The sequence below is a fragment of the Balaenoptera physalus genome (assembly GCF_965194825.1).
Source record: "Balaenoptera physalus genome assembly, chromosome: 1".
NCBI lineage: Eukaryota > Metazoa > Chordata > Mammalia > Artiodactyla > Balaenopteridae > Balaenoptera > Balaenoptera physalus.
Window position 1 is genome coordinate 151490160 of NC_138882.1, and position 274441 is coordinate 151764600.

The 274441-nt window shown below is 47.2% G+C and overlaps 4 protein-coding genes, 1 long non-coding RNA gene and 1 pseudogene across 37 annotated transcripts; 4 read left to right on the forward strand and 2 right to left on the reverse strand.

The window, feature by feature from the left end:
• The first annotated feature begins 10001 nt into the window (after positions 1-10001).
• Positions 10002-29895, forward strand: LOC309663475 (solute carrier family 25 member 3 pseudogene; annotated as a pseudogene). The gene has a single exon. The product of its transcript is annotated as a solute carrier family 25 member 3 pseudogene (transcript).
• Positions 29896-102582: 72687 nt separating this feature from the next.
• On the forward strand, positions 102583-181083 carry LRP8 (LDL receptor related protein 8). 25 transcript variants are annotated; one of them, XM_082428960.1, is made up of 22 exons: positions 102583-102974; positions 103756-103875; positions 139710-139832; positions 147524-147652; positions 150837-151220; positions 152444-152566; positions 153390-153512; positions 155496-155573; positions 156695-156814; positions 156886-157011; positions 160037-160211; positions 162228-162455; positions 165440-165558; positions 165813-165952; positions 167374-167515; positions 168818-168970; positions 169843-170067; positions 170347-170511; positions 172411-172479; positions 176077-176249; positions 177189-177365; positions 179573-181083. In XM_082428960.1, exons 1-22 carry the CDS (start codon positions 102869-102871, stop codon positions 179609-179611), a joined length of 3237 nt encoding a protein of 1078 aa, XP_082285086.1. In that variant the 5' UTR covers positions 102583-102868; the 3' UTR covers positions 179612-181083. The 25 variants fall into 25 exon arrangements, with proteins under 25 accessions (XP_082285086.1, XP_082285097.1, XP_082285105.1 ...); XM_082428971.1 differs by having other exon boundaries at positions 102584-102974; positions 155496-155534; XM_082428979.1 differs by lacking the exon at positions 153390-153512 and having other exon boundaries at positions 102584-102974.
• Positions 181084-182464: 1381 nt separating this feature from the next.
• LOC309645753 lies at positions 182465-187005 on the reverse strand. The gene is made up of 2 exons (XR_014255037.1): positions 186870-187005; positions 182465-184176 (listed from the first exon to the last, which is right to left on the reverse strand). It is a non-coding gene; the product is annotated as an uncharacterized lncRNA (long non-coding RNA).
• A 167-nt stretch (positions 187006-187172) lies between these two features.
• Positions 187173-197503, forward strand: MAGOH (mago homolog, exon junction complex subunit). 2 transcript variants are annotated; one of them, XM_082431179.1, is made up of 5 exons: positions 187202-187386; positions 190466-190524; positions 191741-191851; positions 196029-196111; positions 197263-197503. In XM_082431179.1, exons 1-5 carry the CDS (start codon positions 187299-187301, stop codon positions 197360-197362), a joined length of 441 nt encoding a protein of 146 aa, XP_082287305.1. In that variant the 5' UTR covers positions 187202-187298; the 3' UTR covers positions 197363-197503. The 2 variants fall into 2 exon arrangements, with proteins under 2 accessions (XP_082287304.1, XP_082287305.1); XM_082431178.1 differs by lacking the exons at positions 196029-196111; positions 197263-197503 and adding an exon at positions 193443-195439 and having other exon boundaries at positions 187173-187386.
• A 1653-nt stretch (positions 197504-199156) lies between these two features.
• Positions 199157-205378, forward strand: CZIB (CXXC motif containing zinc binding protein). The gene is made up of 8 exons (XM_082431156.1): positions 199157-199315; positions 199557-199640; positions 201286-201342; positions 201729-201810; positions 202020-202051; positions 203341-203418; positions 204150-204215; positions 205120-205378. Exons 1-8 carry the CDS (start codon positions 199310-199312, stop codon positions 205195-205197), a joined length of 483 nt encoding a protein of 160 aa, XP_082287282.1. The 5' UTR covers positions 199157-199309; the 3' UTR covers positions 205198-205378.
• On the reverse strand, positions 200181-239225 carry CPT2 (carnitine palmitoyltransferase 2). Of its 7 annotated transcripts, none has more exons than XR_014254713.1 (6): positions 238935-239225; positions 226511-226591; positions 224635-224741; positions 215976-217334; positions 211751-211877; positions 205268-206480 (listed from the first exon to the last, which is right to left on the reverse strand). XR_014254713.1 is itself a non-coding variant. In XM_082429587.1 (5 exons), exons 1-5 carry the CDS (start codon positions 239084-239086, stop codon positions 200885-200887), a joined length of 1713 nt encoding a protein of 570 aa, XP_082285713.1. In that variant the 5' UTR covers positions 239087-239225; the 3' UTR covers positions 200181-200884. The 7 variants fall into 7 exon arrangements, 5 of the variants coding, with proteins under 5 accessions (XP_082285713.1, XP_082285714.1, XP_082285712.1 ...); XR_014254714.1 differs by lacking the exon at positions 205268-206480 and adding an exon at positions 206576-206894; XM_082429587.1 differs by lacking the exons at positions 205268-206480; positions 211751-211877 and adding an exon at positions 200181-200898.
• Positions 239226-274441: the final 35216 nt, after the last annotated feature.

Here is a 274441-nt window from a genome sequence, read left to right on the forward strand (position 1 = left end):
GCTATCGTACAGTGAGGTCAGGAGACTGGAGGGAGAGGAGATGGAGAGGTTGAGCAGTAACCATGTGGAGGGAGTCCTTAGAGGAAACTATAGCAGTCACTTTTGAAACTGAGCAGTCACTTTTGAAACTGAGCAGGACCCTGCAGGGCCCTCCGGCATACAATAGCCCCTCCATGTCTCCCGTTTCTTATAAAGAAAAAGGCTTTATAGTCTCCTAGGCCTTCCCAGAGTTCCAAAGAACAGATGCAATCAGTTACTAATTAGGAAAGTGAGGGAATGCAGAAACAAAGGAAAAGCAGTCAAGAAACAATAGTTCAGCAGTAAAACAGAGTCCTAGTTCCTCCTCAAGGGATATACGCAACAATCTGACACGTATTTTGAGTTATTCTGTAGGAACTGGAACTAAGACCCCCACCCGAGTGGAGGATGGTGATCACAAGCTGAGCAGGAGCACTAGACCCCAGACTGGTTGGAATCAGAAAGTTAATGGTTAAGATTCCTGAAACACCACCTTGTTACCTCACCACCAACCAATCAGAAGAAAGTCATCCCCCTGCAACCCTCACCCCAAATGTTGCCTCTAAAAGCCCTTCCCTGAAAGACATCAGGGAGTTCAGGTCTTTTGAGCATGAGCTGCCTGTACTCCTTGCATGGCACCCTATAAATAAACACCATACTTTCCTTCACCAGTAAAATGGCTTTGCTGCACAGCAGGTGAGCAGACCCAAGTTCGGTTCAGAATCACTATCTAAGACTAAGGAGTGGAAATGACATGGCAGAGCCAGGCCAAACTAGAACCCACATGTCCAGACATCTAGTCTCTGTCCTTGGTTTTTCTTTCAGAAGGTGGAACAATAAGTAACTAGGACTCACATAGGTATTGCAAGATTAAAATGGAGCTGAGTGGGGTTTTCTTTGGGGCAGTTGTTCCAGGTGGGGCACACACTTGAGGCCAGTCATGGCCCTGAGCTAGCACTACGCTAGGCAGGGTTGCTCCTCCTAACCCTGGGTCCCTGACCGATTCATATGACATCTCCTAGGAATCTTAAACAGACGAAACACAAAGCAGCAGGGATGGAAGACAAAGGAGTGAGAGAAAAGAAAAATGAGATGAAATCAAACAGAAAGCAGTTGAAGAGATTGTGTAGATAAAGACTGGAACAAACAATTCTGTGGAGCAGATAAGAAGTACAACACCTGGGCAGAGAGGGCATGCTCACAGTGGCATTGCTAGCTGAGTTAGACTCAATAGCACTGACATTTGTTTTGTTTTTACTTGCTAATTTGATGGAAACAAGTATTTTTACACACACAGAAACTTTCACAGTATATATAACTGATCACTTGTACATTTGATAGTACTATCCAATTTCTATAAATTTCAAGAAATTTTTTGTCTTAAAGGGTGACATGTCCCTATAAGTACAGTGTTAAAAGGGGCTAGTAGCTTTAATATCTCTGTCCTTTGTTAAAATGCAGATTTGGTTTAATACAACATGCATGAATTTAATGCCAATATATGCAGGATACTGTTCCCTAGTAAAATCAGAGTAAAAAGGAACAAAGTATACACCAGAAACTAGCACAACATTGTAAATCAACTATATGAGAGAAAAAAAGAACAAAGAAAAATTTAATCTTCCTTTCTCTATGTATGTTCCTTGTCTAGTTTCTTAGAACAGTAAATTCCTATTTATCAAAAAAAAAAAAAACACACAAAACACCCAGTGTTTTTCCCTGAATTCTGCTTCTATGAGAACAGCAAGCAGACATCAGGAATTTATCTTTCAAAAGACCTTTTCGTTTTATGTATAACGTCAGTACAAATTCAGTCCATGTTATAACTGTAAACAGATGACAAGAAATACTGCTCTAGAGACAGGCAAACTGGGTTGAGAACCTGATCATTACTTATTAGCTGCGTTACTTTGGTTGTCATTTAACTTCTTTGCACCTCAGTAGTAGTAGCGGTAGTAATGTTTGTATAATTGCTGCAAATTCCGAAGTGTCCCACATTTATCCCATTTAATGATATTAAGATTTAATGTATGCTTACAGCTTTATAGGCAATGCAAAATGTAAAGTGCAAAATGTGGCCTCATTTAAACCATAGAACAACATCTATAAGGGAGGTACATTTATTTTGTCCATTTGACAAATGATAAAACTGAAGCTTAGAGAAATTAAGAAATTTCTTACCCAAGGTATACAGGAAGTGTCACAAATGTGTATGAATAGCCTCCAAGTCTGTATCTTAGCCACTACACTATAGTACCATCATTTAGTTATTTCATTTACTTTAACTATAAAGTAAGATCTCTGATTCTTACAGGATTAATGAGATAAGGCATTTAGAATATCCAGCACAGCAACTGGTATCTGACACATGGTTAGCATGCGTTATGCGATGTCAAGGAAGAGGAAGGGGCAAGGGAATGGAGAATGAGGAGAAAGAAGTAGTACCTCTGGCTTACCCAAGTCTACCTCTAACCAGAAGATTCGATTCAGCTGCACAACCTTTTTGTGGTGTCAGGCTCTCCAAGCACAGATTAAACCCAAGCTGTCCAGTACCATAGCTATGAACCCATGTGGTTATTGAGCACTTGAAGTGTGGCTAGTCCAAATTAAGATATGCTGAAAATAAAATACACACCAGATTTCAAAGACATAGTATGAAAAAAAGAATGTAAGTATCATTAATAATTGTTTATAGATTATATATTGAAATAATGATTTTTTTGGATGTATTGAGGTAACATGGTTTTTTTTGAAATGTGGTTTTTTACTTTTTTAATGTGGCTACCAGAAAATTTTAAATTACATATAGGTCTCACATATTTCTATTGGACAGCTCTGAAAGAGAGATTTGCCTGCTCAATCCTCCTTCCATTTCTGAAGACCAGGTTTTCAACAGCAGCTCAAATTCAAGCTGTCTTGCCATTGTCATGAGGAGTACACCGCTTTCATACATCCCTTCCTCATGTTGGCTACATTACCTTCACTAACTTGAATGTACTCCTTGTCATTTCGGGCCTTTCCAATGGGATCAAAACACTAATGCTTTACAATTGGAAATATTTATCTGACTACTAGAATATGTTAGCTAGAAGAGTCTAATAAAGCTCTAGTTTGCATTTTGAATCTGCAGATGCATCGATGTTATTTTCATAGGAATATTTTCATATTTATCTTGTTAGCTATAAATTACCAATAAACTGCTGGGTAAACTCGGAAAGAAAGAAGGGTGTCATTATATACTAAGGTTACACCATTACTGTGATACATAGTCCATCAGATTCTCCTAAGATTCCAATCAAAGGACACAGGTAGATTATGTACATGCTGCTTGATCAGTGGAGTTCTTTGGAAATTTAACATTGTTAAGAACTCTAGAAACTTAAAAAGTACTTGATGTATGTACTTCCCTCCCCAGAACCCACCACAGGTAAACAGTTATTACCACTAGGAGCACTAATGTTGCTTCACACAAGTAATTCCTTAAACAAACAAACAAAAAGGCATGAAGATCTGTTATGAACGATTTTCATCCAAACATACAGGGATTATTACCTCCCACAACATTCTCTTTAAACATGGTTAGACTGAGTTTAATGAGTCTGGAGATTGTTGCTTTTCCCCCTTTAACTTGCCAGATAAATCAGAAATATTTATTTTAAGAGACAATTTAAAGAACTCCGTAATTCCCAATCTGACGGAGTTTTACAAATAAATCTCAGTTAAATGCCTGTCATTGTTTCCAATCTGGTCAAGCAAAAAAGGGGAAAAAGTATACAATTCATCAGAATAATTAGTTGATTGGGGTTAAATAATTCTAAGAATAAACATTTGACCCCCTGGCACATCACAAACCTCCTGGAGAGAGGAGGATTATAAATTAAATGTACAAGATTTAAAATGGTCCAGATACACCCTGAACATTATTGCAGGCATGTGGGACACATTTAGATAAGTTAAAACCAAGTGTGGGTTTAGAGTTTAGCCATCTTTGATCAGTGGTTTACTAAAGATTCATTGCTTTGGTGTGAGGTTGGGGGGAATGCAGAGCAGCGGGTAGAAAGAGAGGAATAGTGGCAACAGTGCCCCCTGCTGTCCAATGGGCCACCTCTCTTCCTTGAATCAGGGATTTTTAGAGACATGGTACCCCAGGGGATAATGAAACCCTCTTAAGTATGTGGAAGTCAGGAAGGAAAGAACTAACATTCATTGAGGGCCTATAACATTGCAAGCACTGTGCTATCATTTAATTTAGTAATAATATGAAGTTCATTACAAATTCAGGAAAGAATAGGATGAAGTTTACAGATATAGAAACTGCGATTCAAGAAAGATAACTTTTACAAGATTCATAGCTAGAGTTGCAACGAGCCAGGATTTGGGCCCAGGGCTGCCTGGCTCCAAAGCCAGTGATTCTTATGCCACAGCACACTAGTAGTGGCTGGAAGCCACGAGCACAGCTCAGACTCCTATAAGTACACTGTCCTGATTTGCCTGAGACGGAGAGGGTTCCAGGGACACTGGACTTTCAGTGCTACAACCAGGAAAGTCTGGGACAAACTGGGATGAGGTGGCAGCCCTAGGAAGAATTCAATTGAATAAGGCACTAGGCTGGAAGAGTCACTTTGGAAGAGGAAAAAGGCCGCCCGGTTGTCTGTCCTGTTCCTCTCTGTGGCCCCCCCTGCTGTGCCACAGGAGAGCAACCTCTGTTCTACTTGTTTTATGCCATGACATGTCCTGGGGCAGTGTCAAAGAAGTTCACACTTCTGTCACTTAGGATTTCTTCAGTTCCTGTCCTAAACCGTCTAAGTCAGTTGGAATTTAGTTAACAGAATAAATCATCCACTCAAGTGGAGGGGAAAGAGCAGAGACTATGGCATCACAGAAACATGGGTGCTGAGAGGATTAAGAAGGACCAGAAAAGGGGGACAAGTAACAGAACTGACACTCATGGGATGCTCATTAATGCACAGGGCACTGGGCTAGGTGTTTTGTGTGCATAATCTCTTCGTATAACAACTCTAAAAGGTTATAATTAGTCCTAATTACAGGTGTCAAAAATACATAAATAAATGGAGCTCAGAAAGGGGCTAAATAACTTGTCTAAGGCCACACAGCTAGAAAAAAAAGTGAACTCAGAATTTATTTCTGCCCAAAGCATGCGACTTTTTCCACTATACATAGTGTCTTACACATAGTAGTGCTTAATAAACATTGAATTCCCCTTCCCATTCAGTTCCTAAGAACTTAAAGTTATTAATTTCAATGTCCTTCATGTGCTTTTTAAAAAAATGACATACCAAAATTTGTATTCTCTAAATGTTTATGATGGATATAGAGATTCACGATGGGGGATGAAGTTACCTGCTTAAGTTCATTGTATATGTTAAAGCTAAGAAAATAACTCAAGCAACTACTCCAGTTCACTCTCACTGATAAGGGAGTTGGCCAACGCCCACGGAGACTGGATAGAACACCGAATCATGACCTGATACATAAACAAAGTAAGCTGTGTTCTTACAGTCTCATCTGAAGTATTTCCTTTACAGTTTTTTAAAATGGCAATTTACCAGTCTAGATTAAATACAAATGAATGTCTGGCAAACTAAACTGTAATTACCAGAAAAACACAAAGGAGGTAGGTTAATAAAGGAAAGTTTTCTGACATACATACTTTGCCTCTGATTCTGAAAAACGACATGAACCGGCAGAGGAAAGTGGAAAGACATACACAAACACGTGGATATAGGGGTAAGGACATCGTGCACAGATATATACTTGTGTAATTGGAGCAGAGAAACCATCAATGGGCCTAAGTATTTACGGCCGAAAATCAAATACCCTACCTGCAAGTTAAAATGTCATGAGAAGAAAGTGAGCAAATATGATGTAGAGATCACAGGATATCTGCCAGATACCTGAACAAACAGAGGTTCTGTAGCAAAGAGGAATAGGCAATTGGCTTTTGGGTAGACAACAGTGTCCGCCATTTATATCTATAAAATGGGAAGAATATCTATCTTGTACAGTTGTTGTAAGGATTAGAGATATTTACATCACCTGGAAAAGAGCAGGCATTTGAGAAGTGTTTGCTGTTTTATCTGGGAACTCTGTGATTCTGTTTTAGAGCTCATAAAATTCTGTTTGAGGACAATGTAAATTATTAGTTCTGCTTTGGTATATTAATTCAAAATATGCCTGGCACATAATAGAAGTTTAGTAAAAATCTGTTGAATGAATGAATACATTTTAACTTTCTTCTCTTTAAGTATAACAAAAAAGAAAACATAAAAGTCTACATCTGGCCCTGTGGAAAGGTCTACTGTTCAACTCAAGTTAGCAGGGAGAATACAGCAAAAGTGTAATAATGATTTCAAGACAGAAATGTTGCCCTACGTTACATAAGTACCAAGGAGATAAACTTAATAGTGGTGGTTTTTGTGCTCTGTAATGCCAAAATACTTTTATAGGCTACTTCCAGTTGTTTCTGACTTTATGGCTTAGTTATTGAACTAAGAATTGTCTAAGAAAATTCTGGTCCTGAAGATTTCTAGATTGGTTTCTTCAACTTGTACATTTTCTTTAGCAATATCTTAACGGTAAAGAACAAGTATCTCATGTGAATGAGATAAGTTGATTTCACCTCAGTTTTCACAGAATAGCTGGTGACCTGTGTTACATGTTAGCAAAACATACAAGTTGTACCTTTAGGAAACAGAGGCCTAAGTAAATGGTAATTGCTATTATTACTCTGGTCCTCTTTACTCCTTGTTTTCTCTAAACTTCATTTTTGGATAGAGTCCAGCATTTCCCCAAATATGCTCCACGGAAGACTACGTCTGTGAAATGTGAATAGGTATAATATAAAAAAGGGCTTCTGAGATCCAGTAAGATTAGGGAACCCTAAGTTAACAAAGTAAAGTTCTTTACTATGGAACGTCTCTTTAAGAAGGGAATCTGCAAGAGGAAGCTCTAGCGTTCCTTAACCTTTTATTCATTATTGGCCTTCCCTTCCCACATCCTTTTTAGACTTTCTTTCCCTAAAGGCCTTTTTCTATCCCCCTGACCCTCCCTGCTCTCCTCCCCCAACCTGGAAATTAAATAACAAGGAATAAGATTTTGCTGGGTAGAGTTGAGTTTTGGAAGGTCTCAAACCACTGTACTAAGATTTTTTTGCCCCTTAAGAACCAATTTTCACCGCCTTGGGGATAATATCACCTCAGTTGAGAATGAATGCTCTAGTACGAAATGCCCCTCGAACTTGTTGGACCACTGACCTTTTTCAAGTGGACCAATATACTCAGGAACATACTTAGGGAAGCCCTGATTTTGTCAGCATGGGATATTTTAACGCTTCATTGTTCTCTTATGACTCAAGGAGAGAGTCTTCTCTTTAATACTGAAATTCCTGGTGTTAAAAGATAAATTGAGGCATATTAAATATTCTAGGAGTTTATTTGAACAAAAGTGGATTTTTTTTTTAACATCTTTATTAGAGTATAATTGCTTTACAACAAAAGTGGATCTTAAATCAGCATCGTTTAGCAGCACCAAACAGGAAGTATTTAGAAGTGCTCCGGTGACAGGAACTAGGGGAAAGACTTTATAGAGATGCTGAAGCAAAGCAAAAAAATTATTTGATTGGTTATAGCTTAAGCGTTTGCCTTATTTGGAAAATCAAAACCAATCACAAACAGCCTAGTTGGTTTCCTTACATAAATTGTCAAAGCATTAAAGTCCTCTCAGTCTAAGGGCCTTGTTTAATTAATTAACATTGATATAGGACTACAATAGGGGCTTCCCTGGTGGCACAGTGGTTAAGAATCCACCTGCCAATGCAGGGGACACGGGTTCGAGCCCTGGTCCGGGAAGATCCCACATGCCACGGAGCAACTAAGCCTGTGAGCCACAACTACTGAAGCCCGTGCGCCTAGAGCCCGTGCTCCGCAACAAGAGAAGCCACTGCAATGAGAAGCCCGTGCACCACAACGAAGAGTGGCCTCCACTCACCACAACTAGAGAAAGCCCACAGGCAGCAATGAAGACCCAATGCAGCCAAAAATAAATAAATTAATAAATTAATTTTTAAAAAAAGACTACAATAAGGAAAGGAGTTCAATAAGACTTGTTGATTGAGGAGTCTTGTATCTGCCTCTGCTTTCCCTCTGGCCATCATCCCTAGTTTGTGGTTAGAATTTTACACCAGCCAATTTTTTAAAAAATAATTATGATATAAGATGTGTAAAGTGTGTAATGAGCACTAATTTTCAATGTACAGCTTGATGAATTTTCAGAGTTGTATACACATCCAGGATATGTGTTGAATTACTAATCAGAGAACTTTAAAAAATATTCTTGACCTCCCATCATCCACATTCTGTGGCTTTCAAACTTTAGTGAAGTTTAATGAAGAATCCACCCAAGGAAGCTTATTAAAATTGCATAGTCCTACTCTCAGATTCTCATTCAGAGGGTCTAGGGTGTGATCAGGGATTTTAAATAAAATTCTCCAGATGATTCTGATGCAGGTGGTCTATGGATCACACTTCTGAGAAACACTGGCCTCCCTACATGATAAAAGTCAAAGTCCTGAACAGGTATTAAGGCTTTGCCTAATTTGACCCAATTCTATTTTTTTCAGACTCAACCCTTGCTGGTTTCCACCATGCCAAATTACTCACCTCTCCTCAGTGGGTCATGCACTCATGTTTCCCCTAACCTGGAATTATCTTTCCATTCTTCTTTATATAACTGACTCCTACTCATCCTTCAAGACCTCTGAGAAGTCTTCTTAAATTCATCAGGCAGAATTAGTTGCCCCTTATTGTTCATCCAGAACTTTATTCAAACTCCTGTCATAATACTTATCACACAATACCAATTTTTAATCTCCTTGTTTAGACGTAAGCAAGAATATGTGTGGCTCTTTGCTAAACCCCTAATCCTGCATAGGGGCCAGCACACAGTGAGTGAATGAATGAATATATGCTACTTATTTACACGTGGAGTCATTTAGTTCTCATTTTCCAGGCCAATGAGACTGCAAGCTCCCTAAGAGGAGAGAGGATTTCTGACTTTCGTAAACTCCAGAATCATGGCAGGGATTCAGTAGTCAATGAAAAAAATACCTAATGAATGAAAATAATCAGCACCCTTCTCTCAATTTAGTGAGAACCTCCATGCTTCCTAAACCTTCACAACTCTTGGAGGGAAACAAGAGTGGAGCGTGGGTGTTGAGGGGAGATATCCTTCCCATCTGCAAAAGAAGAATGTTCGGTAAGGCCGGAAGCTGAGGGACTGGGCCTCCAACGCCAGGTTCCTGGTTCTCTCTGCCCATTCCCTCCATAGAACACTCTGTGGCCATGGAGATGACCATTACCATAAGCGGGCAGTTGAGTGAGGACTCCAGAAAAGCCTTTCAGGAAGGCAACGGTGCATGGCGACTCTTGGCCCTCTCACTCACCTCCTTATCTATTTACTTGCCTATTCATGTGTGTACTCGTGTTTGTACTTGTTGATTTATTTTTTTAGCCTCTTTGTAGAAGACTAAGCCGCTGAGCCGGACAGAAGCCACTTTAGGCACCGAAAGCCTGACCCATCAGCAAAAGTGAGACCTAGGGACCACTGACCGTTGGCTAAGAAGGGCTGAGGGGCGGGATTCCTGCCGTTACCCGAAACCCATTCACCCGACGGCATGAGGGCGGGGCGAAGGGCGGTCCTGGGGGTGAGGGGCGGGGCGATGCCCCTACTTAAAATTTCAGGAGCGGGATTGCAACCCCAAACAGTCCAGCCGATGGTAGGGGGTGTGCAGGTGCAGGGAGAACGCGACTGAAGCCCTGTGGGTGCCAGCCGGCCTGTCCCTCACCCTGACCTTTGGGTTGGCGGGCTCTCGGGGGTAAGTTCAGACGCATGCGCAATGCACCGGGGTCCCTGAGGGAGGAAGGAGCTCCGGCTGAGGGGAGTGTGTGACTAGACCGAGCTCGGCCATGTGTGACGCTGGCAGTTACCGAGCCCTGAAGGCGAGAAGGGCGGACCGACTCAAGGGCAGGCCCTGGGCGGCGGCTGCGGAGGAACCCAGCTATGAGTACGGCTCCACGAAGTACCTGCAGCTGTGCGGCCTGGGCGGGATGCTGAGCTGCGGGCTGACGCACACGGCCGTTGTGCCCCTGGACCTGGTCAAGTGCCGCATGCAGGTGGACCCCGGCAAGTACAAGGGCATCCTGAGCGGCTTTGGCGTGACGGTGCGGAACGACGGGCTGCGCGGCCTGGCCCGAGGCTGGGCCCCGACCTTCCTGGGCTACTCCCTGCAGGGCCTCTTCAAGTTCGGCCTATACGATGTCTTCGTATAGATCCGCTACGCGCAGCTCCTGGGCCAGGAGAAGGGCTACGAGTGGAGAAGTAGCCTGTACCTGGCCGCCTCGGGCCGCGGCCCCCAGGATGTACGGTGAGGAGGGCCGGTGGGCCTTCTACAAAGGCGTGGCGCCGCTCTGGATGCGGCAGATCCCCTACACCATGATGAAGTTCGCCTGCTTCGAGCGCACCGTCGAGGCGCTCTACGAGTACGTGATGCCCAAGCCGCAGAGCCAGTGCACCAAAGCTGAGCAGCTGGCCGTGACCTTTGCGGCCGGCTACATAGCTGGCGTATTCTGCGCCGTCGTGTCCCACCCGGCCGATTCCGTCGTGTCCGTTATGAATAAGGAGAAAGGCAACATGGCCTTTGAGGTTCTCCGCAACCTGGGGTTCGGGGCCGTGTGGAAGGGCCTGTTCGCCCGGATCATCATGATTGGCACCCTGACCGCGCTGCAGTGGTTCATCTGTGACTCGGTCAAGGTCTGTTTCAAGCTGCCTCGCCCTCCGGTCCCTCAAACACCCGAATCCCTAAAGAAGCGAAGTAGGCGTGGATTGGACGACTCCTGTGGCCACCGTTGGCCAGTATTTCAATTCAGTGCAGGACTGCATTCAAACAATACTAGTGTGTAGGATGTTAACGTTTGTGGAGAGGTGACTTAACGTGCAGACCGACTTTAAGTGATTGATTCCTTCTTTCTGGCAATCCAAGAGAATTGCAACCGTTTCTTTTGGGGGTTTGAACCATTATCTTTGGGGAGTCGGCATGGTTGCTTTAACTCAATAGCTTTTCAACAATCATAACGAAAAAATTCTTAACAGGAAGTAATGTTAGGTGATTTCGTGTCTCTAGATTACACCTTCTTCGATTCATCATTCGGTGGAGATTATCCAAGCATCACTACTGAATAGCCTACTACTGAGGTTTTAAGGTCAGCACAACTATGTGGGACAGAGAGCAAAGTAAAATTCTGCTACATGGTGCTCAACTCAGTAGAAATCGTGCACCTATTGAATAAAGGACCCATTCCGTATTTCCTGTTCATGTCCATTACAGGTAAAAATTATTAAACGTTAAATTGTGACTTACATTGCCTGATAGCTTAGAAAGCATTCACTGTTTTCAAAGAGCATGACATGAAATCTGCATTTTCTCATTTGGCTTTGTCCTATTCTCTTCCTGATGTTGCTGATTAGAACCTAGCTCACTCCAGGAAGTGCTACAATTGGATCAATGTGGAAAACCAAAATGAGATGAAGGGCAGGCTCTGGGAATACGTATGTAAAGAAAAGTCTCTGTTCTCTAAAGATTTCTTTTGTACAACTCAGCTTTCAACAGCCATACATCCAAAGAAAATCATACCACCCTGACATTTAAACACACACACAACCCTACAAATTCCAACAAATTTTGGTTAAATATTAAAGAATGGTTTTTGTGATTTTGAAAGGAAAAAATCTCACTTTTAATGTAACAAATGGCATTCATTTAATTTGGTAGATATTTCACTGATCTTTACAGTGGTTGAGGTTCATAAGATTTATTGAAGTTATAAGGCACGTTTTCAGTTTTCTGTAGCCTTCACGTCTCTGACTGGGGAAACTATAAAATTAGTGAAATTCTGTGAATTAGAGATGTTTGTAGAATGTGAGTAAGAAATAAACTTCAATATGATATTTGATATGATTTACCAAAATGTTACACAATTGCCCTAACAACTTGTATTAAAAACCACAAACTTAGGATATGTTAATGTTTTAACTATGTAATAGTAAACTGTTTGGTGGTTAACAGAAAAAAAGTGTCTAAGTATGTTTGAACTGTCTTGACTGGATAATAAAGAGCTTGGAGGAAAAAAGTCAGAACTTGTGAATGAGATGCAATGAAATTTATATTTAGCACTCCTATTTTCTTAGGGAGGATGCAGGAGACAGGTCATTATGTATTTTTAAGATACTTTCACTTTCCCTAGGAAGTTAGTGTCCATGTTTGTGGAAAAGAAAAGTTCTCAAGGAAGGAGAATGATAAATTTTGAGGAAATAAATTGTGCAGTTTCATTTTTGCAAAATTTTAAAACATATATTTTTGACTAGTGTTGTAAAATGTTTGTAGGAAGTTTCTTTGGTCAATAATTTATTAAGTAAATTGCTTTCTAATGTAATGTAATTTAAGGAATTGCTACAAAATCTATGGAGTTTCAAGAAAGTGGGAGACCGATTATTCTGGTCTGTGGTATTTCATGATTGTTCTGTTGACAACACCAGATAATTTCTGTAATATACAACGTGTATGTTTAGACAAGTATAATCTAAGGAGAACTGTTTGGCATGATTCTTACTGTCATGGACATGGTTGAGAGGATGGGTTTACTTCGTTTGGGTCAGCAGTTTTCATATTCAGTCCCTAGATTTCTTTTTTTTTTTTTTAATTAATTTATTTATTTATGTTTGGCTGTGTTGGGTCTTCGTTGCTACGCGCGGGCTTTCTCTAGTTGCGGCGAGTGGGGGCTACTCTTTGTTGCGGTGCGCTGGCTTCTCATTGCAGTGGGTTCTCTTGCTGCGCTTGTTGTGGAGCACCGGCTCTAGGCGCGCGGGCTTCAGTAGGTGGCATGCAGGCTCAGTAGTTGTGGCGCATGGGCTTAGCTGCTCCGCGGCATGTGGGATCTTCCCGGACCAGGGCTCAAACCTGTGTCCCCTGCATTGGCAGGCAGATTCTCAACCACTGCGCCACCAGGGAAGTCCCAGTCCCTAGATTTCTATTTGCCTTTTTTTGTTCATGGTAGTTTACAAATGTCTGAATAAATAGGGACCATGGTAGCTAACAATAAAGAATAAAACATAATTTAAGAAAGATAATGTGAGTTCAGAGTCATGAGGTGTTTTTTTCTAGTTACTATTCCTTTGAAACAATTTAAACTTCTATTCAGTGTTTTACCTTGTCTGTAATTACCACTCTGTGAAATCGTGCATATCTGTTAGAATTAGAAAAGCCATAGATTATGTCTGGTATTGTTAGACATTTTATATTCGTTTCCATGTAATCTCAATCTTTGAAGTAGTCCATTTTATATATAAAGAAACAGACTCAGAAGCTAGGTAGCTTGCTCATAAAGCTAATAATTGATACAGTCTGAATCAGAGTCCATATTTTCTTCATCACTCTAGCTCAGCACCTTGACATAACCAATGACTATACTTTTCATAAATTGCTTTTTCTAATACCTCAAAAAATATATTTTTTAAATCTTCTATTTGTATATACTATAAAAGTTTACTAATTTTGCACTAATGGAAAGTTTGTAATGTGTCTCAATTGTGAAAAACCTATTGTGTAATAACTTAGAAGTAATCAAACTGCAAAATACTTAAATACATTTAATTTAATATTTAAATTATTTCCTGCACCAGGTCAGTGCCTCATCCCTAACTTGAAGGGACTGATGATCATAAAAACAGTGATTTTAATTTTTAAAAAATTTGTGGTACTGCAGTTTCAACAAGAGGCTTTACCCTATCACATTCTCTAATTTTTTCCTCTACGCTTTAGTTCCTACAGCTAAAAAAGCTAGCTTGGGCTATTTATCTTTTCCCCAGGTGCGGATTAAAAGTAGCTTTTTCAAGTATTTGAGATTAATTTCATGATAGGGAGCTGTAATCTCATCCATTGATCTGTCTTTTGAGAAGTGAATAAAGAGAGTAGGTAAAATCTTGAAAAACAAAGGCCATATTTACATGTTAAACCACACTGATAAAGATTGGAAAGAATCAGAGTATTAATATCTTGAGTATTTTTCCTTGCTGTACAAGTGTGTCTTTAGAAAGTTTTCCTTTAGATCCTTTCAAAGGCAAGAAGAATTTTCTGAAGTCAGAAGATCACATTTTGACAGGCAACCATTCAATTAAAGTATGCTTGTTTTATGTGGTCTTAAAGATCAGTTATTTTTTAAATCATGAGCAAAGAACTATTTGAAAGGAAATTTAAATTTTAGTATTATTTATAAAGCTTTGTCTTGTTTTCCTGAATGCTATTATTTGGATGGGTCGGTGAGTAGAGAGGATGCTAACGATGTAATTATAACTAAGATTTGTTTGTATGTGTGTCCATTTTAGTTAGCATATTTTGAGACCATCAGTTATAGAGTATCCAAAATTTTAGAGGCAATTTGCTAATTCTGCCCATACCCCAGTCTATAACACTGTTGATCAACATCTACCATGTGCCAAGCATTGTTCTAGGCAGAAGAGTTCTCATGAGGAGCACAACGCATGGTCTTTGCCCTTGTGGAGCTTCAAGTCTAGTGGAAAAAAATTTACAGTTGTGCAAATGCTGCAAAGAAGTGTAGGGTGTTGTAAGATTGTACATCTAAGTGGCATTTGAGATGATACCTAGAGGATAAGTAGGAGGTAGACCAGCAAAGAGAAGATACACAGCACAGTATGTGCATTTCCCCTGAAGAAAGAGAAGGACTGATGGTTTTGAGAAACTAAGACTTCACTTTGGCTGGAGCCCTTCAGTGGCAGACAGCGTGATGTGAAGTGAAATAGGAAAAGTAGACAGGAAGACATTCACTGCAGGCTCTGTAGCTCTTGTTGAAGATTTGAACTTAGAGTGTTCTTAGAGCCATTGGAAAATCCCCGAAGGACTATGAGCATGAAATGACCTTCAGTTTGCTGTCTGGAGAGAAATGGAGCAGAGGGAGAGAGGTTAGTTAAAATGTTCTTGCTGGGGACTTCCCTGGTGGCCCAGTGGTTAGGAGTCCGCCTGCCAGTGCAGGGGACGTGGGTTCGAGCCCTGGTCCAGGAAGATCCCACGTGCCGCGGAGCAACTAAGCCTGTGCACCTCAACTACTGAGCCTGCGCTCTAGAGCCCACGAGCCACAACTACTGAGCCTGCGTGCCACAACTACTGAAGCCCACGTGCCTAGAGCCCGCTCTCTGCAACAAGAGAAGCCAAAGCAATAAGAAGCCCACGCACCGCAACGAAGAGTAGCACCCGCTCGCCACAACTAGAGAAAGCCCATGCGCAGCAACAAAGACCCAACACAGCCAAAAGTAAATAAATTAAATAAATTTAAAAAAAAAATGTTCTTGCTGTAATCCAGGTGAGAGAATGGTACCCTGGACTAGGATGATGACAAGTGAAATGTTAAAATACCATGAGAAGCCAAAAGGTGGAAACAACCCAGATGTCCATCAGTGGATGAAGAGATAAACAGATTATGATATATGCATGCAATGGAACATTATTCAACCATAAAAAGGAACGAAGTACTGATACATGCTACTACTTGGGTAAGAAAGAAGCCAGACACCAAAGGTCACATATTGTATGACTCCTTTTATATAATATATCAAAATAGACACAGAAAGCAGATTAGTGATTACCTGGGGTCGGGGTGAAGGGAATGGGAAGTGCTTATTTAATGGATATGAAGTATTTTCCCCTGGGTGATAAAAGAGTTTTGAAAGTGGAGAGAAGTGGTGGTTGGACATTGTGAAAAATTAAATGCCACTTAATTGTATACTTTTAAATGGTTGTGTGTTAAATGAATTTCATCTTCATAAAAAAAGCTATCATGTGATGCTTTATGCATAATAGCCCCAAAGTGGAAACAACCCAAATGTCCATCAACTGATGAATGGATAAAAATGTTGTATCCATACAATGAAATATTTTCACCATAAAAAGAGAATAAAGTACCATTTGCCGTAAAAAGAAACAAAGGAATAAAATATATGCTACAACATGGATGAACCTTGAAATCATTATGCTAAGAAGCTAGACACAGCCACACGTTTTATGATTCCATTTATATGAAATGTCCAGATTAGGCAAACCCATAGAAAGTAGATTAGTTGTTGCCAGGGGCTGGAGTGGGAGTTGAGGAATGGAAGGGAGGAATGAGAGTGACTGATAATGGGTATGGGATTTCTTCTTGGAGTGATGCAAGTGTTGTGGAATTAGTGGTGATGGCTGCACTATTTTGTGAGTATAGTAAAAGCTGTTGAGTTACACACTTTAAAAGGGTGGATTTCATGGTATGTGAATTATATCTCAATAAAGCTGTTATAAAAATATCATGAGACTATAAAATGCACCTTAAATATCTATTTCTTCCTTAAAGTACAGCCCTTACCTCTATCTTCCTCAATCAAGTTAAGACTACAGCTCCAAATGTAAACTGCTGTCTGTGACATGTTAAATTCTATATAAATGAGTAGGAAAAAATCCACCATGTTGTGAAGGCTGGAAATTGCCTCTAAGGAATGAAAAATCTCTTGGTTTCTAGTGACGCAGAGATGATTAATTTTGGAGAATCATCTCACAATGTAAGGTGTTGAGCCACCAACAATTTTGCCCTCTATTGTAAGGAAGAAAGGGGAACAGATGGATTTTGAGAAAAGCAGGTGTGTGTATAGTGTCCAGGAAAATCTCAGTTAACCAGAAACATTCAGGAATTGGTGGTTTAAAATCCCCTTTTGTTTGCAATCCTTGATTAATTTCTCTTTTATAATATACTGAATATGATTAATAATTTAGGGATTATTTTGTAAATAATTTTTTGTAAAGCCTCTGCACAAAGCTTTGTAAAGCCTCATGGGCCATCAGCTATGAAAATCAATGCTTGTTGAATAGCTATAGAAGGCGTAGGGCTTTTGTGGATGGATGTACACAGACTCTAGATATAAATGGATATGGATATGAGTATGCGTGTGGGTGTGTTTAATCCTCAGTGTTAGTTTGAAATCTTGTCATTTGCCTCTACTAAAACATAGAGTGAAGGAAAATATCTGGTTTACTCTAAGATTATTTATTGAGTATCTACTATATGATATTACCTCTGTTAGCTAGGTACTTTCACATGTTATTTTACTGTATTTTTACTTTGTGTTCTAGTATGTTGTTTCAAAAATTGGTGATTTCATGTCTAAACTATAGGTAGTCCTGTGAGTTACCACAGTGCTCCAAAATGGTAGGCTATTTCTAAGGAAATGATATTTCTAAATTATTATATTTTTAATATATGTATATCAGTATTTCTATCTTTCCTGCCATAAAGACATAAAACATGTTTTCAGAAAATACTAGTAAAAATTGGTATTCTGGAAAGAGATTCTGTGAGTTGAAAGAACTCTGCCCCTTTGCAAGGCTGGTAATTCATGTAATTGTCACAAATACACGTAATTGTCAGGCTTCAGACAGGAATCGGAGCTGCTGACAGGGTGATTGTTCGTTTTTAAGAGGATGGATGGAAACCTGGCAAAGAACCACGGTCCCTTCATCTCCAGTAGTGCTCGAATTCTGGCTGTAGTTACATCCTACTGCTAGATATGAGGATTTGTCACTGTAATCATTTTCTCATACCTTAATGTCTCCCCCGACCCTTACCAAGAATATAAAGCTTTTTGGTTGCGCTAAATCAGTTATCATTCATCTTATTTATCTGTGTTGTATTTTGAAACTTTTGCTTTTTTAGATCATTTCCTATATCTGATAAATGCTGTTACTAATATTTATAGCAACCATTTACTGTACCAAGCATTGTGCTAAGAACTTTACATACAATGTATCATTTATTTACAACCATTTTGTGAGTTTCTTACTTGTATAAGTTAGGATTTTTTTTTTTTTTTGGCTGCAAACAACTCAAAATCTATTACACAACAGGTTAAACCATAAAGAGATTGATTTTTTTTTTAAAGATTTTTTATTGATTGATTGATTGATTGATTGCTATGTTGGGTCTTCGTTTCTGTGCTAGGGCTTTCTCTAGTTGCGGCAAGTGGGGGCCACTCTTCATCGCGGTGCGCGGGCCTCTCACTATCGTGGCCTCTCTTGTTGTGGAGCACAGGCTCCAGACGTGCAGGCTCAGTAGTTGTGGCTCACGGGCCCAGTTGCTCTGCGGCATGTGGGATCTTCCCAGACCAGGGCTCGAACCCATGTCCCCTGCATTAGCAGGCAGATTCTCAACCACTGCGCCACCAAGGAAGCCCAAGAGATTGATTTGTAACAAGAAATCTGGAGACAGGCACACCAAGGTTGGTTCAGTAGATCAGTGTTGTCCCCAGGGACCTAGGCGCTCTTGGTCCTTCTTCTCTGCCATCTGTAGTGTGTCCGTGATGTTTCCCCTTGTGTTCAAGAGATGGCTGCCACCGTACCAAACATCACGTCTCAGCAACAGCATCCAGATCAGGAAGCAAGGAAGGCAAAGGCAGATGGGCTTTCTCTTCATGTGTCTCTCTTATCAGAGAGAAAAATCTTTCTCACAAGCTTCTGGCTGATTTCCCCTTTGGCTTCATAGGCCAGAATTAGGTCACATGCTTTCCTGTAGCCCCTATAAACCAATCACTGACAACAAGAACGGAGGACTTAGATCAGTGTGACACATCTGCGGGGATTAGGCACATGGGGTCCTGAACAAAACCAAGATTTTCTGTTGTCATTGTTGTTAGCAAGGAAGACGAGGTAAATGGCTGTTGGGTAGGCAACCAGGGTTTACCCTTATATTCTTTTCCTTTTTTCGCAAACGAGGCGACTGAGGCTCAAAGTAAGGTAAAACCATAGTGACAAAACCAGGATTCAAACCAGATTTGTCTGCCCCCAAAACAGTTTTGTTGTCACATTACTTGCTTTAGCTTGGAAATTGCTCTGAGACAGAGCTACTATAGATCATATCACAAGGGATTTATTACTGAAAGTGTCAGAAAAACTGCTTTCTAACAGCGACTAATCCATAATGAAGTCTCAAAACCAGGAATCTGGGCAATGGTGGTCCATGGATAATGAGATATGATTAAATCTAAAGTTTGCTATCATCATGCTCTGAAAAAGAGAAACCAGGTGAGAAGAAACACACAAAGAAACATCTTAAAAGAAAGCAAATGTTTGTAAACCTTTTTTATAGTCACCTTCAGTCTTTTCTTTCTGCACTTTTCTCCCCATTGACTTTCCAGAAATGGCCGATTTCTTTCAAATGCTGCGTACTAGAAAAATGCAAAGGATTCATCAGATGAACAAATTTCAAAGAGCCACTACCAATTTTTTTTCCTTAAGAAATACACCAAAAAAAAAAAAAATTGGTTCTGAAGAACCTAGGGACAGGACAGGAATAAAGACGCAGATGTAGAGAATGGACTTGAGGACACGGGGTGGGGGGAAGGGTAAGCTGGGACAAAGGGAGAGAGTGGTATTGACATATATACACTACCAAATGTAAAATAGATAGCCAGTGGGAAGCAGCCGCATAGCACAGGGAGATCAGTTGGGTGCTTTGTGACCACCTAGAGGGGTGGGATAGGGAGGGTGAGAGGGAGACGCAAGAGGGAGGCAATATGGGGATATATGTATATGTATAGCTGATTCACTTTGTTATAAAGCAGAAACTAACACACCATTGTGAAGCAATTATACTCCAGTAAAGATGTTAAAAAAAAAAAAAAAGAAATACACCAAGCATCCAATTTGCTGCTGATAAATTCTCCGTAAGTAGCATTATAATTAAGCACACACAAAACCATTCTGTGTTTCCAAGAATACAGCTGGGCTGGCCCTGAATCGGTGATAGCGCATGGGCACCGAGTGGCAGCGTTCCATTGCATCTCAACTACCATGTACCTTCTTTGTGCAGCGACCAATCTGTCTCTCCCCCCACACATCCTCTGAATCACAGGCCATTGCCCATTCACCCCGTGTCTGTCACTGAGCAAGCTTATTGGGCACCTTCACTGAGCCTTGAGACTGGCTGTCCTGCTTCCAGGTTCTAGTCAGAAACAATGGCAGGAAACTGAAGTGGTACACCTTTCTCTGCATGAGTCCCCACCACCTCAGACGCCCGGACTTGGCCCTCGGAAATGGAACAATGGTCTGCGGCAAAACTGGGGAAAGAGAGACAGTGGAGGGCGGGGTGGCAGGAAAGGGTGGAGCAATCAGACCAGGCTTCCAAGCCTGGCTTCACCACTGGCTTTTCATGGCTTTGACAGGTTACCTTACCTCCCCAAGTCATAGTTTCCTCATATGGAAAATGGGGAACCACAGCACCTACCTTGAAGACTGATTGTGAGAATTAGCAATAAATCATGTAAAACACATGGTATAAAATAAAAGCTCAGTATATTATAGCACTTATTATTTTACCAGTCCCTTAGTAAAGGAAGGCGGTTAGCATGGAAAGATTTAGCCTGTGTTGTGTTGTATTGTTGTTATGGCTGTTCTTGGTTATATACAGGATTTATTTGCTTTAATTTTTAATGCATCATAAAGTACATAACCCTTTGTGGGAAATGCAGTGCGTAGGGAAATGAAAAGCAAGTAGCCTAGTCTGTTGTGAGTATAGAAGCCGACGGGGGCAATCCCATGTCTCCCTGGCCCCTAGGCAAACAATTTCTTTCACAAGTGTGTTTTTGGTATGCAAATCACTCTATGCAGATTTCTGTGTGCAAAATACAACATAGAAAATGGCCCTCTTGCCAAGGGAGATAGGAGATGTTGGCTGCCATCAAATGAATTAGCTGCAAAGTTTAGATTCCTTTTCCTACTGCTCTTTCTAACAATGTATGGGGTGAGCATATTTTTGGCACATTAAACTGAATTATTTTGGCTTTAGATTGTGTGTTCTTGTGATAAAAGTGTGTTTGTTGAAGCCTGCAACTACGTTTTGAAGGCATAATAATGTTTAGTGGTATTTAATTTAGCATTTCACAACAGTGTGCCACCTCCAGTCAGTAAAAATGCTTGTTCTGAAGTCACAGATGGCTTCTGTCTGAGGTTAGGCTGCTAGTCTCCATGTACTTCCTACTTTTCTGTGTAGATTTGTGCTTATTAACAGATTTAAGTTTATATTTTGGAAAATGTTTTCTCCCTAATTAATGGATGTCTTAGTAAGTGAAAGGAATACATTTAACATTAAAATCATCTTTTTCTTTGGGTGAGCATGGGAATCCAGCACTTCATTCACAAGGCCGTATTTTATCATCCAGGCAGAATAATAATATGTCTCTTTTATGGTGTTTCTCACCATTTTCAGAGTCTTTTCCTTTTGGCTCCTCTTGTGAGCTAATGGAAGGAGGTGAAGCAAAGCCTTTGTCTGAGGTCACGTGTTAACAGACAAGCCCAGGGCTGGGCATTTTGTTTTTCCTGATCATGCTCAGGGAAAACTGCAACTGCAGGCCAGTGGCCCCAACTTTCCCCTCTTTCCTCTTCTTTCCTTTCCCTTCCCCCAACCATTTTTTGCTTGTTCTGAAAATTTCAAACTTGCCAAATGAGACACTCATTAATTTTACAAAAACAAAGTCTAAATTAAAGGCATTTTTCAAAGCAAAGTACCTCATCAGAGAGAGAATGACAAGTGTAGCTTACTTCTATTGGACATCCGAATGGCTGGAAAAGAGAGAGGAGATAATGTCTTCACTCACTCATTTACTCATTCATACATTCAGGCATGCGTGCGTGCATTCATTCATTCAACATCGTGCTTAGCACCTGTCAGGCATTGCCCTAGGCACAGGAACACAAAGATGAAAACAGTCCCAACCATTGAGTTCACTGTCTGTCAGGGAAGATAGATATGTGTTAACAAACCGACACTGGCGTTGATTCCCCAACAGAATTATGTACAAATATAAAGGTGGTACAAAATGGGATCATTAACTCCATCAGTCTTGTAGTAAGGAAACACTTTTTGGAAGAGTTACATCTGAACAAGATTTTGAAGGATGACTAGGTGTTCTCCAGGTCGGTGGGAGTGTGGAGAAGAAAGAGCACTTGAGGTAGAGGGAATAGTAAGGATGAAGCACGGAGGCCTGAACCAGCAAAAGATGGGGAAGATTTTCATCAGAGAAATTTCTTTGGCTTAAGAACAGGGAAGGAGGGAGGTATGGCAAATATTCTCAACATCTCGTAGATCTGCTTCCCCCTTTTATTTCTACTTCACTACACGTGCAAGTTACTTTATGGCTTGTCCAAATTATTGCCATAGGCTGGTCTTGTTGCCTCTAGCTTCTTCCTTCCTTAACACAGAAGAATACTTCAAAGGCCCTGCAGTATTCATCCTACCCACGTCTGTTCCACTGGGCAGAAAATAAAGCCCAAGCACCTTACCCCAGACCATCTGAGACCTGTTATGACATGGTTCCTCCTGGCCCCTGGCATTGATCGTTCCCGCGCCACTGCCCATGCCTCACACTGTCTCTCAGGTCCCAGGCTCCAAGCCTGACCTGCCTGCTTCTACCTCCCTTCCTTGCCCATATCAGTCCCACTGACCAGGCTGTCCATCCCTCACTGATCTTCACTTTAGTCCTTCAAGAGTTAGCTCAGGGACACTTTGGCTGGCTGGAACTGGCTCCATCCTCTGTCTGCCAATATTGTGTCAGAGACTAAACAGGTTTTGGAGTCCCAAGATGTGGGTTCCAATCCTGGCTCTGGCTTTAGACAAGTTTCTGAGACTCAGTTTCTCCAACTGTAAAAGATGATGGTTTACCTTGCACAGTGGTTTTAGGATTAACAGAGCACATTGTTTGAGTGACTGACACACAGTCAGTCCTCAGACATTAGAGCTATTATTATTGTTATAATTTAACCTCTTTGTGAAATTCAAACAATTGTAACTACCTTTTTTTCTTTTTAAAATTATTTATTTATTTATTTGGCTGCGCTGGGTCTTAGTTGCAACACTTGGGATCTAGTTCCCTGAACAGGGATGGACCCCTGGCCCCCTGCATTGGGAACGCGGAATCTTAACCGCTGGACCACCAGGGAAGTCCCGTAACTACCTTTCTAATTTGCCACGAGGATCGTATAAACTGATGAGTATGAAATTTCTGTAAACTGAAAAGCCCTTAGATAAAGCTAATTATGATTTTTATCTCCTATTAGTGGATTTTTATCTACTATTTGTGTCTCCATTTATGTACTCATTCATCTTTTAATTCATTCTTCCATTTACTCATTTAACAGTAAGTAAATTCCCAATATTTGGTACATTGTAAGCTCACCATGGAGGATATAAAGATGAATTTGAAATGCCCCCAAAGAGTACAGGCCTTATGAGAGAATCAGACAGGAAGGCAGTCACATCTAAAACCAGGTGGGGAACCCAGGGACCAATATGACTATGGAATATGGGAAGGCTGAGAGCTCAGGGATGAGTTCCAGAAGAGCAACCCTGTGCTTGGGTCTGGATGGATGTTACGAGTTGGGGAAGGGTGTGGCAGGCTGAGGGAACTGGGTCAACCTGGGCCGGGAGTGTGAGACCACTTAGGGTGTCGGGGAACTGCGGTGAAGGCAGGCATGGCTTTCAGTCATCCTTATCCCCCCGCAGTCCCTGCAGCACACAGGGCCCAGAGCTGCGCAGTAAGTCATGATGGGATGTTCCCCAGTGCAGCGAGAAAAGCCGCCCCGGCCACCATGCCAGCTGTGCCCCCAGGTCCCCCAGAACTCTCCCTCACGGCCCTGAGGGTGGAGGTGGCGTGTTTTTGCCAAGGAGCTGCAACATCCATCGTGTAATAATATGAGTCAATGGGAAAATAGGGTTTGTGTTACAGAATTTTGCTTTGAGTCAATTATGCTGAAATGTATATAGTTACAAACTGAGGGACAGTCTGCCCTTTAAAGTCTGTGGGACAAGGGCGACACCATGGAGGTGTTAAAATAAACATTAAGTTCACGATCAAAAAATGGGCTATAGGGCACTGACTATAAATTGTCAGAGGTTGAGGATTAATGACCTTTTCTGCCCCATATGTGGAGAAATAAATGCTTAGAGCAGAAACATGCAGAATTCAGACAGGCCTGGTACTATGTTACTACCACCCTCTGAAATAAGGTTTTGAAAATAAACACTTGAAAGTCTGCCCAGATTGTTGTAATCTTATTAATCTAACAAAGAGACTCAGTAAGTGCCTCAACCAGGGGGATGGTGTTTACCATGTAATTTGCAACAAGCTGATAAACACACCCTTGCCCCACTTGCAGAAAACTCTGATGCTCCCTGCAAAGAAGCAGTTGGCAGGAACACAGTAATAAAGGATTAGAGACCCAAAAGCCACGGTTTAGGTCCTGAGTAAATGTTTGTTCATCTCCCCTACACCCCAGCCTCCCAGCCCCCTGCCATTTCCAAGTTCAGAGGTACAGTGTGTGGTTCATCCCAGTCTTGCCCTCCTAAGGGTTCTGCCACGATGCTTCGGCCCTTCAGAGCAGTCTGCCAAGATCTCCCTATGCGGGATTTCTGCCCTGGGGTCTTGCTGGGCAACTCTGAGGTCATCCTGGGTTCTTTGGTGGATTTGGGGGCTGGCTTCTCTCCACAGTCTGGGGGGATTGCAGAGGGCAGTGCTCCCTCCCCCAGTCTGTAAGGGCAGTGTTATTTGACAACACCGGTGAGCATGGCTCCTCATAGGGTTCTTGGTTGCGAATCACAGGACGACCTCTGGCTAACTCAGCAGAAAAGGTATTTATTGGAAGAATAGTAGGCAGGAGCTAGGCAGGCTAGGCAGCCGGGGTCATGCCAACTTACCACAGGCAAAGTCTGGCTGCCCCATCACACAGCCCAGCCACCCCTTCCTCAAGTCCACCAGCTCTGCAAATCATCTCTAAGCATGGTCAGAACATTTGTCTGGCTCCCTCAGGACTAAGATTCCAGGAGGGGGCATGCATTTGGCTGCCCCCAGACCCAGCTTCCGCCTTCTTTGTGCAGGGTAAGCCCTGCCTGCCACCAGGACCCACACAAAAGGAAGAGATTTGGAGGTTGGATGGTCAAACAATGAAAAATATCCACTCACTCTTCTGAATAATAATGGCTAACACGTTCTGAACACTGTGTCAGGCCCTTTAGATCAGCGGTCCCCAGCCTTTTTGGCACCAGGGACTGGTTTCATGGAAGACCATTTTTCCACGGACTGCGCTGGGGGTGGGGTTTGTTCAAGCTGTAACGCGAGCGATGGTGGTTCAGGCCGTAACGCGAGCGAAGGGGAGCGGCAGATGACGCTTTGCTAGCTCGCTCGCCCGCTGCTCACCTCCTGCTGTGCGGCCCTGGGGTGTTGGGGACCCCTGGTCTAGATGGATGAACTCATTGAATCCTCACAACAGGCCCATAAGAAAGGGCTCCATTTTACAGAGGAGAAACTGAGACATGAAAAATTGAGTTAACATGCCGAAGCCCTCGCAGCTAGGAAGCCACGGAACTGTGAGTTAAGCCTCACCGTGGGGTTTGGACAGAAGTCAGTCACTGTCCGCAGAGGCTCTGGAAAGCTACGTGTAAACCTCACCTGAGATGAGCCTCTCGCAAATAAGCCGGCTCACCCAGTTTGCTCCTCTAACCTGCTCTCCTTCCTGTGTTTTGCTCTGCTTCCAGGCCCACCTGCTCCCTCATCCACCTTGTCTATCCAGGCTCTCGCCCCCATCTGTTTATGCAGGACCCCTCTCTTACTTAACGCTCGTTCAAAAGAGTGTGTGGCCCACTCTGGAAATGCACTAGGACATCAAATGCCAGGATTAATTCTATGTGATGAATTCTTCCACTATATTTTAAAAACGGTTTCTCCTTACGAGGGTCTGTTCCAGGATCTGAATCACTGAGTAAAAAAGCATATTAACCTTTACAAATCTAATAGTCCTAATTTAAAAAAAAATGTGTCTTATCAATGAGTAATTGTAACATGTATAGCAATAGAATTTGACATTTAGGGATTTCTATTATTTTTCAAGATTGGCATGCTTGGAATCTTGTACATGGTGGCACGTGATCAATATTTGCTGTATTAAGGAATGAGAACCAGAGGACTGTCACTCCGGTAATTGCAGCCTTTATTGAAAGATTGACATTCTCTTTGTGAGTATGTTACAAACAAAGCCTCATTTTCAGTCTTAAAATACCCTAAAATATTAGTCTTTTATTTCCCCATTTCTTACCTCCTTTTAGATTACTGATTACCTCCACTTGCACTGTTGGGAAAGGGTTTTTTCTTTAGAGGTACTTTTAGTGACACCCCCCCCACCCCCAAACACACACACACCCACACACACAGCATGAGAGAATTCGTCACGTTTCACGCCATGACTGAAATCTAAATACGACTATTTAGATTCTGAAGCTACCAGGCAAGAACGTGTGTGTCAGTTTGTCTTCTTCTGCAGAGCCCGTATCCCACTGTGATTTCTCAGCAAGACATCATAATTATCCATAATTGTAGTGGGCACAGCAGTCAGATAGTGTCTGAACATTAAAGCCATCCTTCTAAAAGCAAAATATCAGTACAGTGGGACACAGCACGCCATGTCTTTGCAGGCCCGAGTTGTGGTTAGAAGGTACCCGACCAGCTCCTTCAACTCCACTCTGAATAAAGTTTCTCAAGCGACAATGGGCCAATGCTTTAGAAATAAATTTGTTTTGAATAAAAAGCGATTTAAGATGTAAGACTCCAGGAGTGACCCAAAAAGGAAGGGAAAGGCCTCAAGCCGCCTTTCCCTAAATCGGGATGACTGAATTCGTTTCCACCAGCTTGAGCCTTTCCTGAAGGCGGTGAACCAGAGCACGTGCAGTCCCCCTCGAACAGCTTATCAATCTCCTGCCGCAAAAATGAATCAGGGCTGCGACCGGCTCCTCATCCCGCTTCCCCTCGGCACAGCACCTGCCGGCCTGCGTTAGGAGTGAGCGAGGCCCGCACAGATGGAGGTCCACGCCTGGCGCTGGGGGCCTCAGGAGGAGAGGAGGAGCCTTCACAGCTCACGCTGCTCTCCTCCCAGACCCTACGGCTCACGCGCCCTCGGGCTGGTCTGTCACATCCTGTTGTCAGCAGCAGAGCAGCCGGCAGATGTGTGGTGCTCAGACCACAGAGACGGTGTCACAGCGGAGCTGCTCCCGGGCCGTGTTCCTGTGAGAGGGTAACAGTGTCTCAGCAGCTGCAAGCCTGGCCCTGCCGCTGGTTGTTTAGGGGGCTTGCCTCTCCCAGGGGTCTAAACCCCATAAAATCAGTCTCCCTAAAACTTCTCTAAGGTTGCTGTGCACATTGCAAATTCCTTGGGGGTAACTACCTGGCCCGTCGGGGTGAATTAAACATCTCGTGTGTCCATGGAAACCTCTGTGGCCCAATAGCAGTGATCCTTTTTTCTGCCTGGACAGACTGACGGTCCCTGGGCCTCCCTGTGGGCAGATAGACCTGGGGTCAGCAGCTGTGCGTTCCGATTCCAGCACAGCCACCCGGGTGGGTTCCCTAACCCATCCAAGCCTCGATTTCCTCACAGGAAAAGTGGGGATAATAGTACTCACCTCCAGAGGTGGTTTTGAAGCTGAGAAGTGCACACGCACAGCACCTAGCATGGCACCTGGCACACTCCAGGTGTCCTATTTACTGGACTTGTCTATTGTCAAGATCTTTAAAAAGGTGGCCAGTGTGACACATTTGAGACACTGCCCTGAGAACAGAAACAGAGATGGCCATCAGGGAGAGAGGCCTCCCCTACTCCCGAGTGCACGGGGAATTCTCCTTTCCCTGAGCTCTCCAACAGTATTTAAACTCCCAACCAGGCCCTGGCACGTGGACCTAAACTCCATCGTGGGTGAGCTTCACTTGCCCTGTGAGAGAGCTTGCAATCTGCCCTATGACCACTTCTCTTAAAATTTCTCTCCTTTTGTGTGTTCTCCTTTCATAGTTGGCATTAATGGCTTCAAAGAGCCGGAAGGGACCTTGGTGATCACCTGGGTCGTGGGCAGAGTAACAAGGGCAGTGGCAGAGCTGTGGGTGATATCCCTGCACTCCTGGTCCAGCACTCCTTCTGTTCTCCACTCGGTCCTGGGCATGCGTGTCCTGAAGTGTGGTTGCCCAGGGAAACACTTGCTCAGCTGAGCTGCCCTTGCTGATCCAGCAGCACAGCCAGCCTCTCGCAGGAAAGAAGAGGGGCAGCAAACGCTGTGCTTAAAGCAGCTGTTTTGGGGTCTGGCCCCTGTTCACTGTGGAGCCCCCTAAGGTTGAACACGGGTCATCCTGGCATCAACAGTTACTGTCTGGAGAAGTTAATGACATGAGCCTCATCTGTAGCTTCCTTCAGATCCTGGAAATTTTATTGTCTGTGAATGTGTCCTGGCCCCATGCTCCCTCCTCACCAGGCCCAGACTCCAGCCTCACACCTGTGCCCCAGTCCTTCCCCGCACCCTCCTGGCAAACCAGACCCTGGGACAGTCCAAGGGTCTCCCTCTTCCATGCCTACCCGGGTCACTGAGCACTGCTGGCTTCTCAGCACTTCTGGACGTTCAGAACTGTCATTCTCCCCATTCCACCCAACCTCCAGTTCAACCCCTCACTCCTCTCCTGAACCTTCTGTCCACAGCCCTGTCCCCTGGCTCCAGCTCTCCCTGGGAAATTTCAACCTCTGTGTTCCAGGGCTAAACTGCTGGCACCACCAGCCACTCTCCGGGAGTCCCTTCCCACAGGCTATCCATTCTCTCTTCTGAACAGGTCTTGATGGGCTACCTTCTCTATCACGCTGGTTCAGGTCACGGTCACCTTTGGTCTTGGTTCCTACACTAGCCTCCCAGGCACCCTGCCCCCAGCCTCACCCCCTCCTCTAGTTCTCCCTCTACTCTGAATGGGTTATCTCTGCAAGTCAGACCTCCTTCCCCCATCCATGAACTTCAGGGCTCCCCTATCCCCCTGGGGGGAATCTACCCCTGGCTTTGGCAATATATCATGACCCTCTGTGATCTGGTCTCTGCCAACCACTCTAGCCTAGGTCTTCCCTTTCTACCCCTCTGACTTCCTGGGTCCCTCCTCCTGCAGGTTCCCTGTCTTGCAGGCCTACCTCCCCTCCCAGCCTCCTTCTTCAACTGGCTGACTCCTCACCATCCTTCCAGACCCAGCTCCTGCATTGCCATCTCTGGGGCCAACCTCAACCTCTGGGGTTAAGGTCACAGCCCCTAACTGTCCTTCTTTCTAGCCTGGATCTTAAGGCGCTATTGCTGTCTGTCTACACATGTCTCCCAGACAGCTAGAGTGTTGTTCCAAGACAGGGCCATGCCCCTTCACCTCTGGCTCCCCTGAGCCTAACAGATGGGCAGTCAGTGGCTAACTTGCAATGGAGCTCAGGCTAGGATGTGAATACCCAACACCCATGCTTCTGGCCTGGGCAGACAGAATGATGTGCCCTGCTCATGTGAAAGGACCCTATCTCCAACTTCATCTCCTACTCCTCTTCAACTCTGGTGACAAGAGCAGGGCTGCAGGGTCATCTAGCTTCAAATACTGACTCAATGACTTACTAGTTTGGGGACTTTGGGCAAGACACTTAAACTCTCTGAGCCTCAGTTATCTCATGTGTAAAGTGGAGTTGATGATGCCTGCCTCGTAAGGTTCTGATAACAATTAAATAAGGTGATGCAAATAAAGACTTAGTAAGGTCCTGCACATAGTAGATACTTTAAAGTGGGGGATATTATCCCAGTGGCTTTTTTGGTAAATACTTTAAAATTAAATGCAATAAGACTGTTGTATTATTGCATTAGCTATAGAAACATACCAGGGGGTGATGGAGTGAGCACTGGGATAGGAAAAAAAAGATCCTAGTTCTACCTCTGTCACCAAACCAACGTTCTCCATGGCTTAACAAAAGGGGGGAAGATTTGATTAAATTGGTAACTAGGTTCACTCCCAGCTCACAGATCAGCTGATTTTAAGATTCTTTGATTCGACAATTTTATGAATTACCATGTGTAGCCTGAGGCTCTATTGAGGTTTTTTAAGGGGAAATGCATTCAAAACTTAATTCTATTGAAGGGCAAAAGACCAGCATTGGAAGGCCAAGTCAGGTGGCAAGTCCTTACCTACAAATATTTCCCACCCACATGAGAAGGTGACTTTCCTCCTGAGGGGTTCAGAGGCAGTGATGCTCAAAATGGCCATTTGTGAATCCCAACAAAGCTCAGCATTCCAGCAGTCCCTGTGAAGGGCTGGCAGAAGCTGATGTCTGCAAAATACAGCCTTCTAGATGAAATTTGCAGGGAAATAAAGCCTTCAGACATTACAGTGTTTTCAAATATCATTATTACTGCTCTATAAATGTCACACGCCCACAGTGTATCAGGTGCCACATGGGAGATATTGGAGTCGGTTGGAGGTTTTCTTAAAAGACACATAACAGTACTGTATGCCAGTCATCTTAGTTAGTACTTATGTACATGCTGCAGAAGCAAAGATTAGCTGTGTCAATATGTATAGAAAACCCTCACAAAAGAGAGTCTGTGGGATGTGTATTATCTGCACTTATGATCAAAAGCATTTGCCTAATTTTTTTACTTCTTTAAGAGCTATTTCACCCATAAATTACAGAAAGGTTGGAGGAGTGAGGAATTATTACAGCAATAATCAGGGGAAAATTATCAGAGATCCCTGGGGTCTCCTACTGGGAGTAGTTCAGAGCCTCTGCAGCTAAAAAGAGCAGTTCCAGACCTGTGAACAGCAATTAACCCTTCCATTTGCTTTTAACTAATGGGATTCAAACATAGTTCATTCCTTTTCAATTATCCTCACCAGCATACCAAAAGGGAAATTGCTTGGAGGAAAAAACATTTTTGATAAGAGACATGCAAGAGAAAAAACTACTCTCACTAATATGATTCCAAGTGCAAATTTACACATGAGCACTATGCATATAACCAGTCAGCTGTTTTAGTATCTGGGTATATGGACTGAATTGTTTCCCCTCCTAAATTCATATGTTGAAGCCCTATCCCACAGTGTGATGGTATTTGGAGATGGGGCCTTTGGGAGGTATTTAGGTTTAGATGAGGTCATGAGGATGGATCCCTCATGAAGGGATTAGTGCCCTTGTAAGAAGAGACACCAGAGAACTTGCTTCCTCTCTCTCTGCCATGTGAGGGCACAATGAGATAGTGGCTGTCTACAAGTCAGAAAGAGAGGCCTCTCCAGAAACTGACATCCTAGCACAATGATCTCAAACTTATAGCCTCCAAAACTGTGAGAAAATAAGAAGCATCTGTTGTTTAAGCCACCCAGTCTATGGTATTTTGTTATGGCAGCCTTAGCAGACTAATACAATGTAGTTCTTACACTCTCAGCTTTCATCTTAGACAGTGATGAGATAAAAATTCAGGATTACATTAAGCAAAGAGCCACATTCAGTGACTATGTAGGCAGTGAGGTTATTGCCTTTGACAGGCTGGTAGGGGTGGGTACCGCCATCTCCCTATTTTCTTGATAGAGCTGGTTGTTATGGACTGAAAGGATGTGTGACTATCTGTTGGGGACTCAATCCAGAGCTAAAAATATGAAATTGTCCAATAATTTGGAGAACAGAGAAGTACTAAACAGCCTAATGCCAGCAAATGGTTTGAAATTGGGAAGCAATATTGTGGAGTCCCAGCAGGTGGAGGGCAGGGAGAGGGAACAACTTAGTTTATTGTGAATTGCATTTCTCTTTACTGCACAGTTTTATTTTTAATTGCAAAATGTCTGGTTGAGCAGTTATTACTGAAATTTATTTTTGTAATAAAAGCTCTCTGTTAAATCACAGTTTTATTAACAGTGACGTGAACTGGATTTTGCTGTAATATATAAGATGCTGAAGTGCTTTTAAATTTTTGAAAAAAAAAAAAAAAACTACAGCCCACCCCAAATCTTAATATGACTGTTAGGCAGAAAAAACAGTGACCTAATTGGATTGTCTGAGAACTCATGAGGTACCTGTGTTGAGCATGCTGAAGGCTTGGTTGGCTTCAGGAGCCTGGTGTTCTGGTCAATTCGACCCCAAATAGCTATGTGCCCTGGGACAAGTCCCTTCCCCTCTCTGGGTCTTAGTTTCCTCATGTGTTCAAAACAAAACACAAGGAAGCTGAACCTTTCTGCTCGTACATTCTCCTCAGGAATGCCGTCCACTCAATAGCAGGCAGCCCTGAAAGATAAATCCCCAGACCTGGCAGAAAATGAAGGGTTAGGGACAGAATTGAAACGTCAAAACCATTTACCCAGGTATGGAGCCCCCTGTTTGTCTCCAGGTCACGGGAGGAAGGGCCCAGGCTGAGCTACTGCAGGAAGCCTGGCACAGAGGTGCCCCCTGGACTGGTCACTTGGGCACTAGATGAGGACTCTGTGCTCCTGGAAGGGCTGGGCAGGTGCCAGGGGAGCCCACGGCACAGCGCGGCTCCCCCCACCCCAGCCTGAGCCACTCACGGCAGCCACTGAGGCCGGCCTGAGAAGCAGCCGGGAAAAGCTCCAGCTGCCCTCCCTCCAGCGGGGCTGGTGAAAGTCGGGGTTTGGGGGTGTATCCTTTCGCTAGGGCTGCCATGACAAGGTGCCACAGATGGGGTGCCGTCAACAACAGAAGTGTATTTCTCACGGTTCTGGAGGCTGGAAGTCTGAGATCAAGGTCGGCAGGGTTGGTTTCTTCTGTCGCCTTCTCCTTCTGTCTTCACATGGTTTGCCCTCCGTCTGTCTGTATCCAAATATCCTCCTCTTATAAGGTAGATTAGGGCTCACCCTAACTACCTCATTTAATGTAACCACGTCTTTAAAGACTTTATCGCCAAATACAGTCATACCCTGAGGTGTTGAGGGTTAGGACTTCAACATATAAATTTGTGGAGGGAAACATGATTCCGCACATGACCGGGGGCTGCTGATACTTTAGTTTGATAGGGACCCTGTATTAGCTTCCCAGGGCTGCCGGAACAAATTACCACAGACTGAGTGGCTTAAGACAACCAAAATTGATTTTCTCTGGAGGCTTGAAGTCTGAAATTAAGGTGTTGGCAGGGCCATACTGTCTCTCCAAAGGCTCTCATAGAGGCTCCTTCTTTGTCTCTTCCAGCTTCTGGTGTTTTCTGCCCATGCTTGGCAGTCCTTGGCTTGTAGACACATCACTCTGATCTCTGTCTCCATCTTCACGTGACGTTCTCTCTCTGTGTGTCTGTGTCTAAACTTCCCTCTTCTTCTAAGGCTTACCCTAATCTAGTCTGACCACACTTAACTTGATTATACCTGCAAAGATCCTATTTCTAGGGAATTCTCTGGCGGTCCAGTGGTTGAGATTTGGCGCTTCCATTGCCGGGGCTCAGTTTCAATCCCTGACTGGGGAACTAAGATCCCGCAAGCTGCGCGGTGCAGAAAAAAAAAAAAAAAAAAAAAGGCCCCATTTCCAAATAAGGTCACATTCACAGGTCCTGGGAGGTAGGACTTGATCATATCTTTTTTAGAGGACACAGTTCAACCCACAACGGGCCCCGTCTCCATATGCCCCTGCCCTCCTGCCCTCAGAGCTGCTCAGGGACCATTACTTTGCTTGAAGGTTCAGGAAGGGTGCTAACTGGCTCCCCTTGTCCGATGCTTTTTTAAATGCCCAATGTCTTTCTCTTTTCCCAGTACCTTTTCTCTCTCTCTCTTTGTCTCTTTTCTCTTTTCTCCCTCTCCCCCCTCTCTTGTCCTCCCAGGTTTTTGTCTCTCTGCTCTGCCTCTCTCTCCCCTCACTTCCCACTCTCCTCATCCCGGCCCCTCTCCCACCCCACCCTCCTTGCTCAAGTATCTGCCCAGAGGACACCATTTTTTTCTCAGATGTGATGAGCAGGAAGAATATTCTCAGTTGTTATAAAAATCCTAAGTCTCTGTTTTGCTTTAGTGGCCACACAATGGCTTTCTTTCCCAAACTTGTCATGGATTGGGTCTGCTTTTTCCAAGCATTTTATAATAATCATTTGGCTTTTTCACCCTTCTGAATTCTCTATGGAATTAAGAAAATAAAAATTTAAAAACCCACTGGTTGTTTCCTCCTTCTAAAAAGAAGCCCCAAATGGAGATGGGTCAGTTAATTCAGCAGGAGTCCACCCTGTGCCCAGTGAGGGGACAACCGTTGGTTTCTCGTTAATATATAGGAGCCCATCATGGGCCCCATGGGGGTTTGCACACGAATACAGGCTCATGCAATCACATTGTTTCCTAAAGTCTTGTTGCTGGAGCCCTGAAGCTTCTACCAGGTTTTTTCTAGGTTGCTCTTGGCTATCTGGTCAGTCTATCCTGGGTCCAAATCTTGGTTCACCACCCTCACTAAGGAATACAGATGCTTAAGTCCTAAGTAAACTATTAGCAAACCAAGAGTATTCAAAGAATAATAGGCCATAACCACATAAGGCTTATCGCAGGAATTCAAGGAAGATTCCAAGAAATGAACCATCAATACATGGTTCATGTACTGATCTCAAAAATCATTATTCTGGGGCTTCCCTGGTGGTGCAGTGGTTGAGAATCTGCCTGCCAATGCAGGGGACATAGGTTCGAGCCCTGGTCTGGGAAGATCCCACATGCCGCGGAGCAACAAGGCCCGTGAGCCACAATTACTGAGTCTGCGCGTCTGGAACCTGTGCTCCACAACAAGAGAGGCCGCGATAGTGAGAGGCCCGTGCACCGCGATGAAGAGTGGCCCCCGCTTGCCGCAACTAGAGAAAGCCCTCGCACAGAAACGAAGACCCAACACAGCCATAAATAAATAAATAAATAAATAAATAAATAAATAAACTCCAGTCCAAAAAAATCATTATTCTGAGTGAAAGAAGCCGGACAAAACATGAGTGCATAGGAAACTCTAGAAGGTGCAAACTAATCAACAGTGACAGAAAACAGACTGGTGGCTGCTTGGAGGAGAGGGTTACCGGGAAGGGGCCAGGAGGAAGCAATTTCAAAGGGGCATGAGGAAACTTTTGGTGGTGATAGATAAATTCACTCTCGTGATGGGAGATGGTTTCACAGAGGGTATGCATATGCCAAAATATCAAATTGCATACAAAAAGAGATCAAAGATGATTCTACGTTTAAGAAATCTTTTAATGTGGCCAAGTGTACAAGACTTGGTACAAGGGGTCGAGACATAAAATGGAAAGGCACATGGCAGATGGGCTGATACAGTGATCACCCTGTCAGTCATTCCCACGCAGGTTTGTTCCAGGACAGTGGATCCTGGAGTCCAAAGTTCCCCTGAGTTCTCACCCTACCTCTGCCTGTGGTCGTAACTTAGCCACTTGTGCTTGGACCTTGAGCCTGTTTTCTGCAAAATGAGGATAATAACTGTGGCATGAGGATAGTCACAGCCAGACTTGGAGTTGTCAGGGTGAGAGGTAATACGAGTGAGGTGCTTGTGACAAAGTAGAGCCTCCATAGCTGGTAACGATGAGAAAAGGATTATTCCTCACACTTTCTCCAGGAACCTTCTGTGTGCTCAGTATTACCTGGCAACCCGGATCCTGTGAGGAGAGACATGGCTCCTGCAAGAGTGTATGTGCAGGAAAAAACAAGACTTCCGCTGGACGCAGAGACCAGCCCACCTCAGTCCTCAGCACACTGATTTTTCAGGGTCTCTTTTATTCATTCATGAGTCCAGCCCAAGATCCATCTTCACCAGCTTCCCAGAAATTGTTTTGGGATCCCCCAGGGGAGGGAGGCCTTTTCTCACAAGCAAACATATTTTAACAACTGTTAGAAAAGTGTTTCAAATATGCATTTTGAAAGCAGGGTGTAACAATAAACACAGGATAATAAAACATACATTTGAAAGGAAATTCACCTATGCATTTGATAAGAAAGTAAGTTAGTATTAATCCAGAGCAAAGGAGAGCATGACATTGAGGGAGCGAAACATTAAAAACAAGTTTTGTTCGTTGAGTTTTTAACTTTTAGCATACATACTAATGTCCTTGTGATTTTGGAGGGCTTGAGGCCCTCATCAACACCACCATCCCTTGTGGAGGCAGAGACCAGCCATATGGTGCGAGCAGGCGCCCTCAGAGGCTGCACTGGGTCAGCGACAGGCAGAGGTATAGTTGCATGTTGGCTGGTGGCCACTCCTTCCAGCCTCACGCAATAGCCCATGTGTAGGTAGTTGCATGAAGGAGCAGACCCCATCTTGGGTCTGGTCAAGTTGCAGAAGGGCAAACCCCTGCCCCCCATCATCATCATCATAATCATCACCACAGCAGCAAGCTTATATTGAGTGCTCACCTTGTCCTAGGCAATGTTTGAAACACTTCCCATCTTTCATGATTGTCTTGTTGAATCCTCACAACAGTCCTATGAAGGTTACTACTATTATTATCCCTATTTTACAGATGAGAAAACTGAGGCATATAGAAGTTAAGTCACTTGCTCAAAGTCTTGCATGCAGGGTCGGGGAGAGAGGGGGAGTCGAGATGCCAGCAAGAAGAATTAATAGGGGGGTATTCTTGTTAATGGACCAGTCATCTAAAATTTTGATTTTAAGGGTATAGACTCCCTAATCCCTAAAAGGATACAGGCCTGGGGACACTAAACTGGTGTGTGTGTGGGATGCCTATTATCCCCATTTAAATGATGTTCAGAAGAGGAGTAAGGGCAGGGCCAAGCAGGAGGCATGGGGTGATTCCTCTGTTTGTCTGCTCACACACTTCTGAGTGACCTCACACTTGACGGATGAGGAAACTGAGTCCAGAGGAGCTAAACAACTTGGCCAGGTCCCCACAATGAGTACAAGCTTGGACTTGAACTTGGGTCTTCCAGGTGCTAGCTTCGCCTACAGCTAAGAACTGTGAGAGTCCCCTCCTACTCAGGCCCCCAGGACTGAGGCCCTGGGAGGCGAAGGCTCTTGTTGAGGGCCCAGCTGGCCAGAGACAGGGCTCGGTGTCTCTCTGTCTCTCTCATCCTGTCCTTTTGTCTCCTCCACATGGGCCTGGCTCCCCCAAGGCCAGGCGCTGTCACTATGGGTGGAGGGGCTTTCCCACCACGGTCACCCACACCAGGAAGAGAAGTGCAGACCCTTGCAGCTGCCACCCATTTGGGCAAGCAGGGGTCCTCACGTGTCGGCTGGCCCAGTTGAGGCCCCGCTTTCTCTGCTCTGCTCAGGAAGGGCAGGCATAATCCAGGAGAGTGCATGCAGCTTTTTCATAACCTTTAATACCTGCACATTGAAAAAAAGAACATCCACACAGAGAAAATTAAATGAATGCTCTGTTCAAAAGACTTCGGTTGGGGAAAGCTCTTGATCAGATCTGGGAATGCAGCCAAGAAAAAATCATTTCCACAGCCTTGCTGGGAAAGGCAACAATGACCCAATTAGAGAAGCCCTTGGGAAGGGCCTGTCCTGACTGTCCCCTCTGGAAGGGGCCTTGCCACCCCTTCTCTCCCAGAACCACATCCACACAGTTCTTTAGGACCTTTAATCCTTCTCCCTTAAAAAGGAAGGGGGTTGGGTGGTCCCTCCACCGGGGCCTGGGTTGGACTAACTGTGGCACATCTTCATCACGGAATACTACGCAGCATAAATAGTAGTGACCCATGAACACGTGCAACAACAGTGATGAATCTCAAAAACAATATCCTAAGTGAAAGAAGCCAATCTCAGAAGGATACATGCTGTATCATTCCATTTCTATGATATTCTGGAAAAGGCAAAGCTACAGGGATAGAGAGTTAGAAGGGGACCAGTGTGGCCAGGGCTCGGGGTGGGTAGAGCATGAACTGCAAAGGGTCCCCAGGGAACTTAAGGGGATAACGGAAATGCCCTATGTTTTGTGGGGTGTGGCTACACTTTGTCAAAACATCTCAGACTGTGTTAAATAGGTAAACTGTATTGTATGTAAATTTTATCCCTACACAGCTGATAAATCACTGAAAAATGAGGGAATGAATGAATGAAGGGTAGCAGCCACTGGCTGTTTCTGGGTCCCAGTCTCTGCCTTCATGCAGGTGGGAGGGGTGCCTTCAGCATCCCTCTGGGGAGGCGCAGCCATGTGGGGAGCCCTCGCCAGGCCCCGTGCCCACTGGCACTCGCACACGTGTGAATGAATGAGTCCAGAGACAGCTCCCCCAGGAGGGGCACCTCCGACCACAGCTCTCACAGATAAGGCGGGAGGCTGGTCCCTGGCCTCCGCCCAGCAGGCTGCCTGGTAGACGCTGTCCTGGCTGGGTTCCCGAGGACAGCCTGCTTCTCTCACCCACCCCGCACTGAGCCTGTCTTCGGTGCCAGGCCCTTCCCTGGAGGGGCTCACACTCTGGTGGGGGGTGGCAGGGACAGCTGCAGACGATTATGACAGGCAGGTCAGAGGAAATCCCTGGATTGTGGAACCCGAGGAGGGACCGGCCCTGATGGAAGGCCAGAGGGGCTTCCTGGCAGAGGTGACATTCAGGCTAAGCTGGGCCAAGGGTGAGGAGGGGGTAGCGGGTGAGAGACCTGGGGAATGCCCTGAGCCAGGGCAGGCATGAGGCAGGCATGAGGCACCTTGGCCTTGGGGAGGAAGGCTGGGGGGTGGCAGCAATCAGTTCTTCCTGGAGAATAAAGAATGAGGCAGCTGGTAAGGGCCCTCCCACGTCTTGACGGCTCGGCTCGGGAACCTCTTGGACTTTGGACTCTCCTGAGGCAACGGTGAGGCCCCAGGAGAGCAACATCATCAGACTTTCATGGCAGAAAAGTCCCTGTGGCAGGGGATTTACATGAGCCACACCAACAGGTTTAGGGTGTGTGTGGCTCTTACAGGATGCTTATGTGAGCACTGTCTCAAGCAACATCTACAGAGGCACTTTGTGAATTTATGTACAACTGTCATGGCCCCCTTCGGCCAACCCTGTGAACCCACGAGTGTGTGAACCCCGCCTCATGGGTGGGCAGATAATGTAGAGAGTTCCAGCCATCCTGTGGCGGGTCCAGGCTGGAGTCTGGCACGTTCCTCGCCACCCTGCCCGCTGAAGAGGGAGAGGAGAAAATGTCATTCACGCATTTCTGTGTTCAGCAGTTGGGTGCCATCTCCCCTGGGGTGCTACCTGCCCACACCCAGGAGGACTGCCTGGCAGGACCGGAAGGCCTCAGGCCTGAAGAGCAGAGCAGTTCTACTATACATCTGCCCCCTGAGCCTCTGTCCACATGGTGGAGGCCTGAGCTGGGCTGGACGCCATTCACGACTATGGCCAGCAGGGGGCGCACCAGGACAGATGACTTTGGACTCGACCGCAAGGATCATCCAGGAACGGAGTCCTTCGTACACTCAAAACCAGTGTGCCTGCTCTTCCTCTTTTTCCTAAAGCCCAGATGGTCAGATGTCTTCAGTAAATCATGTTCAGACAAGTCCTTCTGCACCTGACACCCTAGACCAAGCCCAGTCTTTTTGAGTGAGGGATCCTTGAAAAGCCCCCGCCAGGAAAAGCTTTTTCCAAGATAACTAGTCAGTCCTATTTATGGAGGAAGGGGGATAAATAATCTCGGGGTGAGGACTGGGGGTTGCTGATTGGAAGAGGTTCCCAGGGCATTCACCAGAGCCATTTCTCAGAGCCCACTCAACCCGTTCCCTCATTAGGCCCCTCCCTCCCAGGGGCTCTGCGTGCCGGGAGGGGTGTCAGGATCGGGGAGCCCCACTCCCAGGACACCTGCGCTGGCAGGGGTGGCTCTGACCGAGCTCAAGGGCTCAGGTCGGTTCACCCTGAAGTCAGTTCCAAGGTTACCTCAGAACCGCCCTGGCGGGGCACAGGGTGCTGTGGGGCTGCGGGGAGACCTTCTCTGGTTATTTTAGGGTGAAAGCAGGCAGCCTTGCTCAGGAGCGCGCAATGCGCTGTGCAGATAAGCGTCATATGAGCAGAGTTCAGTGCTGTAATTAAATACTACATACAACAAAGTTAATCCCACACCTACTTAAAGACATGTGTGAAGGCGATTGTGTAGCGGGATTAATGGGGCAGAAATAGAACATGTGTCACGAAAATGACTATAATTATCATTGCTTTTGCTCAGCAAACCTTTCTACAGCTTCCTGTCCTCCGCCAGTGCTTTCCTGTCTAAGGCAGGGTTGACATCAGTTTCATGTCCATCTTACCCACACTGACAGAGACAGTGATTTTCCTGGAGGAACTTTCCTTCCCCTACTTGCAGTCCATGTGATTTTGATAGTGCTTGACCCTACACCTAACTTCAGGGGTGAGCTTGTGACCCAAACATGCCCAGGTAGAACACTGCCCACACCTGTGCCCCCGTGGCTAGTTTAGGAATGGGCGTGTGACCCAGTCACAGTCAATGGACTCTTAGATCTGCAGGGAAGAAAAAAATCTCTTTCTGCAGGCCCTGATGTAGGGAAAGTGAGGCCATCCCAAATTTATACTAGTTGATGAAAATAAACAAAGCAGAGAGACCAGGTCCTATTGACATCATGTGATCTCTTAGATTCAGCCAGGCCTGAAGCCACTGCTGAACCTTTTAGTTATGTGAGCCAATAAATTCATTTTTTTGCTCAAGCCAATTTCGGTTAGCTTTAGGTCACATGCAATTAAAAATCCCCTCTCTGCTACACGTTAGGGAAGGTTAAGGCCAAAGGAAGATAGGTGGGGAATGGGAAGGAACCTGAAGTTGGACAGGTGCTAGGGAGAGAAAATTGGACAGATCCAAGAAGAACTTAGCCGGCATCAACTATAGGACTCCCTGAGTGACTGGATTTGCTGGGAGAGGGAGGGAGAGGAGTGAGGATGAGCCAGGGGGCCAGGGTCATGCTGTTCACCGAGCCAGAGAGTACGAGGAGGAAGAGAGGGTACACGGACAGACACCAGCTTCCACTTTGCAAATGATCCATTAGGGTGCCTGTCGCATCTGGGCACTTATCCAGAGGGCTGCTGGCTGTGTGGGTCTGAGCAGGCACCTCGATGGTCAGCAGAGGGAGAGTCTGGGAGCCTTGAGAGTGGAGCTGTTGCCCAGGGAGGGGGAGAGGAGGACAAAGGAGCTGGGCCGGGTGCCAAGGGGCACCCACATTAAGGGAGGATGAAACGCTGGAAACAGAGAAGGAAAGGGTTAGGAGATGACAACTCTGGAGAGCCCCGCCAGAGTCATTGCCAGTCCCCTCATTAACCTGGCTGCCACCAGCCTGTCTAAGGGCAGGGACCGTGTCTGATTCAGTCACCAGTGTGTCCTCAGCACCAGCCTATGCCTGGCATGTGATGGTAGCTCAGTATCCCCATCACATTTGCTGGATGAATGAGTGAATGAAAAAGAAAACAGCAGAAGGGCTGATGGACTACAGAGAGGAATTTGGTCCAACTTCTTACCAAAAAAAAAAAAAAAAAAAAAAAATCAGATCGGAACATTAGGACACCAGGTTGTCTTGTTCCTTGGGTTGGGCACTTTGTCTGGCACCTCTGAGAAGGCCTCTAATTTCGGGGCCAGAGTCCTCCCCCACTCCCCTTGTCTCCCTTATGCCATCTCAAGTCCCAGCCAGGAAGGAGCTGGCAGGGAAACAGGCCACTGGCTTTCCTTTTCTTTTTCAAGAACCTGGCCTTCCCTTACCATAGGTGCCCCTCGGCACCTGGCACTGGCTCCCCGTCCTCCTCTCCCCCTCCCTGGACAACAGCTCCACTCTCAAGGCTCCCAGACTCTCCCTCTGCTGAACATCGAGGTGCCTGCTCAGACCCACACAGCCAGCAGCCCGCTGGATAAATGCCCAGATGCCCCAGGCACCCAAATGGATCATTTGCACAGTGGAAGGTGGTGTCTGTCCGTGTACGCTCTCTTCCTCCTCGTACTCTCTGGCTCGGTGAACAGCATGACCCTGGCCCCCTGGCTCATCCTCACTCTTCTCTCTTTGTCCCCGCCCCAATCCAATTTCTCATCCAGTGCCTTTGATGCCACCTGCTAAGTTCTCAGATCTGCTCACTTCACTTTTCCTCAGTCCCTTCCAACTTCAGGCCCTTGAATCTGGCTCATTCTTTACCCAACTTCCTCTGGCTGCCAAGCTCCTCTGTTGGAACTGCAGGTGGGAGCGGGAACCAGCCTTGCCCCTGTGCCTGGACCCCCTGGACTGCAGGGAGCTGACAAAATGGAACTCCCAGTGGGCGTGGTGTCTTCTAATTTGCATGTCCCTAATGACCTTAATGATCTTAAGCATCCTTGCATGTACAGTACTCATTTGCCCTTCTTATATCTTCAGTGAAGTCTCTGTTCAAATCTTTCCTCAGTTTTTAAAATTAAGTTTTTATCATCTTATTGAGTTGCAAGAGCTCTTTATATATTCTAGATACAAGCCTTTTGTCGGATATATGTTGTTTTTGTTTACAGTTTTTTGGACATACAATTCACATAACATAAAGTTCACCCTTTTAAAATGTATAATTCAGCAGCTTTTAGTATATTCACAAAGTTATGCACTGATCACTATGTCAGATATATGTTTGCAAATATTTTCTCCCAGTCTGTGGTTTGCTTTTTCATTTTCTTAACATATCCTTCTGAAGAACAAACCTTTATCATTTTGATGAAGTCCAACTTACAGGTTTATTTCCTCTGTAATTTGTAGTTTTTGTGTTGTATTTAAGACATCTTTGTGAAACCCAAGGTCATGAAGATTTTCTGTTTTCTTCTAGAAATTTTATAGTTTTGGCTCTCATATTTAGGTCTATGATCTTCTTCAGGTTAATTTTTGTATATGGTGTGAGATAAGAGCCAAAATTTATTTTTTGGTCATTTTGATCATATAATTGTTCCAGAACTGTTTGTAGAAAAGAGCATCCTTTCACCTTTGTTGAAAATCAAGTGACCATATATGTATGGATCTTTTTCTGAACTTTCTAGTCTGTCTCATTGATTTGTCTATTTTTATACCAGTACCACACTATCTTGATTACTGTAGCCTTATAAGTCTTGAAACCACGTAGTGTATGTCCTCCAAGTTTATCCTTCTTTTTCTAAGTTGTTTTGGTTATTCTAGGTCTTTTGTATTTACATATAACTTTTGGACTCAGTTTGTTAATTTCCACACACTTGCAAAAAAAAAAAAAGCCTGCTGGGTTTGACTGGGATTGCATTGACTCTATAGATCAGTTTGGGAAGAACTGACATCTTAACAACATAGAGGCTTATGATTCATTAACATGGTCTATTTCTCATATTATTTAGTCTTAATTTCTCTGAGCAATGTTTTGTAATTTTCAATGTTTAGGTCTTGAATATCTTTTTAACACTTTTATCCTTAAGTATTTTATATTTTTGATGCTATAGTATGATATTACTTTTAAAATATCAATTTCTAATATTTTATTTCTAGTATATAGAAATACAGTTGATTCTTGTATATTGGCCTTGTATCCTGCAAACTTGTTAAACTCTCTTATTATTTCTGGTAGCTTTTTTTAAGGAGGTTTAAGATTTTCTACATAAATAATCATGTAATCTGTGAATAAAGAAGTTTTACTTCTTCCTTTTCAATCTGAAAGCATTTTATTGCTTTTTCTTGCCTTATTGCACTGGCTAGAGCCTCCAGCATTATAGAAGTGAATAGAAGTGATAGGACATCCTTGCCTTGTTCCTGATCTTAGAAGGCATTCAGCTTTCTCCTAGAAAGCATTTGGTCTTTTGTACATGCCTTTTATCAGGTTGAGAAAATTCCCTTCTATCCTTAGTTTGCTGAGAGCAATTTTTATCATGAATGGAGACTAGATTTTGTCAAAACTTTTTTTCTTTTATTAAAATGATCATATGTTTTTCTTTTTTAGTCTGTTAATATGGTGAATTACATTGATTACAGTTTTTGAATATTAAACTAATCTTACATTCTCAGGATAAACTCCGCTTAGTCATGATATGTTGTCCTTTTTATATATTGTTGGATTCCATTTGGTAAAATTTTGCTAAGAATTTTGCACCTACGGCTGGTAGGAACACAAATGATTCCCTATGTTGTGTGAGCTCTGGATGTTGTGTCCCCTGCTCCTTTGGGGCAGCTCTTCCCCAGACTCATATAGTCTCCTCACACACATGCCCTGATCAGTTCTCAGCTGAAGGCATGAGCGAGGCAGATCTGCAGAGCTTTCTCTCTGGGCGGCCCCCTCTCCTCTGGTACTCTGCCCTGAGAACTCTGGTTGTCTCAGCTCCATAGACTTTTGTTCTGTCTCTTTAGCTCAGGGGGACCAGGTGCCACCTGGGTTCCTCTTCCTGCACCGAAGCCAGACAACTCTCCAGACAGGAAGCTGGGACAATCAAAGACTCACTCCTAGGGCTGTCTCCTCTCTCAGGGTGACTGTCCTGCACTGCCTCTTGTTCAATGTCTGCAATCCATTGTTTCATATATTTTGTATAGTGTTTTATCTCTCTTGGGTGGGAGGGTAAGTCTAGTTCCTAATACTCCAGCTTGGATGAAAGTGAAGTTCCAGTCTTTTTTTATGTGAGAAATTTTGTCAGTTTTTAGGAAGTCAGCATCATCTTTTTTCTCACTCAATATTTTAACATCAGCATTTTCATGGGACTTTAAACATTCCATAGATGTCACTGTGAGAGATGCAAAATATTCTGTCAAGAGTGTGGCCAAGTTTCGTTGACCCTGCCCATGAGTCTGGACAATGCCCATCCCAGCCAAGTAAAAGGAGGTGCAGCTCTTCCCACACCAGGGGCTCCACCTTCCCTCCCAGACTTTTCCCATCGCTCTGATGCACTTCCTCAATGGAAGACATTCTGTACCACAAACTTCAATGAGGTGGTGATTAAGGAGTGCAGAAGAAGCATTTTTCAAATTAAACCTATTCTTTTCTTGAATGGAGCAGGTGTCTGTAAGTCACAGTTACAGGAATGAAAAGGATCACATTATTCACAGATTTCCTGTAATTAAACTCATCGACTTTCTGAATGAAACCCTGTGCCCAAAATAATAACTATAGCTCTCATTTGGGGAGTTCTGTCCGTGCACCAGGCACATTCCTGGGCACCAGAGCCAGGCAGTGGTTTGCTCCAAATACTGGTGAACACCAAGGAGGCCTCGCCTGGGAGCCTAGAGCAGGCCAAGGTCTGTTGTTAGCTGAACTTCTGCTCTGACCAATCTTTCTTCCCTCTGGTGCTGGTAGAGACCTGGGGTAGCAGATAAAGGGAAACTGTTAGGAGGTGATTGATAAGATAAACTCAGCAACAATGTAATACTAATTACCACGATTTATTAAGACTCAGTGCTAAATACTTACTCTTCCCCCAAACCCTGTGAGCACTAGATTGGGAAATTACAGCTCAGAGCAGTGAATTAACTTGCTCAAGGTCACACAGCAAGTTGGTAGTATTACTGGGATTCTAACCTGGACACTCTAACGACAAAAACCTTTCTGTTAACTGCTATGATTTGTTTAGCTAACAGAAGCCCCCCCGCCAATACCTATCCACCCTTCTCTCCACAAAAATCCAGGGGAGCTTGGGTGGCTGGGGTAGCCTGAGAATTGCTGAGCCCCTAAGAAAATGCAGTCCTGGGAACTGACTGCAAGGAACCTGAGGAGTCCTAAAGCCAAGAGCCACACAGAGGCCATGCTTCCATCCTGGAGGGAGCCGACTGGGCCTCTGCCCAGCGCAGGTCTCTCCCGCCCCCATGCCCACACCCTGCCCCGAGGCCTGAAAGAACCAGAAAATTCTTTTTTTTTTTTTTTAAGTCTTCTTCCAATTTAATCTAATACTTTGCATTTGTTACATAATCTAATCCATTTTTACCATAGGCATAAGAGTGTGTAAGTCCCTGATTAAAAAAAAAAGGGGGGGGGTATTTTTGGTCTCTGGGGTTGCCTTCCCAGAATGCTGTTTAGGGTTTTGTTCTATTTTTTAACAAGCAAAAAGATGCGATGCACTGTTAGAGTTTTTTTTACTATTATCACATATATTTGTTCTCAAATTTTTTATTGAGGTATAGTTGTTTTATAATATTATATTAGTTTCAGGTGTACAACATAGTGATTCAAAATGTTTATAGGTTATACTCCATTTATAGTTATTATAAAACAATGGCTATATTCCCTGTGCTGTACAATATATCCTTGTAGCTTATTTATTTTATACATAGTAGTTTGTACCTCTTAATCCCCTACCCCTATCTTGCCCTTCCCCCTAGAAAATTCTTTAGTAAAGTCTGCCATTGTCTTGCCAACCAACATTCCCATTGTGGTGCATTACAGTATTCTCTTTTGGACTTTGCTGGGTGTTATTCTTCCAATTTTACTGATGAAGAAACCAAGGCAAGGGTGTGGAGGATGATATGTCCAAAGAAAGCAAAAGAAACAAGACTTGAACTGGGGTGTGCTGCAGATCCTACCATACTCTGCTGAAATATGAACCACTGGTGGTGAAATTCTTCCTCATTTATCACGAGCCTTCATATCCCTTATCTCGTTTGTGAATCTACAAGTACTTATGTAGCAAGTGGAAAACAGAAGGCGCTCTGTCCCTCCCAGGGGGCTGGTGGAGGATTAGACAGATAACAGATATTACACTCTTAATCCGAGGCAACCCTGACCACACAAATGGATTCTGAAGCTTCCTCTAAACCATTCTGTGGATTAATTATGGCCCTTCAGGGTCTTGGTTAAGGACAACAAAAATAGACTTAAGCAACTTGAGCAGAAAAGAGGCTTTTTGAAAGGATATTGCTTTGAGCCAAGGGGGCCAGGCTACCAAGGACCCAGCCACAACCGTGCCTGGCATCAGTGTGCTTAGGGTATCCCTGTAGCATGACTGGGGATCCCATGGAAGACGTGCCTCCATTGGCAGGAATTTGCCATCACCACCATCACAAATAGCAGCATCAGCTAACCTTCACTGAGCCCTCACCAGGTGCGGGCATGTGCCAAATTCTTTACCTGTACTTACTCATTTTACAGATGAGGAAACCGAGGCATAGAAAGGAGAAGCAAGTTGCCCAAGATTAACAGCCAGTAAATGGAAGAGCCAGGATTCCACCATGCTGGTAATTTCCAGACCCCACACTCTTAACCACCATGGTTTGCTTTCTTGCTACCATCCTTGTTGGTTCCTTCTGCTTTGTGTCACTCCTTCAGGATCCAAGGTCCCAGCATAGTTCTGAGCTAAGGCCATGGCCCAGCTTTCAGGGAGAGGAGAGGAGACCATCTCTCTGCCTCAATTTCCAAAGTGAAAGGTATGGCCCTGCATCTCAACTGTCTTGAGATTCCCCCACATGTGGGAGGGGTTCAGATGCGGGGTGACCCTCAAATGCCAATGACCCCTACAGGCCTGAGATAGCTCCTAATAAGGACTGTCTGCCATGTCTGGTCCTCAAAACCTTCGGCCCCCTAGCTGGGGGTTGAGTTACACAGACTTTGGGCTCCTTAGCAAGTAGGGTCTTCCCGGGTTCCAGGGAAGAATGGGCAACTTGCAGCATGGGCTAGTGGTCCTTCATGGGGACCGCTGGGCTGGGGTTCCCCAGATGCTCGCGGGCCTTTTTCCACACAGGATGGGAAGCCACGCTTCCCAGGACGGTGTCGTCATCCCTCACTCAATTTTCCTGAGAGATGCGGCAGCTGCCTGCCCATCCCTGGAGGCACATCTCAAGGAGAGCAGGGCTGCTATCTTTGTTTGGCATTTTTCAATGTCAGCAGCAGAGAAGAAAAATCAGCCCAAAGGGCTGTTTAATTGCAATATAAAAAATCATGCTTTTCCAAGGGAAAAAAGGAGAGTTCTCCACCCCCTCAGTTTCCAGTGCAATACTGTATCTGCTGATTCGGTCTCATTCAAATCCAAACAAGCAACTCATCACTGCGAAAAGTGCCATTCAAGTGAACGCTCTCCGCAGGCCTGTATTTCGCCTCGAATGTTCCCAAGCCCAACTAAGCCCGGTGCAAACTACTGAACCCCAGCAGAGGGGGTGTGGAGGGGAGATGCTACAATGCCTCCTGAAACACAGAGGCAGAAGGAAGTCACCAGGAGCCTTGGACTGAGTCTAATGGTCTGGTTCAAATGCCAGCTAAGACCCAGGGCATGTCCTTTCCCCTCTCTGGGGCTTAGTCCCCTTTCTGTAAAATCAGAAGATCGGGCTGGATCAGGGGCGGCAAGTACGTGAACCTTGCACCCCCATTCTTCCTTCCCTTGCCCATGCTGACAGCTCTAATTACTCAAGGCTTTATTTACTGAGCCCAGGTTTGGTCTCAGAAGCCTTCTCAAAACAACACTTCAGGCAGCTGGCGCTGAGATGAAGTGTGCTGCCACCTCTGGGCTAGAAGAGTCTCCTGGGTCCCTTCCAGGTCACACACTTCAACTTTGAGAGTAGTAGCAGCAACCGACAGACCTTGCTGTGCGCTTCCCGTGGTCCAGACAGTGTTCTGAGCGCTTGGCCCATGTGAGTACTTATTTGGCCCACTCAACAAACTGGTGCGTGTTCCAATGGCCCCATCTTATGGAGGAGCCAGGCTGGATAGATAACTTGCCCAAGGTTACACAGCTGTAAGTGGAGAAGTCGGGATTCAGACTCAGGCCGCCAGGTTCTAGACTCAGAGCTCTTAACCCCTCACTGCAGTGTAGGTTCGTCAACAAAGGGCCAGCCTCTGGAGAGAAAGGGGGGCCACACCTGGGTCATCTTCATGTCCCCAGCACTCTGCACTCAATATGTGTTTGTAGACGAAGCAACTGAGTGGATGAATAAAGTGAAAACAAGAAAAATGCTGGGAACTACACAATAATAATGATAATAATGCCAGTTATTAAGCACTTACTGTGTGCTGGACTTGATCCCCCTCCCGCCACTTGGGAGGAGCTCAGTAAATACTGGTTGAAAATGGGCACAGTAATACATGTTTCATGCAGCACTTTACCCTTTTCAGGTAAGACCCCCACGGCCTCATTGCACGAAGGCGAGAACGTTCCCTAGTTTCCTCTGTTAGTAATGGGCAGAGCTGGGCTCTGTGTCCAAGTCTGACTCTAAATCCTGTCCTTTCTGGACTCTGCCTACGTGCTCTGGAAGGACCAGGGAGAGGGCAGCTGAGAACTTGGAGGGGGTGTGTCCCCGTCAATCCTGCCCCGGGAACCCCCTCAAGCTGCTGAGACAGTGGAGGTTAGGAGGCCAGCCCGGGAAAGCCTCCACGTTTCTGCCGTCCACGTCCTGGGCTTGCTCTGCCTGGCAGCTCCATGACAGGAGGCGGGGGCCTGGGGGAAGCACACAGAGTGTAGCGGTGCCCTTGGCATCCCCCCACCTCTGCTCTTGCCCCATCAACACTGGCCGGCCTCCAGGGAAGAAACAGCCTGACCTCGCTCAGGCAGAGGCTCTCCAGTCCTTTTGACTGTGACCCACGGAAAGAAATTGGTTTTACACACACACTTTAAAACAAGTCCTACAAGACAATATTTACCCTTTCTAATTGTGAGTATTGTGATAACTTTCTGTTCTATCAAAAGAAAACGCTAGTGGTGACGCACTAAGTTGATTCCACGGCCTGTGAGTGGGTTGTATGACTTGAAAAGCCTCACTCTAAGGTCACACATTAATAACAACTAATGTTAATGGAATGCTCACTACCAACTCTGTAGCTAGGAACCGATTTCACTCACACAACAGCCCTACTAGGTAGATCATCACTATCCCTGTTTTTCAGATGAGGGAACTGGAGTAACTCAGCACTGTATCCCTGATGTGTTGGTCAACCACAGTTGCAGAACAAGCAACCTCAAAACCGCAGTGGTGCCAGACAATAAGCATTTATTTCTCACTCACTCACAAGTTTGTGGGTTGGCTAGAGTGGCTCTGCCCCATAGGTCTCACTCTCATCCTCATCCTCATCCCAGGCCAGCAGGCCAGCTGGGACACATTCTTTTCCTAGCAGTGGCAGGGACACGCAAACCCCACCCACGCACCCCCCGCTCCCCGCCAAGCACATTTCAAGCCCCTGTTTGTACCACACCTGCCAACTCCCAAGCCACGGCGATGCACTGTTGCCCTTTAAATTAAGGCTTTGGGCTTTTCAGAAGAAGAGAAAAGACACAGACCTACATAATCAGCACAGCAGCTCTGCACGTTCCATGCAGACTGCTTTTTGGGTTTAGAGTCAAATGAAAACGTCATTTAAATATCATCCATTCACATACTCCATGGTAAGACTTATAATTCTTTGCTTCTGTGCTTCCAGTGAATTAGTTCCTTTAAGAAGGAAGGAAAAAAGGAAGGGAGGAAGGAGAGAAGGAAACAAGGTAGGCAGAGAGAGAACCCCAAGCGTGGACATGTGGGCAAACAGGCTCACATCTCTGAAATTTCTTCACCTTTAAAATGATGACACAGATGAATACATTCCAACATGCTGTTGAGTGACAAAATTAGGTTATGGCGCAGCATGTAGTGTTTCATTTTGCAGCTTTGTATTCATATTTAATATATATGCATGTGCGTATGTATTTAGGTGCACAGATGTCTGAAAAAGGTTCACCTAAATCTTGCAGTGGTAGGATTTGGAGTTATTTTTAATTTTTTCTGTTTACTTTCTGTTCTGAGTGAATGTTTTTACCAGGAGAATGCATTGCGTAGAGCATCAGAGAAAGCAACGAGGGCAATCCCATTTGCTCAACAAAACCAGAAGCACCAGTGCCTGTGTCCTGGCCCAGTGTCCTCAGATAGAGGCAGCGGCCACCGCCTAGCTGGCCCTCTTCTGGAGCCCGGTCCTGCTTATCGCCCAGACGGGTTCCAGCCCACGCACACTCCCTCCTCATTCGGCTGTGTCCTTGTTCTTCGTGCTCACCACCCTGGACACTCTGGACATCTTATCTTTCACGTTCCATCTCCCTTCCCTGTGCCCATGACCCTAACAACACGGAGTTAATCTTCACTAACACTCTATGAGGCTGGAACGCATTTGTGCATTCATTCATTCATTTTCCACACAGGCACTCATCTTTCCATCCCTTCATCAAACATTCACTGGTGCCTGCACTGTACCAAGCTCTGTGCTGGATGCCAGGGACCCAGAGATAAATCAGATGCCAGCCCTCAAAATATCCCAGTCTAGCATGTGACACGTACTGGCTAACAGTAGTCTTTACAAAATGCTACAGGAGCACAGGGGAAGACTTTGAGTCTCCTGGCCAAACCCTCCAGTTTACAAATAGAGAAATATTATCCCTCCAATATACAGAGAAGCACAATAAAGGCCCCAATGTCAGAGCTAGAAGGCCCTTAGAAGCAGCTATTAGGAACTGTAAATATGTGGCATATGTAGCATCACCAATCAAATTGACCATGGCAAACGTTACTGATCAGACAGGCATCTTTCCCCGTGAACCTGGGGCACCTTTGAGTCAGCGTCTGCACTCTGTGCTGGGCAGCCCTACCGGGGAACTAGAGCTGGCATGTGTGTTATCAAGTCCAACCCGGGTGGGGAATGGAGACTCAGAGAAGCTCAGAGGCGCTGAAGGTCACTCAGCAAGTTAATCTCTGGACCCCTTGCTCTTAGACACAGAGGGAACTGCCCACAGAGAGCTTGTGTCAGAGTTTACTGTGCGATTCTCCCCCTGCCGCCCTGCACCGCCGGCGTCGACTCTCGTCTTCCTCTGTTTTCTGCCCCGTGCCAGGCAGGGAGGAGGGATGATCCTCAGCTGAAAAAAAACTAGGAGGTGTTGTGGCAAGCGGCCTTTTAGCGGGCCTGTAAACTGCCAAGTGGATTAGGAGGGATAGATAAGCCGGAAGACTCCAGGCCCACACACGGTAACGGGCACAGCTTGCCCGGATTTCATTTCTGATCACACCGGAACGGAGCAAGAATTGCGGACAAAGTGCATGAACCTAAGCAGCCGTGCCTGATAATTTACACTCCTCACTGTCATTTTTAATGCGCCATGTCTGCCTCCCTCCAACCTGGGAAACACTAAATCCGGCTGCTTGAAGAACCACTTCACACTACAATACGCCAAGAGTCTTTCTCAAGACTTGGCTTGGTTCCCATGGGAGCTTCCACACCGCACCCCACACACACCGCGGCCCTGCTCTGGGGACTGAACAAGAGAACGAGTCTGGCAGAGGGGGCGCTTGACACGCGGTCTGTGTTAGGCACAGGCCCACAAGCCCATACCCACACCCTCCTCTCCAAAGCCCCATCACACGTTAGGCATTAGAACAGGTTGGGAGCACAGGCTCTGGGGTCACGTGGACTTGGATTTCAGTCCTAACCCCAACACCTGTGAATGATGGGACTTCGGATAAGGCACTTAATCTCTTGCAGCCTCAGTGCCCACATTTGCAAATGGGCTAATGACATCTACTTCGTGGGGTGGTGTGGGCAGGCCATGCTGAGAATATGTGTCTGACACTTTGTACAGTTCATGGTACCCAGTTAATACTTTGAGTATGAGAGTTAACATCTTGGTTACTCTCCAGACAGGATGCTGGACCTTTCCCCCCACCCTGGGGCCCATCTGAGATGCCCTACAAGCCAAGGTTCACAGAGCCCCCCCGCCAGACACAGAGGATGGACTCTGCATGTACTGGATGGATGGATAGATAGATGGATGGAGGGGTGGATGGAGAGGTGTGTGGATAGGTGGGTGGATAGGTGGATGGATGGATAGGTGGTTAGATGGACAGGTGAATAGCTAGATGGAAGGATGTCCGAATAGGTTCTGTTTCTGGCACAGAGACCATCAAAGCAGGGATTTGAGAAGGCCCAAGTTTGGCCTCCTTGATGGCTATCTCAAAGTTAACATGTCCTGCTCCCCTCAGTAACCCATCACTCACCCACCATTAGACAATTTCCCTAAACTCTTCCCAAACCTACCCAGATCCTCAGCAGAACTACAGAGACTCCACCCTGCCCCTGCCTTGTTCTGCCTCATTCGGTCCAAAATCCTTAACTTAGCACTTGAGACCACTGTGGCCAGACCAGTCCACCCACCCCCTGAGCTAGGCACAGCAAGGTGCTTCATGGAGGGAGGGCTGGCTCTCGGAGGTGTTGGGAGCTCTGCTCTGGGCTCAGCAGTTAGAGCTGAAGCATCTGGGGAGGAGGCCCAGCAGGCAAGTGTGACTGGGATGAGGCTCTGGGCCTCTTCGAATCAGCTCAGCTGGGCCCATGGGCATCATTCCTTCCCAGCTTTAATCAAAGGCTTGCTGGGCAGCCTACTGTCTCACTCAGATGCCCAAGGCAGCACAGAGCGGGGCCTTCCTGTGTATCTCCTGCGGTCACTTGACACACAGTAAATTGCTTTTCATGAACTCAGGCAGGATGCAATCCAAGGGGAGCCTCTGCCTCGTGATGAGTGACATTCGTAAGGTGCAATCTTCATTCCACGCAGGCAGGGTTAGGGCTGCCTGGCATGGAGAACCCGCAGCAGTGGTGGGCTGCTGTACCCTGGCACTGGCCTGGGGCTAAGTGCATCAGCCAGTGGGGCTCCACTGAGGAGATGTCAGTAGAGACACAGGTGGAGCTGGGTGGGGTGACCTGAAAAGACCGGTGCCAACTGCCCGCTGCTCGCTCCAAGCCTTGGTTTCCTCCTCTTTAAAATGAGTGCAATGGCTTGTCCCACTTTACTGGGTTATTCTGAGGATCAGACAGAAGTCACAGCAGTCATAACAATGCTTGCATTTGTACAGCACGCTACAGTCAACAAAGGCCCTTCCCTTGCCAGGAATACAATTCGGTGAATATTCTCCCCTCACCTGTGAACTGCTGCCTAAAATTCTACCATGAGACTGGAGTTCCTTGATCCTAATCTGTTATTGCTCCCCTCCTGCCCCTTCCCAGAGGGCAGCGCTTTGACTGCTCCAGGATGGAATGTTCGAGAAGGAGAAGCAGCAGCTGCTGGCTTCCGGCTAGAGTGCTCGCCTCTGCGCCCTGCCGTCTCCTTCCATCCTTGCTGTGGCAGGTTTAGTGAGGAGCAGGAAGGTGCTGGAGGCCTCCCCGTGGGGGGAAGGGCCAGGGCAGGGGGTCTGGGATGCCACAGAGGAGGCTGGCTCTTCTACCCGGGGGAGGATGGGAGGGAAGGGAAACGACCCCCACAAGGGCCAGCTGTTCCCAGATGTACACTGGGTGTTTCACAACGTGTCGTGTGATGCTCCCACAACCACTGCTAGGTAGGTAGGGATTAATATCCCTGTTTTATAGGGATGGAAACCGAGGCCCAGAGAGGGCAGGGAGCACGTCCCAGCCACAAGGCTAGGAGGTGGCCAAGCCAGTACTCAGATCCGCTCTGTCTGAGGTGGGGGTGGTGGATGGGGGAACGAGGAGAATTACATGGTCTTGGACATGTCGACAGACAGAAGAGTAAGTAGCGGGTGGAAGGGTGGTGGATGGTGAGGGATGGGATTAGGAGGATGCAGGTTAAGCCATAAGTTACCAGCAAAAGATGGAGTCAGGCTTCATCCCTGCAGCTAGCTCATTGTTCTAGATTCTCCAGTCTGGGCCTCACTGGGCCCCTAGTCACAGGCAGGAGAGGCCTTTACCTGGGCAGGGTCTCCAGGAAGCCTGGGTGGGCCTCCAGGGAGGGGGGGCGGGGCAAGAACAGTAGAGAAGGCTGACTTCCTTCCACTCCGACCATGGAAGGGCTCTCCCTCTGCCTGCGACCCCCCCAACCCCGGCCCCCGCTGCCCAGGGACCGAGGGACCGTCTGGCAGGAAGTCCTGCCCTTGTGGAAGTCGTGTTGAGAGGCCCCAGGCTTCTAGAATAGTCACAGCATCACTTCTGCCGGAACAGAAGAACTCCACCTGGGGGAAGGGGTCCCCTGGGAGTCCCAGAGTGGCCAACGCAGAACTGTTTCCCACCCTGGCTTCCAGCAGCCTCTCCTCATCAAAGGCTCAGCCTCCTCCATTATTCACCAGGCCCGGGCTGCTCCCCCAGATCCACGGGCATTGGGGCCACTCCTCCTTGCACATCAAAAGCTTCTCTCTCTCTGCGCTCGGTTTTATTTTTAAATATACTTATTTCCTTCCTCATCTCCTAATTCATCTGCAGGGACAGCTTTCCCTTCCAGTTGCCCAGGCCAGAAACCTTGGGATCATCCTGGAAGACTCTCTGTCTCTCCCACCCACATCCAGTGGGTGTGTTTACCACTTGAACACAGCTTGTCATTAATGTTTTGGGATAGTGTCTTCTAGTCCCTTTTGTTAAAGTTTTTATAGCAAGAACCATGAATTGCTTGTCTACTCCAGACCCTGTCCTAGAACATTTCCAAATATCGTCTTATTCTTTTTCGCAACAAGCCATGTGGTAGGTACTGTACGTAACTTTCAGATGAGGAAACAGAGGCCCAGAGGGATGAAGAAATTTTCTCAAGTTTAAACAATTATCATAACAATTGTGTTAGTACTGGACATGGCAATTTTTATCCTGCCTTTTTCACTGAACTATATTATTATCATGTCCCCATGTCATTAAAACTATTTGTAAACATAATTTTTAATTGGCTACAGAATATTCTTGCCAGAGAGCATGCTCTTATTTCCCTAACTAATCCCTTATCATTTAGAATTTTGGATATTTCTAAATTTTTATTATCATAAATAATAAATGAATATTCTTAAACATAAAGCTTTCCCATATTTTTGATTATTTCCTTCATCTAGATGTCAAGAAAGGAAAACCCAGGGGTAAAGTTGTACAAACTTTTAAAGAAAAGTCTCTGGATGCCTGTTACCAAATGCCATGTTGACGTCTGCAACTGGACTGGTTCCGAGTGTGTGTGTGTGTGTGTGTGTGTGTGTGTGTGTGTGTGTGTGTGTGTGTGTGTGTGTGTGTGTGTGTGTGTGTGGCAGGGGGACTCATCTCAGATATTTTCCTGTGGTGTCTTTGTCCTATTCACGGCCAGAATGGCTCACGTTTCTCCGGGCAAGGCCCTCGTTCATTATTGAAGCCCCAGCCTCGGCATGGCTGCAGCCATGGCCTCTGGTTCACCACATTAATATTGCAGGCAGGGCTCCTGAGGACCTAAATATTTGATCAGATCGTGTGCTGGGCTGTCAGTGAGCCACATTCAGGGCAAATGAGACCGTCCTTCCCTTCCGCACCTCCCAAAGTGGCGTGAGGCCTGGCCACCCTCAGACAACTCGGTCAGTTGTCTGTGGAAAGCTAATCACTATGGGGAAGACAGGGTAAAACAATAATGACATGTATTAATTACCGCAGCCTCAGAATTCACTCCTTTTTTTTTTTTTTTAATAAATTTATTTATTTATTTTTGGCTGCGTTGGGTCTTTGTTGATGCTCATGGACTTTCTCTAGCTGCAGCGAGCCGGGGCTACTCTCTGTTGTGGTGTGTGGGCTTCTCACTGCAGTGGCTTCTCTTGTTGCAGAGCACGGGCTCTAGGCATGTGGGCTTCAGTAGTTGTGGCATAGGGGCTCAGTAGTTGTGGCTCGCGGCTCTAGAGCACAGGCTCAAGTAGTTGTGGCGCACGGGCTTAGTTGCTCCGTGGCATGTGGGATCTTCCCGGACCAGGGCTCGAACCCGTGTCCCCTGCAATGGCAGGTGGATTCTTAACCACTGCGCCACCTAGGAAGCCCAGAATTCACTCTTTATGTCTCATTATGACAGCCTGCAATAGCATTCTGCAATCTGGATGGGAGGGAAAGGCAGGGTCCATGACCCCCAGCCAAGGCCTGGTGCACACTAGGTCGCTGTGCATGTTTGTCTGTGAGTGGGTGACTTGTCCTTGGAAACTAGGAAGGTTCATTCAGTTCATTCACTCGCCACTTATTAAGCACCTACTGAGTACCAGGCTCCATGCTATGTACTTTGTAGTGATTATTTTAATTGCACTTAGTACCGTGCCTAGCCATAGTGTTTTTATTTTATTATTTATTTATTTATTTCTTAATATTTATTTATTTATTTGGCTGCGTCGGGTCTTAGTTGCAGCACGTGGGATCTTCGTTGCTGCATGTGGGATCTTTAGTTGCAGCATAAGAACTCTTAGTTGCGGCATGTGGGATCTAGTCCTCTGACCAGGGATCGAACCCTGGCCCCCTGCATTGAGAGCGTGGAATCTTAACCGCTGGACCACCAGGGAAGTCCCTACCCATAGTGTTTTTAAAGGGTTAGCTATTATAATAATAACAAAAATGCTATTACTTATTTGTTATTATTATTTATTATCTCAATTGTGTGACGGAGGCGTGATCACTATTCTCATTTTACAGATGAGAAAACAGAGGCCCAGAGACTCAGCTAAGGAGCCAGGAGGTTGACCACAGACCTTGACCATTCATTCTAGATCTAGAACTGGACCTGGATGCCATGGCTCTAGCTCAGGCTCCGGGGCTGCCTGGGACTCCACGCTTGTCTATCCAGGTTCCTCCCGCCCTGGCTTCAGCCCCAGGTCTCCGGCACCTGCTCCTTGCCCAGCTTGGCTACAGGGGGAGAGGAACAGACAAACTCCTCGGGCTAGTGGACAGGCATGGCTCTGAGGGGAGAAGACAGTGGTATTCATGGAGGAGGCCCTCCTCTCAAGCTGACATCTAGCTTCTCACTCATAATGGAACTCCAAGGCCTGGGTGACAAGGGCCTGGAAAGAGAACAGAAGTGAGCTGCAGGGGTGACTGGGGGATGATATAGCACAGAGGATGGTGAAGGAGGAGGAGGCCCAAGGCAGACTGCTGGCCCTCAGGAACACTCTTGGCCATGTGACACTAATACAGAGCTGGCACCTTGAGATAAGGCCACCTGGAGCAGCCTTGTCCCGCACGCCAGTGAAGAGTGAAGGTCTACCCTGTGCAGGGGCCAAGGGTAGGGGCCAGACTCACCTGTCAGGTCTAAGGGTCACCCACCACCTCATTGCTCTGGGTAGCCTTCTGACAGATGTGTCCTGCTTCCCACGTTCTCCCAGTTCTCTCTGTAACACCGAGTCGCATGTCCCAAGAATACTATTACTCTGTGAAAATAATCAAGGGGGTGCGTAAACTTAGTCACACTGGTGTTCATCGTGGTGGTGATAACAGTAATGCTATATCCGTATGACTAGACCCATTCACGCACACAATCACTGATTCTCTCATTCATTCATTCACCAGACATGCTAAGAGGGGCAGAGTATCACTCCTCTACCTTAAATCCTCCACTGACTTCCCATCACACTTAGAATAGAAATCAAACTCCTCACCTGGCCTACAAGGCCCTGAGTAATACACACTCTGGTCTACCTCTCCCACGTCCTTCTCTTTCTCCACTAGCATCTGCTGTTCCCTTTGTCTGAAACATCTTCCCATCATCTTTCAGTCTCAGCTCAACACCCCCTCCCTGGCAGGCCTGGCACCTGAGGTGGCCTACCTACATGGGGTCCCTCTACCCCGTCACCCTGTTTTCGTTTCTCAATAAATTATTTCATTTAGTAATTTACTTGTTTGTTGTTCACTCCGATTTTCAAAGCCCATGAAAACAGGGCCTTGTCTTGTTTACTGGCTGTACCCTGAGTGTTCACACTCATGCCTGGCATTGATGAAGAAAGAAAGGAGGGAGGGAGGGAGACCAAGCAGGTCCTCTGTGCCGGCTCTGAGCCTAGAAAGCAGAGACTGGGGCGGGGGGTGGGGGCGTGGGGGAGGGGGGAGGGAAGGACGCTGCATGTACCAGGACCCACTGGGCTCTGCGGGGTCTCTTTATCTCAAGAGATGAATAGGGCAGGTGTGTCTTTGCCCTTGTTACACGTGAGCCTCTTTAAAGACAGGCCAGCTCCTCCCCTCCCCCAGCATTCTGGGCCGGCCCCTCCTCTCAGTCAGGTGCCCGGTTCCCACTTCGGGAGCCCGCCTGCCCTGCTTGTCATTCCGGCCGCGGCTTCCTTTGCTCACGCGCTTCCCACTGCGCCAGGAGTGGGTTTCTGATAACGTCCGAATAGATTATTTAAGAGACTTTCCGCAAGGCGGGGATGAAGCTCCAGGCTGATAAGCGGGTGGGGGCGGGAGGGGAGGTTCAGGGCTCCTGCGCGGGCCGTGGCGGTTCATCCCGCGCCCCCTGCAGGTGGTTCCGCGCCCGCGTTAGCGTGTTAATTACACCCGCGGGCGCGGCGGGGGATGGGGACGGTCTCACTCCTGAGCTCAAAGAACCATCGAAGAACCACGGGGCAGGGAGAACAGGCCGGGGTCACAGGCTGAGAGGACTGCAGAGAGCCCCTCAGAAGCCCCCCAAACGGGAAAAACAGGGTTCCCGACACAGGCAGGAATCAGGATGGGGCGCCCCTGCGGAAATGGCGGGAATGGCGGGCAAGGAGGCGTGGGGTAGGGATGCCCTGTGAAGAGTGGAAGACCTCAGACAGGGATGTGGTTGTTGCCTGAGGAAGCACCTCTGATTCACGGGCAGAAATAGAGGCTGGACCGTTCAGGGGCCTGTGTTGTCACTATGGGGACCCAGGTGTGCCTGTGGGATGCCAGCCCCCTTCCACATGACTAGACAGGGGTCCTAACCAGGGCAGGGCGCTGCAGGCAGGTCGCTTGTTTTCCCTCCATGGAGGATAAGAGCACAGTCCCCTCAGGTCACCCAGTGTGGGGAGGTGAGGTAAAGCATGGTCTGGTGACCATTGAGTGGAAGCAGGGGTCAAGCCCACATGCCCAGGTGTGTAATACCTTCCCATTTTTTCCAGGAAAACGTAATCTGCCCCAGGTCGTGAGAAGAAGGGGCTTGTGGCTTAGGCTAAAGCACAGATTGGTCCCCACCAGTCACTACTGTCCCCAGCCCCTGGTGCTGGCAGGCCTCTGGCTCTGAGGCCTCACTCGGGTGTCTGGAGGGCTGGAATCATGTGTCCAGTCCTGCCTGAGGTCCTGTTATTTCAGGGCCTGTGTGTCCCCCCCCCAGTGAGGGCTGCTGTCTTTTCCCTCTGGGGAAATTCCTTCCTTCCCTCTCCCCAAGCTTCCCCCAGAGGGCCCCTCACAAGCATGATTTCCTGAATGACCTTTTGAAATCCAAACCATGAACAGAAGAGGCCTGCTGTAAGCCTCCCCTGAGCCAGGAGCACAGAGCCCTTGCTTGAAAGAGGAAAGAGAGGGGAGAAATACCAGGAGAAAAACATAAACTGGCATCTCACATGATATTCGTGCCCTCTGTAATCCTAAGTCGCAGCAGCGTTCTTGGGGGCTGCCAGGATTCTTCTTCTGCTCTAAGGTGGGTGACAGAGCGGGCTGGTGGCTGCAAGGGGCGGGGCAGGGGAGGGCCCAGGAGTAATGGTGGGAGGAGGGGGTTCTTGGCTGGGGAATGGGTACTTGAGCCTTGGGTTTCTTTCTAAGTCTGAGGAAAAGTGGGTGCCTAGTTGGTGGGCTCTGTTCAGGGTATCCCTGAAAAGCTTTGTTTGGGGGATGGTTTGGGGCAAAGTACTCAAGCCAAGTGGGTTCAAGACTTGGCTGCCATGTGCCAGCTGTGACCCTGGACCAGTGTTCTGAGCCCTCTGAGCCTCCACCTTCTCATCTGTAACTTTAATGTAAAGCACCCTCAGGCTCCACCTCCCGTGGCCCTACACTGGCTGGGGAGAGTCCCTCCAGCGCTCAGCACACAGGATGTGTTTTGAGTCCCAGAGGACTGGGAGGTAGAGAGCTGGTGTGGTGGTTGAGGTGCTAGTCTGGGGAATGAGGTGGTCAGGACTGAGGCCTGGCTACAGTGCATGGTGCTGTGTGATATCAGGAAGCCGTGGCCCCTTCCTGGGCCTCAGTTTCCCACCTGTGGGTGGAAATCATAGTCCTTGCCCTACCCACTCACAGGACACAGATAAATAATAACAACTCATCCTTACCGAGTGCTTCCTGGGGGCTCTGCTGCCCTAAGAGCCATTCATGTATATCTCATTTAGCCCACACAATAGTCCTGAAAGGTAGGTACTATTATCCCACTTTACAGATGAGGTCACAGAGGCACAGAGGGTTAAATAACTTTCCCAAAGACACAGCCAATAGTGGCTAAAGCTGTCTTCGGAGTCAACACTGTTAACCATCACACCGTGCATTGGTACGGATGGGGAGGATTTGCTTTCCAAGTTCTTGGGTTGTCAAAGCTGACCCTTGCCGCCCCCCAGACCCAGACACTGGCAGGACCTGCCAAGGCCCCAGAGCCTGGTGGTGAGCTGTGCTCTTTCCCTTCAAAGTGGACCTGGAGGAGGCTGCACCCAAGGACTCAGGCTGCTGGAGTTGTGGGTGGGACTGTGGGAGAAGGAAGGAGGGGAGGTCTGGCGGTGGGGGGACAGACTGTCGGCAGCTGCGGCAGCAGCCTCGCCCCCATCCCCACTCAAGGAGCAGATCTGCGTCACCGACACTGGGGCCGCCTCCCGCCCCCTGCCAAAACCCAGCAATGTCTCCCAGGTGAAGAGCAGCTGCTGCCCTGGGAGGGATGCCTGCTGCTGATGCCACATGGGAGGCTGAGCCATCAGGGCCCACCTGGCTCCAAGTTGGAAGGGTGAGAAGAAGGAAAGCAGCACTCCCCCCCAAAACTTCTGCTGGGCTGGCCCCAGAAAGCACTGCCTTGTTTTCACTTCATCCGCACAACAACCTGCAGCATGCAACTGTATGACAGCCCAGTTAACACCAGAGAAACTGAGGGCTAGAGAGTGTGGGAAGAAAATATGTAACTGAAAGCAAAGGGGACAGCTGAGCATGGAGAGTTCTCAGGCGCTGCAGGTGATGCACAGTTGCACACAGGCTAAGGGCTCAGAGCCAGCATTTGCTGAGCACCTATTTTGTGCCTGGGGCCATTAGCTCCGTTTTATAGACAGGCAAACTGAGGTTCAGAAAAAAGGAAGTGGGGGGCTTCCCTGGTGGCGCAGTGGTTGAGAATCTGCCTGCCAATGCAGGGGACACGGGTTCGAGCCCTGGTCTGGGAAGATCCCACATGCCGCGGAGCAACTAGGCCCGTGAGCCACAATTACTGAGCCTGCGCGTCTGGAGCCTGTGCTCCGCAACAAGAGAGGCCGCGATAGTGAGAGGCCCGCGCACCGCGATGAAGAGTGGCCCCCGCTTGCCGCAACTAGAGAAAGCCCTCACACAGAAACGAAGACCCAACACAGCCATAAAATAAATAAATAAAATTAAAATTAAAATTAAAAATTCCTTAGCATGATTTTAAAAAAAAAGAAAAAAGAAAAAAGGAAGTGGCCAGCCCTGGGTCACGCAGCAGGCTGTGTCAGAGCTAACAACAGTTCTCTGCCCTCCTGGAAGTTTTAGTCTGTTGAGGGAAACAGATTCATACCAGACCAAAAGCAACTGAGCTGTGATTGAGATATAAACTCCCCTGGGAGACAGAGACAGGAGGGAGAGTGCCAGTCAAAAGTACTTAGTGAAGAAGGAGAGGGAAGTGTCTGAGTGGGACATCTGGGCTGCTGAGCACCAGTTTAAATGGCAAGATGGGGGAGGGCACTCCAGGCATGGGAGGAGCAGGGTAAAGTCCTGGAGGCAGAGCAGGTCAGGGCCACTTGGAGAACTGTGGGGTGGCCTGGGAGGCTGGAGCACTGGCCAAGAGAGTAGGGAGGGGAGGGAGGCAAGGTGGCCCTCTGGTGGGGTCCCATGAAGAATGGAAGTCTCGCTGAGGTTTGGAGAAGGAAAGGCCTATGGGAAATGGCTGGGAGGAAGAGAAACAGGGCACAGGCCACAGAGAAGCAAGAGGGGAAGACCTGGAAGTGGAGGGAGACACTGTGGGTAGGGCTCCTGGGTTCAGCTGGGCCAGTGGTCTTGGGCTTAGGCTCTGGCATCAGGCACACTTGGGTTTGAGTCCTGGCTCTGCCCTTACTTGCTGTGTGGCCTTGGAAGTTGCTTGCCCTCTCTGAACCTTGACTTCCCCCAATATAAAGAACTGCCTCCTGGGGTTGTTGTAGATGGCAGCCGTGAACCCAGGGCTTTTAATTTCTCCCTTCCAACCTAGGAGGTAGGAGCTGTCATTTCCCCCATTTCACAGGAGGGCAAACTGGTGACTGATCATGGCTAGGATGTAAGGGTCCAGACAATTCTGTCCACCATGGAAAATTAGATGGGTCGTATCGGCTCCAGGGGTGGCTGAAGCTCTTTTGGACCAGCATCACCCTTTAGCTTCTCTACCTAATCCTGCTTCCGCCTCCTCCCTTCCCCAGGTGTTGATCCCTAGTAAATATCCTCCACATCAGACTCCATCTCGGGCTCTGCTCCTGGACAACCCCACCTGCAACAGGTGCATTTATATTCCAGCTGGGGTGGCTGAGTCCTGGCTGTGCCCACAGACTCCTCTGTGAGCAGCGCAGCTCCGGTGGCCAGTTCTCGAGCCCCACCCCCCAAAAAACTCTAGGAGGAGCAAGGATGAACCCATGAAAATGAGGAACCTGTGTGCAAGGTGAGGCAGGAAGATGCCTGTGGAGCCAGCCACACTGGGCCCTGTAGTGGGCTGAATGGTAGCCCCCAAAGATACTGCCATGTCCTAATCTCCAGGACCTGTAGGTCTTGCCTTATTTGGAGAGAGGGTCTTTGTAGACATTTAAGTGAAGGATTTGGGGATAAGGAGATCATCCTGGATTATTCAAGTAGGCCCTAAATCCAGTGATGTGTCCTTGAATGAGTGAGACAAAGGAGAGAGACATGCATAGACAAGAAGGTGATTTGAAGATGGAAGTGATGTGGCCACAAGCCAAAGAAGCTGGCGGCCACCAGAAGAGGCAAAGAAGGAACCCCATCAGAGCCCCTGGAGGGAGTGTAGTCCTACCTTGATTGTGGACTTCTGGCGTCTACACTGGGAAAGAATATGTTTCTGTGGTTTTATGCCACTCAATTTGTGGTAATTTGGTACCACAGTTGCAGAAAAGGAGTACAGGCCTCATATCCAGTTGGAAGCTTGGGGAAACTTTCCAGGAGATCCCTGGAGGTCCCCGAGGTTGGGCACTCCCGGCCTGGGCTGGGGGTCAGAAGAGAGGAGGCCGGCTCTTCAGAGAAAGTCTTGTCTATCCTGGATTTTGACCTTGAGTAGGAAGTACTCCTCAGGCAGGGAGGGGAGAAGACAAGCCAGGGAGAGAAACACGGTTTGCAACAGCCCAGAGAACTGAAAATCATAGTGCGTTCCAGAAAATTCAACTTGTAGATATCGTGGGAGTAGAAAATTCCCAGAGGAGAGAGGAGAGAGACACAACTCAACGGGAGGCAAGGGCCCCATCTCAGAGGTCACTGGGTGCCCACGTGAAGCTTGTTTTTCTAAATGTTATATCTTAAAACAGTTTCAAATTTCTGGAAAAATTACAAAGGTAGCACAGAGAGTTCCCATACACCCAAATTCCCCTATTATTAACATCTTACATTAGTATGGTACGTTTGTTACAATTAATTATTCCGTACATTAAGTCAAGTCCATACTTTATTCAGGTTTCCTTAGTTTTTACCTAATATCCTTTTTCTGTTCCAGGAGCGCATCCAGGATCCCACATTACATTTAGTTGCATGTCTTCTTAGGCTCCTCTTGGCTGTGACAGTTTCTTCTTCTTCCCATGTTTTTGATGACCTTGGCAGTTTTGAGGAGAACTGGTCAGGTATTTTGTAGACTGCCCCTCTGTTGGAATTTGTCTAGTGCTTTTCTCATGATTAGACTGGGGTTGTGGGTTTTGGGGAGGAAGAGCCCAGAGATAAAGGGCCACTTTCATGATATAACAACTGTACTTGCTGCCAGCAGGACTTACCACTGTTGTTGTTGACCTTGATCCCCTGGCTGAGATAGTGTTTGTCAGGCTTCTCCGCTATAACTTTGAAGTTACTCTTTTTTCCCCCTTTCCATAATATCTTCCTTAGCAGCAGGTCATTCTGCGCAGCCCACCCACCTTACGGGGTGGGAGGGTAATGTTCCATCTCCTTGAAGGTGAGGGGTTTTAAGCAGGAAATTCACATAGTCAGGTTTTCTTCTTAAAGCCCAGTTTTGACAAAAATGTGGGGAAATAGACACCCTGATATTCTGTCGGCGGACGTGGAGATCAGAACAGTGTTTTGGAGGCACAGTTTGACACATCCGTCCACATGTTAGATGCACATACCTTTAGGCCTAGCAAGTCAACACTGCACATGTGCCTGACCACGGGTGCAGTGATGCCTGGACAGGAGTGTCTATGGCAGCGCTATTGGTAGCCATCAGAAACGGGAAACAACCGAGCGCCCACTGACAGGGCAATGGATGAGAGAATGGGCTAGATCCATCTCACAAAATACCAAACAGCCATCAAAAAGAAAGAGGTAAATCCCTGCATGTGGACCCGTGAAATTCTCCAAGATATATTACAAGTGAAAAAAGTATTCGCAGGCTCATGTGCATGAATGAAGCCATTTGCATGAATAAAAATGATGTGCATTTATATATGCACATAGGAATGGAAAATGTGTGGCAGGGCCCATGAGGAGCCATCACCCGTGGTGACTCTGAGGAAGGGGTAGAGGAGGAGGGGCTGTTACTTTTCACTTTAGACCTCTCTGACATTTTGCACAATAAGCAAATACGGCTTTCATGATAAAATATTTTTAATATTAAAAATATTTCTTTGGAGATTTGCATTTTAAGGAGTCCACTGTGGCTTCTTGTGAAGGATGAGTTTGGGGAACCAGGGTGGAGTGGAGAGACCAGTTCAGAGCTCTCAGGGCATTTAGATGACAGCTCGAGGAAGGGCAGGAGAAGAGGGTGGATTTGGGGGTTACTTACGAGGTACAGATGAGAGGATTTGGTGACTTTTTGGTGGAGGGGTGGGAGAGGGGAGAGGGTGTTTCATGCAGGATGCCGGCAGGAAGCTGATGGTGCCCTCACAGTGGGTTATGGAGGAGGGTGTAACAAAGGGACTGCTTACAAGTCCAGGCAGGATAAGGGAAGCAAGCGAGGGGTGGTGCCACACCCGGGCTAGGCACTTCTGGGAGCCATCACCACCCCCAGGCCTACGGCACAGGAAGGGCAGGGTCCCTGGAACTGGGCAGGGCAGCTGCGGGGCAGGGTGCCTGATGGGAGCTGAGGCGCAGAGGGACCAGCCTGCCTGTAACCTGGCAGAGAGAGCCTGGGGAGCAAATACCCCAACCTCGCTCCTGCCTCTCCCAACTGCCATTGCAGACGGTACCTCCCACTGGCTAAACCCACCTGGAAGCCGGAGGGCAAGTTCAGAGCAGGGTAGAGGAGGGCGGGAAGGGGCCCAGCGAGCAGAGTGTGGGGTCTAGGTTGATGTCCAGGCTCCTGGCTTGGGTGCCTGATCGATGGATGTGCCCCTTGGAGACGGGGAACACAGAAGGGGGAGCAGGATTTTAGGAGGATGCAGGGTTCCATTTATGGTCTATTTCAGCCAGCATGGGCTGCTTGCATGACAAACAGCCCCAAATATGTTGGGGGGTGGGGTGGAATATTGGGTTAGAGCTTAGATCCCAAATGGTCTAGCTTCCTGTGATGGTTCCCCTGGCACCCTTCGAGGTCACCCACCTTCCCCGCCTACCTGCCTGGAGCTCTGCCCAGGCACATAGGCTCCTGCCTGAATGTGGAGGGTGGACTCAGGAGGACTTCTGTTGGGGGGCACACACCAGGGGTGTTGGGCTTCCCGCAGTTCTGCAGCGTTACCAAGACGGCTGCTGGGTGACCCGTGGGATCTGTGGGCGTGGCCAGACCCTAGGAAGGCAGCCTGGGGATCCAGGGCCTCGGGGCTGGGTTAAGCTTGGTGGAGGGGGCAGGGGGGTACCCACAGCTTGCTCAGACCAGCCTCGGGCTGGGAGGTCTTGGGCCACACTATTGTCCCCAGGTAGGGGGAGATCTTTAAAGAGGGTTTGGTTTTTTGTGGAGGGGTCAGCTGTGGGAGACGTGTGGTGGTGGGGGGCATTATCCCACCAGCCTGTAGGGGACTGGAGATCCTCGAGGATGGCAGCCAAATCCTCATAGGAATGAAGACCCCAGAACAGCGCAAACAGGGTGTTTGCAGGGAAAATGAGGCACCCATTGGCACTATCAGCACATTCCATCCACAGGATTCTATAATCAGATTAGCTCCCAGGAGGGATGAGAAGATGGGGTGGGGAGAGAAAGTGGGCGAGGAAAAGGCCTCCACTCTGAGCTCTCCTATTCCCACCCGGCGCTGTTTCTAAATCTTTCATGTCTCACCATCTAATTGCCCTCCTCGCTGTTCATATCGGGAAGCTGAGACCCAGAGAGGGAAAGGGACCTGTCAGGGTCCACAGTGTCAGGGATAAGTCACGACCCAATCCTGCCCTTCCTCTGCAGTCTGCTGTTTCCCTGTCCCCTTTGGTGACAGTCTCATCCGCCCCCACAGGAATGGTACATAATTTGCAGGACCCAGTGCAAAATAAAAATGTAGGGCCCCTCATTCGAACATTATTAAGAATTTCAAGATGATGGTGACTGCAGAGCTTGTAAGCCCTCTGATTGCAGTTTCCTGCTGATGGAAGTTCACAGTACTACTTATGAATTTTTTTTTCTAGAAAATGAGCATGAATACGATAAAGTCTCTAGATCTAACCACCAATTTACAGGAAATACAGGGGACAGAGGAACATATTAAATAATGTCACTGGTAAGCAAATAAGAAAAACCCAGATGGTGAAAAAAAAAAAGAGGCGAGGACCTTTAGATCAAGAGACTTACATAGATCTCAGGACCTAATGCACTGTGTTGACCTTATTTGGATCTTCATTCAAACCAATTGTTAAACAAAATCATGAGACGATTAGAATTGGATATTTGACAATATTAAGTATTTCTGTTTAACGTTTTAGGTGTTATAATAATATTACACCTAAGTAAATAAATATAACTCTGTCTTCCCTAGTTTGCTCAGGCTGCCACAACAAAGTCCTACAGACTGGTTGGTTTAAACAAACAGAATTTTATTTTCTCACAGTCCCGGAGGCTGGAAGTTCAAGACCAAGGTGTTGACAGGATTGGTTTCTTATGAGGACTCTCCTTGGTTTGTAGCTGGCCCTTTTTTCCCTGTGTCTTCGTATCTTCCCTTTCTATGTGTCTGTGTCCTAATCTCCTCTTCTTATAAGGACACCAGTCATTTTGGATTAGAGTCACTCTAATGACCTCATGTTAATGTAATTACCTCTTTAAAGACCCTATTGCCAATTCAGTCCACATTCTGAGGTACTGGGAGTTAGGACTTCAATATATGAATTTTGAGGGGACATAGTTCAACCCATAACAGTGGCGATTAAGTTTTTTTAAGAATCCGTATCTTTTAATATTTTATTCTGAAATGTTAATGCATTAAATGATATGCTATCTGGGGTTTGCTTTTAAATAGTCCAGTTTGTGGGGGAGGGTGGCAGTGGAAGTAAAAATGAAACAAACTTGGCCATGAGCAGATAATTGTTGAAGTTGAAAGACAGGTATGTGGGGGTGAATTATTCTATTCTCTTTACTTGTATACAGATTTGAAATTGTCTACAATAAAGCGTTTTTTTAAAAAAATGCTAACCTTCAGTGGCTTTCCATCATTTATGGAGTAACCTCCAAGTTCCTAGCCTGGGACTCCTTCATTCCACCTGTCTGCTTCCTAACCGCTTTTCAGCCTACAGCTTCCACCAAACTCCCTGCAGTTCCCCAGACATAGCAGGCTGGCCCTCATCTCTCCATCTTAGCTCCTGTTCTTCCCTTCGCTTATCATGCCCTTCCCCTGCTTTTCTTCTCCTCTTCCAGGGTTCCCACCTCCAAGAAGTCTTCCCTGATCTCCAGGCTGGGAAGGTTACCTCCTGTGTGATTCCTCACCCCCATGTTCCCTGGTGCCGATCCACCTATGCAGTCACCATTGGTTTCTTTCCTCCCTCTTCTCCTTCTCTACTCCCTGACCCCCATACACTCCCCACCCCCATCCACATGCATGCACGTGCTCCTCCCCCGCAACACATACACGCACACGCACGCACGCACACGTGTGCGTGCACACACGCGCACGCACACACATGGAAGCCTGTGAACTCCTTGAGGACTGCGACTCATCTGATCAGGTTTCTGGGTCCCAGTGAGGTGAGCATGTGGCCAAGGGGAGCGGGGATGACTGGAGACGCAGGCCTTCATGTGGCGGTTGTCACTCTTGTGACAACACAAGAAGGTTTCACTGCAGCCCATGGGCAGCCACTGAGGGCAAGGGTGACTTTTAAGGAGCGCTGGTGTATACAGGGGGGAAGAGGTTGCTCCCTGCCTCTTCCCCAGGGAGATTCTGGCCTGGTGTTGGGACCTGGTATCACTGGAACCCTGACTTTCAGGAGCTGCTTCTCATGGACAAGTGTTGAGAGGTTCCTAAGCCCCTCCTTTGCTCCTTGGGACCCTCTCCCAGCTTGATACCCCCTTGCACAGATGAGGAGACTGAGGCTTGGCAAAGAAGTCACCTGCCCACTTTCTAGCTGTGTGCCCTTGGGGCCTCTCTGAGCTTGGATGTCACCCTAAATAGTCAAGATGTGTGACATGTGCCTGCTCACGATGACTGTTCCTCTCCCCGGAGAGAATTGAAAGACCCATCGTAGATCAATGTTCCCAACCTGCCAATCCCTTTATTAGTTACATAGCATGGGGTAAGTCCCTTCCCACTGCCAGTCTCAGTGTTCCCATCTGCCAAATGGGCATGACTTGGGGCTTGCTGGTCACTGTCTCCCTCATTGTCCTGGGGCTGGGGCAGTGTGAGGCACCCAAGCAAGAGATGACAGATCCAAGGGCTTCTGGGTCCACCCCCACCTGAAACAGTGGGGCTGCCTCCTGGAAGTGAGATTTCTGCAGACCCAAGTGTCCTAGCCAGAAGAAATGTGCTCAGTCACTTACAAATACCCACAGGCCTGGGGTATGGGGTAGACCCCTCAGGAAGCTCACAGACTAGAGATGATGCACCCCATCCCATACCAATGAGGGATACCCAGTGGCTGCGGTCTCAGAGGAGCCCCTGACCCACCTGGAACTGAAGAAGGCTGGGACTTACCAATGATGAATGATGGGAGGGGGCGATTCACCAGGTAGAGGGAGAGGAGTAACAGCACCAGGGAGCACTGAGCAGGGCTGGGTCGGGGCGGGCTTCCTGCAATCCGTGCACTCATTTTGTGCTATTAGTGGTCATCGATCAACATTGACTAGAGCCATAGTTCATTAGGGTTTGCAAAATGAAGATATTCTGATTCTATTATCCCATTATCATCTTTCAGCTAGACTATTTCTCCAAAGAGAAACTTCCCTTTATTAAATATTAGGTTACCTTTAGGAACAGTCACTGCAGGTGACTAAGCAGGTGTGTGATAGGATCAAATTTGCCTTTTCTGAAAGAAAATTTTAAAAGGCCAAATAGCAGAGAATAAACAAAGGACATTGTTAAACCACCATTCTCTAAATGTTTTACAGAGGCTTCTTCTAAGCCTTTAAGGGACAGATAAGTTCTATCGAAGTACACTGTTCCAGAGCAGAGAGGAAGGAAAGCTTCCCATTATTACCATGAAGACTGTTTAACACAGATAACAAAACACAACAAAGCGCAACATAGAAGCAATAAATCAATCTCGCATAAATATTGGGGGAGTGACTATCCTAAGTAAAATAATAATTATAGGAATTGTGATGGTTAATTTTATGTGTCAACTTGATTGGGCCACGGGGTGTCCAGATATTTGGTCAAATATTATTCTGGGTGTTTCTGGATGAGACTAACATTTGAATTGGTGGACTGAGTAAAGCAGATTGTCCTCCTTAATGTGGGTAGGTCTCATCCAATCTGTTGAGAGCCTGAGTAGAACAAAAGGCTGAGGAAAGGGGAATTCTTTTTCTTTGCCTGAAGGTCTGAAGACCTTCTCCTGCCTTCAGATTTGGACTAGAACTGGAACTTAAACTATCAGCTCTCCTATTCTCAGACCTTCAGACTCAGACTAGAACTACACCATCTGCTCTCCTGGTTCTGGACTTTTCTGCTTCCATAACTGCATGGGCCAATTCCTTATAATAAATCTCTCCCTCTCTCTCTCTCTCTCTCTCTCTCTCTCTCTCTCTCTCTCTCTCTCTCTCTATATATATATATATATATATATATATATATATATATATCTCCACACATACACACACATATATATATATATATATATACATACATATACACACACACACACACACACACACATAGACATGCACACATATCCCATTTGTTCTGTTTCTCTGGAGAACCCTGACTAATCAGAAATATCATTCAGTATCCAGAAACACATTAAGAAAATAGCACACATCTGTAACTAATCTTTGCATGGTTCAATTTTAGAAAACCTAGTAATGTATATTAATATCAATAATGTAATATTATAAAATGTCATCATTAATAGATCAAAAGAGGAAGAAAATTGTTATCTTCTGTATAGATGCTGAAAGGGCATTTGATAAAATTCAACATTAATTCCTGAGTTTTAAAAACTTCTTGATAAAATTGAAATAGATGGATACTTCCTTAATGGGATCATGTATATCAAGGCAAAATCCATCAGCATGTGTAATGGTGAACAACTTGAAGCATTTCCAATAAATTCATGAGCGAGACAAAGATGTCCCCTCTCACCAGTCTTGTTTAACATTACTCTGGAGATATTAGCCACTATAATTTCACAAGAAATGAGGAGCATAAATATTGGAAAGAAAGAGACAAGAGTATTGTTATTGGTATATGATATGATTATACACTTGAAAAGCCCAATAAAATAGAATAATTATTACAAATAAGATAACTTGGTAATACAAAATTAAAACATAACTAAAACATAAAAATTACTAATTTCCTATACATGTACAGTGAGTTATAGAAGATAGTTAAAGGAAAAATCCCATCTATGAAAATAGAAAAGAAGACAAAGTACAGAAGATAAAATGTCTAGCAACACATTTAATAAGAAAAATGCAAGATATACATGAAAAAAATTTAAATGCTACTGGATACCTAAAACAAAACAGGAATAAATGGAAGGGATAATTTGTTCTGTGTAGGAAGATAGTAAAAATAAATCAGTTTTCCCTCTATTATTATATACATTTAGAATGTTTCCAATAAAAATAAAAATAGGGTTCTTAGGAGTGTATATTTATTAGAGTAAGCTAATTGCTTTAACAAATAAACTCTGAGTATATGATGGCCAGAACATGATGGATGTTTATTTCTAACTTACATAAATCCCAAAATGGATGTTCCTGATTTTGGGCATCTATGTGAGTGTCTTTCTCAATCAGAATTCTTTAATCTTTGGCTCTGCTATTTTCAACACATGGTTTCCAAGGTGACTATGCTCATCTGCCTGAAGCTGGCAGAGGAACATGAATGATTAAGCATGGCAAGTTTTCATGAGCCAGTCTGAGAAGTAATACACATCACTTCTACTCGCATTCCGTTGGCTAGAACTCTATCACATAATTACATTTAATTACAAGAGGCTATGCTATGTTGTCCGAGTGCTCAGGAAATAGAGGAACTGAGTTTAAAGCACTCCTTGTCATGGGAAAATTGACAGATTCTTAAGTTCACATGAAAAATGTGCATGGGGAACATTATAAACAACTTTATGCAAAATTTGACAACTTAGATGCAGTGGACAACATCCCTAAAAAGGCAACTGTAGCAAAACTGACAAAAGAAGTTATAGAGAACCTAAATAGCCCCATATCTATTTTAAAAATGGTATTTGTAATAAAAATCCCTCCCACAAAGAAAACTCCAGGCCCAGATGGGCTTCACTGGTAAGTTTTCTCAAACATTTAAGGAAGAAATAATAGTGATTCTACACAGGTTCTTTCAGGAAATAGTGCTTTTAAAAATCAGCAATGAGGGACTTCTCTGGTGGCACAATGGTTAAGACTCCATGCTCCCAATGCAGGGGGCCCAGGTTGGATCCCTGGTCAGGGAGCTAGATCCCACATGCATGCTGCAGCTGGGAGTTCGCATGCCACAACTAAGGAGTATGCCTGCCACAACTAAGACCTGGCCCAACCAAATAAATAAATAAATAAATAAATATTTTAAAAAATCAGCAGTGAATGTTGAATTTTATTATCTATGGAGAAAAATAATATGAGCACTTCCCAACTTGATTTAATTTCAGTTTTCTTAAATTTACCAAGGCTTGGGTGGTCCAGTGGTCAAGACTGGTGGTCCAGTGGTTAAGACTCCACGCTCCCAATGCAGGGTGCTGGGTTCAATCCCTGGTCAAGGAACTAGATCCTGCATGCATGCCACAGCTAAGAGTTTGCATGTTGCAACTAAAAATCCTGCATGTAACAATGAAGATCCCACATGCCGCAACTAAGACCCGGTGCAGCCAAATAAATAATAAAAATTACAAATAAAATACTAGATAACATCAATTAAATTAAAAAAAAATTTACCAAGGTTTGCTTTGTGGCCCAGCATGTGATCTATCCTGGAGAATGTTCCACGTGCACTTGAAAAAAACGTGTATTCTGCTGCCTCTGGGATGGTAGGGGGGAAGCTGACTGGGAAGGTGCATGAAGGAATCTCTGGGATGATGGAAATGTTCTGTCTTCTCTTGAGTGGTAGTTATACATTGTATGCAACTGCCAAAATTTAGTGAACTGAACACATAAGATCTGTGTATTTTATTATATGTAAGTGATATCACAAAAAATAACAAAATGAATAGCTGGGAAGATGATAAAAAAAAGAATCCAAAATTAGACACAAACACATATTAGATTTTAATTTGATACAGGTGTCGTTTCAAGTGAGTGGGTAAAAATGGATTATTTAACAAATGATATTGAGATAACTGGAAAAAAGTAGTTTGGAACCACATATTACTGTTCACACCAACATTAATTTTGGATGGATCAAAGATTTAAAGGTAAATAAATGAAACCATGAAAGTACTGAAGCAAACATTGATGATTCTTTTGTGGTTCTGAGTTTGAGAAAGGGAAAGACTTTCTCAAAATGATTCAAACCAGAAGCCACAGAAGAAAATAAGAACACTAAAATTGAACATGTCGGATTTGAAAAAAACCCACAAATAAAATTTAAAGAAAATGAATAAACTATCATATAAACATGAGAGACCACATGTCAATTTTTTTTAAAGATCAAAAATCTAAAAGAAAAATGGTCACAGGACATGGACAGATGGTTCACAGAAAGTGTATACAAATGGCTTCTAAACATAAGAAAAGATGCCCATGCTCAGTTACAGTAAGAGAAATGCCAACAAAAACTACATCAAGTTACCACTTCCCCCTAATAGATGGCATAGACCAAAATTTTTGATAATGTGCTGTGTTGGTGACAGTGTAGGGCAGCAAGCTCTCTCATGCATTGTTGATGGGAGTAAAAATTGTTACAATTCTTGAGAAGACAATCTAGAGATATCTATCAAATATAAAACTGCATATACCCTGTGACCCAGACATTCAACTTCTAGGAATGAATTCAACAGATACACTTCCACATGTCCAGAAAGATGAATGATCTAGATATCCAGTGCAGCCTCGTTCACAGTGGCAAATAATGGCCATCAAGAGGAGGCTGGTTAAATAAATGACCGTGTCTGGATGTAATGGGATTCCATGACACTGCTTGAAGTAGATTAATGTGGTCCCTCAGAACATGGACTCTATAGCCAGAATGCCTGAGTCCTAACCCCAGCTTTCCCACTTACTGGCTGTGGGACTGACCTTGGGCCAGTTACCTAACCTAACCTCTCCGTGCCTCAGTTTTCTAATCTCTAAAATGGGATAAGTAGCAGTAATAATAATGTCACCTACCTCAAAATGTGCTGAAGAGTAAATGAGTAAGGCACATGGTAAGTACCATGTACGGATAGACTAGAATTATTACTGATCTGAAACCATCTCCAGAATATATTAAGTACAAAAAAACAAAATGCAGTTCCAGTTGTATAAAACCAGGGTGTGCAGGATAGTTCTACATATTTATGCTTGCATATGCATAAAATATCTCTAGAAGGAGGCACTAGAAACTAGAGATTGCATCTGGGGAGTGATTGGGGTGGGAGAGAGTTCTCAACGAATAACTTGTATACTTTTTTTTTTTTAACTTGTATACTTTTAAATGTATTTTTTACAAAGTATGTGTATTATCTATTCCAAAATTTTAAAATAAAAAATGTATATTTTGAAAAGAAATTCCCTTGAAGTGATGTAACTGTCTGTGTCCTGATTACGGTGGTGGTTACACAAATCTATACATGTGTTAAAATTCATAGAACTGTACATAAAAAGATAAAAGTAAATTTTTCTGTGTGGTAATTAAAAAATAAAAATTGAAAAAAAAATGTCCCTTTGGCTCTAATGCATAATACAGAGCAAGCCTGGTCCTCCAGGAGGCCAGTGAGGAGCTGATTGCATTTTAGGGGAAAAGAAATTCTTAGAACCTGCGGAAGGAGCATCAGCGGTGGGGACAGAGAGGAAAGAATTCAGAAGTGTAGAGGAAAAAGGCTTGTGCTCCATTCTTTTATGGAATACACCCCGATTTAGCACACACTGTTTGCTGGGCACGGTGCGCTTTCTCCTCATAACGATCCCAGAGGATGATGGTTATTTTTTTGTCATCCCAATTTTCCAGATGAGGTAAAAGTGATTTGCCCAAGGTATAAGTGGCAGAGCCTTTGAACCAGGTCTGACTCCAAAACCGGTTCTTTTTGAAACCGCACTCCTTCTCAGGTGGGACTCGAACCCAGCTGCACCTCAGATTGGGACTTGAACCCACAATCCCTGACTTAGGAGGGGACTTGAACCCACTGTCTTTTAATTGAAACCATTCACCTGGTGTCAGGACTTACTGAAGCTCAGGTTCTTTTGTCTCATGGCAGAAAGAATTCAGTGTGAGGCAAAGCGATGGGCAAAGAGTGGGTTTATTAGCAAAGGATGCTAGTGAGAGATACAAGCAAGCTGGCAAAGGAGTGCAGCCCTGAGAACAAGGAGGGGTACATTTTTATAATCAAAGAAAAAATGGAGAGGGGAGAAGACCACCTTCTTCCTCGTTCTTGGGCAGATGTCAAGACTCACATCATTAGCTCCTCCTTTGACCCTGCATGGTCTAAACGGGACTGTCATGGCACTATTTAAATAATATGTATTTTAGCAAAAGTGTTGCAACATGTACTAAAATATGGTCATTTATCTCAGGTTTCAGTATAATGTTCCCTTTCCCCTACTTTGTTTTTTTTACCTTTCACCTATATTCCTGTTTTGGCTACATGCAGAAATGCTACTTTTCAAGGACTATTACCTCTCTGATTTCATGTAACAAGATTCAGACCCCATATCTATTGTCTTTTGTTTTAACTATCAGGGTTTGTGGCTTGAGTGTGCCTGGTGCTTGGATGCACCTGGTCTTCCTACAAGGTAGTGTAGATTGTTGCTAGGTTACTGGATTCTTTTCTTGAGTGGTCATTAGCTTACAGCAGTCTCTCAAACTACCTTAAAATTCCCTTTCTGTCTTTAATCCCCTAGTGGGATTTCTAAACTAATTATTTAATTATCCTACTCTATCCCTATCACTTTCAGCTCAAAAGACTTCTTTTCCCTAGTAAACTAGATCTGGGGAAGTCTGGGAAGGCTTCACAGAGGAGGTGACATTTGAACTGGGGCCTTGAAGTTTATCCAGGGTTCTATCCCACACAATTTCAAGTGCTGCCATTCACAAGGTAGTCTCTGGCTCCCCCTGTAGTTGTGTAGGGCAACTCTGAGTTCTTCACACAGAAATGGAGAAGGTGCACCAGTTAGATTTGGCTGTCTAACAAATCACTTCCCAAATTCAGCAGTTGGTTTAAAACAATAAGCATTTACAGGTCAGCTGGCAAGTTCTGATCTCAAGCAGGCTTATTCCTGCACCTGAGTCAGCTACTGAGTCAGCTGTAGGGTGATCGACCATCCCGGTTTGCCTGGGACTGTCCCAGTTATAGCACTAAAGGACCCGCCTCCCCGGTGACCCCTCAATCCTGGACAAACTGAAACAGTTGGTCACCCTAGTTGACTGGGGCTGTCGGGTCTAGGTGGGCCTGGGTGAGGATGGCTGGCGCCTCTCTCTGTGGTGTCTTTCATCCTCCAGTGGGCTAGCCCAGGTTCTCATGGCAGCAATGACAGGGGTCCAAGAGAGCAAGTGGACACATGCAAGTCCTGTTAAGGCCAAGGCTCAAAACTGGCGCATCGTCACTTCTGCCACATTCTATTGATCAAAGCAAGTCTTAAGACCAGGGGTAGGAAAATAGCCTCCCCCTCTTTATGAGAGCGGCACATTGCTAGGGGCATGGATATGGGAACAATTGTGGGAAACAGGCCAATTTCATAATCAATCTGTCACATAAGGGAAGTCCTGACTCAGGTGTAGCAATAAGCCCGGCTGACCTGTAAATGGTTATTGTTTGAAACCAGCTACTGAATTTAGGAGGTGGTTTGTTACGCGGCAAAATCTAACTGATATACCCCCAACTCATGGGGTATATTTGGGGAAGGGCAGGAGGTTCAGTGTGGCTAGAGCATAGTGGGCTGTCAGAAGATGGAAGAGAGAGAAGAATGGCTGGGTCTGTGTGTTTTCTCATCTCCTGGACTGGCAAATGAGGACAACAGGAGAGGGACCAGGATTCCTTTATACAGATGAGAAAGACTGGGGCCCAGATAGGGCAGGCACATACCCAAGGCCACACAGCATGGGTAGGGACTGGAACCAGGGCTTTCCCTGCTGGGCCAAGGGAGGCCATGGGAGGAAGGGGGGCTTGATGGTGCTTTTGCAATCTCCTACTTAAGACCAAGAGGCCATCAAGTATTCGTAAAAGAGTGGGGAGGGGTGGCTTGATGGAGATGGTTGGGTGTTGAAATCACCAAAACCCCCTGGCACCTACACTTCTGCAAGACTGTGCTTATTTATTCCTTCAATTTGAATGACTGGATTTTTCCCCTCCAGATATTCTCTGGGGCTCCCTCTATATCAGTAGTAGCAAATGGATTTACAGGTGTTTAATTAGGCTGGAAAATTAAAGACAGCCGGAGGCCTTGACCATGATTCTCCCACCTCCTGGGGAGGCCCCCCCTAGGCCAGGAAATCAGCCCAGTTCCGGTGAAAGGGTCTTCCTGCTGATGAACTGGCCAACCAGGCCCCTGCAAATCCACTGACCTGCCACTAACTTACTGTGTGTCTTTGGACGAGCTGCTCTGCTCTCTGGGCCTCGGGCTCCTGGTCTGTACCGCGAAGGAGGGGACGAGGGGAGACACAGTGTGGTGGGATTTGAGAAAGCAAGGAGACCTGGAGATGGCAGGGACAACCATGAGCTGTGCAGAGGACATTACGGGCCCCAGAGTGGCTGTGAGGAGCGGGGTGGCCCGTGGAGTGGGGAGGAGATGGGAGAGGCTCTGTCCTCTCTTGGAAAGGGTAGGTGATATTCTTCTTTGACCAGCAAGCCTACTGTGTGCCCAATTGCACGTAGTCTGCACGGACTCACTTCAGCTTCTCCGCACTCCTGGAGTTGGTGTTTGCTACCGTGATGGACAGACGGGGGAAGCAACTGCCCTGTATCACACAGTAGGTGTGAAGCACGGGCAGTCTGACTCGGATTCCTGGCTTTCTCCGCAAATCTGCTGAATGTCTGCAGCCACCCTCCCACCTCCACCTGCCCGGGATTAAACCGGATGTGCTCCACTGGCCCTGCAGACACACCCTCTGCCTTGCCCTCTGTTCCACCAACTGCATCACATGAGCCCCCTCGCCTCCGACTTCCGGTTCCTTCAGCCCCCGGGAAGCAGCAGCAGGAGCTCGGAGGGTGGAGGGTGGAGGTGAGAGAGACTGGGGATTTGTTCCCCGGGCCCCTCCCTGCTGGGCCAGGCTGCATCCTCTGTCAGGTGGCACTCCCCAGAGCCTCAACCCTCAGGGACCTGGGCAGGGCTGCCTTCACAGCCCTACAGGCGCTGACTGCTTCCCACTATTGCTAGGCTCAGGGTGTTTCACCACCCCTAAACCTGTCATTGGACTCATTTCCATCCTGACTCTGAGAAGGACCCTGGCAGACACCCCTGCAAGGCTGCTCCTGCCCCCAAAGTGCCCTGTGCTCTGACACCCATAATTCCTCCTTTCCCCTCTCCCTGCCCCTCAAGGCCTTCCCCTGTGGACACAGGGTTGGGAGGAAAACAGACTGATCAAGCTGGTTCCCAGCAAAGAAGTGTTTCCCACCCATTGGTCCCTGCAAATCTCCAAAGCCAGTCTTTAATATTTCACTTTAATCAACTCTCTTTTCTGTAAAACCTTTAAAAAAATTGAATCTGAGTTTTTAAAATAAATTTTTAATTTTAGAACAGTTTTAGATTTACAGGAATATTGTGAAGTTAGTTCAGAGATCGACCAACTCTCTTAAACTTTATTTGAAAAGGAAACTTTTCATTATTCCTGCAAATGAAACCAGCATGATGTGCCTCAAATAGACTTTAATCTTAAAAATGAACAATGAAAACAAAACAATGTTATTAAATTTTCAAAATTAAAATAAAAAATTAACAGCCCAATAGAAGTATTAATAAATCTGATTGATTTGTATAATGCATTTTGCATGCAGAATTGGCTGGGATCTGTGTGTGTGTGTCATGAAGCGCTCCCCAGTGCAGGGCCATCACCGGGCACCAGGCTGTTATCCACCATGACCCATGTCAGTGCCCTGCCAAGAGTCTTCTGAGGAATGGACCAGCTATAGCACAGCCAGCGTTTATGGAGTCCCGCCTCTGGTGGGGCACTGTTCCGATGCCTTACATCTATTAACTTGTCAGAGCCTCAGAATAACCTGATGAGGTACTAGGTACTATTATTACCGCACTTTTTAGATGGAGACACTGAGGCAGGTTAAGGAACTTGTTCAAGGCCACAGGCCAGAGCCACGCAGGGGTAGTCAGGCTCCCAAGTCTGCATATGGCTGTGCTCTGTTACTGAAAGCAGAGAAAACAGGCCTTTTCCCCATCCCACTGCGGCCTCCCCGGACCACGGCAGCAGCACCGAACTCACCTCTGTTCTCTCCCGCCTGTCCATTCTCTGCTCTGCAGCCAAGCGCTCTCAAACATGTGGAGCTCTGTCCTGCCCTTGCTCAACATTGCACAGTGACGTCCACCACTCCTCAGTTTTATTCTCCCCCAACCAACTTTGTACTCTGAAATTCCTCTATTACATAGAAGAGGTGAAAGACTAGAAAATGAACACCCTATATCCTCATCCAAAATTCAACAATCGCTAGCATTCTCTCTCTACCTGTGTGTATTCTTCTACTTTGAATTGAAACAAAGCCTTTCTTCATGTGTCCTTGGCAATAATAACAGGTTTGATGTGCTTGTTATTTTTTTCTAAATACACTTGAAAATAAATACATTACTGTGAAAAGAAGATATTTGGCCATGTACCTCCTAAAATCACCCTGTGCTTCCCTCCTGATATGACCGCCGCACACTGGGGAAATCAGTACCTAATGTGGGAGGGATCTGCATGGACCTCCATGGTTGTTTTCAGCAAGGATGCCACCTAAACTCACCAGTTCCCTCTGGCGGCAGGGCTGGGAGCTGTGTAGGGAGATTCTGTGGGGTCTAGGTGGGGAAGGCAGAGGCATCCTGGGGGTCTACCACCCAGGCTGGGAAGGGAAGTAGGACAGTGCAGTCACGGCTTTGCACTGGCTGTTCCCTGCACTCTTCCTGTGTATTTGGAGGCACCCTCCCTCCCTTTAAGTGGGTGTCTGCTCAGATGTCCCTCTCAGAGAGGCCTTGCTAACCACCTAGCTACAGTTCCCCCACCCCGCTCAATCTGCTTAATTTTTCTTCAGACAAACACTTCAGACCACGACACTGTTTTCTACACTAGTCTGTCAACTCCATAAGGGCTCTCTTTACTCAGCACTACTCTCCCATGCCTGGCACAGAGACTGACACTAGCACGTGCTAAATAAATGAGGGTTGAATGAGCAGATGAATGAATGAATCGGTGGCCTGGGGTTCAGATTCAGACTCTAGGCCTGGTGCTGTCACTAGGGGAAATCCAGCCTCTGCTTGCATGCCCTCAGTGATGGGGATCTCAGTCCCTACATTCCTGAAAGATGACCACATTCGAAGAGTTACTTTCTAGGTTTTTCCCACAGATATGATTTTTTATGTTGCCCCCAAAACTGAGACTTATGTTTATTTCAAACAGTAATGTAACGCCCCGAGGAAATGAGAGGGAGTTCGTGCCTACCAGGGACTCAGGGAGGGCAAGGCCCCTCTGCTTTCTCCTGACCCCCATTTACACATATTTCTGAGTAAGAGCCCAGTTTCCCGTCAGGCTCTGGGTCCATGGGGTCCACGCTGCCCCTACACTTCCCTACTGGTGGAAAGATGGGAACATCATCCTCTCACCTGAGAAAACTTGTTGACAAAATCCTGAACTGGACAAGGCAATGGAAAGTGCTCCAGCTGGGACGCAGCAGGCCTGGGTCCTCTGCCACAGACTCACTGTGTAACCGTGAGCCTTACCTTCCATACCTGTAAAATGGGGACAGCGAGTTTGCTCTGAGCGCAGGGATAGGAAACTATACTAGGTCAGATTTCCAAGCCCCAGGGGCCTTCTGCAAACAGCAACCGAACCACCCCATCCCCAGAGGCTCCAGGCACAAATCAGCAGCAGAGAATCACCACGGGGCCCACTTTACCTAAGCACAGGCAGAATTGTAGCAGAAGAACCAGGCAAGTGGCTCCCGCGGCAGCCTGATTCTGAGCTGTTGGCGTGATGTATGGGACAAATTAAGTTCATAAATAAAGTCAGAGTGGGCTGTGGCAACTTGGCCACAAACTGTGCTCCTTGGCCACCTTGGCTGGGGACCTGGCATGGTTGCCCCTTGGAAGACCCAGCCCATTGTCTCTACCATGTCCGCCTGCCCTCCACAGGCCACGCTGAGTCTGGGCACCAGGCCTTTGCTCAGGCCGTGTTCCTGCCTGATGTGCTCTCCCTGACTAGCTCAGCCCCACAGTTCCTGATCCAGAGAACAGGGTCTGGTGGGAGTTGAGGTGCTCCTGGGGGTGAAATACCTGAGCCAGTAGTCGAGGTTCAAGGCCCAGTTTTAGGGTGAGGGCTGCCCCCTGCCTGGCATCCAATGGGTTAGGAGTGAATCAACTCCCAGGTTCCATCAGGAATCCCTCCTATTGGGATTCTCACACCCTGTGTACTAACCTCCCATGCTTCAAGGTCAGCATCAGGACGCCTCCTCCAGGAAGCCTTGCTGGAATGGCTCAGATTCAGCCCCCTAACTCCCAGGCACATAAGCTTCTCCCAAGGTGGGAAGGTCCTGGGCTGGGCCCAGCAACATCATCCCTGGCCACCCTGTGTAAAATGCCAGCATCCTCCTTGCCTCAGCATTTCCAGTCCCCTTTCTCTGCTTTAACCTTTGAGCATGGTCCTTATCTGATGCACTTTAAATTTGCTGATTTGTTAATTCTCTGGCTCTCCCACTAGCATGTAAGCTCTCTGAGGGGAGGGTCTTTGTTGTTTTTGTTTGCTTTTATATTTCTGTGCCTAAGCAGTGCCCGTGTGCAGTAGCCTCAAGTATTAGTTAAACAAAGAATGAATAAAAGGAAGGATGCACAGCACATGCAGAGACTCAGGGGTGTGAAAGGGCGTGGGAAGTAAGAAGGCGCCACCAAATGCAGGATTCCTAGAGGGTGGTCTCGAGGTGAGGTGGGAAAAGGTAGTAAGACCCAAACTGAGAAGGGTCTTGAATGCCAGGCCAAAGGTTAGAGGCGGGTGGGAGGTACGGCAGGACGTTAGATGGGGGAGCAACAGCGTCACATCGGGGTTTAGAAAGACCCTTCTGGCTGGGTGGGAGGAAGGACTGTGGGGCAGAGAAGAGTGGGAGTGGAGAGAACAGTGAGGAGGCCATGGAAGTAGCCAGGCGAGAGAGGGTGGGCAACCTGGCCCAGGGCGGGCACCAGGGGGAGGGTCATGGTGGGACCTGGAGGGCGAGCAGGTGGCCTGGGCTGGGCAGAGACTGACTGGCAGTGGGGAGCATCCTCTGGGACCGGCTCTGCCTGGCTAGCCTCACCCCGCAGGGCTGCCCCACGAGGGGCAGCGAGCCAGGGGACCCAGTGTGGCCCTGACTCTTGGGACTCCAGGGATGCATGGTGCCTTCTGTTAATGGCAGGAAACTGCAGCCAGCATTGCCCACCTGGTGTCTGCCATGTGGAGTGTGGAACAGGGAAATTAAACCAGTGTGGGGAGCTCAGCTGACTCCACGTACCTGGCTCCTGAGGTTTCGGGTGTGCACCTGTGGGAGAAGGGAACCGTCACTGACTGAGCACCTACTCTGTGCCAGGCATGGGATGGATGCTCTATATGCATTGGATCCTTACAAACAGCAAGGCGGGTACTATTACCCCCATTTTACAGATAGGGAAAATGAGACCCAGAGAAGCTAAGTAATTTTTGGGATCACACAGTGGCAGAACTCTTTCTACTCCACCATGCTGCCTTCTGAAAGGAAGCCAGGCAGAAGGCACACAGAAAACGAATTTATGATCAACACAGCAGCCCAGCAATGGAGGGGTTGCTTAGGGAGGGGTAGGTGACCCGTCCTAAGATGTACAGTTAGAGATTGAGTGAATGCTTGGCAGTGTCTGCACGGAGCGGAGGGGAGAGCGAGCTGTCTTCTGGGTTCCCCTCTAGCTGGGCACCTCATGGGGTAGGAAGGCCTGAGCTGAAGGACAGCTTTGCCCCTGCCCCAGACCCCCGCAGACCCCCGTCCCAGGAGAAAATGCCCCCTTCCTCAGGCTAGACCTGATACTCTGCAGAGCCACGGACCTGCCACTTTTGCTTGCTCTCTATCGCATAGCCCTGGAACCATCAACCCTGCAACACAGGCCCAGAGAGGAAATGGGGCTGGCCCAAGTCACATTTATGCCCCTGGAGGATTGGACCAAACATGTTGTTCAGTGGTGTCCAAGGGCTCTGGCCACTGTCTAGTCGACTGGGCCCAGCCCTGCCCTGGCCACCATGATTGTCCCAGCTGCTGGACACATGCCTGCTGGTCGGAGCTTCTCAGAAGAACCAGGAAGCTGGAATTGCTGTGATTCCCAGCCCTGTCCCCAGTACGGCCTTTGGGGACTCTGCATGCGCCTGCACAGGTGTGCAAGCTGAAAGTGTGGGTGGGGCCAGAGCATTTTATTTCTTAACATGGCTTGAGGGTTGGGCTGCCTGGGGTTCCACCCATTAAAGCAGCTTCTCTTTTAGTCCCAGGGGCACCTCTCAGGTGGCCAGTCCCCACTGGAGGGCTAATGACCTGAGTCCACTCCACCAATTCTACATGTTCCAGACCTGATGAAGGGGATGCAGTCTCAAGAGTCCTGGGTCTGAATCCCAGCTCTCCCCCCAGCTGCGTGACCTTGGGCAGGTTCCCTCACATCTCTGGGCCTCAATTTCCCAGAGGGTTCAAACATTCCAAGGGCAGGACACAGCCTGTACTGTAGTTTGTTTGTTTGTTTTAATCAAATCGGTTGCCAACATTTAAAACATAAAAGATCAGGAAATTTCACACACAAAAAATACAGATTTTCAGGTTTCCTTGAAAAATCAGAAGGTCTGGGCTCACTGGGTTCCCATCCCTGCCAGATAATAACCCACTAGAGTAAGTCACTTTCTCCAGTCCTCACAGGCCAGGCAGCCCCTGGAAGCTGGTGGGTTTCCTACCCCTGAGTCAAGCTGGGAGCCCCCAGCCTCTTGCCTCAGCGACCCCAGAGCTCCTGGCCCAGGCCTGGTCATTGGATATGTGCTGGGTTGATGAATGAATGAATGAATAAATAAATGAACACAGCAAAAATGATAATAATAATGCCTGCTCCCTGCCCCCCACTTTCCCAGAGGAGCACAAGGAGGTCCTGGCATTTCATAAACCTTGAAGTCCCAGGAATAACAATAACAAATATGTAGGTAGCACATACCAGGTGCCTAGCTCTGTCCAAAGCAATTTTCTTCCATTATCTCATTTGTCCCTCACCATGCCCCTGTGAAGTGGGACCTTCTCCATCCTGGGGAGGAGAGGGTAACAGGGAATAGTATGCCACTTATAGGGTTGGTGGGAGGATTAACTGAATTAATGAAGGTAAAGTGCCTGGAAAAGAGCCTGGCACACAGCAGGCGCTCAGTAAGCACTGGCCATTGACACACAAGCCAGGCACTTTCACAGCAGTGATCTCGTGTGGTGGACAGATGAGCCCCCCCCAGCTGGGAGGGGTTGAGACTTGCCCAAGGTCACAGGGCAAGTGGCTTGGAGAGGATTCTCAGATGGGGAGACACGTGACTTCAGCAACATAATTCCGGCCCTGGCTTGGCTTTGGCACTCTGGGCTTCCTCCCTCCCCTCCCAGGTTTGCAGCTGGTGTCTGGAGGTTGCCGCCCTGCAGCCTGAACCCAGTGCCCTCCCTCCGGCTGACTCACCCACCCACCCTCTCAGCCCAGCTCCTCGCCCTCCAAATGGGGGAACCAAGGCCTGGAGACAGGCAGCCTGGCAGGGTGGAGGTGCCTGGGTTTCACTCATCCCAGCCCTGCCACTTACCGGCTCTGTTACCCTGGCCAACTCTCTTAACCTCTCTGATTCTCCTTTCCTCATCTTTTATGACTCGTCAAAAGTGTTTGCCTTGAGCCAGGCACTGGGCTCAGAGCCTTGCATGCATCCTTCCACGTATTCCCGATGACAGCCCCGTTTCATGGCTGGGAGGATGGAAGCTCAGTCTTTCCCTTAGTTGCAAAGCTGGGAGTAGATTCAGAGTCAGGTCTGGGTGAGTCTGAAGCCTGAGTTCTTTAAATGAAGAAAGTGATGTGTACCTCATCTGGTCATCATGAGAACATAGAATAAAAAATAAAATAGTAGTTAAAGCTTCCATAGCCTTTAATTACCGTGCCAGTGGCTGTTCTAAATATTTTACATTCTTTTTTTTATATTCTTTTCCATTATGGTTTATCACAGGATATTAAATATAGTTCCCTATGCTATACATTAGGACCTTGTTGTTTACCCATTCTAAATTTAACAGTTTGCATCAGCCAACCCCAAACTCCCAGTTTGTCCCTCTCCCTGTCCCATTCCCCCTTGGCAACCACAAGTCTCTTCTCTGTGTCTATGAGTCTGTTTCTGTTTTGTAGATAGGTTTATTTGTGCCATATTTTAGATTCCACGTATAAGTGATAGCATATGGTATTTGTCTTTCTCTTTCTGACTTACTTCAGTTAGTATGATAATCTCTAGTTGCATCCATGTTGCTGCAAATGGCATTATTTTGTTCTTTTTTATGGCTGAGTAGTATTCCACTGTATATATGTACACATCTTCTTTATCCATTCATCTGTTGATGGACATTTAGGTTGTTTCCATGTTTTGGCTATTGTGAATGGTGCTGCTATGAACATAAGGGTGCATGTATCTTTCTGAATTATAGTTTTGTCTGGATATATTCCCAGGAGTGGGACTGTTGGATGATATGGTAATTCTATTTTTAATGTTCTGAGGACCCTCCATACTGTTCTCCATAGTGGCTGCACCAAAGTTACATTCCCACCAACAGTGCAAGAGGGTTCCCTTTTCTCCACACCCTCTCCAGCATTTGTTATTTGTAGACTTTTTAATGATGGCCATTCTGACCGGTGTGAGGTGGTACCTCATTGTAGTTTTGATTTGGATTTCTCTAATAATTAGTGATGTTGAGCATCTTTTCATGTGCCTGCTAGCCATCTGTATGTCTTCTTTGGAGAAATGCCTATTAAGATCTGCCCATTCTTCGACTGGGTTGTTTGTTTTCTTGTTGTTGAGTTGTATGAGCTGTTTGTATATTTTGGAGATTAAGCAATTGTCTGTTGCATAATTTGCAAATATTTTCTCCCATTCCATAGGTTGTCTTTTTGTTTTTTGGGTTTTTTTTTTATGGTTTCCTTTACTGTGCAAAAGTTTGTAAGTTTGATTAGGTCCCATTTGTTTAATTTTGTTTTTATTTCTATCGCCTTGGGAGACTGACCTAAGAAAACATTGGTACGATTGTTCTAAGTATTTTACACATGTTAAGTGGTTTCACCCACACATCAACAGTATCAGCAGGCATCAGTGCTCCTATTATCATCTCCCTGTTATAGATCCAGAAACTGAGGCACAGAGAGGTTAACATGCCCAAGGTCACAAACTAGTGAGTGCTAGAATCAGAATTTGAATTCAAGCCTTCCAGGTCCAGAGTCCTTGCTTTCACCCACTATGCTGTGAACATAGAGCACCATGCATGAGGCATGTGCTGAACCCCAAACCCACAGGGGCTCTCCCCATCAGCTCTGTCTTCAGTATGTCAGCTGCAGAACCAGCAATGAGGATGCAGGCCCCAGGGATTCCTGCCCCAGACTGCTCCCCACCCCCATCATTCCAGCCCCACCTCAGGGTCTAGTCGGGTACACAGGCCATAACCACCAGGACAAAGAATCAACAGCCTGGGAACAACGCAGGAGCCGCACCATCTATCTCCCTAGAAACCCAAGACAGTGCTGGCCCAGCTGATGCCGGGAGGGATGAGGTATTTGCCTCCTGTTCTCTATCCTCACCCGGGGCCTCCCCGTCTCAGTTCGCTGAGCCTAGACAGGGAACTCTACAGCAGGCACCACAATCTGGGAGCCATGAGCATACTCTCCACTTTCTCCTGTCCTGTATCCCACCCCTCCAGGTCCTCCTAAGTGAGGACACTTATGACGCTGTTTCATGATGCCCTTTCCAATTTCTGGGCCTTTGCTCGGACTACTCCTTCTGCCTGAAGGCTCTCTCACACCCCTTTGGAAAGACCTCCTTTTCCCTGTAAGCAGAGTTTGTCCCACATTCCTCTGATACCCTATGGCCCCCATGGTCCCTTTCATGTCCCATCACACACCATTGTGATTGTGTATGTGTCGTTTCAAGCACACAATGCCCTCTACACACATAGCAACAAACTCAGAAACATGCAAGCACATAGAAATATATCAGTCTCTTCTCATAGGGTACACTCCCACACCCAAAGGCTCATGCATGCACTATGACCTTCTAACCAAGACACCCATGTACGTGCTTATACTCAAGCAAGTATCAAGGTAACATCTGTGACTTTACATATGTACACACACACACATGCACATACACACTCACAGCACACAATCCAAGCACACAGGGCCAAGCTACCCACAGAGAATCACATATGCAGAAATAGTCAGCCTTCTACACTCTTGAACACACATAGATGTTCAATCATGCAGAAACATGCAACAACACCCACCAGTGGGATCACACATGGGGATGCCGAACTGCGTACATTCCGGAGTCATTCCCTGGGTAGGCTGGCCTGAGGCTGTGAGGATATCTCCTCAGAGACAGTCTGGAGCCTGGGTAGCAGGGCCTGGAAACCAGGCTACCACCTCCCGCTGGAGCTCGCGACTGGAGGGGAAGATAAACGATGTGTCTATTGGGCTCCTGGGTGGAGGGTCCTGTGCGGGAGGGGGGCTCTTAGGCTGATTCCTGGCTCCTGTTTCCTACTTGCCACTCGTGCTTTCAGACCAGCAAGCCCCTGCCCTCAGGTCAGGCCTAAGCTGTTCCTCTAGGCGCCCTTGGCAGCCTTGTCCTTAAATAATAGGAACCAGCTTTTACCAGCATTCTCTGAGCACAGGGCTGGACTGGGAGAACACCACCCCAGTGGCCTCACAGGGCTCATGCTGGTGTCTACCCTGACAGCACTGACACCATCCAGAGGGATCCTCTTGACACCTGACATGTAGGATTATTCTGCCCATTTTAAAGGAGTGGAAATGGAGGCTCAGAGAGGTAAAGGGACTTCCCCAAAGTAACACAGCCAGGGGGTGGTGGGGCAGAAATGGACCAGCCTTCCCAAGGGGGCTCCTGGTCCCTGGGCTCCCAGAACAGCACTGGGTCACCCTCACCTACTCCTGAGGGAAGCAGCAGGAGCGGGGAGACCCCAGGGTGAGGTGGAGTCTTTTCTGGGGTCTGGGGAGGCAATGAGTTAGACTTTGCTGTGGTACAGCCTGGACTTTCTGCCTCTGAGAGGTCAACTCCTTGAAAAATCAGGAGAGGGACTCCAGGCCTGAAAGCAATAGACATTGCTGGAACAGCAGTGGCTGCTGTTACCTGTGCTCCCAGCCCCATTTCTGGGTCCTAACAGGCTGTGACCCAGTTACCAGGTAGAGGCAGCATCCCTGGAAGATTCCTGTGGGACCCCAGGCTCCTGAAGCCCCTCACCCGAAGGGGTTGAGTGTCTCAGGTTATTGTGGGCACTGCAAGGGAACGGCTGGACCTGGCACCAAGGGTTTCAGAAATTACCACAGGAAAAGCTTATAGCTAAGAAACCTTCATGCCAGGCTGATTGCCTTTAAAAATTAGGTAAGACAGCCAGGAGCAGACAGAGCTCAGATCTAGAGGAAGCATGAAACTGCTCTAGACCTGGGCCTCCCAGAGCGCTGGACTCCAGCAGAGATTTTCAAACTATGTACCCCACTTGGGGAGGGGGCCTGGGTGGAGTACTGCCAGCTTTGGGGCTCTAGGATTCCTCTCCACCCTTCAGCAGAAGCACTCAGTGTGACCACAGTCTCGCCAGTCTTATTTCTTCTTCCTGGGCCCACAGGAAGACTGCATTTCTTGCCTAACTTGCCAAGGTGACAAAGGCCAGTCACTGGGTTCTTTGGAAAGAGTGTGAGCAGAAGTAATGTATGTTGTTTCGAGGCCCAGCTTTAAATCTCCTAATGTGACACTCTTTGCTCTTTTCTTTGCTTCCCATAGTGACAATGTATTGAACTTACGTCATAGATAGGGACACTAAGATGGAAGCAACTTGGATCCCTGAGTCATCATGTGGAGGAGAGATGCTCAGGAGAGCCACTAACCCACATTGTATTTGTGTGAGTGAGAAATAAACTTCTATTGTTACCCCACTGAGATTTCAGGGTTTATTTTGTCATCTCAGCAGAGCCCAGACTAGCATGGCTAATATATTCCTCTTGGATGGATTTTATATCTTGAGGTTGCACAAAGATTTTTATTGAAGAAAGAACTCTGTGACTAAAATCCCACATCCAAATTGTCCTCTCTCAGGGTCTCCCAGATCTGATGTCCTGACATTCTGTATTTAGACAGCTGTGGACAGTGGAAGTCAGGTGGCTTGAACTTGGTCATGTACCCTTACTATGGGCCTTGGGCAAGCTTCACACTTTTCTGAGCCTCGGTGTCCTCACCTATAAAGTAGAGGCGAAGATGCTTCACGTACAGGGCTGCTGTTAAGATCAGTGAGGAACTGTAAACTGTAAAGGGGGGAGATTTGCTTCAGGGAATGCACTGACGGTTTGTCATTATGCTTATCCCACCCACCACAGGGAAGGTCAGGGGAAAGAGACTTCAAGAAGGCATGAAATTTCATTCATTCAGCTGGGGGACACTTCCAGCCCTGTGTGGGGCCCTGGGCCACAAGGCGAGGCTCTGCAGAGAGACCGTCTCTCTTCTCAGCTGTATCTTCCCTGTCTTGGAGGAGGGGGTGGTATCTGACCTAATCACAGTGATGCCTCATTAAGAGGTTACTATGTTCCTGGCCCTTAATGATTCAATTAAGCCTTACTGAGGCAGGTACATTCCTCATCCTCCTTTTACAGAGTAGGAAACTGGAGGCACAGAGAGACTGAGCCTCTTGTCCAAGGTTACACAGGTAGGATGTGGGCAATGCTGGGATTTGAACCCAGGAAGTCCTACAGCAGTGCCTGGACACAAGACCTCTGGGCTATTCAGATCTCTTAGCATGTGTAGCATCGGTGTCTGGGTGGCAGATGCAGGATGGAGGAGGGGAGGTTGTCCGGGGAGTGGGCTTCCAAGATTAAGCCGAATAGTAAAATTTCTCTGTTGCTTTGTCCCCTTCTGTCTCTCTGACTCTCTCCCCAGTTTCCTTCTTAACCTCATTTGATACCACTCTTCCCGACTTCATAGTTTTCCTTGCCTCACTTTAATTCTTTCAGAGCCTCCTCGCTGCCCTCAGGATACAGCCCAAGATCTGAGGCTTGGCATTCAAGGCCCCAGGAGGTGCTCTTTCCAGTCTTGCTTCCTGCTGCTGCACTGTCCTGTTGTCCTGTGCCCTGTGCTCTACTTAGATTGAACTGTGTGAACTGCCTTCCCCGAGCCCAGCCTTCTCTTTCCCACCTCACGTCTCGCTCCATGTTGTCTCTGCCTGGAGCTCTCTCCCCACCTTTCCCACCAGCTCACTCAGCTCCAGGCAGCCGTCCCAGGGTCTCCAGGTTTGGCCATGTCTTCTGCAGTGCTGTAGCCCGGGGCTGTCTCTCCTCTGATCCTCTGGGTTGCCACAGTCTCCATCTCCGTCTGAACCTTAACAGCTCCTCTAGGGCAGGACCTGGGCTGGGACCCCAACATTGCCCAGCACAGGGCCTGGCACAGAGGGGACTTCAGTGACCTTGGATTGCAGGCAAGGTCTCAGAACTCTGGAGGATGGCCCCACACAGAGTGACAGGTGGAGAGGAGTCCGGGGTAAGACCCAGGGTGGGGGGGTGGTGTGAGGCCTAGGGCATAGGGAGATCAGAGTGGCTGGAGGAGGTCATTTGAGGCCTTAAGGACAGATACCCAGACTGATTCAGAAGGATGCCAGGGCCAAACCACAAACATCCCTTTAGACCGTGGCCAGGCTGTGGCCCTGGCATTAAAAATTACACATATTATCTAATAATAGATATATATAAAATAGATGTGTGTTGCATTTTTATAAGAAATAAACAGACTAGTCATATGCTTTATTATCCAAACCAGAACTTTCTGAGAAAGAAAGGGATTGCAGTGAATAATTATGTGGGACAACAGGTATAAATCAGGACTGTCCTGGAAACCCCGGATGTATGGCCACCCTGGGTATAAAGCATAATAATGAACACCTTTGAACCCAACTTAAACGTGAGAGCATGACTAATGCTATGGGCTTCTTCCTTATCCCATTTCCTTGCCTTCCCTACAGAAGTAACCATTATCTCGAATTTTGTTGAATCATTTCCTCAGTTAAACTTGTATCATATATGTATGAAAACCTAAACAATATAGTTTATTTTTGCTTGTTTTTGAGCCCTCTAAATGTTGGATTTTGTCCTATGAAGTCTTCTGCAACAAGCTGTTCTCCCTCAGCATTGTTTCTAAGATTTCCTCGCATAGTTGTCTGCAGCTATATTTGATTCATTTCCACTGCTGTATAGGATTTCATTATATGGAGATGGCATAATTTATTAATTCATTTTCCTTCTAAGGACATTAGCTTAGTTTCCAGGTTTTTGCCATTATAAATGGCACTACTATGAACATTTTTGTATGGGTCTCCTGATGCTTGTATGCATGAGTTTCTCTAGGGTTTACACTTAGTAATGAAATCACAAGTTCAAAGTGGTTGCAGCAATTTTCACTGCATTAGGAGCATAGGAAAATTCTGTTGCTTCACATCCTCACCAATACTTGTCACTGTCAGATTCCTTTGGTGTGGAAAATCTCATTGTGATATAAATTTGCTTTTTCCTGATTACTATAAGGTTGAGCATCTTTTCTTCAGGTTTATTTTCCATTCACATTGCCTCTGCTGTGAATGCTTGTTTATATCTTTTGCTATTTTTTTGAGTTGTTTGTCTTCTTAGCATTTGTTTGTAAGAGTTCTTTATGTATTCTGGGTAGAATGCTTTGTTCATTATTTGTGCTGTAATGTATTCTCCCAATCTGTGGCTAGTCAATGAGAAAAAAATTAACTTGGAGGAAGCAGAGACTATACATGGTGATAAATACTCACAAGAAACAACAACAAAACATTATTAACATCCTGAAAGAAATAAGAGAAAATATTGCATCATGAAAAAAGAACAAGGTACTATAAAAAAGGAATAGACATTGAAAAAACAAAGAGCTCTTGAAAATATGATCAGAGGAAAAATAAAAATAAAAACCTCTGTAGAAGGCTGAAAAATTTTTCTAGATAGAAAACAAAAAGAGGTGAAAAAATATATATAAGAAATGTAGAAGACCAGTTCAGGAGGGCCAATATTGGAATAACTAAGGAGATCCAGAAAGTAAAAAATAGAGAAAATGGAGGCGAGGAAATCGTTCTGTTATAGAGGTAGCTCTAGAAAATTTTCTCCAAACTGAAGATGAGTTTCCAGAATGAGAGGACCCACTGGACGCCCAGCACAGTGAATGGAAACAGATTTACTCAAAGACACACTGAGGACACAGGTGTCTAAACACTTCCAGAGAGAAAAAACAGGGTTCTGTAAACAGGAAACAAAATGGCATTGGACTTTTCAACAGGAACTAGAAGACAATGGAGCAAGCCTTCAAGATTCAGAAGGAAAATTATTTCCAGCTTAGAACTCTATATCTCATCAAACCACCAATTAAATGAGAAGCACTTTTAGAAATGCAAGGTCTCAAAAAGTTTACCTCAGATACCTCCTCTCAGAAAGCTATGAACATAAGTTTGTTTTCTATGTCTGTGAGTCTGTTTGCTTTGTAAATAAGTTCATTTGTGTCATATTTTAGATTCCACATATAAGTGATATCATATGATATTTGTCTTCCTCTGTCTGACTTACTTCACTTAATATGATAATCTCTAGGTCCATCCATGTTGCTGCAAATGGCATTATTTCATTCTTTTTTATGGCTGAGTAATATTCCATTATATATAGTCTTCTTAAACCAATTGTCTATTGATGGGTACTTGGGTTGTTTCCATGTCCTGAGATTACCAAAGGGAAAAGGGAAAGGGGGAGGGATAAATTAGGTATATGAGATTGACAAACTATTATACATAAAACAGATAAGCAACAAGGATTGACTGTATAGCATAGGGAACTATGTTCAATATTTTATTGTAACCTGTAATGGAAAATAATCTGAAAAATATACATATATATATAACTGAGTCACTTTGCTGTACACCTGAAACTAACACAATATTGTAAATCAACTATACTTCATTTTATCCTTTTTTTTTTTTTTTTGACTATATGGTGCGGCTTGTGGGATCTTAGTTCCCTGACCAGGGATCGAACCCAAGCCCCCTGCAGTGGGAGCATGGAGTCTTAACCAGTGGACTGCATTACAAAAAAAAAAAAAAAAAAGCTATGAGCAGATGTTGTCCCAAATAAGGTAGTGAGGAAGACACGGGATGTCGGAAGCAGGAGATTCAACACAGGAGAACAGTGCAGAGAAGCCTCCAGATGATGGGGAAGGGAAAGCCCACAAGGAGAGCTGAGCAGCTGGTCTTGCTATCAACCAGTCCAGGATGGAGAGTCAGAAATCTGCAGCGACTTCCCAGTCAAGTAAATTGGTAGAGCACTAATATGGGTGATTGTATTAATAGGAGTTTACACAAATGAGGGAGAGTTTGGGGATAAGGGATGAATACTTAGAAATGAAGCAAAAAATAAAATGATAAATAAATATCCATTACTAACTCCAGGAAAAACACAGTTATGCAGGAAAAGATACTAACCATGGCACACTGTGAATAGCATTTATTTTGTTATGATCACATAAAAATCCTTTCAATATATGGCACTAAAGCTCAGGCAACAAAAGAAACAGTAGATAAATTGGACAACATAAATAAAAAATAAAAACTGTGTATCAAAAGACACAATCGACAGAGTGAATAGGCTACCCACAGAATGGAAGAAAATATTTGCAAGTCATGTATCCAGTAAGGGATTAACATCCAGAATATATAAAGAACTCCTACAACCCAACAACAGCAAAAAACAGACAACTTAATTTAAAAATGGGCAAAGGACTAGAATAGACATTTCTCCTAAGAAGATATACAAATGGCCAAGAAGCACATGAAATGATGTGCAATATCACTAAGAAGGAAATGCAAATCAAAACCACAACAAGGGGACTTCCCTGGCGGTCCAGCGGTTAATACTCGGTGCTTCTACTGCAGGGGGCATGGGTTCAATCCCTGGTTGGGGAAGATCCCGCATGCTGGCAGTGCGGCCAAAAAAAAACCACACCACAATGAGATACCACCTCATACCTGTCAGGATAACTACTATAAAAAACAAAACAAAACAGAAAATAACAAGTGTTGACAAAGATGTGATCCCTTGTGCACCGTTGGTAAAATGTAAAATGGTGCAACTACTATGGAAAATAGTATGGCAATTCCTCAAAAAATAAAAATGGAATTACTATATGATCCAGCAATTCCACTTCTGGGTATATTACCCCAAAGAACTGAAAGCAGAGACTTGAAGAGACATTTGCACACCCATGTTCATAGCAGCATTATTCACAATAGCCAAGAGGTGGAAGCAACATATGTGTCCATTGACGGATGAATAGATAAACACAATGTGGAACATACATATAATGGAATATTATTCATCCTTAAAAGGAAGGAAATTCTGCAATACGCTACAACATGGATGAGCATTGAGGACATTGTGCCAGTGAAATAAACCAATCATAAAAGGGCAAATACTGTACAATTCCACTTACATGAGGTACCTAGAGTAGTCAAATTCATAGAGACAGAAGTTAGAATGTGGTTGCCAGTGGCTGGGGACAAAGGAGAATGGGGAGTTATTTAATGAGTACAGAGTTGCTGTTTGCAAGATGAAAAGAGTTCTGGAGATGGGTGGTGGTGATGGTTATGCAACGGTGTGAATGTACTTAATGCCACTGAATTGTACACTTAAAAATGGTTAGGTAAATTTTATGTTATGCATATCTTACCACAACTAAAAATAATTTTAAAAATTTGAAAACTTTTTAAAATCAAAGAATCACAACCATATTGGAAGGATGGGTGAGGGTTGACTCAGAGAGTGAATGTGTGAGAGTCCGTGTGTGTATGTGTCTGGGGGTGCAGGGGGGTGGTGGTGAGAGAGCTAAATCCTTGTCTTCATGGTGGGAAGTCAAAAGATAGTGCCTGAAACCGAAAGATCAAGAAATAGAAATGTGGGCCTTCCCTGGTGGCTCAGCGGTTAAGAATCTGCCTGTCGATGCAGGGGACACGGGTTCGAGCCCTGGTCCGGAAGATCCCACATGCCGCGGAGCAACTAAGCCCATGTGCCACAACTACTGAGCCACAACTACTGAGCCCACGTGCCACAACTACTGAAGCCCGCATGCCTAGAGCCAGTACTCTGCAACGAGAGAAGCTACTGCAATGAGAAGCCCGAGCACTGCAGCGAAAGTGTAGCCCACGCTCACCACAACTAGAGAAAGCCCGTGTGCAGCAACGAAGACCCAACGCAGCCAAAAATAAAATAAGTAAAATAAATAAATTTATTTAAAAAAAAAGAAATAGAAATGTGTGTTATTTAACTATAGGGAGGTAAATACCAAAAGAATCAGCTAAAAGATTTGAAAGTGTTTGCCTCTGGGGAGAAGGAGATGGAGGCGGGGCGTGAACGACTTAAGTTTCTCATAACAAAGTGTGCAGAACTATTTGATTCTTTAAACTATGTGAAGTAAAACTCTGATAAGAAAAAATAAAATAAAAACTAAACCAAAACAAAAGCAAACAGAAAATTGCTGAGCCTCCCCTAGAAGGCCCTGTGACTCAGGCGATGGGGACCCAGGGCCTGACGACCTCTAAGTCATCTTGAGGAGCCTGCTGTCATGGGCAGAGTGGCCAGGGCTTCTGCCCTCCATCCTTTTTCCCAGATTAAATGGGGGATGCAGAGCTGGCGGCCCTGAGAGAAGCGAGACACATCTGGATGGACGGAGGATCATTGTTTATTTGAATAAGCACACATTTATTTTAATGTGTACTGGAAAATATGATTAGCATATCAAACCTGTGATTTCATGGAGATTATTGCTTAGGATGAAGCGAAGTTTATTAAGTGAAAGGATTTAAAGGGAAATACTAGGATGGCAGTAGAGCAGGTAAGGGGAAATGGAAAAAGTCATTCCCCGGCGATAAGAATGACTGACTGGTCATGGGAAATACTGACCTAGTCCAACCCTCATGTTAGGGATGGGGAGCCCAGCCCAGAGAGGAAAAAGGACTTGCCCAGTGTCCTCTAGCAAGGCAGCGAAGGAGACTGATGTGACTCTCCTGAGAGCACACAGCCAGGAGGCAGGAAACCAACACTGGGTCTGTCTTGCTCTGCTCTGGTCAGCTCTGAAACCCTGAAACGCCTTCATCCTCTCAGTTCCTGGGTGTATTCCTCTGTATGAGGTTCTGCAGCTAATAGCAGTAATGTTCACGATAATTGTAGATAGTCTTTATGAAGTGTTTACTGTGTACCAGAAAAAGACAGCAACAATTATAATAGCAAACACATATATAAGGTATACCATGTACAGAAAACTCTTCTAAATACTTTACTTATATTCACATATTTCATCCTCACTAACCCTGTGAGATAGTGTGGCAGCCAGTCTCCAAGATGGCCCACAGTGATTTTTGTCTCCTGGCTGTCGCTCTCCTATATAGTCCTTCCCAAGTGGAATAGGGCTGACCTGTGAAACCAATAGGATATTGCCAAAATGATGGAGTGTGACCTCCCTAGTTAGGTCATAAAAGACATTGTGGGGCTTCCCTGGTGGCGCAGTGGTTGAGAATCTGCCTGCCAATGCAGGGGACACGGGTTCGAGCCCTGGTCTGGGAAGATCCCACATGCCACGGAGCAGCTGGGCCCGTGAGCCACAATTACTGAGCCTGCGCGTCTGGAGCCTGTGCTCCGCAACAAGAGAGGCCGCAATGGTGAGAGGCCCGCGCACCGCGATGAAGAGTGGTCCCCACTTGCCGCAACTAGAGAAAGCCCTCGCACAGAAACGAAGACTCAACACAGTCATAAATAAATAAATAAAAGAACGTGAATTTCTAAAAAAAAAAAGAAAGACATTGTGACTTCCTCCTTGCTTTTTCTCTCTCCCTCTTGGATGGGGGAAGCTGGCTGCCATGTCATAAGGACACTCAAGCAGTCCTGTGGAGAAATCTGTGTGGTGAAAAACTGAGTCATCCTGCCAACAGCCAATATGAACGTGCCAGCCATGTGAGTGAGCCAACTCAAACCCTCCAGCTGCAGTTAAACCTTCAGAAGACTACAGCTTGGCCAGCATCGTGACCCAACTAAGTTGCTCCCAAATTCCTAACCCACAATGTGGGGGATGATAAATATTTGTTATTGTTTTGAGTTTTGGGGTATTTTGTTATGCAGCAATAGGTAATTAATACTCTTAGGTAACATTGTCATCCCCATTTTATAGATGAGGAAATTGAGGCACAGAGAGTTCATGTAACTTGTCCCAGATCACACAGTTAACAAGTGATTTAAACCATGGTGGTTTGGATCTGTATAAAGTTCATGTAATAAATTAGAATCCCTTTTACAGGAATGAAGACACTGCTGGGAAAGTGAGAGAGAGCGAGAGAGGGAAACACAGGGACAGTGGCAAAGAGAAATTGGCAATTGGTTCCCAGTACAGCATAACAGACTTAGGCTAGACTTCTGTAAAGTGATGATAGTGGACAGTGGGAGAGCTCTGCTGCCCTTGCAGCTCAGCTGTGATTAGCTTGGGGCCACTGGTCTCTGTCCCCGGCTGCGTGGTTGACGTGGGGTGGGGATGTGATGCCTGTGGGCACCCCCTCTCTGGGGCTCTTATCACCCTGCACTGACACTGTCTGCCCCCAGACCAGAGATCCTCAAGGGCAGAGATGGAGTCTTGCTCATCTGTGCCCCTTGCCTGGTACAAGGCCAGCCAGAGCAGGCTGGGGGAGGTGTATATGCAGAAGGCCCTCTGCCCCTGGCCCTGGAGAGAATTCATATGGTCACAGTACCCTTTAACAAATTATCACTGGGGACACAGAAGGGACCAGGATGACCCAGTTTCTGACTTGAGCAGCTCCTTATTGGATGGAGGATACAACAATGATAGCCCAGTGCGATCAGAGAGATTGGGACACGGCGTGTTGTGGGAGGCCAGAGGGGTAGGGAGGACCTCTCTAGAGGAGGCCGGAGGACTTCCCAGAGGAGGAGGAAGGTGAGCTGAGGCCCAAAGGATGCATAGAAGTCAGCCAGAGCAAGAGTGTTCTCAGCAGAGGGTACAGCCTGGCAGAGGCCTGAGGCCTGAGGCTCTCTTGGGGACAGGGTGAGGGAGTAGAATGTGCAAGGGGTGGGCCACTGGCCTCTGGTGGCTCTGAAAGCAGGACACAGAGACTTGGGATGGGCAGGGTGACATGCTGACAGCAGGTGGAATGTCACCTGTTTCTGTCTCGTGGGGAATTCATTGCACTTGGGGTTGGGCTTGAGGGTTTTCTTTGGAAACCCAGGACTGGGCGAGGCCTGTATGCTTGAGTCAGCCCAGGATGGAGAGAGAGGACAGGTGAGGACAAGAAGTCACTTGGGAACAAGTTGTACAAGGACCTCAGTGTCCATTTGGTGTATGGTGTGTGTCAAAGCTTTCTTCATTTGCCCCTCACTAGAATTAACCAACTTAGGTGCCCTGAAAAATTCCCATTTCTGCCCTCTGGGTTCAAATGCTAGGCCTGCCATTTACTAGCTGTATGACCTCCCCACCCCTTAGTTTGCTCATCTGTAAAATGGGATCAACATAAAACCTGCCTCATGAAGATGCTGTAAGGACTAAATGAGTTAAAGCGTTTAAAACACCTAGATGGTGCTTGACCCCCTCCCCGCCTCCAGCAAGTGTACAATAAGTATTAGCTATTATTATTACTTGGTATGGTTTTCCTTTTAACCTTTTCAAGGATTTAAACATCATTTATCTAATGCCTGTTATATGCCAAGCCTTGTATCTATCCTCTGAAAATAGGGATGAATAAGACATAGTCCTCCTAGGCATACAGAAACCATGGTAAAGGCAACAACAAACAAACGTTGATCAAACATGCCCTGTGCCAGGAACCCAGAAATGCAGGAGAGCTGGTTCCTGTCCTCAGGAAGGTCACAGGCTGACTAGGGAGAGAGAGAAGTGGCCCAAATTGGGTGGGGGCTGAGAGGAGCCTGGAGAACCTCCAATGAGGGGGTTTTCGAGAGACAAGGAGTTGCCCACTTTGGCAGCTGGATGTGTGTCCGACAGTATGAGCAAAGACCCCCTTGGAGGGGAGGTCAAGGAAGGCTCAGTCTTTATTCTTTGAGTGTTAGGAAGTTATCAGGGGTTTTTGACAGGGAATTATGTTTGAATAACAGCAACATAACTAATAGCTATTATGCACCTACAGTACAGTGCATGCTATGCATCTCCTCTAATGCAATCCTCACAACCTTGTGAGGTACTGTCACCATTCCCATTTTACAGATAAAGAAACTGAGAGACAGAGGTTAAGTGAGTTATCCAAGATCATGTAGCTAGGAAGGGAAGGAACAGACTTAAACTCAGGCAGTCTAACCCAGAGCCCATGCTCTTAATCTCTCTACCCTGCTGCCTCTGAACTTTAATCCACACAATCTTAAAACTAGAATAGACCTTTGAAATTCCCCATCTCTATTTTGCAGATAAGAAACTGAAGCTCAGAGGTGGGAACTGACTTTCCTTGAGACCACAGAGTGAAGGAGAGGCTGAGATGAAGCAGTCAGTCTTGGCTGCAGGAGGGGCTCCAGAGTCCCAGGCATCCTGCTGTCACAGTGGTCATCGTTGTGCTTGGAACAAAATCCAAACCTCCTGCTGGGGCCTACAAAGCCCTCATGTGATCAGAACCTTGCTGACTCTGACCTCACCTGGTCACCCAACTTCTCATCACCAGGTTCCAGCCCACCTCAAGGCCTCTGTCCTGCTGGTCCCTTTGCCAGGAATGCCCTTCCAGCCAATCTTCCTATGGCTGGGCTCTGTCTTAGTCCACATGGGCTGCCATAACAAAATATCATAGATTAGGTGGCTTAAAAACAACAGAAATTTGTTTGGAGCCTGAGAAGTCCAAGATCAAGGCACTGAAAGATCAAGATGCCAGCAGATTTGGTGTCTGGTGAGAGCCCACTTCCTGTTTCAAAGATGACTCTCTTCTCGATGTGTCCTCACATCGTAGAAGGGGCCAGAGATCTTTCTGGGGCCTCCTTTATAAGGGCACTAATCCCATTTATGTCCTAATTGACTCCCAAAGACTCCACTTTCAAATACCCTCACATTTGGGATTAGGTTTTAACATATGAATTCTGGGAGGACACAAACATTCAGTCTACAGCAGGCTCCTTCTTGCCATTCAGTGAAATGTCACCTCCTCAGAGAGGCCTTCCCTGGTCACCTCTTTAAAGTTACCTCCCATCACTCTCACATCACCCTACTTTATTTTTTCCATAGCAGTTATGATGATCTGAAATTATTATCATTTCTTGTTTGTTTTCTTGCTTTTGTGTCTGTCTCTCCCAACTAAGATGTAAGGTGCAGGAGAGCAAAGAGGGACGTCATCTATTTCTACACTGTATCCCTGGGTAATGCCTGGCACATAGGAGGTGCTCCATAAGTTTTTGTTGAAAGCATGCTTGCATTTCATTGTCTGTCTGTGGATGGTCTGTCTCCCCACCAATCCAGCTGGTACCATGTCTGATTCACCTTGGCACTCCTAGGCCCAGGGTTGGCACAGAGCAGAGCTGGGATGTGCTTGTTGGATGACCGAATTGCTAAGGGGCTGCCCTCTGTGGGAAGAAACAAGGCTCAGTAACAGGACTGCTGATGAGACAGAGTGGCTTCCAGGCCTGAGACTAACAGCTCCTGAAGCCCCTTCTTCTGCCCCTCTGCCATGGAGGTGAGGCAGCAAGAGAGGAGGGGAGGGTGGACCTACACTGGGCCTAGCCACCTTCCAGTCTGTCTCTTTTAGTGGCCAGTGCCCTCAGAACTCATTGTCCAAAAAGGCTGGGCTGGTTGGGCCTTGCTTACCAGCAGGTAGCTAAAATCTAGTCACCTGTACCCTGGCATGGATAAGATGGGGCTGAGACCTTCCAGGGGAGAGGTCTTATTCATGCCAGAAGCAGACAGCAGCCCTGGGTGTGCGTCCCCTATTAGCAGGGATGAGGCGTCCCTTCTGTGGGGTCCCACAGTCTCTGCCTTTCTCCATCACAGCAAGGACTACCCTGTCGTCCCTGCAGTTCCCCCTGATGGTCTGCCCCTCTGCCTGGCCCAGCAGAACGCTGAATGAGAATGAATGAATCAAGTTTGTGCGCCAGACCCAAGCCACCTGCCTCACATCCTTGGCCGTGGGAATTCTCACATGAGAATGCAACATAGGCACGTTAACCAGCTACACAGATGTGTAATATCCGGGTTGGAGTCTTGGAGCAGTGCAGAGGTCCATTCCTGCTCCCCCAGCTTCTCCCTGATCACACGAATCCTGGCACCCCAATCCCTGTCCACTACCATCCCTGCTCCGTGTGCACATGCCCAGGCCTGTGCACCCAGGAACATCACCTCCCCTCCCGCCCAGGTTCACTCCTAGGCCTCTCTCAGCCGCCCATCAGCATGTCACCTCCTCCAGGCAGCCTGTGCTACTTCCCTTGGGCCGTCTGCCACCTCTGGGGGTAGGGGCCTCGCCTGGCTCATCCCAGCGTCTGCAGCGCCCAGCACGCGGCGGGCCTTGAGCAGGGTCACCGAGCGCGGGCCTAGGGAGAAGTGGACCAAGGGCATGAGGGAGGAGGGAAAGGAGGCGTCAGCGGGAGGAGCGCGGGGCGGAGGCGGCAGCGGGAGGGGGCGCGCGCGCAGGCTGAGGCAGCCCAGGCCTGGGGCCGCGCGCCCAGCCTGAGCCCGCCCCGCCGCCGAGCGTCACGGAACCTGCTTGAAATGCAGCCGAGGAGCCGGGGCGGGCTGCAGCGGCGGCGGCGGCGGCGGCGGGGGCAGCGGCAGCCCCGGCGCCGCGGCAAGGACTCGGAGGGCTGAGGCGCGGCGGCGGCACGGGGTGCGCGGGGCGCGGCGGCCGGAGCCCGGGGCCCGCCATGGGCCGCCCCGAACGGGGCGCGCTCCGGCCGCTGGCGCTGCTGCTGCTGCTGCTGCAGCTTCAGCATCTCGAGGCGGCGGCGGATCCACTGCGCGGCGGCCAAGGTGCGTGCGGCCGGTCCCCGGCCCGGCTTTGCGCCGCGGGAGCGGCCAACAAAGCACGGCACGGAGGCCGGGGGGCGGGTTGCGCCGGGGCCCCCGAGCCTGGGCCTGGCAGGGAGGCGCCCGGGTGGGATATGCTCCTCGGGACCCAGCTCTCCCTTAATTTGCCCAAGACCCCCGCCCCCGCGGCTCCCAGTGTGGTGGGCTCTGCCCTCCGGCACCTGCTCTTGGGGGATGGGCGCCGTGGGGGCCGGGCAGGCCGGGAACTTTGCTGGGGGTGATCACTGATGCTTTCGGGAGGGCTGTGTGATTCTCGCCGTTGGCGTTAATTTGACACACGCGCTCCGCGGCGGCGATGAGCGGAGCCCGGAGACTACCCCGCCTGACAATGCGTTTCCGGCGACCCCTGCGTGTGGCAGAGAAAGAGGGGCTGCGTGCGAGGCGGATGTGCCCGCAGCGCCCAGTGCGCGTGTCGCGGCGTGTTCAGGGGCTCCCTGTGGGCTGTGTCTGCGTGGATCTCTCACTGAGGGCCGTGTGTGCGGTTGAGTGTTCTGAATGGGGGGCATACCCAAGTGGTGGGACACCGACTGTGTGTGCCTGCCACAGAGCAGCCCGTCATCCCAGGAACCCTTACCATCCTGCCCTCCTTCCTGATCGAGGGTGCCAGAGGCCTCCAGGTCGTTGGCTTCAGCATCGGGCCCTCTCCTTCACTCAGTAGACCCCTCCCCGCGGCCGGGATCGCTTGTTCCGGGGATCCGGCTCACGTCCCCTCTCCCCCGCACAGGGTCGGTCAAGGAGTGCGAAGAGGACCAGTTCCGGTGCCGGAACGAGCGCTGCATTCCCTCTGTGTGGAGATGCGACGAGGACGACGACTGCTCGGACAACAGCGACGAGGATGACTGCCGTGAGTGGCCGGCCGGGAAGGGAGGGAAAGGTGGGGGACGCCTTGCTCAGCGTCCACGTGGCTGCAGCCGCCACCGGCCCACCTGCCTGGACCTTTACTGCCGGAGCCTGCAGCCGGGAACCTTCCCGGGAGCCCCTTCCCTCCAGGCACTTAGGGACCCAGAGGGTTCTGGGCAGCCGGCAGGTCCTGATGGAGCCGGGGGCGAAGCCCGGCGCAGCAAGGCCCGGGAGGAGGGCACGCCACGCCCGGGTTGCTGGGCTGGAACTGTGGGGCGGCGACGCGACGGTCCCTGCAAGCGTCTAGCTTTCTGCGATCAGGCCCTCCGGGACTCTTGCCTAGGCCCCACGGAACGCGCGCGTGTCTCAAAGTTCCAGGCAACTCTGGGCCTAGACTCACTCCTTTTCCTGCTGGGTTTTTGAATGAATGGGCTCCCCGGGGCTCCTGATTGGCTGTGCGAGGACCACCCCATAGGTCCCTGTGGCCGGAGCAGGCCAATCGTGGAACGGCCCGGTGTGCAGTTTTCCGGCGCCCTTGGCGTTGGGGCCCTGCCCTGGCCCCGCCTTGGCCACACCCCCGCGCCTCCCCTGGGTAGTAGGTGCAGGCGGGGCACTGGCGCCCGCTGCTTTTCTGCATAGTCATGGTGAAGACCTTTCTTGTGCCACCCTGGTTGGCTGACTGCTCTCTCCTGCCAGCCAGAGTGAGGCATGAGTCATGGGGCAGAGCAGGAAGGAGGGGGCCAGAAGGATGAGTTTGTTTCCTGGAAGGGGCGTGAGGATCCCAAGGCCGCGCGTGAACCCATGGTCACATGCAGGTGGCCGGCCGCCTTTGCTGAGTGTGGTGTTTGTACACCCGGGCGCGACTGCTTTGGAAGCTGTTTCGTGAGGTGCATACGGTTTCTGATGTCTGTGGGACCTGAAGCGAGTTAGCAAGCAGTTGCCACAGTGGAAGGAGTATAGTTCCAGGATCAGATAAACAAGACTCTGCAAAAACACAGACGCGGGCAGTCATTCATTCATCGTTACTGAGCACCTGCTGTATGCCAGGCACTGGAACACTTTGGAGAACAGGCCCACCCCGCAGGCCAGGGAGTGCAGGTTCTGTGGGAGGAGGGCAACAGGTGGACAGGCCCGCAGCACCACGCAGTGGCAAGAAGGGTAGAGGGACCACCTGGACAGGCATTGTCTGTTGAGTTATAGTGTTTTTTTTCGGGGTTTGCCAGTCAGCCTCCAGGTTCATTCTCAGACCAACCCAGATTTGGCTGTGTGACATGGGCACATCTTTCCCTCCTGTCTCAGTTTCCTCTCCTGACCACTTGGGCTAATGATTCCTGCCCTGGTTTTGAAGACCAGTTCTAGAATGTAATTGAAAGTGATGCGACTAACATGTGCCGACTGTTAGCTGTGTGCCAACCACTGTGGTAAGTGCTTATCTTATATAAACTCCTGTAACCTTCAGAGCAGTCCTATTTTATACACCAAAACAAACCAAAAAACACAAAACAAGAAAACCCCAAGGCACTGAGAGATTAAGTTAGTTATTCCACAGCTGTTGAGCTGCTAAGTAGGAGCTTAAATTTAAGCACCTGACTCCAGAGTTCTTAGCCTAATTATGACCCTAACCATTTCCCAATGCTATTGAAATTCTGAAAATGCCTGAGCCAGGGTAAAATGTGATAGTGAGTCTCCTCGCCCGGAGTTGTTCTTCTGTGGTTCCCTTACAGTGGGAGTGCTGAGGATGAGGCGGGGAAGTGGAAACTGTGCATTTCTGGGCTGGTTTTACCTTATCCCTGGCTCTGTATAACAACAGTTTTGTGGGGGGGTGGCTGTGAAGAGCAGAAGTGTTTCTTGTCATCCCCCTTTGTAGATAAGGACTCTGGCTCAGAGAAGTTGAGTGATTTGCCTAAAGTCACACAGCTGAGAGTGACAGAACTTGGTCAGGGTGTCCACCTGCCTCCTAGCTCAGGGGCACTGTCTGCTCCAGTGGGAGTGTGGGGCAGAAGGACCCAGGAGGGTGATCCGGGTGCTTTTCATCTCCATCGAGGCTCTGGGCAAGATGGAGGAGTGAAGTAGCAGGTGGCTGGGTGACCCCAGATGGGACCAGGGCCAATCTGATGGCCACTCTGGGCTCCTGCTTTCATTCTGAGATGGATGGGGTGGAGTCACAGGCAGAGAGTTAGTGAACAAAAGCAACCGACGTTGAGGGCTTTGCTGTTGGTGTCAAGTATCCGTCCCCAACACTGGATTTTTCTGGGCTTGTTTCCTCATCTGCCAAATGGGGGGTAGCTGTTGCTCCACCATCAGTTATACCCATAGAAAGTCTTCACATGGGGCTGCTGAAGAGAAGGGAATGGATGAGTGTTCACACCACCAAGGTCTTTAGAAAGGGACCCCTAGGGGCCAGAAAGAGAGATCTTGAAGAAAGGGGTGGGAGCTTTGGGTGGCTGTATGAGGCGGCGTGGTGTTGGAAAATGGTCTTTTGTCACCCCTTCCTTCCCCATCTGGGGAGTTCTCTCCATTCTGGGCCACCTGCCTGAGCTGCATTTCTTGGAACCATCCTCCCTGCCTTATGGACCACTCCAACCATTCCACCCTGTGAGAGGGCCTGAATCACCCCGTCTCTATACCTCTCGGCCTGCAAAATGGGGATTGCCATTTGTAAGTGAAGTCTCTGTGGGGCAAAATGAGTTCAAGCTCCCAAAGGGGCCAGAATGCAGACCATAAATTCTGAGAGCTGATGGAGGTTGGAGGGAGGGAGCTTGTATGTGGAAGAAGCCAAGGAAGGCTTTCTGGAGGAAGAGACAGCTAGGCAGGCCTTGAAAGATGGTAACTAATGCCATTCCCTCAGAGCTTACCATTTAAAAATAGGTGATGCAGTCTCCACATTATAGAGGAAGAACTGGGGTTCAGACAGGTGAAATGACTCCCCCAAATTCACACAGCTCCTCAGGGTTGGAGCTGGAACTCAAACTAAGACCTTCTAAGTGCTGAAACTTACCCGCAGCGGACGGGACTTGGCCTTTTGGAGACACAGATAGAGCTGACGAGGATGGGGAAGGGAAAGGCTCATGGGGTTTCAGTTCCCAGCTCAAAGGGCCTTCAAAGTGGAGGAAGGGGCTGGAAGCCCAGGGGCGGCCCGGCCAGGGGAAGGGGTGGAGTTCCTGGCTGCACCTGGGTCACGTAGGCCAGCTGGCGCCTTGGCCTCAGTTTCCTGTTGCTGCTAGTGTCTGGGAGCAGAGACGGGTTCTGGTCTCCAGCCAGCCCTTTGCCCCCGGAGTAGTAACAGCAACAACAGTGAACACTTACTGAGCACTTGCTGCAGACCAGGAGTTGTGCTGAGATTCTACACGTATCACCTCGTGCACCTCAAGTCTATAAAATGGGGTGACTCTTGGAAGTACCCGCATCTTCCTCATTTTACAAAGGCACAGAGGGGTTAAGGTGTATGATTTTTAATTGAAACTGAAACTGCTGGGGTGTGAATGCAGGCACCCAACTAATGGAACTTGTGCTGCATCAAGCACTAGCTGACGACCTCAGGCAAGTCCTCCCAGGTCTCTGTTTCCCCATCTTGAGGGGACATCAACCCCCCCACTCCACTTCCAGCTCTGGGAAGAACTCTGCGCTTCTCCGTGTGGATGGACTGCTTAGACAGGTGGACCGGTCGTATGCTCAGTTTCCTCTACCTGTTCAGGCTTCTTTAGGCTGCCCTGTTCTCCCAGCCCCCATCACCCCTCCGTTCCAGTTTTAATAAAGAGTGGCCGCAGCAAGGTCTCCCATGGCCGAGAGTTCATTAGCTGGCAAGGCCAGGCTGCAGGAGTGCTGAGGCCTGCTGGGAAGCAGCCTTGTAAATAATTAAAGCTCGGCCACAGCTCCCAGCTGGGGCTGCAAGCCCGCATCTGGTCTTCAGTGTGCCGCCTGGCCTAGGCCATTCTCACACCCCTGACACGAGGCCCAGCTTCGTGTCCTTTTTTGGATGGAGTCATCTGACGGATCATGCTGCGCTCTCTGAACCTCGGTTTCCTCATCTGACCCACCAGCTCCACCATTCGGAGTCCTCCTGAAGCTCCCAAGTACCCATAGGATAGGGTCAGCTTAGACTCCTCTGCATCTGGCCCTCTGTGACCAGCTTCCACTGCCTACTGCCCTCCAGCCCCTTCCTGCTCTTCCTGTGAACCTGTGACACCAAACTTCTGTCACATTCTGGCCCTCCTACTGCTTCTTACTGCTAGGCCTTTGCACGTGCCATTCCATCTGTATGGAACACTTTCTGCGCCCTCACCTGGCTACCTTCTTTTTGTCATCTTAGAGTCATCAGTGCAGGTATCACCTCCTCCAGAAAGCCCTCCCTGCTACCCTCTTTCCCCAGGGCTGAGATACAGGAGTCGAAAGAGGGGACTTAGAGATGTGTGTTGGAATAACTCAATGTGGCCTTGAATCAGATACTCCTGGTTTTCTATCCCAACTGTGACTTCTGGCTGAATGGCCTTGGAGGTGATAATAGTCTCTCCCTCCCAGTGATGAGGATTAAGTGAGATAATGTGCCTGGTAAGCAGTAGGTGTTCAATGAATGGCAGTGGGTCTGTCCGTTCCTGGAGGAGGAGTTTCACTGAGGTCTCTAGATACCTGTCTGCCAGGACCCCCTGGTTCTCCTGCCCACATTTGCTTAGCCCGAGATCCAAAGTCTCCCGCAGCTGAGGCGTGCCTCAGCCAGAGGGTTCCCCAGCCACAGTGGAGGTGGTCTCAAGGCCATTCGGCCCTGAGATGGACCTGGGAGTGGAGAAAGGTACCTAGGGAGGGCCTGGGGGAAGAAATGAATCAAACAGGCCTGGTTGGTCTCAGTGAATGAGTGGCCGGGGCCCTGGGTGGGGCAGAGGAAGGCTTCCCTCAGGCCGTACGCTTGTCCCAAGGCTGGTTTCCAGACCTGTCTGTGCCTGGGACGGGGAGGAAGCCCTACAGCCCCCATGGCTCTGCCCCGCAGGGCCTAAGCTTCTCCCTTCACTAGGGCCAGGTCAGTGTCTCCGCGGCTGGCCCCAGCAGGCCTTGGGAGTGTTTTCTGAAGACTCTCCCATGTGGCTTCCCAGGGGCTCTCCTGGGACGGAGTTCCCCTCTGGGAACCCGCTGGGCTTTCTCAGGCCTGCTGGGGGTTCTGAGTGCAATAGGCCTCAGGGCTGGTTGGCTTAGTCCTCTCGGTTGTCTGCAGGCAGCTGACTTGACAGTTTTCCCTCCTTGGGGAAATAGCAACAGCAGGTGAAACCAGAGAGATGCCCCCAGGGAGAGGGTGAGGAGCGAGAGGACCCAGAGGGCTGATGGAGCAGGAGGGTATAGGCTTATTTGTGCCACCCTTCAGGGCTGTTACCAAGTGGAAGTCTCCTGGCCCAGGGTCAGTGGTCAGACCCCCAGGCCACTGCCATCCCCATGAAGCCAGTCCTGGGCCTAGGGGAGGGTATGAGGCCCTGCTCTAGGGGCTGGGCAGCCAGGCCTCGGGGCCCTGGATCTCAGCAGCACTGGTAACACCCGCTCTGCAAATGCCCGCATGCCCAGATCACCCAGTCTTTGAAGGCCTGGTGGAGATGCCACCTCCCCCAGGTGGCCTTCCCTGACCTCTTGTCCTCTTGCTCCCTAGCCCCTGAGCTCCCACAACATGTCCCTGTTCTCCCCTCGGTCTCAGATCTGTCTTCTCCACATTGTCTGCTCTGCTAGCCTTGTGCTGAGCACGAGGGATTCCAAAATAAATAGCTCCCTTGAGGGAATTACTAATAACAGATACTGGCTACTTACCCCCATGCCTGGCACCATGTTGGACAATCTAAATTCATTAACGTTACTACTCACAACCCTGTGAGGGCTGTTTTCTTATTATTCCCATTTTAAAGATGATTGAAACTGAGGCTCAAAGAGAAGTGACTTGGCCAATGTCATGATGTTTGAGTGCTAGAGCCAGGATTTGGCCCAGGCCTGTCCACTCTGGAGCCTGGACTCTTCCTTAGCATCTTCCTCTCTGAGCTTTGTCTACCTGGTTGGGGTCAGAGGGCCTGGGGCTCAGAGGTCATGGAAGAAGAGGGTGAGGGGCTGCAGTGTCCAGTGATGCCTCCCTGTGCTACAGGTTTCTGTCTAGGAGGGACCGTCTTTTTCGGAGACCACATGGAGCCCCAACATAAGGCCCCCCTTGTCCAGCACCCCCCATGAGTGTGACCCTCCACAGTTTCCAAGGGCCTTCCTTGGCCATTGCCTGTGGGGTGGTGAGTACTGTTTCCATTGTACAGATAGGAAAACTGAGGACCCAGTGATATGTCTCTGATGCAGATGACTTCAGGGAGTGTCGTTTCCAATATTACCATCCTTCCTCAGAAAAGGCCAAGAGCCCAAGTCATCCAAAATGTGGACTTTGGTTCTCTGACCCCCATGTAATTCGCTGACTCTAGGTCTCATACATACATAATTTTCTTCTGCTTGGATTGTCCTTCCCTGGCTTCTACCCATCCTTCAAAACCCAGCTCATAACCACGTCCATGAAGCCTTCCCTGTCTTCCTGGTGTGATCTAACCTCTCCTGTGTCTGGATGCCCATGGCTTTGTGCACCCTTGTAATAGCTCATCGTAGGAGCTCGTGGTTGCTGGGAGTGTCTGTGGTGGGGGACCACAGGGCCTGGCCCAGAGCCGAGGCATTTGAGGGATGGTGTGTGCATGAATGAATGGACTGAGGAAATGTCACCCACTTTTGCGGGTGAGAAGCTGATATCGGTCAGATGTAGGGGACCCAGGGGCCTCTGAGAAGGCCCTGAGGGGTCCTTGAAGCTGGAGAAGGGAGCTGGGCTTCCTTTAGGGACCATAGTCAGGCCCCCTCTTGTGAGCTGGGTCACCTGAAGCCCCGAGGGCACCAGTGACATCCACAGTCACACAGGGCCTGGGCACGCAGGCCTCTCAGTGCTCACCCTGCAAACTTGGGAGCTTCCCAGCCCCAGGCTTCAGAAGGTGAAACCGAGGCCCTGGTGGCTGGACGTCAGCTCCAGGTGTCAGCGGGGACCCATTCTCAGAACAAGGGTGTCCTCCGTTCCTGGGTGGGACTGAGTCAGAACAGTACGCTCCCAACTCCCACCTGCTGCCACCCCTCCCGCCCTTTCCTTTCCCTGCTGGACCAGGGAGCAAGGTGTTCTCAGGCTGCAGGCGGGCACTGGCTCCTGCACACAGAAAGGGACCGCAGGTGCACACTGCCCCTGGCTGCGGCCTGCTGCCCACCCCCAGATCGCTGGGAACTCGTCTAAAATAAAATTGTTAACTATAGTAAGAGTTCATGAGCATGCTCACTGCTGGGGGCTTTCTCATGCAAGACCTCCCTCAGCCGGTGCCTGGAAGCATCATCACTGCACTTCACAGGGAAAGAGCCGAGGCTCTGAGAGGTGAAGTCACTTGCCCCAGGCAGGCCAGCGGGTCAGCGGCAGGACTGGGCCATGCCTGTCCGGCTGCATTGTGGCACAGGTGAAAGGAAGAGATACACGTTCACACATCCCAGTCACAGCTGCAGTGGGAGTGGCCTGGGGTGTGCTGCGACCGCCCTTCCTGTCTAGGTACCCCAGGCATCCGTCCTTGCCAGCCCCTGCCAGTGGGTGTACCGGCTCCCTCCTGAGCAGCTCTGGCCCCTGGGTGCCCCCAAGCATGAGCGCGGCCCCAGGTGGCAGTTTTGATCATCAGTCGTGCTCGCCATGGCTCCTGTTACAAGCCAGTGTATGTCACAGGCCCTAGGAATAGCCCCTTGGCTGGAGTGGCTCAGGAGCGGGCCCTGCCTGTGAGCTCCCCCATCCCCCTGCACCTGGTTTGACCTCCCTGACCCTGGCAGGGCCCAGACCAGGTGCCCACAAGCCGGCTGCTTTGGGGGTGAGGAACCCAGCTTATTATCAGGCCCCTTGGAACACCCTCTAGTGACTAGGAGAGTCACCCAGAGAGGCAGGGCCATGGGGCTCCTAGATCCACACAGTTCCCATGACCCCTCACGGCCTCCACGCACCTGCCCCTTGGATATGGCAGCCCAAAGCCTCTCTGAGGTCTGCCAGTCTGGGAGTACACGGGAATGGTCAACGTGACCACCGCCCTCCCTTGGTCACTGGCTTTGAGATGCCACAGGGGACTTTACCCCAGCCACTCTGGAGACTATTTCAGTTTCCGGCCCTCTCAGCCTATTCGAACCACAGTATGGCCTTTTCCAGTTTGTGCCTCACAGCTGCTCTGGGAGGAAGGTGGTGCAGGAGTTCATTATCGCCCCCATTTTCCTGATGAGGAAAGTGAGGCTCAGCAAGGGCGTGGGGCTCGCCTGGGGCCACACAGCCTGTTACTGGTAGTGCTGAAGCTGAAACTCACTTCAATTGATTTCCTTTATTTTTCCAACGGAAGTAAGTTTTTCCGATTATATAAAGGTAATTTCATACTTGTAATTTAAAGAAAAGAAAACACACAGACAATTCAGAAAAGGGAAAAGAGGAAGGTAGGAGTCCCCCTTGGTTATACCACCGTGGGAGCTGCCTGTCCTCCCAGAGGTGTTCTTGCATTCTCTGCATGCGAGCTGATGTGCATGAACATGTGTGTTTCTGGGGGTTTTTTTTGTTTGTTTTTTGAGTGTTTTTGCAAAACGAGCGTGTGTTATGCCAGTTGTTTTCTCCCCACATCATGCACATCTTTCAGTGTCAGTAACAGTAGATACGTATTATCGTTTTAAAGGGCTAGATAGTAGTCCACTGCATGAATCTTCCCTAATTTAATGACACAGTCTCCTATTGAGAGACATGTGTTTAGTTGGTTTTATATATATATATATATATATTTTTTTTTTTTTTTTTTCCTGTTCTACACAGTGCTGGGGTGAATATCAGTACTACACCTTTGTGCGTTTGTCTGGTTCTTCCCTTAAGAGAAAGTCCTAGGAAAGGCATGGCTGAGCATGTGCGTTTTCATCCTCACCTTGTCGCTCTCCCTCAAGGAGATGTTTTCCTATCTCACAACACCCCCTGACTCCCCATGGCCCTTCCCAGCCAGGCTGGCGGCCCGCAGGACCTCCCTCTTCCTTGAGCACAGGGCCACCTCACCCTGGCCCCGTGGGGCAGACAAAGTAGCCAGATCCAGGCCTCACAAAACAAAGCAAAGAGAAGGGACAACTGTGTTCTGGCCCCAAGGACTCCCCACCCCCACCAAAGAAAACAGAAGGGAGTATAACTGGTCTTCATTTTTCTCAAGATATTTGTAGAATCTGTCTCCTCCACAGCTTTATAAAAGTTGTTCTGCCCCTGCCCCTAACTTGCTGTGTGACCCTGCGTGAGGGGCTCTCCCTCTCTGAACTTCATCTCCCCTTTACCCATTGGTCCTTGCTCCACCTGCACTGGAACCAGCACTCTGAGCAGATTTCTTCTCCCTGGAGCTGGGCTCAGGACCAGTCCTGGCCTGGGGGAGGGGGACCTGTGGCCCTCGAGCTCCTTAATGCCTGGTGAGGGTTGGTAGGAGTGTACCTGGCTTTGTGGGTGGATTCCAGGCAGGCAGATGGAGGGTAGCTGGGCTTTTTAGGGTCCACTTCCAGAACTCAGCCTTAAGACCCAGGTTCCTTGGGCCACTTTCCCTTTTGTCTTCTTCCTGTGCCCGTGACTGCATTGGATGCAGTGGAGTGATGGAGAAAAATGGAGTCAGGCCACCAGCCCTGTGACCCACTAGCCAGGGTCCCTGGTATGGGTCTTATGTTCTGAGCTTTAGATCCCTGGTCTCTGAAATGGGGGTGATGAGCCCACCTCTCAGAGGTGTGCAGGCTGATGTAAAGTGTTCTGCCCAGACCTGGCCCTGAAGTGAGCGTCCCCTTTCCCCTTCCCCAGCCCGTGATCCCCGCCAAGTAGAAGCGACCGTCAACAGCTTTCCTTCTCCTCCTCCAAGGACATAACAAGAGGGCAGTTGCTGAAATAGCAGCAGGAGAGATGTAGGTCAGCTGGCCAGTTGGGAGGACTCGGCTGCCTGGGAGAACAGCAGCTTCTCGGGCCGGGAGGGACCTTAGGAATCATCTCATCCGCTGCCATCTGCACCGGGGGCCCCAGGGTGGCTGCTTCCTGGGTGGCCTAGGGGAGCTGGTTAAGCAGAGAGAACCAAGGAGAGCTGGTTAACCATCCGGGCCTGGCATAGTTAGTTATCTAGGAGGGGGCCTTGGTTCACCAGTGGGTCCAGTTTAACATCAGAGAGTTGGCAGCTGATGAGAGGCAGGAAGGGCCCGTTGGCCCAGGTTAAGCTGCTGGTATGAATAGCTGGAGGCCAGGGGTGGGCTTTCCTGGTGGCGTGAATCCAGGGATATTCACGCCAGTGCTCCTCCCGCCCTCCCTCCCTCTCCACTTCCTGGACCCCGAGCTGCCATCTGCTGCCCCCATCACCCTCAGAGCCGCACTCGGCCATGTGCACCGGCACACGTGCGTGTGCATGGGGTGTGCGTGTGCAGAGAGCGGGTGTGCACCAGGAGGGACGTGACTGTTCTGGATGCACAGAGGCTGCAGGGACAAGGTGACGCTCTTCCTCCCATGCTGGCCAAGGCCGCCCAGCCAAGGCAAAGCCAAAGCCCCCCACTGGGCTGTTTGTGGCGGGGAATTATTTGTAGCTGGAGAGGTGCCAGCAGTCTCTGTTCCCAGCCTGCCCCCTGCCATGGCAGCCTCTCCCCTCCAAGCCTCAGCCTATAGCCCGCTGTCTGCACCCACCCACGCCCCACCCAGAGGGCTGAGGTTGATATAAACGCCATGGCCCAGAGACCAGGCCCACCTCAGCTCCACCCTTGCTCCTACCTTACCTAATGGCCATCAGCAGGTCTCTGCCCCTCTTGGGTCTCTGCTCATTGGGAGCGGGGCATCTCCAGGCCCCTCTCAACCCCAATTCTCTGGGATTCTTTTGTTTCCCCCTGAGAACCACGGAGTTCGCAGGAGCTCCGCCATGGCCAGGACCCAGACGTGGCGGTCCAAGGAGCTGCCCCCGTTCCCTGAGGCCCAGAAGGCCCAGAGCAGAGAGCAAGGGCTGTGAAATCCAACCCATCACACAGGGGATGTGGCTAAACCGTATTTGCAAAGCCGGAACCAACTGTTTATTAGCAGCACCTATATCCACTCGGGGGTTTCCTCCTGTTTACTTTTTTGCTGAGTCTGACCAGGCCAATTCTTTAATACCTGTAGCCCCAGGCTTTAAATATGCTGCATATGTAATGCTCTCATGTCTCCCCCTCTTTTCGTCCCCCATCTGCACAACTGCCTGCTTCTTGGAGGTGCATGGACAAGGCAGACACATGGCCTCCCAGTGTCGGCTAGACTGGGGTTTCCACTGCAGTCCTTCCACGTCCTAGCTGGAGGCCTGGGACAAGTCGCTCGAATCTGAACCCCAGACTCCTGCTCTGTGCACGCGGGTAATGAGCAATTCCTGGTCTGGGTACAGTATCTGAAGCCTCATTGGGTCTCACAGAGCCAGTCGGTTCTTCCTACACCGGGAACTGGGCCATACCAGGACACAGAGGTCTGCCAGCCGTGTGGTTGGAGCCCCTGTTCTCTCTGCCACCCCTTCTCCCAGACCCCTCGCCCTCCCTCTCCCTGGCCTTTGGCCTCTCCCACACTTGCAAATGCTGCACTGAGTTCTCCCCCTGGAAGCAGAGGCCTGAGCCCTTGTCGCTGTTGATCCGTTACGAGTGAGTCCCCCCAGGCTCTCACCCTCACCACACCAGGAGCCAGGTAGCCTCACCTTGTCGCTGACTTGCTGAGGGACTTGGGCAAGTCTCTGCTCCTCCCTGGGCCTCAGTTTTCCCACCTGTGAGGATTGGATCAGAAGTTTGAGTCACTTTGGACAGCTTTTGAAATTCAGATTCCCTGACCCCTGTCTAGGTCTGACTCCAAACCTCTGCTTGTTGTGCGGCCAGGTGGGAGCCATAGACATGGGGGTGGGAAGCCCCCCAGGTCCCCTACGTCTGACTGCTTCTGCATTGCCTCATCCATGAGCGACTCCACTGTGACTCAGATAACAGCAGGGCCTCTAACCAGGCTGCCTGGGATCGAGTCCATCCTTCACCGCTTCCTAGCTGTGGGACCCTAGGCAAGTTACTTCACCTCTCTGAGCACTTGTCTCCTCTCTAAAATGGAGCCATCAACACCTAACCCTCTAGGTGGTTGGACGATTATATGAGTTTGTTTAGGAAAAGCACCAAGAATAGTGTCTGGACGTGATCAGTGCTCCATTCAAGATTTGCTCCACTTATTTTGACCTCTTTTTCTGAACCTCCATCTCCCATTTGTCCTCTAGGAATCCCCTCCCATGCCAGGCTGCTGCACTGCTGGGTGGGCTGGGAGGGGCCAGGGAGTGCCCCCAGAAGTCACCTTTGTCCCTGCTTCTTACCCCGCGGCCACAGGCCATAACTTACTGTCCTAATTTAATTAGGAAGAGTCCTTCCAGGGACCTCATTAGGAAATGAGCCCAGAGCCTTGGGGACCTCCAGGAGGGGTGGGGTGCAGGAGGAGGTTGCATTGTGTCTGATCCTGCCCAGCCCTTGGCCCCGTGCCCCAAATGTGCCCAGGAAGATAAGGGAGCCCAGCCCCTCAGACCTGTGACACGGAGTGTGGGCAGCCAGGGCCTCCGTCCTCTGCCCCCTGCCCAGCTTTGGCCTCACGCCCCTGGATGGGGGTGGGGAAGATTGAGAGATGAGGTTTCTCTTGTTCTGCTCCACCTGCCCCTGGTGCCCGCTGCCTCTGGCCTGGCACAGAGCAAGCCTTGGTGAATGTGTGTTGAGTGAATGAATGAGTGAGCTGTGGCTCTTGGGGCTGGAGCAGCATCTTTTTTTTTTTTAATTTTTATTTATTTATTTATTTTTATTTTTGTCTGTGTTGGGTCTTCGTTTCTGTGTGAGGGCTTTCTCTAGTTGCGGCAAGCGGGGGCCACTTACCATCATGGTGCGCGGGCCTCTCACTGTCGCGGCCTCTCTTGTTGCGGAGCACAGGCTCCAGACGCACAGGCTCAGTAGTTGTGGCTCACGGGCCTAGTTGCTCCACGGCATGTGGGATCTTCCCAGACCAGGGCTCGAACCCGTGTCCCCTGCATTGGCAGGCAGACTCTCAACCACTGCGCCACCAGGGAAGCCCTGGAGCAGCATCTTCATTTGGCCAAAGCAGGCTCCCCATCCCCATCCCGATGCAAGAATCCCCTCAGCAGACCCAGGGGCTGGAGTTGGGGAGGGGGGGATTGTCTGCTTGAATACCTTCAGGGACAGGGAGCTCACTAAGCAACCTGATAGCTATTTCTGTCCCTGGATAGCCCTTCCTGTTACAAAATCTGTCTTCCTTTCAATCTCAAATCTGTCTCCTGTGACGCTCCTGCCCTACCCAGCTCCCAGCTCTGTTTCTGGGACCTCTGCTGACAAACACTGCCCCCTACCTTCACTCCAAGCCTGCTCAGTGTCCCTTCCTGGCCTGTGATAGCTGACATGCTGTGTGGCCTCGGGTAAGGCCTATCCCCTCTCTGGCCACTGCTTCTTGGGGCCTGGTGGGCTGCACACTCTGGGCTCTATAAATACTGGCTGCTTTCTGTAACCGTGACCTACCTCCCAAGGAAGTGGGGGGCTGAAGACAGATGTGCCATGGCCAGCAGTAAAGGTGACACCTCTGTAGACAGCTTGTCTCCGGGTCAGCAAGGTGGCAGTGCCCAGACCCTGCGATGACCTGTGGCCGGGCACACGGGCACTGGGGGCTGTGCCTGGACCTCTTCTGCCCTGAGGCCAGTCCACAGCATGGATACTGCCCTGGCCTTGGTTAGGAACCTGGGAGTCATCACAGCCCCCGTCTCCCTTACCTTTAACGGCCACCAAGGCCTGATCCTCCCCTCCTACTTGCCGGTCCAGGCCCTTTCCCCATCCCACTTCAGCCTCCCCAGACCACGGCAGCAGCACCAACCTCGTCTCTGTTCCCTCCCTCCCGTCCATTCTCCGCTCTGCCCCGAGGGCTCAGACACGCGGAGCTTTGTCCTGCCCTTGCTCAGCGTCCTACAGGGACGTCCCCCACTCACAGGATAGTCTGCTTGCTAACATTCAGGGCCCTTCAACGCCCAAACACATACCTGGCATCTCTCCTGCTGCAGACCTCACCATCCACTTGTCCCCCCAAACCCCATGGCTCTGTGCTCCAGCCACACCCCACATGTGTTTGATGTCACAGGGGCATCATCACACTCTCACATGTGGGTCCCTCTGCCTGGAAGGCCCTTCCTCTGCTTGTCCAGCCCCACTTTGCTTCAAGAGTCTCCATTTCCAGGGAACCTTCACACCCCAGCTGAGTCAGGGCCTCCTCTGGGCTCCCCCGTCCCTGTGTTTCCTTCCATCTCCATCCTTGCCACTCTGCATCACGATGGTCCGATTAAGAGTGTGTGGTTCACACCAGACCACGGGCCTCAGGAGGATGGGGCAGGGGGACCTGGCTAGGGCCTGTGGAGAAGCAGGGAAGGGAGGAGAGCGGGTGGGGGTCTTTGGCTTTTCACACGCCCAGCGCCCCTCCCACCCCAGGCTGTGTTTCTGCCCCTCGTGCTGCACCCTCCTGTGCCACGTGCCCGCTCGCACGTGGTGTTTCTGTGAGCCTCCGAGAAGTGCCTGGTGTGGACTGGAGCCTTCGAGTCTGAGCGCCAGCATCCACTGCAGGCCTACTCTGTGCCAGTGCCCTGCTGGGATCTGGGGAGGATCTGCAGATGGAAAAGCAGGCCTTGGCCGCCCAACTCAATATGTGACCTTGGGCAGTTGGCTTCTCTGAACCTCAAGCTTCCTTGGCAGTGAAAGGGGTGGAGGACCCATGTCTCCTTCCCCTTTTCCTTGGGCACATCTGTGCTGCAGTTGGGGGCAGACGTGGCTTCACAGGACCCTGAGACGGCAGCTAGACCAGAACTTCCTCCCCGCTGGGGCCTGTGGGGCCTTGGGCCAAGCTTCGCCGGGATGAAGGGGGAAAGGGGTTATGCTCTCTGTTCGGTGCAAAGACCCACCCCCATGTTTGCCCGCACTTTGGCATTACCAAGCACCTGCTCCCACGCAGGGTGCCTGGCTTGGAACCGCCCCCGTTTTAAAATGAAAAGTCTCATGTCCAATGGGACACTTGGCCCGCCGGCCTGCACCCTGCCCACCCCCGTCGCTGCTCCCCTGGCTCTGCAACAGGTCTTCCCCCGTTACCTGTGGGTTCTGCTGCCAGTCGGGCAGGGCTCACTCTAAAAAAAGGAAAAAGCTGATTTCTTCCCCATGTTTTGGGAGAATTCAAGGAGACATAGACCCCCTTGGAAGGTCTGGAGGAGCCAGGGCTGAGCATCCCGGTTGGGGTGCTGGTGTGGACGTGGCCAGGAGGCCTGGCCTTTGTTCTGACCCTGCCTCTGACACAGCTAGCTGTGTGACAGCTCCCTCTGGGCCTCAGTTTCCCCAGCTCTGCCCTGCTCACCTCACATCAATACAGTGAGGATCATTACCTCGACAGCCCTGCCTTTGCGTTCCTGCTGCCCTTTATATTCTTCAAGGCATTTTTCTGTCTGTTCATGTCCCATTCTGGCCTTGCTACTCCCAGGAGGAGGGCAGCACTAGGATCTTTATTCCCACATCAGACAGGAAGAAGCTGGGGACACAGGCCGTTTGCCTTGTACAAGGTTCTGTGGTTTACAGAGCCCTTTCCGTGTATTGCCTCTGGGCTCCTGGTATCCCTTGGGAGGTGGGCTCAGCAGGATTTGCTGTACCAGTTGTACAGATGGGGACACTGAGCCCACAGTCGCACAGGATTTCGACTCCTTAATGGTTTGGGAGAACGTAAAGGAGGAAGACTTTTGGGTGGGTGGCCGTGCTGTGGCCGTGGTGTGTGGTGATTACCAGTAAGTGGGGGTCACTGGCTGGCTGGTCCTCTTCCCCTCCCCACTCCCAACTTTGTCAATGGCTTCATCAGTAGGAGACAGATGCAAGGGAAAGGAAGACACAGAGAGGAGTGGGGAGAGAGAGGACGTGGGGTGTGGGGGAGAGCGCTGGGGAGGTAGGGGGGAGGGGTGGGGTCCAAGCAGCATCGCTACTTCCTCTTGTGGTTCTCACAGTCTGTCTGCACCGATTCCTGACAGATGGAGGGAAGGGGAGAGCTGGTGCCAAGAGGCTGTCACCGCAGGCGGGCAGAGCTGGGGGAGGGTGCTTTGTGGCTAGTGTTTGTACGGGGAGGGGGCAGCAGCTGGTGGTCTGGCTGCTGGGCCTCCTTGGAGCCTGCTCCCCGGGAACTGTGGTTGGCAGGGTTGTAGATGCTGGGGGGGCAGGAAAGTGGGCAAGGGGTGAGCCTGCCACCTGCCTGGGACTGGCCGTGCCCTCGCCCCTGTCCAGGCAGACAGCCACCTGTCTCTCCTCTGCTCCCTGCTGCCAGCAGGGCCCTCCCTCCAAGGACACCTCCTACCCCCCCGACTGGGTTTCGGGGTGGGTGGGGGCTCTGGAGGCTGATGCTGAGCTGTGGTCAAGGTGGACCAGGGCAAGGAGAGCATAGGCACCAGGAGGCCATCAGGATCACAGGGCCACGAGGTGGCTCAGAGCAGGTGGGGCCTGACCTCATGTCTGCAGGGCCAGAGCGCATTCACTGAGCTGCCCCGGGTGTTCCCCAAGCCCCCTTCATGCCAAAGGGCCTCTTGCTTTTTCTCCAGCCTCTGACACGTGTACAGGGGTGGGCAGCCCTGGCCCGGGGTCAGTTTGGCAACTTCAGTAGCTCTTGCTTTTTTAGATCGTGGGTTTCTCCAGGCAGGGTTGTGTCTCATGCTCTCTTTCCCAACTCCCGTTGGCCAACACAGTACCCAGCACAGCGGAGGGGCCCAGTGAATGCTTGTTGAATGAATGGATGGATCTCTTGCTTGCACACCTCCTGGGACGGAGACCTCACTTCTTTATAAGGCAGTTCTTTTTATTTCCAAAAACAGAGTTCTTTCTGATTCTGTCCTGAGAGGCCCTGTGGGTCACAGGCCTGTCACAGGGGCTGTACAGAGCCCCCTGACTAATCCTGCTGCCTTGGAGCCGCCCTGTAGAGACCAGAGAACCCCCGAGCCCACCCGGCTCCTCAGGGGCACCTGACAGGGCTGGTCTCCACTAACCTCCGGTGGGGGGGGGTCAGTAATCATAACCATCGTTTACTGAGCTGCCACTCAGTGCCAGGTGGTACCTCACTCAACCCTCAGGTCAGCCCAATAAGATAGGTACTGTTTTTATCCTTCATCGTGCAGAGGAGAGAAATGAGGCAGAGGTAATGAGAAGCTTCCCCAAGGTCATGGGGCTAGTGTCTGAGTCAGGAAATTGGGGGGTGAGCTGGAGGGAGGGGAAGGCCTCCTGGGGCAGGACTTGGGGGGTGTGTGGGGCTTGGCAGGGCTGAGGAGGTTTATACTCTGGAGGTAGATCTGACCCTGCACCACACACTGTCCACTCCCTCCTCCCTACGCTGTTCCCAGACACGTCCTTGACACCAAGACTCCAACTGGGTGTCCCTCAGGTGAGCCCTGGGGACCTGGGGCCCAGAGCCCCTCCTGTTCCCCTGGTTGTGCTCCAGGGGGAGCCCCAGGACCTTAACATGGCCTGTCCTGTTCGGTGATCTAAGGTGTGCAGGGTGATGGCTGGGGGCCCGAGGTGTTGGGATGGGTAGGTGGGAGCTGGGCCTCCTTCCCGCTGCTCCTTAAAGTTGGTTCTGGTCAGAGGTGTCCTCCACATTAATATTAATAATGACAATCATTAATGATAAATTATGGTGTTCCCGCCCCATGCCAGGGCTGCCCTGGGTGCCCTGGGGGAAAACCGAGGGGAGTAGAAGGGGGGACCAATCCTGAGAGCAGCGAGTGCACCTTCCACTGCATTTTTCTCTTCCCCAGAGCCTGACACAGGCTGGGCCCTCGGGGGGCAACTTAATAAAGTCTTAGTGGTTGAAAAACAGATACCTCTCTGATGGGACACCTACTGCCCAAGGGCCTGCTTCTCCCCTTCCTCTATCATTCACAGATTGATTCCACTAACATTACTGCCAGGCCCCATGCCCACCCCAGCATGGCCCCCACTGCCTGACCTCACCCCTTGCCTTGGCTCTTGAGATCCTTCCAGGGGCTCTCAGTGAGCGTCATGGGTGACTGTGGTCCCCTCACCCCCCTGACTGTGTGACCTTGGGCAAATTAGCTCCCCTCTGAGTGTCTTGGTTTCCTCATCTGTACAATGGGGCCATGGTAGTTTCTTCCTCGAAGGACTATGAGGAGGATTAAATGAGATGGATGATGAGCACAGCGCACGGTAATCACTCAGTAATGTTTGTTCTTATGCTCATGATGGGGTGGGGGGACGAAATGAAGATCTCGGAGCACCTTTGCTCTCCACGCATGACCTCAGGAATCCTCTGACAACTCTGTGAGGGGGGATTTGTCTTGTTCCTTTGCTGACGGGGATGGTGAGTCACAGAGAGGTAGGGTGACTCACCCAAGGCCTCTCAGCATGTGAGTGGCAGATCCGAACCCTGGTCTCTCAGGCTCCGAGGCCCATGCATTTGTCACTGAGCCAGGTAGGGACGAAGGGCTTAGCCTGAAAACTCCTTTGGAATTGGTGTTGCAAAGGCTCCCGGCTTCCTGTGCTGATCTGCAAACCTCCATCCCCCAGATCCCAAATCCCTCCTAATCCTGGGAAAGAGGCAGCCCCGGGTCACATCCATCAGCGGCTCTGAGTGCTCTCCCTGGGCCTGTCATCTCCCGCGTGAGCTGGGAAGTGGCAGGCGAGGGCCTGGACTTCGAGGATGGGGGATTTCCCCACTGGGTTGAAATCTGTCACAACATTCATGTTAATTAAGCCTCGTTAATTCAGCCTTCTGCTTATGCAGAACTCCTGACAGCAAATTACTCATAAGTGAGGCGGTAAATTTATTGCTGCGTTTTCCCAAACACTCAGCAGCAAAGAACATGCCCCCGGGAAAGGCAGAGGAAAGGCCTGGAGGGCAAGTGCTGCATGGTTCCTGCCAGCCTGGACCGCCAGGGACCGTGACCCACATAACGGCCGGGGTTCACCAGGGGACCTGGGTGACGATGGGCTCTGGTCCATTCAGAGCAGGCTGCCTGGAGACAGAGTGAGCTTCCCCTCACTGGAGGCATGTAAGTGGGCAGGCAGGGAGCATTGCGAGTCCCTCTGGGCTGGCCCGTCATCTTCCCGCCTCCTCCATCTCGCCCGGCAGACTGCGCTGGCTCTGTGCATTGTTTCCTCTGACAGTGCCTTGGAGTCACACAGTAGGGCTCGTAAAGGGTGAGTTGGGATCTGGACGTGAGCCCCAGAGCCCGCCCTGGTGTCTGTAAACACCTTCCTCTGCGGTGAAGTCTGAGGAACCGAAGTGTGCAGGCAGGACCAGACAACCCGGCCAGGGGTGCTGCGAGGGGTCTCTCCCTGTCCTGGGTCATAGGGTGCTCTTGGAAGCAGGATCAGGACCACATCTGGGCAGATGACCCTTGAGTCCGGACCCTGCTTACTAGGCTAGGTATCAGACCTCCAGGTGAGGATGCAGGCTCTCCCGGGCAGTGGGAGCCCCTCCCCCTCCCCCGCCCCACCGTCCTTCCCCCTAAGGTCTGCTTCCTTCCTTGGTTTCTAACTGGGCCATGCCTGGGACATTTGGAACAAACCCAGGCTCTGGGTACATAGAACTTTTTAAAAATTAATTAGAGCATTAAATGGTAGCCCTCTGGGAGAATCCCACCATCTGGCTGTCACAGGAGAGGCAGGAAAATCTATGCATATCTGTCTGTAGCGTGTGAGCGTCATATGAAGCCACCTGTGTATGTGTGGGTGTGTGGCCCGTGTGCTGCGGTGTGTGCACAGCATGGCGTGTGTGTCTGTGTTTGGTATGTGGTGCACATCTGAGTGTGCAAGTGGGCAGTGTGTTTGTGTGCATGTGTGCCCATCTGCATGTGCTGTGTGCATGCGCCCGAGGGTCTGCATGTCTGCCTGAGCACACTTCTGTGCCCAGGCCTGGCTTTTGGGGGCAGTGAGTCACACTGAGCTGTGTGCAGAGAGGGGGCAGCCTCGCCACCCCTCCTGGCTGAGGTGATGCTCACAGAAGGGGTGGTGGGCCGTGCACAGGTGGGACAGGGGTAGGTTTGGCAAGTGCACAGCAGGCCTGCAGGGGGCGGGCAGGGTGGGATTCTCATCCCCTGTTTGATAGATGGGGAAACCCAGGCCTGCCCAAGCACTGAGCCAGTGTGTGGAGAGGCCAAGACTGGAGCCCTGGCTCTGGGACCCCCTGGCTCTGGGGCCCCCTGTGCAGTGCTCTTTTCACACCTTTGGCTTCTTTTATGCTGTTGGATTTTCATGGAGGCTCAGAGAGGTTCTTGAGAGGGTACCACTCACATTTCTCAGGGTTGCTCAGGGGGCAAGGTCAGGACTTGCATTGCAGATCCTGCATCCTTCTTACTGTGTGGAGGAGGGTGGAGTCAGGGCAGAACACTGGGCCGATGGATGGTCACTGACTTGCTGTGTGGCCTGGGCCCATCCTGTCCCTTTCTTTTTTTTTTTAATCAATTAGTTTATTAATTTTTGGCTGCGTTGGGTCTTCGTTGCTGTGCGTGGGCTTTCTCTAGTTGCGGTGAGCAGGGGCTACTCTTCGTTGTGGTGCGCAGGCTTCTCATTGCAGTGGCTTCTCTTGTTGCGGAGCACGGGCTCTAGGCACGTGGGCTTCAGTAGTTGTGGCACGTGGGCTCAGTAGTTGTGGCGCACAGGCTTAGTCGCTCCGCGGCATGTGGGATCTTCCTGGATCAGGGCTCAGACCCATGTCCCCTGCATTGGCAGGCGGATTCTTAACCGCTGAGCCACAAGGGAAGCCCCATCCTGTCCCTTTCTGAGCCTCATGGGTGTTGTAAGAACTAAATAAGGAGATGCATGCAAAGGGCTTTGTAAACCTCAAGGTGTGGTAGATAGACGAGAGCCTGGCCCAGGGGCGGTTGTCACACTATGATCAGGGCCACGTGTCTCCAGGGTTCCCTGAGGAGCAGGTAGGAGGTGGGGCCCTGGACGGAGGCTGGTGCCCTCCCCAGCCTTGCAGACTGTGAACCTTTCCCCAGAACTATCTGCCTGGGTGCTGAGTGCTGGCACTTACTGTCTTCCAGCTCCAATCTCCCACATGTGGCTTGTGATGATGAACTAGAGCAGGAACAGGGCTCAGAGAGCAGTGGGACCCACCTCTCCTCCAACAGGTGGTGACACTAAGGTCCAAAGAGGGTGAGTGGCTTGCTTGAGGCCACATAGCAGCTCAGGAGTACAGCTGGGACCAGAATGCAGGCCTCCTGGACCCTGGCTCTGTTCTCCTTGGTACTGTGTCTTTGGAAAGGGAGAAGGAGAACAGAGAGGTGGTTCCTGTACCTGCGGGGAGGGAGGTGGGGGTACCAGGCAGCTGGAGAGAACTTGGGATCCCCTGAAGCTCCAGTTCATTATGCATGAATGAAGGATTTTTAAAGCATTGTTTCAATGTTTATTGTTTTTACTGTGTATGCAGAATGCTGGATGGTAAAGATGGTTTGTATCTTGGGCTGTAAGTTCTGTATAGATAGAAAAGACCCAGGCCTCAAGATTGCACATGTTCTTTCATTTATTCATTCATCCAGCATCCATTTCCTAAGCATCCCCTTGGTGCTCACCATGTAGATCTTATCCTGCCTCCAATGAGCTGCTTGTCTGGTGGGAAGGGTAGTTGAGTGACAGGAACACGGGGTGATGAGGCTGTGGCCAGAACAGGCCTCAGATTCCATGTGGGGTCATGGAAGACTTTTCAGTAGAATGGGGGAACCCCAAAGAATGAGGAAGATGTGCCCACCAGACACCCTGGCCTCACATGGGCTTGACCTTGGACAGGCTGACCATTCACCCAGAAATGGGCCGCTGGGCACCTTCCAGCTCCACTCCCCTCCCCTCCCCCATGCAGCTCTCCCTGGGCTCGGGCCCACACCCAGTAATGGAAGAGAGGCTCCCTTAGAGGACCCTGGCTGTCTGTGGGTCCACGGGTGGAGATGGCAGGGCGTGCTGGTGGCTGGAGCTCGCCACCTGTATGCCTAGGTGGGCCAGTCTTGACTCTGCCCCACTCAGGGTTATGATCACGGTGGGAGTAGTGGCGACACCACTTCTGAAATAGCTTGTCCTTTGAGCCCAGCTGGCTGCCTGGCCATGATTCCACCTGGACCTTTTTCTCCAAGGAATAGCCCTTCTTTCTACTTTATACACAGAGAAACCATGTTAGGAAGAACCAGGAGGTGCAGGATGACAATGGCCAGGCCTCCTGATGCCCTTTAATAATTGTAACAAAAACTTCCTGAGGGCCTACTAGGTACAGAGCCTGGGGGTGGGAGAGCGAAAAAGAAAAGTTGAGAGGAACTTGCATCACTACGTCGGGCACTGCTGTGTTATCTTACAAGCAACTACCCTGCAAGTCAGGATGCAGCATCACAATTTTAGATGAGGGAAACAGAGGCTCCGAGAGGTCAAGTAACCTGCCTGAGGTCACACAGCTAGTAAGGGGCCAAGCCAGGATGTGAGCTCTGCTTCCTTAACCTGCCCCTCGTGGGAGGAGGACCACAGAGGGCTGCAGACGAGCATCTTCCAAATCTCTGTACTGGGAGAAAACGTCCACTTGAAGAAAAGGCTGAGGAGGATGGACTTGTCATGGGTGGTGGACGTGCTCACGGAGCAGGCTGTTTCAGAGGCAGCTTCCCTTTCAGCCAGGCTGTGGTGGGACCTATCTTGTTGGAGGAACCATGCTGGCTCAGAGCCCAAGTGACGGCCCCCTGTCAGAGGGGCTCTGAGAAGTGGCAAGGGTCTAGGCCAGGATGCCAATGGGGCGTGAGGCTCTGCTGGGCACCTGCCCCACTCCCTCTCTCAGCTCACTTCCCACGGCCGCAACTGTCTCCTCTGCCCAGCTCTGGCCGGGAGCCCTCCCAGAAGTCCTGCTGGGGCCCTGGCCGTAGACACCGAGATGCAGCCCTTGGCCATTAACTCTGCCCACGCTGCCTGTCCCTTGGCTGGCTGCAGAGAGGTGAGCGGTGCAGGCCAGAGCCCTGGGCGCTAGCCCAGCAGGACCAGCACCTGAGACAAGGCCACCTCTGAAGATCTTGCCTAATGGCAGGGCTTACCAGCACCTAGCAGGGTACTTGGCACACAGCAGGCCCCCTACTTGATTCATTCAGCTTCCAGAAGCAGAGACTTGAGACTTTTCAGTGGGAACAAGGGTCATCAGAAGCTTGGCCCTCCCAGGGTCTGTCCCAGAGTGCAGGACTAAGGGTGTGTGCTGACCCCGACTGTACCAAACTCTTCCTTAAGTGGGCCGGGACCCCCTCCGCTGTGAGCACTCGCCAAGCGGTCCAGTGGCAACACGTGGGCATGCCTTTTCTCCCCCACTCTGGCAGAGCCATCTCCCAGGAAACGTGGAATTTTCCCTCATTCCCATTATTAGGGTGCCAGGGCAAACAAACAGCCTAATCCAGATGAGCGCTGGGCCACAATCACATTCTCTTTAGGGGTTTTCTCTCTATTTCCAGCAATTTTGAGAAGCCTGAGTAATTGGTATTCCACACAGGTTTATAGAACTGCTGTCTCCTCTGCATTATGCCTTAATTTCCTTTATCACATAGCAAGTTGGAATTAATCGCCCCTCTCCTTCCTTTTTCCCACCGAAACACATTACCAGCCTGTCTGCTGGTTAAAGTCATTTTGTGGCAGCTCTTGGCTCCTTTCCACTTCCCTGGGAATCTTTCTGACCAGAGCCAAAGAACAAGGAGGGGTGAAAAATCCATTTGTACGAAGTGGGGATCTCCTGTTGAGAACTTATTTCCCTCCCTGTTCAAGAGGAAGGAACGTGTCCAGCCTCCAGCCGGCACAGCTGACTGAGTCCCCTGTCGCTGAGAGCATTCAAGAGGGCGGAATGGCCATATGTCAGCGGTGGGAACAGAGGATTCCTGCACTGCTGTGGGGGAAGGGACAGGCCTTTGCCACTCCTGGCGCTTGGATTAGATTCTGCGATTTGAAGCTTCTAGGATTCTGTTGTTTGTAAGTTTAAAATTTTCTCTGTGATTTCCAAGTTGAAAAGAAGCTGTGAATCCATGATCCTACCATTGAGCCATTTGGGTCTAAGTACTTTTAAATCGTGTGCTTTAAGATTCTAAGATACTCTCCTGGAATTGGAGATTCTGTTCTGTGATTCTAGGCTATTTTACGATTCCATGAGCCTCTTAAGCTGCAGTTCTGCTCCATGACTGGGTCTCAGGAGGGAGTGTAATTGCTTTGCCGAGGCTGCTTTGGGAGTGTGAAAAGCCCAGGCCTTCTCTGGCCTCAGTTGCCCCATTTATGAAATTCGAGGGTTGGACCAGAGGGCCTCCAGGTCCTGCCTCGCAGGTGTGTTCTGCCTGCAGCTCCTTTGGCTCCTTCTGAGCTTCGTCCACACAGTGCCCCGTCAGCGCTGGCCACCCCACGGCACCTCTGGGAACCCAGAAGCTTTTCCCATCTGAGCCACACCCCTTGCCCACTTGCCCCCAGCCCTCTCGCATTCCAGCAGGAAGGCGGCCCAGCTCTCCTCCAAAGTCCCAGCAGGAAAGCCGGTGGGGGTGCTAAGAAGAAATAAACCAGATCATTGACAAGAGCTCCATCTTCTTTGTGGGCTGAACAATTCAGTCTACAATTTCAACATCTACAATCGCCTTTAAATCTTGCCCCCCAAGGGGTGTAGTTACTGATTGTTAGCCCCATTTTATAGGTGGGGAAACTGAGGCTCTGAGAGGTTAACTCACCTGTATTGGTGAGTTCCAGGACCGTGAGTCGCTTGCTGCTTGCACAGCTGCTGGCCACATGCAGGCTGGATTGAACGAGGCATGAGCAGCCCGAGGTGGTCAGTGTGATGAGGGAGCCCGGGGGCATCTCTCCCCAGAATCTGGGACAGGGTGGGGTTGCCACCCACACACTCGTGCTTCTCCCCTGGAACCACCCCTGGGATGTTCAAGGGCTTCAGAGAATGGACCTTGTTTCCTTCCCAATGCACCAAGAAGCCAGAAAAGAAACTGCCTTCTTCATCTGCTTTTAGAATCTACCTTTTCCTTCTGGATCAAACGGCATTTCTCAGGGCGGGCTTCCTCAGCCCCCACTGCTTCCCCATTGGTGCAAAATCACCCCTTCTTTGAGGTCCAACTCAAAAGGCTTCTAGCTCACCGCCCCTGTCCCCCAAGCACCCCTCACCCCTTAGAGGAGAGGCACTGGTGAGAGCTCCCCAGGGCTGAGTTCAGCATCCTTGTTTACAGCTGGGGCACTGAGGCCCAGAGAGGGAGATGACTGTCTGAGGCCACACAGCAACCTCGCCACCCTCGATTCTGATCAGGACTACCTTATCTTGTTCTGGGTTGCAGCCGTTATATCTGAGTTCTTGTCTCCTCAGCTTGGCTGTAACATCTGTGAGGGAAGGTCCACCTCTCATCCTTTGCTTTCCTTGTCAAGCATTAGGGATAAGATGCCCTGGGTTCCGGTCCTGCCTTGAGCTCTGTGACCTTGGGACAGTCCGTTGCCTTTCAAGGGCTTTTGCTTCCTCATCTCTCAAAGGGGGTGATGCCCCCTGCCTCACAGAGTTGCTGTAAGGAGCCAGACTGAGGGGTGGGGGGCTGGGGTCGTGAATCTGCCGCTCAGCACCGCATTCATTCAGGATCCCAGTTCTGCCAGATTTCCTTTGGCCTCCGCTGAGTTTCCAGCCAGAGACTCTCCTTGTCCCCAGAACAGCCCCACGGTTCCCCACGTCTGAGCTGCTGCTGCTTTGTGGCCCCTGCTGTAGGGCCCTTGCCCCCTCTCCATGGAGCACACACGTCGAGCCACGCACGTGCTCTGCTGTCCTCACCACCCAGCTGCACACCTGCCTCCCCTTCGAGACGCGGGTGCTGACTGCGCCGGCTCAGGGCAGGTAGCCCTGCCCGCACGCCGGGAGTGCCCTCCGTCTGTCCCTTCCACTCTCCACCTGGAGGGGTACCAAGGCAGGCCTGTGAATGGTGCACATGGAAAACCTGACTCCTTTCTCCTCCGATGTCTAGATGAGGAGACCAAAGCACGGGGAGGGCAAGGGACTCGTCCAAGGTCACCCCAGCGGTCGGGGCAACCTGGAGTAGTGCCCAGGGCTCTGAAGCCCAGACCACTCAGAGGCTCCTCCCCAGCTCCCCCACGCCACAACCCAGGCCTGGGTTTGCAGAATGCCCCCAGAATAGCCCTGTGAAGGGCTTTCCCACAGCCAAGGGCCCAGCTACAGTGGGAGGGGAAGGTTTGCATCTCCCTGAGGCCAGCTCCACAGGCTGGCTGAGCCTTGGGATGACTCACTGAGCCCACTCTGGTCTGGTGGAGCCCCCCAGGGCCTCCCAGGCTGTCAACAGGGAGATGAGTGATGTCCAGCCAAGCTGCAGAGCTTCACCTCGGCCCTGACGGCCAGGGTGGGCACAGCCTGGAAGGCTTGCTGCGGGCACTGTCCAGGTAGGTCTGACCTGCCAAAAATATGGCAGCAAAATAAGCACCCTGTGGTGACTCGAGCTTGCTAGTGTCTGGGCCCTGGCAGGCCCCAGGCAGGAACTCCACTCCTTTGGGCCTTGTTGGAGGTAGAGGGCGTTGTCTGACGCCATCAACAGCTGATGCTTGAACTGGCCTTGAGGAGTGGGGAGAGTTTTGCCAGGTAGAGATGAAGAAGCACCTCCTGCAGGTGGAGCTGCACGAGTAGGGACACCAGGTAGGCAAGCCCACGGTTTGTCCATGACCGTGGGTGGGTGTGGAGGCGTTGGTAGCTAGGGGTGGGCGAGAGCAGTTAGTGGGGCAGCCTGAAGTGTCCCTGAGCACCTTACTAAGACACTTGGTCAGATTCTAGGGGAGATGGGAACCCAGCAGGACCAGGAAAGGTGGCTTTCTGATGATGGAGAGGCCTTCAGCGGGACAGTGGCTACTGGCTGTGGATTTCCAGCCCCCTACCTGGAGCCACAGGGGTGGATTGGGAGGGCCTGGGGACTGAGCCACAGATCCCTTCCTTTGCCAGCCTCACTCTGGACCTCTTTTTAGCACCATAACTAAAAAGAAAAGGAACTTAGAGGTCATCTCGTCCAATCCAGTCCTGTCATGGAGGAAGAGAGCCAGGCAGAGGACTTATACAAGGTCACACAGTAGAGCCAGGTCCCCAGGCCAGTGGTGGGGAGAGCCCAGTGCCAACCCTGTTTGCAGTGAAATGGTCTTAACCTCTTTCCAAATAAAAGCCAGCATCCTCCCAGACACAGGCCTCAACTACTTTGCAGAGCAGTGCCCTAACCCTCAGGCCTCCTGTTGGGCACCCAGTGGGCCAAGGCTCCCTGGATGGCTGGCGAGGGGCTGAGGGTGGCAGAGAGCCCATACCAGCCTCCTGGGCAAGAAGCCCAGGGCCAGCACAGAGGGGGTGCCCCAGAGAGGGTGCCCCAGAGAGGCCACAGCCCAGCCAGCCCCAGGGGATGGATTTCCCAATAACAGGGTGTCGCTGCCCATTTATCACCAGGATAGCCCAGTGGGGCTCCTCTCAAAACGCTTCTCCTACCAGCCTAACTGGTGAAAGCGTTTGCATTTTCCATTCAGGTGGGGCTCCTTCCCAGCCGCTGCCTTGTGGGCAGAGGGTGCGGCATCCGTTACTGCCTGTGGGGGGTGGTGAGGAGGGACTGCCCCTCCCCCAGACAGGTGGGGGTCATCATCCCGTCATTCACTGCTTCGTGCCACCTGGCTGCTTGGGTAGGAACGACTGGCCACCCGGCTCCTACTCCCTTAGCGAACCCGACGCAGGCTGCTGACTGAGGCAGCTTCTCAGGCCCGTCTGGCCCGACCTCCTCGCCCACCGCGGCAGAGTTTTGTCCAGGGATCCCTGGGTTTCCCACTCGAAGTCAGCGGGGTGGAAGCAACAGAGCCCAGAGAGGCCTGGCGGTGTTACGCAGCTTGTTGGTGGCAGAGCCCGGCTGGAATGAGACCTGGAGCCTGGTTCCCAGCCTGCAGAAGAGCTGTCCCTCTTCCCGCTGGGGCTGGTGATGGGAGAACAAGGCCTGGAAGGTGGGGTCCTTGGCAGGCTCTGAGGTCTGCTCTTGGGAGGCGGAGCCGTGACTGACTGGGGTTAGACAGGAAGGTCCCCAAGTTCAGAGGAGGCTGAGTCCCCACTGGGGCCAGCCAAGTGCTCTCACCTGAGCAGAGGGACAGCGTGTAGCTGGGAACCAGGCAGGGCTCTGGCTGGAGGTCGTGGAGGGTTTCCTAGCCACGCCTTCTGCCTTCTGGAGGCTCCTACCCTGAGGATACTGTGAGTTTCCCTCTAGCTGTTTCCTTGAAACCTCAAATCCCAGCGCCAAGTGGGTGTCCCATATCCGGAGTGGGCAGTCCTGAGCCTGGAAGTTGGTCGGGGAGTGGCCGTCCTCTCCATGCTGCCTGCTCCTCTGACAGCACCCCTTGCGTGGTGCTTGGTCCTTGTGCAGGCGCCCGCCGGGGACCCCTGCTGACCCCATCCACCTCTCCCCCACACCCATTCCCCCCGACCCCCTCACAGCTGTCACTGGCTTAATACCCCTCTGTCCACAAATCACTGCGACAGGAAGACCCCTTTGTCGTCTGTCCCTCGGAGACGTGCATCTTCCCTGTGGCGACAGGGAGTCCCACATATCCCAGTGATGGCTTGGACCTCCCTTGGTGACAGCGGGGCCGGGGTCGGGCAGCGTCCGAGAGCAGCTGGGATGTGCCAGGGCCTGGAAGAGGGACTTGGCTGTGGGAAGCCCCAGGTGATCCCCTGGAGCAGCACCGTGAAGCACGACCCACCTGTGTCGTAGAGTCACAGACCCAGAATGTCAGCTGGAGGGGGTCCTTAACGATATGTTCACCTGAGGAAACTGAGGCCAAGGGGGAAGAGGTCACACGGTCTGTCAGAGGTGTGGGACCATAGGTATTCTCTGAGCACCTGCTTGGCATCAGACCCTGTGTGAGGGGGACGCTGAGATGAAGGAAATGTTGGCAGGTGCTGGTGTGCGGAGTCAGGTGGACACCCGGCTGAGGACATTGTCCAGTTTAAAAGCAAAGGCGCCCTCCCCAAAGAGTGATCCTCCCCCCCACCCCCCTTCATTGTTTCATCTTCTGCCTCAAGCCCTTCGCATGCCCACCCCTCCCCGCCAGCATCTGCTGCTTCGTTTCCTCTTACTCCCCAAGTGGGATGCGAGGGTGGAGGAGAAAGCGGACTCAGATGTCACCTGCTGATGGATGGTGGTGGCCTGAGCCCCGGAGCCCGCTGGGCAGCACAAAGCCGCAAGCTGAGCCCCTCCCATCGCGCTCTGTGGGTGTCGGGACACTGTGGGAATGGGTTGCCTTTCTGGCACCACCCAGAGCCTCGAGTCTGACTGTCAGCGTGGACTCGGGGACACAGTCCCTTGCAGGATGGGATCAGGGGTGTCCACAGCTTGTCGACACGTGTGTGTCATGCAGTAGCTGTCCTGGCGTCCCGTCATGAGGCTGAGGGTGTGTGGGTCAGGGTGGTGCAGTCTTGAAAACTTGGGTCCTTAGAGAGTGAGAACCTTAAACCCACAAAAGCTATTCTAAATGTTGTATTAGACTCACGGGATCTTTAAACTGAGGGTTTTTAGGAACATCATGTGTCGGGGGCGGGATCGGGGGCAGGTTTGAACCCAGTGCTGCTGGACCCCAGAGCTGCTGCTGCTGGGCTGTGAGCCCAGGGTTTCATGGCCCCAGCAGGGCTGCTAAGGGAGTGATGGGGTCCCCTCTCGCCCTGCTTCCAGTAGTGCAGCTCCATTTTACTCTGTTTTGTATGCTGGGGTTTCACTTAGGAAAAGCATCCCTCTGCTTAAAAATAAAGTTTTCCAGGCCCTGTGCTGTGCTGCAGCTCTGGGCCAGGACCCGCCTCAGCCTGAGAGGGTGGCTCTGGCCGGTGGGTGAACAGGCAGGCAGACCGGGCTTCCCGGGAGGGGGTGCAGGTTGCTCTGGGCCACTGGCTCCTCCCCCTCTCGCTCCTGCTGTGTTGTTGCTGCAGCCAGAGAACACTCCGGGTCTGTCGTGCCGTTGACTGGGGTGACAGTTTAATAGTAGCTTCCTGGGCTGTCATTTAAATCTGCCTGCCAGGTTAGTAGGCCGGGGCCGCCTGGCACGCCCCCTGCCCCCACCCCGGATCTTCGTTCTGCTGGCAGTGGTCGTCTTGGCAACGCCAGGGCCTGGCGAGCTCTGCAGAAGGGTAACTGTGGGGGGAGCAGCTCTTTCATCTCCCCGACCCGGGTACAAGTGGCCCAGCTGCCTTAGGGCTGGGCGGCGGGGCCAGAGCCAGGCCGCTCGGTGCTGGTCCGGGCCTGAGAGAGGAAGTGGGAACAGACGAGTCCCCTCTGTGCACAGGGCTCCAAGGTGAGGGTTTACATCTTTGCTCTCCCAGACTCTCAACTGCCCTGGGAGGGAAGGGACCTGCCCCAGGTGGCTCCGCAACAATGTTGAGCTGGAATCACCTGTCTGTGGGTCTCTGCTCTGCCCTCAAAGAATGTTCCCTGGGGCCCACGACCTGTCTGCAGAAACCTGAAGGCAGGCAGAGCCTGCATCTCTCGCATCTCCCTGTCCCGTGTGGCCTGGTATCAATTCCCCCCTGACCCCATCCTGGGCTTGCCTCTAGACATGTCCCTGCTCTTAGGACTGCGGTCTCCCCAGTGGAGTCCCCTCAGCTTCACTTTGCCCCAAGTACTCCGGGAATGCCTTCTCCTGTTTTTCATGGCTTGGTGGAGCTGGCCCAGAGACAGAAGATTGGGTACCAGCCTCTGCTGTGTGACCATAGGCCAGTCCTTCCCCTCTCTGGGCCTCATCTTCTGATCTGAGGGGCTGGCACCACAGCAGTGTTTGGTCAAGTGTGGTTCATTGGACACTTGTTTCTTGGGAAATTAATACACGTGGCATCCAACAAAGACATTCCTTGGCTAAACAAGTTTGGGAAGTGCTGGAGGAAACAAAATCAATCTGATATCTTTACTGTAGGCCTCTCAGGGCCCTTAGTAAGCCGTGGACAACATGAATCTCCAAGGGGAAGGTAATAAATCTTAACCCAAACATCTGGGTGGATGGTCGGTCCTGCAGCTCTCTGCCCTGCCCTCTGCCTCTCTCTTCCTCTGCCAGGGCCTGATGGTCCGTGTACATGGACACGCCAAATCCTGAAGGAGGCCCAGGCAGCTTGGAGCCGTGGGTTTTGTCAGCTGCCCTGTGCTTAGCAGGGGCGGGGTGAGTCCCTAGGTGAGCTCAGGGAAAGCCAGGTCCCTGCACTGGGCCTCTGAGGGGCAGCCTGGTGCCATGCGGGGTGAGTTGGCCCCTGGCCTAGTGGAGCTCCCAGGTCCCTTGCCACTTGCCTCCTCCCCAGCCCCAAACGGCCATTCCACTGGCTCCTCCACACCCCATGGCCTGTTATCCCTCTCCCTGGAACACCCTTCTCTGCTCTCCTCACTCCCACGGCTTGGATGACCTCTCTTCCTTGAACACAGTCCCCTCTTCCAGGAAGCCTTCCCTGACCCCTGGGATGGTTGGGTAGCCCTCGCCTGGCTTCCTGGCCACACAGTGGGACTGGGGGTCAGAATACCTGGGCTCAAGTACAGCCCTCCCAGAGACACGTGCTGTGCCTCGGAGCAGCCCCTTCTCCCTGGGCCTGGCTTCAGCTTCTAGAACAGGAGAGCCACAGAGTGGACTTCAAAGCCCTGGGCTCTGACAGGATGGAGCATTGTGATTGCCAAGACGAAGCCACACCAAGCAGCTCCACCTGGCAGTCCTGGCTAATCTTTGTTTTGAAGCCTCCTGTCTGCACTGGGGCTGCAGGATGAGCATGGGTGGGGAATAACAGCATGAAGCATGCAGGTTGTCTCAGGGCAGGACGCTTCTGGGGACGGGGAAGCTGGGAGGTGATGAGTGATCATAACAATTTTGCAAGATCGTAGACTCTGGGCACAGAGGGCTGAAGATTCAGTCAGCTCCACACTTCCATATCCAGATGAGGAGGCAGGCCCATGTGGCTGATGAGCCCAGTGTCACACACATAGTAGCTGGAGCTGCTGACTTCACACGCCGCAAACTTGCACCTTTCTGCTTTTCAGTTCATAAGGTCCTGGCACCATCCTTAGCCCGTTTGCTTCTTACAACAACCCTGTGTGTTGAAGCAGAGATTTTATCCCTGAATGTAGGTGAAGAAAGTGAGGCTCAGAGAAATTGTGTAACTTGCAAAAGGTCACACAGCCCACAAGTGGCAGAACAGAGTTCCATCAACTGTGAGCAGTCTGATGCTTTCCTTGGCCTGCGTTCTTGTTATAATTAGCAGCTCCCCCTTCTTTTGTCCTGGATTTCCCATTCTCTCCCCCTCTGCACTGGGGTTGGCCCCTCCCCACTGCCCTTAGGAATCCCAAGTCCTTTGTGGCAGCCCATCTGTTGCCATGGCACCAGATTATGATGTCGCAGATCCTGGATGACTGTGTACTGCTCCTGGGCTGTGGAGTACAGGGATTCACAGAGGTGGGAATTGTCCAAGGGGTGACTGGCGTGGAGGGACATAAATCCCTGGAAATAGAGAGCCACGGCCTCGAGCCCAGCTTGGGAATCACCCTGGAAGCTGGAGCCAAGGCTGCCAAGGCCAGGAGAGTGGGGGCTGGCATGGTTTGCTCTGACGGCTTCAAAAGACTGCCCTGCCCTCATCTCTTGGCGGGGCTGATGTAGCCTCTTGACAAGGGGCTGTTGGGCTCTTTACACTGCACAACCTGACACTGGGATGCTTGCTTAGATCCCTTTTTGCCTTTTGACCTTGTGTGGCAGTGCTGCCTGGGAAAGCCACCATCCTCACTTGCCCAGAGAGAGAAGGAACTTGCCCAGGGTCACCCAGAGAGGAGGTGGCCGTGCCAGGGTTCAGGCTCAGCTCTGCTTCCAAAGCCTTCCACGTGGTTACACTTCACACAGGGTCCGCCATGGTGGTTTAGTCTAGTCCCCAGCCTGAAACTGACCATGCTGCCTCAGTTTCCCCAGGGTGGTCCATTAGCAAAGCATAAGTTGTCACAGGCCCAGGTTTATTCTACCACACATTTCTGGGCACATTCCAGGGGAGCCCTTCATGCAGGTGCCTCTGGTCTGTGGTGGATCTGCCACATTGCCTTGTCCTGCAGCCTCTGGGATCTAGTCCAACTGCATTTGCCTCTCTGGGGTCCTCATTCTTTGCTCGATAATGCTGAGGTGGCTAAGGGACTTAGTATAAAGAGTCCAAGCTTTGGAAGCTGCCACATGGACTTGAAATCCCACTTCTGCCACCTACCACCCTCACCTCTTTGAGCCTCAATTTCCTCTTCTGTAAAATGGGATTAACAACAGCTGCCAGGATTGCTACGAGGAATCACTGGGATATTGAATGAAAGGTGCCAGGGCAGAGCAAGGGTGGAAAATGTCCAAACTGGTCATGACAGTGAAACAGGTCTGTTCCCCAAAACACCACCATGGGACATGCAGCCGAGCCTGCCATTTCCTGGCCTCAGTGCTGCCCTTCAGGACTGTGATGTTGCTTGTGGCTGCTCTGGCCTCTTTACCTAGTGCCTGTCAGGACTTGGCACACTGTGGGAGGCCAAGCTGACTCCCAGGCTCCCAGGATGCCAGGGAGGAAAGGGTCCGTGGTGAGCATCTGGCTGGCTGAGGCCCAGTGATGGAGGCCCTCCATCCCCTTCTTCTTCAAGCCTGCCTTGCTCTCCTGGGGTTTGCTGGTCATGCACTCGTGCTGACAGGCTGGGTGGACTTCTCATCAGTGTGCTCAGGGCACAGACACAAGCTCACTGAGCGCTGAGCTGAAGCTTCCATGGACTTCCCACATATTCTTGGGCTTTTCTTCCGTATCTGATGCCCCTGGGCATTTTGTTTGGAGAGCCATGGTGGGGAAGAGGGACGTCTGACTGTGAGGTCCAACTGTGGCTCTGCTGCCACCAGGGTGTGACCTTGGGCAGGTAACTTAACACCCTGGGGCTGAATTTCCCCACATGTCAAGTGAGGACAGAACAGGCCCTTTGTCCTGGGGTTTCCTGGTAAAGTGCCTAGCACAGAGATTGGCACACAGGATGCACTTGGAGAATGTTAGAACAGGAAAAGGAAAGCACTGGAATATATGTTTCTTTTTTGGATGCTGAGCTTCCTGTGGAAGGAGCACTGTGGTGTTCATATTAGGAAATGCCCCAGGTGCCGTGGTTCATAACTATACTTCCTTTCTGATGCATTATAAGCCGTGATTTACCAAAGGCGGTACCACATTGGTATCTATCACCCATGTTGACCCCTCAGTGCAGGGCTCAGCGAGGGCTTTTTGGGGGTCCTGGACTGGGAGGCAAGTGAGCTCGTTCTCGTCCCTTCCTTCCTGTGTTTCCCTGACCAGCCCTTTTCTCTCTCTGGGTCTCAGGCCCCCATCTGTAGGTAGACACTGATTCCTCTGGTTTCTTCCAGCCCTGCACAGGCAGAGATGTTCTTCTAAGGAAAGTGTGAAGAAAGCTCAGCTTAGAATGCAGATGTACTGCAAGGATTTCATTGAAAAGAAAGGCAGAAATGGAACGGATTCAGGAGGCCTAGCGTCTGTCCCCAAATCCCTGTTAGGCTGCTCAGGGGGAGCAGTCATGTGGCTCCAGAGGGGGTCAGAGGGCCTGTGGGAGGATTTACATGACCCAAGGCTGGTCACTGGGAAGGAGCTTCCCGGGGAGAGGGAGAGCCTGGCCCTGGAGGTGTGGGAGCAGAGGCTGGGCAGCTACGTTTCCGTTGGGTTCAATGCCCTGCACTGAAATCTACCCTGAGTTGGGTCCTGTGCTGAATGTGATGCAATCCCTGCACTGGGGGAGTATCAGGCCAGTGGAGGGACAGGGAGAAAAGCAAACCCTGTTGGTCCCTGTGTTCTTGTCCCAGTTCTGCTCCCAGCTGTGAGAGTCCGACTTGCTGCATACATCCCCTATGAGGGCACAGAACACCCCATTTCCTTTGCTTCTAATTAAGACTCAAACCATAAAAACAGCAATAGCTGCTACTTACTGAGCATCTGCTGTGTGCCAGGGTCTCTGCTGCCTGATCTTCATACATTATAACTTATTGTTACTTCTCCTTGGAGCCCTTTGTTTCTTTCTCTCCATTATATAGATAAGAAAACAGAGGCTCAGAGCTTAAGTAACATCCCCAAGGTCACACAGATAGAAAGAGGCAGAGCTGGGATTCCAACCCCCTGTGTGGCCATAAGCGCCTTGGGAGCAGAGACTGATTTGGATGTCTTGCCCACAGATTCTCTTTCCCTCGCTCTAAACAAAACACACCTCATCAATCTTGCCACAAGGTGATCATTTACTTTTATGATTTATTATCACCAGCTCCCTGGTGCTTGCAGAAGGAGCCTCGACTTCAGTCTGGTTGTGGGGAGCAGGAAAGGCAGGTAAAGGGACTGAGAACCGGCTGAAGGGGCTAAGGCAGCTACCGTATATGATCAGGGAAGGCTTCCTGGAGGCTGTGACAGTGGACCTGGACTTGGGGGGAAGAGAGAGGTGTGATGGGAATGGGCATTCCCTTGATGGATGGATCCTGTCACCCTTGTTGAACTTGGAGAGCAAGGCCAGGGATTGCCCGTCTCCTCCTGGTGTGGAATGAATAAGCCTTTCTCTCCTGTCCTCTCCTCTTGGTCAGGGAGGCACTCGTGGCCTCCTGGGGCCATGGGAGGTCACGTGGTCCAGCTTGCAGACCAGCACATTCTGGTCACCCCGTAGCCACCTGAGTGTATGTCCTAGAAAAGCCTCCTGTGCCCACCAGGCCCCTCACGCTCTTCTCCTTGCCCCGCAGCTAAGAAGACCTGTGCGGACAGCGACTTCACCTGTGACGACGGCCACTGCATCCGAGAGCGGTGGAAGTGCGATGGCGAGGAGGAGTGTCCCGACGGCTCCGACGAGTCCGAGGCCACTTGCAGTGAGTGTTGCCCCTAGGCTGGGGGAGGGGACCTGGCTCTGGGCTTCAGTTTCCTCATCAATCCCGGTTGGGAGGTTGGGAGGCTCGGGTGAGGTGATCTGTCATGCACAGCCTCAGACTCACTTTGTGCTGAGCCCTTGCAAGCTCCGGGCTGACAGTCCGGTGCCTCTAGTTGCTGGTTCTGGTGACCTGTTTCTGGACTTTCTTCCCAGCCCTCTGGCGGTTTGGGCCCCGCTCCTGTAGTTCCAGGAGCTAGAAACAGCCCCTTTGTGCCCTGCTGCCCAGAAGCAGCCAGAGCACATCCTCCAGGCCTCCCCTCAGCCTCCCCCACTATTTTTTTTTGAGGACTCTGATCATAATTCTAACAGTGCTAATGGCAGCTGGCGCTTATCAAGCATTCACTGTGTAGTGGGCAGTGTGCTAAGCACGGTGTATGCTTTCATTCGTCTTATTCCCACAGCGGCCTCGTGAGGCAGGTACTGTCACTTTCTGACTTCTGCAGAGGTGGACACTGAGGCTCAGAGAGGTTGAGTGACTTGCCCAAGGCCACGCAGCCGGGACTTTGAGGCCCCAGCTCTGTCCTCTGCTGTGGGCCGGCTGATGGCAGCGAAGACAGCCAGGGGCGAGGTGAGGGCCAGAGCGGAGCCCCAGGCCCACCTCCCATACTCAGGCTTTGACTCTCCACGATTTCTTTTCCAGGCCCTAATCCTCAGAGCAAACTTACACCCGCCAGGTCATTCCGTGACATTTGTTAAATTGAAGAGGAGATGAGATGGGGGCAGGGAAGGACCCGGTGGTCCCGGAGGCAGAGCTTCAGCAGAATGAGCCTGAGACAAAAGGCTGGGGTGGGGGCCGCACGTGGAGGACAGGGGGCGGGGCGGGGGGGACCTGGTTGGGGGTGGGGGGGGCTGGCAGGGACCTGCGAGTCACAGTCCCAGATCTTCCTTAAGGGTCACAGTCACCCCAGAGGCAGAGGTGGGGACAATGGAGGCCAGCGTCCCATCTAGGGCTGCGGCTGGTGATAACTGGGTTTCCTTGTCTCCTAGCAACAGAGCTACCAGTCTCCGTGGGAGAGAAAGAGAAAGGGACAGAGAAAGGGAGAGCAGGAGCCATCCCCGCCCGAGACAGGGCACCCCCTCGTTTCCTTGCACAGCTGCCCTGCCTTCCCCGGACTTGCTGCAGGCCCTATTCTTCCCGCACCCCACCAAGTAGCCAAAGCTGGTGCAGTCCCAGGTGTCTGGGCCCAAGGACAGCCCAGTGCTTTGTCCTGAGCTTCGCTTCGGGAGGAACAAAGCCCAGCCACGCCCACTTGTGACTCATCCTCCTGGCAACCTTGGGGAGGGGGGCGTGGATCTGTTTAGAGAGAAAGAAACTGAGGTTGGGACAGGTTCAGCCACTTGCCCAAGGCTGCCCGGCTAATATAGGGCAGAGCTGTGTGCAGCCCAGAGTGTGTGTTTGGGCAGGGGGCTGTGGCCACCATGGCAATCAGCTCGTCATCCAGACCCCGTGCCTGCGGTTTCCCTGGACACTGGAGGTGGGAGGGGAGGGGCAGCACCATCAGGGTCGTTACCGGGGTCTGTCCTGCTGCCTGAGAGCTGGGCTCCCCCTCCTCCCCGGGTCTCTGTCTCTTTGCACTGATGCTCCTTTTCATCTCCCTCCTGCCCAGCCCTGCACTGTCGGGCTGCCTCCCTTCCCTGCTTGCCCCTCCTCCCCCTCCCTCTTGCTGGCTCTCTCTCTGCTGCCCTGCCCACGTTTCCCTCTGTCTTCCTCCCTCTCGCCGTCCCAGCACTTGCTGCCTTCCCATCCTCTGGGCTGTGCGGGTGCCCTCAGGCCTCACGCCTCCTGCCTCCCAGGCCTGCTTTGTGTTCAGCTGTAGAGCACGGTTATCTGACCGTTGAGTAATTGGAGGCTTAGGGAAGCTGAGGGCCCTGCTTCCTAGACACACAGGTGGTTCATGGCTGGTCTGCCTTCCAGGACAAAAGGCAGGCTCCGCAGTGTCTCTGAGGCTTGACAGGGGGCTCCGTGGGAGCTGCCACCAAGGCCACACCCTGGGAGTCAGCGGCCCAGCTCTCCTCTGGGCTCTCCCAGTGATTCACTGTGAGGTCCTGCATACTTTCCCGCCCCTCCCTGGGCCCTAGTTTCTAGCAGTCCAGAATTCCAAAGACTGTGATTCTAAGACTCCTGGACTCTTAGGATTCTGAGGCCTTCTTTCTCCCTTGCCTGTACCCAGCTGGGGCACAAGGCCCAGGAACCCACTTTCCATGCACAGTTACATTGGTCACAGGTGGGCAAGGTCTGTGGGTGGGGAGGGCTGCCTGGGGGAGGGCAGCCAGAGTGGGTCCTTGAGGGTCAGGCAGAATTTGCGGGAGCAGGACCTGGTAACAGGCTTGCTCACAGCCTCAGGACCTGGTAACAGGCTTGCTCACAGACTCCTGACCAAGTGAGAACCCAGCAGCCAATTCACAGCCCATTTAATTGGCGTTGTCATAGCAACCTCCACAGCCTACCAGGTTCCTGGGGACTGTGCCAGCTTCCAGGATAGAGCCCCCTGCCCACCTGCAAAGAAAGATTATAGGCAGTAGTAAAGGGTAGTGGGTTTGATGTCTGATATATTTGGGTTTAGGTCCTTTAACCTGTGAGACCTCAGGCAAGTTGTCCAGTCTCCCTGAGCCTCAGTTCATTCGTCTGCAAAATGGGGTAATGGTACCTACCTTACGGGGGGTTATGAGGATCAAATGAAAAAAATGCACACAAAGTGTCAGTGCTGGAGCAAATGGCAGTGTTATTTTATGGTTACGTTTTGACTGTAGGCCCGCTCCCCAATTTAAAGACTTAGAATAGTCTAAGTGAGAGGAGTTTGCATGGAAGGGAAAGGGATTTGGGAGCAGGTCCCCCGTCTTGTGTTCCCCCATTATGTCATCTGCCCCTAGCTGCCTGGGGTTTCTCCCAGCTCTGTTTCCTTCTGGTTCTGGATTCTGTGTCTATCAAATTGAGCCTGGAGTCACAGTGGGAAAGCCCAGACATGTGCCTAATGAAAGTAGCATTTCAGCTCTAATTATAGCTCACTTGACTGGGGCCGTTTGTGATCCACCTTCAGACATCTGTTGGGAGGGGCGCGGGATGGGGGTGGGGAAGTTAGTTCAAGGTGAATGAGTTACAATTCTGGGTGCTGCTTATTGAAAATGAGGTTTTATTCATGCATCTTAGAGCCTTCCCATCTGAAAGGGGGACCTCACATATTAACCAAGCACACCTTCCTATCAGAGACCAGAGATTTTCTGAGATCCCAGCAAGTTAGAGGCCAACCCAGCTGACCCTGTGAGAAGAAGCTTGGTGTAACTGCCCCCTTCTGCACAGTGGGACGTCCCATGTCATGCTTCCTGGGGCAGCAGCTAGACCCTGTACTTCCCACTGCCTGAGCCTCTGGTCCCCTCGGCGCTGGCAGTCCCCATGTGGAGGTTGTCTGCCCCTATGCCTCTCGTGACCTGACAATGCAGATGTGCTTGCTCAATAAGTAGCTGTGAAGCACTTTCATTCTTTTATTCAACAGACATTTCCCTTTTTGTTAATTTGTGAACTTATAAATTAGAGAAAGTACCATTGGATTTGGATTTCTGGTGCAGGCTTCTCTGGGAATTTATAAATGCCTCCGGCCACTCCAGGGTGCAGTTGCAGGCCCTTGGTGACTTGGAGGATTCCTGATGTCTGAGAGACAGTGGGGTTTGTCACTCCTGCCTCGGAGAACCTGGGGTTACTTGGACAGCAGGCCAGAGGCATCCCTTACGGCATCTGTTTCTGAGAGAGAGAGAGAGAGAGAGAGAGATAAGGAGGGAGGGAGAGGGAGAGGGCAAGAGAGGACAAGAGGTGGAGAGAGGGAGAGGTGTTCAGTTCAGGGGTGGACGCTGCGTCGTGGCAGGCCGTGTGGACTCTAATAATGTGTAATGTGCATCCCCAGGGGTGAGACCAGGGCCCTCCCAGCCCTTTGTATCTGCACTTCATGAAATAAAACTAGGGCAACTGTTTGCTGAGTTCCAAGTTTGCTCCAGGCCCTGAGTGTAGGGATTTCCATGTTTCCTCATTTAAACCACCCACCAACTCTGGGAGATTATGTAGCCCCTTTTTCAGGTGAGGGGAGCCAGGGTGCAGAGAGGTTAAGTGATTTGTTGAAGGACCTTCATGTTAGTAAATGAGATTTAGACCCAGGCCTGTCCGACTCCAAACCCATGCTCTGTCTCCTGCGTCGTGCTGCCTGGGGCCTTTAGCTTTAGTTATCCTGAAAGTGGACATCAGACGGCCATCTGCCATCTCGCAGACTCTGCCTGAGCCAAGGTCCAGTGAGCCTCCTCCCTCCAGTGACCCCTCTGCAGCCCAGGGTTGCCAGGAGACCGGTGGGGCCTACTTTTCTCACGTGCAGTGTCCAGTGCCACAAGTTAAGCAGTGCATTTGGAGTTGAGGGACCTGGGGAGGAAGCCCAGCTCTGCCCTTCACCACAAGACTTCAAGCAAATGACTTTCGCTCTCTGGGCTTTGCTCTCCCCATCCGTAAAATAGAGGTAATAATAGCACCCACCTCGTGAGGAGATACTGCACATCAACACTCCCCAGACTCACTTCCCAGGGCTGGGCGGTGAGAAGCCTCACCCAGGAGCCCGCGGGGCAAGGTCTGTGTCCTGCTTTGGGGAACAGCTGCATCCCAACAGAGATGGCAAGGTTCTAGGAGAGACAGCAGTTGGAACACCCAGCCTCTAGTAGCCGGGCAGGTCACTTCCCCTCTCAGGGCCTCTGCCTCCTGTCACTCCAGTGGCTGCTCCTCAGCATGACCTCCAAGGCCTCTTGTGTCCCGGTGTTCCAAGAAGGTGCCTTGGCTCTTTGAGGGTAGGAGGGCTGGTGTCAGGCACTGCTGAATCCTCGAGAGCCTGTAATTAGAGCTGTCTATTTAGGGACACAGCAAATGTCTTATTAATTATAAAGAAAGGAAGCAGACGCATTGTTTAATCATTGTCCTTGCTGAAAGGTTATGCAATTAACTGTATAAATATTCATTCAGAATTCAAGCAGCTGCCTGCTGCACTGGGGTATGCAGAACCAGGCCCCCGGAGATGGTGTGGACAGGTCAAGGGCCATTTCAGTCACCTGGGCTTTTGGGCGGAGAGTTTGGGGCTGGTTCTGGGCCACTTCTCTACCCACAGGAGCAGGAGGGGTTTGATGGAAAAGGGCAGGGTTTTTAGTCAAAGGAACTGGGACTCTGCCCCTCACTGCTGTGCATTTGGGGCCAGTTACTTGGTCTGTCTGAGCCTCAGTTTCCTTATCTGTAAAATGGAGTGCTTACCTGCAGGACCACTGCCCTGCTCCATTCCAGGGGTGCCACTGACATGATGATCTTTGTGAATGGTGCCCCTGGAGTTTGCACTCACAGCCGGCAGGGCCTGCTTACCTGGCAGGATGAGGGTCAGGATGACATGGGAAAATATCAACTCCTCAGAATGAAGCAGCCTGACCCACTGTAGGTGCTCAGTAAATGTGGCTCCCTGCCAACTCCTCTGTTTCCTAAGGCCTGGCGCAGGGATATATGGCTGCGTTGTCCCTCCAGCCCATGGTTCCCTCAGGGGCTTGCAAACATACAGAACCTCCTCTATCACTTTTCTGGGAGTGAATTTAAGAGATGAAATATCCTATATCTTTTAGACTTGTAGAATGATAACTCAGGGGTTCTCAAATAGGGTGCATGAGAATCACCAGGGGAGGTGGAGTGGGGGGAGTTGGCTAAAATGCCTGGGCTCTGCCCTCGAAGTTTGGATTCAGTCTAGAGTGAGCTGGAGCCAAAGAACCTGCACTTCTAACAGCCCTCACACACCCACCCTTAGTCAGGACTCTAGGACATGCTGGTCGCTGCAGCCCCCTCGTGTTCTGTTGGGCCCAGAGCGGGAAGTGCTTTCTCGGGTCCTGCAGTGAGTGGGTGATGGAGGTGCTCTGGGCCCCTCTCCTGACTCCCAGGCCCCTCATCACCCTACTCTACCGCCCCGAGGAAGCCTTTGTAAAGGGTCTTTGAGTGTCAGTGCTTTCCAGGGCTCTACACGACAGTATTTGTAAAGGGAAATTTCTGTAAAATGAATCCTGTGAATCCCGTATTCCCAACAGGTTGCCTTATATTTGTGAAATGTATTCCTAGGGATAACTTTGGGGTCCACAGTTAGGGGTCCGAGGTACTCCTCTCCCACAGCGTAGTAGTGTCTGGGGGCCTTGACTCAGATACCTGCTCCCAACCCCACCTTGTCTGTGCCCTTTTCTCCATCTCTTGTGGCCTCTCACCCCAGCTATGGAAGGAGGAGGAAGAAAAACTGGTCTGAGATCAGAGAGAAAAACTGAGGGTAAGGCACCAGTAACCTGCCACCTGCAGGGTGCAGTGGACTGTGTCCAGCCTCTGGCATCAGACACAGCTGACTGCATCCTCACTCGGCTCTTTACAACTGTGTGACTAGGACCTGGTGATGGGTGCCACGTCTGGTACACAGCAGTGCTCAATAGCTACTCACTGAGGGTTACAATAAACAAGTCCTCAGCTGCTCCGCGTGGAGAGTAATAGTAGATATCATTGGTGAGCACTGGCTGGGCGTTCTAAGTGCTTTACAGACATTAACGTAGGTGTCGTAACAATCCTGTGGGATAGAGAGTAGTATTGTCCCCACTTTATGGGCACAGAGATAAGGATTGCTGGCCAAGGTGGATAGCCAGTGAGTGACCAAGCTGAACCCAGGCAGCAAAGCTCCAGATCCCATGGCCTCGACCTTCGTGCTGGAGGCCCCGACATAATCTTCACCCTGCTGGGTTGTTGTAAAGATTAAATGGAAGCATCTAGCACTGTGCCTGGCACATCCTGGAGACCACTGAGTTCGGCCTCGTGTACACCCTGAAAGGCAGAGGGAGCCAGCCACGGAGGTCTGAGATGTATCTGCCTCAGCTGGGTCTGTCACGTGGGCCATTCTGGGACGCTCAAGATGAGAGCCATCCCCAGGCCTGATCAGGGTTCTCATTCTTTCTTCCAAATTGAGAATCAACCCTGGAGCTTCGAGCCCCTGATTGAGTCAGCCTCTGATTGCAGCTGCAGTAATTATCGCTATGTGGTCCCGCTGGGCCCTGCCACTCGGCGGCCGCTCTCAGCAGTGGCCTCAGCACCGTCGCCAGGGGAGGGGGCTTGGAGGGAGCTGTTGGGGCCTTGGTGAGCCCTTCACATCTGCAGGTTCAGATCATGGAGTCACTGATCTGGAAGGCAAACTGAGGCCCACATGGGGCATATCTCACCCAAGGGCACACAGCTGGAAATGGCAGAGACTCATGAAGGGCAAGGCGACTCCACATTGCAGGAGCCTAAAGGGAAGGCTTGGAAGGGTGGAAGGTCGGGCTGGTGAGGCAGGCGGGGGTTGGCTGGATCAAGGAGGGCCTTGAGGGCCAGGGGCCAGGGGGCCATGAAAGGGTGTTAGGCAGGGCAGTGGTGGGGTCAGTTACAGGATTCAGGAAGTCTTAGGGGAAGACAGAGGCTTCTTCTCAGACGAAGAAACTGAGACATGGGGCAGGAAGGCCCTGGTGGATTCCCAGGGCCTCGGGCCCGGTGGCTGAAGCCAGGCAGTAGGACCGGTTGGCACCATGCCCTGTGTCCCCCTCGGCTAAGCCATGCATGTGTGTCTGTCTCCACAGCCAAGCAGGTGTGTCCCGCAGAGAAGCTGAGCTGTGGACCCACCAGCCACAAGTGTGTGCCTGCTTCGTGGCGCTGTGATGGGGAGAAGGACTGCGAGAGTGGAGTGGACGAGGCCGGCTGTGCCACCTGTGAGTCCGGGGTCAGGTCCCCAGGGTTTGCCAAGCACAGTCAGGCAGCCTCGGGGAGCAGTGGCCGCTTGTGGGGAGGGGCCAGATTCTCCAGGGGGCTTGGCAGGTGGAGAGGAAAAGGTAACGGTCAGGACACTAGGAATGGCCGGGCACTTTGGAGAGACATTCTTTTTCATCCTCACAACCACCTCACGAACAGCCATTATCATTCCCCATTTGTGGGTGAGGAAACTGAGGCTCAGACGAGCGAGGAAAAGTGCCCACGGCTGAGTGATGGAACTGAGATTCGAATTCAGGTCTGGACCACAAAATCCATGCGTTCTTAAACCACGCCTGCCTGACATCTGCTCATCCATTCCATACGTCTGTACTGATCTCTGAGCAAGGGCAGGGAGACCAGGGTGGGGACCGTAGTGAGAGATGGTGCTGGCCCGGGCCAGGGCACTGGCAGTGTCGGGGGTGGGGAGGGGGACAGATTCCTGAGGTGGGAAGGAGGACTGTTGCTAAAATCTCAGATTTGAGCCCCGGCGCCATAGGGCAGGAAGACATTCCCAGCAGCCTCGGCAGGGACAGATGGAAGTGGTCACTGGGGCAGTTCCACATCACTGAGCTTCAAACACAGGGATTATCTCCTTCCCAGGGAGCGGGCCAGCAGGGCCTGGGCCAGTGGGGAGCACAACCTGACCATGCATGTTTCATATTTGATGGGCACCTACTGTGTGCCAGGCCCGGAGCCAGGCTCCGAAAGGGCCGATAAGGTGACTGCTACACAGTCCTCCCTCTGGGAGCTCATGATTAACGGGGTAGACCGACTGGCTATCATTACTAGGCTGTGAGGCTGGGCTGAGATCTGGGCGATCCCTTGGGGGCTTTTGCCAAGCATTTGCCCACCACTGTCTCCCACCCCCTTCCTTCATCAGCTTCTGTATTTCATCCTATCCATCCTTCCTGGCCCAGGGGAATGCCATCTCCTCTGGGGGCTTCTGAGTCACAGCACTCTAGGATTCTGAGTCTGGAGTTTGGATATGTCTGAAGCCGGAAGCATCTGGTTATGGGGGCAGATCCTGGCTGGGTCCAGCAGTTTCAAAGCCCCATTGACGGCATTGGCTCATTTCTTCAGCTGTGATAATTTTGTGGGGCCTCACTGGCCAGTGAGAATCCTCTTCCCTCCCCAACCCCCTGAAAATCAGATATTTCCTCAGTCATCAGGCCATCAGCCACTACTGCAGGGGGTAGGAGTAGCTCTAACAAGGGCATGTTGTGGCAGGACTGTTTCCTGTTAATTATAGGAGATAGTGGTGTTCGAAGGTCCTGTGGGGCTGCTCTGCTTCAGCTCCCAACCACCGGGGGAAACAAAAAGAATTCTCCCTTCTCTCATCCCTCAGAGCTTCTTCCATTCATGAATGCTGGGCGTGGGGGGTCCCTGGGCACAGGCCTGAGGATATAGATCTTCAAGGTGCTGTCAGCTTCGAAACCTTGGAGCGAACTCAGGATAAAGATAGCACTTCTCAGAACTCTGATCGTAATGAGTCCTCCCTCCCTGTCTGGACAGGAAGGAGGGGAGCTAATCTAGACATCAGCTTAATCTTGAGGGGCAGACATCACAGGGTAGGGTGTGCTTTTCCCACCAATGCCCCAACATCCCAAAAGTCCAGAAAGGGAAAAAAAAATGCATCTGTCAGAAACTTGGTAGCGCTGTCAGCAACACATGACGCGAGCTGCCTAAATTGTGAAACTGAAGACATCGTTCTCTTTTATGTTCCCTAATGATGAGAAAGGACATTTTCCCCATCGGAAAATAAAAACACAGACTCTTGGCGCCCCCACGTGGAGAGATCTGGTGCTGCCACCACCGAGTTACCTGTGGCCACAGCTCCTGCATCCACACCCTGCCTGGGCCCCCAGGCCTGTTCTTGACCTCTGTGTAAGGAATGAAGGAGGGAAGGAGGCCAGGTCGCTGCTCTAGAAACAGCCTACACTGCAGGATGGGAGGAAAACCAGAAAGCTGAGATGAGTCAGAGTAGGAAGAGCCCCAAACCTGAGTTCTGGTTCCCTCATCACCATGGACTGACTGTGTGACCCTGGGCAAACTGCTCCTCTCTCTGGGCCTCAGTTTCCCCATCTGTAAACTGGTAGTTGGGCTGGTGGTCACTAAGGCTCTCCCAGCCTCTGAGCTCAGAGCAGCCCACCAGAGAGGGGAAGCCCAGGGCCCCAGGCAGGGCCAGCGACCTGTGCCCTTAACTACTGCACATTCCTAAATTACTCCTCACACCTGGGCGTTCCAGCCTCCGTCCACACCACACCCACTCACCGCAGGGAGCTCCTCTGTGCCGGGCCTTCAGAACAAAAGTGGATCAGTCTCAGAGCCCACCCCCATGCAGTTTGTGGTCATGAGGCAGACAGAGAAGGACACAAGACCCAGACACCTGAGCAGGCTGTGAAGGGCACCAGAAAGGAGAGTGGAGGTGGGTGGAAACTTGCCAAGCAGGGGAGCACAAAATGTGTTATGAAAGAGGTAGAATTTGGGCCCTTGAAGGATGCGAACTCATCATTGCGATATACAGAGACAGTGGTGGGCAAGAGATGGGCGCCCAGCAGATGGAACAGCTTGGGCAAAGGCCGGGAGGTGGGAAAGTGTACAAATGGTCCAGTGTGTGATGTGAAGCCGGAGCATGTGCGGGAGTGAGGTGATGGGGCAGAGCAGTAGCTCCATGCCAGTGGCTTTGGATGCTAGGCCAAGGGACTTAGGATAGTTCTGGGCAAACTGGGGAGGGGGAGGGACCTGAGCTGTGTTGTAAAGAAGCAGGTCCAGACCTTGTTTCCTGGAAGGGTCAGTGTCATGTTACATAACATTTCCTGAGAACATCACAAAGCCCTTCAAGACAGGGTGTGTTCTGCAGCCTTAGAGACTCTCCTAGTCCCACCATCCTGCTGGGAGCAGCACAAGAATTCCTACTCCCAGTGAGGCTGGGGAGGTTCAGGGAGGCAAGTGTGCTGCCCCAGGTCGCCCAGCATGACCCTGGCAGGACCCGGATTGGAGGCCCCCTTTGCTGTCCCTTGTTCGGCCCCCCAGCCGGGCTCATTCTGGCCCATGGGTGAGGTTCAGGGCCCCTGTAGCGGGACCAGCGGGCCGGGGCGCCGGGGATGGGGTCCGGCGGGCCGACCGGCTCTCTGTCCCGCGCAGTGTGCGCCCCGCACGAGTTCCAGTGCAGCAACCGCTCTTGCCTGGCCGCCGTGTTCGTGTGCGACGGCGACGACGACTGTGGCGACGGCAGCGACGAGCGTGGCTGCGCCGACCCGGCCTGCGGGCCCCGCGAGTTCCGCTGCGGCGGCGACGGCGGCGCCTGCATCCCCGAGCGCTGGGTCTGTGACCGCCAGTTCGACTGCGAGGACCACTCGGACGAGGCGGCCGAGCTCTGCGGCCGCGCGGGCCCCAGGGCCACGTCCGCGCCCGCCACCTGCGCCGCTGCCGCCCAGTTCGCCTGCCGCAGCGGCGAGTGCGTGCACCTGGGCTGGCGCTGCGACGGCGACCGCGACTGCAAGGACAAGTCGGACGAGGCCGACTGCCGTAAGCCACCTCCCCTCCGTATCGCCCAGAGCCGCGGATGCGCGACTGTTCGGGGAGGGGCCGCGTCTCCTCGCCCTAATTTATTTATTTATTTATTTTTGGCTGTGTTGGGTCTTCGTTTCTGTGTGAGGGCTTTCTCCAGTTTCGGCGAGCGGGGGCCACTCTTCATCGCGGTCCGCGGGCCTCTCACTATCGCGGCCTCTCTTGTTGCGGAGCATAGGCTCCAGACGCGCAGGCTCAGTAGTTGTGGCTCACGGGCTTAGTTGCTCCGTGGCATGTGGGATCTTCCCAGACCAGGGCTCAAACCCATGTCCCCTGCATTGGCAGGCAGATTCTTAACCACTGCGCCACCTCTCCTTGCTCTACTCTGATCCTAGTAATGTTTTAACGGTGGCAACAGGACTTGGAAAAAGTGAAGTGACTTGTGTGAGGTCACGTGGCTGCTAAGCTGCGGAGCTCAGGGTCTTCACAGGTACCTGTGACCTTCAGTAATGCTCCCCCCCACCCCATACCTCCCATCCCTGCCCTTCCCTGCCCCAAGCAGTCACCCAGTGGTTCCAATGCCAGACACCTTGGTACACTTAGGAAGCCCCCCACCCTGCCTACCTGCTGGGCCTGCTCATCCTTCAAGGCCTCGCCCAGATTCCTCTGATGGACCCAGCTGGGCTGCATCTCTCCCCAGAGCTGCTGCAGGTCCCTGGCGCCCTCTCTTACAGCACATCCACACCGTGATGCCCTCGTTGCTCGCCCCTCAGCCCCACTGTGCACCCTTGAGCTCCTAGAGGATGGGGAGGCTCTCAGTAATCTCTGTGTTCCCCACCCCTGCACAGCACTGCACACACACTGGGCGCTCAGGAGGGGTTTGCTGAAGGGATGAGGTCATTAAGTAATGAGCACGGAGACTCCAAAGAAGACCACGTGTCTGTTTGGAGGGGTGGCCCTGGGGAGAGACGGTGGAGTGGGAAACAGGAGACCTGAGTTGTAGTCCTGCCTTTGCCAGCCAGAGTGCTGTGTGACCCTGGGTGAGCCTTCCCCCTCTCTGAGCTTCAGTCTCCCCATTTTGTGCCTTGGCCAGGTGTCCTCCGAAGACTCCCAAGCTCAGCGACCGGTTCTGTTTTTGCCAGGGCTGGATATGGAGTGGGGGTGAGGGTGGAGGTTGGGGGAGGAGAGCTGTCCCAGCACCACAACGGCCCTGACTCTCTCCCCTTGCCCTCTCCCGGCAGCGCTGGGCACCTGCCGTGGAGACGAGTTCCAGTGTGGGGATGGGACTTGTGTCCCTGCCGTCAAGCGCTGCAACCAGGAACAGGACTGTCCAGACAGGAGTGATGAAGCTGGCTGCCTGCAGGGTGCGTGTGGTCAGCGGCAAAAGGGCAGCATCCTCTGAGGCGAATGCCTGAGCTCCTCCCCCTGGCTCCGTAGAGAGCAGCGAGGGAGACATCACCCCTTGGTCCCTAAGATGCATCTTCCCTCAGAGCACTACTTGCCCCTAAACCACCCAGATCCCCTTCCTGGGGTCCTAGTGGCACTAGAACTGGATTTTTAAGGACTTTGCAAAAGCTGAAAGAGGCCTAGGGGGAGGGGACATGAAGGCACTGCAGGAAGTCCAGCCCCCACCATTTGTCCGCATCTACGCCTCCAAACAGCCTCCCTCACTGGTTCCCAGACTGAGCAGAGGCTGAGTCCCGCTTCCCAGGGAGCCCCCTTAATTCTCAGATGGCTCTGCGGTCATCACCCTGCAGCAGCATCAGGGACCCTGACCCACTGGTCATCTGGAGAAATGGATCAGTGATTGGGCAGTGAGGTGGCCTCCTCTGTCTAGGACACTTGGAGCATAGGTCCCGCTCAGGAGATGGTCAGTGCAGCCACCAGGGTCTCTGTAGAGCTGCTGCTTTTCCCTCCAAGTTCCCTAATACTGACAGATCAGACACAGACCCCCATGCCCTGCCCATCTAGATGATGCTTGGGTATCCCGATTATCCCTGGGGTCCTGTCCTTCTGTGAGCAGAGCTCCCACTGGCCCTGTATTCAGCTGTCTGTCCTGGGTCACTTTCTGGAGACCAGCGGGGGCTGGGGCTGGAGCTCTTCTCACCTCCCATGGGCCCAGCCCACCCCAGCCCTCCCTGCCCAAGGTCTCACAGGTGCTGTCCACTCTCTTGTCCGGCCCGACAGAGTCAACATGTGAGGGTCCCCGCAGATTTCAGTGTAAGAGTGGCGAGTGCGTGGACGGCGGGAAAGTGTGTGATGCTCAGAGGGACTGCCGGGACTGGTCAGATGAGCCTCTGAAAGAGTGTGGTACAGTACCTGTCTCCGCCCCACTGCTGGACTAACCCTCCCTGCCACGCCCCCTCCTGGCCCTCGGCCCTCAGCCCTCGCCTGCCCCTCTGCACACATTCTGATCTGACCCTCTCTCTGGACTCGTGTGCTGTCCCGTGGTCTCAGACGGGGCTCTTTGCCTTTGGGGCCTCTTGTTCTGCTACTCTGCAAATCGAAGGGCCTTTCCTTTCCAGATGCTCAGAAATTATGCTTCCTCTCACAAATGCAGGCTCTCCTCACTTCTTCCAGATTCAGACCTCTGAGTGTGTGCTCACTCTGGAACTTTCTCTCTTCCTCGTTATTTTTGCCCTGCCGACCTAGCCAGGGCGCTGGCCTCCGAGGCCTTCCAGCCCCCTGCAGGAGACCCTGCAGAGGAAGAGGTGGGGAACAGCTGGCAGTGGGCAGACGAGGCACATCTGAAGGCCACTGGGCTCAGGCCAGGCCCGGATGAGCATAGGGCAGACCCAGCAGCAGAGGGTGGCACCATCCTGAGCCCTGAGGAGCTTTCTGGGAGAGCAGACTCACAGGCTGGACATGAGTTAGGAGTGGAAAGACGGCCAGAGCTGTAGGGGGTGGGTTCCAGGCTAAAAAGAACAGGAGAGTCTGGACTGTAGGTGGGCGGGCATCCTAGAGAGCACGCAGGAAACCCAGCGTGGGCTCCAGGAAGGTTCATTTCTGAGGTCAGGGGACAGAGAATCCCTTGGGGGACAGAGCCTAGGTCAGACCCTCCCTCCCCTACCCTCCTGGCAGACCCTTTTCCACCCAGTTCCTCCCCTCCTGGGCCCTCAGGGGAGCCTCATCCCCTGGAGCTCCCTGGAATAGCACGTTTCTGCCCCTATTGAAGATTAAGAAATTGATTTCGGAAGGAAGAATAGCTGGGTGAAGGTCACTTGGCCTTCACCTGAGCTTGCAGGTGACAGACTCCCCCCAGGCCCTGCCATGGGAAGTCCCAGAAGAAGGAAGTTATGGAAAAGAGGATAAGGAAGCAGGAGCAGCTGAGCCTAGCCACCGCCCCCCCCGCCCTCTACCCACAGACTACTAACCTGCTAAACTCTCTTCTCTCTTGTCTTTTGCATGACACACCAAAGAGACGTATGTACGCATGTGTTTGTGTCTCTGTGCTGGTGAGAGGCCAGTGTCTGTACCCATGGCTCCTTCTCTGAGGAAGGCAAGGGAATTGCATCACGTATCTCTGTGCGGCTCCCACGTCTGTGTGAATGTGCCTGCCTGTGCACGTAAGCTGGTGTGTGTGTGTGCATGCAGGTGTGTGCATGCAGGTGTGTGCATGCAGGTGGGTGTGAGTGCTGGGAGAAGGGCACTGCCCCTTCCTTCAACAGGGGACCTCCAATGCTCCTCAGGCCTTTCTGGGCCACCTTCCCCTCTCCCCACCCTGCAGGCCCCCCAGCAGAATCACCTCCAGGGTAGGTAGAATTGGGAAGGCCCGGAGGCTCCCCTCAGCCTCTGCCTCAGCGCTGGCCTTCCAGGGAAGGGTTGACGGAGATAGACAGCTCGGGACCCGCTACCCATTCTCTGACCCCGACTCACCTCAGCCCTGGAGGACTCAGTTCCTTGGTCTTTCATCGAAGCCTGAGTCGCGTGGAGCTCTCCCCTCTCCCCTTGCAGAGCCATCCTACACGTGCCCCTCCACCCCGTGCTCGGTAAACACAATGGTTGAGCTGCTGCTCCTGCAGAAGGAGGGGTAGGAAGTGAGTGACGCGTGACTGAGGCCGTGAGTGAGCAGGTGAACAGATGAATGGACGGGAGGGAATAGTATGGTGTCGGAGAGGTCAAGGAGGGCTTGGAGTGACAGAAAGAGTCCTGGAGGGTGGTGCCCTACAGAGACCACCGCAAAGCTACCACAGCTCAGCCCACCCCGAGGGGCTGGGGCTTCCCAGGGCTGGGCCTGGCTGAGTCACCCCCAGGCCCCCGAGTCATGGGGTTGCTATGGTCTTCTTCTTTCAGTTCTGCCAACATCCCAGAGAAACAGGAGGCGGCCCAGGGGTAAAGAGGAGCATTCCCTAAGCATGGCTCAGGCTGGAGGTGGGGCACCACAGCTGTGCATGGCCTGGGGTGGGCAGCTCAGACCAGCTGTGTGCATGGCCCTGGCTGGCCTGGCACAGCTCTGCCTGGCTTGGCTGGAGTGGTGGGGCATGGGCCTGATGGGCAGAGGGTGGCACGGCACCTTCCCTGGCTGGCAGAATTAACCCTCTGTGGTTCTATAGCCCAGAAGATGCTGTGAGAACTTGGTGAGCCTTGGTCCTGGCCTCCCTGACCTCCGCTAGGACCCTGCCAGGAGGTGGTAAGGGAGTGGAGGATGGGGGAACCAGATGACCTCCTGGCATCCCTTCATCCCTTGCAGCAGTTGGTAATACTGGGACCAGGCCTGTGACTAAGTGTGGGAATAGGGACAGGTGCTGAAATGAGAGGAGGTGAGAAAAATCCACCGTAGTTCATGGTGGGAGAGAACTGACTTAGCAACAGCTCCGTGGAGAAAGAGGCCTGGCAGTCTTAGATAACCACAAGCTCAGTAGCGGGCAGCCCTTGTTGTTCAGACTCCTCTGGGTGGCGGACTAGCTCTGGGCCCTGCCGGAGAAGGGCACAGACAGATGGAGTGCATCCAGAGAAAGGCACTTGAGTGGCGGGGGACCAGGAATCGGGGCTTTAAGGAGATTCTGAGGGAGCCATTGGACTCTGGCCAACCCCACACAGAGCCAGCTGCCTCAGGGGGGAAGCAGGCTTCCCGAAGCTGGAGGTGTTTAAGCAAGGGCATTTCGGAAGGGATTCTTGGGGTACCTGAGGGTTGGATGTGTTACCTGCGGGCACCTTCAACTCTGAGGTCACGAGGAAGGAGGAGGCATAAGAAATGTGTCTGTGAAAGGAAAGACCTTAGGCAGCCTAGCTGCCTTCAGCCTGGTGGTGGACAGAGCCCTGGCCTGGGAGGCAAAGGACCCGAGTTCTGGTTCCACTGTGTCCTGTCTATGTGACCTGGCCCTCTCTGAGCCTCCTCTTGCCCAGTCACCTGGCCAATGAGGCTGAGGCTCAGTGAGGCTCTGGGGGAAGCTCGCTGCCCTGGGTCTCTGCTTCAGCTCTAGGCCCATCCCTGTCCTGCCCCCACCCCAATCTGAGCTCCTGGACCCTCAGGAGCCCACGTCCCTCCCCAGGGCTGAACGAGTGTCTGCACAACAATGGCGGCTGTTCCCACATCTGCACCGACCTCAAGATCGGCTTTGAGTGCACGTGCCCATCGGGCTACCGGCTCCTGGACCAGAAGACCTGTGGTGGTGAGACCCTCCCCGAGCCCCTCAAGGAGGCAGCTCCTCCTGCCAGTTCTGACCTCTGCTCCTCCCCACAGACATTGACGAGTGTGAGGACCCAGACGCCTGCAGCCAGATCTGTGTCAATTACAAGGGCTACTTTAAGTGCGAGTGCCACCCTGGCTACGAGATGGACACCCTGACCAAGAACTGCAAGGCCGTCGGTATGGACACCGCAAGGTGGGGGGCAGGGGAGCAGCTCTGAGGGAGTCCAGGAAGCAGTGTGCTTCATGTACGCGAGGAGCAGGTGTGCACACCTGCGTATACATACACAGATGGCAGGTTGCACACACGGTGCTCAGAGTGTAAATATTCAGCACGCACACGATGCACTGTGCATGAACACCACGCAGACACTGCACAGCGCCACCCGGTACAGCCCACAGAGTCTGCACTCACACGACACACAGTGCCAGACGCGGGCTGGACCGTGCTGGCTACACGCGGCACGGGCAGCCTACACAAAGAGCAGGCCATGTGCAGACCTAACGTTGACCGTCAGGTCAGCCAACGGAATTCACTTGTTTTATTCAGTTCTTTACACTGAACACCTAACATTGTTGTAGGCACTAGGGGTTCAGCAGTAAGCAAAACACATGAATCCCTGTCTATCCTCATGGGACTTACACTCTAGTTGGTGAGACAGACAAGAAATCAGAAAAATAAATACAGTGCATGGCAGATGGTGATGAGGGTTCAGAAGAAATATAAAGTAGAGAAGTTATAGTTTTCAATAGAGTGGTCAGGAAAGCCCTCACTGAGAAGGTGACATTTGAATAAAGACCTGAAGGAGATGAAGGAGTGAGCCATGCATTACCTGCAGGAACCGAAGGCAGCAGCATGCCTGCTGTGTTCAGATAAGAACGAGGAAGCCAGGGCAGCCAGGGCAAGGAGCATAGGAGATGAAGTCCAAGAGGTGACTTGGCGGCAGATCACAAAGGCCTTTGAGACCATTCTAAGGGCTGACTCTTGGTTTCACTGTCAGTCAGGGGGAAGGAAGCCTTTGTGGGTTCAGAGTAGAGGGATAGGGTGTGCCTTACATTTTAACTGACTTCCTCTGACGGCTGTGTTGGGAATAGACCGTCGGGGGCAGGGGAGGGAGCGGGGGAACTGCTGCAGAGGTCCTTGCAGTCAGCCAGGAGAGAGGTGATGGTGGCTTGGATCAGGGCCTTGCGTGGGAATAATGAGAAGTGGACAGTATGACAGTATGAATATATTTTGAAGGTCAGGATTTATTTTGAAGCAACAAGATTTGCTTATGAATTAAATATAGGATGTGAAAGAAAAAAAAGGAGTCAAAGATGACCCCAAGGTTTTTGACGAACTAACTGGAAAAATAGGATTGCTATTTATGGAGTTGGGAAAGGCGGTGAGAAAAGCAGGTTTGGGAGAATATTAGATTGATTTGGACATGTTAAATTTAACAAAACTGTTTAGACATCTAAGCAAAGTATTGTGTAGGCTGTTGGATATATGAACCTGGAATTCAGACGCACGAATATAATACCCATTCTATAGGTTATAACAACACAGCAGCTACAATAATTGACATGTAGCCCGTAAACCCAAAACATATACCACCCAAACTGCACAATGTACAGCACATACATTAGCACATTACATGTAACATGCAACCTGTTCTTACCCCCACATGGGACAGGTATGACACAGAACAGGGATTACATACGTGCAGTGGAGACAACATACAAAGGCCCATGTATACACAAACCCCTACATGTGAATATCTAAAGTGCAGTTACACAAAAACTCAAATCATAAACACACAGGGTTCCTGTCACAGTCACAGCTGTCAGTAAAAATCACCTCAAGGTACCCTGTAACCCAGCTCCTGCCCTCAGGAAGGTGAAGTGTCTTTGCTCTTATTTTGAGGTGAGGAAAATCACAGTTTGTCAGTGGCAGAGCTGGGCCTTGAATCCAGCTTTCCTCCTTCTCCTTGCGCTTAGACCTCTATTTTTCCATGGTATCTGTTTGTCCCACACCTTCCCTGTCACCCCAACCCTGCTTTGAAATAATCTACACACAGGTCGCACACCCAGCCCCAGACCCCACCTGGCTCTGTGCTGGTCCTACCCTGTCCCCAGGGAGCACAGATGGACAGTGAGGAACCAGGTGGCCTGCAGAAGTGTCAGCTGGAAAACAAGAGGGGGAGAAGGTACAGGCAGCTCCAGGGGCAGGTGTTGCCATTCAGTATTGCAGGTGCCTGCGAGTGGCCCGTTCCATCTGAAAACAGGCTGGAGGAGTGGCGGCCTGTGCAAAGTGCTAGGCCCTCATAGGCCTGGGGGAGAGTGACCCTCCCCATGGAGTAGCCAGGAATGTCTAGCTCACTGAAGATCTTCCTAAAATCTAATCCTAAGTCTAAAAATGGGTTTGTGTATACACGGGAAGTTGTGTGTTGTCCCTTTGCACGTATATAATCTGTGTCATATTATACACATCCCACCCCTGCTATTGGCTCAGAATAAAGTGCAAACTCTTCCCCTGGATCACAGGATCCTTTGTGATCTGGTCCCTGCCAGCATCTGCAGATTGATCTCATGCCAATACACTCTGTATAAACTAAAGACTCACAACGACCTCCTTGAATCTCCTCCCTCCAGTCTCACCCCTAGCCCTGAGGTCCGTGCTCCATTCTGCAGCCTCAGTCATCTTTCTAAATCATTTAACACTCATGTTGCCCCTTCTTGAACACTGCAGTGGGGCCCAAGCAGAGGAGGTGGCAACTGCTGCGGAGAAATGCATTCTAGGTGGAGGGACAGCTTGAGCAAAGGCCCCGAGGCAGCAAAGCTCTGCTGTGGCGAGGTGATGACAGGTAGTCTGGTGGCCGGAATCAAGGTGTTAGCGGGGTGAGTGATGAGGCTGGACAGGGAGTTGGGGTCATGCTGCGGAAGGCCTTCCGTGCAGGCCAGAGGAAATGGGGAGTCATCAAAGATTTGGGGGGAGTTTGTGTCCGATAAAAAGAATAAAAATCCCTCTGTTACGTGTGGTGCTTTGCATCTTATGCTTTTTGTACCCATCATTTCACCTGCTTCTTTAACCTGTGAGGTAGGAGTCGTCACCACTTTTTACAGGAAATGAGGAGTCCCCCAGCAAACCAATGGCAGAGCCTTGGTCTCCAGATCCCCCGCCTCTTGCACTGACCCTTTCCCTCTCAACCTCCCTGCATGGCAGCTGGCAGAAGCCCGTCCCTAATCTTCACCAACCGTCACGAAGTGCGGAGGATAGACCTGGTGAAGCGGGACTACTCGCGTCTCATCCCCATGCTCAAGAACGTCGTGGCGCTGGACGTCGAAGTTGCCACCAATCGCATCTACTGGTGTGACCTCTCCTACCGCAAGATCTACAGGTGAGTTGAGGCCTGGGTCCTGCAACCAGGCCTGGGGGGCGGGGCTGGGGCCAACAAAGGAGGAGAGGAAGGGTGGCTTCTGCACCCCTTCTGCCTCTATATTTCCCCAGGACAGAGATGGGGCTTAGGAAGGCACGCGGGTTCACAGTGGTTGTGGAACTGCCAGGACTTCTCCACCTGCTGGGCCTTCCAGGGCTGAGGGCTTGGATGGGCGAGCAGCTTTGAGCCCCACACGTGGGGGCTTTGACTGACCTCTGGTGGCCTGATGGGGCAGTACGAGACACAGGAAATGTTCAGCCAGGGCGGAAAGGAAGCAGCCTCTGGGCTTTGGTAGGGATTTTCAGAGCAGCTCACATATATGTGTGTTGGATGCTGGGGACTCAAAGATGACTCAGACCTGGTCCTGCCTGGAGGATCCCACTCAGAGCATAGCGACACCCATTGTGATGATCATGAGGGAAAAGTATAGAGGAGGCCTCTGACCCCATCTGGCGGTCAAGGAAGTCTTCCTGGGTGGCACTACCTGCGGTCCAGCCCTTCACACCACAGTCAGTGGACTCTGGCGCTTGGGAAGGCTCCTTGCACACACAAGGAGGTTCTCTCCTAGGAGCCGCTGCATGCCCAGGCCCCCTTTCTTTGTCCTGAGATCCACTTGGCAGGACTGCCGATGACCAGGCACTGGGCGGGCTGTTGAGCGAATGGTGGATGGATGGATGCTGCTCGCTGACAGCTCGATGCCTATCACACCCCAGCACACACAGACACGCTCACTCACAATCGCACACCCAGAACCAGCTTGAGCGGTGCCTGTCCAATGGTTGTGACGGAAAGAGGCAGGATTTGATGATGCCCTGGGTATGGAGCTGTGGGAGGAGGAGTCAAAATGAATTCCCAGGTTCATTTTGGGAGTTTCAGTTTCCGGCTTGGGAGGTTTCGTGGACGGTGGTACCGTTCTCTGAGATGGGAGCAGGGGAGGAGTTTCGGGTGGGGGGTAGGCAGTCTGTCTGTGTGGCTGAGAGGAGGGGAATGGGGATGAACAGTTTGGGATGTGTTGAGTTCAAGGTGTCCATGGGACGTCCGACAGGGGCCAGTTGGCTTTATAGTCTGGAACTTAGACAGTTGTCTGGATCAGAGGGTCAGAGCTGTGGATGGCCTTGGGCACTGTGGAACTAATCACCCGAAGAGAGGGTATGTGGAGAGGAAAACCTTGGGAAATATAGCATTTGGGAGAGAGAAAGCCCTGCTAATTTTGCCTCCTGAGTGTCTGCTGTATTGTGGCCCCTTCTGTCCATTCTTACTGCCTCAGCCCTTCTGCACACCCTCTTCGTCTCTCACCGGGATGCGGTCACAGCCTCCTAACTGGTCTCCCTGCCTTCATTCCCTCCTCCTCCAATCCCTCGCATATTCCGCAGGTGCCACAGTGATCTAAGATGCCTATCTGGCCATGTCCTCCGACCTGTTCAGTTACCCCTCCACAGTGAAATCCTGAGCCTTTAGCGTGGCATGCAGACCCCGTCAGGATGTGGCCCCTGCCTACACTTACTTCCTGTCTTACACCCCACCTACCCCACTCCACCCCCACTGGATCTTTCACTGTTCCAGAACACACGCCTCGGCATCTGCACATGCTGTTCCCTCTGCCTTCTGTTCTTTGTGTTCCTGACAAACTGGTCCTTCAGGGCTCAACTACAAGGCCTTCTGCAGCCCTCCAGGGTGATGTAGTCTCCATTTCTCTGCTGCTATAGCCTCTGATACTTTCCGTAATCACAGTGTATTGGTGTAATTATCTGGCTGTAAATTTCTGTGCCTACTAAACTGAGCTCCTCCAGGCCAGAGACTGTGGCTGACTTGAGCCTGTATCCTTACCCTGGTGGCCCAGGGAATGTGTTGAATGGAAATTAGCCAAGTTCCTCTCCAGTGCACTGCTGTGGCCCAGAGGGAAGAGAGAGGGGAAGGACAGCTCCAGATGGGCCTGGGGGTGGCACACCTGCCCATGCCAGCCCTGGTTGCTCCTAGCGCCTACATGGACAAAGCCAGCGACCCGACAGAGCAGGAGGTCCTCATTGATGAGCAGCTGCACTCTCCAGAGGGCCTGGCAGTGGACTGGGTCCACAAGCACATCTACTGGACCGACTCGGGCAACAAGACCATCTCAGTGGCCACAGTTGATGGCGGACGCCGCTGCACTCTCTTCAGCCGTGACCTCAGTGAACCCCGGGCCATTGCCGTTGACCCCCTGCGAGGGTGAGTGTTTCCACCCCAGATTGCCCTAGGCGCTCAGCCCTCATGTGTCTGTCACAAGAGCTACCTTGAGGGCTTTGGAAGGCCCTGGGCCACCCAGACACAAGCCATAGGGAAGAAAGTCCATGCGGGCCCCTCAGCTTGTGAACCCCTGACCAAGGGTCCCTTGCACATTGGTCGCCAGGGCGCTCCCAGGACTCTGCCACTCTCTCACCAGATCACAGAACCAGAGCATCTCAGAGCCGAGTAGGGCTCTAGAAATTGCCTGATAGATGCTCCTGGGGCAGGAAGTCTTCCCTCAGGCTGCTGCGCGCTGCAGGTGGGCATCTGGCAACTGCTCACACTTCCAGAGACAGGAGCTTGTTACTTCTCATACAGCCTGTTTCATTTTGGGGCAGCTCTGCCCATTAGAAAGTATTCTTTTGTTTGTTTCTTTCTCATATTCCCATATCTGCCTCTCTTCGACTTCCTCCATTGGCCTCCGGAGTTACCTGTAGCATGTCTACTCCCTGCCCTGCAGGACAGCCGGCAAGATTTGAGGACTGAGATTACTGGGTCAGCTCTGCTCCAGCCTGCCCACCTCCATCCCCATCCCTGTGGCCCACAGTCTCTGGGCCCCTCACCACCCAGGCTGCCCTGCTCTGGCCATGCCTCCATATCAGGGGTAGGGATTCTGAACAGAGCAGGACTCCCTCCCGCCCTCCCTCCCTCAGTGGGGATGTCCTGAGATGGCATGGTTTTTAAGCGGCTGCATCATATTATGTTTACCAGGATCACCGGCTTCTTCCTACTGCTGTTTCCTTAATTGTTAAGCAGGGATAAGAAAACCCTCTTCTTCCAGTGAGGGCAGCTGGGGGTGAGGCTGGCCACCTGAGAAGGTGTGCGTGGCCTTGGGAAGTGACCGACAGCTGCCGCTTAATAGGCACGCACAGGTGCATCCAGGCACTCTGCAGACCTGAGTCATCTCATTTAACCCCCACCTCAACCCTGTTCTCTGTCTGCTATCACACAGACCTGGGGCTACACCTGCCGTGTCCCCCAAACCATATAGGTACACCCAGCCCATTCCTGGTCCATTGTGGCTCAGTCAGGGTCCCGCCAGGAAACCCACCGCACACTCATTTTAAGATAATTTAAGGCCGGTTAATAAAGGGACTATTTACAAAGGAGCGGGTAAGGTCTAATGCACTATCCTGGACTAGTAACAGATAACAGGCCTGAGGGGCAGGAGCAGGGAGGGTTACCCGAGTTGGGAAGGAAAGAGCGGGGTAGAGAGGGTCACCTTTAGGGCATTAGCCAGCTGGAGGCACCTTTGTAGGGGGGAGTTAGGGGAATAGACATCCTGACCTCAGTCTCTCCCCTTCCCCCTCCGATATTTTGCTGAATACAACTGGAAGCCAGACGGCTAGGGAGCCAAGCCCATTGATGTGGTTCCCACATGCGCCAGCCTTTTGGTATACGGAGCAGAATGGCGATGGGATTCAAAGTGGCAAATGGAAGGGATGGAAAACAACCAGCCCCCTAGCCTGGAGCCAGCCTTGGCTTGACACCAGGTTTCAGCAGAGGCATTTTGGGGAGGATTAAGCACGCGGGCTTTAGAGTCCAACTTAATTTGAACTTAAATTTGAAGCCTGGCTTTACTACTTATTCACAACGTGATCTTAGGGAAGTCAGCCTCTCTGAGCCACAGTTTACTCATCTGTAAAATGGGACTAATAATTATACCCTCCTGGGGTAATTGTGAGGCTACTTCGTTCAACAAATAGCAAATAAGGCCTATATGCCACACACGAGCTACCTGCCAGGTACAAAGTGAGGAGTAAGGCAGATGAGGAGCCTGCCCTCAGTGGAGCGTATAGACTAGTGGGGAAAACAGACAGTAAACAAATACGCCACACACCCGCATGCATACGTAAATAACCGATGGTGTGAGCGCACTGGAAGGAAAAAAACAGGGTGTTTTAAGAGTCAATAACAGGGAGGACCTATTTACATTGAGGGTCGGAGGAAGGTTCTCCACTGAAAAGATGTTCTAAATGGCAAACAAGTGGGGGCAAAGGCTCTGAGAAGGCCTTGGTGCCCTGAAGGATCTAAGAGAAGCCCTGGGGGCGGGTGTGGAGTTTGTAAGGGAACTGGGCAGTGGTGGCAGGAGAGACAGCCGGAGAGGTAGGCAGGGACCTAGTCATGCAGAGCCCTGTCGGATGTGGTAAGGATTTGGGATCTGATTTTAAGGTCAACAGGAGAAACCATCATAAAGTTTAAAAACTGGAGAGTAATAGATCTTAAAAGTTATCACAAGAAAAACAAATTGTAGCTATGGGTGGTGCTGGAGGTTAACTAGCTTCTTGTGGTGCTCATTTTGCAACATCAAATCATTATGTTGTACACCTGAAACTAGTGTTATATGTCAATTATATCTCAATTTTAAAAAACAGGATAATGACAACTTATTTCCATTTTTAGAAGCTCATTTTGCCTGCTCTGTAGGGATTGGATTAGAGGGGCAGTGATTACTGCATTTGTAAGTACATGAGATGAGGCCACTCACCTAGTAAATACTCAATAAATGTTCAAGAAAAAAGAGAGAGAAGCCCTGGACAGAGTTCTAGCTGTGTGGCCCTGGCTAGGTCATCAGCTTTTTCCTCTGTCAACCAGGAAAGTAAGTGGGTTGACAGGGCCCTTCCCTTCCTGCTCTGGCACGCTAGGGCTGTAGCTGGAGCTGCTGAAGTGGGAGAGATGGGCTGACAGGCTGTTCAGCCGAGGTCAGGTGGACTCGGGGACTACAGGCTTCTCCAGGCACTCAGATAAGGCGAAGACCAAGACGCCTGCCAGCGCTAAGGTTTGATGGTTCCCATGAACTTCAGAGGTCTTACCAGTCCCCACTAAGCATAATCTTCAATATTCAGAGGGCCATCGAGCCCTTGTGACCCACACCACCCCAATCACGTCCCCTGACAAGAAGCCCATTGGGTTCTTCTCTCTTCCAGGTTCGTGTATTGGTCTGACTGGGGGTACGAGGCTAAGATCGAGAAGTCTGGGCTCAACGGTATGCACCGGCAGACACTGGTGTCAGACGGTATTGAGTGGCCCAACGGAATCACCCTGGGTGAGCCCTGCCTTCCCTGATTGGGGGGGCCTGTTCTAGCGCCTGGTGCTGGCCACTGCCTGGAGCTCCATGGGTCTTGTTTCTGTGTCCCCTTATAGTACCAGTGCCTGTGTTTCCTGATGGTTGCCCTGGGCTGGCCTCCTTCTGAGGCCTGGCCTGGAGATGCGGGCAGGGAAGGGGCACAGAGGAGCAGAAATACGGGCTGTGGTCCCAGGCTCACAACCCGATCCCCTTGTCCCTTTTTCCTCCTCAAGATTTGCTGAACCAGCGCTTGTACTGGGTAGACTCCAAGCTGCACCAGCTGTCCAGCATTGACTTCAGCGGAGGCAACAGGAAGATGCTGATTTCCTCCCCTGACTTCCTGAGCCACCCTTTCGGGATAGCTGTGTTTGAGGTGAGCTCCGTGAGGGGAGGCATGGCCCCATCAGGAAGCTGAAGCCTAGGAAAGGCTGTTCAAATAGGACAACTCCCTGAGACTCGTCCAAGTGGAAACAAAGGGACAGGGAAGCCGACTGGCTTGTTTGTACACAATATGTGAGCTGTCTGCAAACAGAGGCTATGCAGCCCGTTGTCCACCTGGCAGCCTTTCCTGTGCTTCCTCCCCAAGGCCCCTCCCTCAGAGCACTTCTCACAGGTAAGTTGCTAGACTAGGTACCCTCAGCACCCAGCACTGTACCCACGTATACAGAAGGTACCCCAATAAAGAAAGGGAAAAGGAATACACATTTCCTTAGTATCATTTACTACTGGAAATGGCCTGAGAGATGCTATTCAATTCAGCACACTCTCACTGACCTTTGCTGGACCCTGGGGTCATAGAAGTGAATCAGACATCATCCCAGTCCTCAAGAAGCTCACAGGAGGGTGAAGAGTCAAGACCCTCCTGTGTTCTGACCCTAACAACCTTTCTCCTTGGGGAATGAGGAAGCCAGAAGCGACCAAGTTCTCGCACACCCATACCTCTTCCCCAAAACTAACTCTGCCACCAAGGGGAGGGAAAGCAAGGGGACAGTGGCCTGTGGTGGGCATTGGCAATATTTGCTTGGAGCGACATCACCCAGCACAGCTCTGAAATTGTGGGCAAAGCTCCAGCTCCCAAGTCCAGCCTCTGCTTCAAAAGACAGGTGTGTTCAGACACATGTGTTTGTGGTTGTGCGTATATGTGGCATGTATGTGTATGTGCCTGTGTATACATAAATGCGTCTGTTTAAAAATGTGCATTCCTGTATGTGCTAGTGCTTGTGAGTGTAAATATGCATACCAGTACTTAGACAAGTTCATTTTAGGTACAAGTGTGCCTTTGGGTGTGTAGATGTGCATGTGGGTATGTGTCTAGATCTGTACATGAGGCTGCACGGTTGTACCTATAAATGCGGATTTGCCTACAGATGCACATTTAGGCTTGTATGGACTAACCATTGGATGTGTATGCGTGTATACCCAGAGGCTGTAGGAGGCCCCATAGGGATAGTTCTCACTAGATCATACATCCTCTCCAATCTTGGTCCCAGGCCCTAGTAATGGTAACAGCTACAGAGACCCAACCTTGGTTTCTGCTGAACTCCAGGAAGCAGGCCTAGCTCAGTGTTAATGAGCAGCCTTCAGGCCAAAGCACTGAATAACCCTCTGAGACAGAAGGGAACCAGAGCATATGCCACAGATCAGAGCTGAGAGTCCCACTATGAATCTGTGGACAAGAGAGTTCAGGGGAGATGCCAGAGCAGTTCTTGTGACTATGGTTTGAGGCTGAGCCCTCAGGCTGAGGTCATGGGTTTAAGCTCTAGGCTTCCCATCCTCTGTATTTGTACCCCACAGGACAAGGTGTTCTGGACAGACCTGGAGAATGAGGCCATTTTCAGTGCAAATCGGCTCAATGGCCTGGAAATCTCCATCCTAGCTGAGAACCTCAATAACCCACATGACATTGTCATCTTCCATGAGCTGAAGCAGCCAAGAGGTGAGCCTTCCCCGGTCCCAAGTCCACTGCCCACATCCTCTCCTTCTAGTAGGCAGGCTGTATTCACATTCATGTCACGTCTCAGCATCCCCAGAAGTAGTGGCAACAGTCCCTCTCATTGGTGGACTGCCTTGCTGTCACATATTTTATTTCATTTTGCCTCAAGCTCTTGGTGAACTAAGGCTGGGTAGAAATAAATAAATATACAAATGTCCCATTTTTGCCAGTCTTACAAAGTATGGATATTACTATTCTCATTCAACAGCTGAGGAAACTGTAGCTCATAGAGGTAAAATAACATTAGCAGGTGGTAGAGCTAAAGCCTAAACTTAGGCCTGTCTGATTCCAGAGCTCCTTCTGCCATAAAGGAACACATTGCTTCTCATTTGCTATTTGTTCGTACTTTGCAGTGGTATAAAGTAACGTATCCTAGGGCCATCAGTAAGTCAGCTTGCTGGTTGGCAACAGACGCCAGGAATCCTACAATTAGGTTGTCCCTTCCTCTGTCACTAGGATGTACTCATTCTAACTGTAATGGGAAGGGTGAAGGTGGGAAAGCAAAAAGGGGTAAGGAGATAAGGTTGGTGCCTGATTCTAGATTAGAAATTTAAATAAGAAAGAGATATGGCATGTGGCATAGGGAGGAAAAAACATGGACTTTGGAGTCCAACAGACCTCAGTTTTAATTGTCTCCAAAATTACTAGAGGTATAGCTTTGACAAGTTTGTTCTCTTTGAGCCACAGTCTTTTATCTGTTAACCTGGGCATAACACACCCCCCTCCGAGTTGTCATCAGCATTAAATGAAAGTGTGGGAATGGACTTGAGGACACGGGGAGGGGGAAGGGTAAGCTGGGACGAAGGGAGAGAGTGGCATGGACATATAGACACTACCAAATGTAAAATAGATAGCTAGTGGGAAGCAGCTTCATAGTACAGGGAGATCAGCTCGGTGCTTTGTGACCACCTAGAGGGATGGGATAGGGTGGGAGGGAGGGAGGCGCAAGAGGGAAGAGATATGGGGACATATGTATATGTATAGCTGATTCACTTTGTTATAAAGCAGAAACTAACACACCATTGTAAAGCAATTATACTATAATAAAGATGTTAAAAAAAAAAAAGGAAGAAAGAGTAGGGATAAAACAGCAGGTACAGTGACGGAAGGTGCCCAGTAAAAGTAGTAGAGAAAGCGTTTTGATTTAGACGAGTGGGAAGGGCCTCGTACGTGGGGGAGGGAGAGCCTGGCACGTCCCGTCTGTGCCCCAGTACTCTCTCTCCCCATCTCTCTCTGTGCCATTAGCTGCAGATGCCTGCGAGCTGAGTGCCCAGCCCAATGGAGGCTGTGAGTACCTGTGCCTTCCTGCTCCTCAGATCTCCAGCCACTCCCCCAAGTACACCTGTGCCTGTCCTGACACAATGCGACTGGGCCCTGACATGAAGAGGTGCTACCGAGGTGAGCAGAGCTACTGGGAGGGATGGCCCCCGGCAATGCCAGACCCCACCTGCTGAAGTTTTCCTTGACTTCTGGAAAACCATGAGCGCCTGGTCTTCCTCCATCTTCTCTGGTTACTTGTTGCCTTTGCAGGCTCCTCTTCTGTACCTACCTTGAATGCTGGTGTCCCGTAGGGTCCCTCCAAGGCTTTCTCTTCTCACTCCCAAGAAAAATGCACATATACGTACGACATTTTAAATTCAGTTTCAGGGGGATCAGGAATCCCTTGAAGACCTCAAATTAAGAAACCTTGATCCCCATGGCTTTGATTACTATTTATACGCAGGTGACTATGATCTTGCCCGTTTCTCACCCAGAACTTAACACACTATCTAGCAGCCCTTTTGTGATATGACTGAGACTAACAATTAATACTTCAACCATATAAATTTATATCCATCCTCCAGTCTTGATGAAGGCACGAGGCCTTTTGTTTGAGCATAAGTCTTCTGCAGCATTCGTTATTTCCAGCTTCAATTGTTTAAAGTGGAGTGAGAATTTGAACCTAATAGTGTACCAGTATACATACAAACTCCTTCTAGATTTATATAATTTCCACTCCTCCCAGTCTTTTATCGTGGTCTTGCCCACACCTAATTCTACAGCACTGTCTTAATGACTCATCTTTATCAAATCGAAATGCAGTATAAACACAGACAAGATGCTTGGCATTCAGGTAAAGTAAAAATCATAGCCCATTCAGTAGGATTAGGGAAGGAGTTTGAGCTGAGCCATGAGGATGAGTTCATAAGTATACTTCATCGAGGCAATAATTTAGGCACTAAAACAGCAAAATTCTTTGTACAGTGACCTTCATGATATTTCCCCCGCAGCACCTCAGTCTACCTCAACTACGACGTTAGCCTCCACCACAAGGAGGACAGTAGCCGACACCACCAGAGCCCCTGGGACCACCGTCCACAGCCCCACCTACCAGAACCACAGCACAGAGACACCGAGCCTGGCAGCAGCGGTCCCAAGCTCAGTTAGTGTTCCCAGGGCTCCCAGCATCAGCCCGTCTACCCCACGCCCTGCAACCAGCAACCACTCCCAGCACTGTAAGGAAATGAGTTCTGCCTTCTTTCATGACACGGGCGGGTCCTATAGGGAAGCCAGGAAGGGGGGATCTGTGGGAAGAAGTGGTCATACCAGAGCTAAATATTGGCTGTCTACAAGGAGGAAGCAGCGGGAGGAAGAGTGCCAACCCGCAATTTAGGAGTCACAGGTGCTCCTACCTTACAGAGGGTCTTGAGGGAAGCTACTTACTATCTCTGAGCCTCAGTTTCCTCACCTACAAAGTAGGATAATAATAACCCTTCCCCTACCTGCTTCGCAAGGTTGCCATGAGAGACAGAGGCATCCGTGTAAACAGAAGTGCTCACGCACACAGCCTCTGCTGACTCTGATAGTGTGTCTGGGTCACACGTTACTGACGTGGATGAGGGAGCATCCCTCAGATTTGGAAGCTTCAAGTGCCCTGATCTCAGTTCTCAGCACTCTCGGTAGGTTCCCCATATAGTAATATCCATAACTATGGTCTGTTAATGCCTCTCTGCAAACCCTGGGATGAAAATAATTAAGTTCACCACTTATTAAATCATCGGGAGCAGTAATTGTCACTGCTAGAAATGTTCTATCTCATTAACCAGCACATACCTTTTAAATTGAGTTACCTGCTAGGGGGAGTTCATTTAAGAGAATAAACTATCTTTTAAATTTTTTCCCATATGTGCATGGCCCAGAAAATAAGCAGCATGGTAGCACCTTAATAATCAGGCCCATCTTGCCAGCAGGAGCTGGATTTTCAGAGCTGAGCGCTTACCCTGAAGTTCGGAGAGGCAGGTGGGTTGCGTGTGAAGTCCAGTTCCTTTCACTTGGGCCGAGCCTCCGACCAGGGGGTCTCCCCACTGGCTTCATCACACTCTAGGCTTTAATATCACTGTCCTGTGTTTGCTTGGGACCCAGAGGGAGAGGAGAACGGCATTTCCACAGTAAACTTTGTAAGCAGTGCAGCTCTTTTCTCCCCTTAATAATTAGGTTCCCTTGGAGTAACTTGGAGAAACAGACACACTGAGAGGATAGCATTTGGGCCGTCGCCAGGAGACAATCATCTCCTCTCTTGGAGCAAATGATAGCTCCTCTTCACACCTCAGAGGGCTGTCATGAGGATCCAAGGGAAAACTGCTTTTTAAACTAAAAAGTTCTGTACAGATGTTACAATGAAGATGAGTGTAAGAGAGTGAAAAAGATGGTGCAACCTACTTTTAAAAATATATAGTACAATTTCCAAGCACTTTTCAGTTTAGAAAGTGCTTTTATCTACCCTATTCAGGCCTCACAACAACCCCTACCCCACTCCCTGGCCTCTCTGAACTAGGCAAGGCTGTGCCAGGCACTGTGCTAAGTAAGCATTTTACATGAATTATCTCATTTAATCTTCACAATATCCCTAGGAAGTAGGTGTATAATTATCCCCATTTTAAAGATAAAGAAATACAATATATAACAACTTGCCCAAGGTTACAGAAGTAGTAAGTAGTAGAGCCTGGATTTGAACCCTAGAAGTCTGACCCAGGAGCCTGTGCTCTGGATTCCACTATGCTATACTGTCTCATTTTAATTACTCATTAAAAATAAACTGATGGGGGCTTCCCTGGTGGCGCAGTGGTTGAGAATCTGCCTGCCAATGCAGGGGACACTGGTTCGAGCCCTGGTCTGGGAAGATCCCACATGCCGTGGAGCAACTGGGCCCGTGGAGCAACTGGGCTCGTGAGCCACAACTACTGAGCCTGCGCGTCTGGAGCCTGTGCTCCGCAACAAGAGATGCCGCGATAGTGAGAGGCCCGTGCACCACGATGAAGAGTGGCCCCCGCTTGCCACAACTAGAGAAAGCCCTCACACAGAAACGAAGACCCAACACAGCCAAAAATATAAATAAATAAATAAATAAATTTATTTTTAAAAACTGATGATGCAGATGGACAGACAGACAGACCACCAGAAATAAGAGAGACAAAACAACAGATTCTGGCTGAAAAAGGCAATTGCCCCAGGTAGTCAGCAACATAAAGACCTAAGGGCTCAGCCCCGAGCTTCCTACCACCCCAATACTGTGGAAAGGGTAAGGGATTTAGGTCACAAATCCTGGGTTTGAATCCCAGCTCTGCCACTTCTATGTGAGTCCCCAAAAACCCCAAGAAGACTCAGTTTCCTCATCTGTGAAATGGAGATGACCTCTGTCCTGATAAGATCTGGAAAGACTAAATTATTAAGCAGTAGCCAGGATCATCATTTTGGAACAGGGGCAAGAAGCAGTTGGGTTGTTTTTACTGCTTGAGGCCAGCAAGGACTTGGGACTCACAGTGATGGAGCATTGTTCTGCAAATGTTTGTGTTTTGCAGATGGGAATGAAAGTGGCAAGATGGGCTCAACAGTCACTGCTGCTGTCATTGGGATCATTGTGCCTATGGGTGAGTGTGGCCCCAAGTCACTGGTGAGAAAAGAGAGACCCTGCCCAGGGTCTGGGTAAAAGCACTAGAAGAATAGAGCACTTAGCACACGGACCTCTCTCATTGACTTTTTCTGCCCTGGCCGCCTTCCTGCTCACCTCCCAGTCCTGATTTAGTTTGGTTTCTTAGCTTGGCACACAAGGCTCTTCAGGACCTGGCCCCAGACAACTATCCACATATTTCCCCCACTACCCCTCGCTGATACTCTACACACCAGCCATGTGAAGCCAAACTGTAGGCTCCATGGGGACAGGTCTGGTGTGTCTCTTGCTCGCCACTCTCCCCAGCTAGCAGTGTCTGGCACATGGGAGGAAATAAAGTATTTGTCGAATTAATGAGTAGAAAAAACATACATTTAAAAAAATTCTTAGAGCTGCTTGCCATTCCTTTAATAGATCGTGCTATCTTGCTTTCTTTCTGTTTCGTTTTCAACAAACATTTATCAAGCAGCTATGATGTACCAGATTCTGTGATAAGGGGAGGGAAGGTGATTAAAAATAAGTAAGACATGGTTCTTGTCCTCCAAAAGTTTATAGACTTGTTGGGGAGACACACATAACACAGATAATTTGATACTGACATGGTAAGTCCTAAAATGAAGCCATATGCAGTTCAGTAGAAGTGCTGAGGAGGCACTTACCTTGGAATTAGGAGAGGAGGGAAGCGGACAGGGGAGGGTTCCTAGTGGAAAAGTTATTTGAGCCAAATCAGCCAAGTGAAGAAGGATCAAGAGCAATCCAAGCAAGTGAAGACAGCATGGGTAAAGCCAGGAATGGGAAATGGCACGGGGGGGCGGGAGTGGGGTGGATTTGGAATATGGCCAGAATATAACATTTGGTTAAACCTCACAGAGAGCCATGTGGGCTGATTCATTCTCTCTTACCCTGATATTCACTTAGTATCCTGCACATCCTATCTCTCATACCAGTCTCTTCTCTTGGTCGGATCTTTGAATTGCGATTGTCCGTTCATCGGTTTATCTCCCTTACTTGCCCATGTGTAGTACCTCAAGGATAAGGACTTGGCCCTTTTATCCTAAGAATCCCCAATATGGTGGTGAGTTAGCGAGTGAATGTTTTAAAAACTTCAACACCATCCAAGGGACTGTGCGAGGCGCCAAGGATCCAGGGAAGAAAAAGATAAAAGACTTTAAGAGCTTTCACTTTTTAATCAGACCTAATCATAAAAAAGGTGATACAAGAGAGGTGTTACTACATATTATAAGGTGCTATAACAGAGACCCGATGCTCTGTGGAGGAGAGGGAGTGGCACTTCTAAAGAAGGTGGCATTTGAATTGGCCTTGAAAGGCTTTATTAGTAAAGATGATGGTGAGACTATTCCAGGCTCATTTTGAGTAGAGTGGAAAATACTCAGCCTTGTTTAGTGAAAGAGAAATCAGCTCCTCTCCTGCCATACTCTGCTCCATAGAAGGGCATGTGTATGCTGTTTCCCTGATGTAACTGCCCTAATAGAATCATTATTTTAAATTTCTGCTAATCTGAGGGGTGAAAGATGAATATTCTTTCCCTGATATTTCCCTGGGAGGCAGAGTATCTTTTCACAAGCGTATTGGCCATTTACATTTCATCCTTTATGAATTGCCTATTCATAGTCTTTTCTTATTTTTCTATTGGTTCCTTGTCTTATTCTTACTTATTTGTAGAAATATTTATACATAATTAATGTTAAACCTTTGTAATATATGTTACAAATCATTTCTCCCATCCTGCCACTTGATTTTTAAAATCTGTTTATGGTCTCTTTTGCCATGCATAAATTAAAAATTTTTAAGTATCAGATCTGTTAATATCCTACATTATGACTTCTGGGCTTTGTGTCTTGCTTAGGAAGGTCTGCCTCATTCTAAATTATTAAAATATCTCTCTGTATATTTTTCTACTATTTTAAGCATTTTTTAGTATTCAATTATTAATCCATTTGGAATTTAGAATGCAGCAAGAGGTAGAGATTTAAGTATTTTTTTCTACATGCTTGTCTAGTTTTCACAAGACCATTATTGAATAGTCCATCTTTTCCTTCTGACTTGAATTGTCATCTTTATTGTAAACTATATGCCTATACATACTTTGATCTGCTTTTAGGCTGTTTATTCTCCACCAATTCCTATATACTATTCCTATACACTCGAAACACAACTTTATGATATATTTTAATGTCTAATAGGGTATTATTATTCTTGGAACATTTTCTTAGCTATTTTTATTCAATTTCTCTTCTAAGTGAACTTTAGAATCATCTTGTTAATTCTATAAAACTTATGATGGAATCTTATGCCTTGGGTATATAAATTGATGTGGAGAGAATTTACATTTTTACAACATTGAACCTTCCCATCGAGGAACATGACATATCTCTCTATTTATTTGAGCCTTCTTTTATGGCCTTCAGTAGAATTGTATAGGTCACATAGGACTTGCACATTCCTTGTTGGGTTATCCCAAGTATTATAGTTTTTTGTTGGGCTATTACGAATGTGTTCTTATTCCATCCATTTTCTAATTGGTTATTGCTGATTAATAAGAAAGCTATTGATTTTTTATGTTGATTCTTGATGAACTAAAATCATTTCTAATAGTTTTTCATATGCTTTTCTAAGATTTTCCAAGCATACAATATCTGTTAATGATAGTTTGATTTCTCCCTTTCCCATGTGTGCCCTTCAATTCTTTATTCGGTCTTACTGCATAGCTAGATCTCTGGGACAACAAATTCTAGCAGCGATAACAGGCATCCTTGCCCTGTTCTTATCTTTATGTATATCAATTATTATTGATTATTATAATCTTACCAAAGTATTGTAGAAACCCCCTCTATAGCATCCTGGATAGCTATCACCCAGCCTCCACTTGAATGCGCAGGGTGACTGCTTACTATCTTGTGAAGCTGCTTGCCCCATTTTCTCCCGGCTCTATCTGAGAAATTCCTCCTTTACTCATTAATATATCCATTGATTTAAACTCAGAGCCTGTGTTTCCCTGCTGTGTCCCCTTCTAGAGATGCTCCTCTTCTTGCAGAGCCCCAGCTTTGGAAAGAAGCACCCCACCCCACCCTCCACCCTCCAATTTTGGGAGAGAATGGTTTCTTAGAGAAATCCAGGGAAGTAGCAGTATTAGGGCAAGAGTGTGGTGAAGAAATTCACTCACTCACTCAGCATGTTACTGAGCACCTACTCGCTACTGGGCACTGGGCACAGTGAGAGAAAGAAGGCACGGTCCTTGCCTTCAAAGAGCTCAGTCTAGTTGGGGGTACACATATATAAAGTACAACATTGTAGTCTGGGAACACACATGAGGGAACAACTGACTGTACCATGAGAGGTTGAGAAAGACTTCACATTTGAGCTGGATCTTGAAGGATGAGTAGTTAATGAACGAAGAGCTAGAAGAAGGGCTTCCCAGCAGCAGAAAAAGAATATGCAGAAACAGAGCCTGGGAACAAGGGGCAGTCAAGTTGGAGAGGTGGCGAGAAATGCACTGATGTCTGGGCAATGGGCTGGAGCCTGCTGGAGATCCACTGTAACGTGTCTCTTCCTCCAGTGGTTATAGCCCTGCTGTGCATGAGTGGCTACCTGATCTGGAGAAACTGGAAGCGGAAGAACACCAAAAGCATGAATTTCGACAACCCCGTATACAGGAAAACAACAGAAGAAGAGGATGAGGATGAGCTCCACATAGGGAGGGCTGCTCAGATTGGCCATGTCTATCCAGCAGTAAGTGTTCCTTGCTGGAAGAATTCCTTCCTTCCTTTCCTCCCTTCCTCCTTCCCTCCCTTCCTCCCTTCTTTCCCTCCCTCCCTCCCTCCTTCCCTCCTTCAGACATTTATCAAGAACCTACCATGTGCCAGGCACTGTTCTAGGCCCTGGGGACACAGGAATGCTGGGGTAGGTGGTTGGGATAGAAGGGTATCAGGACCACCTTGTACCTAGAGGCTCTCCTGGAGTAAAGAGGCCTGTCTTTGGGCTGAATACATTTTCAGAACCTTTGGCCTAGAAAGGCAACTGTGGCCATTCAGTTCAAATGCATTCATTTCAGTGAACAATGTATACCAGTTATGTGCCAAGTACCACATAAGATACCAAGTGTTCAAAAGTAAAGAAGGGATGTACTTGCTCCCAGGGAGCTGGTGGGGGAGTTAGAGAGTCACTGGCTATTGAACAGCTGTGTGCTGAGTGCCATGGTGGAAGCTCAAGGGTCCCCTCTTCTAGGAAGCTTTCCCTGGTTTCTCTGTTCTCTCACCACCTCTCTCCATCACAGCACCTGTCACACTATAGTCTACTTGTCTTTTTACTCATTGGTCTCCCCACTAGACCGTGAGCTCCTTGAGGGCAGGATTGTCTGATTAATGTTTCCCTGGTGCCTAGCACAGCATATTTGGCTCCCAGTAAGTATTTGTTGAACCAATGCTATGGAAACATCAACAAAGGTGACAGAAGAACTGTGTCCTTGGAAGATTCATAGCAGTCTTCCACGTAGAGAAGGAGGAAAGTGGCATTCCAGAAAGAAGCATGTGCAAAGGCTGAGAGGCACGACAGGGCGTGGCTTGTTGGGGGATCAAGGACCACAGAGTGGCTGGAGCAGATGTCATGGTTGTATAGCAGAGTCGGGGCTGGGTGTGACCTCATAGGTCATCCAGTCCATCCCCCTGTCAGGCGATCAGCAGCTTTGATCACCCACTGTGGGCAGAGCCCTGTCTTGGGGAGACCAGAGAAATGGAAGACCCAGCCCCTGCCCTCAAGGAGCTTTTTGTCTTGCCGGGGGAACCAAGGTCACAGCTGCACCAACTCCCGAAGAACCCTCTTTCCGAGCTGCCTGTCGTCAAGTGCAAGGTAGGGCAGTGCCACTCTGAGTCTGAGGGGCTGATGAGTGAGGGCATGAACCAGGCAGGTGCAGTCAATCCTAGAAGGCTTTCTGGTTCTAGAAGGCTGCAAACTGTGAGCTGGGTGCCGGGGCAAAGGAAAGATGGGTTAGTTGCAGACCAAGGAAATGGCATGTGGAAGAAATGACTGAGTACGGGTTAGGACAGACAGAATTGCCGCTGAAGCTAATTGTTCATGAAGGGGAGACGTGGGAAATGAGGTCGAGCAAGTGAGGAGGGTTAGCAGATGGCCTTGAGGATCCTTAACCTTGGCTAATCCAAGCAGACAGTTGCTTAACCAGTTTTTAAAGATCAGAGGGGGCACAGTGGAAGAAATGTTGAGCTTGGAGTGGAGATGACTCCCAGTTTCACTATTCCACAGCTCTGTGATCTCAGTCCCTTCTTTCTGATTACTTTTATTTGTAAAATGGGAATAATAACCCCCATTCTCTCTGCTGCCTAAGTTTATAATGTTCAAGTGAGATAGCACATGTGAGAGTGCTTTGTGAGTTATAAAGCACTCTGCACATGTAAAGTGTCATTGTTTCCAGAGAAGGAAACAACCACTCAGGAGGAGCTCTTCCGGATGAATCTAAGGCCTGAAGAATAAGCTCCTGCCAACTGCAGAGAAATAGAGTAGGAGAGTGAGGAAATTGACATTTAGTAAGAACCTACTGTGTATCAGACACTACTCAGTGTTTTACATGTATTTTCTTGTTTAGTCTTTACAGGAACCTATATACTTGATATTATTAGCCCATTTTGCAGATGAGGAAACTGAGACTCAGAGAAATTGAATAACTTACCTAGGATCACAACTAGGAAGTGCTAGAACCAGGATTCAAACTCCTATCTGTATGTACACAAAAGCCCTTCTCAGGTAGCTCCACCATCACTGCTGGGACCTGACTTTGGCCTAGAGATCTATCTTGAGGAGAGTGGGAGGGTCACAGACTAGAAAAAGATAGTCTAGTGGAGCAAGGCTGTGACATTCATGCAAAACCACAAATAATCCAAAGATGATTTGAAAGGCAGTGGAGTTACTTTTTATTGTTTATAGAATGTTCAGAGATGGAAAATGCTAGTCTGGTTCTATCTTATGCTGGTGAGGTTGCTTTAGAATACTCTGGACCCCATGTGTGTTAGGTACTACATTAAGCACTCTACATACATAATCCCATTTGATTTCCCAACAACCCTATGAGGTAGGTCCTATTATTACTCCCATTTAACATGATGAAACCGAGGCTCAGAGAGGTGAAGTGGTTAGCTCAAATTCGTATAGCTATGAGAAAGATCTTGAAACAATGGGGTCTATCCAAGGAGGGTATCCAGGAAATGGAAGAGTGGGACACAGCATTATATCAGGACCAGGTGGGGGAAGCTAGATGTGTAGCCTGGAGAAGAAAACACTCAGAAGGAAGGGAAGGGACCACAAACACTGAAAATTTCAAGGGTTGTCTGTGTAGAACTCTCTGAGTCTAAGAGAATCAGGGAACATCGGAAGATATAAAGGAGCAGATATCATGACAATATAGGAAAGAATTTAAGTCCACTGTCCGCAATGGAATAGACTGGCTCAAGGGTTAGTGGGCTTACCATCTAGTGGTCAGCCATTTGTGGCAGAGGGAAGTCTAGTATCTAATGACTAGAAAGTTGGGGTGAGGGAAAGAGGGATTAAACTTAATTGATCTCCACTGCCTTCCAATTCTGTATAATTAGTTGGGAGGGGTGCAGCCAATTACCTTCCTGATTGTGATTAGCATGCTAGAAACAAGTAGCTAATGGCCTGGGATTAAACATTTGCCAAAGCTAACCCACTGAAGTTGAGCAAACCTAAAATCCTGTAAGGGAGGATGGAGAAAGTTTGGATCTCTGCAGCCCTCCTCTTTACAGAGGCAGAACAAAATAATGAAAAAAGCTATAGCTCTGGATTCATACAGATCTGGGTTCAAATTGAGTTCACCCGCTTGCTATATGATCCAGGACAAATGCTGTTTAAGCTCGTTGAGTCTCAGTTTTCTCATCTGTAAAATAAATATGACAAACCTGTCTTCTGAGGTAGCTTGAAGAATATGTGAGCTACTGCCTATAAAGTAATAGAATTTCTGGTACCTTGTGATCCAATAAATAGCTCCAATGGGTCTAATGATGATTTCTTTGCTCTGTCTCCCCCAGCGAGTGGCATTAAGCCTTGAAGATGATGGACTGCCCTGAGGATGGGACCACTCCCTTCGTGCCTCATGGAATTCAGTCCCATGCACTACACCCTGGATGGTGTATGCCTGGATGGAAGGGTTTCTGTACATGAGTCTGTGTGTCTGTGTGTGTGTGTGCGTGTGTAATTTTTTTTAATTTATATTGCGGAAAGGTAACCACAAAGTTATGATGAACTGCAAACATCCAAAGGATGTGAGAGTTTTTATATGTATAATGTTTTATACACTTTTTAACTGGTTGCACTACCCATGAGGAATTCATGGAATAGCTACTGCTGAGTGACTAACGTGATGTACATAACCAAATGGGGCCGATGGTACAGTAGCTTACTCACCATTTAAAAATTATATTTACAGAGGGTATTTGGTTTTGGGGGGCTTTTTTAGGTTTCAGAGTTTTGTTTTTTTGTAAATAGAATGATTATGCTTTGTGGCTATCCATCATCATAAGTAAAAAAAAGAAAACACTTCAACTCCCTCTCCCATTTAGATTATTTATTAACATATTTCAAAAGTAAGATTAGTTCTATAAGTAATTTAGAGAGGTGAGAGTATTTATTTTTGGTATGATTGGCCTACCACCTGGACTCTGTGTGCATTTATGTTTATGTGTGTATGTGGGTGAGAAAGAAAAATCTGTAGAGAAGAGGCACACCTATGGCTGTTGTTCAGATACATAATGATAAATATATTTTAAAACAGTCCACAAGAAGGGTTATCTGTAGTTTTCAGAGAAGCCTTTGGAAATTTGGACCAGAAAAGAGATACCATGGTTTGTGCAAACATGCAGTGGGGAGAGGTAGATCTTTTCTGCCTCTGGCTGTTCCTGGGATTCCAATCAGTCAGGAAAAGCCCCTCAGCTCACCCGTGGCTACTGTGGTTCTTACCTGGGCTTTCTCTTCTGTGGCTAAAGCCAGTGTACAGATTTCACACAGTACCCAAAGTTGCCGCGAGCTCAGGTGAGAACATGCCTGAACCTTGGCTACTCCTTGTTTTAAAGTTCAGCATTTCAAGTAACTTCATTTTCCTTTAGGACACTTGGGTTGAATTCACTGTTTCCTCTGAAGCACACTGAGGGTGCCATCCTTACTTATAGAGAGCTAAATGGAGATGTTTCTTGAACAGCCCAAGTTTACTGTTGGGACTGGCTCAGGCACTGACCTCTGAGTATGCTATGGGTTGAGGATAAGGATGGAGGAATAGGTTTTGTTACATCTCTATTTCTCCCTTCCCCTTACTCTCTACCATTTCCTTTAGGTGGAGAAAACAAGTTAAAGTGATACATAGGTTTGTTACCATCGTGTGTTCACATAGATGAAACTAATATTTGGCTTAAATTAGAAAAAGTGGCCAAACCTAAAGTCCTGTTTAGGGGGAAACGGCGTACACAATACTACAGTATATTGGATATATATGTTCACACAGGGATTTGGTTTACTGCTTTGTAAATAAAAGGAGAAACTCTGGGTATATGTATAGATTTTTTTTTCATTGTGGACACTTACTTTGCTTTTCCTGGGCCTTGGGGGAGGCAGGGAGAAGTGCACTTTTCTTTTTGTGGGGTCTACCATTGAAAAGATAATCCTACAGCCCCAGAAGGAATTCAGTCCCCGTTGGCTCTTATCCAAGGTGTGGTCTTAACTCTGCTGTTCTGCCACTTAACTCCCACTGGACAACCAGGGATAAGGTGTGACATGGAAGTGTTTGGTTTAAGTAGGAGCAGAGGACATGTATCTAACCTTAACATACCTGGAACTTGACTTGCTTTTAAGCAAATTCCTCCCCTTCTACTCCCCAGCTGCCCCCAACTCTGTGAAGCTTGGATGTCTTACCAGCTTGATACCCTCTGAATTTCCAGGCAGACGTTCTGGGGTTCTGTCACCCTGTTCCTAGGACCTTTCTCTACATCACTCGTGGTCTCCTGTCTTCTGAGAAAATAACTGTATTCTGGAGCCTGGGCAATAAGCTTTGCATAAGCAAGCAGTTTCTTCATGATATACCTGTGTTGATAGTCCTGAAACATTCATTGAGAGGGTATATGCAATTGACCTAGAATGACCAAAACCAAACAGAATTTTAAGAACAGGTGGCCAACTCCTACAGAGCTTAATCACTTACTACTATTCTTTCAAGAATGGAAAGTAAAATTATTTTTGACTGAAGAAAAATCATGAAAGTGAAAAACACTGAAATTTACACAAAACAAGCAACTTTTTCTGTAACCTGCCTCCAAAGAAATAGAATTTCCTGGGGAAATGATAATAGTGACTAATGCAGTTTCTAAACTTTTAGTCAGATCCTGTCCTTCACAGAAAAAAAATAATGAATAGGGTCAGTGATTCAGCCTGAGATCTCAAAATGATGATGAAACACAACTTTCTGAGAGACATCCATGTTTCCTGAATATGCTACAACTGCAGTTTGGAAGAGGCAGTTACGGAAGCAACCTACAAAAAACTGTGGAATACTCATGTGTTGGATGGCAGTAAATAAGATGAAATCTGAGGAGTCAGGTTCATTCTTCTCTATTCTGGGATGCATTTTGAGGTACAGTTGCACTTCTGTTGCCTTTTGCCCCTGCGTCATCATATACCTACAGCCAATAATGGATCACAGAGTCATTGGACTATAGAGCTGGAAGGAAGCTTAGAGATAAGGCCTGAAGGGCAGAAAATTTATCAGACATTTTTTTATGTGTGTAAAAGAAACTAGTCCCAGCCCTTTTCCTCGCTTTCCTTTTCCAGGAGACTACTTTGGGCTGCCCGAACATTGTATCAAACCTGCTACCTATCTTATGGCCTATCTTTCTGGTGGAATTTTGAAAGCACTGGCAGAAATATTCTTCCAGAAATGGGGAAAACTAAAATTTTATTTATTTACTCTTGATAGCATGATTACATATAAAACAGATTGAGGTAAACTGTAACCTCAGAATGAGATCGTATTTAAATGTATAGCAATAAGTACTCTTCATCCCTCCAATTCTGTGTGATTGCAATATGTATATTCACCCACTGAAACCATTTGCTAGGTACCAAGTAAGTGCCAGGTACTGCAGATGTACAGGTCAGTCAAATGCTTTCTGTCCTGACAGAACTCACAGTAGCAATTAGAGGAAGACATGTGGAAACAAAAAAAAAAGGAATAGATATTTTTTGGGGTACTATTAGTTTACAAAGGTGTAAGAATGGGGTCAAGAAAGGCATTGTAGGAAAAGTGGCCCTAAGCTAAGTCTTAGAAATTAAGTAGGGGTGTCCAGGCTGCTTCAGGCAGAGGACACACTGAGCTAAGACACAGAAGCATGAAACAGCATGAGGATCTTAAGAAACTGCATGTAATTCATTGTAATGAGCAAAAGGCTCAAGGGAGACTTAGCAAGAAATGAGGCTGGATGGAAAGACAGGTTCAATGTAAGCACTTTATAGAATACTTCTATTTAATTTCTGATTCAATTAATGAAACATTTCTTGGTCATTTACTGTGTATAAGGCACCAAGTGCATCATGGAAAATTGATCAGAATGTGTTGCCAGCACTTTGCAGACATGACAGTCTTCGCTCAAGCTTTCCTGTGGCCAAAGGGAAACAGTGACTGCTTTTCACATATTTGAGTTGAAGTTTTTTGATACGGTCAATGAAGACTGATAGAAGGGCAGTGGGATTTTCACAGAAGGATTCCATGTTGTCAAGAGCCTCTGGGATTTTCTCAACGGTGAAAAAGAAAACTGGAAATTTTGAAGACGTGGGGTCTGCAGAGGGGACCCCAAGCACTGTCCAGTCGGGTGCTAGGGGGAATGGGGAGAGAGCACAGGAATGTGAGCCTCTCTACACCACTCCCTCACTCCTGCTATACACTCATCATTTCACAAAATATAAATGAGTTATCAGTTAAATGCTTCAGAGTAAATAATTTCTTTTCCCGGCAATGCATGAAGATAAGAGTATCAGAATCTTCTCACACTATTTTTAGGGTATTGGGGATTTTCAGGATATGGAGAACTTAGAGGTGGAGGAATTACAGCTTCAAATTTTCAGTTAATATAAGAAATCAGGAAGCTTTGTTCATTCAGGCTATGCACCATGTGCATAGTCAAGAATCAGCAGAAATCCTCTGCATTTGCAAACACTTTGTGCTATAAAAAGTAATTTTAAAAAGCCACCTGTATATGTATATATATATTTAAAGACATGAAGGTTTTGATACTTTTTTACAAAAATTACAACAGAAAACAAATATCTGTACAAACCATGTGTTTTAAAATAGCATTTTGTTCTATACAAGCTGTTGTTGATGTGGGGTGAGCTCCTGGTTTGCAAACTCCATCACATTGTACACAAATGAACATTCCTTGTTTGTCTTCCTCCGAACACCCCCCAGTGACCATATTTGATGTAACAGGCATGTTAGAATGTTGGGTCACACTAACCATTTATGCTTTTTTGTCTTGTCCTTCTGAGTTCCGTTAGCTTCTGTACTCAGTCCCCTTTGCAGTCTGGTTTCTCTTCCAGAGGCAAAGGGTGGTGTGCTGCATCTCACTAGTTGTACCAACATCATCTTGGTGAACTAAAAACCAAATGTGGACATTTGTAAAATCAGTGCACTGTTTCTAGAGAGAGATTAAATTCATTTTTTTAAAATCTGAAAGTACTGTGATGCTTTAATGAGGGGGGGGAGTGAATGATATTGTGAGATAAAGACTATCAATATTATAATTCCCATTTTAGAGGTGAGATATATGAGTGAAGAAACTGCCCAGAGTCAATAGTTATGTTTAGTGCCCCCAAAGTACGTGTAGCACATGTGGTGTTCTCTGCCTCGATTTTCCTTTTCTGCCTCTTCATCTGGCTAACTCCTATTTGTCCTTGAGTACTCTCCTTAGGAAGCCTTCTCTATTCTCTCAGACTCAGACCTAACTCATAGGGTTAGGTAATTCTGTGCTTCCACAACAAATTTTTCCATTTGTATCCCAATATTTTCGCTCTGCCTCTAACTCCCATGCCAATGAGGTTGCTTTTACCAAGGTCACCCAGGACTTCCTTGATTATAAACCTTGTAAATATTTTCAGTCCTTATCTTCCTTGACCTGGAAGCAGTATGTAACACTGTTGGCACTCCTGTCTTGAAATACTTACTTTGGCTTACATTGACACCATACTCCTGGTTTTTCCCCTACCTCTCTGGCTACATCTTAATCTCCTTGCCTATGAGTTTCATACTTCTAATCTTTCCATTTTCCAATCCAGTCTACAACCAACCAGAGTGATCTTTCTAGAATGCAATAGGTCATGTCACCACCACCTCTTTCCACTTTCCTGCCTAAAGCCCTTCATCCATTTTCCTTCCATTTAAATCCAGTCGCCTTGGGTTTTAGCCCAAACTCCTTAATATGGGTTGTAAGGCCCTTCAGGATTTGTCTTCTACCCCTTCTCCAACCTCATTATTATATTCACAATCTTATTCTGTATTCTAACCACACAGTTCTGGGCCTTCTGTCTGGAACATTTTCTTCAGGAAGACTTCCCTTAGACCCCCTAGACTGGATTAGGAGCTACTCCATGTGTTTCCATAGTATTCTGTGCTTCCCCTATTTGTAAATTTTATCCCTACATTATAATTGCTTGTATGTTCCTTGATTGCCTCCTCTGTAAGCTCTATAAAGGTATGTCTTGTTCACCACTGTATTCCCAGCACATGACACATAGTAGATGCTCAGTAAATTATGCTAACTTCAGGCACATCAGACACATAGACCATGCTTTTTCAGCTATACTATGTGGCCTCATACCCCAAAACCTGAAATCACCTTACAGCCTGATTGGAGTCGGGTGTCCTTTAAATTTTCTCAGCACTTTTGATATTTGCCATATCTGCAGATGCCCAGATTCATCAATTACGTTATAATTTTTTATAATTTCACTCTTGGAAAATAACCTTATGGTAATTACCCAATGTCTCTAAATACTTAACTCCAACTACCACCTCAAGAGTGTCATGAGGATTCGAAGAACAAGCACTTGTAAACAGACTCAGCCTAGGGGTTGACATTTATTAGGTGCCTAATACACAGTGGATCCCTTCTCTTTTTTATACAAGTCCCTTGTTACCACCCACATCCACTGGTTTTTTTTAAATAAGATGCCTTATAGTAATTTACAGTTTACAAAGCATTTTCCAATTTCCAAGACATTGTTTCTTATCCTTACAACAGTTCTGCCAGATGTATAACATTATTATGCTCATTTTAAAGATAAGAAACCTGAGGTCCAAAACATTCAATCAGTTCACCTTTGGTCACAGTGAATCCCTATCACACAAGGGATTATTTTAATACAAATCTCCAGTGACTTTTCCCCCCCATCACACCCACTCTACACTCTGCTACCAATTCTCTTTCAGGGAAAAAAGTAGTAATGGCAAGACTGGGAATGAGAATCAGAGACCACTAGCCCAAATACAGAACAGTGTAGTTAACAGGCGCCAAGAATGATGCCATTTTGGCATTGTCTCTAGATCCAACTCCATTTTCCCCTCTGGCTGGAATTTAGATGAACTACAGCCGGCTTCTACTAATTAGGAGTTTTGTTGCCCTTGGCCTAAGCAAGGAGGAAAAATTTTCCATAGCCAGAAAGCCTTCACAGAGGTCAACCACTTTGGCCTGAAAAGACAAGAGCCTCTCGGGCAGTAATTCTCAATCCTGACTCAACCGGGGAGCTCTGCAAAACAAAACAAAACAAAACAAAACAGAACAAAACAAAACAAAACAAAACGATACCGACACACAGGTCCACTGTAGATTTTGGTTGAATTGGTTTGGGGTAGGGCCCAAGCACCAGTATTTTTTTAGGTGCTCCAAGGCGATCCGATTGCGCAGGCCGGGCTGAGAATCACTGCTGGGTAGGCTGTGCTGGGGAGTGGGAGATCAAATATTCAACTTAAGTCCTATTCACAGCACCTCATCTAGAGACCCGTGAGGTAGAAAGGGAAAGGAAGAAATAAAAGGTAGAAAGAGAGAAAATGGGGGATAAGTGCGGCCGAGTTAGCTGCAGGGAAATGAAAAGCTCCACTGTGGATTCAGGGAAAGCGTCGCTGAGAAGGATTTCTAGAACTCATCCTTAAACAGGCAGAGTTCAGTCGGAGCCTACGTTAGACGCATTCACCGTGGTGCGCTGCGTTCTCCCTTGAGGTCTCCCTTTAACCCTATTTTACTGATGAGACGACCTAGGTCCAGAGACGGTGAAGGGCCTTTTCCGACTCACTCAGTCGGGTGTCCCAAATGGAGGTGGAGCCTGGGGGGACGCAGGATTCCGGGTGTTAAGCCCGAGTTCAGGCAACGCGGCCTCCAGACCCCCGCCCCCCGCCGCGGGGCCCAGAAGTCCACGGACGGCTTCCGCCCTCAAGCCCAGGAGAAGGCAGGTCGACCAGCCTCAGGCCCTTCACGCCTCGAGCTGAGCCGGCAAGGCTGCACAGACCCCGCCTCCGGGGTAATGGAGCTTCATTCGGCCGGGAGGGGCGCAGCCGCCTTGTCCCACCTCCGGGTGGACGGGGTAGGAACGGGGTCTCTCCGCTACAGGCCGTGCCGTTGCCTGACGTCACTTCCGCGCGCCGCCGTAAACGTCAGTGTCGGGCGCGTACGGCGGCGGTGAGGTGTGCTATTAAAGTTTGGTCTTGGTTGCCTTTTGCCAGCTATGGAGAGTGATTTCTATCTGCGTTACTATGTGGGTCACAAGGGCAAATTCGGCCACGAATTCCTGGAGTTTGAGTTCCGGCCGGACGGTGAGAGAAGCCTCCCGCTCCCCGGGAGCGAGGACTGGGCCTGGGGGCGGGCGAGTGGGGAGGCTGGGGGTCCGGAATGTACGACGAACTGGAGGAGGAAGGGACAGATGGCTGTGAGACGCTGATTTGGAAGGAACGATCCTATGTCCGCCCCACTGGTTCTTTCTCTGTGTGTGCAGGGACTCCTGTTTAGTGACGTTTTTGACCATAATGCTTCATTCAACAGACATTACTTGAGCGCCTATCTTGTGCCAGGTTCTGTTCCACATTCTGGGATGCAGGAGTGAACGATGGACACGCTTCCTCTCTCATGGAACTTGTATCCTCGTGCTGGGAGATCGTAAACAACAACAAAAAAAAGATTCCAGATAGTGATGAGTGGTCAGAAAATAAAACAAAATGATGAAATAATAGCTGGTGGGCCGCTTTTAGAAAGGGTGGCCATTGGAGAACTCTGAAGAGCAGATATTTGAACTGAGATCTGATTGCCAAGAAGGAGCCAGCCTTGTGAAGCTCAGGAAGAAGAGCATTCTAGGCAGAGGGAGAAACAAGTGTCAAAGCCGTAGGGCAGAGATGAGATAGGCATGTTTCAGGTGCCCAGTGTGGCTGAAGAGTACGGAACTCTGGGGAGAAGAGTAGGAGATGATGTCGGATAAGTATGCAGGGGTCACACCATGTAGTCTTTATAGTTCATGGTAGAGTTTAGATTTTTTTCTAAGTGCAGCAGGAAGCAATTGGAAAGTTTTAAGCAGAGGTGTAATCTGTTCTTGAAAAAGTATTGTAACCATTAGGTGCAGAATGGGCAAGAATGGCAACTACTTAATGGGAGACGGTTACAGTTGTTAAGACAAAAAGGATGTTGTTTGGGACTAGAGTGATAGTAAAACTAGAGGGAAGGATTTTTTTTTTAATTTATTTATTTTTGACTGTTGGGTCTGCGTTTCATGCGAGGGCTTTCTCTAGTTGCGGCAAGCGGGGGCCGCTCTTCATCGCGGTGCGCGGGCCTTTCACTGTCGCGGCCTCTCTTGTTGCGGAGCACAGGCTCCAAACGCGCAGGCTCAGTAGTTGTGGCTCACGGGTCTAGTTGCTCCGCGGCATGTGGGATCTTCCCAGACCAGGGCTCGAACCCGTGTCCCCTGCATTGGCAGGCAGATTCTCAACCACTGCGCCACCAGGGAAGCCCCGAGGGAAGGATTTAGGGTACTGTTGGAGGCAGAACCAGAAGGACTTTGCCAATTGATAGGATTTGGGGCGTGGCCAGTATGGTGAAGGAAAAGGAGTCAAAGATGACAGAAAAATTCCACTAAATGGGGGCACAAAGATGAACTGACAAGCGCCAATTGTAGAGAAAGTTTTGTTAACAATAACAAGACAGTGTATTGGGTGTTGCGGTAGAAAGAAACAGAAGATTCTAGGAGCAGAAAGAAGGTACCTAACTTATCCTGAGGGTCAAAGATGGCTTCCTGCATAAGATGAAGATGACACGGGGAAGGGGGGGTGTGAGTCTTTAGGAATGTGTAGGAGTTGGTTAGGCAGATGAGTCAAGAAGGCATTTTGGACAGCATTAACAGCAAGGAGGCTGAAAACCCAAAAAGTGCATAGGATGTTTCAGGCAGAAACCAAGACAGTTGACCCTGGAACAACAAAGGTTTGAACTGCATGGGTCCCCTTATATGCAAATTTTTTTCGATAGTAAATACTATGGTACTACATGATGCACAGTTGGTTGAATCTAGGATAAGGAACCATAGATACCAAGGAACCGCAGATGCAGAGGGCTGGCTGACTCTTAAGTTATACTCGGATTTTCGACTGTGTAGAGGGTGGGTGCCCCTAACCCCCACGTTGTTTAAGGGTCAACTGTAGTTTGATTAACTCCAGCTCTGTGAGAGAGGACTATTATAGGAGTGAGGCTGGAAAGGGGCTCAGCTTAACAGTAAGCCACATTAAGGAATTTGGATTTTATCCAGAAGGCAGTGGGAAGCCATTGTCAGTATCAGAGTATTAGAGTCACCTAATCAGATCCATCTGTTACTATATCACTTTGTCCACTGTATGGAGAATGACCTGAAAGGAGAGAGACTTGAGGCAGAGAGACAGTGCAGTGAGGCATCAATTAACTTGGCTCTTTTTAGTGTGCCTTCTATAGGGAAATAATTATCTCCTCTATTTCCTTTTATCTTTTCCTTCATATCCACCATATATACCCAAATTAGCCTGTTAGATGCACATATGCACAAAGGGCCTTGTATACCAAATATGCTCAATAATAAATCCACAGCTTTTCCATCATAGGGGTAGATAAGAATGTTTCACAGTCACATGTTAATATTTGTAAAAAGCATTTTACAGTTTTCAGAAGTTTTCACCACTCTTTTGAGCCTTAGAAGGCCCTGTGTGCAGGTAAGTTATCAATTACTCCTATTTTCAGCTGAGGACATTAACCTGCAGAGACATGATTTGCCAGTCACAAAAGAGTCTGTTCTTTTATCACACCTGAGCTGTCTTTTGCAAGAATTGTAATTCATTGTCAGCTGTATTTTTGGCTGGGAGGCTATTTAATAGTGTCGACTGAAAAAAAAAATGCACAACCTAAAGATTGAGAATTATGTTTTATGCGGCAGAAATACTGAGGACTTAAGCCTGGGAGACAGGCTCTCAGATAGCTTTGAGGGACTGTTCCGAAGAGGTAAGGGATGAGCCAGGATATATAGGAGTTTGTGCAAAAAAAAAAAAAACCTAAAAAAACAAAAAAGAACAGGTAGTCAGAAGATCAAAATATTACTATTAACTATTAATTAAAGAAATACCAGACAGCTCAAGTTAAAGAAGTTAGCACTTTTCTATGTAGAGGAAGATGCTTGGCTCCTTGGGATCATTCCTTTGATATGCACGTAACTATCTAGGGCCAGTATCCTGTTTCCCCCACCCTGAATCCCCTCAGGGTCCACCCGTGGGGAGGGAGCTGGGAGTGGTGTGGCTGGTGGCTTGATGGCGGCAACATCCTTTGTTTACTGATAAGGCAGGCTTTATTTATATGTTTTTATTATATATTGAATTTGTTTTTTGCCCCTCACAGGGAAACTGAGATACGCCAACAACAGCAATTACAAAAATGATGTCATGATCAGAAAAGAGGTAATGTATCTTCTGAGAGCCTTCCACTCACTACCGTTTAGCCTTTTGTCCTTTTTTTGTTCTTTCTGTGAGTAGTATTGAAAGATAAAGAATAGGGAAGTATAGACATGTCTGTAGACAGCTTCTAAAGTTTTTCTCAAATCTTCTTTTAGTTTATATTTTCTTTAACAATGCTGAGTCGGTAACTGGTAATCATTTGAAGTCTTGCAAATCTTGGTTTGAACCCTGAATCTGCTACTTACTAACCATGTGACCTTGGGCACACTTCCTGGTTGAACTTGATAAGTTTCAGTTGCTTCATCTGCAAAAACAGAAAACCTGCCTCCCCCACTAACTTAGTGTTTGATGTATTCCCTGGTACTTAGCACTCAATAGAGCTCTTTTAATTTGCATTTGAATGGGGGAAAGGGAGCATGGGAAAGCAGTTGACATCACTGAATGCATGTTAGATGCCAGGCATGACACTAGGTATTACATCTGTGATCTTATTTTAACCCTTTTTGTAAGCCTCTGTGATGGGTGGTATTATATACCCTTTACAGATAAGACAGTGAAGGCCCAGATATTAATTATGGGGCTTGTACAAAGTTAGCCCTCCTAATAGGAGATTGAGCAGGAATTCAGACCTATGCCTGCCTTTGTCAAGTCCGTGTGCTCCATTTTGGCATGATTTCTACCACACCATTAAGGTTTCATCAAAGTTATTCTTTCCTTTTAAGCACTTTGTCACATTTGAAAATGTCTTAACAGTCAGTATATTCTCATGCTATTGTATTTAATTAGCAGTCAGTATTATGCTTACCCACACGTCAGCATCCTCACAATTTTTTTTAATGTGGACTAATATGTAAAATGTAAAAGACATATCTCTGCTCTTCAGAAGCATGTCATTTAGTTAAAATTAACCAGAGTTACTCACAGATCTTTTGTTTGGGGCTCAAGTGTGAGTTTAGTAGGTAGGCAAGGAGTAGGTCCATGTGAACAGGATGTACCAAGAAATAGAAACAACTAGTTGGGGGACTGAGGTGTAGTCATTGGGCACTTCTGACCTTGCTGTCCTCTTGGCATGCTGAGGTCAAGCCGGAATGTCTTCCCACTTACAGAGGTGCCAGAAATAAGTTTTCATGAGTAGTTTTTTTTTTATCTTTCATCACTATCTGAGTCAGAATGCTGCTTAGCGATACAATTTAAATTCTGTTTGTTAACTTTCTTTCAGGCTTATGTACATAAAAGTGTGATGGAGGAACTGAAGAGAATAATTGATGACAGTGAAATTACCAAAGAGGATGATGCTCTGTGGCCTCCTCCTGACCGAGTGGGCCGGCAGGTGGGTGTTTTAGCAACTATCCACAGTGCAAAAATCTTACCAATAAGATGAGGTTTACTGCTCTGCATATGACACTGAATATACTCATGTATGTATGTGCGATATGGAGCCCTACACAGAGCAGATTACCAGCACCTTGGTCTAAGGAAGCACTAATCCCACACAGAGGATCGGGGAGAGCAAGTGGTGCTGCTCACCACCTAGAGCCCAGCCCTGAATTTCCTCTTGTGATCCCTCCCTTGCTTCTCAGAGTATTTGCTGCCCATATTACTTATTGAGTAACGACTATGGACAAAACCTTGTGAGGATACAAAGATAAATAAAACATAGTTATTTCAACAATCTAATGGAAGATCATGCAAGCAACTAAGTATATCTGTTTAAATTCATGGCTTAGATATTTATTCTGAAAACATTGTGGCAATTAAAAAATAAAAGCCACTGTCATATTTGACTGAATTAATAGGAAAGGTTCTTCTTTCCACTTTAATGCTGCTTTCCTAATCCAGACTTCTAATTGATTTCATTGTTTCTTCTTTTGTCCTGTACAGCCCATTTTTTCCTTCCTGAAGCCAGAGTAATCTTTTAAAATGTAAATTTGTTTATTCCACTGATTTTAAACTCTCCAGTGGCTTCCCACTGCATTTAAAATAAAGTCCAAACTCCCACCTTACCTTCTACTATTCTCACCATCTCTCACTGTGTTCAGACCTCACCAGTCTTATTTCTGTTACTCAGATACACCTAGGTGGTTCTTAGTTTAGGATCTTTGCATTTCCTACACGCTGCCCGGAACATTCTATCCAAGACTGTCTTTATTATTGAGGTCTTCACATGTCACTTCCTCAGTGATGTCTTGCCTGTCCATCCAATCTAAAATGCCTTTCCCCAGCACTTAAAAAAAAAATCTGATTTTTGTCTTCATAGCATTTATCATTGTCTGAAATTGCCTTGTTTGGTTTTCCTTATGCATCCCTCTTCCTCCTCCACTGCAACAGACATACACATACACATGCATACTCCTTCAGTACAAGGATTTTACCTATTTTTTTTCACTGCTATATCTCTAGTGACTGAAATAGTGCCAGTGTATAGTAAAAGCTCAATAATAATTATATTTATTAAATTAATATGGAAACTCGTATAAGCTTATTCTAATTAACCTCAGAATGATGGGCCAACTCTTGAGGAAGAGTGAAAAAAATCTCATCCTCAGTACTTACTCAAGTTAACTTTTTAATTAATGTTCATGAGATCTTAGTAATACTATATATATGTATTTTGCTTTAGGATTGATAAAATTTTCAGCTCCATTAGCTCATTCAGCATTCACAATAGTCCTGTGAAGTGGGCAAGGCATACTCCTGTATACCAGCAACAACCTACTGGATAGTGTAATTAAAAACAAAATCCCATTCATAACAGCAACAAAAGCTATACAGAACTTGGAAGTGAATTTAACAAGGTATATAAAACTTATGGGAAAGGGCTTTATAGAAGGACATAAAAACATGTATCATTTTTATGGATGGGGAGACTCAATATTATATTGATTTTCACCAAAATAATTTATAAATTCATTCCAATTCAGATCAAAATCACAACAGGATTTTTCCTAAAACCTGATGGAGCCTCAAATTCATGGACGATCAAAGGGGCAAGAGTAGCCAAGATAATTTTGAAGATTTTTTATAAAACTATAGTCATTTGTATGGTGACATTGCCTCAGGAACTGACCACTAAACCAATGGGACGGAATACAGAACCCAGAAACATTAACCCGTGAATATATGGGAACTTGGAACAGTATATGACAGAGGTTGGCTTTCAAATTAGTAGAAAAAGGATGGACTGTTTAACAAAGTATACCAAGTTGATTGATTGGCAATATATTTATAGAGTATTTTTTAATTAGACGATTTATAGAAATCAAAATTTTAAAACATAAAAGAAAATATAGACTGTCTTATTATTTCCGGGTAGAGAAGTTTTTTAAACTCCTCAAGGGAAAAGATTAGTAAATTTGACTTCTTTACGTTTAAAACTTTTTTATCTAAAGATATCAAGATAAAATTGAAAGATAAGCCACAGGTTAGAGGAAGGTATTTGCAAAACATAACTGGCAAAGCATTTCAATCCAGAATATATAAAGAACTACAAATTAATAATAAAAAGGTAAACTAGTGGCAGAATGTGTAAAGGTTATGAATAGATAATTACAGAACTGGAAAAACAAGTGAGCAATAAATTTATGAAAAATTTACAGTTTTATTTGAAAAGTGAAAATGAGGACAACAGTGAAATACCATGTCAGACCTATTAGAACGGTCAAAAAAAAAAAAAAGCACCAAGTTTTAAAAAGGATATGAGAAAGAAAAGGGGGATTCATATATACTGGTGGAAACAACATTGGTACAACCATTTAGGGAACGATTTGTTAGTGTCTAGCAGAGCTGAAAATATGTTTACCTTCTAGGAATTTCCTAGAGAGATTTTCACATATATACACAAGATGCATAGAAGGATATCCTTGCCACATTGTTTATAGAAACAAAAATTGGGAACTTAAGTCTGCTTCAATAGGGAAATGAATATTCTAAAGCATTTAAAACTAATGGACTTGATCTACCTACAAAAACTTTGTTGAAAACAAAAAACAAAATAAATGAACAAGCCAAACAAAACCACATAGATAGAGAAATCAGAGTAGTGGTTACCAGAGGGAAGGGGCTGGGGGAGGGGGGGAGGGGGTGTTGCAAAATGGGTAAAGGGGATCAACTGTATGGTGACAGATGGAAACTAAATTTTTGGTGGTGGGTACACTGTAGTATTTACAGAAGTAGAAATATAATATTGTACACATGAAACTTTTAAACCAACTTTAACCCAACATGGGAATTCCCTGGTGGTCCAGTGGTTAGGACTCGTTGCTTTCACTGCCGTGGGCCCAGGTTCAATCCCTGGTCAGAGAACTAAGATCCTACAAGCTGCGTGGTGTGGCCAAAAACAACAACAGCAACAAAAAAACAATGTTAACTCAATAAAAAACAAATAAAAAAAACACCCTTGTTGAATGAAAAACGCAAAAAGATACATACAGTACAATCATTTATGTAAAATTTTAAAAATATACTACCTAATATAAAATCATGAGTGGAAAGAATACACCCCAACTTCTGGGGAGGCAGGAAGGAGAATAGAGTGGGAGGTGGGTCTAAACTCTAATATTTCTTAAAAAAGAAATCTGACACAAATATGATAAAATATTAACATTTTCAAATCTGTGTGTTAAGAAGTAGAGCTCAATAGATTGTAAGTTTGGGACTTCCCTGGGGGTCCAGTGGTAAAGAATCCTCCTTCCAGTGCAGGGGATGCGAGTTCGATCCCTGGTCGGGGGAACTAAGATCCCACATGCCGCAGGGCAGCTAAAGCCACTATTAGAGAGAAGCCCGCGTGCCACAACGAAGGAAGAGCTCGAGCGCTGCAGCAACAGATCCTGCATGCCTCAGTGAAGATCCTACATGCCGCAACTAAGACCCAATGCAGCCAAGGAAAAAAGAAAAGTAAATTAAAAAAATATATATATATATATATATTAAAAAAATAGATTGTAAGTTCCACAAGGGCAGAGATGTTTGTTTGGTTTTGCTGATCTGTCCCATAGGCGCCCCCACAATTCCCCACCCAGTTGATTTTTTTTTTTTTTTTTAAGATTATAGTACTTGTTTCACTCTTTAGAAATTCAGACCCAAGGGCATACAGCTAGTAAGTGACAAAGCTGAGATCTGCTCAAGGTCTGGAATTCTTTTCCTTGTCCCATGTTGCCCAGAAAAGTTAGATTCTTGGTATTCGTAAAACAGATTTATACATATTACTCCACATTGTTAACAATGAAAACTCCTATACAAAGCATGATGTAAATTCTTCTAAATGGTGGAGCCTCACACGCACAACTTCCTCTAAGAGTATAAGCTACTCAAGGGCTAAACCAGTATTTATCTCATACCAATTATTTATCTCTTTGTTTCCAGTACCGAGTACAGTTTAGGGCTCAGATTGAAATGGTCTTGGTAATGTGGCCAACTGTATTAGAGTTTGTGTGATTTGGCAGATGATGAACCCTTCTCCTGTGTGACTGATGAAAAATCCAATTCAGCTTGACATTTCATGTTTCTAGGAGCTTGAAATTGTCATTGGAGATGAACATATTTCTTTCACAACATCAAAAATTGGTTCCCTTATTGATGTCAATCAATCCAAGTAAGTATCCATGATCCTTATATCCAGATGTGTCTGTTTTAGAGCAGGCTGATATGAAACCCTCAACCAAATTGGGACCATTATGGTAAGATCTGGTACAAATGTAAGACAGAATTGGTCACCTTTGTCCCCCTCAATAGAGAGACTCCAAATTATATATTTTCAAGGGCTTGCTCCTTTTGCTTTTGGTGTTTTAGTCAATCATTGCTAATAAGAGCTTCTCAGTGACACACACACAGAGTAATGCCATAAGAGCAGCCAAAGTGGGTAAGAATCTGGCCAGAACAGAAATGAAACACGAAAAAACAAGTGCTGGAAATAAACTGTAGAATCAGTGAGTCTGAACACCTTCCTCAGTGTTGGCTATTCAGATAGCACATCTTAAAGCCTGACTTTAGTGAAACTTGAAATTATTCAAAATATAAATTTAAAAATTCATTTTGTCAGTAGGGTAAATTATAAAGTTGAGACATGAATCTACATACCACAAAGAATCCTTAGAATTTGGCAACCTCTTTGGCTCTTGTGCTTTGAGGATTTGGGGTTAGATATGGCTCACTTTTAGTACATGTTCGGTATAACTGTCTTCCTGTGAACAGTCTTGTTCTTACCCAGTTATGCTGTAGTAATCGTCAGCCTCTTGGTCCTGCTTAGTACTACTTTTCCTAATTCTGAAAGTAATACATGCTCATTGTTGAAAATATAGGAAATACAGAAAAGTAGAAAGGTGAAAATAGCCCGTAAACTTATCAATTAGATAACCATTAATCTTAAAGTATTTCTTGTCTTTTTCCTGTGCTTTAAAAAATATAGGCTTTTAAAGCACAAAAAAATGTAATTGAGATCAACAGTCTGTTACTTTAATCATGATTTTTTTCCACTTAATATAAGCATTTCCTCATTAAGAAGAAACCTTAACATTTTAAATTACCTCATAATATATAGCATTTTAATACATTTATTAATACATTTTAATATATAGCATATAGGCTTTTTCTTCTTTTTGGACACTGGGTTGTTTTCAAAGTTTTAATTCTGTAAATACCTCTATGAGGAATATCCTGGTACATAAATAATCTGGGTTAGTAAATGGTATTTTTTTTGCTGAGTTTTCTCAGCTTTTTAAACATTTTTTTCTTCTTGCATTTTAGGGATCCAGAAGGCTTACGAGTATTTTATTATCTTGTCCAGGACCTGAAGTGTTTGGTCTTCAGTCTTATTGGATTACACTTCAAGATTAAGCCAATCTAGATTGAATATTGGTGTGGACACAAGGGGGGTGGGAGTGCTGCTTTTAATTACCATTATCAAGACATTTTTGTGTATATCAGGGCGGTATTTTTTTTATAAACTATAAATGATTGTCTTTAATAAATACGTAACAAAATGCAATTTTTATTATTTTATAAAGACCCGAACATGTGCACTCTTCTCAATTACTTTTTAAGACTAACATCCTATGTGAAGTATTGCCAAAAATCTAATCAACTCTATACATATAACTACCAGTTTACAGGAAGTAAAAGAATAGAGAAACATGCTAAAAAATACAGTGGAAATCCAATCAATATCCTTGTCCTGGGAAACTCCAGGACAAGGGATCTGATTTCTTCAAAACATAAGCTGCAAACATAAAATAAATGGAGATGGAGTGAGAACCTATATATTAAAGGAGATTTGAGAGACACACAATCAATACAGCATTTGAACCCTATTTGAATCATGATTCAGGAAATGTAAAATTGACATCATTAAGGAAATTTGAACACGATATTTGGTATTAATGAAGTATTGTTAATTTTTTAGATGTGAAATAGTATTGTGGTTGGTATCTTGGGTTTTGTTTTTTTCATCCAGCTTAATAATTGAGGTTGGGGTTTTTTAAATCACCTTTATAGATATATCTGAAGCTACTTCAGTATGGGGGGAAATATTTGGTTTAATACATTATAAGGGATAAAATGCCTGGTCTCAGAAAAATTTTCCAATAATTCATTTTAAAATCAGAATACCAGCAGCCATTAAGAAGCAACCTGGTTGTTGTAGATAGTGTGGGGATTTGTTCAGCAGGTAAATCTGTAGGAACTTTTTCTTGCTGCTAAATTGCATGGCTTCCTTAGTGAGGCAAATTGCTGACTGAACAGACAGTGGGTGCTGAAAGGAACTAGGTCTTGATAAATCTCATTTGACTGAGGGGAGGTGATCAGGCTGAGCTCAACATCCCTCAAGACAGGCCAGCTTGGGACAGGTCCCAAGTCTGGTGATTCCTAGGCAAGTGTTCCTCCACAACACACACACACTCTACTTTGCCTCCTTCAAAGATTACAGGGCAGCAAGTTAGGTGCAGATCTGGGACCTGAGATGTCAGGCTTCCTGGCTATAGTGCACCCTCTGCTACAGAAGGGTACCTGGCAATCAGGTAAGTTCGTGGCAAAGTAGACGTCCAAAAGAGTCACTCCAAATTTTAAAGAAACTAGACCTCAGGAAGCTGTAAAAGCCTCCAACAGGCTGTTCCTTATATTGCTCACAGCTTCTGTATGGTCTCAGCTGTGCCCTGCACAAGAGCACAGGTTCAGTAAATGTACGATAGAAAATAAACCAGGAGCCCAGAGAAAAGCCAGTTGAAAGGGAGTGTCCAGTCTTGGCGACCACAATGAGAAGGACGTGTACACGAGCCAACCCTCTGAAAGGTCCCCTGGGGGAAAGAGGAAGGAGCAGCTTAAAGATGAAAAAGGTCCCGTCTCTCAAATCTACGAAGCCGGCCCTGGGCTGGGTGAACGGACGTGATCTAAGAAGCCTCCAAGGGCAGGCAGGGACCAAGCACGAGGTTGCGTGAGGGAAGGCAGAGTCTGAAGGGCCGGAATCGGACCCCGCAGAGGTTTCGTGCAGGACTGTCTTGTTAGCTGCGGTATCCCTCAGACCAGCATGGCGTTCAGTAAATATCTGGAATTACCGGCTGCTGGAGGCAGCCTTCCGCGGGTCCGAGCACCGGCTAGTTGCGGACTCAGCCTACCTCCACAGGATCACTTTGCCTAGGAGAAAAAGCCAGGTGTGCGGGTGAAGCCCCGGCGCGCTGAGACCCGCCCCGCGACTCCGCGCCCCGCCCATAGCCGCAGCAAGGGTGCGCAAGCGGCGCTCGCTGTTTACGACGGGCCGGAAAGCAGTGGCCATAGCCAGCGCTGGCTGAGCCGGGTCGCTATGGGGGTAAGCGGAGGCGAGCCGCCGCCGGGGCAGAGGCTGGGGGGTGGCGAGAACCTGGGAGGCAGGAGCTCGCGCCAGGAGGGAAGGAGGGGAGTGGGCTCGCGCTAAGAAGGGGCGGGGAGGCGCAGCTCATGCCGGGAGGGGAGGAGAGGGGCGGGGCCGGACAGGGGCTAGGCGCGGGGCTGCCCGGGCGCTGTTGACGCCGTCGTCTTGGCGCCCATCCTTCTTCTGCTCCTCCTCTCAGAAAATCGCGCTGCAGCTCAAAGCCACGCTGGAGAATGTCACCAACCTCCGGCCAGTGGGCGAGGACTTCCGGTGGTACCTGAAGGTAAGGCTCTGGTGGGGGCGCCAGGGCCGAGGCCGCGTAAAGGTTTCCCACCCTGATCTCAGTGGTGAACGGGAGCTTTCTCTCCGGCTAGATGAGAAATGCTTATTACATGTTCTCTTTTCTTCTGCGTGGAATTTTATGTTTGCTTTTTTAAGTTTATTGGTCAATTCTTTTTATTCTTTTTTAAAATTTTTATTTATTTATTTATTGGCTGCGTTGGGTCTTCGTTGCGGTGCGCGGGCTTCTCATTGCGGTGGCTTCTCTTGTGGAGCACGGGCTCTAGGCGTGTGGGCTCAGTAGCTGTGGCTCCCGGGCTCTAGAGCGCAGGCTCAGTAGTTGTGGCGCATGGACTTAGTTGCTCCGCGGCGTGTGGGATCTTCCTGGACCAGGGCTCGAACCAGTGTCCCCTGCATTGGCAGGAGGATTCTTAACCACTGTGCCACCAGGGAAGCCCTACTGGTTAATTCTTTTTTTTTTTTTTTTTTTATAAATTTATTTATTTATTTATTTTTGGCTGTGTTGGGACTTCGTTGCTGTGCGAGGGCTTTCTCCAGTTGCGGCGAGCAGGGGCCACTCTTCATCGCAGTGCACGGGCCTCTCACTGTCGCGGCCTCTCTTGTTGCGGAGCACAGGCTCCAGACGTGCAGGCTCAGTAGTTGTGGCTCACGGGCCCAGTTGCTCCACGGCATGTGGGATCCTCCCAGACAGAGGCTCGAACCCGTGCCCCCTGCATTAGCAGGCGGATTCTCAACCACTGCGCCACCAGGGAAGCCCTACTGGTTAATTCTTAATTGGCAGTATCTTGAAATATCTTTTGTACTTTTTTCCTCTGTAACGTATTTCATGGTATGTAAACAAACACTAAACGAAAGACTACTTGAAGGGATCTTGTGATTATTTAGTAAGAATAATTTCACCTTCTCTTTTGTTGATTAGGTTTTATTTACTGTGAAATCGTTTAATTTTGTGCATGGGTCCATTCTTAATTCCCCATCCTGTATTGGTAAATCTGGTACTCTAGTGGAATGGTCTACAGAGGTCCTCTTCTTAACTGAGCAGTTTGAGGCCCTTTACTCTCCCAGATCCCGGAGCTTCTGATCTGTTTTCCTTTTAGTCTAAATCCCAGAATCCTTCAGTACCTGGCAAAAGCCCTATCTTTCAGGAAGCTTTCTGCCCACCTTTATTTCCAAATATTTTGAAGCCTGAGTGCCAGGGCTTATTTGAGGAGTTGATGTTTCCTGGCTTCAAAAAGCAGAGTCTAGAGAAGGAGACAAAAAAGGAGTAGCAACAGAGTGATAAATACTTTTACCAGGAACCTACAGGGCCTGTAAGGACACACAGGAAGCTCCTAACTCAACGGGGGGGCGGGGGGTGGGGGGACTTTGAAGCCATTTCTGTACTACTTGAGCCTTGAATCCCTAGCCAGACTGGGGACTTCTTAGAGGAGGATGAGCAAGCCAACACGAGAAACACTTTGCCCAGAGATAAGTCTGGTTACGTCCTTAGTGGGGCTGGTCATAAGGATGAGGTAAGATTGCTGACAAGATGATGACCCTGCCCATCTCACACTGTTCTTAACCCTTCCCTCAGCATCTGCCCAGCTGAGCCAACTTCTTTACTAATACTCTTTTTCCCCCTCCCCAAGATGAAATGTGGCAACTGTGGTGAGATTCCAGAGAAGTGGCAGTACATTCGGCTGATGGTAACTGCTCCCCCCACCACTATACCCATATACAGACACACATAGGCCTCTGTGCAGGGATTTGTGGCCCTCACCTCCCCGGTCTTTGGACCCCACTTTTTGTGGTTTGAGAGGGCAGGCAGAGTGTGATCAACTGGGAACAATGGGCTTTGGGATGTGAGGCAGAGTTCAAAATCAAGGGGGAGTCCTTTCCTCAGTCTCAAGAAGCCTTCCCACGATTCTTGTCCTAGCAAGTTGCTCACCCTGTCTGGGTCTTGGTAGATATAGATGGTGTGTATTTAAATATTGTTATAATATTAATTGATAATAAGTGGTAGGACTGGGTCTCCTGGGGACCCTTACATCTGACTGATATGTGACTAGAGGTTCTGTTTACTGCTTGCCAGGACAACGTGGCACTGAAGGGAGGCCGTGGCAGTGCCTCCATGGTCCAGAAGTGCAAGCTGTGTTCAAGGGAAAACTCCATTGGTAGGTAGGCCATGGGTACTGACCTCTGCCACGCTGGCCCACGGCTTTGTGGTACCAGACCGAAAGCATGCTCATGTTACCAGTGGGTGGACCCAGGCCTGAGGTATCCAAGCTTCTGCCGTAGACTCTTGCCCAGAGCCACACCTGGGTACCTGGGTGGGGCTGGGATATGGACTCAAATCGACTTTGTCTTCTCTTTTACATTTCAGAGATTTTGAGCAGCACCATCAAACCTTACAATGTAAGTTTCCTGCTTCAGTGGCAGGCATGGTGGGATTAGATCCCAGCTGGGAACTAGGAGGCCTGGGTTCTAGAGTTACATCTGCACCAGAGTGACCCACCATGGAACTGATTGACTTCATGTGCTTACTTGTTCATTCATTCACTGTCGGTCATTTATTCACCTTACCCTGACTGAGTGCTCAGTAGGAAAAAGACTCATAACTAGGCTATTGTACTGCCTTCTTATAAGTGTTGGGCTGTGGGAGCTTAGGGGACCTCTGAGCCAACCTGGCCACTCAGTTTCCATCACTGGGAACACTTGCCTTGTCTACATCTTGGAGGGCTAGTGAGCCTTCTCTGAATCCATGGGTGAGACAGTGCATCCACCCTTGATATTTAATTTTATTAGGTATTTATACGTTACTGCATTAACAGATTAGTCCAAAGGTGAGGGAGGGAGTGTATGCTTTGGGTCTGTGTCTTTAAAGAAGGGCAGTTACTTGTCTTCATCCATTCCTTATTTGGTATTTTTGAAAAATGTCTGATTTATGCTAAATTCTCAGCTTTGTCCTGAAGTTAAAGGGAAAAATCACATAAGGACTTGCCCTCAAGTAAATCATAATCTATTGGAAGAGACAGACCAGCAAACAAAAACCAATCCAGGGCCAGGCACATGGTTGGTGTGCAGGAAGCATTTCTACAGTAAATGACAGAATGAGAATGAATGTGTGGGTGTGTCCTTGGGGTCTGTGGGCCCAGGGGTCAGGGAGGCATGAATTTCGTGGCTGTACCACCCCCCTCAGTGTGCCTCCTCCACATGCATATCCCACTTCAAAGGCTTTTAAGTCAGCCCCTGCGTTGACAGCATGGCGGATGGTTAGCAAAAGGCCACAGCGAGGTGTACTGGGGCCTTTTAGATGACCTGGAAACCTTATAGCTTAACATTCTTCTTCATAGTTTTTATTTTGATAATTTTATCTACCATTCATTGAGCATAGTGTCGGGTCCTATACTGGGCACTTTACACCTAGTTCAGGTTCTCACAATAAACCTGTAGTGGTTTCCTCAGCTCCAGCTGACAATCTTAGGCCCAGAGGAGAAGAGAGGCAGAACTGTGTCTGAGCTCACATCTAGGCACCCTGACCCCAGAGTCCACATCCAAGAAGGTCTTGTGGCAAGCAGGTGTCAAGGCAGCCTTCTTCCAGAACGGGATGAGTTGCCCCTGAGTCCCATTCTGGGCTCTCAGGGGCTGTGGAGTCATCCTGAGGGCACAGTTGGACCTACCTCCTCAACACACTTCCTTTCTAGGCCGAAGACAACGAGAAGTTCAAGACGATAGTGGAGTTTGAGTGCCGAGGACTTGAACCAGTCGATTTCCAGCCCCAGGTGCATGTCTTCCTGGGGAACCTGTATCTTTGGGGAGGGCATATAGGAAGTGACAGCAGAACTGTGCTTCCTACAGAGACTGTGGACTAGGAATTCTCATTTCTAAGAATAACAATTGTTATTTATTAAGCATCTAATATATGTTGGGCACCAGGCTTGTCACTTTTAATGTTACCTCACTTAATCCTCACAGTAACCCTGTGAAGTTATACATCCTATTTTTCAGATGAGAAAAGAACTTCAGAGATTTTGCCACTTGCCCAGGGTGACGCAGTTAGTAAGCAATGGAGCTGTAATTTGAACCCACATCTATCCGACTCCAGAGCCAGTGCTCAGGCCACTTTATTTGTGTAGCATTTTCACCTCACAACCCTGTGAGGTAGGCAGAAGAGAGAGTATTGTCATCCCCATTTCATAAGTAAGAAAACTGAGGTCCAGAGAGGGAAGTGACACGGCCAGGGTGTTTCAGAAAATCAAGGGTAATGGAAGGGTTTACCCCACACCTCCTGCCTTCTGGGCCAGGGCTCTAATTTGGAGAAACCACTCTAGTCCCAGGGCAGCTGCCAGGGCATGGAAGCTCAGTACTTATTCCAGAAGAGTAGCCCACACTGTATTTCTGTCTTCCCATGCCAAAGGTGTTGTGAGAAAGGCCAGTTCCCTGACCAGGCCCCACAGGCCAGACCAGTGCCTCCTTTCCCCCAGATTAACTGCTGCCTTCCTGTCACCTGCAGGCCGGGTTTGCTGCTGAGGGTGTGGAATCCGGGACAGTCTTCAGTGACATTAATCTGCAGGAAAAGGTACGAGACTTGCGGGCCTTGCGGGGAGCTCTAGGGCACCTGGTGGGAATAACCCTTTTGGTGAACAAGGCTCTTCAGTGGGAAGCCGACTCCACACTTTCGTGCTTTTTGTTGGTGATTTTGGCGTTTACGATAGCCCCAAGTGTAGTGCTGAAGCGCTGCCTAGTGTTCACACGCAGGAAAGCTGGGTGTGCCTTACAGAGAAGATGCATGTTAGACAAGCTTGTTCAGGTGTGAGATACAGCACTGTTGGCTGTGAGTTCAGTATTAGTGAATCAGCCATATATATATATATATATATATATATATATATATATATGTTAAATAAGGTGTTTTTAAACAGAATCAGATGCTCCCAGGAACCTAACCCTGTATTTCCCCTGGGAGCAGTGAGTCAGTATTCACTAATACAGTGTTTGTGGGGACTTTGTAGAACATAACTACTGTGAATACCAAGAATCAACTGGACATGTTACTGCCTTGCAGATAAGGAGGGCTTGTAGTCAGGCCTCAGAGGAAGGAAGGACAAAAACATTCAGTTTGCATAGCACCTAGTAACAGTAACTGGATTTACTGAGCTCTCATATGTGCGTGGCCCTAGGCTAAATACTCTTACATGTGTTAACTCTTGATTCTTTCAACATTCAGTGTAAACTCTATTGCTGTCCTCTTTTTTTTTTAATAGAGGACAGAACCAAGGCTCAGAGAAGTTAGTGACTTGCCCAAAATCACGAAGCTAGAAGAGTAGGAATTCAGGCCTGAGCAGTCTGGCTCTGTCCTGGGTCTGACATGTTCCTGAAGAACTGAGCCAGAGCCTGAGCTGGCCCTTTTAAGGCCTAGTCCTCCACTCCCCATGCTGTCCCAGGCTGCCTCGTGAGGCTAACACTGCCGTTTTTTCCCACAGGACTGGACTGACTATGACGAAAAGGCTCAGGAGTCTGTGGGAATCTACGAGGTCACCCACCAGTTTGTGAAGTCCTGAACCCTCTTCCTGCACACTTACCTCTAAGAACTGAAAAGGGACAATGTGCCCCAAGCAGCACAGTGCAGAGGCTGGTCCCCTCATGTCTCGTCTCCTGGCAGCTGTTCAGGCCCTCACAGCCTGCGTGCTGGGCTGTCACAGCTTCCCGAGCCCCACCAATAAAGCCCCTGTTTGTGCTACACTGGTGGATGAACAGCCGCTCTCCTCCCTCCACTCCCCTTCATGTTGGAGGGCTTTGATGGCTTCTTGGCACCTTCCCACAGTACAGAATCTTAGCCTGATCCAATTTGCAAAATAGGAGCACAGAGCTCCTAAGGGCACTCAAGCTCTTGGGGAGTGCACAGGCCACCCCAAGGGACCAGAGGTGTCAAACTCATTGGTACAGAGGGCAGTGGAGCCTGCGGAATGATGTCACGAGCCCAGTAGTCCTGAGCCAAAATGTCACATTGACCACCTTGGCTCTTGGGTAAACCCAGGCAACTCTGTTCACTGGTCTCACTGCATATTCCAGGGCCAGAAGGGACTTTGGAGGTCAGCAGTTCCATCCTGGCATGAATCTTCTCTCTACAATCCCTGCCAGATGGTCATCAGGTCTTTGCTCACTTGCTGTGATGGCGCAATCCCTCCCACCAAGGGAATCCCTATGAAAGCTCCTCCTTGTGCTGAGTCAGCCTCTATGCTTCCTTTAGCTCCTCCTGATGGTCCTGGTTTGTCTCCTTTGTGGTCACACTTCTGTATTCTTCTGCCCCTGGACAGCCCTGTGGAGGTGTGAAGACAACAGTCCCAGCCTCTGTGTCTCGTTGGCCTGGTTCCCTGGGTCTAAAGATCCTCCTACAGTGGATAGAGTTGTTCAGTGCACAGTTAAGTCATGAGGGCGAGCTCACATCTTCATACCGGTGACTCCACCATTCGGAAAACCTGTCACGAGAGACCTTACTCCTCTCCAGTGTTCTGCTGGAGCCTGGAATTCTTTGGAAGTAAGAATTACTACCTTCATTTTCTGCGTGGCCCTCTGGGAAAGGGTCTGCCCACTCCAAGGCTGGTTGTGGAGCTCTAGGAAGGGGATCCTCAGAGGCAGGTACAGCTGGCCACGTCCAAGGGCGGGGAAGAGATGCCTGCCCTGTCCCCTCTCCAGTCTGGCAGCTGTCACGTGTCCTCTGGGTCCCCCATGTTCCCGGCCCCTGGGCCTGTGCTTTCTGCACCTGACAGAACAGGGCTTCTTTGGCCTCCTTCGGCCAGCAGCTCCACCAGCCCCCACTGACTAGAACGGTCCATTGCCTGGCCTGAAAGCAAACAAGGGAGCGTCAGGCTGGATAAACAGGCTTTCTGGGTTTTAGTCTCCGTACTAGCCAGTATGTGTTATAAAGGCAAGGACTAAAAGGATCTCAAGGTTTTCTTTATATTGTATTTTCTCATCTTGTAGGGAGTAGAGGAACCCAAATAATCAGTAACAGATGGAAAATAGATTATGTCAATAGATGCAGAAAAAGTATTTGGTAAAATTCAGCAACAAACCATAGAAACACTTAGCAAACTAGGAACAGAAAGGAACTACCCTTACCTCACAAAGGATATCTACAGGAAACCCAGAGCAAATGAAATGTTTGAAGTATTGCATTCACGATTGGGGTGAGAGGAGGATATCCTGGATCACTCTTCATCATTGTCCCTACACCGCCCCCGCCGCAGCACTTAGACTGAAAAGAAAGTAAGGTGCAAGGACTAAAAAGGAAGAAATAACTCACTTTTCACAGATTTTGATTTTCCACTTAGCGAATCCAAAAGCATTATCAGGTGCTGGATTTAAGATCAATATACAGAAATCAAATGCATTTCAGTACACTGGCAACATGTAAAACACAATTCAAGAGAAAATACCATTTACAATAGGAACAGCAACCAAAAATATACCACCCCCAAAGGTAACTGGGAATTAAATCTATCATATATGTTCATGACCGATCAATTGGTCAAAATGGCAGGAGTAGAAAGACCCTTAGCTCACCTCCTCTCACGAGCACACAAAGATCACAACTGTTTGTAGAACAACCATCAATGAAAAATATAGGAACCTCCTGGAAAAGATCTACAACTAAAGATATAAAAAAGGGACCACACAAGATGGGTAGGAGAGGCGGGCTTATGATACAGTCAAGTCCCATACCCCCAGCTGGATGACCCACAAATGAGGGTAATTATATTGCAGAGGATCTTCCCACAGGAGTTCCTGTACTGGGAAGAAGAGCCCACAGAGCAATTGGCCTTGAAGGCCAGAGGGGCTTGGTTTCAGGAGTCCCACAAAACTGGGGAAAGAAGAAACTTAAAGGGCACACAAAATCTCACATGCTCTGGGACCCAGGGCAAAAGCACTAATTTGATAGGAGCCTTGGCCAGACCTACCTGCTGGTCTTGGAGAGTCTTCGGGGTGGGGGTGGGGGCGACTGTGGCTCCCCTGGGGACATAGACACTGGTGGTAGCCATTCTTGGGAGCTGCTTCTACCACATGGACCCTGGCGCTGGTGGGCACCACTGTGGATCCCATCCTCTGGCTCATTAGCACCAAGACCTGGCCCCATACAACAGCCTCTAGGCACCGGGGCTGGGACGCCTTGAGCCAAGCAACTAACTGGGTGGGGACACAGCCCCACCTGTCAGCACACAAGCTGAAGACCTCACGAGCCCAGAGAAACCTCTGGACACTGCCCTGCCCACCAGAGGGCCCAGGGCCCAGCTCCACCCACCAGTGGGTAGGCACCAGTCCCAGAACCCCCTGGGCCCCAACCCTGTCCTCCATGAAGTCTGCTCTAACCTTCGGACCAGCCTCACCCACAAGGGGACAGATACCAGAGGCAAGAAATCAGCAATCCCACAGCCTGCTGACCCAGTCGGCCCACAGCAGGCTGCCCTGGGACCAGCTGGGCCCTGACCCTGCCCACTAGCAGGCCAACAAAGCTTTGGGACACCCCACACTCCACCCATGTCAGGAATCTCCCTTCCCCCACCCCCGAAGTGATACGACACCAGCTCTGGGATCCTGGGGCCCTGCAACCATACTCCAGAACCCAGCTCTGCCTGCCAGTAGTCTGACACTAACCTCAGGACCTGGCTTTGCCCACCAGTGGGCAGACTACAATCCTGGAGTCTTCTGGATCATGGTTGCACCCACTAGTGAGCCAGTACTAGCCCCAGGGCCGCCTGGGGTTGTGCAGTCAGCTGCCTCGTGACAGCCCTGCCAACCAAGAGCCAGCAGCCTCTGCGTAAGGCAGGGCCTGGCAACCAACTGGACTGGGGGCTACCCAAGCCTACCAGACTGCCCACATAGCCTGCCAAACAGAAAGACCCATGCAGCCCTCATGGGGGGAAACCCTAGAGCATATAGCTTGGGGACAAGAGGGGAGTGGGGTGCTGGGACACATAGGACGTCTACAGAAGGCCACTTCTCCAAGGTCAGGAAACAACTAACCTACACAATACATAAAAATACAAACAGCAATTTAAGCAAAGTAAGGCAATAGAAGAACATGTTCCAGATGAAGGACCAACGTAAAAGCTAAGAAGAAGAACTAAGTGAAGTGGAGAGAGCCAATCTACCCAAGAAAGAGTTCAGGATAGTCATCATAAATATGATCAAAGAACTCGGGAGAAGAATGGATGCACAGAGCAAAAGTTAGAAGTTTTTAACAAAGAGTTAGAAAATATAAAGATCCAAACAGAGATGAAAAATACAATAACTGAAATGAAACATACACTAAGGGGAATCAAAAGTAGACCAAATGATACAGAGGAACAGATCAGTGAGCTGGAAGACAGGGTAGTGGAAATCACTGATGCTAAACAGAAAAAAGAAAACAGAATGAAAAGAAATGAGGACAGTTTTAAGAGACCTCTGGGACAACATCAAGCATACTAACATTCACATTATTGGAGTCCCAGAAGGAGAAGACGGAGAGAAAGGGGGCAGAGAACACATTTGAAGAGATAATAGATGAAAACTTCCCTAATCTGGGAAAGGAAACAGTCATCCAAGTCCAGGAAGCACAGAGAGTCCCATACAGGATTAACCCAAAGAGGAACATACCAAGACACACTGTAATTAAAATGGCAAAAATTAAAGATAAAGAGAGACTATTAAAAGCGGAAAGGGGAAAGCAAAAAGAAAGGAATAACATACATGGGAATTCCCATAAGTCTATCAGCTGACTTTTCAGCAGAAATTCTGCAAGCCAGAAGGGAGCGACATGATACATTTAAAGTGATGAAAGGGGAAAATCCTGCAACCAAGAATACTGTACCCAGCAAGGCTCTCATTCAGATTTTATGGAGAGATCAAAAGCAAAAGTTCAGAACCACCAAACCAGCTTTACAAGAAATGTTATAGCAACTCTAAGTGAAAAAGAGAAGGCCACAAATAGAAACATGAAAATTACAAAAGGAAAAAGCTCACCAGTAAAGGCAAATATACTATAAAGGTAGGAAATCATCCACACACAAAGCCAATAGGAAGGTTAAAAGAAAAAAGTGGTAAAATCATCTATATCCACAATAAGTAGTTAAGGGATACACAAAACAATTAGATGTAAAATATGATGTCAAAGACAGTCACTGTGATAGGAGGAGAGTACAAATGCAGGGGTGTTAAAATTCATTTGAAATTAAGAGATCAACAACTAAAAACAATCACGTATACATAAAGATTGCTATGTATAAACCTCATGGTAACCACAAACCAAAAATCTATAACAGATACACAAAAAAGAACAAGGAAAAAAATGAAATTTTGCCGTTTGCAACAACGTGGATGGACTTGGGTATTGTGCTTAGTGAAGTAAGTCAGAGAGAGAAAGACAAGTACTGTATGATATCACTTATATGAGGAATTTTAAAAATAAAACAAACTAGTGAATGTAACAAAAAAGAAACAGATTCACAGATACAGAAAACAAACTAAGTGGTTAACAGTGGGGAGAGGGAAAGGGGGAGGGACAAGATAGGGGTAGGGGATTAAGATGTACAAACTAGTATGCATAAAATAAGCTACAAGGACGTATTGTACAGCACAGCAATCTAGTAATGGAGACAGTTGCAGAAACTGAAAAGCACTGCGATAAAGGTTAGATTGTCCAGATGCTCTGGGCATACACAGGAGGGGCACCAACTAACTCAGTCTCAGAGGGGTGGGGTGAGAGGAGGTGCGGTCTATCTGAAACCTGAAGGTTGAGCAGAAGATAGCTGAGAGGGTGGAGAGGGGCTTATGCTCCAAGCAGAGGCAACTTCCTCAGGGTAAGCTGTTAAGAGAGGTGGGGCTGACAAGATGAGCAGGGCCAGCTCCATCAAGGCCACAACTGTCACACTGAGGAGTATGGACTGTTTTCCAAGTTAATGGAAAACCACTGAGGAATTTTAAGCAGGGATATGATCAGACTTGTCCATGAAAAAAATCACTGGCTACAGTGAGGAGAATGGACTGGAGGCAATGAGTGGAGTCTAGAGGCAGGAGGAGGGCCAGTTAGGAGGGGAGAAATAGGCTCCGCCTCTTGACAGGAGGCGCTACAAAGTCACCTTGCAAAGGTGCGGGTGCCGGGAGGGAACAACGCAGTCTCCAGCAATAGCACATTATGTGTCAGGCCCCTCGCTGGCCAAAACAGAAGCCAAAGCTGGGAGCAGCGGAGGATGGAGGAAGGGATGACCCATTCTTCCGGGGAGACCCCGTGAGCGTGGCTTCATGGGAGGGGACATTTGAGCTGGGCTAAAAAGAACAAGGACTAATTGGCAGTGGATGTGATGGAGCCAAGGGCATTCTGAGGATGGAGGATGGCATTTGCAAGGTACAGCGTCACAGTAAAGCTCAGACATGTCTGAGACCAATGTGAGGCTTAGTGTGGCTGAAGCATGAGGCATGAGGAGGGCTGGTAAGGAAGTGAGGGGCTGCTAACATGAATTTTTTTTTGTTCCTGCCTAACAACTTGGTATTGCACAAACAGTATGATATCAATAAAGGAAAAAAGAAAAAGAAAAACATTTTCTTAAACCCCACCATCCTAGCTCCCTAACAGAAGTGTGTTTATTTTCCCCTGTTCTCTTTCAGGGCCTATCTACACACAGACATGTTTTTATATGGCTATAATCCTAGCAGCATTAAGATTATATTTAACTGTTTTCCACTTAATATCATAAATACCAAATGTGATTCTGCCTATTCAGTGGCCCTGTCTTCTTTACAATGGAAGACTCCCAGAAAGAAGATATACTTGTAACCAATTCCGCTCAAGCAGTCCCCCAGGCTCCATTCTCTGCTGGAGGCTCCCTTCATCTCTTTGTTTATCAAGCCCCAGTTGTGTCTCCTGAAACACCCTAAACTCTCTCCCTTCCAGCACCTACCCCACTGTCTCATGTCTACCTCCTCCAATCCTGGCTCCCATTCCTTTTTTGTCAGTTATTCTGTCACATGAAGATAATTGGATAGGTGTCACTAGATTTGGAAAATATGTTCGAGGTGGTCTAATTTAAAACATAAGCTAATAAAACCCAAAATGAGATACCACTTCACACTCACCAGAATGGCTATAATCCAAATAGATGAAAACAAGTGTTGGTGAGGATGTGGAGAAGCTGGAACATTCACACTCTGCTGGTGGGAATGTAAAATGGTGCAACCGCTTTGGAGAATATCCTGGCTGTTTCTTAAATGATTAAACATAGAGTTACTACATGACCCAGCAATTCCACTCCTACGTAAATACCCCAGAGAAATGAAAACATATGTCAACACAAAGACTTATATACAAATGTTCATAGCAGCATTATTCATAATAGCTAAAAAGTGGAAAAAACCCAGATGACTATCAACTGATCAATGAATAAATAAAATGTGATCCATCTATATACTGGAATAGTATTCAGCAATAAAAAGAAGGTAAGTACTGACATGTTCTGGAACATGGATAAATCTTGAAAACATTATGCTAAGCAAAAGGCCACATATTGTATGATTCCATTTATATGAAATGTCCAGAATAGAAAAACCTATAGAGACAGAAAGTAGATTATGGTTTTGTCTAGGATTTGGGGAAAGTTAGGGGGTTGAGGGAAAAGGAGAGTGACCGCTAATCGGTACAGCCTTTCTACTGGAGATGAAAATGTTCTAAAATTGATTGTGGTGATGGTTGCACAACTCTGTGAATATGCTAAAAATGACAGAATGATATACTTTAAATAAGTGAAATATATGGTATGGGAAGTATAGCTCAATAAAGCTGTCTCTTAAAAAATGTAACCTACATAGTATCCACGAAACTCACTCTGGGGATCCTGGAGGCACCTCAAAGAGTAGCAGATAACTTCCAGAGAGGCTGGTGTGACTGTGGATCTGGAGATGTGCCATACTTGTTCAGGAGTCCTGGAAAAGAGCCACCTGGACAGAGCTTGCTGGCTTCCCAAAGCACCGTGGGAAACTCCACGTGGGAGCTGCTTTAGGGTCAGGAGCAACAGGTATTAATTTAACAAAACTCATCCTCCTGAGTTGGGAGGCCAGCTAATTTAAGATCTAATTACCGGAAGCCTAGACAAACAAATACAGGAAAAAAAGCACTGGACAAGGAATCAAGAGAGTTGGTCCTAATCCTACATGTTACCAAGCTCCCCCAACCTGTCCATCTTTTGTTTAGAAAATGGGGATAACTTCTATTTCAGAGCTGAGGGGATCAAATCGGCTGATGCTTTACAAATAGTTGAGTTCTGTACAAATGTGCAAGACCTGTGTGTGAGCTCCAACTGGATTGAGACTTAACTGTTTTTGCCATCCTAGCTACCTCGTAGAACCCTTCATAGCATGAATCCAAGATCAGAAGGAGGGGTGGAGGAAGTTGTAAATAGGAATGCCGAACACTGGGACAGGCCAGCAGTTCCCCTTAAGGGACTGCTCGCACCCAAGAGGTACTGCCCAAGGGTACATCCACCTGAACATAAGCATGAAATATACTTTTCCACCAAGCTTCAATTGAGGCTTCGGTCTTAAGAGCTCCTGCTATGGGGAACTTGCTATCCAAGAGGGGTCAGCACTTCAATAAGGAATGGAACAGCGGCAGCAAGACATCACAGAACAAGAGAGCACAGGCTCAGCTTCAGCTGTATGCCAGGTGCTTTACCTATATCGTTACAGCTAATTCTCATGACATCCCCATGCTATAGGGATTATCCCCATTTTACAAAGGAACTCACAGACCAGAAAGGCAAAAGAACTTGCCTCTAGTCATAAAGTGAGGACATGGTGGAACCAAGATACCAGAGTTCAGGTGTTCCTGATCATGGTTCCTAAACGAGAGCAGCATATGCTGATGTGCATTGGCAGCCACAGATGCCTCTCTCTGATCAAACCATGAAATGTGGAGGACCTGGGACCTGTTGGGTATTCACTAAATGGTTAATGAGCAAAGGATGGACAGGGTCGGCTAAGAAGACATGCAGGAGTGTTTACATGAACTGTAAGGAGGACTAAATGAGATAATGCATTGGAAGAGCTTTGTGACTGGCTCATACCAGAATTCAACCCAGCTGTCTAGTAACTTGCTGGGCAAGCCACTGGAAACGCAGGTAAAATTAATCACAAACAAAAACCCTTCCTTTTCAAAAACAAAACAGAATATGCTTCCTTTTCACGTTACAGCAGTATTCTAACAATAAATTGTTAGAGCAGTAATGTTCTAACAATAAATTCTGTGCTCACTCAATGGAAGTTTTCAAGGGCAAAATGTACAGAGCAATAATTCTACCTTATTCCACAATTAGCACACAAGATTCAACTGGTAAAAATAAATACACACCAGTTATTAATCTTCATTTGGCTGGAAGAACAGTGACATAGAACTCCCTAAATCCATGGGTATAACCCTTTGTTGCAGCAGGACTATCAGAATCGATCAGTAGTGGTTTACTCCTTAGAAAAATGAAGAGGGTTTTTAAACAAAGGATATCCCAGGAGAGAGAAGCAAGTTTACAGGAAAGATAAAAGAGCATTTCCTACCATCACCCAAAGAGCCAGGAGCCAATATGAACTTACTATCACCTGAACTTACTACTGGAAAGTTCTTTGTGGAGATTAGGCAACGAGGTTAAACAATTAAAAACAAAAACAAAAAACAAAACAAAAAAACCCAAAACCTAAGAGGAACCACCTCTAAGCATGAATTGCATTTTATTTCTGCTTCAACAATAAATACACCTGAGTTATTTTCTAAGTCTTACCTCCTGATCAAATGTCCTTAAAATTGAAATCTCACATTATCTTTAGTTGTGATCTAGTCCCACTTGGAAATTACATGTTTAGCTTTAAAACCACGGTTTTAAAGCTCAAACCTTATAGCACTGGTGCTCAGGCACCTCACAATTAGTTTCGTTAGTCACAGAACAGTGCATACTGGCTACAGAGGCCCCAATTTTCATGTTGATGAAGCAGTAGAGGCTTTTCATCCACCCAGAAGTTAAGATTTGATGGCTTTGCCTTCTAAGGCATCAAACATGCTTTCTAAGGCCTTCTCCACACACTGGAGAAACTCATGGGCATTGCGGCCTTGGTAGGCAGAGACGTTGCAGCCTATCCAGTTGTCATGAACAGCATACGCAATGCCAAAACCATCAGGGACCACGGGGGCAAAGCCGCCGATGTTCACTGCTGGGCTGCTCAACGTGCTCGTGGACAGGATGTTGTGGTTTATCTGCCTATATGCAGGGTCCAGGTATAGCTCAGGCAGGTCAATCCCTTTGGCTGCTCCCAGGTACCGCAGAGCAAACAAGTGTCGATCAAAGCCCTGGCCTGTCAGAGACAAAATGGAAAACCAGAGTCTCAGAATCTCAGAACTGAAAGGGACCTCACTTGGTAAAACCTCCCACCCATGGTAGGAATACCTTCACAGCATCCTTGAGAGTGGAAGAAGGGTTTGTTTATCTCTGCATGCACACCTCCAGCTTGCTAACCTCTGGAGTTTATTCTAGAATATTCCTTTTAAAAAAGCTGTGAACAGCTGAGCTAAAAATCAGCCTAAAATGAACATGATTTTTAAAATTTTGAAATTGAATCAGTTTAGTCAAACAGTCAAGAAAAGTACGTGGAGAGCACACTATGGACTCAAAAACTAAGGTAAAAGCCAAAGCCCAAATCAAGTGTAAAAGACAAGATTGAGTCAGTGGAACAAAATGGAAGGGGTATTTGACCAGGGTTCTAATCTCCGCTTTCCTGCTAATTTGCCGTGTGACCCTGAGCCAGTGGTCTCAGTTTCATACTTATAAAATACAGAAGGATGAGACTAGAATGTCTTGGAGGTCCCTTTCAGTTCCAGGACTTCGGCTACATGAAAGGACTGGACTGTGTGATCCTCCAGGTCCTTTCTAGGTCTCGAATTTTACTATGAAGAGGCAAAGAAGGATGACACTTAGGTTGGGAAGAGCTTCTGAGATGGCCTATTTACAGGCAGCCAATGCACTTCAACTGAAGTGAAGTAAGAGGGGCCGTGGGCTTAGAAATCCTACGTTGTCAGAAGTGAGTCTGATGACCAATAAATAATAGGAAGACAGTATGTAACACGGATAAAAGTGACCTTAAATGAGGACGAAGTTAGATGCATTTCCCCATCCTTGCTTAGGAGGACAGAATATTCTGAACCCTAATGGCTAGTCTGGCTGTTTGGACTGCTAAGGTAGAAAAAAATAATAATCAGTTGGCAGGTGGATTAAACCTAGAGAAGAGGTGGAAATCAGATGTGGGGTAGAATAGTGCTGAGGCTTACCCCAGTGCTGAGGGCAACAAGGCCTAAGGGCATGCTCCCCAAACCCTGTCTCACCCATCGCTGCTTCTTTGGTCAGCTGGTTGTGGTACGTGGAGCACTTGGCCATCATCTGCTGAAGCTCTCCAGCGCTGTACTTGGAGGGCTCCCTGACAAAGGCCTCAGAGCACCTCTTTGTGAAGATGGAGGCCGGGCGGATGGTCTCGGTGCGGCCGTGCTTGAATGCTGCAGTGCTACAGGACTCATAGGTGGCCACTGTCTGCCCGTACTGCTGCAGGAAGGCCATCTGGAAGCCCAGCTGAGCCACCGAGTCAGGGCTCAGCTTCTGCTTCTTCAGGAATTCTTTGCCTCCTCTCTGAAACTGGATGTAGTCAATGGTGAGGGTTTTCATGGTGGCATCAAATTTTTCCTTAGCAGCACTAATGCCAGTCTTTAAAGCATCGTTCAGCTTAAAGTTGAGTTTCTGTACAGCGACAGAAGAGTCAGTGTTAGCTGGCTGGCTCCGTGGAGTGACAGCAGGGGCCTGAGTGCTGTCTTTAAACACTTCATTAAAAAACCTGAGCACTGCAACACCATCGCCCCAAGCATGCTCAAAGTGGACAGCAGCAGTGCCATCCTTGGCTATAATGAGGTTAAAGGATTTATCAAACCAGCGGTTTGTGCCGTCACCGTGCAGCATGTTGTGGGACAAGTGGACAAGGTCCTTAATGGGGAAGTCATCTAGGCAGAGACAGAATACAGCAGAGTCCACTTTCCTCAGGGCCTCCTCATTGCCACCACTCACCAGCTTCTGTCTGAGCTCTGCCCAGATGTCCCGGTTCTCACTGGTCAGATATGACAGTGGAAACTCGGGGGCCAGGCTATTGTCTGAGAGAATGTACTTCAGATGAGCCTGGATTTCTGAGGCACTCACAATGTTCCCATCTTGATCCAGGACATCAAAGACATAGAAATGTCCTTTTCTTAGGACCAGGAGGTGTCTGGCCTTGTCATCAGTGAAGAGTTCATCTTGCCTGGGTTTGGGTAAACGAGTGGAATTGAAAAGCCGAAAATACTGGGACATATCCAGGGGATATGCATTGACCAAGTAGGCGCCATACCAGGACAGAGAGGAAGGCACAAAGCGTATGAGTCTCTTGAAGGTGTCAGTGTCACTTTTGGCAGGGTTCAAGTGGAACACTTCTGGTTCCAAAAGGTCAGCCCGAAGTGTCTTCAGAAACCGGACGGCAGAGACAGTCAAGTTGGTTGCCCGGGTGAGCTGGTCGTTGTACTCGGACTTTGGGTCAGGGTTGAATGACATAAATGGATTAAAGTTCAGGACAATGGGGTCTCGGGCAGTTAAGTACATATCAAACCAGGGACCTAAAAAATAAAAATTAAAAAAGAACGATAAAGAGTTAATGCAGTTCCTAAAGATAAAATTTGAGAAAGAAAAAAAAAATCAAGCATATTCAGAAGTGACATTAACCTCCAGAGGATGGGATTTTCTGATTATTTTTTTGCTCTGCAATAATTCATAAATGGTAAATGGGATCATATAATATGTGGTGCATCTGATTTCTATCACTTACGATAATGTTTTGGAGGTGTATCCATGCTATAGCACATATCAGTCTTCATTTCTTTTTATTGCTAAATAATGTTCCAATAATGTACCACATTTTGTTTATCCATTCATTTGTACATGGACATTTGGGTTGTTTCCACTTATTGGTTATTTTGAATAATGCTGGTACATACAAATTTTCCTGTGGACATATGTTCTCAGTTCTTTTGGGGGATATAGCTAGGAGTGGAATTGCTAGGTCATATGGTAAGTCTATGTTTAACCCCCTTTTTTTTGACTGAAATTGTTTGATTTTTTATTAATTTTTTCTTTTTTTATTGAAGTACAGTTGATTTACAATGTTGTGTTAGTTTCAGGTGTACAGCAAAGTGATTCAGTTATACATATACGTATACCTAGTCTTTTTCAGATTCTTTTCTATTATAGATTATTACAAGATACTGAATATAGTTCCCTGTGCTATACAGTAGGTCCTTGTTGTTTATCTATTTTAGATATATTAGTGTGTCTCTGTTAATTCCAAACTCCTAATTTATCCCTCCCCAGCACCAACCTTTCCCCCTTTGGCGACCATACGTTTGTTTTCTATGTCTGTGCATCTGTTTCAAACACGTTTTGGAAATAAGTTCATCTGTATCATATTTTAGATCCCACACATAAGTGATATATGATGGTTGTCTTTCTCTGTCTCACTTACTTCAGTTTATATGATAATCTCTAGGTCCACGCATGTTGCCGCAAATGGCATTATTTCATTTTTTAATGGCTGAGTAATATTCCATTGTATATATATACCACATCTTCTTTATCCATTCATCTGTCGATGGGCATTTAGGTTGCTTCCATGTCTTGGCTACTGTAAATAGTGAAGCTATGAACACTGAGGAGCACGTATCTTTTCAAATTAGCGTTTTCTCCAGATATATGCCCAGGAGTGGGATTGCTGGATCATATGGTAACTCTATTTTTAGTTTTTTAAGGAACCTCCATACTGTTCTCCATACTGCACCAATTTACATTCCCACCAGCAGTCCCTTTTCTCCACACTATCTCCAGCATTTATTATTTGTAGAATTTTTGATGATGACCATTTTGACTGGTGTGAGGTAATACCTCATTGTAGTTTTGATTTGTATTTTTCTAATTAGCAATGTTGAGCATCCTTTCATGTGCCTGTTGGCCATCTGCATATCTTCTTTGGAGAAATGTCTATTTAGGTCTTCTGGCCCATTTTTTTTTTTTTAAGATATACAATTTATTTATTTATTTATTTTCAAATTTAGACAAGACCTTTCAATATTTATTTTAAGATAGGTTTAGTATTCCTGTATTCCTTTAGTTTTTGCTTGTCTGAGAAATTCTTTATCTCTCCTTCTATTCTAAATGATAATCTTGCTGAGTAGAGTATCCTAGGTTGCAGGTTTTTCCCTTTCAGGACTTTGAATATATCTTGCCACTCCCTTCTGGCCTGCAAAATTTCTGTAGAGAAATCAGCTGATAGCCTTATGGGGGTTCCCTTGTAACTGCCCATTTGTTTTTCTCTTGCTACTTTTAGAATTCTCTCTTTATCTTTAACTTTTGGCATTTTAATTATGATATGTCTTAGAGTAGGTCTGTTTGGGTTCATCTTGTTTGGGACCCTCTGTGCTTCCCGTGCCTAGAAATCTGTTTCCTTCTTTAGGTCTGGGAAGTTTTCAGCCATAATTTTTTCAAGTACATTTTCAATCCCCTTTTCTCTTTCTTCTGCTTCTAGGATTCTTATTATGTGTAGATTGGCATGCTTTACATTATCCCATAGATCTTGTATGTTGCTTTCACTTTTTTTCATTTGTCTTTGTCTGCTGTTCTGATTGGGTGATTTCCATTATTCTATCTTCCAGATCACTTATTCATTCTTCTGCATTATTTACTTTGCTATTTATTGCCTTTAGCTTGGTTTTCATCTTGGCAATTGAGTGGTGTAATTTTGATTGGCTCCTCTTTGTAGTTTCTAGTTCCTTGTTACAATGATCTGAATTTCTAACAATAGCTTTTCTTAATTCCTTCAGCATTTTTATTACTTCTTTTTTGAACTTGTGGTCTGGTAGACTGGAGAGGTCATCTGCTTCATTGTTCTTTCAGGGGATTTCTCTTGTTCTTTTAATTGGGAGTAATTCCTCTGCTTTTTGATTTTTCTTATATTTCTTTGACTCTATGAATTTAGGAGAAAGAGTTATCTACTGTGGTCTTGAAGGGCTGTTTTTATGTGGGAGTGTCCCTGTGTAGCCTGCTTGAATCCAGAATTTCTCGTGTGAGGGCTGTTTTTAGTATGGATGCTTGCCATCTCTTTCCTCAGGGTGGCCCTTGTCCCCTTGATAGGGGGTGTGTTTGGTGCTGTGGTGACCAGAGCCTGCACTGGATGTTGGGTGGGGCCTCCTCTTTGCTTTGTGGATGTCACAGCCCTGCAGGGGGGAAGGGTCTGCTCCCCAGTTGTTGTAGTAGAAGTCCCCAGATCTGGTTCTAAGCTGTGGTGTGAAGCAGGTGGGACTGGAGCACTCCCTCTGGGAAAGGAGCCGCTGCATGTTTCTCCCCAGGAACTGTGACGCAGGACGTGCGATTCTGTGATGCTGCCTGCCCCCTGGTGTGAGCACCCACAAAGACCACTATTGCCTGGCACTGCCCTTGGGGGACACCTTTGCTTGGGGGCTCTGGTAACCTGAGGTCCCTTAGGAGTGCAGGCGCACTCACAAAGTGGTTGCTCCATAAACCCACTGGAGCCGTGTTCCCTGAGCCCGCCTACAATCAACCCAGATGGCCTTCAGGCACGCATGGTTCTGGTCCCAAATCCACCAGAGTGAGAACTCACTGGGGCCACCTCCCTGCGCCCACAGTGGGACTGCTGATAATCAGCTCAGACAGCCCCCAGGCAGGCACGTGCGGTCCTGAACCCAAAATCTGCCAGAGCGGCAACCTGCCAAAGCTGCAACCCAGCACCTGCAGTGGGATCGCCAGAGATAAGCTCAGATTTCAGGCCCGCCTTCACGTGTGCTGCCCACAAAGTTCACAGCATCTGTGGTGATTGGAGCCACACCCTGCTGTGAGCATGCTGACAGTGAGGCTGCTACGGCAGGCCCACAGCCCTCCCTTCGTGTGTTGACAATGCAGCTCCTATGGCAGACCCACAGCCCTCCCTTCGTGTGTTGACAATGGGGCTCCTATGGCAGACCCATGCTCCATCCTGTGTACACTCCCAGTCGCAGCCTGGGTCACACTCCAGGCCCTTTGGGATGTCTCCCCACAGCCAAACCGTGTCCTCTCCCTGGGTGTGTCCTCTGAAACCTGAGTTTCAGCACCCAGTCACTGAACACACCAGCAGGCACGCGTCTTGGGCTCAGAAATGCGGCAACATGGCAAGGACCATCTGTGTTGGTGTATCTCTACCCTGCAGGGCGGCAAGCCAGCTCCCACACTCTCCTCTCCAGCCTCTGAAGCTCCCTATCTGTCCTGGTGGACCTCCCAGCCAGTGAAGGAGGTTCTCAGCGTGAGGGAAGCTGTCCTCTTTCACCGCTCCCTCCCAGGAGTGCAGGTCCTGTCCCACGTCCTCTTCTCCCTTTTCCCTTCGTCCTACCCAGTTACATGGGGATCTTTCTTGCAGCTTTGGTTGTATGAGATCTTCTGCAAGCTTTCAGTAGATGTTCTGTGAGAACTGTTCCACGTGTAGATGTGTTTCTGATGTATTTATGGGAGGAGGTGAGCTCCACGTCCTTCTACTCTGCCATCTTGGACTGAACTCTATGTTTAGCCTTTTGCGGAATTGCCAGGGTGTCTTCCAAAGTGGCTGAACCGGGGCTTCCCTGGTGGTGCAGTAGTTAAGAATCCGCCTGCCAATGCAGGGGACACAGGTTCGAGCCCTGGGCCGGGAAGATCCCAAATGCCGTGGAGCAACTAAGCCTGTGCGCCACAAGTACTGAGCCTGCGCTCTAGAGCCCGCAAGCCACAACTACTGAAGCTCGCGCACCTAGAGCCCATGCTCCGCAACAAGAGAAGCCACCGCAATGAAAAGTGTGTGCACCGCAACGAAGAGTAGCCCCCGCTCGCCGCAACTAGAGAAAGCCTGCGCACAGCAACAAAGACCCAACGCAGCCAAAAATAAATAAATAAAATAAATAAATTTAAAAAATAACAAAGTGGCTGAACCATTACCACCAGCAGTATACAAGGGTTCCAATTTCTCCACATCCTCAGCAGCATTTGTTATTGTTACTGTAAGTCTTATTTGATTGGAGCCATTCTGGTGGGTAACCATCATTGTGGTTTTGACTTACATTTCCCTAATGTTTATTAATTGCTTTTTCCTCCTCATTCCGTTTCCTTTTTTGACACTTACAGAAATAAAAAACAATAATACCTCACTGGCATTCATGCTGAAATAGAATAGTTGTTAATTCCTACCCCATCAGCTTAGGTTTCTCGTGCTTCATCTCCTTTCAGGGACAACATTCACACCTGACTGTCTCCCTAGTATGGCAAAAAGTCTTCACCATCATTCTGTGTACTATGTACATTACTGCACTCCCTCTTTTAGGAAATGCTTGAAAAGCAATTAGAAATAACTATCAGTGCGAGTGAACCAATCCAACTAGCCCTCTGTATTCCTGTGGATGTTTTGCTTGTAAAAATTCCAGAGGCAGTATCTTATCAGAAAATGTGTTTTCAAGGGAAGTTCTTGGTGGGATTAGGAACTTCCTAATCAAATATAGTCTATCTTTGATTCAAGGAAATAGTTTTTACATATAAAGTATTGGGAAAGGATTAATGGACATGAATTTATCTATTATTCATTTGTTGGTCCATTCATTCCATTTCATTCCTTGAGAATCAGTGCTGTGCCAGGCCCTGGCCCAGGGGATATAGAGAGGAATAGGGCATGGACTTTAATTCAGAACTCTGATGAAGGAGACAAATAGAATTAAAACATAATGCAATGCACTAAAATGGGGGCAAGACATATTTGACAAAAGAAGACACGAATTTATGCCTCTGATCCCTTCAGTAAAAGAATTTTAAAGAGACAGAAACCAATAAGGCAAAGAGAATGAGAGAGGAGAAAAGAGCAAATATTAGAAATTGGAAAGCTCTCTAGCCAATTCAAGGAAGCCAACCCTAACCTGGCAGCAGAGAAAGCCAAGAAACAGTATGATTTACACAGCAGAACCCCCAGAGGGCTCAGGAAGTAGCAGCCTAGATATATCTCGTTGAAGGGCTGTTTAATTAGACCCCCACCTCACCCCCCAGATTCCCTCCCCACTCCAATAGGAGACTTAAGTTTTATTCACTGGAGAAAGTAAAATTGGGGGACATAAGTCACATATGAGAGCTCAAGCCTTCTTCCCTTATCCCACTCCTACAACAGCAGCAAACAGGAAAATACCTTTTGGCAGTTTACTGGAAAAGCCTTCCCTGGGAGTCTAACCCAAAGACACCAACAGCAGGGGTACCCCGAGGAAATGGTTTAGCTGATCACATTACAGTGAAGCTGTGACTGACAAGCACACCCTCATCTACAGAGCTTCCCACAACTTTTAAATATCTCATTCAGATCTAAGACAACAGAGAAGGATTATGAAACATCTGAAGAAAGAAAAGAGGGTAAAACAAACCAGCAAAAAGCAAATTCGAGACAGATTATGAAGGAAGATGAGAATTAAAAAAAAAAAAAAAATCCCAGGTAAATTATTAAGCACATAGAAAGCAAAACAAAAGAAAGTATAATTATTAACTTCAGAGAAAACAAAGTTCATATGGGAAAGGAAAAACAATTCCAATGTGCTACACAATTCAGCTGACAATACTGTTTACATGATTATAATAGTGTAAACACTAGGTATTGAGCAAATGAAAATTACAAATAACTATACTGTGACAATGAGGGGATGGAAATGTGGTGAGGATATAAGAGACTGATAAATCCTAATCTTTTACAGTGAGACGTCAATAGATAATGCCTAAAACTACAAAAGATGCATTAATATGAGTAAGTAATTTAGAGAATGGGGGAAAATGAGAAGTGAGAAATTAGGGCAAGGTCAGGAAATTTCCGTTTCTCCTAACAAGCCTGAGAAAACTATTTGATTCTTTAAACTATATGCATGTATAACCTTATTAAAAATATAAACTGAGTTAAAAGAAGTGCTGTGGGAACAGAGGTGGAAGCAACCAACTCTGAATGGGAAGAAGGGCTGAAAGCTTTCATAGAAAAATCATCCTACACGATCTTTTTTTTTTTCTTAATTGAGATGTAATTGACATACAACATTATATTAGTTTCAAGTGTACAACATAATTTGATATTTGTATATACTGCAAAATGCTCAGCACAATAAGTCTAGCTAACATCCATCACCATACACACTTACAAAATTTTTTTCCTATGAGAAGCTTTAAAATCTATACTCACAGCAACTTTCAAATATACAATACAGTATTATTAACTATAGTCACCAGGTTATACATTACATCCCCAGGACTTACTTATTTTATAACTGGAAGTTTGTACCTTTTGATCCCCATCTCCCATTTTGCCTAGCCCCTGTCCCGAACCTCTGATAACCACCTTAACTGGCTCTTAAAGGAAGAATTTGCCAGGTAAAAAATGGTGGTGCGAACAACATGGATAAAGGCACAGAAGAATGAAAGACTAACGGGTTGAGGGAAGGAGTTGTTCAGTTTTGCTGAAGCATGGGTGTGTCAGGGAGGATGGTAAGAGATGAGGCTGGAGCGGACAGTTGGGCCAGACCGTGAAGGACCTAGAATGATACACACAGGACATAGGACTAAATCCTGCATCCTTTACAGACAGAACCAATGATTAGGTTCTGTCTTGATCCCACCTACAGAGCAGGCAAGCTACTGCTCTTGAGCATGGACTCCAGGCAGCACCTCAGTGGAGGATGAACTCACTCAACCTTAATGTTTACCTCAGGGAGAGAGGATGAGATAACACTTCAGTGCTGGTCTCACCAAAAATATCTGTGAGATTAAAACAGGAGAGAAGATGACTTGCTTTCCATTACGGAGGGCTCTGGAAATATCAAGCCCACAGCCCTGCCTACCCACCTGAAATGTAGCTCGTATGTTTATTCTGCTTGTCCTGAGCGACCAGCTGCTTGTGCAATTCTTTTCCAATCCCATTTTCAAAACTCTTACACAACTGTTCCGTTTTCCTGAAATGTTCAAGAAAAGATAGAATCAAACCATGGCAGGGAATAGATGATTTTTATTTATTTATTATTATTATTTTTTAACATCTTTATTGGAGTATAATTACTTTACAATGGTGTGTTAGTTTCTGCTTTTATAACAAAGTGAATCAGCTATACATATACATATATCCCCATATGTCCTCCCTCTTGCATCTCCCTCCCACCCTCCCTATCCCACCCCTCTAGGTGGTCACAGAGCACTGAGCTGATCTCCCTGTACTATGTGGCTGGAGAATAGATGATTTTTAGATTCATGGCCAAGAACTCATCACAGAACTTTGGGTCCCCAAAGCATATCCCTAGAACCAGGGACTGAGATCAGAAAGTACCTCTGGTCAGAAGAACAGGAATCAATCTAAACAGATAAATCTAGGATATCTTAAAATGATTGATCAGGAAGATGAATCCACATCTCATAAAACAATGTGTAATCTGGGAGGCAGCTTGGCATGGAGAAAATGATATAAGCTTTGGAGCCAAGAAGAGCTAAGTTTGAATTCTAGCTCTGTTACTTTCAAACTGTGTAACCTTGGACAAGTTACTTGATCTCTCTCAGTCTCAGTTTCTCTATATGTAAAATAGAGATAATACACCACCTTACATGGTTTTTAAAATATTTATAGAGCTAAGGATTTAGGATAGTTTGAAACATAATACTTAATAACAGGTAGCTATTATATCATTACCATGTCAAGAGAAGCTTCAAGTGACTAATGTGGAATATTTAAAAGCAGAGGACTACATTATGAATGGTTCAACTTTTTTTTCCATCACTGTCCATTGAAGGACTCCGTGATTCTAATGAGAAGGCCAGTTATCTGCACAACAAATTCCCATTGTGGAAAAAGAGTACTATACTAGGATACAAGAGCTTGATGGAATCCGCTTTTTGACAATATCCAATATTGTTTTCCAATTCCATACTGAATTAGTTTCCTAGGACTGCCATAGCAAAGTACCACAGACTGGATGGCTTAAGACAATAGAAACTTATTCTCTCACAGTTCTGGATGCTAGAAGTACAGAATCAAGGTGCTGACAAGACCATATTCTCTCTGAAGACTCCAGTGGAGAATCTGTTCCAGGACTTTCTCTTAGCTTCTGGTGTTACCAGGTATCCTTGGCATTCCTTGGCTTGTTAATCCACTCTAATCTGCCTCTGTCCTCACATGGCTGTCTCTGTGTCTCTCCTCTTCTTACAAGTATACCAATCATATTGGATTAAGGACTCAGCTGTCTCCAGTATGACCTCATCTTAATTAATTACATCTGCAACTACCTTATTTCCAAATAAGGTCACATAATGAGGTTCTCAAAAGGGAATGAATTTGGAGGGCACACTATCCAACCCAGTACATATGCTCACCAAGCAAACTTCTGGTCTGCCACATGCTCTCCTTAATGAACATCCCTACCAAGAGCACATGCCCTCTGTAAATGACTGGTACCAGCTAGCCTACCAGGTAACATCCACCAAGACAGCACAAATTTGGCATTCTGGCTTATAAACCATTGCCTGTTGAGTCTAGTTAAAGAGACTCTCACCTCAGGGCTTAGTCAGCCCTTCATGAGTGAAAATCTATTTCCTGAACTTGCAAATGTAAAGACTAGGTCCTAGGTGTCTGGTGACCCAATCAAATCACAGACACTCCCTGAAGCTTGGTTCACCAGCACTTGCCAGCCTCCCCTGAGCCACCCATCCATGGCCATTCAGGGTTCTCAGCTTTTACCTGAACTGGCCATCATCCAAGAGAGGCTTCTGCGCACCGAGGTATCTCCTAATGGTGTCTTCAAGTTTGGGAATAGGCAGCCTGGGAAGGAAGTAAGGTCAAGTGTAAGGGTGACAATCTGTGGAAGAGGTTAACTAGCTTCCCAACCCAAACTAACCAATAATTACTGGATAATTAACTTCTTTCCAAAAAAAAAACAACAAAAGGAAGCCACTTACAAATGAGAATAGATGAATTTAAGTATCATTGGTAGCTCTTTTTTTTTAAGTAAAATAATAACTTTTTAATGTATTAATGATGAATTTCATAAGCTGAATTAGTAAACATACTAACAGATTCAAAATGGGGAAGCAGAAGCTGCCCCAAAATTCCTGTTTCCTGTCACAGTTATAATACCTGTGTTAACCCTATACTGGCACTGAGTTTATTTCTACCCTTAGTTTGAATGACTGTCTTTTTCTCTCCCAAGATGAAAAAAAACTTCTATTTTTAAATTTTCTAGTGTATTTTATGACAGAGAATCATACAAAAGGGAAACACAGGTCTGTCCAATGGGCCAGCCAACCATGGGATCGACCATCAGGCCATGCCCAGCTCAACAGGAGTCCTGTGAGGAAGAACCAAATCTTCCTCCATGCTTACGTACTCATCATTCTCTACCGGTGGATTCCCAATGACAGCTACGGCGATGAAGTTACAGGTCCACAGTGAAATGAAAACACCAGGGCTATGTTGTGAGGCATACTTTTTTTTTTTCATGTTAATAATTTTATTGAAAGATATATCCCCTAGTACCAAAACTTAATCCAAGTTTGTTAGGTTACCTCTGCCAACTCAAAATTAACACTGATACATTCAAACTATCTAAATATAGCAGCCATTTAGGAAAACTGAAAAGTTATCCATAAAACACAGTTTAAGACCTTACTATAAGATACACTGTAGTTCTTCAGTTTATTTTTCAATGCATGTTTATCCAAAATACAATGTCAAAAAATAAATCTGAATTTACAGCCATCATGGACTTAGGCTGCACTGAGTAACCATTCACAACACTTTAACACTGTAGGTCCCCTTACATGGACTTATGCAGAAAATCCCCAACACTACCTCAGCTACCTTTTTTTTTTTTTTAAATTATTATTATTTTATTTATTTATTTATTTATTTATTTATTTATTTATTTATTTATTTTTGGCTGTGTTGGGTCTTCATTTTTGTGTGAGGGCTTTCTCCAGTTGCAGCGAGGAGGGGGGCCACTCTTCATCGCGGTGCGCGGGCCTCTCTTGTTGTGGAGCACAGGATCCAGATGCGCAGGCTCAGTAGTTGTGGCTCACGGGCCTAGTTGCTCCGTGGCATGTGGGATCTTCCCAGACCAGGGCTCGAACCCATGTACCCTGCGTTGGCAGGCAGATTCTCAACCACTGTGCCACCAGGGAAGCCCTCAACTACCTCTTAAGTACAAAGTTACCTACTTACCTTTCTCAAGACTTTGTTTTGATACAGTAAGGACATTAAGGAAAATTTACCTTCTTTTTAAACAATTCTAAATTAGAGGCAATGGCAGTTTTATAAAAGCGGTCCTTATTAAAAAGATTCTGGAGTGTTAACTCTAGCCTGAACTTACTTTAGTGGGGTAAAGTAAGTTTTCAGAGTGATGATTTATTTTGGAGTTATTAGTACAACAAACTGAATTTTCTCAATGGAACTAAATTAAGGCAGTATAGATTCTACAAAAAAATTTTTATCATGGATACAAATTATCAAAGATCACTTAATGAATATGCTAAACTTACCAAGTCTATATTTTTGCCTTCTATAAAATACCCTCAATGTAAATGTCAAATAACAACATTGTCCATATCACTGGATTATCTGATACTAGCAGAAGATGGCCATAGTTGTGAAGTTACTGGTTCACAAGGAAATAAAACAAACATGGATAGTACAGTGAGCTTTTCACAAAGCTAAATTTGCTTACATGAAAAGTCTGTTCTTAATTCTGAGATTGTCCCATCCCCCCTTTTTGGGTGAGAGTCATTAAAGGTCTTTTTTTTTTTAAGAAATAATGTTGATAACAGTATTTTCCCCTATAATTTTACTGATCTGTGAAATCTAAAAGTATAAGAACCACTGACGGTGAAAAGACAAGGAGATTTAGAATCGGACCTAGGCTTAAGTCCCAGCTCTGTCACTTAATCTCTCTGATATGGTTATAGATGGCAAATTACTTCATGTCCCTCAGACTCCATTTCCTGCCTCACAGGAAGTTGGAGAGAAGAACTGCCTCACAGAAAGATCTGAAATCCTGCCAAGTTCCAGCCCCACGCAGCACAAGTCTATCACCAGCACAGCTGGTATATGGAGAGGTTAGGTTCACAGCCTTTGGACTCTCACAGATAACTCAGAGTTTGCATCCAGGATTCTGTCACTTACTATCTAGGTGATCTTGGGAAAATTTCTTACCTCTCCAGCCCTTCTTCTTCCATGTGTTAAATATTACCTCACTGGACCATTATGAGGATTAAATGAAACAACTATATAAAGAACTTAACAAGGTACCTGACATATAGTAGGCACTAAACATATAGCACATATGGAATGTGTATTTGTAGAACCCAGATACCTATTGATATCTATAGACAGCTCTTTCCATCTCCTTTTCATTTCCCTCCTAGTTTCCTGCTTCCCTCCTCTTTTGACACCTCCCACCTTAGGCACAAACCCTGTCCCCAACCATTCCCTTCGACCCACTCAGCAACATCCAGTTTAATAACATAGCTATTATTCTTCACTAGCCACCTCCACTCTATCTTGCAGAACCCCCATTCCATTCTGAATAAACTACCCTATATTTTATAACTTCTTCTCCAGAACTTCTTCTACCTCCTCACCTTTCTCAAAATCTGACTATTCTGTAAATACCACTTGCCTTCAGATTTCTCCTCAAAGAAAGCCACTCCCATTCCATTCCGAATAAACTACCCTATATTCTATAACTTCTTCTCCAGAACTTCTTCTACCTCCTCACCTTTCTCAAAATCTGACTATTCTGTAAATACCACTTGCCTTCAGATTTCTCCTCAAAGAAAGCCACTCCCCAACTTCTAGGAAGGACCAACACCCTCCTAACCTCCACAACCTGCCATCAACATCAAACAAGTTTCTTTCCTCTCAAATCTAATTGTACCACCTTCTCCCCATCCTCCTCTGTTATCCACTCCAAGGAATGCTGGGTTAGTAAACCAGCTCTCTGGTGGGTAGGGGGGTGAAGCCCTGATTTGTAGCATTTACCAATTTCTGTAAATCTCCCACCATGGCCAAGTTCAAGCTACCAACATGATGTCACCGAATGTGGAGCTGGGAAGAAATGCACAGAGTTGGCTCGCATGATTATGGTGATGTATAGAGAGGGGAGCTCACCACTCATTAGGATTCTTCCTCTGAATCCCCTTTTCTCACCTCCACTGGCACATGGGCTGGCACAGAACAGGTACTCAATGTGTGTTAAATGAATTAGTTGATTACCTTCCTTTATCCCCCTACGCACCCCAGGGCCCTATATTCTTCTCTATCATTTTTAGTGGCATTTATGTATTTATGTCTCTCTTCCCCATCAGATTGAAGACCATGAGATCCTTTAAGGATGCAGAAGATGGAGTTAGAGATTCTCTTCTCCCATCCTGTTGGTTTTGACATCTTCTTCTGATTCTCTTTTCCTCCATTATGTCCTCTTGCCCTAAAAGTGCCAGTTTTCTCAAGACTGGCTCCTCTGCCCTCTTCTGACTGGATACTCCATCGGTGATCCCCCCTGCTCTGACAGTATCAACTCTGACACTTACAGAGGCTCTTCCAAGCAGGCAACGAGGAAGAAAACTGAAGGTATGCAAGGGAGCATAATCCTGTCAACTGTGAATTCGTTCTTTGTTTAGGGACAGTATGTGATGCTGGAAAAGCCTAAGCCTTGAAGCCAAACAAACCCGAGTTCAAATTTTAAACAAGTCACTTTTCAGAAAGTAGACTGGTGGTTACCAAGGGTGTTGGGGGGATGGGGAATGACTACTAATGACGGGGAGAGGTGATGAATTAGATAGTGGTGATAGCTGCACAACTCTGTGATTATATAACCCTCCCCCATGGAACTGTACACTTTAAAAGTATGAATTTTACCAGTGCACAGGCACTACACCCAGGACCCCCAGGGCCCTGCAGCCAGAGACCACAGGACCCAGATGCACCCACCAGTGAGCAGGCACCAGCCCTCAAATCCCTGACCTGCCCACCAGTAAGCCTGCTCTAGCCTCAGGACCAGCCTACCCACTAGCTGGTGGACACCAGCCCCAGGGCAACAACAGCCCCTCAGCTGGAGGACCCAGCTCAGACTCCAGCTGGCCAGCAGCACCTGCCCTGGGACTGGTTGGGCCCTGGCCTCACCCACCAGCAGGCCAACACAAACTTCGGGACACCCTTGACCCCGCAGCCAGCTGTGTCAGGAGCCAGCCCCATCCACCAGCAGTCCAACACCAGATCCGGAACCTCTGGGCCCCCCGGGCCCTGTAGCCAGACCCCAGGAATTGACTCTGCCCACCAGTGAGCCAGCACTAGCCCTGAGACTGCCGGAGCTCTGCAGCCAACCACCTTGTGACCCTGCCCAGCCAACCGGCAGCCAGCAGCCTCTGCACACGGCAGGGCCTGGCAATCAACCAGACCAGGGGACAAACAAGCCTATCAGACTGCCCATGGTAGTCAGCCCACCACAGGAGAAGGACCCACGCAGTCCACATTAGGGGCACCCCTAGAGCATATAGCTCTGGTGACAAAAGATGAGTGCAATACTGGGATGCATAGGACATCTCTTACAAAAGGCCACTTCTCCAAGATTGGGAAACATAACCAACCTACCAGATACACAGAGATAAAAACAGCAAGTTAGGCAACATGAAGTGATGAAGGAACATGTTCCAAATGAAGGAACAAAATAAAACCCCAGAAGAAGAATTAAGTGAAGTGGAGATAGGCAATCTACCTGAGAAAGAGTTCAGGGTAATGACTGTAAAGACGATCATAGAACTCAGGAGAAGAATGGATACACAAAGCAAGAAGTTAGAAGTTTTTAACAAAGACTTAGAAAATATGAAGAACAATCAAACAGAGATGAAGAATACACTAACTGAAATGAAAAATACACTAGAAGGAATCAACAGTAGGCTAAATGATACAGAGGAACAGATCAAATGAGCTAGAAGACAGGGTAGTGGAAATCACTCATGCTGAACAAAAAAAAGAAAACAGAATGAAAAGAAATGAGGATGGTTTAAGGGACCTCTGGGACGATATCAACTGTACTAATATTCACATTATAGGGGTCCCAGAAGGAGAAGAGAGAGAGAAAGGGGCAGAGAACATATTTGAAAACATAATAGCTGAAAACGTCCCTAACATGTGAAAGAAAACAGACATCCAAGTCCAGGAAGCACAGAGAGTCCCATACAGGATGAACCCAAAGAGGAACACATCAAGGCACATTGTAATTAAATGGTAAAAATTAAGCATAAAGAGAAAATATTAAAAGCAGCAAGGAAAAAGCAACAAGTTACTTACAAGGGAATTCCCATGAGGTTATCAGCTGACTTTTCAGGAGACTCTGCAGGCCAGAAAGGCATGGCATGATATATTTAAAGTGATAAAAAAGAAAAACCTACAACCAAGAATACTCTACCCAGCAAGGCTCTCATTCAGATTTGATGGAGAGATCAAAAGTTTTTCAAACAAGCAAAACCTAAAAGAGTTCAGCACCACCAAACCAGCTTTGCAAGAAATGTTAAAGGGACTTCTCTAAGCAAAAAAGAAAAGGTCATAACTAGAAACATGAAGATTAGAAAAGGAAAAAGCTCACCAGTAAAGGCAAATATACAGAAAGGTTAGATCATCAACCACATACAAAGCTAGTAGGAAGGTTAAAAGAAAACAGTGGTAAAATCATCTATATCCACAATAAGCAGTTAAGGGATACACAAAACAATTAGATCTAAAATATGATGTCAAAAACCGTCATCATGATATAGAAGCAGAGTACAAATGCAGGGTTGTTAAAATGCATTTGAAATTAAGAAACCAGCAACTAAAACCAATCATGTATATACACAGATGGCTATATTTAAATCTCACGGTAACCGCAAACCAAAAATCTATAGTTGATAACACGCACAGAAAAGAGAAAGGAACCCTAAGGTAAGACTAAAGATTGTCACCAAATCACAAGAGAAGAGAACAAAACTAATAAAGGAACAAAAAAGAACTACAAAAACAATCTCAAAACAATGAACAAAATGGCAAAAAGAATATACATATCGGGACTTCCCTGGTGGCTCAGCGGTTAAGAATCCGCCTGCCAATGCAGGGGACACGGGTTTGAGCCCTGGTCCGGGAAGATCCCACATGCCATGGAGCAACTAAGCCCGTGCGCCACAACTACTGAGCCTGCGCTCTAGAGCCCGCGAGCCACAACTACTGAGCCTGCGTGCCACAACTACTGAAGCCCGTGCGCCTAGAGGCCATGCTCCACAACAAGAGAAGCCACCGCAATGAGAAGCCCGTGAACCACAACAAAGAGTAGCCCTTGCTTGAGACAACTAGAGAAAGCCCGTGCACAGCAACGAAAACCCAACACAGCCAAAAATAAATAAATAAATAAATTTATATTAAAAAAAGAATATATATATCAATAATTGCTTTAAGTGTAAATGGACTAAATGCTCCATTCAAAGACATAGACTGGCTGAATGGATACAAAAACAAGACCCATATATAAGCTGCCTACAAGAGATTCATTTCAGATCTAAAGACACACACTGATTTGAGGGGATGGGAAAAGATATCCTATACTAATGGAAATCAAAACAAAGCCGGGGTAGCAATACTTATATTAGACAAAATAGACTTTAAGACAAAGATGGTTACAAGAGACAAAGAAGGACACTACATAATGATCAAAGGATCAATCCAAGAAGAAGGTATAATAATTTTAAATACATATGCACCCAACATAGGAGCACCTCAATACATAAAGCAAATATTAACAGACCTAAATGAAGAAATTGACAGTAACACAATAACAGTAGGGGAGTTTAACACCCCACTTACATCAATGTACAGATCATCAAGACAAAAAATCTATAAGGAAACATTGGCCTTAAATTACACGTTAGACCAGAGAACCTAATAGATACATAAAAAACCTTCTATCCCAAAACAGTAGAATACACTGTTCCAAGTGCACATGGAACATTCTTCAGGACAGGTCACAGAACAAGCCTCAAAACAAGCTAGGCCACGAAACAAGCCTCAGAAAATTTAAGAAAACTGAAATCATATCAAGCATCTTTTCCAGCCACAATGCTATGAGACTAGAAATCAACTACAAGAAATAATAATAATAATAATAATAATAATAATACATCAGCATAATAAAGGCCACATATGATAACTCCAGAGCTAACACATACTCAATGATGAAAAGCTGATAGCATTTCCTCTAAGATTAGGAACCAGACAAGGAATTCCACTCTTGTCCCTTTAATCAACATGCTATTGGAAGTCCTAGCCACAACAACCAGACAAGAAAAAGAAATAAAAGGAATCCAAATTGAAAAGGAAGAAGCAAAACTGTCAGAGTTTGCAGATGACATGATACTACGTCATAGAAAATCCTAAAGACACTATTAAAAAACTACTAGAGCTCATCAATGAATTCAGTAAAGTTGCAGGACACAAAATTGATATACAGAAATCTGTTGCATTCTACATGCTAACAATGAACTATCAGGAGGAGAAACTAAGGAAACAAGCCCATTTACAATCGTATCAAAATGAATACCTAGGAATAAATCTAACTAAAGAGGTAAAAGACCTATAAGACACTGAAGAAAGAAATCGAAGATGACACAAACAGATGGAAAGATATACCTTGTTAATGGACTGGAAGAATTAATATCATTAAAATGACCATACTACCCAAAGCAATCTACAGATTCAATGCAATCCCTATCAAAATACCAATGTCATTTTTCACAGAACTAGAACAAATAATTTTAAAATTTGTATGGAAACACAAAAGACCCCCAAATAGCCAAAACAATCTTGAGAAAGAAGAGAGCTGGAGATATCACATTCCCGGACTTCAGATCATACTACAAAGCTAGCATAATCAAAACACTATGGTACTGGAACAAAAACAGACACATAGATCAATGGAACATAATAGAGAGCCCAGAAATAAAACCACACACTTATGGTCAATTTATCTATGACAAAGGAGGCAAGAATATACAATAGAGGGGCTTCCCTGGTGGCGCAGTGGTTGAGAATCTGCCTGCCAATGCAGGGGACACGGGTTCGAGCCCTGGCCTGGGAAGATCCCACATGCCGCGGAGCAACTGGGCCCGTAAGCCACAACTACTGAGCCTGTGCGTCTGGAGCCTGTGCTCCGCAACAAGAGAGGCCGTGATGGTGAGAGGCCGGCGCACCGCGATGAAGAGTGGCCCCCGCTTGCCGCAACTAGAGAAAGCCCTGGCACAGAAATGAAGACCCAACACAGCCAAAAATAAATAAATAAATTTTTTAAAAAAAGAAAAAAAGAAAAAAAGAGAAAAAGAAAAAAAGAATATACAATAGAGAAAAAACAGTCTCTTCATTAAGTGGTGCTAGAAAATGGAACAGCTACGTGTAAAAGAGTGAAATTAGAATATTTTATCAAACCATACACAAATATAAACTCAAAATGGATTAAAGAGCTAAATGTAAGACTGGAAACCATAAAACTCCTAAAAGAAAACATCAGCAGAACACTCTTTGACATGAATCACAGCAATATTTTTTTTGATCTGTCTCCTAAAGGCAAAGGAAACAAAAGCAAAAACAAAACAAAACAAAACAAAAACAAATGGGACCTAATCAAATTTAAAAGATTTTGCAAAGCAAAGGAAACCATCCAAAAAAAAAAAAAAAAGACAACCTACTGAATAGGAGAAAATATTTGCAAATGATTTGACTAATAAGAGGCTAATGTCCAAAATATATAAACAGCTCATACAATTCAACGTCAAATAAACAACCTGATTTAAAAAATGGTCAGAGGAACTTCCCTGGCAGTCCAGTGGTTAAGACTCCATGCTTTGGGACTTCCCTGGTGGTGCAGTGGTTAAGAATCTGCCTGCCAATGCAGGGGACACGGGTTCGAGCCCTGGTCCGGGAAGATCCCACAAGCTGCAGAGCAACTAAGCCCGTGCGACACAACTACTGAGCCTGAGCTCTAGAGCCCGTGAGCCACAACTACTGAGGCCACGTGCCACAACTACTGAAGCCCGCATGCCTAGAACCTGTGCTCCGCAACAAGAGAAGCCACTGCGATGAGAAGCCCGCGCACTGCAACGAAGAGTAGTCCCCGCTCACCACAACTAGAGAAAGCCCGCATGCAGCAACGAAGACCCAACACAGCCAAAAATAAATTAATTAATTAATTTAAAAAAAATCAAATCTGACTCCTATCTCATGATTGTAACCACCATGAGATGCTGCTTGCCACTTATCCATTATATCATAACTGTTTACCTGTTAAATCTCCCCCACTATACAGTAAGCTCCTCACCATGACTGACTGGTCTCCAAATCCCTATTAATAAATGTTTATCAAATTAATAATGTGAATGTGTAGGTCAGGTTGTTCCACCCTTTCTCTCCTTTGGACTTGCAGTTTTATATTCTGAGATTAACTGCTCAGTGTGTATAAATAGAACCCTAAAAAAAACACCTAACTGAACTGTACACCTAAAAATAGTTAAAATGGTAAATTTTATGTTTTGTATATTTGACTACACTGAAAAAGAGCAAAGATAAAAACGTAACACCTAAAAACCAAGCAAATGGGGGCTTCCCTGGTGGCGCAGTGGTTGAGAATCTGCCTGCCAATGCAGGGGACACGGGTTCAAGCCCTGGGCTGGGAAGATCCCACATGCCACGAAGCAACTAGGCCCGTGAGCCACAATTACTGAGCCTGCGCGTCTGGAGCCTGTGCTCCACAACAAGAGAGGCCGCGATGACAGGCCCGCGCACCGCGATGAAGAGTGGCCCCCACTTGCCGCAACTAGAGAAAGCCCTCACACAGAAATGAAGACCCAACACAGCCATAAATAAATAAATAAATAAACCCAAAAGTTTAAAAAAAAAAAAAAAACCAAGCAAATGATAGTGCAAAGCTTCCTAGAGGAAAGCAAGTCCAAAGCCACTTGATTAAAAGGCAGTGATATAATAGGAAAAGGAAGAGGGAAGGAGGAAGGGAGATCCAATTGGACCACTTAATACTAAGGGACTAGTCCTTCCCATGCCAACTAATAAGGACAGTTCCCTATTTTGGCATCTTACCTCACTCTAGCCTCACAATAGTCCTATGAATTGTGTGTTCTGTTCCTACCTTACAGTTAAGAACTAGGGCTCAAAGAGGTTGACTGAATTGCCTGAAGCTATACAGAAAGAGTATCAGATCCGGAATCTGAAACTAAGTTCTACCAGACTTCAAAGCCAGGGCTTTTCACCAAGTGTGACATCAAAACGAGTGTGAAAGACAATTCATTTTACCTCTCCAGAATCTCAGATAAAAGGAATCTCATCTTATCTAACTTCCAACTCACAGGTGAGGTGTTGGAGGCCTGGGGAGGGAGTCATCATTTAAAGTTATACACAGGTGATGAGCGCTACTGTTTGTAGCTCCAAGATATCTGTGCTGTGGATTGGAGGAAATGATCTTGATATTCCTTGATATTCTTAATATTCTTCCCAGCTTTCCAATTTGAAAATGGAGAAAACCCCTCTGATCTTACACCTGGGTGGGGCCTGGGACTGTCTGAAAGTTAAAGGCCATCTGTTGCTGGGCTTGGCAAGTAAAGATAGGCTCTGTCATTCCTCACCTTTCCCCCACATACTGGCTCAGCTCATAGTCAGGAGGTCAAGGCGTATCTCACAGGCACAGAGACTTTTTCTTTCTCTTCCCCATCCTCCTGCCAAATTTAAACAGTAGGATTGGGGCTAGATAATCTCATTTTAACTTGTTTTAGATGTTTGCACACTGTAATTTCACAAGAATCCCTCAGATGATACTCCTGAGAGGATGGGGGTGGGCAGTGATGACAATGGGTTAAGGGGTTCCTTAGAAAAACAGCAACCTAGTAGTTGGGGTTGATGCCTGTGACAATCTTTGTTCTGTTCATGGGGTAGGGTCTCCAGCCCCTGGACTGGGAGGGAGATCCCTGATGGCAGTCTGGGGAGAAAGGAAGTAAAAAGGCTCTTTGAAACAAATTTGGAAATTGGCACCAGGAACTATCTGGTGAGTAGGTAGAGAAGTTAAAGTTTGGTTTTAGGGGGTGAAGGAATTTAGGGACATTTCTAATATTGGAGGAGACCTGGCAGCTTAGAGTAAGGCTGGGAGTTCAAAGACTGGGCAAACTGGAAGCTGAATTAAAGAAAATACCGGATGAGGGAAGGAGAGAGGAAAATGTATGGGAGCTGTGTTTCACAGGGGAAGTAGATTCTGGGAGAAGTGTTTTAGAAGCGGTGGAGTGGGGGGGAGTAGCTATGGTGAGGAGGCACAGAATTTGGGTGGGCTCTGTATCTAATGTGAATAAGGTAAGATTTGGGGAGGAGTACTGAGGATGCTGCCTAGAATTCTGTGAGGGTGGGCTGAAGTTGCAGGGGGTAATGTGGGTTAGGGAGGAGGGTGGGGGTAGTGTTGAAGAAGGTTTGGTAGGGGTGAAAGGTTTCCAGGTGAAGACTGGACTTAGAATGCTGAGGACTTGGAGGGTAAGATGAATACTTGAATCTGCTTGGGGGAGGACAGCGTGCTAAAATACAAGAGGACTGGAGGCATGGGGAGTGGGGCTGAGGGTTATGAGTAACAGGCATGAAAAAGGTGGCGTGCTGGGAGAAATTGAGGGAGAGGAACTATTATATATCAGGAATTGACCCATCCATATTCTGTGCAGGAATGCGGGAAGACAACCTAGTTGGAGGGCTAAGGGTAGTGTTGGCGATATGCAGGTTGGACATTTTTCAGGGAGAAATGTGAGGGACAATTAGATATTTGATTGGAAGTCGGTTTTTTGGAGGAGTTGGAGAAGAGTTCAAGAGAGAAAATCTGAGAGAATAATGCCTGTGGGGGAGCGGGGGATTCTGGAAGAGAATTTGGGCATTCTGATGTTCCAGTGCCATAAGATCCTGAAAGTCACAGGATTTTCAGATTGGAGAATGCGGCAGCGTCCCAGGTAAAACTTTGGAAGCGGAAGAGGGTTCAGTAGAATAGGCGTGAGTGACTGGAGAGAGGCTGGGGCCGAACCCCAGCTCGTGTGGACGGCGGGGGCCGGGAGGCCGGGCTCACCTGGGCAGACTGTCCTGGTAGTGCATAGTGGGCACGATGCTCAGCTGCAGATACTGGCCTGGGTCGAAGCCTGTGCTCAGGAGCCGACTGGGGGCTCCCGGGCCAAAGGCAAGGCCCCGGGGCCAGGCGCGCAGCAGTAGGCCGGCCACCATCGTCCCGGGAGGCGGCAGCAGCGAGAACGCGGAGAATGCGGAGTTCTGGTTACAAAGACCAGGCCGCCACCCTCAGTGCCCGTCAGGGACTCGCGTTCAGTTTGCGCCCGTCCGCGGAACAACTTCCGGCCTTCTGACCCCGCCCACGGAAGGCCCCTCCCTCAGATGGGCCCGCCCACAGATGGGCCCGTCCACAGATGGGCCCGCCCACAGGCCCACCGAGGCTCAGAGGGTCCAGCCCACTGCAGGACTAGCACGGCGGTCTCTTCCCAGCTCTGTTGGTCTCTCTTCTGCTTTCTAGGCGGCAGGAAACCGAGCTCCGAAGCCACACCCTTCTCCTGTTTTGGAACAAGATAGAAACTGAACTGGAGAAAAAGAGAAACCGAAAAAAGCTTTTGGAATCTGATAAATTTGATCCAGACTCTGTCCCTGGGAGATCGTGGGAAAAAATTTAAACCTCTCTTTCCTCATCTGAGAAGTAGAGGTATGATATTCAACCCAGCCCCCACGTTCCTAGATGTGAAATGAAACAACTTGGTGTGTACGGTGCCTGGCGGTGTAAGCAGTAAATGGTGGCTGCTGTCGTTACTAGTCACCCGTCAAGTTTGCCCAGCAGAAGATTTTTGACATACCGTGATTAGCCCCGCCGAGCTGCCCTTCGAGCTCACTTGAGCCGGTATTAGAGAAAATGTGTGCAGGAGTTCCCTGGCAGTCCAGTGGTTAGGACCTACGCACCTTCACTGTCGTGGGCCGGGTTCAATCGCTGGTGGGGGAACTAAAATCCCGCAAGCTATGCAGAGCGGCAGGAAAAAAAAAAATTAATAGAGAAAATGTGTGCAGAAGCCGGAAACCATGGAGTCTCCCATCCAGCCACCACTTCTGTGCAGAAAACACTTTTTAGAGCAGGATCCCTTCTGCTAGAACATCCTTTCTCAGTTTGAACATTTCCAAAGACAGGAGGCTCTGCCTCTGGCCCTAGGAAGCCTTCCATGCTCAGTGGACCCCATGAGGCTGCCTGTCCCCACAGATAACCTCCAAGTTTCCTTCCAACTCCGACTCTAAGATTATACAACTTGAATAGAGACCTATCAGCCCTTACCCATCACAAAGCAACCCCACCACACTCCCATTCTTGCTTTCAACTGCAGTTTAGGATTAAGCAGGCTTTGCTCCCATTTTACAGAAGAAAAGGAGGTATCAAAAGACACAAAATCATGCTGTCTGGCTTGAGGTACAGAATTCCATTCCAGGAACAGGACCTTCCCTTAGCTTCCGCTCTCACTCGTGGCCCTGTGGGTTTGAGGTAGCCCAGTACATCTGCTCTGTCCCATAACTGACTAAGCAGTGCCAGAAGCTGGAGCACACTGAAAAGAGCTCTGGACTGGGAGTCAGGAGACCTGAGTTTTGGTCTCAACTCTGTCCTTATCTAGTTAGGTAACCCCTGGTTGAACGGGAAGATCACTCACTAATGAGCCCACACTCATTCAGTGGTGACTACAAATCCCTAAGAACTGAACATGAAACTTAAAAATACTGAATGTCTAATCCTCCTCCCTTGAGGGGAGAACAGACAGCACTGTTTAGACCCAAGTCTAAAACATCAGTGCCGTTTGCCTGTAGTGTATAGGACCAGAGGGAGAATATCAAATCCTTTCTGAAAAAGCTTACTCCAAATCCAGACAGTTTTCAAAGCCTTGAAACCTGAGGCAAACATCAGGAGCTGTGTAGAGCTAAGGGGTTCAGAGACCCCGGAAGAAACAGTGAACCTAATAGAAGAGCAGTGGCTCAAGTCTAGAGACAGAGGCCCAGGGAATGTGCCCATCAAGTCTAATAGCTGAAGAGGGGCTCAAAAGACTGCTGGAGGTGCATGGCCAATAGTAACAAATGTAACCCCTCAGACGGGTGTCCAAGGCCTTTTTCTGGCACCCACCTGGTTCTCCACTTCCCATGATGTCACCCCAAGAACCCTATGCTGTAGTAACACTGAACTGTTCACCATTCCCAGAACTTGTCCTCACTCCATGCTTTTTTTTTTTAAGCTGTGCCTACTGTCTGAAATGTTTTTTCCATGCATCTCTTCCTAGTACACTCTAACATCCTTCAAATCCCATTTCAAAACTCACAACCTCTATGAAGTCTTCCTCAATCCTCATCCTTCCTGCTTCCCACAAGAACAAGTTTCTCCTTCTGATTCCACAGCACTTTTCACAATGTTTTACTGTTATATATGGAAAACAGAACTATATTATGATTCATTATGCAAGGCAGAGATCTTGTTTTCATTTATGTACCTAGGTTTCTAGCACAGGGCCTATCATGGGTAGGTGCTTGCCTTCTTTCTTCTTGGTATGGCCCTGGGGCTTGTGTCACATTAAGGATAAACATGAACTGGAGGACCAGAAACACCATATTTTGCTGTGTAAGGGTCAAGAAAGTTCCTCTGCTTAGAGAAAAATTCTGAAGAATAAATTGTATCAAAGTAATCCCAGAGTTCTGCTCTGTTTCGAATTAACTATGAAAAAGCAGAACGTGGTGGACAGGTTTAAGTAATATTCTTATTCAAAACCAAAGTTCTTAAAAACAATAAACGTTTTTATTGAGGTATAACTGATATATAACATTAAGTTAGTTTCTAGGGGACAACATAATGATGTGATATTTGTATACACTATGAAATGAATACCACAATAAGCCTAGTTACCATTAGTCACCATACATAGTCACAAAAATCTTTTTTTTTCTTGTGATGAAGACTTTTAAGATTTATTCTCTTAGCAACTTCAAATGTGCAATACAGTATTATTAACTATAGTCATCATGCTGGACATTACATCCCCATGACTCATTTATTTTATAACTGGAAGATTGTAGCTGTTGACCCCCTTCACCCATTTTGCCCACCCCCCAACCCCCTGCCCTCTGGCAACCATCAATCTGTTCTCTGTATCTATGAGCTTGATTTTTTGTTTTGTTTGTTTAGTTTTTTAGATTCCATATATAAATGAGATCATATGGTATTTGTCTTTCCCTCTCTGACTTATTTCACTTAGCATAATACCCTCTAGGTCCATCCATGTTGTCTCAAATGGCAAGATTTCACTCTTTTTTTTATAGCTGAGTACTATTGCATTGTGTGTGTGTGTGTGTGTGTATATATATATGCCACATCTTCTTTATCCATTCATCCATCTATGGACACTTAGGTTGTTTCCATACCTTGGCTATTGTAAATAGTGCTGCAATGAACATAGGGGTGCATATACCTTTTCAAATTAGTGTTTTCATTTCCTCTGGATATATACAAAGAAGTGGAATTGCTTGATCAAATGGTAGTTCTATTTTTAATATTTTGAGAAACCTCCATACTGTTTTCCATAGTGGCTGCACCAATTTACATTCTCTTCAACAGTGCATGAGAGTTCTTTAGTTTCCTCACAACCTTTCTTGAGAATATGGCAGGACTGAGACAGGGAGACCCTTTAAAGATGGGCAAGACTGGAGCAAATTTGAAGACTGAGAGGGAGGAGCCAATGGGAAGACAGAGATTAAATAGAGGTGGAAATTAACTGATGGAGAATGTCCTGAAGGAAATGAGAGGGAATGGATTGGAGGAAGGGGCATGTCTTTAATAGAGAGAAGACAAGGGGACTTCCCTGCAGTCGAGTGGTTAAGACTCCGGGCTTCCAATGCAGGGGGTGAGGTTCGATCCCTGGTCAGGGAACTAAAATCCCACATGGCACGGCCAAAAAAAAAAAAACCAAAAACTGAGAAAGAAGACAAGGATGGGTCAAGATAACTTCACCACTCACCTCTGCCATCTGCTCCAATATCTGTAGTTTTGCTATTGCTGCTTTGCTTCCATTATCCCATCAGCTTCAAGACCATGTTGGGAAAAGTTGGAAGCCACATCTGGGTACCTCTCAAAACTGTCTGAGAATCCTAGTGTTGGGAGCTCCAGTTTCCCACAATTTCCGTAATTGGGAATATGGAGCTAACGGCAGCAAGGACTGAACTCTGGGTCCCTTCGAGGCCAGGCCAATCAACACACCAACTAAGAGGAATGAACCTAACCTTCCCAGTGTTCTTATAGGGTTTCTGCCTGCTGCACCTTGTGGGCAGCAGAAGGGAAGTCAGATAGGCCAGGTTCTCCCATGTACTTGTCATGTGACCTTAAACAAGTCAGTTTATTTCAGATCCTCAGCTTCCTTTATTAATAAAATTGGAATATTATGACATAGTATGAGTGTGTTTCATGTTTGGTAATTGCAATCATTGTTGCTTTTGTTGTGGTCATCCATTTACAATGCTTGGTGTCAGTTTATCTCTTGTAAAAATAAAATACAGTGTGTATGTGTGAAAAAAAATAAAATAAAATAATTAGCATTTAACTGTGAAAAAAAATAAAAAATAAAATTGGACTAATCTTTACACTGACTTCTTCTCAAGTTTGTAAGTGAAAGGAATTTGCAACAGTTCATGCAGGTATGAGTTTTTAAACTATTGCAGGAACCAAGTCCTTCACTGCTTTACTGTAATAGTTTGTGACCACCTGTCCTGTTTCCAGTTTAGGTCCCCTCCAATCCTCTCCATCATGCTGTCAGTATAATCTTTCTAAACCACAAACTGACATTAATAATAATAATAATAATAGAATAATGCTAATGATGAGGGCTAACATTTATTGTGTGTTTGCTATTTGCCAGATACTTCTTAAAACCCTAGACTTCATAATGAAAGTCAGACTCTTTAGCCTAGCACCCCTTTATGATCTTGTTCCTAATTTCTTCTCTAACTTAGCTACTTACCCCTCCCATGGGTAAACCCAAGTCTTTCCTAGCATGTTATGTCTTCTTGTTGTTCTTACTTGGTCCCATTCATCTTTTAAACTTAGTCCTAACGTCCCCTACCACGAAGAAGCCTTCCTTGCCCGTGACTGAACAGTCTGGCTGAACCCTCACACCCCCTGTCCCGTATAAAGCACTCAGTGTCCAGCACTTATCATATGCTTTGTTGTTGCCGTTCTTTGGTTTGTCCTCCTCACCAAGTTCAATGCATGGCACAGAGTAGAAGCTCAGCAAATATCAGCTGATTGAATGAATCAGAATTGTCTGGAGAGGAGATTTGAGAAGATTTTGAGCACCAGCATCACTTGGGTCGCTTATTAAAACTATAAATGCCTGAACCCCACCCTTGGAAATTCTGATTCAGTATATCTAGTGTTGGGGCTGAGAGTCCACACTTCACAAGCAAGTAATTCTAATGTACAGTCTGCTTAAGATCACTGTTCTATACCTTTGGCATTCAAGTGCAGATGGTGGACTGGAGTCACCTGAGAGCTTGTTAGAAATGGAGACTCTCAGGCTCCATCCCAGACCTACTGAACCAGAATCTGCATTTTAACAAGATCTTCAGGTGATTCACAGGTGCATTAGCATTTAAGAAACACTGGTCTCTTCCACTGGACCAGTTCCACCTACATCATACAAACAAGTATTTGTCAATGACATTTGTCACTTTGTAATTTACAAAGCACATTTCAAATAGTAAAAGGAAAAGCAACCAAAAATTATTGACTGCCACCCTCTGCTGTGTGCTGTACCAATGTTATGTCATTTAATCCTCACAACAATCCTTTGAGACAGGCATAGGTCACAAGACTCAGAACTTTAAGAGTTTAACCAATGAAATCTATCCAGGATGGTTTCTCAAATCAGATATATGTAAAGACACCTTACTGAGCCAAAGCAAGCTTGTGACTGTGACTAAATTCACACGATTAACATGTATCTTCCCGAAGGGTCACCATATTGTCGTTCATATTCTTCTGGCCCAGAAAACCCAAGGTTCTTTGGTTCAATTTCAGAGTGCCATTTAAAGTCGATCTGTCACCATATTTTTTTTTAACATCTTTATTGGAGTATAATTGCTTTACAATGGTGTGTTAGTTTCTGCTTTATAACAAAGTGAATCAGTTGTACATATACATATGTTCCCATATCTCTTCCCTCTTGCGTCTCCCTCCCTCCCACCCTCCCTATCCCACCCCTCTAGGTGGTCACAAAGCACCAAGCTGATCTCCCTGTGCTATGCGGCTGCTTCCCACTACCTATCAATTTTACATTTGGTAGTGTATATATGTCCATGCCACTCTCTCACCCTGTCACATCTTACCCTTCCCCCTCCCCATATCCTCAAGTTCATTCTCTAGTAGATCTGTGTCTTTATTCCCGTCTTGCCACTAGGTTCTTCATGACCTTTTTTTTTTTTTTCCTTAGATTCCATATGTATGTGTTAGCATACGGTATTTGTTTTTCTCTTTCTGACTTACTTCACTCTGTATGATAGACTCTAACTCCATCCACCTCACTACAAATACCTCCATTTCGTTTCTTTTTATGGCTGAGTAATATTCCATTATATATGTGTGCCACATCTTCTTTATCCATTCATCTGTCGATGGACACTTAGGTTGCTTCCATGTCCTGGCTATTGTAAATAGAGCTGCAATGAACATTTTGGTACATGACTCTTTTTGAATTATTGTTTTCTCAGGGTATATGCCCAGTAGTGGGATTGCTGGGTCGTATGATAGCTCTATTTTTAGTTTTTTAAGGAACCTCCATACTGTTCTCCATAGTGGCTGTATCAATTTACATTCCCACCAACAGTGCAAGAGTGTTCCCTTTTCTCCACACCCTCTCCAGCATTTATTGTTTCTAGATTTTTTGATGATGGCCATTCTGACCTGTGTGAGATGATATCTCATTGTAGTTTTGATTTGCATTTCTCTAATGATTAATGATGTTGAGCATTCTTTCATGTGTTTGTTGGCAATCTGTATATCTTCTTTGGAGAAATGTCTACTTAGGTCTTCTGCCCATATTTGGATTGGGTTGTTTGTTTTTTTGTTATTGAGCTACATGAGCTGCTTGTAAATCTTGGAGATTAATCCTTTGTCAGTTTCTTTATTTGCAAATATTTTCTCCCATTCTGAGGGTTGTCTTTTCATCTTGTTTATGGTTTCCTTTGCTGTGCAAAAGCTTTTAAGTTTCATTAGGTCCCGTTTGTTTATTTTTGTTTTTATTTCCATTTCTCTAGGAGCTGGGTCAAAAAGGATCTTGCTGTGATTTATGTCATAGAGTGTTCTGCTTATGTTTTCCTCTAAGAGTTTGATAGTGTCTGGCCTTGCATTTAGGTCTTTAATCCATTTTGAGTTTATTTTTGTGCCACCATAATTTTGAGGACTTGCCAGATAGGGTGCAACCAAGGCCCCTCTATGATGCGCCTAATGTTAGGTTATCAGAATTTCCATCTACTACACATGACTTTAATCAGCTGAAAGTGACAGGAGGAGGAGTCTTGAACCATGATCTATAGGTCACCCACATTGTACTTTAGAGGCTCCCTGATAATTTGAAATGGTACGATATGAGATGCTAATAAAGCCTGACTTTATGTGTACGACTTTAGAATAATGCAACTCTTCTGAACTAAAAACAGTTAATCAGGACCCACAACTTCAAGACTGGCTATCCAAGTCAATTGTGAACGGTGTTCACATTCTTGCCACATGGTGGCGCCACCTTAGCCGGTAAACAGAAATCCTTGCCGGTTCCCGTCAAAATTGTGTGAACCAGCAACGCTCCAGTTCACAGGCTCCAGAATTTCTTCGAGTAACCGTGGTGGCTTGTATTTACTTTTTGTGTTCTAAAATCTCTTTAAATATCTTATAATAATTTTATCCAAACATTCCATAAACAGTGGTGCTGCTGAGAGTTCTGAAAAAAATTGCTGGAAATCAGTTACGACGGAAGGAAGGTTAGATGTGATAAAACCCCTGCTGTTCAATTTGCAGAGAGCATGCCGTAAAATATTAGCGGTGATACTGAGAATACAGAAAGCAAAAGTATGCTACAGGGGCTATAGATTGATGTTTTCCTGGAATGCATTTCCTAAAAAATATTCCTAAGGGAAAATGAGCACTGAATGATGGGCACTTGGATTCCTACCCTGAGTGGAAAGGATTTATCTCGCGTTCTCAGCCATTTGCTGGGAGATCCCTAATGACCAGACTATGGCTTAGCTGCTGTTTGGTTTAGCAGTTAGGGCCATGGACTATGCTGTGAGACAATCTGGGTTCCAATCCTGCTCCCAGGAGTGTGATCCTGGGCAAGCCATAACTCTGCATCTTATCTCCTCATCTGTAAAATGGGCACATGACAGTGCTCAGCTCATGGGGTTGCTGTGTGAGATCTAAATGGAGATAATCTAGTAGGGGCTTAGCACAGTGCCTGGGGCAGAGAGAGTGCTTATTAAATGTTAGCCATCCTGCTTCTCCTCAGTATCGCCATTATCCCAGCTCAGGGCTGTGCCGAACTCCCAGGAGATGGAGAGTTCCCATCCCCGAGAGAATTCTTTCCCCTTCATCTCTCTTGATATCTGACATGTAACTGATCATGCTTGTCCTGGAAAGTCAGTATGTTATTCCATTCTTTGCCAATCTCATTTTGAAATCTGTGGGAAAACTTTTGAGTTTTTCTAAAATTGTAGAAAAAGGCTATTATAGCCCTGTGAATCAAGGCTGGCAAGATGTTGGCAGAGTCTTCAGGGACTGGTCCTTCCCCTTTGCCATGTCTACCCCTCCTCCTCTGGGCTTCTCTGACCACCTCCTCACTTTCCTGGAGCTTTCACAAGGACTTGCTGCCCGAGACACAACACCCCATGAACCAGCCCAGAGTTCTCCCCATCCCCTCCATCAAATCTCAGAGACCGGAGCTCCGTCAGAGACTTCCTTACTCCTCTGGAGGACCTGTCACCTGGGGGAAATAAGATATTTTAGGGATGAGTAAAAGGATAATAAAGGCTGGAAGGGGATTATAGGGACCCTTCTCCCTCTCCTTGGAGTAGCATTTGGGTGGGAAGATTTGAGGGCCAACTTTGAGGGCTGGGGGTCGTGGTTGCTTCTGTTGGAAGCCTCTGACCTAGGGTCACTCAAGCAGCTGGATAAGCCCAGAAGAGGAAGAACAGGACTGACTCCTTAGAGCTTCAGCTCTGTCTCCTGAAAGGTTTTAGCTACCAAACTGCATTTTAAAAACACTCTGTTGATTCCCTTCTTCATTAAACATACACACACACACACACACACACACACACGCACACGGAGCTCGGTGTTTAAACAAGGGAGGGGCCTCAGGGAGGAATGTTGGGGTAAAAGGTGTGACAAGCCTCACAGTGGTCTAGGATTCAGAGGTGCTGGCTTGGCTAATGCTCTGGAAAGGGCCCTGGAGACCTGGATAGCTGCCCTGAACTCCATCAGTAGTTTGCTGTGTGACCTTGAACAAGTCGCTTCTTTCAGCCTCAATCTGGAAAGTGAAGGGGTCTGACAGCATGATCTCTGCGATCCCAGATGAGGGTTCCCTCCTCTTGATGCTATCACATCCCCTCTGCCATCTCAAGTCCCCAAGAGACACACAGTCTGTCTCTTCCATAGCTCCTTGTACTATGTCCAGCACAAAGTAGATACTTGGTACATTTTGTGTTCAATGAGTGAAAGACAAAAAGCTGATGGAGCGGGCTTCCCTGGTGGCGCAGTGGTTGAGAATCTGCCTGCCAATGCAGGGGACACGGGTTCGAGCCCTGGTCTGGGAGCATTCCACATGCCGCGGAGCAACTGGGCCCGTGAGCCACAATTGCTGAGCCTGCGCGTCTGGAGCCTGTGCTCCGCAACAAGAGAGGCTGCGATAGTGAGAGGCCCGTGCACCGCGATGAGGAGTGGCCCCCTCTTGCCGCAACTAGAGAAAGCCCTCGCAAAGAAACGAAGACCCAACACAGCCAAAAATAAATAAATTAATTAATTAATTAATTTAAAAAAAAAAAAAAAGCTGATGGAGCATCTACCATGTGCCAAGCACTGTGCCAGGGATGCTTATGAACAATGTGTATAATTCTGGCAACACCTTGAGGGAAGGATATTTTTTAACTTTTGATGCAGGAAATCAAGTTGATCATACCTCTTGGTTAATGGTCCATTACTGTCATTGGTCTGTGCAATGCTCTTTTCTGGTTTCAATTTTCCCCCTCATCACTAATCTCCACTCATAGGCATCTATTCTAGTGCATTTGATATAGCTCTGTAAATATGCTTGTATCCTTGTAAAATATATTCTCTTGTTTCATGTGTGCTTCTGGTTTTTATTCATGTCTGTGGTATCATGGTACATGTCCTGCCTCTTATGTTTTTACCCAAGTCGGTTTTGAAGAAGCATCCCTGTTGCTGTATGTGCATCTAGTCCATTGCTTGCACCTGCTCTTAGAATCCTATAGCTGCAGCCACCACAGTTTACTTATCCTTTCCTCTGGCAGTGAAAACCTTCACTCCCTTTGCTGCCTACTACCACAGACACCACCATGATGAATATCCTCCAACATGTCCCCTTATTTATACACCTGTAAGAGAACTTCTCTTGGCTATAATCCAAGAGCAGAATTGCTGGGTCACAGGGCACATACAAAGTAGAGATTTTAGTCCCAATTTTAGAGCTGAGAAAACAACGCTTAGCTCACACAAAGAGAAATTGGGGATCTAGGATTCATTTCCAGAATGTCTGCTTCCAGATCCTGGGCTAGTTCCAAAGGGCCTCTATAAATAACCAACTCTGGTCCAATCAGCTCAACGAGTAATTTCCCTGTTGTGTGGCTCTCAATAATAAACTCAGATAAACCGACTGGGTTGTCTAGACATCTTGGCATTTGCTAGTAAGGGTGTACTCACCATGCTGGGTACATCACCCTGAGACTGCGGCTTGAGGAACTCTTGCTCCCTTGAGTTACTAACAATCTCTCGCATGTTACAGCAACAAGCAGTTAAAAACATGTCCCATGTGTAATGTCTTACTTCTTATAACAACCCTGTGAGGGAGGAACAATCATTATTTACATTTTACAGCAAAGGAAACTGAGGTTCAGTGTCATTTTGCTGCAAAGTGTCAGGGCTGAGAACCAGACCCAGGCATCAGAGCCCAAGTCTGGTGTAATTTCCACCACCCCAGAGCTGATAGCCTAGATTCTCCCCCTTCCCCAGGGTTTGCTGTTTTTTTGTTATTGTTTTGTTTACTGTTCTTTTTTTTTAATGGCTGTAAGTTGTCTTTGTGCTGAGGACCAGCCTGTGGTATAAATTAAAGGTCTTCTCAGGTCTTTTCTGAGCCATTCCCTGGGCAAACACACTTTCTAATTTTCCTCACATATGCAGTTGTTTTGGAATTTCTTAGTGTTTAACATCTGTCTCCCAAAAGGGAAAAAAGAAAAAAATGAAGGGTGGCTTCACAGGCGAATTCTATCAAACATTTAGAGAAGAGCTAACACCTATCCTTCTCAAACTCTTCCAAAATATAGCAGAGGGAGGAACACTCCCAAACTCATTCTACAAGGCCACCATCACTCTGATACCAAAACCAGACAAAGATGTCACAAAGAAAGAAAACCACAGGCCAATATCACTGATGAACATAGATGCAAAAATCCTCAACAAAATACTAGCAAACAGAATCCAACAGCACATTAAAAGGATCATACACTATGATCAAGTGGGGTTTATCCCAGGAATGCAAGGATTCTTCAATACACGCAAATCAATCAACGTGATACACCATATTAACAAATTGAAGGAGAAAAACCATATGATCATCTCAATAGATGCAGAGAAAGCTTTCAACAAAATTCAACACCCATTTATGATAAAAACCCTCCAGAAAGTAAGCATACAGGGAACTTTCCTCAACATAATAAAGGCCATATATGACAAACCCACAGCCAACATCGTTCTCAATGGTGAAAAACTGAAACCATTTCCACTAAGATCAGGAACAGGACAAGGTTGCCCACTCTCACCACTATTATTCAACATAGTTTTGGAAGTTTTAGCCACAGCAATCAGAGAAGAAAAAGAAATAAAAGGAATCCAAACTGGAAAAGAAGAAGTAAAGCTGTTACTGTTTGCAGATGACATGATACAATACATAGAGAATCCTAAAGATGCTACCAGAAAACTACTAGAGCTAATCAATGAATTTGGTAAAGTAGCAGGATACGAAATTAATGCACAGAAATCACTTGCATTCCTGTACAGTAATGATGAAAAATCTGAAAGTGAAATTAAGAAAACACTTCCATTTACCATTGCAACAAAAAGAATAAAATATCTAGGAATAAACCTACCTAAGGAGCCAAAAGACCTGTATGCAGAAAATTATAAGACACTGATGAAAGAAATTAAAGATGATACAAATAGATGGAGAGATATACCATGTTCTTGGATTGGAAGAATCAACATTGTGAAAATGACTCTACTACCTAAAGCAATCTACAGATTCAATGCAATCCCTATGAAACTACCACTGGTATTTTTCACAGAACTAGAACAAAAAATTTCACAATTTGTATGGAAACACAAAAGACCCCGAATAGCCAAAGCAATCTTGAGAACGAAAAATGGATCTGGGCGAATCAGGCTCCCTGACTTCAGACTATACTACAAAGCTACAGTAATCAAGACAGTACGGTACTGGCACAGAAACAGAAATATAGATCAATGGAACAGGAGAGAAAGCCCAGAGATAAACCCACGCACATATGGTCACCTTATCTTTGATAAAGGAGGCAAGAATATACAGTGGAGAAAAGACAGCCTCTTCAATAAGTGGTGCTGGGAAAACTGGACAGCTACATGTAAAAGAATGAAATTAGAACACTCCCTAACACCATACACAAAAGTAAACTCAAAATGGATTAAAGACCTAAATGTAAGGCCAGACACCATCAAACTCTTAGAGGAAAACATAGGCAGAACACTCTATGACATAAATCACAGCAAGATCCTTTTTGACCTACCTCCTAGAGAAATGGAAATAAAAACAAAAATAGGGCTTCCCTGGTGGTGCAGTGGTCGAGAGTCTGCCTGCCAATGCAGGGGACACGGGTTTGAGCCCTGGTCTGGGAAGATCCCACGCGCTGCGGAGCAACTAGGCCCGTGAGCCACAGCTACTGAGCCTGCGCGTCTGGAACCTGTGCTCCGCAACAAGAGAGGCCGCAATAGTGAGAGGCCCACACATCGCGATGAAGAGTGGCCCCCACTTGCCACAACTAGAGAAAGCCCTCGCACAGAAACGAAGACCCAACACAGCCAAAAATAAATAATAAATAAATAATAAATAAATTTTAAAAAAACAAACCAAAAAAACCCAAAAATAAACAAATGGGACCTAATGAAACTGAAAAGCTTTTGCACAGCAAAGGAAACCATAAACAAGACGAAAAGACAATTCTCAGAATGGGAGAAAATATTTGCAAATGAAGCAACTGACAAAGGATTAATCTCCAAAACATACAAGCAACTCATGTAGCTCAATATCACAAAAACAAACAACCCAATCCAAAAATGGGCAGAAGACCTAAATATACATTTCTCCAAAGAAGATATACAGATTGCCAACAAACACATGAAAGAGTGCTCAACATCATTAATCATTAGAGAAATGCAAATCAAAACTACAATGAGATATCATCTCACACCAGTCAGAATGGCCATCATCAGAAAATCTACAAACAATAAATGCTGGAGAGGGTGTGGAGAAAAGGAACCCTCTTGCACTGTTGGTGGGAATGTAAATTGATACAGCCACTATGGAGAACAGTATGGAGGTTCCTTAAAAAACTAAAAGTAGAACTACCATACGACCCAGCAATCCCACTACTGGGCATATACCCTGAGAAAACCATAATTCAAAAAGAGTCATGTACCACAATGTTCATTGCACCTCTATTTACAATAGCCAGGACATGGAAGCAACCAAGTGTCCATCGACAGATGAATGGATAAAGAAGATGTGGCACACATATACAATGGAATATTACTCAGCCATAAAAAGGAATGAAACTGAGTTATTTGCAGTGAGGTGGATGGACCTAGAGACTGTCATACAGAGTGAAGTAAGTCAGAAAGAGAAAAACAAATACAGTATGCTAACACATATATATGGAATCTTAAAAAAGAAAAAAAAAGGTCAGAAGAACCTAGGGGCAAGACAGGAATAAAGATGCAGACCTACTAGAGAATGGACTTGAGGATACGGGGAGGGGGAAGGGTAAGCTGGGACAAAGTGAGAGAGTGGCATGGGCATATATACACTACCAAACGTAAAATAGACAGCTAGTGGGAAGCAGCCGCATAGCACAGGGAGATCAGTTTGGTGCTTTGTGACCACCTAGAGGGGTGGGATAGGGAGGGTGGGAGGGAGGGAGATGCAAGAGGGAAGAGATATGGGGACATATGTATACGTATAACTGATTCACTTTGTTATAAAGCTGAAACTAACACACCATTGTAAAGCAATTATACTCTAATAAAGATGTTAAAAAAAAAAAAAAAGAAAAGAAAAAAATGAAGGGGGAATGGGACCAGCCTTTTAAGTTCCCTGGAAGTCACTTGGGCTGGATGGGTAGGGGCTTTCAACAATAGGGGAGGTACAGCAACAATGCTGGGCCACCTCTTTGTGCCTCTGTGATCAGAAGCAGCAATTGGCGATCAGAGCACAGACCCCTGACATGTGGAGGACAGGACTCTTTTTGCTCACTCCAGCTCCAGCAAGCTACTCCAGGAACATAGGCACAACTGCCTACCACATGGCTCCGATGGAGGGTGGGCAGCTGCTCCTGTGCAAATAACTGAAATTGACCAAAATTAACTGCAATTTACTATCCAAGCCTTCCTCTGGAAGTTGCAAGCCTGGAACAGACTCCAGAGTACCAGAATAGGTACATCAGACAGATTCTGCCAAAGCAATTGTTGTCTAGGTGCGAAGATAGATTCCTGGTGTTTCTTAGTGTGCCCTGTTCCCAGAACCCCCTCTCGTATTTAGTCTTAAAGGATTGTTTGGTACACTAGATGGACTGCGAGGAGAGAGCATTCCAGGTAGTGGGAACAGAGTGTGCAAGACTCAGACAAGGAAGGGTATGGGTATGGGGAGGGGAAATGATAGGAATTTCAGTATGGGTGGGGCAAGGAGAAGGAGAAGAGAAGGGAAAGTAAAGAGAGATGTAGACAAGGAGAACAGCCTTTGGCCTTTGTGGTAAATAAATTTTCATGGCACAATTCTTGCTGATGTGCAAACTCAAAATTTTATTCAAACATAGAATATGCAGTGACCAACAAAAGGCCTTGCACTTGAAATGTTAAGTAAATTTTATTTATTCAATTTGTCTAAATACAGTTATGAAAAGAGCTAAATAGCTTGAAGAGGATATTTTGAACTTTAAAAAGCAGGGGGTGGGGCAGAGTCCGAAGAACCTCTTGCTGTTTTGAGGGAAATTGTCTTCTCCGGGCTTTGGAACTGCTGACTGCCAACTTGCATAGTTAACAGAAGTGGAAGATCATGTGGTCCCAGTGTCTCATGGGCACAGCAACCTCTCAGGAGCCTCTTCTGAGGTTTCTTTCTACAGGCCCACTGCTTTCCTCATCTCTGCTTCCTCCAGACTTTCTCCCCAGTAACCAAGCAACAGCCTGTTTTTCCACAATCTAAACAACCAAGAGAATCAAGGAACCCCACTGTGGTGATGGTATATGAGAGCAGTTTGCATTCCATTTTATGAGCAAGAAATAATAAGAAAACATGCTCCTGTTAGGCACTTAGTTCAAAAATAGCCCCCTAGGTGGGTGTAGCCCCTCAGCTGGCACCATCCAACTTCTACTCATTTTGTGTGGCACTCAAGACTTTTCACAACAACATTTGTGAAATTACAACATGCCATTTGCATCTTTAAGAATCATTAAGGTCTGAAAAAAAAAAAAAAAAAAAGAATCATTAAGGTCTGTTCAGTGAGGGCCATACTTGAAGGCATTCAGACCATGTGATTGAGTCAACCAGAAAGTTCAGTTAACTAGGAAGCTCCATTTTCCAAAGAATTCAGAATAACCAAGAATTCATTGGAAACTCCCTAAGAGTAAATCTCCTGGACTTACTCCCCAGAATTTAATTTAAGAACTTGGAGCTGCAGCAACACATTTCACCTTAACCTAGAGTGGTTCAACTTTCTAGGAATAGCCAAGGGGTAGGGGCCTAAGTGCGCTCAACTGAGCAGAAGGAAGAGACTGCACTGTGGAAAGAAAGACCACCCAAATGAGAACAAACAGGGGCTGATTCCAAGCTTGCTATAGCAAGGGAGACGGCCACCATCACTTGCATTTGGCAGGCAAGGGAGCAGGAAAGCTTTATAGTGAAAAAAAGTGAAGGCTTCAAGGGTACTCTGATTGGCGGTTGTTGGCAAAGAGGAGTGGAAACAGCTGACTAGAAGAGGGACATCTTTGTGTAGTTGGTTTGGGGAGCAAATTTGGTTTTCTCTGGCTAGTCCTGAGTTGGAAGTGAGGGCAAAGATTCAAAAAGCTGACCACTGTTGACTCGGTGCTGATTATTTTGGGCTGATTACTTCAGAGGTTGTGGTTTTGCTTCCCAAGCTGGTTGCTGCAGAGTTTGTGGGTCATAATTCAATTGTCAAATATGGTCTGACAATTGTCTGTTTATATATTTGATCCCTCAGTACACACACACATCCATGATTTTCATTTTCATTTTCAAATTTAGACATTTATCAAATAGGACACAAGCTAGAGGCAAAGCTGCGTTAAGAGGTGAGGAGGGGAGCTCAGCACAGTGATGAGTTGACAGCAGACATTTAATAAGTCCATGCTTTATTATTGAGGCTGGGAGATAAATCTGGGACTTCAGGCTTCTATTATAGCTCATCCTCAATTCCCTTCAATTCATTCCATCCATTCAACAAACATTTTAATGTTATTGTTGTGTTAAAGTTGTCTTCCTTTTCTTCCACTAGTTCTTCCCCCAATAACCATCATCTGTTCTGATGTTTCAGCTTGGTTTCCCTCCCCCAAGTTTCTGAATTTCCCCTCCACCCTCCCCAGTTTCTGAATTCTCTTCAATGGCTTATAGTGGGTTGAATGATGGCCCCTCAAAAAGATATGTCCACATCCTCCCTGGAATCTGTGAATGTGACTTTATTTGGTAAAAGGATCTTTGCAGATGTAATTAAATTAAGGATTTTAAGATAAGTAGATTATTCTTGATTATACGGGTGGACCCTAAATCCAATGTCAAGTGTCCTTATAAGAGCGAGTCAGAGGGGGACCACACAGACACAGAGGAGAAGCAATGTGAAGACAGAGATTGGAGAGATGCAGGCACAAACCAAGGAACGCCAAGGATTGCTGGCAGCTACCAGAAGCTTGGAGAGAGGCATGATTCTCCAATGAATGGATTCTCCCCCAGAGGCTCTGGGGTGGAATGGCCCTGCTGACATCTTTTTTTTTTTTTTTTTTCTGTCACCAGGGAGCTGGGGTTTTCGTTCTTTTTTTTTTTTTTTTTTTTAATTGGGGTATAGTTGCTTTACCATGTTGTGTTAGTTTCTGCTGTACAGCGAAGTGAATCAGCTATATGTATACATATAGTCCCACATTTTTGGATTTCCTGCCCATTTAGGTCACCACAGAGCATTAAGTAGAGTTTCTTATGCTGTACAGCAGGTTCTCATTAGTTATCTATTTTATACTTATCAGTGTATATATGTCTATCCCAATCTCCCAATTCATCCTTCCCCCCTTTCCCCCCTTGGTGTCCATACGTTTGTTCTCTACATCTGTGTCTCTGTTTCTGCCTTGCAAACAGGTTCATATGTACCATTTTTCTATATTCCACATATATGCGTTAATATATGATATTTGTTTTTCTCTTTCTGACTTACTTCACTCCGTACGACAGTCTCTAGGTCCATCCACATCTCTACAAATGACCCAATTTCATTCCTTTTTATGGCTGAGTAATATTCCATTGTGTATATGTACCACATCTTCTTTATTCATTCATCTGTCAAGGCGCATTTAGGTTGCTTCCATGACCTGGTTATTGTAAATAGTGCTGCAATGAACATTGGGGAGCATGTGTCTTTTATTTTTTTTAATATTTATTTATTTATTTATTTATTTATTTTTGGCTGCATTGGGTCTTCGTTGCTGCACGTGGGCTTTCTCTAGTTGCGGTGAGAGGGGGCTACTCTTTGTTGTGGTGTGTGGGCTTCTCATTGCAGTGGCTTCTCTTGTTGCAGTGCATGGGCTCTAGGCGCTCGGGCTTCAGTAGTTGTGGCACGTGGGCTCAGTAGTTGTGGCTTGCGGGCTTAGTTGGTCTGCGGCATGTGGGATCTTCCTGGACCAGGGCTCGAGCCCGTGTCCCCTGTATTGGCAAGCAGATTCTTAACCACTGCGCCACCAGGGAAGTCCTGCATGTGTCTTTTTGAATTGTGGTTTTCTCTGGATATATGCCCAGTAGTGGGATTGCTGGGTCATATGGTAATTCTACTGTTAGTTTTTTAAGGAACCTCCATACTGTTCTCCACAGTGGCTGTATCAGTTTACATTCCCACCAACAGAGCAAGAGGGTTCCCTTTTCTCCACACCCTCTCCAGCATTTATTGTTTGTAGATTTTCTGATGATGGCCATTCTGACCAGTGTGAGGTGATACCTCATTGTAGTTTTGTTTTTTTTTTACTTTTATTTATTTATTTATTTGGTTATGCTGGGTCTTAGTTGTGGCAGGAGGGCTCCTTAGTTGTGGCTCAAGGGCTCCTTAGTTGCGGCATGCAAACCCTTAGTTGTGACATGCATGCGGGATCTAGTTCTCTGACCAGGGATTGAACTCAGGCCCCCTGCATTGGGAGCACGGAGTCCCAACCACTGCACCACCAGGGAAGTTCCCTCATTGTAGTTTTGATTTGCATTTCTCTAATAATTAGTGATGTTGAGCAGCTTTTCATGTGCCTCTTGGCCATCTGTATGTCTTCTTTGAAGAAATGTCTGTTTAGGTCTTCCACCCATTTTTTCATGGGGTTGTTTGTTTTTTTGATATTGAGCTGGATGAGCTGTTTGTATATTTTGGAGATTAATCCTTTGTCCATTGCTTTGTTTGCAAATATTTTCTCCCATTCTGAGGGTTGTCTTTTTGTCTTGTTTATGGTTTCCTTTGCTGTGCAAAAACTTTCAAGTTTCATTACGTCCCATTTGTTTATTTTTGTTTTAATTTTCATTACTCTAGGAGGTGGGTCAAAAAAGATCTTGCTGTGATTTATGTCAAAGAGTGTTCTTCCTCTAAGAGTTTTATAGTGTCCAGTCTTACATTTAGGTCTTTAATTCATTTTAAGTTTATTTTTGGGTATGGTGTTACAGAGTGTTCTAATTTCATTCTTTTACATGTAGCTGTCCAGTTTTCCCTGCACCACTTATTGAAGAGGCTGTCTCTTCTCCACTGTATATTTTTGCCTCCTTTATCATAGATTGGTTGACCATAGGTGTGTGGGTTTATCTCTGGGCTTTCTATCCTGTTCCATTGATCTATATTCCTGTTTTTGTGCCAGTACCGTACTGTTTTGATGACTGTACCTTTGTAGTATAGTCTGAAGTCAGGGAGTCTGATTCTTCCAGCTCTGTTTTTCCCTCAAGATTGTTTTGGCTATTTGGGGTCTTTTGTTTCTCCATACAGATTTTAAGATTTTTTTGTTCTAGTTCTGTGAAAAATGCCCTTGGTAATTTGATAGGGATTGCATTGAATATGTAGATTGCTTTGGGTAGTTTAGTCATTTTCACAATATTGATTCTTCCAATCCAAGAACATGGTATATCTCTCCATCTGTTTGTGTCATCTTTGATTTCTTTCATCAGTGTCTTGTAGTTTTCTGAGTACAGGTCTTTTACCTCCTTAGGTAGGTTTATTCCTAGGTATTTTATTCTTTTTGTTGCAGTGGTGAATGGGATTATTTCCTTAATTTCTCTTTCTGATCTTTCATTGTTAGTGTATAGGACTGCAAGAGATTTCTGTGCATTAATTTTGTATCCTGCAACTCTACCAGATTCATTGACTAGCTCTAGTAGTTTTCTAGTGGCAACTTTAGGATTTTCTATGTATAGTATCATGTCATCTGCAAACAGTGACAGTTTTACTTCTTCTTTTCAATTTGTATTCCTTTTATTTCTTTTTCTTCCCTGATTGCCGTGGCTAGGACTTCCAAAACTATGTTGAATAAGAGTGGCAAGAGTGGACAGCCTTGTCTTGTTCCTGATCTTAGAGGAAATGCTTTCAGTTTTTCACCATTGAGAATGATGTTTGCTGTGGGTTTGTTGTATATGGCTTTTATTATGTTGAGGTAGTTTCCCTCTCTGCCCACTTTCTGGAGAGTTTTTATCATAAATGGGTGTTGAATTTTGTCAAAAGTTTTTCCTGCATCTATTGAGATGATCATATGGTTCTTCAATTTGTTAATATGGCTGACACCGTGATTTAGGACTTCTGACCTCCAGAACAGTGAAAGAATAAATTTCTGTTGTTTTAAGCCACTGAGTTTGTGGTAATTTGTTACAGCAGCCATAGGAAACGAATATAGTCACCCATAGGAAGAAATTTCTTTTGTTCAGGTCAAATAATTGTGTGATTTTGAATACTATGTTTATAGAAACACTGTTAAAACCACCTAAAAGTTTTTTCAAAAGAAACAAAAAAAATACCCATGATCCTCACCAGGCATATTGATTATTTCTATATCTTCATATTCTCTTCCATTCATTATACTTATGAGTATTATAAAACTAGTATTCGCAATTCTTTATTTTCATTCAACTTCAGAATGGAGACATTATCCCATGTGGCCCCATTGTCTTCACCATTGTGTTCATGCTTATATTTCATAGAGTGAAGCTGCAGGCATGAATTACTTAATCATATCCCTATTGTTACATATCTAGGCTATTTCCAAACTTTTTGTTACAGATAATGTTGCAGTGAAAAATAATAGTAATAATACCACCATTTATGCTCTGCCTATGATACCACATGCCCAGACACTTCCCTCTGTGTGGTTTTATCTAAGCCTCGCAATCAATAATTCTTTGAAGCAAAAAAGAGCTTGAGGGGGGAGATGGGTATTACAGATGAAGAAAATGGGGCTCTAAGAGGTAAATCAACATGTTCCCAAAGATTCATAAAGTTAGGAAGCAGGGGAGCCTGGAGTGGAATTTGGTCAGTCTGTCTTCAAAACCCACACTTTGTCATTAAGCCATACTTCCTCCCAAAAGTTAGTACAAATAAAATTTTTAATTTGCATCATATCCTCAAACTACATTCCCAGGAGTGAGATGATAAAAGTCAGAGATTAAATGCTTATCATGTCTTAAAAACATCTTGTCAAACCACTTGGGCAAAAATTTTGGAACAAACCAAATTTTTAACTAACGGGGATTTGTCAACTAAATTGTGGAACAGCCATTTAATGTGCTATAAAGAAGGCCTTGGGGAAATTTGGTTATTCATATGAAAAGATGTTCATAATATATTAAATTAAGAAGGAATATATACAATAGTTAAAAGGTAGAAGCAACCCACATGTCCATTGAGAGATGAACGGATAAGCAATATTATTCAGCCTCAAAAAAGGGAGGAAATTCTGCAATATGCTACAACATGGATGAACCTTGAGGACACTATATTAAGTGAAATGAGGCAGTCACAAAAAGACAAATACCATATGATTCCACTTATATGAGGTTCCTAGAATAGTCAAATTCATAGAGATAGAAAGTAGAATGGTGGTTGCTGAGAGCTGGGGGTTGGGGAGAATGGGGAGTCACTGTTTAAGGGGCACAGAGTTTCAGTTTTACAAGATAAAAAGAGCGCTGGAGATGGACGGTAGTGATAATTGCCCAAGAAAATGAATGTACTTAATACTACTAAACTGTACACTTAAAAATGGTTAATTCCCTGGTGGTCCAATGGTTAGGACTCCGTGCTCTCACTGCCGAGGGCTCGGGTTCAATCCCTGGTCAGGAACTAAGATCCCACAAGCCACACGGCCAAAAAAACAAAAATGGCTAAAATGATAAATTATATTTTATGTGTATTTTACTACAATTTTTAAAAACTGGAAAAAGAAAGCAGTGTGTATGTGATCCAGCAATTCCGCTTTGGGGTATATACCCAAAAGAATTGAAAGCAGAGATTCAAACAGATATTTGTACACCCATGTTCATAACAGCGTTATTCACAAGAACCAAAAGGTGTAAGCCACCGAAGTGTCCATGGATGGATGAGTGGATAAACAAAATGTGGTATATACATACAATGGGATATTATTCAGCCTTAAAAAGGAAGGAAATTCTGACACATGCTACAGCATGGATGAACCTTGAGGACATTGTGCTAAGTGAAATAAGCCAGTCACAAAAAGACAAATAGTATATGTTCCACTTATTCGAGGTACTTAGAGTGGTCAAATTCACAGAGACAGAAAGTAAAATGATGGTTGCCAGGGGCTGGGGAAGAGAGGAATGGAGAGTTGGTTTTTAAAGGATACAGAGTTTCAGTTGGGAAAGATGAATGGAAAAGTTCTGGAAATGGAAGGTGGTGATGGATGTACAACACTGTACATGTACTTAATGCCACAGAACGATACACATAAAAATGGTTAAAATGGTTTGTGTTATGCATATTTTAGCACAAGGGAAAGAAACAAGCAATACGAAAGCTTTTGCAAAAAAGTATTTAAACATAGAAAAATGTTTGGGAGTATAAACTAAAAAGCTATTTCTGGGTGTTAGAATACAGGATATTTTTGTGTTTTTCTTACTTTTCAGCAATGAACATGTACTCTTTGAAGCATTTTCTTTTTTAGCTGAAAAAGGAAGGAGACAGGCAGTACAGGTACAAACTGACTGGTGGGCCGTGGTGGCAGGGAAGGGTGTACCTCCAATGGCATGGTCTGTGTGATGTGTGTTGCCCCTCTGCCTCTTTGGCCCAAGACCCTTTTCTGGGCAAGAATTACTTCAGGCATTGATTGATGGAACACAGTTAACTTTAATGGTCTTCATGTAAGTTCTCCCACTGTGGAGCAGGGCAGGTCAATGAGTCTGAATGCTGGGCCCACTGACTCCGCCTGTTGCCCTGGTATTTTACTTCTGCAGTCGAGGGGCCTGTGGACTCAGGTTGTTTCCATGTCTTGGCTATTGTGAATAATGCAGCTATGGGGAGTGCAGCTATCTCTTCAAGATAGGAATTTCATCTTCTTTGGATATATTTAACTTCTTGAAGCTCTATATTGAATATTTAAATTGTGTAGGTTCTATTTTTCTCACCTGTCTCGGGAAGGCTGCAGTCCTTACCTGGACTTTGCAGAAGCCCTGGTAAGGGAAGCAGTGGTAGAAATTAGTTTTATCAAACATGTTAAACTTCAATGTCTCTGCTGGATCCCCATGAGCCTATCCCAGCAACACGGGAATATTTTAGCAGGAAATTCTTTCAAATTGCATTTTGTCTTGTGTTTTCATCATAAAACTTTTCCAGACTTCAGGTCTTCCTGTCTCATGGACCCAGTTTCACTATTGAAAATAAAAACTCAATAAGCTAATTATCATTCTAAACTAACTTGATTACATTTTTAGCCTTTACTGAAAACATCACAAGTAGATCATTGATCATTTCTAATGGGAAAAGTAACTTTCTTGGCAAGTGACTTATGTCCACGTATATCCTGTATTTGAATTATATTTGTCAGTGTTTCTCACCTGGACTTGAGCTATTCAAAAGCAGGGAACCCATTATATGTCCACATAGTAGGTCCCCTTTATCTTTATGCTAATTAGTTAACCAATTAACTTATTTACAGACACCAGGAATACTAAATGCTGATGATAATGATTAATACCTTTATTACTATATTCTTTCCTTTGCTGTATTTCTTATGCTTATGCTACATGCCAGGCACTGTTCTAGGTGCTGAGGATAGAGCAGGAAGTAAATATTACAAAATGTAATCCCACCTGCTCCCCACCAAAAAAAGCCTTACAAAATCTTACCAGAAGCTGGGGCCCATAGATTTGTCTATTTTAAAAAAGAGAAAGGGAGGAAGGCAGGCAAGACTATGTTGCACTGCAGTAGAATAAGTGCAGACTAGGACTCAGAAGTCTTGGGTTTACTTTGTGCTTTCTAGCTGTCTGACCTTGGGGAAGTTAATTGACCTCTCTCTGCCTCAATTCCCTCATCTGTAAAACAGAGATAATGAAAACATCTAATAACATTGTGGTGAGGATTAAATTAATGAAGACAATGTAAAGTGCCTAGAATAATGCCTGGCGCATGTTGAATAACCAATAAACTTTAGCTGTTTATTGTTGTCGCTGGTATGAACAACCCTGAGTAGGTCACATAACATCTCAGCTTCAGTTTCTTCCCCTGTAAAACGGGGGATAGTAGTAACAGCTACCTCATGGGTAAGGTTCAAGTGAGATGAAGTAAGTGAAAGCTGTTTATAAACTGGGGGCTTAATCTAGGACTCAAAGCCTTCAGCAGGTAGCTGTTCTGGGAACCCAGGGAGATGCGGGGTGGTGAGGTGGAAGGTGGAGGAGTCGTGGGGACTGCAGGCAGAGCAAGAAGCCAGCACTTCGTTCCAGCGATTATGGTCGTGCAGATGTTTCTAATGAAACCACAAATCCAGATTTTTATGTAAGATCGCTAGTTTTCAAATGTTGGCAATTAAGTCGGATTTTTGTAAAACACTTTGAAAGCCAATCAAAATAAAGATGCAGGCTGCCAACTTGTGACCTGTTATAAACTTTTACAGCCATTACTTAATAAACCCCAGGGGAGAACTATAAAAGCAGCTGATGCAATAACTAAATTGAAAAGCCAAGAAACAACTAACGTTAATTGGGTTCTATGTGTCATGCACATTATAGCATTTGATTCTCCCAGCAACCTCAAGAGATGGGCATTAGCACTCCCATTCTACAGATGAGGAAACTGAGGCCCAGAGATGCCTAAGGTCACACAACTGGTGAGGGGCCAATAGGGTTGAATGCTACCTCTCTGTGCCTCCGAAACCTGATCTCTTTTCACTCTGATGATTTTGCAAGATTGCAACACCGTATCACCTGAGCCCATAGGCCCCTCGACTTCACAGCAGAAGTAAAATGTCATGGCAATGGGCAAAGTCTGTGGGCCCAGCATTTAGACTCATTGCCTTGCTCTGCTTCACAATGGGGGAAACCTACTTGAAGACCATTAGAGTTAACTGTGTTCCATCAATCAATGCCTGAACTAGACTTTGCCCGGAAGAGGGTCTTGGGCATTAGGGTATCTTTTCAGTGAGGCTTCCAGATCTGCAATAAGCAGCTTAAAGAGATAGGAGAGAGAGGACATCAGTCTCCCGATCAAAAAGGGTCTTGGAACCAGTCCCAAAAGCAATGTACAAAAATGCAGCAAGGTCTATATACTAATACATTTTATGTTAAGAATACAAACCATAAGTCTCTAAATTGCTGTGGTTTAGACCAGTGACTCCCATCACCCTCAACCTAATGTTGGGTCCACCTTCCCACATTACATCAAAACCTGGGCATTTAACAGGGACAGTGGTAAGTTTTAAAAGCTCCCCAGGTGATCAACCAAGGATCACTGACTGAGTGTCTATTAAGAGAATTCAGCAGATACTTTATTCATTCAACAGCTGTTTCTTGAGCACCTACTATGTGCCAGATACATAGTATGTTGGAAATTAGTGAGCAATAGAAAGGCAACGTCTTGACTTTAGTCTAGTGGGGGTGGGGGGCCAGGGAGAAAAGCAAGTAACAAAATAACATCATTTTAGGTACAATAATAAGTGTTATAAAGAAAAATAAAACAGTTCAAGGGATAGAGAGTGATTGAGGAGCAGGTTATTTAATTGGACACATTGGTTTCTTTAAATTGAGATTTTTTTTTGAGTAGGTAATACATTCATATGTTTTAAAAAAATCAAAGTGATAAAAAAAGATAAACCTTGAGAAGGCTTACTCCAGCCTCTAACTCTATTCTATTTTTCTGGCCCAGTAGGTCTCAAAATATGATCCCCTGACTGGCAACCTGGGAACTTTAGAAATGCACAGTTTGGGCTCCATCCCAGACCTACTGAAGCAGAAGCTCTGTGGGCGGGACTAGCAATCTGTGTTGTGGCGAGCCCTCCAGGTGATGCTGATGCATGCTGGCACTTGAGAACCACTGCTCTAGTCTAATAAACATTTCTCTTCATTTCTGACGTATCCTTCCAGTGTCTCTTTTGTAAATAGCAGTAACGTGAATATTCATTTTTGTTTTTCCCCTTCTTATACAATTACTATCCTGCACCTTAGTTTTATTACTTAACATGTACTAGAGATCTTTCTATTTAAACACAAAGTTCATTATTTTCTTTACGTTCCTATCCTTTCGTAGTGTGGATATACCATGGAGTATTTAACCATCTCCCGCTTAATGATTGTAGGTTATTTCCATCTTTTGCTATTACTATTGCTATTACCATACTTAATACCCTTGTGCATGCATCATTTCACATTTATGCAAGTCAGAGGATGAATTCCTAGAAGTGGGGTGTAAGATCAAAGGGCAAATGAATTTGGAAATTTCATAGACGGTGTTTGCTGCTCACAGAGGTTTTTACTTTCTTGTCTGCAAGGATGAGAATGTTTGTTTCACCAAAAACTCACCAAATACAATCTGTTGGATTTTTGCCAATCTGTTAGGTAAAAAATTGCACCCTCTAGTAATTTTAATCTATATTTCTCTTATTTTGAATGAAGTTGACCATCTTTGTATACTTTTAAGGCCCATCTGTATTTACCTATGAATTTTTCATGCTTGTCTTTTGCCCATCTCTATTAGATAGATGCTCTTTTTCTCCTTTATTTCTAGAAGCTTTTCAGATATTAGGGGGATTAATCCTTTGTGACATGAGTTACAAATAATTTTTCCCAGTTTGTCACTTGCCTTTTGACTTTATGGAGTTTTTTGGTTTTACTTTCATTTTTAATTTTAATAATTGTTTTCTACCTAAAATTTAGTTATTGAAAATCTGAATTTGGTAACTCATTCAAAATCAATTACAAGGCTTACCAGAACCTATCAGATGCAAGTGACCAGGTCCTAAGGAAGGCAACTGAGACCAAAAACAAGTTAGTTTTTTTGTCTACAATGTTTTATAGACAAATATTTTGTCTACAAACATTTATGCAGAATCTACTATGTGTCAGGAACAAACACATAGTTTTTTTTTGAGCTGCTTATTTTTCCAACAATTTTTCATTACAAATATATATCACTGTATATAATTATATATATTAAATATTTTTCCATGGATGGGGTTAGAAATACAATACATAGTACAGTGTATAACTGTTTTATCCCCCCAAAGTACAACTTATTGTGAGAACCAAGCACTGACTGACAAGTGAAATTCTGGAATGCTTATAGGTTCATAAGCAGGTTGGTACATTTTATGTCTGCAGCTTAGAGCTAAGCTCTGAAGGTAGAGACCAGGTCCCGCACAGCGCTCACTAAATACTTCTGATAACAACTTACTAATTGATCAGTCATGGAGAAGGTGGCCTAATTGAGTGCATCATGTCCGTGAGTGTCGACACCTGTGCACATGCTATTCTCTTGGTCTGGCGTCCTTTTGTGTACCTCTTCTCTGAAGCTCGGGCCTTAGCCAGCTCCCTGGGACAGGGCCCTAAGCTGGGGCCCTTGTTACTTCTGGATCACAGCCCTGTGCCCTGGTGGTCCTAGGAGGAACCAGGAGCAGCAGATGAAAGATAGATGGTTGCTAGCTCTGGCCAGAGCCTGACTACTGGCCTGGGAATCCAGAGTTCATCACAATCTGAGCCAATTCAACCCCTTTGGCTCAGAAGGCCCCTATGACTACGAAACCCCCTATGAGCTCAAGGTAATCTTTCTTTCTTTGAAGCTTCTAGAAGGAGACAGAGGAATAAAAGAGAAAATAGACTAATATTTACGTTTTACATATTCGATCTCCAAAACCATCCCATTGAGTTTGAGGTTATCGTGAATCCCCACTGGTGGCCTGAGGAAACTGAGGTCCAGAAAGGAAAAGGACTCGTTATGGTTGCATAATAAGTCAGAAGCTGGTCTAGAATACTAAAAATAGGGACTTCCCTCGTGGCGCAGTGGTTAAGAATCTGCCTGCCAATGCAGGGGACATGGGTTTGAGCCCTGGTCTGGGAAGATCCCACATGCCTTGGAGCAACTAAGCCTGTGTGCCACAACTACTGAGCCTGCGCTGTAGAGTCCATGAGCCACAACTACTGAAGCCCGCACACCTAGAGCCTGTGCTCTGCAACAAGAGAAGCCGCCGCAATGAGAAGGCCACGTACCACAATGAAGAGTAGCACCCGCTCGCTGGAACTAGAGAAAGCCTGCGTGCAGCAATGAACATCCAACGCAGCCAAAAATAAATAAATAAATTTATTTTTAAAAAGTTAAAATAAATAGAATACTAACAATAGTCGTAACAGTAATAGCTAACAATTATTGAATGTTTACTACAGGCCAGAGACTGCTAGGCTGTTGTTCAGAGTGTCCATGTTGGCTATGAGATGATAAAGTCACCGTGGCCACAAGAAGAAATGAGAATAAGGATTGAAAGGAAGAAGTTTATTATGCTCACAGATCCCAGAGAGGGGGCTCTGTGCAGCCACAGGGGAAAACACCAGCGTCATTCAGGAGACAGAAAGGAGTGAGGGAATAGTCTAGGCCAGAGCCTTTGTTGGGGTTTCTGCAGTAAAGACAAGGCAGGGCAAACAGGATAATTCTGGTGGGCTTTGGGCAATAGGCATGGTCTCTAGTTGCCTGGTACCTGACCCTGGGATGATTTAGGGCCAGGGAAATATTGGCTTCGAGTGTGAGAGATAAGGAGGTAATTATGGGGGTATAAACCCAGGACTGGCTTGTTTGCACATGATAGATATGCTCATGGACAGGTTGTTATTATCTCTTGGAATCTGCCAATCTTGGGAGGGGCAGTCTCTTCCTGCGTCTGTAAAGCCCCCAAATGCCAGAGCATCAAGAATACAAGAAAATATACTTAATGTGATTGGTCCTGTGATGAATGGATGCCAAATAGACAAACACAGAATCTAAGATGCAGTTAGAACACAGGTGTTTTTCATGTGTAATGCTAGTTAGTGCTCATAATTGCCCTCCGAACAAGAACTATTAACAACTCCACTAGTTACTAATGAGGAAACTGGGCTCCTCGGAGGTTAAGTGACTGCCCAATGTTATCCAACTGGTAGGGTGGTGGAGCAGGATTGACACCTAGGTCCCTGTCACTCCTGGGCCCACTGTGCCTGCTTGATGTCCCCCTGTACAAAGTACCAGGGCTCAGAAGGGAGCAGGAGGGAAGGTGGCCACTCATGCTTCCCCCTCCCCCTGTCTGCTTTCCTGGCTGCTCTGTGTGGATTGAAAACCCTCCTCTACAGAAGCCTGGTTCTCTGGTTTCTCCTTCAAATAGGAAAGTAAGAAGTGCTGGGTTCCAAATCCTGCCTTTGCTACTTACTAGCTGCGTATCCTTTGGAAAGGCAGTTTATTTAGGCCTAAGTGTTCTCATTCGTAAAATAATGATGCCAATACTTCCTCATGGGGTTGTTTTATAGATTAGACAAAATCGTGTTTGCCAAGGACATGGCACAGAATAAGTGCTGAATAAGTGGGTTTTCTTTTGGTGTGTTGGATGAGACCAAGGCCTTCATCCACACTGGGGGAGAGTATTTCTCTGCATGAACCAGTGAGGAAGAGGAGGTGCCCTCTCCTTGGGTATGTGGGGATGACGTCTGGATAGGGAGAAAGCCTCACCTCCATTTGCGTGACCGGTCCAACTGCTTCGGAGTCTGTTAAAATATGGCTGTCCACGCCTTTCTGTTGAGTCCAGGTCGGATTGCAGGAGAAGCTGGCAGTGCTTTACACTCCATACATGTAGAGCTATTGTACCTTAAAAAAGAAATCTAGAACCCAAAACTTTTCACATTCCTCTGGTATGTACATCTATTTACATACGAAAGTTTCCTAGGTCTGTCTGGCTTTGAAAGGCAGAACCTTCTTTCTCTGTCATGTTTTCACTTCCTTGTACCAAACAACACATGATTTGAATAACCAGTTAAAAATTGTTGGTGCTCTCTGGCACCCCAAGGAAAAGATGCTGCCTGCTCAATGAAGATGTCCTTAGATTAATATAAAGATGTGAGCCTGGCTAGGGGGGAGAGAGAGGAAAGGGGCTGTGCGAACTATGTTTTAGGCAGTATTTATCACCCCACCAGATCAAATCTTCCATGTATACAGTTCCTGGACTTTCTCCCTGAAAGATATCAATATCAGACAAAATAGACTTGAAGGCAAAAAATATTGCTAGAGATAAAGAGGGTCCCTACATAATGATACAATGATCAAAGCATAAGGAAAACTTGTAGGAAATATAACACCACAGCCTTAAAATATATACATTTCAGATTGGTTCAAGATGGCGGAGTAGAAGGACGTGCTCTCACTCCCTCTTGCGAGAACACTGGAATCACAAATAACTGCTGAACAATCATTGACAGGAAGAAACTGTAACTCACCAAAAAAGACACCCCACATCCAAAGACAAAGGAGATGCCACATTGAGATGGTAGGAGGGGTGCAATCACAATAAAATCAAATCCCATAACTGCTGGGTGGGTGACCCACAAACTGGAGAACACTTATACCACAGAAGTCCACCCACTGGAGTGAAGCTTCTGAGCCCCACGTCAGGCTTCTGAACCTGGGGGTCCAGCAACGGGAGGAGGAATTCCTAGAGAATCTGACTTTGAAGGCTAGCAGGATTTGATTGCAGGACTCCGACAGGACTGGGGGAAACAGAGACTCCACTCTTGGAGAGTACACACAAAGTAGTGTGCGCATCGGGACCCAGGGGAAGGAGCAGTGACCCCATAGAGACTGAACCAGACCTACCTGATAGTGTTGGGGGGCCTCCTGCAGAGGCAGGGGGTGGCGCTGTCTCACCGTGAGAACAAGGACACTGGCAGCAGAAGTTCTGGAAAGTGCTCCTTGGCGTGAGCCCACCCAGAGTCCGCCATTAGCCCCACCAAGGAGCCTGGGTAGGCTCCAGAGTTGTGTCATCTCAGGCCAACCAACCAACAGGGAGAGGACCCAGCCCCACCCATCAGCAGGCAAGCATATTAAAGTTTTACTGAGCTCTGCCCACCAGAGCAACAGCCAGCTCTACCCACCACAAGTCCCTCCCATCAGGAAAGTTGCACAAGCCTCTTAGATAGCCTCATTCCCCAGAGGGCAGACAGCAGAAGCAAGAAGAACTACAATCTTGCAGCCTGTGGAACAAAAACCACATTCATAGAAAGATAGACAAGATGAAAAGGCAGAAGGCTATGTACCAGATGAAGGAACAAGACAAAACCCCAGAAAAACAACTAAATGAAGTGGAGATAGGCAACCTTCCAGAAAAAGTATTCAGAATAATGATAGTGAAGATGATCCAGGACCTCGGAAAAAGAATGGAGGCAAAGATCGAAAAGATGCAAGAAATGTTTAACAAACACCTAGAAGAATTAAAGAACAAACAAACAGAGATGAACAGTACAATAACTGAAATGAAAACTACACTAGAAGGAATCAATAGCAGAATAACTGAGGCAGAAGAATGGATAAGTGACCTGGAAGACAGAATGGTGGAATTCACTGCTGTAGAACAGAATAAAGAAAAAAGAATGAAAAGAAATGAAGACAGCCTAAGAGAACTCTGGGACAACATTAAATGCAACAACATTCACATTATAGGAGTCCCAGAAGGAGAAGAGAGAGAGAAAGGACCTGAGAAAATATTTGAAGAGATTATACTCGAAAACTTCCCTAACATGGGAAAGGAAATAGCCACCCAAGTCCAGGAAGCACAGAGAGTCCCATACAGGATAAACCCAAGGAGAAACATGACAAGACACATAGTAATCAAACTGGCAAAAATTAAGGACAAAGAAAAATTATTGAAAGCAGCAAGGGAAAAACAACAACATACAAGGGAACTCCCATAAGGTTAACAGCTGATTTCTCAGCAGAAACTCTACAAGCCAGAAGGGAGTGCCATGATGTACTTAAAGTGATGAAAGGGAAGAACCTACAACCAAGATTACTCTACCCGGCAAGGATCTCATTCAGATTCGATGGAGAAATCAAAAGCTTTACAGACAAGCAAAAGCTAAGAGAATTCAGCACCACCAAACCAGCTCTACAACAAATGCTAAAGGAACTTCTCTAAGTGGGAAACACAAGAGAAGAAAAGGACCTACAGAAACAAACCCAAAACAATTAACAAAACGGTAATAGGAACATACATATCGATAATTACCTTAAACGTGAATGGATTAAATGATCCAACCAAAAGACACAGGCTTGCTGAATGGATACAAAAACAAGACCCATATATATGCTGTCTACAAGAGACCCACTTCAGACCTAGGGACACATACAGACTGAAAGTGAGGGGATGGAAAAAGATATTCCATGCAAATGGAAATCAAAAGGAAGCTGGAGTAGCAATACTCATATCAGATAAAATAGACTTTAACATAAAGAATGTTACAAGAGACAAGGAAGGACACTACATAATGATCAAGGGATCAATCCAAGAAGAAGATATAACAATTATAAATATATATGCACCCAACATAGGAGCACCTCAATACATAAGGCAACTGCTAACAGCTATAAAAGAGGAAATCGACAGTGACACAATAATAGTGGGGGACTTTAACACCTCACTTACACCAATGGACAGATCATCCAGACAGAAAATTAATAAGGAAACAGAAGCTTTAAATGACACAATAGACCAGATAGATTTAATTGATATTTATAGGACATTCCATCCAAAAACAGCAGATTACACTTTCTTCTCAAGTGCACACGGAACATTCTCCAGGATAGATCACATCTTGGGTCACAAATCAAGCCTCAGTAAATTTAAGAAAATTGAAATCATATCAAGCATCTTTTCTGACCACAACGCTATGAGATTAGAAATCAATTACAGGGAAAAAAACGTAAAAAACACAAACACATGGAGGATAAACAATACATTACTAAATAACCAAGAGATCACTGAAGAAATCAAAGAGGAAATCAAAAAATACCTAGAGACAAATGACAATGAAAACACAACGATCCAAAACCTATGGGATGCAGCAAAAGCAGTTCTAAGAGGGAAGTTTATAGCTATACAAGCGTACCTCAAGAAACAAGAAAAATCTCAAATAAACAACCTAACTTTACACCTAAAGGACCTAGAGAAAGAAGAACAAACAAAACCCAAAGTTAGCAGAAGGAAAGAAATCATAAAGATCAGAGCAGAAATAAATGAAATAGAAACAAATAAAACAATAGCAAAGATCAATAAAACTAAAAGGTGGTTCTTTGAGAAGATAAACAAAGTTGATAAACCATTAGCCAGACTCATCAAGAAAAAGAGGGAGAGGACTCAATCAATAAAATTAGAAATGAAAAAGGAGAAGTTACAACAGACACTGCAGAAATACAAAGTACCCTAAGAGACTACTACAAACAACTCTATGCCAATAAAATGGACAACCTGGAAGAAATGGACAAAATCTTAGAAAGGTATAACCTCCCAAGACTGAACCAGGAAGAAATAGAAAATATGAACAGACCAATCACAAGTAATGAAATTGAAACTGTAATTAAAAATCTTCCAACAAACAAAAGTCCAGGACCAGACGGCTTCACAGGTGAATTCTATCAAACATTTAGAGAAGAGCTAACACCCATCCTTCTCAAACTCTTCCAAAAAATTGCAGAGGAAGGAACATTCCCAAACTCATTCTATGAGACCACCATCACCCTGATACCAAAACCAGAAAAAGATACTACAAAAAAAGGAAATTACAGACCAATAACACTGATGAATATAGACGCAAAAATTCTCAACAAAATACTAGCAAACAGAATCCAACAACACATTGAAAGGATCATACACCATGATCAAGTGGGATTTATCCCAGGGATGCAAGGATTCTTCAGTATATGCAAATCAATCAATGTGATACACCATATTAACAAATTGAAGAATAAAAACCATATGATCATCTCAATAGATGCAGAAAAAACTTTTGACAAAATTCAACACCCATTTATGACAAAAACTCTCCAGAAAGTGGGCATAGAGGGAACCTACCTCAACATAATATAGGCCATATACGACAAACCCACCACAAACATCATTATGAATGGTGAAAAACTGAAAGCATTTCCTCTAGGATCAGGAACAAGACAAGGATGTCCACTCTCACCACTATTATTCAACATAGTTTTGGAAGTTCTAGCCACGGCAATCAGAGAAGAAAAAGAAATAAAAGGAATACAAATTGGAAAAGAAGAAGTAAAACTGTCACTGTTTGCAGATGACATGATACTATACATAGAGAATCCTAAAGATACCACCAGAAAACTACTAGAGCTAGTCAATGAATTTGGTAAAGTTGCAGGATACAAAATTAATGCACAGAAATCTCTTGCATTCCTATACACTAATGATGAAAAATCTGAAAGAGAAATTAAGGAAACACTCCCATTTACCATTACAACAAAAAGAATAAAATACCTAGGAATAAACTTACCTAGGGAGACAAAAGACCTGTATGCAGAAAACTATAAGACACTGATGAAAGAAATTAAAGATGATACCAACAGATGGAGAGATATACCATGTTCTTGGATTGGAAGAATCAATATTGTGAAAATGACTATACTACCCAAAGCAATCTACTGATTCAATGCAATCCTTATCAAATTATCAATGGCATTTTTTACGGAACTAGAACAAAAAATCTTAAAATTTGTATGGAGATACTAAAGACCCCGAATAGCCAAAGCAGTGTTGAGGGAAAAAAACGGAGCTGGAGGAATCAGATTCCCTGACTTCAGACTATACTACAAAGCTACAGTAATCAAGACAATATTGTACTGGCACAAAAACAGAAACATAGATCAATGGAACAAGACAGAAAGCCCAGAGATAAACCCACGCACCTATGGTCAACTAATCTATGACAAAGGAGGCAAGGATATACAATGGAGAAAAGTCAGTCTCTTCAATAAGTGGTGCTGGGAAAACTGGACAGCTACATGTAAAAGAATGAAATTAGAACACTCCCTAACACAATACACAAAAATAAACTCAAAATGGATTAGAGACCTAAATGTAAGACTGGACACTATAAAACTCTTAGAGGGAAACATAGGAAGAACACTCTTTGACATAAATCACAGCAAGATCTTTTTTGATCCACCTCCTAGAGTAATGGAAATAAAAATAAACAAATGGGACCTAATGAAACCTAAAAGCTTTTGCACAACAAAGGAAAC

Coding starts and splice junctions, on each gene's coding strand:
- LRP8 (XM_082428960.1), top strand. CDS start 102,869: ATGGGCCGCCCCGAACGGGGCGCGCTCCGGCCGCTGGCGCTGCTGCTG. Junction 157,012..160,036: donor CAAGAACTGCAAGGCCGTCG/GTATGGACACCG, acceptor CCTGCATGGCAG/CTGGCAGAAGCCCGTCCCTA. Junction 170,068..170,346: donor CAGCAACCACTCCCAGCACT/GTAAGGAAATGA, acceptor CTGCTTCGCAAG/GTTGCCATGAGAGACAGAGG.
- MAGOH (XM_082431178.1), top strand. CDS start 187,299: ATGGAGAGTGATTTCTATCTGCGTTACTATGTGGGTCACAAGGGCAAA. Junction 187,387..190,465: donor GTTTGAGTTCCGGCCGGACG/GTGAGAGAAGCC, acceptor TGCCCCTCACAG/GGAAACTGAGATACGCCAAC. Junction 190,525..191,740: donor ATGTCATGATCAGAAAAGAG/GTAATGTATCTT, acceptor ACTTTCTTTCAG/GCTTATGTACATAAAAGTGT.
- CZIB (XM_082431156.1), top strand. Junction 201,343..201,728: donor GGCAGTACATTCGGCTGATG/GTAACTGCTCCC, acceptor ACTGCTTGCCAG/GACAACGTGGCACTGAAGGG. Junction 204,216..205,119: donor ACATTAATCTGCAGGAAAAG/GTACGAGACTTG, acceptor TTTTTCCCACAG/GACTGGACTGACTATGACGA.
- CPT2 (XM_082429585.1), bottom strand. CDS start 239,086: ATGGTGGCCGGCCTACTGCTGCGCGCCTGGCCCCGGGGCCTTGCCTTT. Junction 226,592..238,934: donor TACCAGGACAGTCTGCCCAG/GTGAGCCCGGCC, acceptor CTTCCTTCCCAG/GCTGCCTATTCCCAAACTTG. Junction 224,742..226,510: donor TTGGATGATGGCCAGTTCAG/GTAAAAGCTGAG, acceptor TGAACATTTCAG/GAAAACGGAACAGTTGTGTA.